General features: G+C 53.5%; 3 protein-coding genes across 7 annotated transcripts; all 3 read left to right on the top strand.

Annotated features, from left to right (window-relative positions):
- Nucleotides 1–29360: 29360 nt before the first annotated feature.
- Nucleotides 29361–76771, top strand: LOC137457370 (WD repeat-containing protein 44-like). Its single transcript, XM_068169271.1, is given in 21 exon segments — nucleotides 29361–29529; nucleotides 39836–39869; nucleotides 46831–46905; nucleotides 48973–49512; nucleotides 49514–49592; nucleotides 50291–50421; nucleotides 50528–50620; nucleotides 54262–54398; nucleotides 56270–56353; nucleotides 57235–57341; nucleotides 61097–61248; nucleotides 62461–62599; nucleotides 62697–62761; nucleotides 62906–63019; nucleotides 65774–65896; nucleotides 67411–67602; nucleotides 67764–67865; nucleotides 70243–70358; nucleotides 74116–74243; nucleotides 74929–75060; nucleotides 76365–76771. Coding segments are annotated over 21 exon segments (2715 nt in total). The 5' UTR covers nucleotides 29361–29452; the 3' UTR covers nucleotides 76460–76771.
- Nucleotides 76772–91688: 14917 nt separating this feature from the next.
- Nucleotides 91689–218151, top strand: LOC137457367 (dedicator of cytokinesis protein 11-like). 4 transcript variants are annotated; one of them, XM_068169266.1, is made up of 54 exons: nucleotides 91689–91833; nucleotides 118553–118669; nucleotides 119111–119200; nucleotides 119880–119962; nucleotides 125691–125760; nucleotides 129356–129451; nucleotides 132548–132682; nucleotides 136133–136310; nucleotides 137229–137308; nucleotides 138321–138404; nucleotides 140270–140410; nucleotides 143002–143205; nucleotides 143809–143931; nucleotides 145119–145201; nucleotides 147529–147651; nucleotides 147818–147894; nucleotides 149022–149206; nucleotides 149310–149375; nucleotides 149541–149633; nucleotides 150044–150167; nucleotides 151373–151494; nucleotides 151911–151997; nucleotides 153079–153168; nucleotides 154779–154897; nucleotides 159233–159302; nucleotides 159434–159559; nucleotides 160105–160176; nucleotides 162442–162588; nucleotides 163716–163799; nucleotides 164805–164916; nucleotides 170234–170412; nucleotides 173015–173131; nucleotides 174098–174173; nucleotides 174461–174564; nucleotides 181387–181498; nucleotides 181635–181701; nucleotides 182196–182243; nucleotides 182414–182491; nucleotides 182720–182862; nucleotides 183621–183736; nucleotides 186560–186697; nucleotides 195470–195652; nucleotides 196278–196391; nucleotides 199953–200168; nucleotides 200244–200301; nucleotides 202851–202957; nucleotides 204987–205109; nucleotides 207333–207446; nucleotides 209693–209839; nucleotides 210764–210974; nucleotides 212141–212331; nucleotides 214052–214152; nucleotides 214998–215136; nucleotides 217406–218151. In XM_068169266.1, exons 1-54 carry the CDS (start codon nucleotides 91732–91734, stop codon nucleotides 217526–217528), a joined length of 6288 nt encoding a protein of 2095 aa, XP_068025367.1. In that variant the 5' UTR covers nucleotides 91689–91731; the 3' UTR covers nucleotides 217529–218151. The 4 variants fall into 4 exon arrangements, with proteins under 4 accessions (XP_068025367.1, XP_068025365.1, XP_068025369.1 ...); XM_068169264.1 differs by having other exon boundaries at nucleotides 181384–181498; XM_068169268.1 differs by lacking the exon at nucleotides 182414–182491.
- A 10630-nt stretch (nucleotides 218152–228781) lies between these two features.
- Nucleotides 228782–256853, top strand: LOC137457363 (interleukin-13 receptor subunit alpha-1-like). 2 transcript variants are annotated; one of them, XM_068169253.1, is made up of 10 exons: nucleotides 228782–228918; nucleotides 233062–233219; nucleotides 236933–237068; nucleotides 239292–239412; nucleotides 241055–241239; nucleotides 242322–242473; nucleotides 243570–243747; nucleotides 244678–244774; nucleotides 251960–252044; nucleotides 253843–256853. In XM_068169253.1, exons 1-10 carry the CDS (start codon nucleotides 228849–228851, stop codon nucleotides 253957–253959), a joined length of 1299 nt encoding a protein of 432 aa, XP_068025354.1. In that variant the 5' UTR covers nucleotides 228782–228848; the 3' UTR covers nucleotides 253960–256853. The 2 variants fall into 2 exon arrangements, with proteins under 2 accessions (XP_068025354.1, XP_068025355.1); XM_068169254.1 differs by having other exon boundaries at nucleotides 228783–228918; nucleotides 243570–243702.
- Nucleotides 256854–278796: the final 21943 nt, after the last annotated feature.

The raw sequence follows: 278796 nt of genomic DNA, 5'->3' as shown, positions 1-278796 counted from the left end.
TGGAGCCGGGGCTAGGGCCGGGGTTGGGGCAGGGCAGGGCCAGGGCTGGGGCCAGGGCTGGGGCCAGGATGGGGCTGGGCTGGGACCGAGGGTGGGGCCAGGGCTGGGGCAGGGCTGGGGCAGGGCTGGGGCTGAGCTGGGGCTGAGCTGGGAGTCGGCTGGGGCCGGGGCTGGGAAGTGATGGGGCTGTGGCTGGGCTGGGGGCTGGAGCCTGGGCTGGGGCTGGGGGAAGGGCTGGGCGCTGGAGCCGGGGCAGGGGCCGGTGCTGGGTTGGGGCTGGGCTGGGGCAGGGATGGGGCAGGGATGGGGTAGGGCTGGGGCTGGGCTGGGGCAGGGCTGGGGCAGGGCTGGGGCTGCACTGGGGCCGGGCTGGGCCAGGTCAGGGGCAGGGATGGGGCAGGGCTGGGGCAGGACTAGGCTGGAGGCTGGGCCTTGGGCTGGGGCTGGGCTGGGATCAGGCCTGGGGGCAGAGGCCGGGGCAGGGCTGGGGTCACAGCTGGGGCCGGGGCTGGAACCAAGCCTTGGTCAAGGTGTCGACCAAGGCTGGGGCTGGGGCAGGACTGGGCTGGGGGCTGGGCTGGGGCTGGGGCTGGGGCTGGGCTGGCGCTGGGCTGGGCCAGGGCTGGGGCAGGGCTGGGGCCAGGGCTGGGGCCAGGGCTGGGAGCAGGGCTGGCGTAGGGCTGGGGCTGGGGCTGGGGCAGGGGTGGGGCAGGGCTGGGGTCGGGGATGGGGTGAGGGCTGGGGCAGGGCTGGGGCTGGGCTTGGGGCAGGGCTGGGGCTGGGGCCATGGCTGGGAGCAGGGCTGGGGCTGGGCTGGGGCCGTGGCTGGGGCCAGGGCTGCGGCAGGGCTGGGGGCTGGGGCAGGGGCTGGGGGCTGGGCTGTGGGCTGGGGCTGGGCACTGGGGCCGGGGCTGGGTCCAATGCTGGGGCAGGCCTGGGGAATGCCTGGAGCATGGGCTTTGGCCGGGGCTGGGGCAGAGTTGGGGCCGGGGCTGGGGCAGGGATAGGGCAAGGCTGGGGCTGGGAGCTGGGCCAAGGCTGGAGCAGGACTGGGCTGGGGGCTGGGCTGGGGCTGGGCTGGGGCTGTAGCTGGCCTGGGCAGGGCTGGGGCAGGGCTAGGATGGGGGCTGGGCTGGGGGCAGGGCAGGGGCTGTAGCTGGCCTGGGCAGGGCTGGGGCAGGGCTAGGATGGGGGCTGGGCTGGGGGCAGGGCAGGGGCTGTAGCTCGGCTGGGGCAGGGCTGGGGCAGGGCTGGGGTGGTGCTGGGGCCGGGGCTGGGGCAGGGCTGGGGCTGGGGCTGGGGCTGGGGCAGGGCTGGGGCTGGTGCTGGGGGCTGGGAAGTGATGGGGCTGGGGCAGGGCTGGGGCTGGGTTGGGGGCAGGGCTGGGGTGGAATAGGCCTGGGGCATGGGACGGGGCTGGGGCCGGGGCTTGGGCAGGGCTGTGGCTGGGCTGGGGGCTGGGGCATGGCAGGGGGCTGGGCCAGGGTTGTGACCGGGCTGCGGCCGGGGCTAGGGCCGGGGCTGGGGCCGGGATGGGGCAGGGCTGGAGTCTGGGGCTGGGGCTGGGGCTGGGGCAGGACTGGGAAAGGGCTGGGTCTGGGCTGGGGTCTGGGGCCGGGGCCGGGGCCTGGGCTGGGGCTAGGAGCACGGCTGGGATAGGACTGGGGTGGGGGCTGGGGCCGGGGCTGGGGCAGGGCTGGGGTGGGGCTGTGGCTGGGCTGGGGGCTGGGGCAGGGGCTGGGGCTGGGCTGGGCTGGGGCTGCGGCCAGGGCTGGAGACAGGGCTGGGGGCTGGGATGGGGATGAGGCTGGAGGCTGGGCTGGGGCTGGGCTGAGGCTGGGGCTGGGGTCTGGGGCAGGGGCAGGGCTGGGGCAGGGCTGGGGGCTGGGCTGGGGCCGAGTCTGGGGCCGGGGCTGGGGCAGGACTGGGGCAGGGCTGGGGGCAGGGCTGGGGCCGGGGCTCAGGGCTGGAGGCTGGGCTGGGGCTGGGGCAGGGCTGGGGCAGGGCTGGGGGCTGGGATGGGGCTGGGGCTGGAGGCTGGGCTGGGGCTGGGCTGAGGCTGGGGCTGGGGTCTGGGGCAGGGGCAGGGCTGGGGCAGGGCTGGGGGCTGGGGCTGGGGTCGAGTCTGGGGCTGGGGCTGGGGCAGGACTGGGGCAGGGCTGGGGGCAGGGCTGGAGCCAGGGCTCAGGGCTGGAGGCTGGGCTGGGGCTGGGGCAGGGCTGGGGCAATGCTGGGGCTGGGCTGGGGGATGGAGCCGGGGCTGGGGCTGGGTGGGGCTGAGTTGAGTCTGGGCTGGGGCTGGAGGTAGGGCTGGGGCTGGGGCAGGGCTCGGGCAGGGCTGGGGGGCTGGGGCAGGGGCTGGGCTGGGGCCAGGGCCAGGGTAGGTATGGGGCTGGGCTGAGGTAGGGCTGGGGCCGGGGCTGGGCTGGGGAAGGGCTGGGCTGGGGCTGGCCTGGGGCTGGCCTGGGGCAGGGCTGGAGCCGGGGCTAGGGCCGGGGCTGGGGCAGGGCAGGGGCAGGGCTGGGGCAGGGCTGGGGCCAGAGCTGGGGCAGGGCTGCGGCCCGGACTGGGGCCAGGACTGGGGCTGGGCTGGGGGCAGGGCTGGGACAGGGATGGGGGCAGGGCTGGGGACAGGGCTGGGCTGGGGCTGGAATACGGCCAGGGCTGGGGCCGGGGCTGGGGCCAGGATGGGGCAGGGCTGGGACCGAGGGTGCGGCCGGGGCTGGGGCAGGGCTGGGGCAGGGCTGGGGCCAGGATGGGGCAGGGCTGGGACCGAGGGTGGGGCCGGGGCTGGGGCAGGGCTAGGGCTGGGCTGGGGCTGGGCTGGAGGCTGGGTCCAGAGCTGGGGCTGGGGCTGGAGCCGGGGAAGGGGCCGGTGCTGGGTTGGGGCAGGGCTGGGGCAGGGCTGGGGCAGGGCTGGGGTAGGGCTGGGGCTGGGCTGGGGCAGGGCTGGGGCTGGGCTGGGGCTGGGCTGGGCCAGGTCTGGGGCAGGGATGGGGCAGGGCTGGGGCTAGGCTGGGACTGGGCTGGGCCAGGGCTGGGGCAGGGATGGGGCCGGGGCTGGGGCCAGGGCTGGGAGCAGGGCTGGGGTACGGCTGGGGCTGGGGCTGGGGCAGGGGTGGGGCAGGGCTGGGGCCGGGGCCGGGGTGAGGGCTGGGGCAGGGCTGGGGCTGGGCTTGGGGCTGGGCTGGGGCTGGGGCCAGGGCTGGGAGCAGGGCTGGAGCCGGGGCTAGGGCTGGGGTTGGGGCAGGGCAGGGGCAGGGCTGCGGCAGGGCTGGGGCCAGAGCTGGGGCTGGGCTGGGGGCAGGGCTGGGACAGGGATGGGGGCAGGGCTGGGGACAGGGCTGGGCTGGGGCTGGAATAGGGCCGGGGCTGGGGCCGGGGCCAGGATGGGGCAGGGCTGGGGCTGGGCTGGAGGCTGGGTCCGGAGCTGGGTCCGGGGCTGGAGCCGGGGCTGGGGGCAGGGCTGTGGCTGGGCTGGGGCTGAGCTGGGGGTTGGCTGGGGCCGGGGCTGGGGTGGGGCTGGGGACTGGGCTGGGGCTGGGGCTGGGGGAAGGGCTGGGTGCTGGATCTGGGGCAGGGGCCGGTGCTGGGTTGGGGCTGGGCTGGGGCAGGGATGGGGCTGGGCTGGGGTAGGGCTGGGGCTGGGCTGGGGCAGGGATGGGGCAGGGCTGGGGCTGGGCTGGGGCTGGGCTGGGCCAGGTCTGGGGCAGGGATAGGGCAGGGCTGGGGCTAGGCTGGGGCTGGGCTGGGCCAGGGCAGGGGCCAGTGCTGGGTTGGGGCTGGGCTGGGGCAGGGATGGGGCAGAGCTGGGGCTGGGCTGGGGCAGGGATGGGGCAGGGATGGGGCAGGGCTGGGGCTGGGCTGGGGCCGTGGCTGGGCTGGGGCTGGGGGCTGGGAAGTGATGGGGCTGTGGCTGGGCTGGGGGCTGGAGCCTGGGCTGGGGCTGGGGGAAGGGCTGGGCGCTGGAGCCAGGGCAGGGGCCGGTGCTGGGTTGGGGCTGGGCTGGGGCCAGGGCCAGGGTAGGTATGGGGCTGGGCTGAGGTAGGGCTGGGGCCGGGGCTGGGCTGGGGAAGGGCTGGGCTGGAGGCTGGGGCCAGAGGTGGGGCTGGGGCTGGGGGCAGCGCTGGGGCTGAGGCCGGGGCTGGAGCAGGGTTGGGGTCAGGGCTGGGGCTGGGCTGGGGCTGGCCTGGGGCAGGGCTGGGGCAGGGATGGGGCCGGGGCTGGGGCCAGGGCTGGGAGCAGGGCTGGGGCTGGGCTTGGGGCAGGGCTGGGGCTGGTGCTGGGGGCTGGGAAGTGATGGGGCTGGGGAAGGGCTGGGACTGGGTTGGGGGCAGGGCTGGGGCTGGAATAGGGCCGGGGCTTGGGATGGGGCTGGGGCCGGGGCTCGGGCAGGGCTGTGGCTGGGCTGGGGGCTGGGGCACAGCAGGGGGCTGGGCTGGGGCAGGGGTTGTGACCAGGCTGCGGCCGGGGCTGGGGTCGGGATGGGGCAGGGCTGGGACCAAGGGTGGGGCCGGGGCTGGGGCAGGGCTGGTGCAGGGCTGGGGTCGAGTCTGGGGCCGGGGCTGGGGCAGGACTGGGAAAGGGCTGGGTCTGGGCTGGGGTCTGGGGCCGGGGCCTGGGCCGGGGCTAGGAGCACGGCTGGGACAGGACTGGGTTGGGGGCTGGGGCTGGGGCCGGGGCTGGAGACGGGGCTGGGGGCTGGGATGGGGCTGAGGCTGGAGACTGGGCTGGGGCTGGGGGTCGGCTGGGGCCGGGGCTGGGGCAGGACTGGGGCAGGGCTGAGGGCAGGGCTGGGGCTGGGGCTCAGGGCTGGAGGCTGGGCTGGGGCTGGGGCAGGGCTGGAGCTGGGGCTGGGGCCGGGGCTGGGGCTGGGTTGGGGCCGGGGCTGGGGCAGGACTAGGCTGGAGGCTGGGCCTTCGGCTGGGGGTGGGCTGGAGGCTGGGCCCTGGGCTGGGGGTGGGCTGGGGGCAGGGCTGGGGCTGGGCTGTGGCTGGGGCTGGGCTGGGCTGGGGCAGGGGCTGGGGCTGGGCTGGAGCTGAGGGTGGGGCTGGGCTAAGGTGTGGGCTGAGCCTGGGGCAGGGCTGGGCCCGGTTGCTGGGGCAGGGGTGGAGTAGGGCTGGGGCCGGGGCTGGGGCAGGACTAGGCTGGAGGCAGGGCCTTGGGCTGGGGCTGGGCTGGGCTAGGGCTGGGCTGTGGCTGGGGCAGGGCTGGGCCCGGTTGCTGGGGCAGGGGTGGGGTAGGGCTGGGGCCGGGACTGGGGCAGGACTAGGCTGGAGGCAGGGCCTTGCGCTGGGGCTGGGCTGGGCTAGGGCTTGGCTGGGGCCGGGGCTGCGGCTGGGGCCGGGTCCAGGGCTGTGGCTGGGCTGGGGGCTGGAGCCTGGGCTGGGGCTGGGGGAAGGGCTGGGCGGTGGAGCCGGGGCTGGGGCCGGTGCTGGGTTGGGGCTGGGCTGGGGGCTGGGGCAGGGGCTGGGCTGGGGCCAGGGCCAGGGTAGGTATGGGGCTGGGCTGAGGTAGGGCTGGGCCGGGGCTGGGCTGGGGAAGGGCTGGGCTGGGGCTGGGCTGGGGCTGGCCTGGGGCAGGGCTGGAGCCGGGGCTAGGGCCGGGGTTGGGGCAGGGCAGGGGCAGGGCTGGGGCAGGGCTGGGGCCAGAGCTGGGGCAGGGCTGCGGCCCAGACTGGGGCCAGGACTGGGGCTGGGCTGGGGGCAGGGCTGGGACAGGGATGGGGGCAGAGCTGGGGACAGGGCTGGGGCTGGGCTGGGGCTGGGCTGGGGCAGGGATGGGGCCGGGGCTGGGGCTGGGCAGGGGCTGGGCTGGGCCAGGGCTGGGGCAGGGCTGGGCCAGGGCTGGGGCAGGGATGGGGCCAGGGCTGGGAGCAGGGCTGGGGTAGGGCTGGGGCTGGGCTGGGGCAGGGATGGGGCAGGGCTGGGGCTAGGCTGGGGCTGGGCTGGGTCAGGTCTGGGGCAGGGATGGGGCAGGGCTGGGGTGGTGCTGGGGCTGGAGCTGGGGCAGGGCTGGGGCTGGTGCTGGGGGCTGGGAAGTGATGGGGCTGGGGCAGGGCTGGGGCTGTAGCTGGGCTGGGGCCAGGATGGGGCAGGGCTGGGACCGAGGGTGGGGCCGGGGCTGGGGCAGGGCTGGGGCTGGGCTGGAGGCTGGTTCCGGAGCTGGGTCCGGGGTTGGAGCCGGGGCTGGGGGCAGGGCTGTGACTGGGCTGGGGCTGAGCTGGGGGTCGGCTGGGGCCGGGGCTGGGCTGGGGCTGGGGACTGGGAAGTGATGGGGCTGTGGCTGGGCTGGGGGCTGGAGCCTGGGCTGGGGCTGGGGGAAGGGCTGGGCGCTGGAGCCGGGGCTGGGGCCGGTGCTGGGTTGGGGCTGGGCTGGGGGCTGGGGCAGGGGCTGGGCTGGGCTGGGGCAGGGCCAGGGTAGGTATGGGGCTGGGCTGAGGTAGGGCTGGGGCCGGGGCTGGGCTGGGGAAGGGCTGGGCTGGGGCTGGCCTGGGGCAGGGCTGGAGCCGGGGCTAGGGCCGGGGTTGGGGCAGGGCAGGGGCAGGGCTGGGGCAGGGCTGGGGCCAGAGCTGGGGCAGGGCTGCGGCCCGGACTGGGGCCAGGACTGGGGCTGGGCTGGGGGCAGGGCTGGGACAGGGATGGGGACTGGGAAGTGATGGGCCTGTGGCTGGGCTGGGGGCTGGGGGCTGGAGCCTGGGCTGGGGCTGGGGGAAGGGCTGGGCGCTGGAGCCGGGGCAGGGGCCGGTGCTGGGTTGGGGCTGGGCTGGGGCAGGGATGGGGCAGGGATGGGGCAGGGCTGGGGCTGGTGCTGGGGCCGAGGTTGGGGCTGGTGCTGGGGCCAAGGGTGGGGCAGGGCTGGGGGCTTGGCTGGGTCTGGGGCAGGGCTGGGGTTGGGGCTGGGGCTGGGGCGGGGGCTGGCGCAAAATGATCCTTAGACTTCTGCCCTGCCTCTTTCCTCTGCTGAGATACAGGGTGGTCCACACTGCTGCAAAATGCTTGATTTCGAGATTGATCGAAACTAATGAAAACATTCTTGGGGTAAAACCTAAAGGGAAAAGCCTAGCCCCAAATTGCATTTGCCATCTGATCTAACAGCTGGAGACAGTCAAAATGAGTGTTTGAATTCAGCCCTAACACTTTCCTCTGCTGAGATACATGCATTAATCTACAGCTGCATACAGCACTTCTGAGAAAATTCGAATAGAAGCAAAACATTCTTGGGGTAAAACCTAAAGGGAAAAGCCTAGCACCAAATTGCATTTGCCATCTGATCTAACTTCTGGAGGCAGTCAAAATGATCCTTAGAATTCTGCCCTACCTCTTTCTTCTGCTGAGATACAGGGTGGTCCACACTGCTGTAAAATGCTTGATTTCAGGATTGATCGAAACTAATGGAAACATTGTTGGATTAAAACCTAAAGGGAAAAGCCTAGCACCAAATTTCTCTTTCCATATCATCTCATTTCTGGAGGAAGTTAAAATGAGCATTTGAATTCTGCGCTACCTCTTTCCTGTGCTGAGATACATGCTTTACTCTGCAGTTCTAAACAGCACTTCTGAGACAATTCGAATAGAATCAAAACAATATTAGGGTAAAACCTAAAGGGAAAAGCCTAGCACCACATTGCATTGGCCATCTGATCTAACTTCTGGAGAGAGTCAAAATGATCCTTAGAATTCTGGCCTACCTCTTTCCTGTGCTGAGATATCTGGTGGTCCTCACTGATGGAAAATGATTGATTTCGATATGAATTGAAACTAATGAAAAGATTGTTGGGGTAAAACCTAAAGGGAAAAGCCTAGCACCAAATTGCATTTGCCATCTGATCTAACTTCTGGTGACAGGCAAAATGATCCTTAGAATTCTGGCCTGCCTCTTTCCTGTGCCGAGATACAGAGTGGTTTACACTGCTGCAAAATGCTTGATTTCGAGATGAATCAAAACTAATGAAAACATTTTTGGGGTAAAACCTAAAGGGAAAAGTCTAGCACCAAAGTGCATTTTCCATATCATGTCACTTCTGGAGGCAATCAAAATGAGTTTCAGTTATGGTGGCGTTGTCTGGAGGGTTGCCGGTCACTGACCAACCCCTCCCCTGCTGCTTTCCCAATCAGGTTTGATTCTCAGTTCTGAAATCTTCATCCCAAGGAATAGTATTAAACAAAAATGCCTCTAAGATGTAGCTCCAGTTACACACACACACACACACACACACACCCCATATCTGAATAACTTGTACTGTAAGTGCAGAGTCCTGCACCTGGGGAGGAAGAATAAACTGCAGGAGGACAGGTTGGGAAGGGATCTGCTGGAGAGCAGCCATGTGTAGAAGGACCTGGGAGTGCTGGTGGGCAGCAAGTTCTGCCTGGGACAGCAATTTGCCCTGGGGGCCAAGAAGGCCAAGGGGATCCTGGGCTGAATTCAGAGGAGTGAGTCCAGCAGAGCCAGGGAGGTTCTCATTACCCTCTACTCTGCCCTGCTGAGACCTCACCTGGAATAGTGCATTCAGGTCTGGGCTCCCCACTTCAGGAGGGACAGGGATCTTCTGGAGAGAGTCCAAGGGAGGGCTACAAGGATGCTGAAAGGACTGCAGCACTGCCTGGGGAGGAGAGGCTGAGAGCCCTGGGGGTGGTTAGTCTGGAGAGGAGAAGACAGAGGGATCTGATCAATGTCTATCAATAGCTGAGGGCTAGGGGTCAGGAAGGAAGGGACAGGGACAGCCTCTGCTCAGTTTGTGCCCTCGGATAGGACAAGGGGCAGTGGATGTAAGTTGCAGCACAGGAGGTTCCACTTCAACTTGAGGAAGAACTTCTTGACTGTGAGGGTTACAGAGCCTTGGAAAAGGCTGCCCAGAGAAGTTGTGGAGTCTCCTTCTCTGGAGCCATTCCATCCCTGTCTGGATGTGTTCCTGTGTGACCTGTGCTGGATTCTATGCTCCTGCCCTGGAAGGGGGCTTGGACTGGAAGATCTCCAGAGGTCCACTGGAGGTCCAGAGGACCACTCTCGCTGCTAAGAAATTCTTCCTAATATCCAATCTAAACATCCCCTGGTACAACATGAGGCCATTGCCACTTCTCCTGTCATTGGTTACTTGGGAAAAAAAGGCCAACACTGGCCTCACTTCTACCTCCTTCCAGCTGTAGAGAGCAGTAAGGTCTCCACTCTGCCTCCTCTCCTTCAGACTAAACAATCCCAGATCACCCAGCCTCTACTCACCAAACCACACATATGCCCGAGCTCTAGCCATGCTTTATCACCTCCATATCTTTCTCATAATGTGGTGCCCAAATCTGAACCCAATACTCAAGGTGTGCTCTCACCAGTGTGAGGAGAGAGGCAGGATCACTTCCCTTCCCTGCTGGTCACACTCTTCAGCTGGCTGTCAACCAGCACCCCCAGGTCTTTCTCTGCAGGGCAGTTTCCAAACACTGCCCAAAGCCTGGAGCGTTCATGTGGTTGTTGCAACTCAAGTGCAGGACATGGCACTTAGCTTTGTTAAACTTCATACAAATAACCTTAGCCCAGGGACAGTCTGCCCACACCTCTCTGGATAGCCTGCTCCCATGGAGATCAACACTCCCACTTAATTTTAGAAGCACAGAATCAACAAGGTTGGAAAAAGCCCCAGAGATCATCAAGTTCAAGCTATCACCTAATAGCCAACACCTCCTGACAACTAAACCATGGCCCAAGTGCCACATCCAATACCCTCTTGAACACCTCCAGGGATAGGGACTCCACCACCTCCCTGGGCAGCACATCCCAATGGCCAATTACTCTTTGTGGGAAGAACTTTCTCCTCACCTCCAGCCTAAACCTCCCCTGACACAGCTTGAGACTGTGTCCTCTTGTTCTGGTGCTGGGGGCCTGGCAGAAGAGACCAACCTCCACCTGTCTACAGCCTCCCTTCAGGTAGTTGTAGAGAGCAATGAGGTCTCCCCGAACCTCCTCTTCTCCAGGCTAAACAACCCCAGCTCCCTCAGCCTCTCCTCACAGGGCTGTGCTCCAGACCCATCCCCAGCTTTGTTGCTCTTCTCTGGACACCTTCCAGCATCTCAACATCCTTCCTAAACTGAGGAGCCCAGAACTGGACACAGGACTCAAGGTGTGGCCTAACCAGTGCTGCGCACAGGGCACAATGACTTCCCTGCTCCTGCTGGCCACACTATTCCTAATGCAGGCCAGGATGTCATTGGCCTTCTTGGCCCCCTGGGCACACTGCAGGCTCGTGGTTAGGTGGCTGTCAACTAGAACCCCCAGGTCCCTCTCTACCTGGCTGCTCTCAGCCACTCTGACCCCAGCCAGCAGCACTGCCTGGGGTTGTTGTGGCCAATGTGTAGAACCTGGCACTTAGATGTGTTCAGTCTCATGCCTTTGGACTCTGCCCATCTGTCCAGCCTGGCAAAGTGCCTCTGCAGAGCTCTCCTACCCTCTAAGAGATCAACTCCTGCCCCCAGCTTGGTGTCATCTGTGGTAATGCCAGTGACGAGCAGTGTGAGCAATCTGGCAGTGCAGGCCTAGAGCCTGACATGGTGGTAGGCCATGCTCAGCATAAGTGCAGAGCCAGCTAGCAGTGTAGCAAAACAGTGCTGTGCCTGCAGCATGGAACTAAAACAAGGCACTGGTAGCTATAAACATGTGTGACCGGTTGACGCTGTCCCCTTAAGAAAGGGAATATGGTGGACGGAAGTTGTTAAACAAAAAGAAGGATCTAAACTAATTTTATTGGTAAAGTGGGAGGAAGCACCTTCTGAACTGGGAGTGCAGGAGGGTATCCTGGGCATTCCAGCACTTTTCTATCAGTCTTGCTTCCGCTCCTCCACAGGGCAGCAGCTCTCTGTGCTGGGCTTTCGGCCAAGGCTTTGGCCTTCAAACTGACAAACCTGATAAGGCCTGTATTAACTGCTTTCCAATTAACACAAAACTGCTTCTAACTTCTTTTTTCTCTTTCTCTCTCTTTCTAACTCACTCTGGGGAAAAGGGGGAGAGAGGGGGAGAGCGGAGGTGGGGAACCCCCTCAGCAGAGGGGGGAACTCTCATTTCTGTGCTACTTTATTGTATATCTTTGTATATATTGTAAATATTGTAAATTTGTATATATTTCCCTGCATATCCTACATTGCTTTGTAAATATACAGCTCCACTGCTTTGCTAATTCAGCTGTGAGTTTTTTTTTCCTTTCCCTTCACTTTTCTTTCCCTTTACATTACAGGGGGGAGGGAGGAGGCTTTTGGGCCTTACCCTTCCAACCCTACGACATTTTTTTTCTTGGCCTTACCCTTCCAACCCTCAACAACATGGAAAGTTATCTTGGGACAACAGGACATGCACCTTCATCAACAACCTCGTTGTGTCATTAGTAGTTGGACCAATAACCTGTAACATTGCGATGTGTGGTCATTCATAGGGAACCAATGAAGCCATGCCAACAAGGCACTCCGAGTTTATATAAGTTGTAGAAGTTCCCTTGCTACGCACTTCTGCCTTTCCTGTCTCCTCTTCTTCTATGCTTTACTTTACTGTGCTATACTGGCACAATAGGCCTGCAATACTGGAACAATAAAGGAACAACACTCGATCATATTGGTCAGCCGTGTTGACTCCAATCTCCATCATCCCAATATCATCTGCAAATTTACTGATGATGGACTCCATCCCCTCCTCCAGATCATCAATAAAGATATTGAACAGGATGGGGCCCAGCACTGATCCCTGGGGGACACCACTGGTGCCTGGCTGCCAACTGGTAGCGGCACCATTCACCACCACTGTCTGAGCACAGCCCTCCAGCCAGTTCCTAGCCCAGTACAGAGTGTTGCTGTCCAAGGTGTGAGCTTGTGGCAGTTTTAAACATGCTGAGAGTGACTCCATTCCCTCATCTGAGTCCTGCGCTGAGCCCTGCAGAACACCATTTGGGACCAGCAACCAATTGGATTCAGTTCCACTCACCACAAGTCTCTGGGCCTGGCCATCCAGCCAGTTTTTCTGAACTGCTTGCATCAACTCTCCCTGAGTGGAAAAGAGACATTGTTTTGACTGTGATTAAATTAACCAGGTGGGAATTACAAATATGGAGTTATCTTTATTTTTCCTGAAAACCCCACCCCAAAATTGAGTACAAAATGGAGTAAATCATCAACAGCTTCTATTTGGTCACAAATTCTACCAGGAAGCTTCTGGGCAACTTTAGTACAATTCAGAGACTTCAGAAAATGGAAAAGGCTAAGCCACAAAATAGCTTCACCCCGCTTACACAATCAGAGGCAAGCCAGGGCCTTAGGGAAAGCCAACGAGAATGCCAGGCTGTGCTCACGAGGATGGAGCAGGGGTTTGGTGATGGTCCTTAGGTCTCTCTTCCAGGGCAGGCTCCAGAACTGCAGGGTTTATAATCCAATTTGTGCATAACATGGCACAAATCCAGAGGAAAAGGGACCACCCAGAATTAAAGTGTCTTCAGACATGGCTGCCACGAGGGGAAATTTGTGAGCAGCAGCTCAGTCTGAGCAGTGCAAGGAGGCTGCAGCTTCATGGCAGGCAGGGTTGCTCCGGTGGCAGGCAGGGAGCAGGACCCCAGGGCATGCAGGTCCCGGGAGAAGCCAGGTCCCAGTGCTGGTTTCTCCAATTTCACCACCAATGCAGAGTGAGTCCAAGATTGTTTAACCTGGAGAAGAGGAGGCTCAGAGGAAATCTCATTTCTCTCTACAACTACCTAAAGGGAGGCTGTAGCCAGGTGGGGGTTAGTCTCTTCTCCCAGGCAAGCAGCATCAGAACAAGAGGACACAGTCTCAAGCTGTGCCAAGGGAGGTTTAGGCTAGAGGTGAGGAGAAAGTTCTCCCTAGAAAGAAGAATTGGCCATAGGAATGTGCTGCCCAGAGAGGTGGTGGAATCACTGTCCCTGCAGATGTTCAAAAAGGGATTTAATGTGGCACTTGGAGCCATGGTTTAGTAGTCAGGAGGTGTTGGGTGATAGCTTGGACTTGATGATCTCTGAGGTTTTTTCCAACCTTATTGATTCTATGATTCTATGGTTCTATGACTCTGTGACTGTATGATTCTCTGATTCTATGACTCTATGGTTCTATGATTCTGTGGTTCTACGATTCTATGGTTCTGTGGTTCTATGGTTCTGTGGTTCTATGACTCTATGATTCTATGATACTACGAGCCAAAATGGGAGCAAGGAAGGTGAGGGTAAGAGTAAGCAGAAAATGGGAACCAAACCCAACTCTGGTCATTCAATTTAAGGCTTTCCTAGACAATGTGTCCAGGGCCAGCATGTCCTGGGCATGAAGCACCCCAATAATCTTTGTTCCCAAAACCAGCAGACTTCCCCCACCAGTAAATACCTTGTGAGGGACCTCTGCCCCGGCAGAAGCATGGGCGTTGCTTACCTGCCCCCAGGGGAAGGGGAAAGCAATTTCGTGCCTTTGTATTTCCCCATTCAAACTTCCACTGGTGGAGGTGGGAGCTTGGGGGGTTTGGAGCACAGACACCACCTTCTTATTCATATTAATTATTTATATATTTATATATGATGGTGAATGGTGTCACATCCAGCTGGCGGCCAGTCAGTAGTGGAGTCCCCCAGGGATCAGTGCTGGGCCCCATCCTCTTTAACATCTTTATTGATGATCTGGATGAGGGCATTGAGTCCGTGTCGTAGTTTGGGCTGGGTGTCCTCTGATACAGGGGTGTTTCCTGTGTCCAGAAGTCCAGCCCAGTGGGTGGACACAGGAAATTAGGTTATTTCCCACCATGATCCCTTGCACCACTATAAGTTTCACGGCAGGGTCTGGCACTTGCTCTTTCCTTCCTCCTCGCCACCTGGTAACTGGGGTAGAGATCTCCCGGCCATGGGCCTGGTTAGGCCCAAGGCCACGGGGGGATGGGCAGTCTCAGATCTGGCCAGCTGAGACTAGCCTAGCAGTGGGGGGGGGGGGGAAGGAGGAGCCCTGGGGGTGCACCCCCAGGTGGGGATGGGATTTCTCTGGGTCTGTTTTTGGGTCTCTCTCTCTTGTCACTGTATTTCTAGTGTTTTGTTTTCTGCACGCACTCACCGTTCTATTTAAACTTTCCATCACCCTTGCAATCCGTTTGTCGGAGTCATTATTTCTGCGCGTGGTGGGGAGGGGGTTTGCCTCAACCCATTACAGTCCATCATCAGTAAATTTGCAGATGACACAAAGCTGGGGGCAGGAGTTGATCTGCTGGAGGGTTGAGAGGCTCTTCAGAGAGACCTCGACAGGCTGGACAGATGGGCAGAGTCCAACGGCATGAGATTGAACACATCCAAGTATCGGGTTCTGCACATCGGCCACAACAACCCCATGCAGAGCTACAGGCTGGGGTCAGAGTGGCTGGAGAGCAGCCAGGCAGAGAGGGACCTGGGGGTGCTGGGCGATGGTAGCCTGAACATGAGCCTGCAGTGTGCCCAGGGGGCCAGGAGGGCCAATGGCATCCTGGCCTGCATTAAGAACAGTGCGGCCAGCAGGAGCAGGGAGGTCATTCTGCCCCTGTACACTGCACTGGTTAGGCCACACCTCGAGTACTGTGTCCAGTTCTGGGCTCCTCAGTTTAGGAAGGAGGTTGACTTGCTGGAACAAGTCCAGAGAAGGGCAACGAAGTTGGTGAGGGGCTTGGAACATAAACCCTATGAGGAGAGGCTGAGGGAGCTGGGGCTGCTTAGCCTGGAGAGGAGGAGACTCAGGGGTGACCTTATTGCTCTCTACAACTACCTGAAGGGGGGTTGTAAACAGGCAGAGGTTGGTCTCTTCTCCCAGGCCCCCAGCACCAGATCAAGAGGACACAGTCTCAGGCTGCACCAGGGGAAGTTCAGGCTGGAGGTCAGGAGGAAGTTTTACACAGAGAGAGTGATTGCCCATTGGAATGGACTGCCCGGGGAGGTGGTGGAATCGCCATCACTGGAGGTGTTCAGGAGGAGACTTGACAGGGTGCTTGGTTGCATGGGTTAGTTGATTAGGTGGTGTTGGATGAGGGGTTGGACTCGATGATCTTGAAGGTCTCTTCCAACCTGGTCTATTCTATTCTATTCTATTCTATTCTATTCTATTCTATTCTATTCTATTCTATTCTATTTATTTTTGTTACTGCTTTCTGCTGAGACCCAGATTGGCTTCACCAAGGGCAGTCCCAGAGTCAGCATGCACATCTCTTTCAGGAGCACAGTTGTACTTGCTTATAACCAGCAATGCAGAGCTGTTAAACAGCAATTTCTTTTCTAAATGCCATCTCTTCTAGTTGGCTGCACACTCTGGCTCTGACATTTGCTGTTTTATTGGGCTGGTAGTGAGGAATGGAAAGGAAAAGGTCTCATCACAAGAGGGTTTATTTGAAGCAGTTGATATGAATGGAGACAGAGGCAGGGTTCCTTAGACTCTGCCATTGACATCATATTTATTTTGTCTGAAAGGTTGGGAAGGAGATATGCAGCTTTGTGTGCCCCAGTCTGGACCAACTCTACTTGCACCACTCAGGAGGAAATGTTGTGTGGCAACATCTTTACAGTTTCCAGTGATGGAAATTTCCTAGGCTATCATCTTAGCATGCTGCATGACCTTCCTGTATGTACTTAATGATGCTGCATTTATGCCATTAGTCTAAAAAGAATCTGCCTTCTCCTCTTATCTTCCCCTGCAGCCTGTAGCAGACAGGTCCCTTTACCCAGCTCTCCCTCATGCTGAAAAGAACTCTTTCAAACACTTATCTCAAGTGAATGAATACAACAGAAGTGTCCAACTCTACTTTCCCATTGTCTGTTAGGTGACCAGTTAACACAGCTAGATAGAATAGAATAGAATAGAATAGAATAGAATAGAATAGAATAGAATAGAATAGAATAGAATAGAATAGAATAGAATAGAATAGAATAGAACAGAACCAACCAAGTTGGAAGAGACCTTCAAGATCATTGCGTCCAACCTATCATCCAACACCACCTAATCAACTAAACCATGCAACCAAGCACCCTGTAAAGTCTCCTCCTGAACACCTCCAGTGATGGTGACTCCACCACCTCCCTGGGCAGCATATTCCAATGGGCAATCACTCCCTCTGTGTAAAACTTCCTCCTAACCTCCAGCCCAAAGCTCCCCTGGTGCAGCTTGAAACTGTGTCCTCTTGTTCTGGTGCTGGGTGCCTGGGAGAAGAGACCAACCTCCACCTGACTACAACCTCCCTTCAGTTAGTTGTAGAAAGCAAGAGAGCAAGAAGGTCTCCCCTGAGCCTCCTCTTCTCCAGGCTAAGCAACCCTAGCTCCCTCAGCCTCTCCTCACAGGGCTGTGCTCCAAACCCCTCACCAACTTTGTTGCCCTTCTCTGGACACATTCCAGCAAGTCAACCTCCTTCCTAAACTGAGGAGCCCAGAACTGGACACAGGACTCGAGGTGTGGCCTAACCAGTGCAGTGTACAGGGGCAGAATGACCTCCCTGCTCCTGCTGGCCACACTGTTCCTGATGCAGGCCAGGATGCCATTGGCCCTCCTGGCCCCCTGGGCACACTGCAGGCTCATGTTCAGGCTACCATCGCCCAGCACCCCCAGGTCCCTCTCTGTCTGGCTGCTCTCCAGCCACTCTGACCCCAGCCTGTATCTCTGCATGGGGTTGTTGTGGCCAATGTGCAGAACCTGGCACTTGGATGTGTTCAATCTCCTGCCATTGGACTCTGCCCATCTGTCCAGCCTGTTGAGGTCCCTCTGCAGAGCCTCTCAACCCTCCAGCAGATCAACTCCTGCCCCCAGCTTGGTGTTGTCTGCAAATTTACTGATGATGGACTCAATGCCCTCATCCAGGTCATCCATAAAGATGTTAAAGAGCACAGGGCCCAGCACTGATCCTTGGGGCACACCACTGGTGCCTGGCTGCCAGCTGGCTGTGGCACCATTCACCACCACTCTCTGGGCTCAGCCTCCAGCCAGTTCCTAATCCAGCTCAGAGTGCTGCTGTCCAAGCCATGGGCTTGGACAGGAGTTTGCTTTCGGGAGCAGTGTCAAAGGCCTTGCTGAGGTCCAGGCAGACCACATCCACAGCCTGCCCCACATCCACCAGGCAGTCACCTGGGCATGGAAGGAGATCAGGTTGGTCAGGCAGGACCTGCCCTTCCTAAATCCATGCTGGCTGGGTCTGATCCTTTGGCCATCCTGTAAGTGCTGTGTGATTGCACTCAGGATGACCTGTTCCATGATCTTGCCTGGCACTGAGCTCAGGCTGACAGGCCTATAATTCCCTGGCTCATCCAACTGGCCCTGCTTGTGGATGGGCACCACACTGGCAGCTTCCAGTCACCTGGAAACTTTCCAATGAGCCAGGACTGCTGGAAAATGATGGAGAGCAGCCTGCCCAGCTCCTCTGCCAGCTCTCTCAGCACCCTAGGATGGATCCCGTCTTGTCCCATGGACTTGTGGGGATCCAAGTGGCTGAGGAGATCTCTAACTACCTCCCCCTGGAACACAGGGAACTACCTCCCCCTGCTGCTCCCTGGCTCCATCTGTCAGCTCTGCAGGCCAGCTGTCTGGAAGACGTTCTGTCCTGCTAGTAAAAATGGAGGCAAAGAAGGAGTTAAGCAACTCTGCCTTTTCCTCATCCTTTGTTACAACGTTCCCCTCCGTGTCCACCAAGGAGTGGAGGTTGTCCTTGCCCTTCCTCTTGCTTTTAATGTATTTATAGAAGGACTTTTTGTTGTCCTTCACAGCAGAGGCCAATCTAAGCTCTAAATGTGCTTTTGCTTCCCTAATTTTCTTCCTACAAGACTTCAGACATACAGCAGATTGATATAACAGAGTCCCTGGTTCCTGTCGTAAACTGCTTTTGTGTTGTATTAGTTTTATAAAGAAGAATTTTGCATAATGGACACCTGGCCTGCATCAGGCTACGTCCCTTCTCTTAATCGTGGCAAATGGTGACCCTGACGTGATAGGGGCGATGAAACACTAAGCTGCGTCCTGCCACGTATTCCCTCGGAACTTTGAATGAACTGCCAAAAGGAAGTGGGAAAAGCTGGCCGGCCAGAGCAATCCCTCCCACTGGATGAGAGGTGAGCCATGGGAAACATGGGGAACCAGGAGAGTTATGAAGTAATGCAAGAACTCCTTAAAAAGCATGACAAAGTTATCTGTGGCCGTGATCTTAAGGAGATGCTGGAGTGGGTGCAGGACAACATCCCGACAGTTACAATATCTAACATGTTTACGAGTGAAATCTGGGATCAAGTCTTGGTGAAGTTATGGGATGCTGCTACTACAGAGAATGTTGAGGCTCAGCGTATGCTCCCATGGTGGCGGATTATATTTGAGATGATTAAAGCGCAAGAAGGGAACTCTGAACAGAGTATTGAGGGAGCTCAGATTCCTCCTCCGTTACCCTCTAAGCTGCCAGCAAAGCCAAAGCTGCGGACTGAGATTTTGGGTACATACGCAGCAGAATACCCTCCCAAGGAAAACCTCTGTTACAGTTTGAGCTGAGTGCCCCCCTGCAATGTTTACTTCCTGTGTCCAGAAGTCCAGCCCAGAGGGGTGGACACAGGAAATTATGTAGTATTTCATACCACAATCCTTTGCACCACTATAAGATCCAGTGCGGAGTCTAGCACGTTCTCTTCTCTTCCTCCTCCGTCAGCCGGTAACTGGGGGAGATGTCTCCTGGCTTTGGGCCTGGCTAGGCCCAAGGCCATGGGGGGATGGGCAGTCTCAGATCTGGCCAGCTGAGACTAGCCTAGCAATGGGAGGGGGAAGAAGGAGCCCTGGGGTCTCGGGTGTACCCTCAGGTGGGGATGGGATCTCTCTGGGTCTGTTTTGGGATTTTTCTTTGTCACTGCGCTTTTGCTTCTCTGTAAAAGTTCACTGCTTTCTATTTAAACTTTCCATCACTTTTGCAATCTGTTTGTCTGAGTGTTTGTTGTTGCCAGGGGTGGGGAAGGGGGCTGCCTCAACCCAGCACAACCTCCTAGATCCAGGTCCTGTTGATCCTGAACGGGAACCAGACCTTTATCTCCGTGATCCTCACAATGTGTGGGCTTCTATTAAGCACCAAGCTTTGCGGGATGGAGACACTGAGGTTGCCGCAAGAATCGTGGCTCCTGTACTGTACGCGGGAAGAGGAGGTAACCCTCAATGGGAGGCTTTGTCCTTCCCAGTGATTAAAGAACTCTGTTGTACTGCCGCTGAGCATGGGCTCTCTTCTTATTTCGCTAATCTTTTAACATCTATACTCGACAATCAGGTAATGACACCATACGACTTAAAATCTCTAGCGCAACTGTTGCTAACTCTGTCTCAGTACACTCTATGGGAGTTCCAGTGTAGAAAAGGGCTCCAAGCGCTCTTACTTACATATGCGGGACATAACAATTAGGCTTTAGCAGCACTCACGTTGGATCACCTCACGGACACAGGTCAACACACCGACCTGGCAGAGCAAGCCCGCGACTGCCCGCAGGAAGTCCTGGAAGCATTGCGAGAGGAGGCACAAAAGACTTTTCTTAAAGTCCCGGACTCTCAAAAGCCACAAAAAGTTTTTACGAATATTGTTCAGGAACTGCGGGAACCTTATATGCAATTCATAGACAGGCTTAAACGGGCCTTAGAATGCCAAATCAATAATGGGGAAGCAAGGGAAATATTACTGTTGAAATTAGCTGTGGAAAATGCAAATGCAGATTGTAAGAAGCTGTTAAAATCTTTGCCTAATCAAACCCCCACCTTGCTAGAAATGATTGAGGCATGTAATAAGATAGGTACGATGGAACAGAAGTATGAAGCTATGGCTGCAGCTTTCGCAGCTATGAATGGTCCAATGAATACAGGAGTTTGTTATGGCTGTGGGAAACCGGGTCATCTCAGAAAGAATTGTTTGGTAGCTAATACTGGAGCCAAACCTAAGGCACCCGGGATTTGCCCTAAGTGCCAGAAGGGGAGGCATTATGCTAATCAATGCTGATCTAAGTATAATTCTCAAGGGCAGCCTGCGCAGGGAAACTGTATGTGGAGCGCGGGATGGTGCCGTGCACAGACACAAATCATCCAGCTGTCACCGGCCAGCCAGATGCCGGCAGCACACACGTCTCTGACCTCTGCCCAGCAACAGCAGGCAGCACAGAACTGGACCTGGCAACCTCCAACACAGTAACTTTACTTGATACCATGGTACATTTATTGCCAACAGGTGTGTCAGGTCCTCTTCCAGTAAAAACTCAGGCATTAATAGAGTATCAACAATGATATCAGGACTTTTTGTGCTTCCTGGGGTTGTTGACAGCACAGATAAAATTCAGATCATGGCATGGACTCCGTTTCCTCCCTGCATGGTACCGAAGGGAAGTTGTATTGCACAACTATTATTGCTTCCCTTGGGATCGGAACATCCCCCTGCAAAGGGACCTTTAAGAAATAAAGGAGGATTTGGGTCTTCTGGGGATCCACAGATTCTGTGGGTACAGGCTATCTCTCAAAAACGTTCTATCTGTCAATGTGTCCTGATGTATGGTCAGCAAAAAATAGTGCTTAGTGGTATAACTGATACTGGAGCAGATTTCACAGTGATTTCTAAAGCTAAATGACACCCCCCCACACACTGGCCTGTAGCTAGTGCATCTCAGGTCCTGGCAGGCATAGGGGGAGCTGGAGAAAGTCATCTGAGCCTGAATTTCATTCAGATTCAGGGACCAGAGGGACATACAGCTTCTGTAAGACCTTTTGTTTTACCTGTGCCTATGGTGCTATCACCATAGGCACATGATGTGCTTTCACAATGGGGGATGACCATGAACACCCATTTTTCGAGGGGGCCATTGCGGTGCGTGACACCCTTCAGTTAACATGGAAAACAAATCCCCCTGTCTGGGTGGATCAATGGCCCCTACCATTGGAAAAGCTTCGCACACTCCAAGAACTAGTCACAGAGCAACTGGGGAAAGGGCATATTGTACCCTCCACGAGTCCATGGAACTCTCCTATTTTTGTCATCAAAAAACAAACAGGCAAGTGGCGCTTACTCCATGATCTCAGAAAGATTAATGACGTTATGGAAGATATGGGGAGCCTTCAACCAGGGCTACCCTCACCCACAATGGTACCACGATATTGGCATTTAACTGTTATTGACCTAAAAGACTGCTTCTTTAGCATTCCTTTACATCCAAATGATGCTCTTAAATTTGCTTTTTCAGTTCCAGACATCAACATGCAACAACCTTTGCAGAGATATCATTGGGTTGTGCTTCCACAAGGAATGAAAAATAGTCCGACAATTTGTCACTGGTATGTAGCAAAAATTCTTAGTCCTGTTCGAGAGGCATTTCCTGATGGATGACATTCTAGTGGCAGCACAAAGCCCCGAGCTCATGGAGAAAGCCATAGCCCTTACTGTATTCACTGTGACTCAAGTGGGGGTTTGTGTAGCATCTGAGAAAATTCAGAATGTAACACCCTGGAAATATTCAGGGTAGAGAATTCAGACCCAAACAATTGTTCCACAGCCTTTACAGATCAATGCACATGTGAAAACACTTCATGATGTTCAGAAATTGCTGGGAACCATAAATTGCCTTCATCTTTTAAATTGCTTGGTAATTGGGGACTTTCTCTCTGGATTTGTAGTTTTCTTAGAACAATTATGTATGCTTTTACTGCTTTATTCTTTTTGCTACCTTTTTTTACCTTGTTTATTGTAATGCTTATAGAGTTTGATTAATTGCTTTGTTAAGGGGATTCTTGTTATATAACAGAAGGGGGAAATGAAGGGTTAAATCTTGGAGAGCCGAGCTCCAAGCACTGCTGGACTGATAAGAAGGAGACAGTGATTGTTTGTGAACTACGGGAACACAGTGCAGCAGTGCTGTTGGAGGAGGGCAGATATTTGATTACAAATGGTTATTATGACCTGAGAGTGTAAGACTTCAGACATACAGCAGATTGATATAACAGAGTCCCTGGTTCCTGTCGTAAACTGCTTTTGCGTTGTATTAGTTTTATAAAGAAGGATTTTGCATAATGAAGTGGACACCTGGCCTGCATCAGGCTGCGTCCCGTCTCTTAATCGCAGCATCCACTGAACTCTCACCAGCAGCTCTATGTCTCTCTTAAACTGGGGAGGCCAGAACTAGAGCCAGGACTCCAGCTGTAGTCTCACAAGAACAGAGCCTTGATAGCAAAACTGTTGCCCTTTGAATCTTTCACATGAAACACATCTAATGACCCAGGGTGTCTCTTCTGGCTGGTGATGACCTCAATACAGCTCAAGCTGGCACCACAGTCACCATGCACAGGTTGGGAAAGGAAGATGCGTGTGACAGGAGCTGTCTCCAGGGACGGTGGGGAAGCCCCTTCAGCTTGGAATCTTTGAGGAGCACCTCTGGAGAAGGGAAGGGACAGAGATGAACTGATCCCATGGATCACCATGACACCTGGAGATGCCAACTAAGGTCCCCCACAGGAACTTTGGCATGCCTAGAGGCCCCAGGCAGCTCTCTGGCCGCAGGGCTAACTCAAACATTCCCCATCACCTTCTTGAATCTCTCAACACCAAGGAGGTGACCCTCTCACAGTGTCCAGTTCCTGGGTGTGATCTGGCTGTGGCCTTCTCTATGGTGCCCACACAGAGAACCAGAGGGAAGGCCAGTAGCCTGGCTGTGGGCACCAGCAGGGCTCTGGGGGTGTCGTAGTTTGGGCTGGGTGTCCTCTGCTACAGGGGTGTTTCCTGTGTCCAGAAGTCCAGCCCAGTGGGTGGACACAGGAAATTAGGTTATTTCCTACCATGATCCCTTGCACCACTATAAGTTTCACGTTGGGGTCTGGCACTTGCCAGAGGTCTCTGCTGGAGCCTGGTTGCTGCTGTGTTGAGAATGCTCAAAGATCAATATCTGTGTCGTGTCCTGGAGGTTAATGCCTTGGGACCACAAATGTTCTGTGAGCTGTGCTCCCAGAGCACCCCAGGTAGCTCCTCCACAGACTCCTTCATGAGGGAGTTGTCTTTCACAGTGATAAACCTGGGGGCCTGTTGGTCAGGTCCTCGTGGGGCACATCCTCGTGGGGCATCACTTCATGGTGCAGCTCTTTGCTTCATGAAGCCTGGAGAAGCTGTGGCCTTCTCCCATGGTGGCACAGCAGAGAGAGGTTTTTTCTGCTGGGCTGCCAGCTTTGAAGCACTCGCTGCCATTTCTGGAAGGACATCTCTCCCCCTGTCCTTTCCAGTCGAGGCCCCTTTCCTGATCTCTGGCCCTTGCAGTTTTCCCTCCACCCGTGCAGGCTCGGTGCCTGTGGGACCTGTTTGAGGGAGGAGATAATGTTAAAGATGATCCTGGGGAACACATTGCCACTCTGCTTCCTTCAGTGCCAGGGGCCTGATTGTCTGCCCTCTGATGTTCTCTGGAATGGTCTATGTGAGCTATGCTGGAGGCTCATGGGAGGTAGAGAAAAGTGAGGGGAGAAAGGGGAAAAGTAAAGTCAAGAGGGAAAAGGGAAAGAGGTCTATAGCCTGCCCTCTGCAGTTCTCCCTCTCCCTCTGCCCTCATCCACATCTGTCCCCATCAGAAGAAGCCTTTGAGGGGTTGTGCTGGTTTGAGCCAAAAGCTCATATGGAAACGGATTGAGATTCCCTCCCCTCCTCCCTTTTTCCTGGTAAGGTAAAGCAAAGCAAATTAGGCAGGAGAAAGGAGAGGTAAGATCACAACAGAAAATGGTCTGGAATCAGTTTGGAAGTAAAAAGATAATATATATCAGTAACAGGGAAGGTTACAAAGGTATAAGGTAAAAACTAAATAGAAAAATATACAAACCCAGGCCCAGCTGGCATTGGATTCCCTTGATTCAATGGAAAGTGTGGATGCAGCATGGAAGTGGGAAAGGCCTGGCCTTGGTTGATGCAGGAAGAGGCAGATGACCTCTCTGGAGCATGAGAGGCAGGGAAAGAAGCAAGAGCTCAGAGGGGTTGTCTCAGTCTGGAGACACAGTTCTTTTAAATATTCCTGTGATGTGAAATTAGAGGCACAAACGAGGCCAAAGTATCAACAGCTAGACTATTTATTACATAAATAAAGTGGACATAAGAAGGGAAGAGGGAGAAAATAGAGAGGCAGAGAGAGAAGAGAGAGAGAAGAGGAAAGGAATTATATTACCACACCCCTCACTCCCCCAAGACAGTTTGAGTCTGTGGAGGAAAGGTGCTGCAGGAGATGTTGGGTTGGTACAGGAACAGTGCTGAGACTCTGGCTGGAGAAGAGCTGTGGTCCTCTGGGGAGATGTTGGGTTGGTACAGGAACAGTGCTGAGGCTCTGCCTGGAGAAGAGCTGTGGTCCTCTGGGCAGCCTCTTTTCTCCATGAGTTGCAGCAGGCAGAACTTAGGACACAGAGAAAGGGTTCAGTCTGCTTCTTCCAGGCTCCACGGGTTCTTTTCTCCGGAGTAGCACTGTCCCAGGCTTCTCCTTCTCAGCGGCATGGTCCGTCTCCTGTGTTTTACTTCTCTTAATCATCCAGTCTGGGGGATACAGTCCCCCACATTTTTCTTCTCCATTTTTCTTCTTCTGAGAAGCCAGTAGTTGCTCAAGTCTTTTATACAGTTTTTAGTCCTTAGGTATGTATCCAAGTGTTGTCCCTCAGGAATTCCAGGGCCAGGAAATCATCCTTAGGTAAATGTCCCGGAATCGTTCCCCAGGAAATCTTTCTGTGCATTTCTGAGTGTTTGGGCAAGGTTCTGGATGGGGGTGGGGGGGCTCCGCCTCCTCCATCCTCATCTACATGCCCCCATACTCATTACATATCATGAAACAGGTGGTGAACCCATTGTCTACCCTTTCCAGGGTACTTGATGGGTGGAGATTATCTTGCCCTGAAGGCATGATGGCTGGGTCCTTGGGTCCATTGTTGTAGTCCAGTGTTATCATGATGCAATCGCAAGGTGATTTGCATCCAGCATTGGTAGACAGGATTCCTACATGATCTTTGCACCTTCTTTCCAGTGGCTCTGCCCAACACACGTCAGCAATTGTCTGGGCAAGCAGCAAGCGATTTTATCTTTGTTGAGTCACACCAAGAGAGACAAGCTTTTAGTCTCTCACAGGGGTTTCTCCTTAAAACAGGTTTGCTGGACAGGAAGGGGCAGTGGAACAGACCTTTAACCCAGCAGACCCCTTCTCCTCAGAGGGGGAAGACCAAATCTCCCTCTCTCTGCCTACCTGGATCAGGTTTCTTTCATCCACCTGGGGGGCTGGGTTCTTTTCAGCCCCCATCAAGGACAGGTGTAACCTGGAACATGGGTCCAGCAGAAAGATGAGCACAGCAAGCCATGGGGAAGGGACATGTCTTCTGACAGAGAGGGCAGAGGAGAAGAGGTGGGTGCTCTTGGAGTTGCGGGGGAGGAACAAACCTTAATTTCATCAAAGCATGGAATGGTTTGGGTTGAAGAGACCTTTAAAGCTCATTCAGTCCAAGCCCTGCAGTCAGCAGGGACAGCTGCAACTAGAGCAAGTTGCTCAGAGCCCCAAACAATGGGGCTGATCTGCCATGGTTCCAGGCATTGAAGGGGCATCTCCCACCTCTCTGGGCAACCTGGGCCAGGATCCCACCACCTTTCTCCCTCTCTCCAGTGTGAATCTCCCTCCTTGAGTTCAAACCATCACCCCTCGTCCTGTCATCAGCATCAGCCTTCGTTATGTAGTGCCCAGAGACAGGACAAGGGCCAGTGGGCAAAAACTGGAACCCAGGAGGTTCCATCTGAACAGAAACTTCTTTGGTCTGAGGGTGCTGGAGGCCTGGAACAGGCCTCCCATAGAGGTTGTGGAGTCCTCTTCTCTGGAGAGCTTCCAACCCCAGCTGGACATTGTGATCCTGGGCAAGCTGCTGTAGGTGCCCCTCCTTCAGCACAGGGGTTGGACTGGATGATTTCCAGAGATCCCTTCCAACCCCACCATGCTGGGACTCTGGGATATACCCTGTTACAGACACAAGAGAGTTCAGATTCCCTCTCATCTTGAGGTCTGGCCAATGAGAACTTGACCAGCCCAGCTTTTCTCTTCAGTCAGAGACTGCAAAAAGGGTAGAGATCATCTCTGCTGGGTGTTTGGGAACTTTCTTACTTCTCTGTTCTTCTCCACTGAATCACTGCCATGGTTCCTTGAAGATTTGATGAACCAGAATAGCAGAAAATCCATCAGAGAGTACTCCTTGTTCAAAAGAGCAGATAACAAACCTCCATTCAAGAGAATCATAGAATCACAGAATTGTCAGCATTGGAAGGGACCTCAAGGCTCAGCCAGTCCCAACCCCCCTGCCATAGGCAGGGACACCTCACACCACAGCAGGTTGCTCACAGCCACATCCGGATGGGATCCATCCTAGGGTGCTGAGAGAGCTGGCAGATGTGCTAGCTAGGCCACTCTCCATCATTTTCCTCCAGTCCTGGCTCACTGGAGAGGTCCCAGGTGACTGAAACTGGCCAATGTGGTCCCCATCCACAAGAAGGGTCGGATGGAGGAACCTGGAAACTCCAGGCCTGGCAGCCTGACCTCAGTGCCAGGGAAAGTGATGGAGCAGATTATCCTGGCGGCAATAACTGCGCACCTGAAGGATGGCCAAGGGCTCAGGTCCAGCCAGCATGGATTTAGGAGGGGCAGGTCCTGCCTCTCCAACCTGATCTCCTTCCATGCCCAGGTGACTTCCTGGTGGATGTGGGGAGGCCTGTGGATGTGGTCTACCTGGACTTCAGCAAGGCCTTTGACACCGTCCCCCACAGCAAACTGCTGGCTAAGCTGTCAGCCCGTGGATTGGACCATTACACTCTGTGCTGGGTTAGGAACTGGCTGGAGGGCCGGGCCCAGAGAGTGGTAGTGAACGGTGCCACAGCCAGCGGCAGCCAGGCACCAGTGGTGTGCCCCAGGGATCAGTGCTGGGCCCTGTGCTCTTCAACATATTCATCGATGATCTGGATGAGGGTGTAGAGTCAGTCATCAACAAGTTTGCAGATAACACCAAGCTGGGAGCAGATGTTAGTCAGTTAGAGGGTGGAAAGGCTCTGCAGAGGGACCTCGACCGACTGGACAGATGGGCAGAGGCCAACAGGATGGCATTCAACAAGTCCAAGTGCCGAGTGCTGCAGTTTGGCTATGGCAATCCCATGCAGAGCTATAGGCTGGGGTCAGAGTGGCTGAGAGCTGCCAAACAGAGAGGGACCTGGGTGTGCTGACCGACAGCCACCTGAATATGAGCCAGCAGTGTGCCCAGGTGGCCAGGAGGGCCAATAGCATCCTGGCCTGCATTAGGAATAGTGTGGCCAGCAGGAGCAGGGAGGTCATAGTGCCCCTGTACTCTGCTTTGGTTAGGCCGCACCTTGAGTCCTGTGTCCAGTTCTGGGCCCCTCAGTTCAAGAAGGACATTGAAACACTTGAACGTGTCCAGAGAAGGGCAACAAGGCTGGGGAGAGGCCTTGAACACAAGCCCTATGAGGAGAGGCTGAGGGAGTTGGGATTGTTTAGCCTGGAGGAGGCTCAGGGGTGACCTCATTGCCCTCTACAACTACCTGAAGGGTGGTTGTAGCTAGGAAGGGGTTGGCCTCTTCTCCCAGGCAACCAGCACCAGAACAAGAGGACACAGTCTCAAGCTGCGCCAGGGGAGGTTCAGACTCGCGGTGAGGAGGAAGTTCTTCACCGAGCGAGTCATTCGGCATTGGAATGTGCTGCCCAGGGAGGTGGTGGAGTCATCGACCCTGGAGGCGTTCAAGAGGAGACTGGACGTGGCACTTGGTGCCATGGTCTAGTCATGGGGTCTGTGTTGATAGGTTGGACTCGATGATCCTCGAGGTCCTTTCCAACCTAAGTGATACTGTGATACTGTGATCCAGCCTGGCTGCAAACACCTCCAGGCAGGAGGCTTCCACCACCCTCATGGGGAACAACTTCTTCCTCACATCCAATCTCAATCTCCCCACTCCTAGTTTTGCTCCATCCCCCCCAATCCTATTGATTAGCAGGAAATTCTTTTAAAATGTTTATCAAGTTTAACAGAGTTAACAGAGCTGATAAGGGACTCCCCAGTGGCAGCTGCAATGCAGGAAGTGGGGAGACAAGTAGACATATAGATAGACACCACCTGGACAGTTTGCATACTTGTTAGATAGGTAACCTTTGTATAGATAGGAAGCATCTGGACTTTTGCTATAAAGTATTAACGTGCCACTGTCATTTTAGATGAGTAACTTTTTGTATCTAAGCCTGCACAATACCCTCTGAAGGCACACAGGTCTTTTGGAGAGATCCAACTTGTGTCCAGCACTGAAATAGAAGCATAATACAAGGAACTGTAATTGGAGAGTTTCTTGTCTTTCTCTAAGTCACTATCACTCCCTGACACCCTAAGAAGTCCCTCCCCAGCTTTCTTGCAGCCCCCTTCATATCCTGGAAGGCTACAAGGTCTCCCGGGAGCCTTCTCCTCTCCAGGCTGAACAACCCCAACTCTGTCTCCATAGCAGAGCAGCTCCAGCCCTCTGCTCATCCTCGTGGCCCTTCACCCTACCAAGCATCCCAAACGGAGAGTCCATCCCGGGGATTTCCCAAAGGATCAGCCCTGTGCTCCGTCTGCTGCCTTTTGCAGGGAGTACCCTGGTGCTGTACAGCCTGCTGCACCTTCCTCCTGAGATCTGCCCCTCCCCTGCCGTGGTGGAGATCAGATGTTGACTGCAGAAAAGCCGAATCATGAAGCAGAGGCTGTACACCAGGTTCTTTTCAACAAAGGAAGCGACTCCCTCCCTCCTCACGCACAAGTCAGAGCAAGGCACCGCCAGCACCTCAGCGCTTCCGCACGCGCGGCAGCGGCGGTGACGCAACAGGACGGCCCGCAGGCACGCCCGCCCTCCGCACGAACTCCCGCCCGGCAGGGGGGCGGGCCCTACGAGACATCCCCCGGCCCTTCCGCCCGGCAGGGGGGCGGGCCCTACGAGACATCCCCCGGCCCTTCCGCCCGGCAGGGGGGCGGGCCCTACGAGACATCCCCCGGCCCTTCCGCCCGGCAGGGGGGCGGGCCCTACGAGACATCCCCCGGCCCTTCCGCCCGGCAGGGGGGCGGGCCCTACGAGACATCCCCCGGCCCTTCCGCCCGGCAGGGGGGCGGGCTCTACGAGACATCCCCCGGCCCTTCCGCCCGGCAGGGGGGCGGGCCCTACGAGACATCCCCCGGCCCTTCCGCCCGGCAGGGGGGCGGGCTCTACGAGACATCCCCCGGCCCTTCCGCCCGGCAGGGGGGCGGGCCCTACGAGACATCCCCCGGCCCTTCCGCCCGGCAGAGGGGCGGGCCCTACGAGACATCCCCTGGCCCTTCCGCCCGGCAGGGGGCGGGCTTTGCGCGGTTCCCGCGAGAGTAAGGCGGCCTCCGCCCGTCGTGCCCTGGGGTGGCGGCGGCCGCCGTCTGCTGCGCTCCGCTGCCGGCGGCTGGGCCTGGCTCGGCTCGGCGCCGTCATGGCCTCCGACAGCGACACCGAGGAGTTTTACGACGCGCCCGAGGACGTGCACCTGGCGGGTGCCTCCCCCGCGCCGTGAGTCCGCCGCCGCCCTGCCCTTCCATCCCATCCCATCCCTCAGCGCGACCCTGAGGGAGTTCGGCCGCCCCCGGCCCTGTAGGAAAGCACCTGGGGTAGTGGAGAGAGGGAGCAGGGTCTGCCGCCCAGCCTTGCGCCTCCCCAGCCTGGGAGCAGAGGCTCAGCGGCCGGCAGCGGGGTGCTTGGGCCCTGCTGGCCGCAGGCGGAGGGGCTGCGCGCAGCGGGACTAGGGGTGCGAGGGGCGAGCCCCAAAGTCGGGAGGGTGCGAGGGAAGGGAGCAGTTCCCGCTGTACCTCCTCAGGCGTGTGGGTATGGCCGGAGCCATTACCTGGCCGAGATCCTACCTGCCTTCCCGAGGCAGCAGCGGGGAGCTCTTGGAAAAGGCTTGTGGGGACTGAAATGTGATTAAAATTACTCATTTGTGAGAAAAGAGAAGAAAAAAAAGAGGCTCTTCAGCAAGGGGCTAACTATTGCTGCGTGCAGAGTGACTTGTGGCGAGCTCTGTCGCCTGTTGGTGTTGGTGGTGCTGCTTGTGTTTAGCCTGTGCCTGGCTCTGTGAGGGAAGCTGTGACAGTTCCTGATGTGGATTCCTGGCGCTTTAACCTCGGCGCGGTGCCACTGCCCTGCTGGTGTTAGCTGAATAATGCTCCCTCTCTGTCAGTTTTAAGTCTCTCTTTCCAGGTGTGTGTGCAGCAGTTTGGAGCTTGTGTCAGTTCGGCTTTTTGTGTAGCCTGGACCAAACCTGTTTCCTGTAGCGTGTTCAAAGAGCAGTACGACGTGGATCGTGGCATCTGCTCTTCTGAAGCTCTAACAACTGGCCGAGGGCTTGTTTTGACCTGTGCATCAGTGGTCACTGGATGCCTGGAGCAGAGAGGAAAGACTACATCTGTTTCACCCACACACCCTGGGGCAAAGCTTTTGTGACCTTAGCTTTTTGTGTAGCCTGGTGAAAAGCTCATCTTTGTGGGCAGCTCTGCAGGACATGGTGAGCCAAATTCACAGAATCCCAGACTGCCTGCTTGGAAGGGATCCCAAGGATCATCTACTCCAACCTCTCTAGGTGATAGCAGAGTTGAAATGAGCTGGCTCAGGACCCTGGCAAGCTGAGCATTAAAATTGCTTGGTGCAGGGGAATCCACTGGGATTCCAGTCTCTCTGGGTGATGATTCCAGTGTCTGACTGTTCTCATGGGAAACATTTTCTTCTGGGGTCCAATGGGAATGTCCCCATCAGTAACTTGTCCTTCCCCCCTTGTCTGTTTCATGGCAAAAAAGGAGTCTGGTAGGTACCTTTTATATACTGTTCCATGGTGATAAGGTCTCCCCTCAGCCTTTTTTTCTCCAGGCTGAACAAACCCAGCTCTCAGCCTTTCCTCACGTGGTAAACTATCAGTGCTTGTGAGCTTTTACTCCAGCTGCTCACCTTGCTCTGGTGCTGGTGATCCTGAAGCTCTTCCACCAGTTGCTTTAACTCAAAGTAATTGAAAACAGCTGAAAGCTAGAAGTAGCCAAAACTGTCCAGTAAGTTAAAACAGCTGGAACTTGGCAGGGTGGAGACAGGAGAGGACGAAGGCTTGGGGGTTGTGTAGCCAGAAGCCACAGGCAGGAAGAAGGAACCAGACCTTTTGGTAAAAGTGAGCCATTCAGTCTGGCCTCAATGCACATCCTGTCTTTTATTTGGTACAGAGAAAGCCACATGTCTGCAATTTGCAGGGTGCCAGCACCTGTAGCTAAGCAGATCTTGAGAGGCTGAAGTCACTCACTAGCAATTAAAAAGGGAGATGCTTTTTGCTTTGCTACTGCTCTTCTGTGACCTACAAGAAAGCATCAATGCAATCTACTGAATTCTGTCAGCTTGAGTTAGGAGGGCTTAGTTTGCAATATAGCCTGTAACTCAGCCTGCTGCTGAAGCTGTGCTGACAACATGGAGAGTGTTTTCTCTAAGTAAACTCTGAGGTTTCCTGGAAGCTGATCTCATGTGCAGCAAACACTTCTCGGAAGCAGGCTTGAGCTTGCCGCTAGATATGCAGGGGTCTCAAAGCTACATCCGGTTGGGACCCACAAGAAAATCCAACCCCAAACACCTTTTCTTTGTGGAAGGGGCAACTGAGAAGAAGTTTGTGTTGTCCTGTGTGGTGTGAGGCATTTCCTGGTCCATTCAGCGTTCTGATGATCAGCAAACAACACTTGGGAATCCTTTGGGTCAGTTTATGCTGTAGAAAAATTTTTAGCGGGGTGCTGTGGATAAACTCTAATAAGAGTGTGGAGCTTGGAGCTTCCTCTCCCTTGCCCTAAGTTCCATGTGGGAAAGTTTAATAGCTGCTGACACAGAAACTCTACAAGTGGTGACAACTGTTTACATAAACTTGTTGACTTCTTTGGTATTTGTTTATTCCTTGATGTGTGAGAGGGGAATATTCCAGCTGGCTGTGAGCCCCCAGTTCCTGCTGTAAGTCACTGAGAGCTGATGCTTAAAGCCCCCTCCTAGCAGAAGCACCATGTCTGTATCTTCGAGGACGTATGGACTCGATACTGGTCAGTAGCTAAAGGGCAAGGGGCAAAGCGCTTTCCAGTAGCGGCCAGCAGCGGACGTGAACTGGAACCTGGGAGGAGAGCATGAGGAGAAAGTTCTTTGGGGTGAGGGTGCTGGAGGCCTGGGGCCGGCTGCCCAGAGAGGTTGTGGAGTCTCCTGCTCTGGAGAGATTCCAAACCCATCTGGGCAGCCTGCCGTGGGTGCCTTGGACTGGATGATCTGTAGAGGTCCCTTCCAGCCCCCACCATTCCTGTGACCTGTGCTCATTAAGAATTAGCCAATTAGCATTAGAATTAGAAATGCAAATTAGCATTAATTAGCAAAAATGATGACATTTGCTACAAGATGACTCTTTCAGATGGTAGTGGACTGAGGTAGTGCCTCTGAATTGATGACTTGAGTGAGGTGAAGTTTGCTGCAAGCAGATATTGGGAGCTGACTGTATCCCCTGTGGCCAACCCTGTGTCCTTCCCCTCTGCCTTTCACATGTGTGTAGAGTGTCCACCTGTCAGGTAACTGTCTCTCAAGCATTTCTGCTTCTAGGTGCTAGATAAATCATCTAGGTGCCTTGGTGGGCTGGTTGGTGAAGGAACCTATTTGTGAGGGAGCTAGGGGAGTGGAGAGGGAAAGGCAGTCTGACAGAAGCTGCACTTGTTTAACCTCTGTCACATTGCTTCGAAGACTGTGACCGCAGAATAGCCTTAGAAAAAGACCCTAACATGTAGTGGCACAAGTTCTGGCCAGAGGAGGAAGTCAGTTTGGAGAGAAGGAGAGTATGAAGTGAGGTCTGGATTCAAGCATATGATAGGCCCTCTTGTACTTTATCTATAAGAAAAATGACAGCCCCCCCCACACTCTGAAATCAGCAATTGCCAAAGCTGATAGTCTGAACATCCTGTGCCTGACAGTAAGGGGTGAGGTTTTTCCTAATGTATGCTAAAAATTGTTATGAAGACCCAAACAAAAGGCCCTGAATTCAGGAGGTGGTGTAGAAAATCAGGACTAGCCTCTGATACCTTCAATTAAATTCTTGGATTCCACCTTCAGTAGTCCTGTCTTTTGCAAGTGTCTTTGCTTTTCCTGAAGAACTGAGTTTTGCCCCCAGAAAAAGAAGGACAAGGAACTGTTGGAGAGATTCCAGAGAAGGCCATGAAGATGAGCAGAGGGCTGGAGAACCTCTGCTATGAGGACAGGCTGAGTAGGGGCTGTTCAGCCTGGAGAAGAGAAGGCTCCAGGCAGACCTCAGAACAGCCTCCCAGTACCTGAAAGGGCTCCAGGAGAGCTGGGGAGGGACTTGTGACAAGGGCTGGGAGTGCCAGGCTGAGGAACAATGGCTTTGAGCTGGGAGAGGAGAGATTGAGAGTGGAGATGAGGAAGGAATTGTTGAGAGTGAGGCTGGGGAGACTCTGGCACAGGCTGCCCAGGGAGGCTGTGGCTGCCTCCTGCCTGGAGGTGTTGAAGGCCAGGCTGGATGAGGCCTTGAGCAGCCTGTGCTGGTGGGAGGGGTCCCTGCCCATGGCAGGGGGCTGGAGCTGGATGGTCTTGAAGGTCCCTTCCAACCCAACCCATTCTGTGATTCTATTCTGTGTAGGCAGCTTGATCATGTGCAGTTGTTGACACGTGGAACATGCTCTGTGCAACCTTTTTGTTCAGAGGTGCTTTAGCCAACATGCAGCAGTGCTCTTTGCAGCAAGCAGAGGCAGTCTGCAGGGTTGGTGATGTTGTAGTGTCTTGCAGCACTGCAGAAAGTTTCTGTGCTCTGAGCTTAGCTGAAATTCCCAAACACTTCCCAAGAGCAGCCCAAACCAAACCGTGTGCTGCAGTGATGAATTCTTGTGGTTCTCAAGTTGTGGATTGCCCCAGGGAACTGCAGCAAGAGCAATTGGAGCTTCCAGGGCAGCCATGCCCAGTGCCTGTGCAGGCTGAAGGACAGCTGTAAACAGTTCCTGGGCTGCTGGTTGAACCTGTATGGTCTGTAGGTGTGCTGCTGCTAACATATGCCTTATAGAATCGCAGGGGGTTGAAGGGAACCTCTGAAGGGTGTCTAGTCCATCTGCCCTGCTAGAGCAGCATTCCCTAGAATAAGTCACACAGCAGCAATGTCCAGGTAGGTTTTGAATGTCTCCATCTGGAGAAGGAGACTCCACAGCCCCTCTGGGCAGCCTGCTCCAGGCCTCCAGCACCCTCACACGGAAGAAGTTTCCCCTCATGTTTAAGTGAAATGTTCTCTGAATGTTTGTATCTACTGCCCCTTGTCCTGTCACTGGGCACCACTGAAGAGAGACCACCCTGTGCTCTTGCCCCCCACCCTTTAGCTATTGGTCAGCATGGATCAGATCCCCTCTCAGGCTGCTCTTCTCCAGGCTCAACAGCCCCAGGTCTCTCAGCTTCTCCTAACAGAGATGCTCCAGGCCCCTCAGCATCTTTGTGGCCTACACTGGATTCTCTCCAGTAGTTTCCTGTCCCCCTTGGACTGGGGAGCCCAGAACTGGACACAGTGCTCCGGGTCTGGCCTCAGCAGGGCAGAGTAGAAAGGGAGAAGGATCTGCCTTGACCTGCTTGCCACACTTTTCTTGAAGCACCCCAGGACACTGCTGGCTTTCTTGGGCCATGAGGGCACATGGCTGTCCCATGGAGAACTCATTGTCTACCAGCACTCCAAGGTCCTTTTCTGCAGAGCTGCTTCCCACCTGTTCTGGTGCCTGGTCTTGTTCCTCCCAGGGTGCAGGATCCCTACACTTGCCATGAGCTTCCCTCTGCCCGGCTCTCCAGCCCGTCCAGGTCTGACTGGGCAGCCACAGAGCCTGCCTGGGTGTCAGCCACCCCTCCCAGCTGAAGCTCTTCCCATCTGTTAGCACACCTGCTGTGGAACAATGCACATGTCCCAGGGAAGCAGGCTGCTGGGCCTGCAGCCATTCCTGCCATTGTTCTCTGTCCCAGAGCATGCTGGAATGTGGAGCATTTCAAATGGGTAATAGGTTGGAGCTACCTGCAGTGGGAGCGGCTGCTTCCTGGAGTCTGGTCACTACAGGAGTGAGTTTGAAAGCTGAGTAAATAAATAACAATGTCTTCCTGAGACTGACTTCCAGCTTCACCAGCTGCCTAGTTTTTTTTGGGCAGGTGAAATAGGATTTTTCTCTGTGCTTGTTTACTCTGTGTGGATAAACTTGAACCTCTCCTCTGCTAAACTGGGGTTACAGTGATATCATGTAAGAAAAACTAAGGCAGAAGTGGCTTTTAAATCCTGCTCTTTACTAACTGCTCAGGCTAGACACCAACAGTAAGGAGTTGCCTTTCATTTCTGTGGCATACAGAATCAGAGAACTGTTTCAGTTGGAAGAGACTTCCAAGATCATCCAGTCCAACCATCAACCATGGCCATCAAACCATGGCCCCAAGTGCCACAGCCACACATTTCTTGAACACCTCCAGGGATGGGGACTCCACCACCTCCCTGGGCAGCCTCTGCCAGTCCCTGACCACTCTTGAAGCAGAGAAAATTTTCCTCACCTCCAACCTAACTCTCCCCTGGCACAATTTTAGGCCATTTCCTATTGTTCCATCCATAGATCCTAGGGAGAAGAGGCCAACCCTCACCTCAATGCAACCTCCTTTCAGAGAGTTGTAGAGAGCAATGAGGTCTCCTCTCAGCATTGTCTTCTCCACACTAAACAAATCCAGCTTCCTCAGCTGCTCCTCCCCAGCCCTGTTCTCCAGGCCCTTCCCCAGCTCTCTTGCCCTTCTCTGGACCTGATCCAGGCCCTCAATGTCCTTCTTGGAGTGAGGGACCCAGGTGCAAGTGTCTGTATTCATGTCCTGCCTGAAATCCCTGCAGAGCTGCAGACCTCTCAAAGCAAAGTCAAGTTTTGATCACTGGTCTGATGAGCCTTGCCAGACTCTTTCCACTATATCTGCCTTCCAAAAGCCTCTCAGGTACTGTCTCCAGAAACATTGTGGCCTGAAAGTAAAACTGAGGAGTGGAGAACTCTGGCACCTTGAGGTGGCTGGGAAGGCAAGACCATTTTGTGGTCATGTTGAACTACAAGAGACCTCAGCCACCAAACTTCTTCTGTGACTGACTTTGTCTAGATACCAACAGCTCAGAAGCACCTTAGTGGTGATCAGTTGCTGGTTGTGAATATGTGACTCCAGTAATCTCAGGCAAGCCACTCCATTTATTTGGCTATATCATACATGTCTCTGAGGGTGGTGTTACTGCCAAAGGGCTGTGGCAGCTTTGCAGTGTTTTAAAAGGGTGTAGCTACAGTGGGAAGTGTCACCTTGGCACGACAAGTGTGTGCTGTACCAGCTGTGTGCCTTCTCGCTCTGGTCCCCTTAGCACAGAATGGGTTGGAAGGCACCTCAAAACTCATCCAGCTCCAGCCCCCTGCCATGGGCAGGGACCCCTCCCACCAGCACAGGCTGCTCAAGGCCTCATCCAGCCTGGCCTTCAACACCTCCAGGCAGGAGGCAGCCACAGCCTCCCTGGGCAACCTGTGCCAGAGTCTCCTCAGCCTCCCTCTCAACAATTCCTTCCTCATCTCCACTCTCAATCTCTCCTCTCCCAGCTCAAAGCCATTGTTCCTCAGCCTGGCACTCCCAGCCCTTTTCACAAGTCCCTCCCCAGCAATCCTGGAGCCCTTCAGGTCCTGGCAGGCTGCTCTGAGGTCTCCCTGGAGCCTTCTCTTCTCCAGGCTGCACAGCCCCAACTCTCCCAGCCTGGCCCCACAGGGAGGGTTCTCCAGCCCTCTGATCACCATCTTCACTTGAGCAGGGGCAAGCGTGGGTTTTACATGTAACTATTTAGCTAAAGAAGTCTAAAAGGGTAGCAATGTCTCTTGAACTTGTGTTTTTCATTACCTGTGGAGAAATACTTTGCCTGTACCAGGGCTGGTATGCTTGTTGGTGGGAATTCTCATGACAGAAGTCAAATGCCGGGTTCTGCACATTGGCCACAACAACCCCATGCAGTGCTACAGGCTGGGGTCAGAGTGGCTGAGAGCAGCCAGGCAGAGAGGGACCTGGGGGTGCTGGTTGATGGTAGGATGAACATGAGCCTGCAGTGTGCCCAGGCAGCCAGGAGGGCCAATGGCATCCTGGCCTGCATCAAGAACAGTGTGGCCAGCAGGAGCAGGGAGGTCATTCTGCCCCTGTACACTGCACTGGTTAGGCCACACCTCGAGTACTGTGTCCAGTTCTGGGCCCCTCAGTTTAGGAAGGAGGTTGACTTGCTGGAGCGAGTCCAGAGAAGAGCAACAAAGTTGGTGAGGGGTTTGGAACACAGCCCTGTGAGGAGAGGCTGAGGGAGCTGGGGCTGCTTAGCCTGGAGAGGAGGAGACTCAGGGGTGACCTTATCACTCTCTACAACTACCTGAAGGGAGGTTGTAGACAGGCTGATGATGGTCTCTTCTCCCAGGCACCCAGTACCAGAACAAGAGGACACAGTCTCAGGCTGCGCCAGGGGAGGTTCAGGTTGGATGTTAGGAAGAAGTTCTATACAGAGAGAGTGATTGCCCATTGGAATGGGTTGCCCGGGGAGGTGGTGGAGTCGCCGTCATTGAAGGTGTTCAGAAGGAGACTTGATGGGGTGCTTGGTGCCATGGGTTAGCTGTTTGGGTGGGTTGGATTGGTTGATGGGTTAGACACGATGATCTTGAAGGTCTCTTCCAACCTGGTTTGGTTTATTCTAAAAACAATAAAATACCTCTTTGCATTTTGAGTTGTAACCTCAGCACTGCCTTCAGAGCAAGACCCTGCACCTGACTGAGCCCCAGGCACTAGTGCTGTGTTTACACCTCACACACTCACTGCACACCATTCCTGCCCATGTTTCTGAGGAGATCCAAGAGTTAGCAACACTGAAAATAGCTCAGGAGCCAGCAATTCCACACCGGGTGTAACCTTCCCTGGCAGGGCGTTCTGAGAGCCAAAAGATGTCTTCATTTTGCAGGGCAAATCACTTAGCTTCCTCTTGGGGTTTTGGGGGTGTTTTGGGGTTTTTTTGCAACATTAAGGTTGGATTTTGCATGTTAGGATTATGCCTTGAGGCAATGTTAAGAATGTTGTGCATCTTAAATGTCAGTGTCCAAAGAGGAGCAGCTAGGTTCCAGGTGTTCAGTGAGTTGCAGCAGCTGTCTCTGTATCCCAGCCCGTGGTGCTTGCATGGTGTGCTTCACTCTGCTGTAGAAATGTGATCTTTTCTTCTTGTGGTTGGAAAGCTTTCAGGCAGTAAAGAGAGGAACTGAAAATCTTAAATTAAATGGGAATGGTTTTCTTTTTCAGACTGTACTGCCCCATGGTTTTGGAGACAGGAGGCACCAGTTAGACTGAGGTCTTTGTCTGTAAGGCTCAAAGGTGTTGAGTGTCACTCAGCTTGGTAGCCAGCTGGCATGTTTGTAGAATCCAGGTTGTAGTTCCTTGGGATTAAGCTTTTAAGGAAGTGAACTGTCACTTGGTCTCAGCTTGTGACTAATAGATTCATAGGACAGCCCAGGTTGGAAGGGACCTTGAAAAACCATCTGAGCCAAGCTTTCAACTTCTGTATATAGGAGTGAGATCCTGTAGGCAGAGTAAGTAAGAAGTAACCTTCTAAAGTTGTGCAAGAAGAGAAGGCTCTGAGGAGAGCTTCCTGTGGCCTTCCAGTACCTGTAGGGGGCTACAAGAAAGCTGGGGAGGGACTTTGAGGGTGTCAGGGAGTGATAGGACTGGGGGGGATAGAACAGAACTAGAAGTGGGGAGATTCAGACTGGGTGTTAGGAGAAATTCTTCCCCATGAGGGTGGTGAGAGACTGGCACAGGTTGCCCAGGGAGGTGGTGGAAGCCAGACTGGATGTGGCTGTGAGTAACCTGATGTAGTGTGAGGTGTCCCTGCCCATGGCGGGGGGGCTGGGACTGGCTGAGCCTTGAGGTCCCTTCCAACCCTGACAATTCTCTGATTCTATGAAGTCTTGTGGAAAATGTAGGTTCAGGATATTAAGAGCTGGCTGCTCACTCCTTGTGCTGAGTGGTGACCCAAAGAGAGGTAATTAGTTGGTAGCATTCCCCCAGGACACCTCATTCTCTCATGTAATTAGTGAAATGAGAGGGTATGTGTGAGTGCTCCTGGCAGGCTGCCTGGGTTGGAGCAGGCACTCTGGAAAGCTGCACAGAGCCTGTTCCCTCCTTTCAGAAGGTAACCAAAACACATTTGTCCTGAGGGTCACGAGCAGGAGCATGGCAAGAGGCTTGGAGCAGATGATCTCTGAGTCTCTGAGATCCCTTCCAACCTAAGCCATTTCATGAGTCTGTAACAAGATGTTGTGCTACTAGAAAGGCTAAAAGGCAGAATGGCTCCCAAAGTGTTGCTTCTACAGACTGGAGTTCAGGGACTTGATTTGCAACCTCCTGGGGCATTTGTGCTTCTGCTTGCTGAGAGTTTGCTTTCTTTGCCTACCTGATGCTCCCTGTGCTGGCACATCGGAAGTTCTTGGCAATGCATCTTGAAGTCTGTGCTTAGCATAGCTTCAGGAAAAGGGTGAGAGGAACAGGATTACTGGAAGATGCTGCTGAGAAACTTTCAGGGGCTGTTAAAGTTGTGGATGCATGTGTTGTAGACTGCTGGGGACTTGATTTGAAGCTGTTTGGTCTTAGAAGCGTTCAGTGGGTTGCTTGTCTGAAGCATGCGGTACTCGACTGCCGCGGAGGACTGCGCTCCAGGCTGGTTAATGTGAAGCTCACTGTCAAGATGACTTAGTTCTCTTTGAGCTGTATGTAAATTTGTGTTCTCTTTCAGGTCACCAATGAAAGTTGGATCCCATGTATTAAAGGTGAGTTTCTTCTTGAAAATCAATCAGATGTTTGTTGCTGAAGACAGCATTTGAACCTAAAGAAGATCATGGATCACAGGATGGCTCAGGTCGGAGGGGACTTCAGAGATCATCTCCTCCAACCCCCTGCCAAGGGCAGGGACTAGCACAGCTTGCTCAAGGCCTCATCCAGCCTGGCCTTCAACTCCTCAAGGGAGGAAGCAGCTGCAGCCTCCCTGGGCAGCCTGTGCCAGAGTCTCCCCACCCTGGTACTGAAGATTTTTTTTTCCTAAGTTCCAGTCTAACCCTGCTCTCCCTCAGCCTCAAACCTTGTCCTGTCTCTAGACACCCTTAGGAGAAGTCCTTCTGCAGCCTTCCTGTAGGATCCCTTTAGCTGTGGAAAGACTCTTACCAGGTCCCTCAGAGCCTTCTCTTCTCCAGGCTGAACACCCCCAGCTCCCTCAACCTATCCTCATAGCAGAGGTGCTGTGACAGCCCTGCCATCTGCACAGCAGGAAATCCTAGGCTTGCTTTGCTGTAGGGAGCAACAGTTGCTTGTGTCTCAAGCTCCAGCTTTCCTGTTCTTTAGGGTCTGTTACCGTGACTTAGAGCTAATTTTATCCTGAGCCACCTCTGTGCCATGCAGTTGAGGCTTCCTTAATTACTAGGGCTGCCTTCTCTCAAGTAGTTTATAAGTAGCAAGTAAGTCTCTGCAGAATTTGGCTTTTGGTCTCCAGTTCTATGAAAGGGTTGATTTGGTTCTCTTCTGCCTTCAGCAGGCTCCCAGTGCCTGTACTTGCCCAGCCTCCCCTTCAGGAGCTGTGAGGCTCAAACACTGTATTTAGCTTCCTGAGGCAGCGTTGCCACGTCCCACGCAGGTAATTGGCGTGCTGCACCTAGGCACAGGGAGAGTGCAGCTGCAGCTAGGTGAGGAGTTGCAACCTTGTACAAACACCACTCCTTTGCTGGGCCCAGCAGGGCTAAAGGTGATACTGTACAGCACCACTACTCCACAGAACAAAGCTTGAGATTGGGTCTGCAGAGTGTTAGGAGATCGCAGTGTAAAGAGTGCTGCTGATGTGTCAGCAGCACCCTGCACTGGTCAGGCTCCTTACATGGATGCTGCATCCTACAGAAGAGAGCTGTAACCCCTCCCTTGTGCTGTGTTTAATGTCCCTTTAATAGTACCAGTGTGACATCTACAGGCCTTGAAAAAAAGCCCACACACCAGTGAGGCTCCCCAGGGCTCCCTGTTGGAGCCACTTCTCTTTAGTGACTTTAGCAATGGACTGCAGAAGAGGATTTGTGCTCCCTCAGAAAATTTGCGGGTGACAGCAAGTTGGGTGGCAGTGTTGGTCTGCTGGAGGGTAGGAAGGGTCCCGGCAGAGGGTCTTGGCCAGGCTGGATGAGTGGACTGAGGTCAGTTGTATGAGGTTCAACAAAGTCAAGTGCTGGTTTCTGCACTAGGGTCACAACAACCCCATGAAGGCTCCAGGCTCAGGCCAGAGTGGCTGGAATATGCCCAGCAGAGAAGGACCTAGGGGTGTTGGTTGACAGTAGCTGCAGGTGAACCAGGGTATGCCCAGATGGGGAAGAAGACCACCAGCAGCCTGGCCTGGATCAACAGTGATGTGGTCAGTAGGAGCAGGGCAGGGATAGTCCGCCTGGACTCAGCACTGGTGAGGCTACACCTTGAGTCCTGGATTCAGTTTAGGGCCCCTCACTCCAAGAAGGACACTGAGAGGCTGGAGCATATCCAGAAAAGGCAATGAAGCTGGGGAAGGGTCTGGAGAACAGGGCTGTGGAGGAGCAGCTGAGGGAGCTGGGGATGTTCAGTGTGGAGCAGAGGAGGCTGAGGGAGAGCTCATTGCTCTCTGCATCTCCCTGAGAGCAGGCTGCAGTGAGGTGGGGGTTAGTCTCTTCTACCTAGTTTCAGGTGATAAGAAGAGAGGAAATTGTGCCAGAGGAGGGTTAGGTTGAAGATTAGGAAAATGTCTTTGGTGCCAGAGTGGTCAGGGCCTGGCAGAGGCTGCCCAGGGAGGTGGTGGAGTCCCCATGCCTGGAGGGGTTCAAGGAACCTGTGGCCATGGCACTTGGGGATGTGGTTTAATGGCAGTGATGTTGGCTTGATGATTGGACTGGATGATCTTGGAGGTAATTTCCAATCAGTGCAATCACTGACCTGCAAAACTGACTTTAATGCCTTCACTGAGCTCTTGGCTGTGAAGTTCTCCATGTTCTTGCAGGGTGTTTTCTATTTTTTGGAAGTCTCTTCCTCTGTCACTTGGCCAAAGCTCCTGCAGAGTAGGTTTTTTTATTAGAATAGAATAAACCAAACCAGGTTGGAAGAGACCTTCAAGATCATCGTGTCCAACCCATCAACCAATCCAACCCACCCAAACAGCTAACCCATGGCACCAAGCACCCCAGCAAGTCTCCTCCTGAACACCTTCAATGACGGCGACTCCACCACCTCCCCAGGCAGCCCATTCCAATGGGCAATCACTCTCTCTGTATAGAACTTCTTCCTAACATCCAACCTGAACCTCCCCTGGCGCAGCCTGAGACTGTGTCCTCTTGTTCTGGTGCTGAGTGCCTGGCAGAAGAGACCATCATCAGCCTGTCTACAACCTCCTTTCAGGTAGTTGTAGAGAGTGATAAGGTCACCCCTGAGTCTCCTCTTCTCCAGGCTGAGCAACCCCAGCTCCCTCAGCCTCTCCTTACAGAGCTGTGTTCCAAACCCCTCACCAACTTTGTTGCCCTTCTCTGGACTCGTTCCAGCAAGTCAACCTCCTTCCTAAACTGAGGAGCCCAGAACTGGACACAGGACTCAAGGTGTGGCCTAACCAGTGCAGTGTACAGGGGCACAATGACCTCCCTGCTCCTGCTGGCCACACTGTTCCTGATGCAGGCCAGGATGCCATTGGCCCTCTTGGCTGCCTGGGCACACTGCAGGCTCATGTTCAGCCTACCATCAACCAGCACCCCCAGGTCCCTCTCTGCCTGGCTGCTCTCAGCCACTCTGACCCCAGCCTGTAGCACTGCCTGGGGTTGTTGTGGCCAATGTGCAGCACCTGGCACTTGGATGTGTTCAATCTCCTGCCCTTGGATTCTGCCCATCTCTTCCAGCCTGTTGAGGTCCCTCTGCAGAGCCTCTCAACCCTCCAGCAGATCAACTCTTGCCCCCAGCTTGGTGTCATCAGCAAATTTACTGCTGATGGACTCAATGCCCTCATCCAGATCATCAATAAGATTTCTCTGCTTGGTACCACATCAGTGGAGTGAGTGTGTGACTAAAGGTATAGTTTGTCTTGGAATGGGTAAGAAATACTGAAGTCCAAAGTTTAGCAGGGGTGTGAGCCTAATGTCAATGAATGGAATGGGCTCCTGTGGCTGCTGGTACCCTGCAGGGATCCACTCCTCATGCCTTCGAGGGGAGATTTTAGTGATGAAGCAAAACAGAACTTGCATTGAGATCTGAAAAACTCTGTGGAAGGAGGGAGTGGAGAGGGAGGAAGAATAGTTGCATAGCTGCAGCCATGTCTGCACGATGTGGTCAGAACTCTCCAAGCTGGAAGTCTCCAAGGGCTGTGTGGGGGTTTTTCAGCTACAGTAGGGTAAGTTACTCTGCTGTAGTGATTCTGTTTGACTAGTTAAGCATCTGAAAAGAGTCTGGGGAGAAATTTCTTGGATTCCTGTACTAGGAAGTGCTTTAACCCACCCACATCAACAGAAGCTTGGCTGGGAAGCACATGGAGGAGCTGTATTTTACAAGCAGTCAGGGAATGCAGTGACTGTGTACAGCATGCACAGGATTTACAGCAGCATACAGGCTTCTGCAAAAACAAACAGCACAGAAATCCTCCCCAGCCTCTCCCTCCCTTTTCCCTTTGGTTAGGTAGAAGAAAAGAGAAGAGGAGAGATGTTAGGGGAATTTCAGTTAGCTCAAAAGCATGGTTAGGAAGTCAGCGCTGCTTGTCTCCAGGCTGTTGGAGACCTCCTCTGTGAAGCAGCCCTGCCAGCAGCCAGGAGGAGGAGGGGAGAATGAGACAAGATTGTAAAACTGCATCCCACTCATTGGACCAAGGAAATGTGTTTAGAACAAGCTTTGTTTTCCTTTTTACACCCAACTGTAGATTTGCTCTCCAGCTTTTTAAAGTCACTCTAAAACTTGCCAAGGTCCAAAAAATCCCTGGGGAGGTATCACAGTATCACCAAGGCTGGAAGAGACCTCCAAGATCATCGAGACCAACCTGTCACCCAGGAGCTCATGACTAGACCATGGCACCAAGTGCCACATCCAATCCCCTCTTGAACACCTCCAGGGATGGGGGCTCCACCACCTCCCTGGGCAGCACATTCCAATGACCAATGACTCTCTCTGTGAAGAACTTTCTCCTCACCTCCAGCCTAAACCTCCCCTGGCACAGCTGGAGACTGTGTCCTCTTGTTCTGGTGCTGATTGCCTGGGAGAAGAGACCAACCCCTTCCTGGCTACAACCTTCCTTCAGGAAGTTGGAGAGAGCAATCAGGTCTCCCCTGAGCCTCCTCCTCTCCAGGCTAAGCAACCCCAGCTCCCTCAGCCTCTCCTCACAGGGCTGTGCTCCAGACCACTCCCCAGCCTCATTGCGCTTCTCTGGACACCTTCCAGCAGCTCAACATCTTTCCTAAACTGAGGGGCCCAGAACTGGACACAGGACTCAAGTTGTGGCCTAACCAGTGCTGAGCACAGGGCACAAGGACCTCCCTGCTCCTGCTGGCCACACTGTTCCTAATGCAGGCCAGGATGCCATTGGCCTTCTTGGCCACCTGGGCACACTGCTGGCTCATGTTCAGGCAGCTGTCAATCAGCACCCCCAGGTCCCTCTCTGTTTGGCAGCTCTCAGCCACTCTGACCCCAGCCTCTAGCTCTGCATGGGGTTGTTGTGGCCAAAGTACAGCCCCTGGCAGTTGGACTTGTTGAATGCCATCCTGTTGGACTCTGCCCATCTGTCCAGCCTGTTGAGGTCCCTCTGCAGAGCCTTTTCTGCCCTCTCACTGACCAACATCTGCTCCCAGCTTGGTGTCATCTGCAAATTTGCTGATGACTGACTCAATGCCCTCATCCAGATCATCAATGAAGATGTTAAAGAGGACAGGGCCCAGCACTGCTCCCTGGGGCACACCACTGGTGCCTGGCTGCCAGCTGACTGTGGCACCATTCACCACCACTCTCTGGGCTCAGCCTCCAGCCAGTTCCTAACCCAGCTCAGAGAGCTGCTGTCCAAGCCAGGGGCTGACAGTTTAGGCAGCAGTTTGCTGTGGGGACAGTGTCAAAGGCCTTGCTGCAGTCCAGGCAGACCACATCCACAGCCTGCCCCACATGCACCAGGCAGTCACCTGGGCATGGAAGGAGATCAGGTTGGTCAGGCAGGATCTGCCCTTCCTAAATCCATGCTGGCTGGACCTGAGCCCTTGGCCATCCTTCAGGTGCAGTTATTGCCCCCAGGATAATCTGCTCCATCACTTTCCCTGGCACTGAGGTCAGGCTGCCAGGCCTGGAGTTTTCAGGTTCCTCCATCTGACTCTTCTTGTGCATGGGGACCACATTGGCCAGTTTCAGTCACCTGGGACCTCACCTGTGAGCCAGGACTGGAGGGAAATGCTGGAGAGTGGCCTAGCTAGCACATCTGCCAGCTCTCTCAGCACCCTAGGATGGATCCCATCCGGTATTTGCAAGTGGCAGCTTGCTATGGAGCTCAGGAGCCTCGTGCACAGAAAAGCCATGGAAGCAGAGTTAAATGCAAAGCCTAACAACACTGGGTTAGAATGGTAGCAGCTGGCCTGTGGGGGCTGCAGCGCTGCGCACCAAATGGGCTCTGCAGGATGGGCGGAGTGGAACCTGGCTGAGCACAGATCCCTTCCACCACCAAGGATTCTATTAGACCTGGAGCACTGTGTCCACTTCTGGGCTCCCACTTCAAGAGGGTCAGAGATATACCAGAGAGTGTCCAATGGAGGTTATGAGGATGGTGAAGGGACTGCAACATCTGTGTGACGAGGAAAGGCTGAGATACAGTCTGGACAGTCTGGAGAAGAGAAGATTGAGAGGGAACCATATTGAGTTTTATAAGTATCTGAGGGGAGGGTGTCAAGAAGAAGGAGCCAGCCTCTGTTCAGTGGTGTCCTGTGACAGCACGAGGGGCACTGGACACAAGCTTGAAGCCAAGTACTTCTGCCTCAACATGAGGAAAAAATTGTTTGGTGTGAGGGTGCTGGAGGCCTGGAGCAGGCTGCTCAGAGAGGCTGTGGAGCCTCCTTCTCTGGAGACTTTCCAGCCCCACCTGGATGTGTTCCTGTGGGGAAACCATGTTTAGGTTGGAAGGGACCTCAAAGACCATCCAGTTCCAACCCCCCCTGCCATGGGCAGGGACCTCTCCCACCAGCACAGGCTGCTCAAGGCCTCATCCAGCCTGGCCTTCAACACCTCCAGGCAGGAGGCAGCCACAGCCTCCCTGGGCAGCCTGTGCCAGAGTCTCCCCAGCCTCCCTCTCAACAATTCCTTCCTCATCTCCACTCTCAATCTCTCCTCTCCCAGCTCAAAGCCATTGTTCCTCAGCCTGGCACTCCCAGCCCTTGTCACAAGTCCCTCCCCAGCTCTCCTGGAGCCCTTCAGGTCCTGGCAGGCTGCTCTGAGGTCTCCCTGGAGCTTTATCTTCATGTCTCAACAGCCCCAACTCTCCCAGCCTGTCCCCACAGCAGAGGTTCTCCATCCCTCTGCTCATCTTGGTGGCCTCCTCAGGACCCTGTCCAGCAGTTCTACCTCCTATGCTGGGGACACCAGAACTGGAGGCAGTACTGCAGGGGGGTCTCAGCAGAGCAGAGGGGCAGAAATCCCCTCCCTTGTCCTTCATGGTCTATAATTTGCTGTAGCCATAACTTTGTTAGATCCCCTTACTGCAGATCTTACTGCCATCAACTTATGTAATTCTTTTCCCTGTAGGATACAGAGAGCAAACTACACAAAGCTGGAGAAGAAACCTTTGTACAAGAAATTAAACAAGACGATTCAAAAGAGGTTAGTTAAAGATTGTTCTGTGCTTCCTTCATCCCACCAGCAATATGGAATCGTTGAGTACTTTCAGGATGAAGGCTGATTCATACAGGTTAGGATTTGTCAGTGTTGGAAGTAAGAATGTTCATCTAAAGGGTAAAGATCAAACTAAGCCTCAGGATTCACCAGCGTTGGAATTTGCAGGATCACAGAACTCACCATTGGTGTAATTTACAGAACCATAGTCACAACTTCACAGATTGCATCAAGTTGGAAGGGCATCTTGTTCGACCCCCTGAAGGCAGCAGGAACATCTCCAGCTGGAGCAGGTTGCTCATGGCTACATCAAGTCTGATCACAGTATCACAGTATAACTAAGGTTGGAAATGACCTCGAGGGTCATCGAGTCCAAGCTGTCACCACAGACCCCAAGACTAGACCATGGCACCAAGTGCCACATCCAATCCCCTCTTGAACACCTCCAGGAATGGGGACTCCACCACCTCCCTGGGCAGCACATTCTAATGACCAATGACTCTCTCTGTGAAGAACTTTCTCCTCACCTCGAGTCTAAACCTCCCCTGGCACAGCTTGAGACTGTGTCCTCTTGTTATGGTGCTGGCTGCCTGGGAGAAGAGACCAACCCCCACCTGGCTACAGCCTCCCTTCAGGTAGTTGTAGAGGGCAATGAGGTCACCCCTGAGCCTCCTCTTCTCCAGGCTAAGCAACCCCAGCTCCCTCAGCCTCTCCTCACAGGGCTGTGCTCAAGGCCTCTCCCCAGCCTTGTTGCCCTTCTCTGGACACCTTCAAGTCTCTCAATGTCCTTCTTAAACTGAGGAGCCCAGAACTGGACACAGGACTCAAGGTGTGGCCTAACCAGTGCTGAGCACAGGGCACAAGGACTTCCCTGCTCCTGCTGGCCACACTATTCCTAATGCAGGCCAGGATGCCCTTGGCCTTCTTGGCCACCTGGGCACACTGCTGGCTCATGTTCAGGCAGCTGTCAATCAGCACCCTCAGGCCCCTCTCTGTTTGGCAGCTCTCAGCCACTCTGACCCTAGCCTGTAGCTCTGCCTGGGGTTGTTGTGGCCAAAGTGCAGCCCCTGGCACTTGGACTTGTTGAATGCCATCCTGTTGGCCTCTGCCCATCTCTCCAGTCGGTCGAGGTCCCTCTGCAGAGCCTTTCTGTCCTCTAACTGACTAACATCTGCTCCTAAAATCCTGAATGTGTCCGGGGTGGAGCCTCAAGCACCTCCCTGGGCAGCCTGTGCCAGTGTCTCACCACCCTCCCTGTGCAGAGCTTCCTCCTGATGGCCAACCTACCTCTGCCCTGCTCCACTTTCAAACCCTTGTCCCTTATCCTATCCCCACAGCCCCTTCTGAACAGTCCCTCCCCAGCTGCCTGCAGCTCCCCTGCAGATAGTGAACTGCAGCTCTGAGGTCTGCCTGGAGCCTTCTCTTCTCCAGGCTGAGCAGCCCCAACTCCCTCAGCCTGTCCCCCCAGGAGAGGTGCTCCAGCCCTCCAGTCAGCCTTGTGGCCTCCTCTGGACCCTCTCCATCAGGTCCAGGTCCTTCCTGTATTGAAGCCTCCACAGCTGGACACAGCCCTGCAGGTGAGGTCTCCCCAGAGCAGAGGGGCAGGATCCTCTCTCTCCACTCTTGGATGCAGCCCAGGCTGCCCTTGGCCTTCTGTGCTGCCAGTGCTGGCTCCTGCCCAGCTTCTCCCCCACCAGCACCCCCAAGGCCTTCTCTGCAGGGCTGCTCTCAATCTCTCTCCCCCCAGCCTGGATTGATGTTGAGGTTTGCCCAACCTAGGGTGCATGAGAGCTCTGGAGAGTGAACAGCTTTTGCTTCCTAAATTTTCTTTCAAAGTATATTGAAGAGGAATGGAAATTAGCCACTTGGGTTTGTTTTCCTGATGTGCCTGTTTCTGAACCTAGGGTCTAGTCTGCAGACTCTTTAAACCAAGCTCCTTGTGCATCCAAAGCAGCTCTTAAGTGGAAGAGCTGTTGTGGGTGTTGCATGGACTGACTGCTAAGTGTGCCCTAGAAGGATGTGGTGATTAACAGAGAATGGTTTTCTCTCTTTAAGATCATTGACAGTATTATAGAAGAAAGTCAGAAGGCTCAAGAGCTGGATGGTGACTCTCTGGCTTCTAGAGGAACAGAACTGACTGGTCCAGCTGCAGATGCAGAGGATTTGGTTTCGGGAGCAGGTATTGTTAGTCCTATCCCAGAAGTTTTAGCTGCTAAAGTACCAGTGCAGGAAGATCCTGGAAAACCTGCCTGTGAGGATGCTGAATTGGACTCAGGGAAGCTTCTGTTGACTTCTGAGCAACAGGAAACTGATGAACTAACAAAAGTAACAAATTCAGCTGAGCATAAAGCTGCTGGAACTGAAGCACAGGAGGCAGCATCAAAAAGTGAGGATGGAACAGACAAAAAAGAGGCAAACGCTTTAGAACAAATGGCTTCAGATTTACCTACCAAAGACCTTTCCACAACAGAAGAGATACCTCCAGCAAAGCCACCAAGGCAGCTTACTGTAGAGCCTGATATAGTTGCTAGCACCAAGAAACCTGTCCCAGCACGACCACCACCTCCAGCAAACGTTCCTCCGCCAAGGCCGCCGCCCCCCCGCCCGGCCGGCTCCCCCGCCCCGCAAGAAGAGGAGCGAGCTGGAGGGTGAAGTGCAGAAACCTGGCTTAGAAGGTAAGGATTCTGCTGTGGATGGGTTCAGCTAACAACTTGGTTGCTATTTCTGTGTTTTGAGTCATTCAAAGAGTCATACAATGCTGCAGAGCAGTTGGAGGGCAGGGGATGATCTGCAGAAGTTTCTGTTCTGTGTAAATTGACTTATGATTGGAATCTGTTACACTGGGCTGGGACCAGGTCTGAGAATATTCATTGTATAGAAGCATAGAATCATGGTTTGGATTGGAATGGAGCTTAAAGCTCATCCAGCTCCAGCCCCCTGCCATGGGCAGGGACCCCTCCCACCAGCACAGCTTGGTCAAGGCCTCATCCAGCCTGGCCTTCAACACCTCCAGGCAGGAGGCAGCCACAGCCTCCCTGGGCAGCCTGTGCCAGAGTCTCCCCAGCCTCACTCTCAACAATTTCTTCCTCATCTCCAGTCTCAATATCCCCTTTCCCAGCTCAAAGCCATTTTCCCTCATCCTGGCACTCCCAGCCCTTGTCACAAGTCCCTCCCCAGCTCTCCTGGAGCCCTTCAGGTCCTGGCAGGCTGCTCTGAGGTCTGCCTGGAGCCTTCTCTTCTCCAGGCCGCACAGCCCCAACTCTCCCAGCCTGGCCCCACAGGGGAGGTTCTGCAGCCCTGATACTAGAATTCCAGCAATCCACAGCCTGTGGCAAGGGCTATGATCTCCTTTCTAATACAGATCTCTTTTCAGTTTCTCGAGAGAGCTTCCCAGCTGGTGGGTTTTTAACTCCAAATACAGTGACAGAAGCCATGGCCAAAGATTCTCAGCCTTCTTTGGATTTGGCCAGTGCCACCAGCGGAGAGAAAGTGGTCACTGCACAGGTACTGGGGAGTGGTTACAAGTCCAAGAGCTGGAACTTTTTTTTTATTGCTTAGTGTCTCAGCAGCAGCAATGTCCTGATGATGTGCTCTGACTGCATGTTCTCAGGAAAATGGGAAGGCAGCTGATGGCCAAACAACAAATGAAGTACTTGGACCACAAAGACCCAGGTCTAATTCTGGAAGAGAGCTCACAGATGAGGTATGGTGGTCTGTACATCATAATGCAATCTGGTACTTGATTATAGTTTCATAGTTTCATTCAGGGTTGGAAGGGACCACAAGGATCATCTAGTTCCAACCCCCCTGCCATGGGCAGGGACACCCCACACTAGATCAGCCTGGCCACAGCCTCAGCCAGCCTGGGCTTAAACACCTCCAGGGACAGGGCCTCGACCACCTCCCTGGACAACCCATTCCAGGGCTTCACCACTCTCATGGGGAAGAACTTCCTCCTCACCTCCAGCCTGAATCTCCCCACCTCCAGCTTCATTCCATTCCCCCTAGTCCTATCACTACCTGAGATCCTGAGCAGTCCCTCCCCAGCCTTCCTGTAGGCCCCCTTCATATCCTGGAAGGCCACAATTAGGTCACCTGGGAGCCTTCTCTTCTGCAGACTGAACAGCCCCAACTCCTTCAGTCTGTCCTCATAGGAGAGGTGCTCCAGTCCTCTGCTCATCCTCCTGGCCCTTCTCTGGACACCTTCCAGCACCTTCACATCCCTCTTGTAATAGGGGCTCCAGAACTGGACACAGGACTCCAGGTGGGGTCTCACCAGGGCTGAGTAGAAGGGGAGGATCACCTCCCTCGACCTGCTGGCCACACTTCTCCTGATGCAGCCCAGGATCTGGTTGGCTTTCTGGGCTGCAAGTGCACCCTGAGAGCTCCTGGTGAGCTTCTCCTCCCCCAGCACCCCCAAGTCTCTCTCCTCAGGGCTGCTTTCCAGCCAGTCCCTGCCCAGCCTGGATTTGTGCCTGGGATTGCCTCGACCCAGCTGCAGGACCCTGCCCTTGCTCTTGTTGAACCTCATGAGGTTGGCTTGTGCCCACCTCTCCAGCCTGTCCAGGTCCCTCTGGATGGATCCCTTCCCTCCAGCCTGTCTGCTGCACCACACAGCTTGGTGTCATCAGCAACCTTGCTGAGGGTGCACTCAATGCCACTGTCCATGGCACCCACAGAGATGTTGAACAAGACAGGTCCCAGGACTGATCCCTGAGGGACTCTGCTTGTCCCTGGCCTCCCCTGGGACATGGAGTCATGGACAGCCACTCTTTGGGTGCAGCCATCAAGCCAGTTCCTTATCCATCCAGTGGTCACCCATCACACCCATGTGTCACCAGCCTGGAGACCAGGATGTGGTGCGGGGCAGTGTCGAAGGCTGTGCTCAGGCCCAGGCAAACAACAGCAGCTGCTCTCCCCTCAGCTATTGATGTTGTCACCTGTTCAGAGAAGGCCACCAGGTTGGTCAGGCAGGACTTGCCCTTGGCAAAGCCATGCTGACTGTTCCCAATCACCTCTTCACTATTCTTCTGAGCCAGTAGTGCCTCCAGGAGGATCTGCTCCATGATCTTTCCAGGCACAGAGGTGAGACTGCCTGGCCTGGAGTTCCCTGGTTCCTCCTGCTTACCCTTTTTGAAGATGGGGGCAATGTTTCCCCTTTTCCAGTCTGTTGGATGAATTGGAGTAGTCACAGAATGTTAAGGCTTGGAAGGGACCACTGAAGGTCATCCATTCCAACCCCTCTGCCATAGCAGGGTCACCCAGGGCAGGGCACACAGAACACAACCAGGGGGGTTGGAAAGGCTCCAGAGCAGGAGACTCCACAACCTCTCTGGGCAGCCTGCTCCAGGGCTCAGCAGCTTCACAGGGACAAAGGTTTCCCTCTTGTTCCTCTGGCACCTGCTCTGCTCCTGTTTGCCCCCAGTGCCCCTTGTGCTGTCCTTGGACATCTCAGAGCAGAGCCTGGCTCCAGCCCTGCACATCTTTATCCCCAGCCCTCAGGCTCCTCTGCTCCAAGCTTCAGCCTGGAGATGTTCCTCTATCTGCAGCATCTCTGTGGCTCTGTGCTGTACTCTCTCAAGCAGTTCCCTGAGCTCCTTCTTGACCTGAAGGGCCCAGAGGTGGACACAATGTTCCAGCTGTGGCCTCAGCAGGGCAGAGTAGAGGAGCAGGAGAACCTCTCTGACCTACTGACCACAGCCCTTCCAATCCACCCCAGGAAGCCCTTGGCCACCTTGGCCGCAAGGGCACATTGCTGGCTCATGGTCATCCTTCTGTGCACCCCCAGGTGCCTTTCCCCTATGCTTGCTCTCCTAACAGGTCAGCCCCCAACCTATACTGGGCCATGGGGTTGTTCACAGTCACTTCTTGTGCTCCACTACCTTCTGTGACAAGGGATACAAATAGCAGTAGTGGCAGGCTGGCTTTGTCCACCTGAGCACTCTGGTCCCCCAGTCATGTGTGGGATTGGCCTTTGCAAGTGGGAGCTCTGATAGTATCAGTTGGTGTTTCTAGCTGTGCAAACACATGGCAAGACATCAGTGTGAGGGAATTCCAGCAACCTTGGTGCTTTGTCATGCATCTGAAAGGGGGAGGAGTCACTAAGAGAATAAATTTCCTGCTATTAAAAAGTACTTTCTCCCATTAGTAGCTTCTGTTATCCCTGATGATGTTGCCTGGGTGCTGCCAGCTCTCATTTTTATTGATCACTTGCAGCTTTTCTCACTGTTGCTGGCAGCTCTTCATGTTTATGAATGCTGAAAAATCCCTTTCCCTTTCTGTACTACCAGTGACCTCTAAATGCTTTTTCTCTACGTAAAAGTTGTCTTGGGCTACAACTGTGAGTACAGTTGAAAGGGGAAGGCTTCAGTGTGTGTGCATCCCAGAATTACCTAGACTGGGCAACACCTGTAAGATCTTCAAGTCCAGTCATTAGCCTTACTCTGCCAAGTCCTTGACTAAACCACATCCCTAAGCACTACATCTAGCTGACTTCTAAATCCCTTTACCACCTCCCTGGGCAGCCTGTGCCAATCCCTCACTGCTCTTGCATCAAAGACCTTTTTCCTCAACTCCAACCTAACCCTCCCCTGGCACAATTTCAGGCCATTTCCTCTCATCCTATCACCTACTAGGTAGAAGAGGCCAACCCCCACTTCACTGCAACCTTCTTCCAGAGATTTGTAGAGAGGTCTCTCCTCAGCCTCCTCTTCTCCAGACTAACCAACCCCAGTTCCCTCAGCTGCTCCCCCCCAACCCTTTCCCAGCTCTCTTGCCCTTCTGTGGACCTGCTTCAGCCCCTCAATGTCCTCCTTGGAAAGAGGGACCCAAAATTGAGCCCAGGACTCACTAGTGCCCATTAGAGGTCCTGCTCACCACACTATTGCTGATCCAGGCCAGGATGCTGGTGGCCTTCTTGGCCACCTGGGCACACACTGGCTCCTGGTTCCATTGCGTGCCAATCAGTACCCCCAGGTCTTTCTCTGCTGGGCAGTTTCCAGCCACCCTGCCCCAAGCCTGGAGCCTCCATGGGGTGATTGTGACCCAAGTGCAGCACCCAGCATCACATAGCATGTTTGATGGTAGCATGGACAGTGTCAGGCAGTGGCTGATGTCTCTACAGCTGCATTTCTGGTTTGTGAAAGTGAAGCTTGTGAGGAGGTGCAGCTGTCCCTCTGCGTGGGTGGTTGGTGCGCCAGCGTGCTGAAGGCAATGTCAGCTTAAACTGGGTCTTTGTAAAACGAACCTGTAGTGAGCTACAGAAGACCAGGGGAGTTCTGTTTTGCTCTGAGCTTTGGAGACCAATGGAGTAATTTGGATTTCACATCTTTTTTTTTTCCACAGGAAATTCTAGCAAGTGTCATGATCAAAAACCTTGACACAGGTGAAGAAATCCCCCTGAGCTTGGCAGAAGAGAAGCTGCCCACGGGGATTAATCCCCTGACCCTGCATATCATGAGGAGGACTAAAGAATATGTCAGGTATGAACGCTGAGAGCTTTCAGCTCTTTGAGCCCCTTGCTCTCCTGGCTTTCACACACATGGAGGCTGCTCTTATGTAGGTAAGGAGAGTCCCAATCCATCTGTCTGCTTCCCAGTTGTCTGTGAACTGGGCTGGTAGCTGAACATTTTTAAGTTAACTGGGAATTAAGTTAGCTGCCTTTGTTGCAGGAGAATGCCATCTTGTCCTCTCTCTCTTTGTGTTCACGTGAGTTTTAACTCTCGGAGCCGCCTCTGGAAAAGAGCTGAGAGGCAGGAGAGAAGTAGTGACAGGGCCATAAAAAGCCAGCTCTGTGTTGTGGGAACTCAGGTCATTAGAGACATGCACACACATCAGCTACAGGGAAGAGAGAGTCTTCTATCTCCACCTTCCCCATACACAAATGATAAGCCATTTAAAAACTGTGCCCTTCAAAAGCAGCTCTGGCCTGGAAGGAGTAGTTGTGGAGCTCTGAGAGTTCAAGCGTGTAAGTCAGACAAAGCTGTGGAGGTTCAGAGTGTCTTTTTGTAGACCCAGAGGAGTGACTGAGGAAAAACAGGCAAGCCTTCAAGCACACAAACCCTCCTTTGGGTCTCTTCCCAACAAGCCAGAGCTCTGCTCTGAAAGTATCTCAGACAATAGATACCACTTGGAAGTGAATATTTCTACATTTCCCCACAAACTGAACCCTCTGCTACTTTTCTCCACAACAGCTGAGTGGGAAATGAATGTAATAGCTCAGCTCTGATAGCTGGCTCATGCTGAATTCTGAGGGCTGTCACATCAGATATTCAAGGTGAGGCTCAACGAGGCCCTGGGCAGCCTGGTCTAGTTGAGGATGTCCCTGCTGACCGTGAGGAGGTCAGACTGGATGACCTTTGGAGGTCCCTTCCAGCCTGGACCATTCAATGATGCTATGAAGTTACTCAACAAGCCAGTAGCTGTATCAGTGTCTGATTCAGTAGACTGCTCCTCTGAAGACACGTTGCCATCAGTACAGCTGAGGTTTCCCTGCACTTAAACCAGAGAAATGTCTAAAGCTCTCTTAAAACTGAATCTGTTTGTCAGCGTGGCTAGGAAAAACCAGTTCCTTAATGCTCAGGAAGGCTTGTCAGTGGGGTGGGTTGATACAGCAGACATGGGGACATGCTCTGCATTGTTCTGTTGGCATTGAAAGCAAAATTCTGTTTCAGAATGAAATGCTGTTATTTAATTTGATCTGTGGAAAGCAAGGTATGAGGACAAGGTGACATGTTCCTGGTCCTGTAATGTATTTGGTCTGCTTTTGTCTTGCAAAGCCTCACAATGAGCTTAAAGTGGGGGAAGAGAAGACTCCATGGGGACTGCAGAGCAGCCTGAAGGGATCCTCCAGGAAAGCTGCAGAGAGACTTTTCCTGAGGGTGTCTAGAGACAGGCCAAGGGGGAATGGTTTGATGCTGAGGGAGAGCAGGGTTAGACTGGAGCTGAGGAAGAAGTGAGGGTGGTGAGGCTCTGGAACAGGTTGCCCAGAGTGGTTGTGGATGCCCCCTGCCTGGAGGTATTTAAGGGCAAGCTGGAAGAGGCCTTGGGCAACCTGGGCCTGCCCATGGCAGGGGGGTGGAGTAGATAATCTCTGAGGTCCCTTCCACCCTGAGCCATTCTGTGGTTTGTCAGAGTAATGAATCTGGTGCCCAGACACTGGGAGCAGTTTCAATATCATGGTGCCCAAGAACTGAAATATCTCTTTCATTGCTTGGTGCCATAGCCATGTTTTTCCAGTGTGTTACATGCAGAAATAGAGGTTGCTCCTAAAGTGCAGCTCCTGCTTCCCTGGTGTGCAGTGAGTTGAGCTCCACTGTGGTCTGTGCTAACCACTCCCTTCTGCATGTCCCAGCAACGACGCGGCGCAGTCTGATGACGAAGACAAAATGCAGGCACAGCAAACTGACACTGATGGAGGGAGGCTGAAACAAAAAACGTAAGATGCTGTTTCATACTCTGCAAAGAACAGGCAGGTTTGGTTTTCCTAAGCTGGAGCTGCCCTTCTGACCTCTGAACAAGTTCCCTTTCTAAGTACAAGTGAAGCCTGAATTTGCACGAGGCTGTTGCTCTGCAGCTGAACTGGGCTACACCCAAAGCAGGCTGAGCAGCAGCACAGGGAGGGGATTCTGCCCCCCTGCTCTGCTCCCCTCAGACCCCACCTGCAGCACTGCCTCCAGTTCTGAGGACCCCAGCACAAGAATGATCTGGAGCTGCTGGAGAGGTTCCTGGGGGAGGCCACAGAGATGATCAGAGGGCTGGAAAACCTGTGCCATGGGGACAGGCTGAAGGAGTTGGGGCTGTTCCGCCTGAAGAAGAGAAGTCTCCAGGGAGCCTTCTCCAGGGAGACCTCAGAGCAATCTTCCAGGACCTGAAGGTCCTGAGAGCTGGGGAGGGACTTGTGACAAGGGCTGGGAGTGCCAAGACAAGGAACAATGGCTTTGAGCTGGGAGAGGAGAGAGTGAGAGTGGAGATGAGGAAGAAATTGTTGAGAGTGAGGCTGGGGAGACTCTGCACACGTTGCCCAGGGAGGCTGTGGCTGCCTCCTGCCTGGAGGTGTTCAGGACCAGGCTGGATGAGGCCTTGAGCAGCCTGTGCTGGTGGGAGGGGTCCCTGCCCATGGCAGGGGGCTGGAACTGTATGGTCTTTGAGGTCCCCTCCAACCCAAACCATTCTCTGATGATACATGCCTGCAGGCAAATTAAGTGCTGACTTCAAGAAGCAGTAAAGAGCTCTGCAAACCACTTGTATCGATGCACAGTAGTAAGAAATGAGAGTTCCCCAGTGTTCAGCGTTGGAAAAGCTCCCTTGCTTTTTCAGGACCCAGCTAAAAAAGTTCCTTGGGAAATCCGTGAAGCGAGCGAAGCACCTGGCGGAAGAGTACGGCGAGCGCGCCGTCAACAAGGTGAAGAGCGTCCGGGATGAAGGTGAGGGACACCCAGCTGAGCTCAGCTGCTTTGTCTTGCTTTTATTGTTACTGCAGTACCTCCTTTATCTTCAATTTGCCAGAAATCCAAGCCAGCCCTACACTGCTGGATTCTCCCACTGTGCTGTTGATGCTTGCAGCTTGGTGTAGGCTTTGTGAGATCCGGGGGGTATGAGGATCGATTCTTGTAAAGCAGTAGTTGAGAGACCTTCCCAGCTCTAAGCTTTGTTGTCCTGATAGGGAGTTGTCTGGATATCAGAAGGTGAGCATTTTTGGAAGGTTATTCCATCAAAGGTAGAAGTGGGGTTCTCTACAGGCACCTGGGGTGGATTAGAAGGACTGTGGTGAGTAGGTTCAGAGAGGTTCTCCTCCCCCTCTGCTCTGCCCTGCTGAGGCCACATCTGGAATATTGTGTCCAGTTCTTGGCCCCTCAGGTCAAGAAGGAGCTCAGGGAACTGCTGGAGAGAGTCCAGCACAGAGCTGCTGCAGGCAGTGCAACATCTCCCTGTGAGGACAGCTGAGGGAGCTGGGGCTTGGAGCAGAGGAGCCTGAGTGACCTCATGGCTGGGGATAAAGATGGCAGGGGTGGAGCCAGGCTCTGCGCTGGAATGTCCAAGGACAGCAACAAGGGGCACTGGGGGCATGGGAACAGAAGGGAAACCTTTGTCCCTGTGAAGTTGCTGAGCCCTGGAGCAGGCTGCCCAGAGAGATTGTGGAGTTTTCTTCTCTGTAGACTTTCAAGCCCTGTCTGGAGGTGTTCATGTGCTCTGCCCTGGGTGACCCTGCTCTGGCAGGGGGGTTGGAGTCAATGATCTTTCAAGGTCCCTTCCAACCCCTAACATGCTGTGATTGTCTTTTCTGAAAACCAGTGCCACCATTCAAATTATCACAGTATCACAGTCTCACAGTATCGCTTAGGTTGGAAAGGACCTCGAGGATCATCGAGTCCAACCTATCAACACAGACCCCATGACCAGACCATGGCACCAAGTGCCACGTCCAATCTCCCCTTGAACGCCTCCAGGGTCGATGACTCAACCACCTCCCTGGGCAACCCGTTCCAATGCCGAATGACTCGCTCGGTGAAGAACTTCCTCCTCACCTCGAGTCTGAACCTCCCCTGGCGCAGCTTGAGACTGTGTCCTCTTGTTCTGGTGCTGGTTGCCTGGGAGAAGAGGCCAACCCCTTCCTGGCTACAACCACGTTTCAGGTAGTTGTAGAGGGCAATGAGGTCACTCCTGAGCCTCCTCTTCTCCAGGCTAAGCAACCCCAGCTCCCTCAGCCTCTCCTCACAGGGCTGTGCTCAAGGCCTCTCCCCAGCCTTGTTGCCCTTCTCTGGACACCTTCAAGTCTCTCAATGTCCTTCTTAAACTGAGGGGCCCAGAACTGGACACAGGACTCAAGGTGTGGCCTAACCAAAGCAGAGTACAGGGGCAGAATGACCTCCGTGCTCCTGCTGGCCACACTGTTCCTAATGCAGGCCAGGATGCTATTGGCCCTGCCGGCCACCTGGGCACACTGTTGGCTCATATTCAGGTGGCTGTCAATCAGCACCCCCAGGTCCCTCTCTGTTTGGCAGCTCTCAGCCACTCTGACCCCAGCCTGTAGCTCTGCATGGGATTGCCGTAGCCAAAGTGCAGCCCCTGGCACTTGGACTTGTTGAAAGCCATCCCATGGGACTCTGCCCATCTGTCCAGTCGGTCAAGGTCCCTCTGCAGAGCCCTTCTGTCCTCTAACTGACCAACATCTGCTCCCAGCTTGGTGTTATCTGCAAACTTGCTGATGACTGACTCTACCCCTTCATCCAGATCATCAATGAATATGTTGAAGAGCACAGGGCCCAGCACTGATCCCTGGGGCACACCACTGGTGCCTGGCTGCCAGCTGGCTGTGGCACCGTTCACCACCACTCTCTGGGCTCAGCCTCCAGCCAGTTCCTAACCCAGCTCAGAGAGCTGCTGTCCAATCCACGGGCTGACAGCTTAGTCAGCAGTTTGCTGTGGGGGACAGTGTCAAAGGCCTTGCTGCAGTCCAGGCAGACCACATCCACAGCCTGCCCCACATCCACCAGGCAGTCACCTGGGCATGGAAGGAGATCAGGTTGGAGAGGCAGGATCTGCCCTTCCTGAATCCATGTTGGCTGGACTCATTATCATTTAGCTTCAGCTCCTGTTCGATGATTTCCCCTCTACAGCTGAGTTCTCCCCTTTGTCTTTCATCAGTGTTGTTTCAGAGATCTGACACTGCCACAGAACCTCTGCACTTCAGCATCTTGAGTTGCCAGTGGCTGTTTGCTCCAGCTCTTTTGCCTTTCTTCATGTGCAGATCATGAGGCCACTTCAGGGTGTTTGGGCAGGAGAAAGCAATGTGATGATTATCAGCACACATTAAAGTGATAGAAAGCACTTAGGGCAGGATGTGCTAAATGTTAGACCCAGTGCAAAGGAAAGGGCAGGACAGCAATGGACAGCAGCTCTTGGTTTGAGTCTTCAGTCTTTGGACTCTCTGCAGCCTAAACTTAGTGTAGATGGAAGGGCCTCTACTGGAACCAGTGCTGTTCAGTGCTTTCACCAGAGATGTGGATGGTGATACTGAGGTACTCTCAGACAGTTTGCAGATGGCACCAAGCTGAGTGGTGCAGTTGATAAGACTGAAGGACTGGGTGGAGCCATCCAGAGGGACCTGGACAGGCTGCAGAGGTGGCTGAGGAGAACCTCAGGAGGTCAAATAAGGCAAAGTGCCAAGTCCTGAACATGGGGCAGGGCAATCCTTGAAACCAACCCAGGCTGGGGGTGGTGAGATTAAGAGCAGCCCTGAGAGAAGGCCATGGGGGTACTGGTGGGGGAGAAGCTGGGCAGGAGCCAGCACTGGGCACTGGCAGCACAGAAGGCCAAGGGCAGCCTGGGCTGCATCCAAAGCAGTGTGGCCAGAGCTGGAGAGAGGATCCTGCCCCTCTGCTCTGCTCTGGGGAGACCTCACCTGCAGGGCTGGGGCCAGCTGTGGAGGCTTCAACACAGGAAGGACCTGGACCTGAAGGAGAGAGTCCAGAGGAGGCCACAAGGCTGACTGGAGGGCTGGAGCACCTCTGCTATGGGCACAGGCTGAGGGAGTTGGGGCTGTTCAGCCTGCAGAAGAGAAGGCTCCAGGCAGACCTCAGAGCTGCAGTTCACTATCTGCAGGGGAGCTGCAGGCAGCTGGGGAGGGACTGTTCAGAAGGGGCTGTGGGATGGAAAACTGTCTGTGAGGTCGTGAGTTCAAGCCTGCAGTGGGCAGTAGTGTCCTCCCTACTCTAATCATGAGGTCTTCCAACTTTAGTGATACTGATAGGACAAGGGACAAGGGTTTGAAAGTGGAGCAGGGCAGAGGTAGGTTGGCCATCAGGAGAAAGCTCTGCACAGGGAGGGTGGTGAGACACTGGCACAGGCTGCCCAGGGAGGTGCTTGAGGCTCCATCCCTGGACACATTCAGGATCAGACTTGATGTGGCCATGAGCAACCTGCTCCAGCTGGAGATGTTCCTGCTGCCTTCTGGGGGCTTGAACAAGATGCCCTTTGAGGATCTCTTCCAACCTAATGAAATCTGTGAATATGTTTTTAGACCTTGATGTGACAACAATCTTGCTTTGCTTTAAGATCTTAACATTTCCTGTGAAAATTTGCTGATTCAGGACTGATCTGCTTTCAGCAAGTATGGTCAGATGTTTTCAGTGAGTGATGAAATGTGAGCTGTGATTCACACTACTGAATTTTGTTTTAGTCTTCCATACAGATCAGGATGATCCCTCTTCCAGTGATGATGAGGGGATGCCATACACAAGACCAGTGAAATTCAAAGCAGCACATGGCTTCAAGGGACCTTATGATTTTGAACAGATCAAAGTTGTTCAGGATCTCAGTGGAGAGCATATGGTAGGTCTGAAATTGCAGCTGTGGGTTTTGCTGCATTTCTTCAGCCTCAGATTCAGCTTTTTGTCTCCTCCAGAAATTGCTGTCAGATTTTATTCTTCCTGAGGAGCAGTTTCACTCTAGAGAATAATATTCTGGGCAGAAATGAAACTTTGGCTGGTCTGGTCAAATCTTCATTGAAAATAAACTCAGAACTCTGTAGATACTCAGGGAAGAAGAGGAGGCTGAGGGAGAGACCACCTTCTTCTGTCCAATTCCCTGAAAGCAGGTTGGAGCCAGGTGGGTGCTGGTCTCTTCTCCCTAGTAACAAGTGATAGGGGAAGAGGAAATGGCCTCAGATTGTACCAGGTGAGGCTTGACTGAGTATTATAAGAGACTTCTTCCCTGAAAGGGTTCTCAAAGGCTGGAACAGAGCTTCCCTTGAAGAGCTTTGGTATTGGGAGGTATTGGTTTCTTGGTTCCTGCAGTCAAAAACTGAGACAACAGCTCCCCATCATTAAGCCTTGGGCTAAGGATAATCACCTACAGCAATCAGTTCAGTGACTGAAGAGATGGTTAGAAACTACCTGCATCACTGCCTCCAGTCCCGGTGCCCCCAGCACAGGAGGGACTTGGAGCTGCTGGAGAGGGTCCAGAAGATGATCAGAGGGCTGGAGAGCTTCCCCTATGAGGACGGGCTGGGACAGTTGGGGCTGTGCAGCCTGGAGAAGAGAAGGCTCCAGGGAGACCTCAGAGCAGCCTGCCAGGACCTGAAGGGCTCCAGGAGAGCTGGGGAGGGACTTGTGACAAGGGCTGGGAGTGCCAGGATGAGGGAAAATGGCTTTGAGCTGGGAGAGGAGAGATTGAGCCTGGAGATGAGGAAGAAATTGATGAGAGTGAGGCTGGGGAGACTCTGGCACAGGCTGCCCAGGGAGGCTGTGGCTGCCTCCTGCCTGGAGGTGTTGAAGGCCAGGCTGGATGAGGCCTTGAGCAGCCTGTGCTGGTGGGAGGGGTCCCTGCCCATGGCAGGGGGCTGGAGCTGGATGAGCTTTGAGGTCCTTTCCAACCCAGCCCATTCTGTGAATCTAGGATTGCTTTTCCTTGTTTCAATCTACCTTTTACTTGAGCTGTGGTGTTGTGTATACATCCTCAGTCTTGTGAGTTGACATTGCAGGAAGGTTTTTTGGGGTGAAGGTCCTTTCTGTAACCTCAGCTCTGCTCTCTGCATTTTGCCAGGGCGCTGTTTGGACAATGAAGTTTTCTCACTGTGGTCGCTTGCTCGCCTCTGCAGGCCAGGACAATGTGGTCAGAATCTGGGTCTTAAAGAATGCTTTTGACTACTTCAATAACATGAGAATGAAGTACAACACAGAAGGTATCTTGATCTGCATCTGCCTGGAGCTCAAAAGCTCCTGAAGTTGTAGCTCTTTGGGAGCAGAGAGCTGACTGTGGTGGTTCTGCCTCTTTTCTAGGCCGTGTCTCTCCCTCCCCCTCTCAAGAGAGTCTGAACTCTTCCAAGTCTGACACCGATGCAGGGGTAAGCTCACTGTGTGCTGGTGGGGAGGAGTGGGGCACTGCTAGTACCAGTTCTTACTGGCCCTGGCCCTTCTTCTGTGAGCAGTGATGATGTTTGTTAGCTTCCCCAGCCAGCATTTGTCTTCTCTGTGTCCTTCCCTGGCAGATCTGCAGCGGAGTTGATGAGGACCCCGATGATAAAAACACTCCCTTCCGTCAGAGACCCTTCTGCAAGTACAAAGGGCACACAGCAGACCTGCTTGATCTGTCTTGGTCTAAAGTAAGGCTCCTTCCTACAGGCCAGGCAGCTTTCCTGGGCTGTCAGTGGGTTCTGCCTTTCACAGTATCAGTTCTGTGGATGAATTTCTTGGACTTGTCAAATGAAAATCTGTCTTAAAAAAAAATAATGAAAGAAGGCAGAGCAAAAGGCAACCTGACCCAGATTACCCCCAGCTGGGAGCCATTGCAGCTGTGCAGTTAAATTCTGCAGAGAGGAGGAATTGCCACTGAGCTCTATCATTTCTGGTTTAAGGTTCCCCCTTTTCTTGTCTTCATGATCCTTGGCTGTGCCAAGTGTACTGATGCAGAGCTGCTGAATGTGGACAGAGATCTAAACCTCAGGGAAGTACCTTGCAAAATGTTTCACATGCAGCTGCTGCACTTCACTCTCCACTTGCAAGCACAGCTGTAATTTAAAGAACACTCTGGCTGATGGATGTGAAGCAGGAGAGATCCTCACCCCTTCTCTGAAGCTTAGAATCACAGAATCAATAAGGTTGGAAAAGACCTCAAAGATCATCAAGTCCAACCTGTCACCCAGTACTTCCTGACAACTAAACCATGGCTCCAAGTGCCTCATCCAAGCCTCTTTTGAACACCTCCAGGGATGGTGACTCCACCACCTCCCTGGGCAGCACATTCCAATGGCCAATCTCTCTTGCTGGGAAGAACTTTCTCCTCACCCCTAACCTAAACCACCCCTGGCACAGCTTGAGACTGTGTCCTCTTGTTCTGGGGCTGGCTGCCTGGCAGAAGAGACCACCCCCCACCTGGCTACAACCTCCCTGCAGGGAGTTGGAGAGAGCAAGAAGGTCTCCCCTGAGCCTCCTCTTCTCCAGGCTAAGCAGCCCCAGCTCCCTCAGCCTCTCCTCACAGGGCTGTGCTCCAGACCCCTCCCCAGCTTTGTTGCCCTTCTTGACACCTTCCAGCATCTCAACATCTTTCCTAACTGAGGGGCCCAGAACTGGACACAGGACTCAAGGAGTTCTTGAGGGCTGCTACCCAGGGGACTCTCCAAATAAGTTTCTTAAACAGGCTGAAGTTTGCCCTCCAGCAGTCCAAGGTGAGGCTAGTCCAAGGTTAGTGCTCCTCCCTATCTCCCTGCATTTTGATAACTCCACTAGCTCATGGTGGCTGCACCCTAGGCAGCCTCCCACCATCACCTCTCCCACCAGCCCTTCTCTCTTGGAGAACAGCAGGTCAAGCAGAGCCTGTCCCCTGGTAGGCTCGCTTAACAGCTGTGTCAGGAAGCAGTCCTCCAGGTGCTCCAGGAACCTTCTGGACTGCCTCCTCCCTGCTGAATTAAGTTCCCAGCAGATATCAGGCAGGTTAAAATCACCTGCAAGGACAAGATCTGATGATCTTGAGACAGCCTCCAATTGCTTATAGAATATTTCATCTGCTTCCTCATCCTGGTTGGGTGGTCTGTAACAGACTCCAACCAGGATGTCAGATTTGTTAGGCTGCCCTCTGATTTTAACCCACAGGCTCTCAACCCTTTCATCCTCAACCTCAAGTTCTGTGGCATCTAGTGATTCCCTAATGCACAGAGCCACCCCTCCTCCTCTTCTCCCTCACCTGTCTCTCCTGCAGAGCCTGTAACCCCGCAGTGCAGTGCTCCATCATGTGAATTGTCCCACCATGTTTCTGTACTGGTAATCGCATCAGAGTTTTCCTGGTGGACCAAGACTTCCAGTTCCTCTTGTCTGTTGCCCATACTGTGTGCATTGGTGTACCTGCACTTCAGCTGGGCTGCTGATTTCTCAGTTAACCCTAATTTATGTCCCACTCTCTCCTCTCCAGAAAGACTGGTTTCCTCACCCACCCCCTTCAGACCTAGTTTAAAGCCCTCCCAATGAGCCCTGCCAACTCCAGTGCTAGAGCCCTCTTTCAAGATAAATTCACCCCACCTAGGTCCAGCAGGTCAGGTGCAGTAAAAGTTGCCCCTTGATCAAAGCTTGTTCTGCTGTTTCTTCCTTGAATAGTTCATTACTTTCATAGGATCACAGAATGTGTTGGGCTGGAAGAGACCTCCAAAGCTCATCCAGCCCAACCCCCTGCACTCAGCAGGGACATCCTCCACTGGAGCAGGTTGCTCAGAGCCCTCTCCAGCCTGACCTGGAATGTCTCCTTGGGCAACCTGTTCCAGTGCTCAACCACCCTCTCTGTTAAAAACTTGTTCCTCACATTCAACCTCAATCTGCTCTGCTCTCATTTCAAACCATTGCCCCTGGTCCTGTCCCTGCAGGCCTTTGGTTCAGTCTCTCTGCAGCCTTCATGTAGACCCCCTTTGGGTACTGGAAGGCTGCTTTAAGGTCTTCCCAGAGCCTTCTCTTCTCCAAATCAGCCCCAAATCCCTCAGCCTGTCCCTATAGCAGAGGTTCTCCAGCTCCCTGATGATCTTCTTGGCCCTCCCCTGGATTCTCTCCATCAGGTGCATGTCCTTCTCTGGGGGGCCCTCAAGACAAGATGCAGTACTCTGGGTGAGGTCTCACCAGAGCAGAGAGGCTCTCCATCTGCTGGCCACACTTTCCAAGTATTTACTTTCTCTGGGATTCTTCCAGAAATCTTTCTGTAACTGAGCATCAGTTGTATGAAAAGCACCAATCAAGAAGTTCAACAAAAGAATTGAGCTGAAGGTTTCAACTGTTGAATCTCATGGCAATGAAGAACATGGTTAAGGCTTTACCAAACAGTGTCTGTGTTTTCTGTTACTGTTGTCTGTTAATAATCATGGGATTGTTTTGCTTCACAGAATTACTTCTTGCTTTCTTCTTCCATGGACAAAACTGTCAGATTATGGCACATATCAAGAAGAGAATGTCTTTGCTGTTTCCAGCACATTGACTTTGTCACTGCTATAGCCTTCCATCCACGGGTAAGTGTCAGCAGCCTCTTCTTCTGGAGAGGCAGAGCTGGAAATCAGAGCAATTCTTCCCCTTTATTTTCAATTGGAGAAATATAATTGCATGAGAGAGTTTGTGCACTGCAGAAACCTCCCTGCTGGAACCCCTGGTCACAGACTCACCAAATGCATTGGGTTGGAGAGGACCCTCAAAGGTCATCTTGTCCAACCCCTCTGCAGGCAGCAGGGACACCTCCAACTTAGATTGCTTAGGACCACATCAAGTTTGACATGGAATGTTTCCAGGAATGGAGCCTCCACCATCTCCCTGGGCAGCCTGTTCCAGTATTTCACTGCTGTCATTGTGCAAAACTTCCTCCTAAATCTCCAACCTTAATCTCTCCTCTCCCAGCTCAAAGCCATTGTTCCTCAGCCTGGCACTCCCAGCCCTTGTCACAAGTCCCTCCCCAGCTCTCCTGGAGCCCTTCAGGTCCTGGCAGGCTGCTCTGAGGTCTGCCTGGAGCCTTCTCTTCTCCAGGCTGCACAGCCCCAACTCTCCCAGCCTGGCCCCACAGGGGAGGTTCTGCAGCCCTCTGCTCATCTTTGTGGCCTCCTCTGAAGCCTCTCCAGCAGCTCCAGGTCCTTGTGCTGTAATTTTAACTCGGTCTTTTCAGCATTCTTAACTGTTGAAATGAACTGTCCTCGTGTTCGGGAGGTTCTGGAGAGGAGATGTGGTGGGGGAGGTTTTAAGGAGATTCTCCACCCCTCTGCTCTGCCCTGGTGAGGCCACACCTGCAATATTTCATCCAGTTTTGGGCTCCCCAGCTCAGGAGGGACAGGGATCTGCTGGAGAGAGTCCAAGCGAGGGCTCCAAGGATGCTGAAGGGACTGCAGCAGTGCCTGGGGAGGAGAGGCTGAGAGCTCTGGGGGTGTTCAGTCTGGAGAGGAGAAGTCTTTCAATAGCTGAGGGCTGGGGTTCAAGAGGGAGGGGACAGGCTCTGCTCAGCTGCACCTTGGGATAGGCCAAGGGGTAGGGGATGGAAAGTCCAGCACAGGAGGTTCCACCTCAACAGGAGGAGGAACTTCTGCACTGTGAGGCTCACAGAGCCCTGGAGCAGGCTGCCCAGAGAGGTTGTGGAGTCTCCTTCTGTGGAGCCTTTCCAGCCCTGTCTGGATGTGTTCCTGTGTGACCTGTGCTGGATTCTCTGCTCCTGCTCTTGCAGGAGGTTTGAACTTTATCTTTGGAGGTCCCTTCCAACCCCTAACATCCTGGGATGCTGTGAGACCAAGCCATGATTCACAGAATTAGCCAGGTTGGAAAAGACCTCAGAGCTCATCAAGTCCAACCTATTACCTAACACCTCCTGACAACTAAACCGTGGCTCCAAGTGCCACATTCAGTCCTTTTTTGAACACCTCCAGGGATGGTGACTCCACCACCTCCCTGGGCAGCACATCCCAAGGGCCAATCTCTCTTGCTGGGAAGAGCTTTCTCCTGGCCTGGAGCCCAGGCCTCCCCGGCACACTGACGCGGTGTCTGCCTGCAGGACGACAGGTACTTCTTGAGTGGCTCCCTGGATGGGAAGCTGCGACTCTGGAATATTCCTGACAAAAAGGTGGCCCTATGGAACGAGGTGGATGGGCAGACAAAGCTGATCACAGCAGCCAACTTCTGCCAGAACGGGAAGTACGCCGTGATCGGCACCTACGACGGGCGCTGCATCTTCTATGACACCGAGGTGAGCACCGCCGCGGGCTCCGGCCTCGGCCCGCGGCTCAGCCAGGCTGCAAAGCTCTGCTTTGGGAAAGAGCAAGAAACAAATCTCTCAGGAGGTGAAGCCAGAGGAATTTTTTCCCTATGGTCCTTTCAAATCAGGATGTGTTTCGAATGTCTTTTCAGCACCTCAAGTACCACACCCAAATCCACGTGCGTTCCACCAGGGGCAGGAATAGAGTTGGAAGGAAAATTACTGGCATTGAACCCCTGCCTGGAGAGAACAAGGTACTGTCTTTAAGTGTAGCTTTGGCTCTGATACTTCTACCTAATGCTTGTGTTCAGTCTTGTTTGTAGTCACTGACTTAGACTGAAGTAAAAAATGAGCTCTGCTCTTTCCTGGGTTAGATTAATCCAGTGCTGAGTAGTGGGGAACTAGGCAATTTCCTGACCTAATGCTCTGATTAATGTGAGGGTGGAGAAATGCTTACTGGTCAGAGAATGGTTTGGGTTGGAAGGGACCTTAAAGATCATTAAGGACGTTAAAAATAATCAAGGATCTTAAAAACCATTAAGGGGGACCTCAGAGCTGCCTTCCAATACCTGAAGGGATCCTGCAGGAAGCTGCAGAGAGACTTTTGGTGAGGGGGCCTGGAGCCAGGCCAAGGGGGAATGGTTTGGAGCTGAGGCAGAGCAGGGTTAGAGTGGAGCTGAGGAAGAAGTTCTTCAGTGTGAGGCTGGGGAGACTCTGGCACAGGCTGCCCAGGGAGGTTGTGGGCACACCTCCCAGGTGTTCAGGCCTAGGCTGGATGAGGCCTTGAGCAACCAAGTCTAGTTTTGAGACAGCAATTGGCCCTGGTGGCCAAGAAGACCAATGGGATCCTGGGGTGCATTAAGAAGAGTGTAGCCAGCAGGTCGAGGGAGGTTCTCCTTCCCTTCCACTCAGCCCTAGTTAGACCACATCTGGAGTTCTGTGTCCACTTCTGGGCTGCCCAGTTCAAGAGGCACAGGGAATTACAGGGGGGAGTCCAATATAAGTTACAAGGATGCTGAAGAGACTGGAATATCTGTCTAATGAGAGGCTGAGAGGGGATCTGATCTATATCTACAAATATCTGCAGGGTGGCTGTCAGGATGGAGCCAGGCTCTGCTCAGTGATACCCCCTGATAGGACAAGGGGCACTGTGAGGGTGTTGGAGCCCTGGAGCAGGCTGCCCAGAAGGGCTGTGGAGTCTCCTCCTCTGCAGACCTTCAAAACCTTCCTGGAATGTGTCCCTGGGTGACCCTGCTCTGGCAGCGGCGTTGAACTGGGTGATCTCTGGAGGTCTCATCCAACCTCTGCCATTCTTGTGGTTGTGTGAAATGCTCCCGTTCTCATCCAGCAAAGAACATGCTGTTGAATGTTAAGCTGATAATCTGAAGCTGTCATTTGTCCATAAAGGTTCATGGATGCTGTAGGGTCAGCAGCTGGCTTTAGCAGAGCAGATCACCAGCTGCTACCACCTCTGTTGTACCCTTACCAATGGCACAGAAACGCCAAAGACCTGCAGAAGCTTCAGAAATCAGTGGTGCCTTTGGGTTTGCAGCATATGCTGTGTTGGCATCTTAGGAGAGGTGAGAAAACCTAGCATGGTTTCAGGAACTTTTTGGAAAGCAAAGAGGGAGTTCTGTATTCTGGTGGTGAAGGTGTCCTGAGAGCTGTCCCAGTCTTGTTGCTCAAATGACCAGGTGAGCAGAGGTCAGGAATTGAGTGCTACTCTGCTGTGCTCTTCCTGGTGTCACTTGGAGGCTTACCTCCAGGTTACTCCACTTCCAAGGCACCATGACAGGGCTGCTCAGCTGAGTGTTCTTAGGCCTTCTGACAGCCTTTTCATAGACTGCTCTGCTCTGGTTCATTTCAGATGTCTGGAATAAGTGGAAAAGAAGCAGACTCACCTCAGCCAAGGAGAGCCCAGGTTGTTTATATAGCAGCTAACAGCCTCCGGGCAGCACTTCCTGACTGAGGCAATCACAGAATCATTTGGGTTGGAAAAGCCCTTTCAGAGCATCCAGTCCAACCATTCTCTAGTTCTGCCAAGGCTGCTGCTACACCATGGCCCTCAACACCACATCTTTGCCTCTTTGAAACACTTCCAGGGATGGGGATTCAGCCACCTCCCTGGGCAGCCTGGGTCAGGCTTTCAGAACCCTTTTGCTCAAGAATTTTCTTCTAATATCCAGCCTAAACCTCCCCTGGGGCAACTTGAGGCCAGTTCCTCTCATCCTATCATTTCTTAGTAGGGAGAAGAGACCTCCCCCACCTCTCTCCAACCCCTGAGATTGGAGACAGACATTCCCCTCACTAGAATAGCTCCATTATTGTGCGCTGTGCTCCACAATACCCTCTGCAGACTGATGAGTGCTCTGAGGCCACATTCCAGTGCAGTAAGGAGCAGCTGTTCTGCTTCACACCAGTCAGGATCTTCTAGACACTGAAGCTGGGTTCTGTCTGACAGAAGACAAAGAGAGGAAAATGTCACTGTTGTAAATCTTGTTCTGCTTCTTTGGGGCTCTCCTTGGTCTGTATAACTTTTAAAACTCAACTGGAGTTCTGACTGGCTCTGGTGCTCCTTCTTGGGCATGCTAATGGCTTCCACTCCTAAACTCTTGTTTGTTTCCTTTTTAGATACTAGTGACATCCAATGATTCCAGAATCAGGCTGTATGACCTCAGAGATCTCTCTTTATCTATGAAATACAAAGGTTATGTCAACAGCAGCAGCCAAATCAAAGCCAGCTTTAGGTAAGATAGCCTGGTCCCAGTGGCATGGTTGGGTTTGGGAGGTGCTGTGGCTGTAGCCCAGGGGCTCGCTCTTGTTTGAATCATCTGTGTGCCTTGGCATGAGGATGAGCCACTCAGTTGTCACTTGGCTCACAGCACCAAGGGAAATAAAGGTTCTGCTGCCTGTGTTTAGCCCACATCTGGGGGCTGAACTCCAGCAGCTGCTCTGTCACCTAGTGATGCCTCCTCTGCAGAGAAGGGGCATCAGGAAAAGGAGAGAGGACCCTCACAGGTTGAAATAAAAATGGATTCAGTGAAAGAGCCAAACCAATACTAATGTCTGTCTAAGGTATACAGAGTTACAGACATCCCAGAGTCCTGAAGGAAGTGGCTGATGTAGTTGCCAGGCCACTCTCCACGATATTTGAGAAGTCCTGGCAGTCAGGTGCAGTCCCTGGAGACTGGAAGAAAGGAAACATCACAGCCATTGTTAACAAGGGTAGAAGGGGGTACCCTGGGAGCTGCCTCATCTCTGTATCTGGGAAGATCATGGAACTGACCCTCCTAGATGTCATGCTGAGGACAGGAAGGTGATTCAGGACAGCCAGCATGGCTTTGCTAGGGGCAGGTCCTGCTTGACTAACAATGTGGCCTTCTATGATAAAATGACTATGGCAGTGGATAAGGGACAGCCTCTAGATGTGATCTGTCTGGACTGCTCCTAGGCCTTTGACACTGTCCCCACCACATCCTGCTGGCCAGCTTGGAGAGATGTGGATTTGCTGGGTGGATGTTCAGTGGGTCAGGAACTGGCTGGATGGCCACATCCAGAGGGTGGTGCTCAGTGGCTCCAAGTCCAGCTGGAGAGCAGTGGCAGTGGTGTCCCTCAGGGGTCTGTACTGGGACCTGTGCTGTGCAGTATTTCTCAGTGCTGTAGAGGGAGGGATCCAGGCACCATCAGCAGGGTGCAGATGGCACCAAGCTCTGTGGTGCTGTTGATCCACCAGAGGGACAGGATGGCATCCAGAGGGACCTGAGCAGGCTGGAGAGGTGGTGCCCAGGTGAACCTCCTGAGGTTCAACAAGAGCTCTGCACCTGGGCTGGAACAGTCCTCACTGTCAGTACAGGCTGGGGGAGGAGGTGAGAGAAAGCAGCCCTGAGGAGAAGGGCTTGGGGGTGCTGGGGGGGGAGAAGCTGGCCAGGAGCAGGCAGAGTGAGACTGCAGCACAGAAGGCAAATCCCAGCCTGGGCTGCATCCAGAGCAGCACTGCCAGAGCCCCAGAGAGGTGATTCTGCCTCTTTGCTCTGCTCTGCTGAGACCTCACCTGCAGTGCTGTGTGCAGCTCTGGAGCCCTCAGCACAGGAAGGACCTGGAGCTGATGGAGAGGGTCCAGAGGAGAGCCATGAACATGCTGAAGGAGTTAGAGCAGCTCTGCTCTGGGGACAGGCTGAGGGAGCTGGGGTTGTTCAGCCTGGAGAAGAGAAGGCTCTGGGGAGCATTTCAATACCTGCAGGGGCTCCAAGAAGGCTGCAGAGGGACTGTTCCCAAAGGCCTGCAGGGACAGCCCCAGGGGCAATGGTTTGAAATGAGAGCAGAGCAGATTGAGATTGGATGTGAGGAACAAGTTCTGCCCCAGGAGGCTGCTGGAACAGTGCAGCAGGCTGCCCAGGGAGGTGGTTGAGGCTCCATCCCTGGAGATATTCAAGGTGAGGCTCAATGAGGCCCTGGGCAACCTGATCTAGTTGGGGATGTCCCTGCTGACCTTGTGGAGGTCAGACTGGATGACCTTTGGAGGTCCCTTCTGGCCCAGACCATTCTATGATTCTATATTAAACCCAGCAAAGGTACAGTGTTCACAAGAAATGGGAAAAGAGTCTTTGGAGGCAGGAGGAGGAAGAGCAGAATCAAGCAGGAGGCTCAGCTCTCCTCAGCAAACTTCCCTTTTCACACTGAGTGTGATGCTGCTGGTCTGGCACTCACCTGTGGCCAGCTCCAGGCACTGTCCTGGCTGACTTGGAGCTGCTGATGGCCTGCAGCCCATGGGTGGCCTGGGATTCCGTCCCAGCAGTGCCAGGACACTGCCTGTGATCAGGGAGGTTGTGTGCAGGAGTGAATCCTCCTGTCCTGCCAGCACAGTGCAAGTCTGTTACCGCTGCTGAAATGCAGGAGCTCTGCCAGCACTGCTGGGGCTGCTTCCCCATTTCCCCCATGCCTTGACTTCTGTCAGCTGGTGGTGTGGATGTGTTGGTCACTCTGTCAGGAAACAGCCTGCAAATCTGAGCTGGAATCCTCCTTCCTGTGCTAGCCTAAGATGCTTTTCTGAGTTTCTTACTGGCTCTGTCCTGGAAATTCTGGGCTTTAAGCAAGTGAAAGAGAAGGAGTAGAGGGAGAGGAGCATCTGCCCTGTTCCTTCTGAGGCTTGCAGAGACCGCAGGGGAAGAATGCCTGTTTTCTGGGTTGTCTGTTTAACCTGAATGTTGGAGCAGAGGAGGGCAGCAGTGCCTCAGGAATGATGTCTTGATGGTCAGTTTTTGGTCTCTGAAAGCATCTTAAACCCAGTGCTTCACAGAATGGCTGAGGTTGGAAAGGAGCTCTGGAGGTCATCTTGTCCCCTTCTCAGGATTAATTTCCCAAATGAAGTCATCATCAAGAATGGCCAGCAAGGGGCAGGGAGGGGATTCTGCCCCTCTGCTCCACTCTGCTGAGACCCCACCTGGAGCTCTGGGTCCAGTTCTGGAGCCTCTATGCCAGGAAGGATCTGGAGGTGCTGGAAGGTGTTCAGAGAAGGACCACAAGGAGGAGCAGAGGGCTGGAGCTGCTCTGCTCTGGAGACAGCCTGAGAGAGTTGGGGTTGTGCAGGCTGGAGAGGAGAAGGCTCCCAGGACACCTTCTGGTGGCCTTCCAGGACCTGCAGGGGGCTCCAAGCAAGCTGGGGAGGGACTTTTGAGGGTGTCAGGGAGGGATAGGACTGGGGGGGATGGAGCAGAACTAGAAGTGGGGAGATTGAGCTTGGCTGTGAGGAAGAAGTTGTTGCCCATGAGGGTGGTGAGAGCCTGGCACAGGTTGCCCAGGGAGGTGGTGGAAGCCTCCTGCCTGGAGGTGTTTGCAGCCAGGCTGGAGGTGGCTGTGAGCAACCTGCTGTGGTGTGAGGTGTCCCTGCCCATGGCAGGGGTTGGGACTGGCTGAGCCTTGAGGTCCCTTCTAGCCCTGACAATTCTGTGAGTCTATCTCTACTTGCAGGGCTGGAGCATAGTTAGCACCAGAGTTCAGCAGCGTGGCATAGTGATGAAGCAGGTAACTTCAATACCCTGAGCTGGCTTAGCAGGTACTGTTTGCCTCTGTCAGTGTGCATTGTGTGCTTCTCTGGCCACAGTCACACTGAATGCCTCTCATCTTCCACCTCTGTGGATTTTTTGGGTTTGGTGACTGGATTGTGAGCAGTTCCTGCTGCAGAGGCTCAGGTGTTCACACAGTTCCCAGACTCAAGCAGTTGCAAAGTGCTCTTGCAGACGATGCCATCTTCTTGTTGTTGAGTGGAGCTGTCAGACTAACCCTCGTGCACGCTCCAGCTGCAGGAGAACAGCTTCTCTGTGCTCCTCAGGAGGGCTGGTTTGGCTTCAGGAGCCTGCATGCACATTCATCGAAGCACTGTGGATGTCTCTGAGTCACTAAAATAAGGGATCCCTTTGAGTTGTGCTCTTGGAAAGCTGCAAGCCAAGCTGAGTGGTTACCTGAGCAGCTAAGAAGTGTCACCTTTGTCTTTCTTTGCCTCTTTAGCCATGACTTTACCTACATTGTAAGTGGCTCAGAAGACAAATATGTTTATATTTGGAGCACATACCACGACCTGAGCAAGTTTACATCCGTCAGGAGAGATCGGAATGACTTCTGGGAAGGCATTAAAGGTAAACAGCAGCTTTTGCTCTCAGCTTCAGCACAGCTTGTGGTTTCAAACAGGAGTTATTGGTCTCCTGGCTTCTATTTGCTCAGCAGTGCTGTTTGTTTAGTTTGAGCATGCTATTAGCAAGATGCTTTACCCTTGGGGGTTTTCAGGGAGGGGTCTGTCAGAGAAACTTGTCCACAGGATGGATGCGTGGGGGGGATGGCAAGAGTCAGGGTGGCTAAGAATTGGTCCCCCTTCAGCCAGAGACTCTGAAGGAGTGGAATGCTGGCATAGCTCAATTGGCACAGCTTCATTTTAGAAGTGTAGCAATGGATAATAATGCTGCTGATGGTAATAGTGCAGCTCTCGTGTCCTCCTCTCACAGAGCTGTGGGGACTTGCAGGGCCATCTTTCTATCAAACATGTTTTGGAGCTCTTGCCATTTCTTCTGGGGCACTTAGAGGAAATTCTGAGATCCCTAAAACCTAATAAACCTTACAGGTTATAAAAACCTTATAGGTTATAGAAACCCTAATAGGTCATAAAGCCTTATAAAGGCTTAAAAATTAATTCTTCCTCAAATGCTGAGCTTCATTGGTGCCCCCGGCACTGGGGTGCTTGGGTGTTTGCCTTCCATGCATGCCTGCTCTTGCCAAGTGAAGCATCCCTTGGAAGAAGGTAGCCACAGCTGGGTTGTCTCCCTGCAGCACACAATGCAGTGGTCACCTCTGCCATCTTTGCTCCCAACCCTGGCTTGATGGTGGCACTGGAAACGTCTGAAAAGCAAGAAGCTGAAAGCAAGGGAGAAGATTCTGAAGCCTCAGATACCATACCCTCTGGTAGGTGTTTCGGATGAGCTCTGCTTGAGGAGGAAAAGATTCTGAAGAAGACTTGCCGTGTGGGAGGGGGATGCTCTTGAGATGATAAAGCCTTGCAGTGGCAGCAGGAGGATCTGTTTCTTCCTCAGCAGCTGAATGCTTTCACAGCTGCTGCATTCTTAGATCCTGAGAGAGTGGAAGTGAGGGCCACAGCTGCTGTACTCTCTACTTGAGGATTACTCCTTTTACATTTGAGCTGTTAGGAGGTAGAGCTGTTGTGGTGGTAGGGCCATAACAGCTGTACCAACATATAATGACAAAGCCCTTTCCTGAGGATACAGGATCATGGAATTGTTTGGGTTGGAAAAGGCCTCCAAGATCATCAGCCCAACCCCACCATGGCCACTAAACCATGGCCCCAAGTGCCATGGCCACAGGGTTCTGGAACACCTCCAGGCATGGGGACTCCACCATCTCCCTGGGCAGCCTCTGCCAGTCCCTGACCACTCTGGCACCAAAGACATTTTTCCTTCTCTCCAACCTAACCCTGCCCTGGCATAGTATCAGGACATTTCCTGGCCTCCTATCACCTGATACCAGGGAGCAGAGCCCAACCCCCAGCTCACTGCAACCTCCTCTCAGGGAGCTGCAGAGAGCAATGAGCTCTCCCTCAGCTGCTTCTTCTCCAGGCTGAACACCCCCAGCTCCCTCAGCTGCTCCTTCCCAGCCCTCTTCTCCAGACCCTTCCCCAGCTCTCTTGCCCTTCCAGATGTAGATGATGTTGAGGGGTTGGCTAGATAAAAAGGATGTAATAGAGGGAGAAGTGTCTTAATGAGAGCTTGATGATGATGATCAAGGAAGGCTGCAGAGGAAATTTTCATCATTGTCTGGAGCCAGGCCAAGGGGGAATGGTTTGAAGCTGAGGCAGAGCAGGGTTAGAGTGGAGCTGAGGGAGAAGTTCTTTCAGTATCAGGGTGGTGAGACTCTGGAACAGGTTGCCCAGGGAGGGTATGGATGCTTCCTGCCTGGAGGTGTTGAAGGCCAGGCTGGATGAGGCCTTGGGCAACCTGGGCTAGTTGAGAGGTGTCCCTGCCCATGGCAGGGGAGTTGGTGTAGAGATCTCTGAGGTCCCTTCCAGCGTGAGCTAATATAGAATCACAGAACTGTCAGGGTTGGGAGGGACCTAAAGGATCATCCAGTTCCACCCCCCTGCCATGGGCAGGGACACTTCACATTATAGCAGGTTGCTCAGAGTCACATTGTGATTCCATGTTGTTACTACTTTTATTTCATGAACTAAGAGTTTCTTCTCTTCCCTTCTTAAGGAGCTCTGAAGACAGATCACACAGAAGTGCTTTTATCAGCTGACTTCACTGGAGCAATCAAAGTCTTCATTAACAAAAAGAAATGTGCATTTTAATTGGCCTGCAGCTGCCAGCAGAAAGCTCTGGGACTGGGGGATTGCAGCTCCAGAAATAATGTGGGCAGAAGCCAAGGGTCTGATGGAACAACGTTACAGACTGGTTTGGTTGGGAATCTTTGTTTTAAGGCTACTCAAATGGTGGATCCTGGGAGAGCAGTTTCTACCTGTTGACACCTGGCCCTGTAGAATAGGAAGGAATTGGAAGAATAACCCTGCCAAGCATTAGAATTGGAAGAATAACCCTGCCAAGCATTAGGCTCTGAACTTCCTACAGAGGAGGGAAGAAAGAGGGGGAAGTGGGGGGATGAAATGGGGGGTTGGGGTAACGGTGCACAGCTGTCCACACTGCAAAGTATTCCCATGGGTGTGTGCACTCATCTGGATGCATGGCAAAGGATTTCCGCGGTGCTCGTGGCCACTGGATGTCAGAAACGGGGCTGGGGAGGGGAAGGTTTGGAGCCATGGCTGGAAAACTGCTAAATGTTCTACCCTGCTCCTTGCTCAAAACTCCACCTGAGAGAGACCTGGAATTTGCAGTAGCTGCTGCTCTGTTGGTCAGGAGTTTGGGCTTCTGCAGGTTTTTGATAGGTCGTCAACCAACTGTAAATGTTTTTATAACTCTTTCAACTTCAGGAGGTGAAACCTTTTTTGTTATTGTTGTCTTTTAATTGTTGTGGACTTGAGATTCCTTTCTTATATAGAATTTTATCTTTGGTTGGGGTTTTTTTTTTTTGGCACACTGAAGCACAATACTTGTGTAAAAAAAACCAACAGCAAACAAATTCTCTCATTCCTTCTTCATGGGCACCAGGATTATATTCACCTTGCAGAGCAAATTTAAGCTGCATTAGGAAAGTTCTTCTGTTTTACAACTCTGTAAAATAAAACTGTTTACATTTTTTTTTTTAAGCATTGTAGCTTAAAAGTTTTAAGTTCTTCTGTTTTTGTTTAGTGCCACAGGATTTTGAAAGCCTTTGTAAATATTGCTATAAAACACCTATGAAGTAACATCCTGGGCATCACAGCCCAGGAAATTGTTATTGATGGTCAAGTGTTTCACAGATGGATCATTAAACTTGGTCACACACTTGGGAAATTGTTGCTTCTTTTCCATTTGAATTCCTACCTTCACTTTTTGGGTTCTGTCGTTTCTTGGAGTGGTGCTGTCAGGACACTAGAGGGAGAGGAGGGAATCCAGAAGGACCTGCTCAAGCTGGAGAGGTTGGCCCAGGTGAACCTCATGAAGTTCCACAAATGCAAGGTCCTGCATTTGGAGGGGGAACAATCCTCGCTATCAATTCAGGCTGGGGGTGATGAGAAGATTGAGAGCAGCCCTGCAGAGAAGGCCTTAGGGGTGCTGGGAGGGGGGAGAAGCTGGACAGGAGCCAGCACTGGGCACTGGCAGCACAGAAGGCCAAGGGCAGCCTGGGCTGCATCCAAAGCAGTATGGCCAGAGATGGAGAGAGGGATCCTGCCCCTCTGCTCAGACCTCACCTGCCATAGGTACCATTCACTACAGGTCTTGAGCATCTCCAGAGAAGGAGACTCCACAATCTCTCTGGGTAGCCTGCTCCAGTACCCTCACAACATTCCAGTGATTGGGTTTTTCTATACAACTGCTTTGGAGACCTAAGCTGAACTGTAGCTTTGCCTTGTAGCAGCGGAAGCTCTGCTGAGGTGTAGTGTTGGACTTTGTAAGTGCTCGGGTGATCACAGAAAAATGTTGCAATTATTCATTATTGAGGATCTTGTCAGCAAACAAAGCTGATCCTGAGGAATAAGCCTGACTTCCTAGTCCTGATCCAGGAATAAGCCTGATTTCTTTGGCTTTAGCACTGCCCTGATCTGGTATTGATGCTTTTCCCCCAGTTGGACTGGGCTGCAGGTCTTTGAATGGTTCAGGTTTCTTTCCTTCTCCTTCCAAAAGCTGCATTAGTTCAGCTGTGTTCTAACCTGAGTGGTGCTGTGTCCTGTCTGATCTTGTCTGGGTTCTCCTTCTGTCTGGACCCTTCAAGTTACTCTGCTGAGCCTGCTTGGTTCAGCCAGGTGCCTTCACTGGTGGCCAGCAGGTAGTGGTGCGCTGGGAAGCGCTGTTCCCTCCAGCACAGGGAAAGCAGGGATGGAGATCTGTTAATGAAGCACTTCCCCCTGTGCTACAGCATTCCTCTCTGGGCTGCTGCTTCCAAGGGCCCGCTTAACCTCTTGTTCTTTAGCAGAAGCTCTTGTGACATCTATGGAATCAAAATGCCGCTGCTTGCAGAAGATGATTGAGAAATCCCAGGAGGCAGAAGTGAGGAACCATCACTGGAGAGGAGGAGCTGGGTGCAGGAGATGCTAGAATGACCTCAGTCACTTCCCCAGAATCAATGACCTGAGCTGGCTGGAGTGTTGTAGTTCACTTGAACTCTTTCCTTCCACACCTCATTTCTACTGTCACTGCTTCCTGACATCCCATTGTGGCAGCAAGCAGCTGTGAACAGGAACAAAGCTGTTCTCTCCCAGCTTTGTGGCTCAGCGCTGGGCACTGAGCCCAGGGGACAAGCCCAGCAGCTCAAGTGGATGGAGAAGGCTGACCCTTGCTTCCCAAATGCTGCTCGAGGCAGTTTTTTCCTCAGGTCAGAAAGGATGGAGGTGATGGAGGTGTTTGCTTCTGTTGGTTCGTTGGCCAGATGGTTTGGGGGAAGCTGAACAACACTGAGCTCAAGCACTGCCATGGTGCTAACACTTCTAAATGAGGCCATCAGCCACAGGCTTGGCAGAATCCATTTCCCAGACCCAGAGAAAGCTCTCTCTGCCTTTTCTTTGTTTTTTTTGCCTGCCACTAGCAGTTGCTGCACACAAAGCCTTGGAGAGGATTCAGAGGGAGCTTCCGTATCAGGAGAATGCTCCGCTGCTGCCTCCTGAAGCACGTGCCTCTGGGCTGCAGCATCCAGCACTGCAGAGTGAATGACTTGGCTGTTCCTAGAATCAGAGTCGTGGACTTGTTTTGGTTGGAAAAGACCTCCAAGCTCATCCAGTCCAACCATTGGCCTAACACCACCACGGCCAGTAGGCTAGGCTGAAGCAAGAGGAGTGTGGAGCAGGGCAGGAAAGGTGATTCTGCCAGGCACTAGTGGTGTGCCCCAGGGATCAGTGCTGGGCCCCGTCCTCTTCAGTACCTTTAGTGATGATCTGGAGGAGGGCATTGAGTCCATCAGCAGTAAATTTGCAGATGACACCAAGCTGGGGGCAGGAGTTGATCTCTTAGAGGGTAGGAGAGCTCTGCAGAGGGAGCTGGACAGATGGGCAGAGTCTAACACGATGGCATTCAACAAGTCCAAGTGCCAGGTCCTGCACATTGGCCACAACAACCCCAGGCAGTGCTACAGGCTGGGAACAGAGTGGCTGAGAGCAGCCAGGCAGAGAGGGACCTGGGGGTGCTGGTGGAGAGCTGAACAGGAGGCAGCAGTGTGCCCAGGGGGCCAAGAAGGCCAATGGCATCCTGGCCTTCATCAGGAGTAGGGAAGTCATTCTGCCCTGTGCTCAGCACTGGTTAGGCCACAACTTGAGTCCTGTGTCCAGTTCTGGGGCCCTCAGGTTAGGAAAGATGCTGAGATGCTGGAAGGTGTCCAGAGAAGGGCAACAAAGCTGGGGAGGGGTCTGGAGCACAGCCCTGTGAGGAGAGGCTGAGGGAGCTGGGGTTGCTTAGCCTGGAGAAGAGGAGGCTCAGGGGAGACCTTGCTCCTTACAACTCCCTGCAGGGAGGTTGTAGCCAGGTGGAGGTTGGTCTCTTCTGCCAGGCAGCCAGCCCCAGAACAAGAGGACACAGTCTCAAGCTGTGCCAGGGGAAGTTTAGGTTGGAGGTGAGGAGAAAGTTCTGCCTGGAAAGAGGAATTGGCCATTGGAATGTGCTGCCCAGGGAGGTGGTGCAGTCACCATCCCTGGAGGTATTCAAGAGGGGATTGGAGGTGGCACTTGGAGCCATGGTTTAGTTGTCAGGAAGTACTGGGTGACAGGTTGGACTTGATGATCTTTGAGGTCTTTTCCAACCTTATTGATTCTATGATTCTGCTCTGCTGAGACCCCACCTTGCATACTGTGTCCGGTTGTGTCCAGTGAGACCCCAAGTGTTTGCATTGCCTCATCCAACCTTACTGAGTGGCCACAGCACCCTGCGCAGCCCTGGTGGTTGCTGCTCTGCCCTGCCACGGCCGTGCGGGGCTGGCTCGGGGAGGAGAACCGGAGGGCTTCCAGGGAAGCGGGAGAGAGCAGGGGGCCGTAGGAAGCCGCTCGGTTCCGCTCCCTTCCTTCCCCGCCGCTCCGCGCTGCCTCTTCTGCGTGGCTTCGGTGCTTCTCTGTCCTCGCCGCTGCCTGTGTGCCGAGAGGGCTCCGCGGCAGCCAGCCTCCGGACGCCTTTCCGCTCCCACTGCCGTTGCCGCTCCGCCCGACCCCGCTCGCTGCCAGCGTCCCCATGTGGCACGGCCCTGCTCCCCTCCGCTGCCGAGAAACTTGGAACTGCTCCTGCGGCAATGCCCCCATCTCTAAGCCATGGAAACGGTGATATCCTTTCTCTTTGTGAGGCTGGTCAAACCCTCAGACAGGTTACCTGGAGAAACTGTGGAGTGTCCATCCTTGGAGATACTAAAAGCTCGGCTGGATGTGGTCCTGTGCATCTTGCTCGGACCGTGGTTGAGCAGGGGGACCAGAGGTCGAGAGGTCCCGTGGAACCTGGAGTGATTCAGTAAGAATCATAGAATTGTTAGGGTTGGAAGGGACCTCAAGGATCATCTAATTCCAACCTCCCTGCCACGGGCAGGGACATTTCATAGAGAAGCTGTTCTGATAATCACCATATCCCCACGGCAGGGTGCCTGAGGACACGCTTCAATTTCTGCATAAAGCCAAAGTAGTTACAGGTATTGGATGCACAGAATCACTTGCAGCCTCTGAGCACAGGGTCGTCACTTACTGCAGTCAAAGAAATCCCCACAGGCTTAAACAAGTACTCAGGCCCCTTCCTGAATGGCTTTGTCTGTTCTTTTGTACAGCAGCACTTGACCTGGCTGGGGGTTTGTGCTCTATTTCCTTAGCCCTGCATTCTGATCAGCTTTCCACACTAAGCCTGAAGCCCTGTCACTGAAGCACGCACGGGGAAAAATGCCCAGCGTGTAATCAGGGTACTAAAAGCCTCCAGAGCATCCTGGCAGCAGGCCAGCACCATTAGCGAGTCACTAGGAAAGGGGATGTAGCAGCTACGGCCATTAGCATAAAGAACCTGTAACCACAACTCCAGTACCACCTCCTCACAACTCAACAGTTCATTCATAGAATGGTTTGGGTTGGAAGGGACCTTAAAAATCATCAAGTTCCAACCCCCTGCCGTGGGCAGGGACCCCTCCCACCAGCCCAGGTTGCTCAAAGCCTCATCCAGCCCGGCCTTCAACACCTCCAGGCAGGAGGCAGCCACAGCCTCCCTGGGCAGCCTGTGCCAGAGCCTCCCTGGGCAGCCTGTGCCAGAGTCTCCCCAGCCTCACACTGAAGAAGTTCTTCCTCAGCTCCACTCTAACCCTGCTCTGCCTCAGCTTCAAACCATTCCCCCTTGGCCTCTCTTCAGACACCCTCAGGAAAAGTCTCTCTGCTGCCTTCCTGCAGGATCCCTTCAGGTATTGCAAGGCAGCTGTGAGGTCCCCCTGGACTCTTCTCTAGGCTAAGCACCCCCAGCTCCCTCAGCCTGGCCAAACAGCAGAGCTGCTCCAACCCCTTGATCATTTCCACGGCCCTCCTCTGGACCCTCTCCACGTCCTTCCTGTATTGAGGGCTCCAGGCCTGTACACAGCACTCCAAGTGATGTGTCAGCAGAGCACAGCAGAGTGGCAGAATCACCTCTCCAGGTCTTTTGATGCAGCCCAGTGTGGCAATGCCAGCGACAAGCAGTGTGAGCAATCTGGCAGTGCAGGCCTAGAGCCTGACATGGCGGTAGGCCATGCTCAGCATAAGTGCAGAGCCAGCTAGCAGTGTAGCAAAACAGTGCTGTGCCTGCAGCATGGAACTAAAACAAGGCACTGGTAGCTATAAACATGGACAGTTATCTTGGGACAACAGGACATGCACCTGCATCAACAAACCTTGCGTGTCGTTAGTAGTTGGACCAATAACCTATAACGGTGCGATGTGTGGTCATCATAGGGAACCAATGAAGCCATGCCAACAAGGCACTCCGAGTTTATATAAGTTGTAGAAGTTCCCTTGCTACGCACTTCTGCCTTTCCTGTCTCCTCTTCTACGCTTTACTTTACTGTGCTATACTGGCACCATAAAGGAACAATACTCGATCATATTGGTCAGCCGTATTGATTCCAATCTCCATCGCCCCTATAGCCCAAGATGTGTTTTGCTTTGGTTTCTTCATTCCAAAGGTAGGGCAGACAAGGAGGGGGCTAGCTGGCCCATCTCAAGCTGTGCCAGGGGAAGTTTAGGCTGGAGGTGAGGAGAAAGTCCTTCACTGAGAGAGTCATTGGTCATTGGAATGTGCTGCCCAGGGAGGTGGTGGAGTCACCGTCCCTGGAGGTGTTCAAGAGGGGATTGGATGTGGCACTTGGAGCCATGGTCTGGTCATGAGCTCTTGGGTGACAGGTTGGACTTGATGATCTTTGAGGTCTCTTCGAACCTTGGTGATACTGTGATCTCATTGTGAGAGACTGAAGGCATTGGATACTGGGCTGGAAGTGGGTGGTTGCCTGAGGAGCAGTGATGGTGACCTGAGTAGGTCCATTGTGGAACAGCCAGGAACACTGGGAGCCGATACCTCAAAGTGGGCACTTGGCTTCAGCTGAGAAAACTCTGAAGGGAATTGAGCATGGGGACAGAGTTGTAATCAAAATGGAATCTTCACTCAGCTCTGCCCAGCTTCCCTCTGCTCTCTGGGCAGCTTTGCTCATTTGGACATTTTTTGGTACCCTTACATCAGAAAAGCTTTTTTTATAGCGACCTTATTTTACTGTTTGCTGTACCTGGCTGCGGCCCACATGCACACACAGCACAGTCTGCAGGGAGCTGCCATGCGGGACCTGGGCTGGTGGAAAGCACTGAACACAACAGCCCTAGGCAGCAGGCTGGCACTGTTCTGTGCCAACATCCTGCTTGGCTGGCACTGTTCTGTGCCATCATCCTGCTTGGCTGGCACTGTTCTGTGCCAACATCCTGCTTTGGCTGGCACCGCTCTGTACCATCATCCTGCTTGGCTGGCGCCGCTCTGTGCCGTCATCCTGCTTGGCTGGCACCACTCTGTGCCGTCATCCTGCTTTGGCTGGCACCGCTCTGTGCCATCACCCTGCTTGGCTGGCGCCGCTCTGTGCCATCATCCTGCTTGGCTGGCACCGCTCTGTGCCATCACCCTGCTTGGCTGGCGCCGTTCTGTGCCATCGTCCTGCTTGGCTGGCACCACTCCGTGCCGTCATCCTGCTTTTGCTGGCGCCGCTCCGTGTTGTCATCCAGCTTTTGCTGGCACCACTCTGTGCCGTCATCCTGCTTGGCTGGCGCCGCTCTGCGCCGTCATCCTGCTTTGGCTGGCACCGCTCTGTGCCATCGTCCTGCTTGGCTGGCGCCGCTCTGTGCCATCATCCTGCTTTGCTGGCACCGCTCTGTGCCATCGTCCTGCTTTGGCTGGCATCGCTCTGTGCCGTCATCCTGCTTTTGCTGGCGCCGCTCTGTGCCATCGTCCTGCTTGGCTGGCGCCGCTCCGTGCCGTCATCCTGCTTTGGCTGGCACCGCTCCGTGCCGTCATCCTGCTTTTGCTGGTGCCACTCCGTGCCGTCATCCTGCTTGGCTGGCGCCGCTCTGCGCCGTCATCCTGCTTGGCTGGCACCGCTCTGCGCTGTCATCCTGCTTGGCTGGCACCGTTCTGTGCCATCGTCCTGCTTGGCTGGCACCACTCCGTGCCGTCATCCTGCTTGGCTGGCGCCGCTCTGCGCCATCATCCTGCTTGGCTGGCGCCGCTCTGCGCCATCATCCTGCTTTGGCTGGCACCGCTCCGCGCTGTCGTCCTGCTTTGGCTGGCACCGCTCTGTGCCATCGTCATGTTTGGCTGGCGCCGCTCCATGCTGTCATCCTGCTTTGGCTGGCACCGCTCCGTGCCATCATCCTTCTTTGGCTGGCACCGCTCTGTGCCGTCATCCTGCTTTGGCTGGCACTGCTCCGTGCCATCATCCTGCTTTGGCTGGCACCGCTCCGTGCCGTCATCCTGCTTTGGCTGGCGCCGCTCTGTGCCATCATCCTGCTTTGGCTGGCACCGCTCCGCGCCGTCGTCCTGCTTTGGCTGGCACCGCTCTGTGCCGTCATCTTGCTTTGGCTGGCGCCGCTCTGTGTCGTCGTCCTGCTTTGGCTGGCGCCGCTCTGTGCCGTCGTCCTGCTTTGGCTGGCACCGCTCCGTGCCATCATCCTGCTTTGGCTGGCACCGCTCTGTGCCGTCATCCTGCTTTGGCTGGCGCCGCTCTGTGCCATCATCCTGCTTGGCTGGTGCCGCTCTGTACCATCGTCCTGCTTGGCTGGCGCCGCTCCTTGCTGTCATCCTGCTTTGGCTGGCACCGCTCCACGCCGTTGTCCTGCTTTGGCTGGCACCGCTCTGTGCCATCGTCCTGCTTGGCTGGCGCCGCTCCGTGCCGTCATCCTGCTTTGGCTGGCACCGCTCCGTGCCGTCATCCTGCTTTTGCTGGTGCCACTCCGTGCCGTCATCCTGCTTGGCTGGCGCCGCTCTGCGCCGTCATCCTGCTTGGCTGGCACCGCTCTGCGCTGTCATCCTGCTTGGCTGGCACCGTTCTGTGCCATCGTCCTGCTTGGCTGGCACCACTCCGTGCCGTCATCCTGCTTGGCTGGCGCCGCTCTGCGCCATCATCCTGCTTGGCTGGCGCCGCTCTGCGCCATCATCCTGCTTTGGCTGGCACCGCTCCGCGCTGTCGTCCTGCTTTGGCTGGCACCGCTCTGTGCCATCGTCATGTTTGGCTGGCGCCGCTCCATGCTGTCATCCTGCTTTGGCTGGCACCGCTCCGTGCCATCATCCTTCTTTGGCTGGCACCGCTCTGTGCCGTCATCCTGCTTTGGCTGGCACTGCTCCGTGCCATCATCCTGCTTTGGCTGGCACCGCTCCGTGCCGTCATCCTGCTTTGGCTGGCGCCGCTCTGTGCCATCATCCTGCTTTGGCTGGCACCGCTCCGCACCGTCGTCCTGCTTTGGCTGGCACCGCTCTGTGCCGTCATCTTGCTTTGGCTGGCGCCGCTCTGTGTCGTCGTCCTGCTTTGGCTGGCGCCGCTCTGTGCCGTCGTCCTGCTTTGGCTGGCACCGCTCCGTGCCATCATCCTGCTTTGGCTGGCACCGCTCTGTGCCGTCATCCTGCTTTGGCTGGCGCCGCTCTGTGCCATCATCCTGCTTGGCTGGTGCCGCTCTGTACCATCGTCCTGCTTGGCTGGCGCCGCTCCTTGCTGTCATCCTGCTTTGGCTGGCACCGCTCCACGCCGTTGTCCTGCTTTGGCTGGCACCGCTCTGTGCCATCGTCATGTTTGGCTGGCGCCGCTCCATGCCGTCATCCTGCTTTGGCTGGTACCGCTCCGTGCCGTCATCCTGCTTTTGCTGGTGCCACTCTGCGCCGTCATCCTGCTTTGGCTGGAGGTGGTGGAGTGCCCATCCCTGAAGGCGTGCATGGAACCTGTGGCTATGGCACCTGGGCTATGGTTTGATGGCCATGGAGGTGTTGCTGACCTTGATGCCCTTAGAGGCCTTTTCTCAGCCAAGCAATGTCTGACTCTCTGATTCTTTCTTCATTTATTTTTTGTGAAAAACAAACAAACAAACAAAAAAAGGCCTTGGCTGTGCTGCTCAGCCTGCAGCCTGCCAGCCTGCTGAGCACACAGGGAGAACTTTACAACTCTTTGTAACGTCCATTTCCTGTCAGGCAACAACAGGCTCTCTTCTCTAATCTTTGATTTCCATGGTTAAGAGACTAATCCATCAGTCTGTGTGCTCACAGGAGAGGAAGTGCAGTCGTTGCATTATCATAGAATCACAGAATGGGTTGGGCTGGGAGAGAGCTTAAAGCTCATCCAGCTCCAGCCCCCTGCCATGGGCAGGGACCCCTCCCACAAGCACAGGCTGCTCAAGGCCTCATCCAGCCTGGCCTTCAACACCTCCAGGCAGGAGGCAGCCACAGCCTCCCTGGGCAGCCTGTGCCAGAGTCTCCCCAGCCTCACTCTCAACAATTTCTTCCTCATCTCCAGGTTCAATCTCTCCTCTCCCAGCTCAAAGCCATTGTTCCTCATCCTGGCACTCCCAGCCCTTGTCACAAGTCCCTCCCCAGCTCTCCTGGAGCCCTTCAGGTCCTGGCAGGCTGCTCTGAGGTCTCCCTGCAGCCTTCTCTTCCCCAGGCTGCACAGCCCCAACTCTCCCAGCCTGGCCCCACAGGGGAGGAGACACAATCTTAGAGACCTTTTCCCTGGTTCTGTGACTTGTCACAGCTTCCATCTTCAAGGAGCTGTGCCCTTGCAACCCTGGGTAAGGCAGCGGAGGGCAGCCCTTTAACGGCCAGGGCTTGGTAGCCCTGAGTTAAGCTGCAGTGCACTGCTGCCCAGCCAGAGCAGGCTCTCTTCACAGGCATTGAGAAGGCAGCAGTAAGCAGTTGCTTGCTGACAGTCCACAGACAGCTCCAGGGGAAAGTGACAAGGGTTAGTGTGCAGGATAAAAAGCATCGCATAATGAGTGCTTTTCTTGTGGCCTGGAGCAGTCTGTGTCTTGGCTTTGGTATCAGGAGAGGTAACTGTGCCAGTTGTTTTATGGAGAACAGGGCTGGTGAGGGGTGGCTGAGGGAGCTGGGGGTGTTCAGTGTGGAGAAGAGGAGGCTGAGGGAGGCCTCATTGCTCTCTGCAGCTCCCTGAGAGGAGGCTGGAGCCAGGTGGGGGCTGGACACTTCTCCCTAGTAGCAGGTGCTAGAAGGAGAGGAACTGGTCTGAAATTGTGCCAGGGGAGGCTTAGGTTGGAGATGAGGGAAAATGTCTTTGGTGCCAGAGTGGTCAGGGAGTGGCAGAGGCTGCCCAGGGAGGTGGTGGAGTCCCCATGCCTGGAGGTGTTCCAGAACCCTGTGGCCATGGCACTTGGGGCCATGGTTCAGGGGCCATGGTGGGGTTGAGTTGCTGGTTGGACTGGATGACCTTAGAGGCCTATTCCAACCTTAATAGTTCTAGGACTCTGAGAGTGTTTTAAATCTTGATGTATTTGAAATGTATTAAAACATCCCAGCTGTTTCTCAGAGGCCTTTTGAAGCAGGCAAACTGCAGGTGTAGTGGTGTTTAGCATCCTCTCTCTCCCCTGCAAACGAAGCATGTGTGGGGCTGGGTCACTGAGTGCTGCAGATCAGCTGGGGGAATGCAGGCCCTTATTCACTGGGACTGATCACCATCTTAAGGGTAATCCCAGAGCTCAGTGTTCCTGTGGGCTGGGGCAGTTTGCAGACAGTGCAAAGGCCGACAGATAAGCAGTGAAGGCAGCAGCGAAGCAGGGGATGCTTGTTTAATCCTATTAAATGCCTTTTATCTTGGATGTCTTAGGAGAAACAGAATGCAAAGTCTGCTGCTAACCCTTCAACTCATTTGGGAGATTTTCAAAGCTGGTGCAGGAGTCCCCTCTATATAGTTCCAGGGCAGAGAGATGTTAGCTAAAGAGATTAATTCTTCCTTAATGCATCCTCTGTGCTAGAGTGCTGCTGGGGACTGGGTAGGATTCCACTGTCAGCACAAGAGGATGTTCTCTGCAAAATTAATTTAATCATAGACTGGTTTGTGTTGGAATGGACCTTAAAGATCATCTACTTCCAACCCTCCTGCCATGGGCAGGGACACCTCCCACCAGCCCAGGTTGGTCAAGGCCTGTGCCAACCCCTGACCACTCTTGCAGCAAGAACATTTTTCCTCATCTCCAACCTAACCCTTCCCTGGCACAATTTCAGGCCAATTCCAGGCCTTCTGTCACCTGATACAGGGGAGAAGAGCCCAGCTCCCACCCCACTGCAGCCTCCTTTCAGGGAGCTGTAGAGAGCAAGGAGGTCTCCCCTTAGCCTTCTCTTCTCCAGGCTGAATGCCTCCAGCTCCCTCAGCCTCTCCTCATGAGGCCTGCTCTCCCCCTCCCCAGCCTCATTGCCCCCAGCTGCAGTTGTGGTCAGGGTCAGTGACTGCAGTGATGCCTTGTAAAGATCAAAATGCCTGCCCTGGTTTAAGAGCTGAACCCAGGACAGTGGCAGTGAGGACCTTAAAGCTGCAGTCTCCGTGGAGAGCTGAGAATGCTGAATTCCTGGGCGAGTCTGCGAGTTCCTCATGGCAGGACGAGTTCCAGAAAGTTTGGTTACCTGAGGCCATGCACCTCCAGAATGCCCCTGCACGTTCTGGGCTGCCATCCTTCTGCTGATGAACCAGAAGAAACCTTTCTTCCCTATGAGAAAGGAGGTGGAAAACCATTAGTCCTGCACATGGGAATGTCACAGTGGTGCTGTGGCTGCTGTTGTCTTGCCGCTTGTTGTTGTGCTTGAGACTTTCATTCTGCTGTTTGGCCTTCCTGAGAGGGAGACATAGCTTTCTGCATGTTCTTCTCATGTGATGTGTCCTTCACATTGCTTCTGTTTTTCCTTTTGTTTGCAGGTTTAGCTCCAAAAAACCAGCCTCAGTGTTCCCTGGCCTTCCTTGGTTGCCTTGCTCAATGGAGTGGGATGCTGATGGGCAGCTGACAGGATGCAGCCCCTGGCTGGCAGTAAGCCAAGTTCATAACTTCAGGAGGATGTATTTTTTGCTCCTGACTGGATAAGCAAAGGATGGGGACTGTGGGGATGATTCTATTCTTTGTTAAGTGGTCATCACACAGCATTTTTCAGCCCCTTGGCAAACACTGCAGTTCTCAGAGCGATTCCTAAGGGACAGCAGGGTGACCAGGAGCCAGCAGGCCAATGGCATCCTGGCATCTATGAAGAAGTGTGGCAATCAGGTTGAGGGAGGTTCTCTTTCCCCTTTAGTCTGCCCTCATCTGAAGGACTGTGTTCAGTTTGAGGCTCCCCAGCTCAAGAAGGACAGGGAACTGCTTGGAAGGGTACAGCAAAGGGCTGCAATGGTGATTAGGAGACTGGAGCATCTCTCTTAGGAAGGAAGGCTGAGGGGCCTGGGGCTTTTTAGCCTGGAGAAGAGAAGACTGAGAGGGTTCTTACCAATGCTTATAAATACTTCAAGGGTTGGTGTCAGGAGGATGGGACCAGGCTTTATTCAGTGGTTCCCAGTGACAGGACAATGGGTAAGGGTAGGAACTAGAACATAGGAAGTTCCATCTACACATGAGGATGAAATTCTTTTGTTTAAGGGTGACAGAGCCCTGGAGTAAGTTGCCCAGAGAGTCTCCATCTCTAGAGATACTGAAGACCCACCTGGATGTGTTCCTGTGTGACCTTCTCTAGGTGATCCTGCCTTGGCAGGGGCATTTGACTCTCTGATTTCCAGAAGTCCCTTCCAAGTCCCTATCACTCTGTGAAATGGTGCCCACTGCCCCTTCAGTGAACTGCTACAAAGCAGAACAAGAACTGGCTGGCATGCTTTAGAAGTCACAAACAACACTGTGAAGGCTTTGGCTCATAATGGCTGTATTCATGACCCCCTACAGATTGGCTCTCCCCATTTAAACCATTCCTCTGCATGTTGTGTGAGCTCTGGCATGCCTCCAATTCCATCTGGGTCCTTGTAGATCATATGGCATCAGCTGTGTGGCATAATTCCTTACGAGCAGGACTGCATGGCAACTCTCTCCAACTCAGTGTCTTGCTAGGAAGACAAAGCACACAATAAAAGGAGTAAAAAGATTTAAGAGCAAGGCCTTGGTGTACAAAACCCTGAAGGATCAATGGCTCTCTCTAGCTCTATTATACCTCCAAAACAATCATCCTTAAAACCAGTGCTCAAAGCAACTAGGACTAGGACTTCAGCTCAGCCCTAAAGAATCTTTCTTCCACTTCCTTCACTCTTGCAGAGGGGCAGGCTGATGGAATCATGGCCTCTGTCATCAAAGCACATTTCTATAGCAAACCTGACTGCTTGGCAGTGGTCAGTAGTAAGATCTTGCTCTGGATCCAGCCTGGTCTTACAGGAACACAGCTAGAATAGCAGGGACACAGCTTGGGCAAAGCTGCACAGAGACCACCAGTTCAAATGGTCTGGTGCTGCACATGGTACTGAGCCTCCCTGGGGTAGTGTCCTGTGACTTCATGCAGAGACTGGCTGCCCATGGGTGAGCCCCAGCAGCAGCATGCCCTTGTTTTAGTTGGAAAAGCCCTTCCAGATTCCACTTTCTAACCCTGCCATGGCTGGTGCTAAGCCATGACCCTCAGCACCACATCTCTGCCTCTCTGAAACACCTCCAGGCACAGGGATTCAGCCACCTCCCTGGGCAGCCTCTGCCAGGCTTTGAGAACCCTTCCAGTGAAGACTTGAGGTTTTGGTGCAACTTGAGGCCATTTCATCTCATCCTATTACTTGTTGCATGTGAGAAGAGACTGACCCCCAGCTCACTCCAGCCTCCTTTCAGGCAGTTGTAGAGAGCAATGAGATCTCCCCTCTGCCTCATTTCCTCCAGGCTGAACACCCCCACATCCCTCAGTTGCTCCTCCCCAGCCCTGTACTCCAGACCCTTCCCCAGCATCTCTGTACCTGCTCCAGGCCCTCGATGTCCTTCTTGGGAGTGAGGTGCCCAAAACTGAACCCAGGATTTGAGCTCCCTGTACAGGAGGACACTGACATCCCTCCTCCTACTGCCTTCACTATTGCTGCTCCAGGCCAGGCTGCTGGTGGCCTTCTTGCCCACCTGGGCACTCCCTGGCCCGTGCTCAGCTGCTGTCACCCAGCACCCCCAGGGCTCTGCTGAGCACCCCGCTGGAGCTCCATCGGGGCCGCACCCGCGGCTTCAGCTCCCGCAGCAGGCGCGGCCGGGCAGCGCCGGTGTGTGGCTTGGCTGCGGCCGGGGGCTGCCGGCGGTGCCGGGCAGGAGCGGGACGGTGCCCGCAGAAAGCGCTGAGCCGGCTGCAGGGACAAAGCGGAGCCCGGCAGGGCTGGGCTGGGCTGGGTCGGGCTGAGCAGGGCCCTCCCCGTCCCCGCCCCCGCCCGCCGCCCAGCGGCTCCGCCTGCCCCAGGCCCGCCCCGGCCCCGCCGCGCCCGCTGGCAGGGAGGCAGCGGCTCGGCTGGGCTCGGCTCGGCTCGTCTCGGCCTGGCCCCGTGGACCATGTCGCCATGTCGGAAGTGAGGAAGTTCACCAAGCGGCTCAGCAAGCCGGGCACAGCCGCCGAGCTCCGGCAGAGCGTCTCGGAGGCGGTGCGCAGCTCCTTCGTGCTGGTGAGTGAGCGGCGGCGCTCCGGGGGCTGCGCTCCGCACACACAGCCCGGCCCGGCGCCGCCCTACGGCCGGTACCGCGGGCAGGTCCCGGTGCCGCGCTGGGCGGACAGCGGGGAGGCGGGCGGCAGCAGCTGGGGAAGAGGCAGAGTTGGGCAGGGGATGCGCGGAGCGATGGAAGAAGAAAAGGGCTGGGCAGGGGCTGAGTGATGCGTGGAGCGAGGGGGAAAGGAAAGGGCTTGGGAAGGGGCAGAGCTGGGCAGGGGTTGGGCTGAGCGGGGGATGCGCAGGGCAGAGCGGGGCTGGGGATGGGAAGGGATGAGCAGGGCGCGGCCGAGCAAGGCAGGAGACGGGAAAGGGCATGGCAGAGGGGCAGGAGTCCCTCTCCGGGCTGCCCTCTGCATGTGTTGTGTCACTTCGGCTCGCCTTCCGCTGGGCACCTGCCGTCACCGTGCCCATCTAGGTGCAGTTCAGAGGTGTTGGGGATCGCCGGGAGCCGCTAGGATGCCTTAGTGCTGGTGTGGTGGGAGCGTGGACGGGTGAGGGTCTGCGTGTGCAGGGCAGCGAGCAAACGGCGCACGGAGAGCTGGCAAGGAAACAGGGCAGGACTGAAGGGCACGGGCCGGCGAGGTGAGAGAGGGGCACTGGTGTCAGCTGGGAGCCTGGATGTATCCCGGGAATCAGACTCCGGTGTTCGGGCGGGATGCAGGATGCGTTGCAGGACACCTTCCTCCCCGCGGGTGATGCTGCAGCAGGTTGTCTTTGTTGTGCTCCCAGCCGTGCAGACAGCTGCTGCTGTGCCCCCGGGTGGTTGCTTGGGTCGGCCCCCAGCTCCCCTGTATTTCGGTAGATATATCGCACTGCTGCTCACAGAGTTACTCCAGCGTGTAATCGCCGCTGACCTTGGCTTTGCTGGAAGGTTAGTCCATGGGATATGCAGAAAGTGCCGTGCGAGTTCAGGGAGTGATTGCTGCCGACAGAGCGCCCGGTGTGTGCGGGTCACTGCAGCGTTCAGAGCAGCTTCCTTGGAAGTGTTCTGGTTTCTAAAGCTGAAAAATAGCCGTGGTGATAATCCACTCTGATTCCCCAGTGCCATGGCCATAGCTTCCTACGTGCAGCTGTTCAGGGATCCTTACAGGTTCCCATGTGCTTTGCTTTGCTTCTTTCACCACTGATACACAGAGACAAATGCTTTGTACAAGCTTCTGGAACCTCTCATTAGAAATGAAATAATTTGTGTAGGTCCTGAGAAGCTTTGGCATCCTCCAGGCAAATGGTTGCTCGGTGCCTGTGCTTTGTGTTTTCTGTCAGAAAGGTAAGGGATGGGTGGGACTGCAGATGAAAATAAATAACTAACCCAAAGGAGCCTGCGGAGTCCAGCAGCCACCAGCAGCCACCCTCTTCCTGATCCTCTCTAGGGTTTCATCGCCCTCACTGTCCCTGCCAACTTCCCTCTCTTTCGGACAGGCAAACCCTGCAGAGGTGCTGTGCTGCTGGGGTGCCTGCAGCCAGGCAGCAGAGGAGGGCGGGGGCAGGTGTCTCCGATTCCTAGGTCTTGGCAGTGTTTCCTGCTGTCGACATTTGAGCAGCAAGGGATAAATCCCAGCACTTCTGCATTGCTGGGAAGGGCTATGAGGCACTGCAGCATTCAGGGAATGGGGAGGGAGGTGGCATGAGCTTACAGGACTGTCACAGATGGCACTTTGGGCACCATCAGTCCTTAAGGATGAGGTGTGTGCTGCCCAGTTTGCTCCAAGCAAAAGGGTGGTTGCTCTCCAGTCTTGTCCTTGTGAGGAAGGGATGTCCATGCTCTGGTGTGCTGGCTGTCAAGAAGGTGGAAAGGGCATTCTGTGAAATGATGAGGAGGGGGACACTGAAAAGCCATGGTTTCTGATCCTGCTGCCAAGGAGAGGCTCAGCCTTGATGCTGGCCACCTGCAGAGCATGACACAAGCACAGCCCCTGTCTGTCTATCCCTTCCTTACTGTGGACAGAGTGGGAGAGACCACAGGCCCCAGCATCAGGTTTGTGTCAGCAGGCTATAGTCACAGCTCTGCTTCACCATGGGCAGCGGTGAGCTTGCTGGTGGCCCTGGGAGGCAGAGAGTGGTCAGTGGGTATCTGAGGAGCTGGGGCTGGGCAAGTGGAGGGAGCAGACTGGCAGCACACAGTGGCATGTATCCTGGACTGTAGGGGGCTGGGGCTTTTTGGCAGCCTGAAGCAGGGTGGAATTGCAATAGGGACATTGCTTGGCAGGTTCCACCCCCTTCCTGGACACAGTAGATGCTAAGTCAATAAGAGCATGTGTGGGGTTTAATACCCACCAAGACTCTGGGTACACCCAGCCTGTCATTGGTGATCTTGGCAGGTACCTTGGGGGAAACCACAGGTGTCTGTGGTGGTGAACATGGATGATGGGAAGGGCTGCAGAGCAAAGCTGGTCCTGCACGTACCAGGGCACACAAACTCATCTGCAGGAGGAGTGGGCACCATAAGGCTCTTTGAACACATAGCTGGAGCTCAGTGTTTGGGCATTCAGGGCACTCTCTCAGGGCAAGGAACAGCCTGGAGTAAGAAGCCATTTGCAGCTGGTGAATGAAATACTATCAAGTGCAAGCATTTCAGTGAGGGAAGCTTTTAACCTCATGGAAGTGGTCAGCTCATGTGGATCCATAATCGGTGCAATCAAGGAGATGCATCTGCAGCTAGGAGCACTGTGCTCCTGCAAGGCCAGCCTGGGCAGGCACAGTGTCTGGGACAGCACAGCTGGGAGTCTGCTGTCCTGCAGGCACAGTGAAGCTCACAGTGTGTTGGTTCTGTGCCTGTTTTTCCACTGATGCCTATCTTAACACCAGGAGAATGTTCATGCGACCTCATTGCCCTCTACAACTACCTGAAAGGTGGTTGTAGCTGGGAAGGGGTTGGTCTCTTCTCCCAGGCAAGCAGCACCAGAACAAGAGGACACAGTCTCAAGCTGTGCCAGGGGAGGTTTAGGCTGGAGGTGAGGAGAAAGTTCTTCACTGAGCGAGTCGTTTGTCATTGGAATGTGCTGCCCAGGGAGGTGGTGGAGTCCCCATCCCTGGAGGTGTTCAAGAGGGGATTGGATGTGGCACTTGGTGCCATGGTCTAGTCATGAGGTCTGTGGTGACAGTTTGGTCTCGATGATCCTCGAGGTCCTTTCCAACCTTAGTTATACTGTGGTACTGTGATACTTTGATGCTCAGAGCTAGGTTGCTGACTTCTGCTAGGGCTTTGCTGTTTTGTGCTGTGAAAGTGGAGTGTTGGAAAGAGAAGTCAGACATCATCAGCAGAGGTTGTCCCTTTCCAAGGTGTCCTGTGGTAGCTGTGTCCCAACCGCTGCCCTTTGGACCAGCTGCTAGGCTGCAGCCAGTGCTGCTTCTGTCATGGTGCAAGCAGAGCTGCAATCCAGAGCTGTAGCAGCAAAAGGAAGTGTAGGCTGTGGTGGGGAGCTCAGAGGATCTTCAGGTTTTGTGGATGGGGAAGGATCAAGTGCAGCTTTCACTTGAATCATAGAATCCTAGAATGGGTTGGGTTAGAAGGGACCTTAAAGGTGACCCAGTTCTAACCCCCCTGCCATGGGCAGGGACACCTCCCACCAGCACAGGTTGCTCAAGGCCTCATCCAGCCTGGCCTTAAACACCTCCAGCAACCTCCCTGGGCAATCTGGGGCTCTTTTTTTCTCTCTTGGTGCACTGTTGTCCCCAGCATCCTGGCTGTGGTTCTGGACTTGTATCATGCTCACAATGGGCCATGTGGGGAAGTCTTAGTGAGGAGGAAGAGCTCAATGGGAATCCCTTGGGAGCACATAGAGCCCTGCAGAGCAGTGCTGGCAGGGCACAGGCTGTGTGGGAACTCTTGTTCTCTGGGTTTGCTTTGGGGCAGACTGTAGCAGCTTCAGCTTTGAATGGTCCCTGTGTGTGCTATTGATTGTAGCTCGGGGATGGGGGGTGGCAGAGCAGCTGACAAGCAAGGTCACTTTTTAAATAAGTAGGCAAATTTAGCACAAGCATGAAGTTGGCAGGTGGGATGAGTGACATGAGAAAAGATGAAGGGAAATGTTCAGAGAGGAGCAGCCAAAGCCTAAGTGTCATAACTTAAACTGTTCTTAACCAAGAGACTACCTGTAGCTTAAACCTTGGGGCAGCAACAGTCAAATACTGTCGGAAGGGCAACTTCAGAGCCAAAGTGCTGCTGATGCCTGGGAAAGACACCTAGGCTGGACCCCTAGGAGAGGAGCAGCTAGGAGCCTGTGGCAGTGAACAGGCAGGGGTGGTTTTGGCTCTGACCTTTGGTGCAATCTCCTCCCTCCCATTCTCTTCACATTCAGGATATTGCTGAGTGTTAGTGGGAAAGGCTTTGTGGCAAGGCAGGAGGAACCTGCAGTGAGGTGCTGGCCAGCATGGGACTTGGGTATCTGCAATCTGGAGTTCAGGTCTGGCCAGCAGGTCCCTTCCAACCACTACCATTCTGTGACAGGGGTTGGAAGGGACCTCTGAAGATCATCCAGTCCAGAGCAGGGTCACCCTGGGCAGGTCACACAGAGCACATCCAGGTGGCGCTGGAAAGTCTCCAGAGCAGGAGACTCCACAGCCTCTCTGGACAGCCTGCTCCAGGGCTCAGCAACCTCACACCAGAGAGGTTTCTGCTCACGTTGAGGTGGTGTGCACCTCCTGCTGTGATGAAGCTGCTTCAGACCATCTTGGCTCTCCCCTTGAAAGCACTGCAGAGTTGAGCAGCTGAAGAGCACACGTGAGGAGATCTGTAAACCCTGGACACCTCTAGCAAACAGCAAAGTGCCTTCTGCGCAGGGTCACTTCCTTCCCTGTGTGCATGCAAGGCCAAGGCTGAGCCAGAGCTCCCTGTGCCTCCCCTCTCTCTTTGGGAGCGATGTCCATGGGTCAGTGATGTGCCCTTGTGGCCATGAGGGACAATAGTCCCCTAGGGTGCATTAAGAATAGTGTGGCCAGCAGGTCAAGAGAGGTTCTCCTCCCCCTCTACTCTGCCCTGCTGAGATCCTATCTGGAGTATTGTGTCCAGATCTGGGCTGCCCAGTTCAAGAGGGACAGAGAGTGTCCAATGGAGGCTCTGAGGATGATGCAACATTTGTGTGATGAGGAAAGGCCGAGAGCACTAAAAGTGTGGAAAAGACTGAGATCAATGTCTATACATATCTGAAGGTTGGGTGTCAAAAAGCAAGGGCCAGGCTTTTCTCAGTGGTGTCCTTTGATGGGACAAGGGGCAGTCAGTACAAACTGAAGCACAGGAGGTTCCACCTCAGCATGAGCAGAAACTTTGGTGTGAGGGTGCTGAGCCCTGGAGAAGGCTGCCCAGAGAGGTTGTGGAGTCTCCTGCTCTGGAGACTTTCAAACCCCACCTGGATGTGTTCTGTGTGCCCTGCCCACGGTGACCCTGCTTTGAAAGGGAGTTGGAGTCAATGACCTCTGGAGGTCCCTTCCAACCCCTACCATTCCAAGAGTCTGTGATGCACTCTGCAGCCCTGGGCCCCCTGAGGAGAAGGTCTCAAGCCAGCTGCAAGTTTTCCAAAGGTGTCATTCTGTGTTGTGACAGAATAAAATGTGTGGGAGATGTGAGATCAGAGGAGCAAGCGCTTGACAAAACCCAGGCAGTCTTTTTTCCCCCAGTGCTGCCAAAACCAGTCATCTGCTGGCAACTTTAAGTCTCCCACAATTCCACTGATTTTCTTTAGAATCATAGAATTGCTTGAGTTGGAAAAGCCCTCTAGGATCAACTCAACACCACTGTGGCTATTAAACCACATCCCCTAGTGCCATGGCCACAGATTTATTGAACACCTCCGGGGATGGGGTCTCCACCACCTCCCTGAGCAGCCTCTGCCAATTCGTCTGAGCAAGACATTTTTTCCCAATCTCCAACCTAAGCCTCCCCTTGCACAGTTTCAGGCCATTTCTGTACAGATTCACTCAAGATACATTTTAATTGCTTCACTACCAAGATTCACAAAGGATGCAGACTCAGAGCCATCTTTTTTGAGACAGAGCAGCTGCAAAGGATTTTCCCATGCTGTGTCAGCCAGCCCAGCAATGTGTCCCTGGACACCCCCAGGCGTAGCTTGGTGGCACCCAGGCACACAGGTGGACTCCCAGCAGCTGCAATGTGGGAGAACCTCTGCTTGCAAACAGCTGCATCCATTCTGGCCATGCAAAGGTATCCAAACCAAGTGCCTGCTCTCCTGTGTTCCTTGAAACTTCAGCATGAGGTTTGCCCTTGCAGGTTGTGGCTGCCCCCTCCCTGGAGGTGTGCAGGGCCAGGCTGGATGAGGCCTTGAGCAACCTGGGCTGGTGGGAGGAGTCCCTGCCCTTAGCAGGGGTTGGAACTGGAGGATTTTTAAGGTCTCTTCCAACCCAAACCATTCTATGAATCTGTGAGATCCCAGGCAGCCTGCCAGGAGAGAATGGGTTTTGTTTGATCCTGGCTGGGCTGGGCTCCTATGGGTGGCTCAGTTTCAGGCAGACACAGAAAGGAGATAAAAATCTCTTTAAGGATGATATTAAGAAGGTTTTGGCTGGAAGCAAAAAGGTATTTTGTTCTCGCTGTGTTTTTCTTTATTTCCCAGCTTAGTCTCTGGATTTATGCTCATGCAGAGCAAATCAGCTTTCTGCATAGAATCCTCTTTAATAAAGCTGAATTCACTTTGATCAGCATGAAGGCAGTTTGGAGGCAAAGCTTGTAGTGATCTTGGAGCTCAGGAGACACAGAACATGCCCATGTCCCCTCGGGTGGGGGCCCTGTGCAGTGTTTGTATAATGTACAGAGAAAAAGAGATCACAGAACTGTCAGGGCTGGAAGGGACCCCAAGGCTCAGCCAGCCCCAACCCCCTGCCATGGGCAGGGACACCTCACACCACAGCAGGTTGCTCACAGCCACCTCCAGCCTGGCTGCAAACACCTCCAGGCAGGAGGCTTCCACCACCTCCCTGGGCAACCTGTGCCAGGCTCTCACCACCCTCATGGGCAACAACTTCTTCCTCACAGCCAATCTCAATCTCCCCACTTCCATTTCTGCTCCATCCCCCCCCAGTCCTATCCCTCCCTGACACCCTCAAAGGTCCTTTCTTGTAGCCCCCTGCAGACACTGGAAGGCCACAGTGAGGTCTCCTCATTGGAGATGTGTGTGGGTACAGGAGGAAGTTCTGCCTTGGTGTTACTTGGGAGGAGCTTTGCTGTGGTTTCAGCACCTGCTGCAGTCAGGTGGCTCTGGAGGTGGCCACAGCTTGGGTGGCTTCTGTGGAAGTGCTCATGGAGAGGTTTTTGCTCAGAGGGGTTGTTTAAAGAAGCACTTGGATGCATTCTTAGAATTCATCACATGCTTTCCTCAGCTGGGGCTCCTGTGCTGCAAGGGGCTGAACTTAGCTCCACACTTCACTGGCTCCCTGGGCAGCACAAGCCGTGGAGGTGGCCTGGATTGCTCCTGCCTGGGCACGCAGCACTGGTGCAGGGATGAAGGACACTGTTTTATGGAGAGAAACACAGCCCCACAGTGGCTGTTTGGGGCCACTTAGCAACTTTCCAGCATCTCTCCTACCAATAACCAGTCCAGAAGAGATGAAGCAATACCTGGCTCCCCTACCTGAGGGTGAGCAGCCTGGGCTAGTGGGACCATGGCAGGGGGTTTGGAACTGGATGATATTTAAGGCCCCTTGCAAGGCAAACCATTCTGTGATTCTCTGAGTTGCAGTCAATGCTTCCATTTCCTGAGCCTGTAGGAGGCTTTTGATGGGCATTAAATCTTGCCCTTCCCAAGGCATCATTGAAAGATCTGTGTCCTCCTTCCATCATTTAAAGACATGTGGTTCCCTTTTCTCCCTTCATTGAAACACCTGTGTCCCCCTTTCTCCCTTCATTCCAAGACCTGTGTCCCCCTTCCTGCCTCCATTCCAAGATTTGTGTCCCCCTGTATGTTGCAGGAAAGCTGTAGGGAGGGAGCAAAGCATCCAGCCCTTGCACTTCCTGGGCAGGGCTGAGGGACTTTGTTCTGTGCCAGGGACAGTGCCATGAGGATGCAAGGTGTCCCTCTCGCACTGACAGCATCTGCCCTGACCTGCCAGGGTGGATGCAGAGGAAGGCCTGGAGCAGATGGTTGGTGGCAGTGCCTGCAGATGATGCCAGCAATGCAGCTGGGGATTTGGTGCACGCAGAATCCAGTGGGGAGATGGCTCTGGGGCTGTGTTTCAACCTCTGAAGATCCTTGCAGAGCCCAGGAGTGCTTAACCTGGGCTAGCTGCCGCAGTGTGCGCTGTGGCATCCTGTTGTATGCGCAGCTTGGTGAGTTTTACAGCACCCCACTTAGTCCTTTCCATGTTGATTTATTATCTCTAATGATGCAAAACTGCACAAAGCTTTTGACATTTCTGTGGCCCCAGAATGCAAGCAGCTGCAGAGCAGCCAGGCTGGGTGGGGGCACACGTGTGCTTCAGCTTGCCTGCTTCATTTGCCTCCTCACTGCTGCCCAAGGAAGAAGAGAGAAGCTTCATTTGCCTTTGTGGGCATGGCTGGCACCTCGGAAACGCTGCAGTGTATTTCCCTGTCACCCTCTCCCTCCATCTCTTTTATTCCTTTAAAAAGTACAACTCAAAGCTCTCCCTTGAAGGCTCCTATTTCCTCCAGCACATCCCTGACTTATCTTTTATACCTTTTCCCTGCCTCATGCTGCTCCTCTAATGGGGTCAAGCCTGCTCCTTGCTGACCCCTTTCTCAGCCCTCTCTATTTTCTTGCTGAAATGCAATTTTTTTTATTTCCCCTTTAAATGTTCTCCTGCCATGGGGCTGTGCCTGGGGAGCAGCTGCAGCTGGGAGCAGACCTTGCTTGTTTCAGTCCAAAGCTCCACCCTTTAGCTATTGATCAGCATGGAGAAGATCCCCTCCTCAGGCTGATCTACTCCAGGCTGAACAGCCTCAGGGCTCTCAGCCTCTCCTCCTAAGAGAGATGCTCCAGGCTCTTCAGCATCTTCACTGGACTCTCTCCAAGGAACTGGATTCGTTCCTTGACGAATTGGGGAGCCCAGAACTGGACACAATGCTTGAGGTGTGGTCTCACCAGGACAGAGTAGAGAGGGAAGAGAACCTCCCTTGACCTGCTGGCCACACTCTTCTCAATGCACCCCAGGAGACCATTCGCCTTCTTGGCCCCATGCAGAACTTGTCCACCAGCACTCCGAGGCCCTTCTCTGCAGAGCTGCTTTCCAGCAGGTCACCCCTCACCTGTGCTGCTGCAGGAGGTTATTCTCTTGAAGCACAGTATGGGCAAGTGTAGGGTCCTGCCCAGCTATCCAGCTCTGTCAACAGAGGCATTTGAAGTGTGGGTGGCTTGAAGCAGGGCAGAGCTCAGTCTGTGCCAGGAGCCCATCCACAGGCCCTTTAGTTTTGCAGCCTCTGCAGCCATCTGCACCTGTCTGATGCCTGCAGCCCAAAGACAGAGCAGAGATGAGGGCTGAGACAACTTCCTGAGCTGGTTAAAACACCACTGACATCTCTGGGGTTTGACTTCACTGCTGGGGGTGTTTCTAAGGAAACCCAAATCTGTCTGGGGACTTCCTGCTGTTTTTCCTCAGCATTGCTCTGTGGTCTCAAGCAAGTTGCTTCACCGTTGCCTGGCTCTGTTGGGCCCCAGTGAAGCTGAGGAGCATTTCACTTCCAGCACAAGAAGGACCTGGAGCTGTTGGAGTGGGTCCAGAGGAGGCCACCAAGATGAGCAGAGGCTGCAGAACCTCCCCTGTGGGGCCAGGCTGGGAGAGTTGGGGCTGTGCAGCCTGGAGAAGAGAAGGCTCCAGGGAGACCTCAGAGCAGCCTCCCAGTACCTGAAAGGGCTCCAGGAGAGCTGGGGAGGGACTTGTGACAAGGGCTGGGAGTGCCAGGCTGAGGAACAATGGCTTTGAGCTGGGAGAGGAGAGATTGAGAGTGGAGCTGAGGAAGAAATTGTTGAGAGTGAGGCTGGGGAGACTCTGGCACAGGCTGCCCGGGGAGGCTGTGGCTGCCTCCTGCGTGGAGGTGTTGAAGGCCAGGCTGGATGAGGCCTTGAGCAGCCTGTGCTGGTGGGAAGGGTCCCTGCCCATGGCAGGGGGCTGGAGCTGGATGAGCTTTAAGCTCCCTCCCAGCCCAAAACATTTTGTGGCTTTGCCTTCTCGCCCTCAGGGAGGGGCTGTGCAGCTGGCCTGGCCCCATGCACCAGTGGCTTCCTGAGTGAAAAACAAGAGTTATGAAGAGCAGGCAGGAAAAGGAGGAGTTCTGCTTATGTGTAATTAATTGCTTTAAGATGTTGCGAAGCTGGCTCTGCTGGAACTGGCTGCTAAATATAAAAGTGATCCTACATAAATAAATGATGGAATAGCAGTGACATCCAGAGGGCTCTTCTGGATCCTCCAGTGCAGAGCTGGTGTAAATGACACATGGCATTGTGCTGGGAGGCAGGAGCTGCCTTTTTTTGTTAGCATGCCTGTGCTTATGGAATGTTTTGAGCAGTCCTGTCTGGCAGGAATTCATCTGTCCCATAGAGGCCCGTGCTCTGTTGCCAGTTTCTGTTAACACTGTTGGGTGCAGAGTAGGAACTCAACGCTCTGCTGTATTTTCCTGCCTCTCATGCTCTGATGCTGAGCTGGGTGCAGGTGCAGCTCTGCTGACACAGAGCTACGCTGATCCCTCTGCTTCTTGTGCAGAAGGGCTGGGGCTGAGCCAGGATGTAGCTGTGCAGATAGGGACACTCAGAACTGCGGTTGTCACTCTGGAACTGGAGATGGTGCTGCAGTCGGTACTGAGCTGTCACTGACATTTCACACGGAAGCCCTCGGAGATCATGGAACCATAGAATGGTTTGGGTTGGAAGGGACGTCCAAAGCTCATCCAGTCCAACCCCTCTGCAGTCAGCAGGGACATCCTCCACTAGATCAGGTTGCCCAGAGCCCTTCTTGAGGAAGATCAGGGCACACAGGACAAGAAAGCAATCTCAGGTACTTGCCCTAATGCACTGCCCTGTGCAGGAGCAGTGCTGGATCACCTCCAAGTGTCCTTATGGAATCATAGGATAGACCTCTGAGATCACTGAGCCCAACCATCAACCCAGAGTACTGGGGCACATCCCAGCTGCAGGCAGCAGATGTGGAGCAGGCTGCCCAGAGAGGTTGTGGAGTCTCCTTCTCTGGATGTGTGACCTGGCCTGGGTGACCTGCCCTGGCAGGGGGGTTGGACTGGATGATCTCTCGAGGTCGCTTCCAGCCCATTCATTCTGTGAACCCAACACCACCATGGCCACTAAACCATGTCCTGAAGTGTTATGTCTGAGCTAGACTGTGCCCCCAGCTACCACTCCCCTCTGATGCTGCTTTTCTTGTTGTGACTCTGCCCTTGGTTCAGAAGTGCAGTGTAAGGTGAGGTACATGTGGGCCAGAGCAGCAGCTCTGCCTCCTAGCCTGGGCTGTGAGTTCTTAGTGCTGGGTCCTCTTTCAGAGAGCTGTTTCCTTCTTTTCCTTAAGTGGTTTTGCAGGAGTCTCAGGGTTGCTGGTCCTTGTGGCTGCAGAGCTGAGTTTCAGAACGTGGTCTGCTGAAGGCTGTCAAGTGTGGAATCCACTTCTGAGTAAGTGGAAGGGAAGAGCCAGACACTGATTTTCCTGACTTCTTGTAATTTCTGACTGAGTCTGAAGACACTTCAGGGCCTGGGTGAGTTTTATTTGCCATGCCTGATGATGACAGATAAATGCAGTGACAGCAGTTTTTTGACTGTGTCTTCAAGGCTTCTCCAAGCTGGTGTCTTGCCCTGGTGCAAGTCTCAGAGTCAGCACTGAGAAATGCAGACTCTTGCTTTGTCTACAACCATGGAATGGTTTTGGTTGGAAAAGCCCTTACAGATCATCCAGTCCAACCATTCTCTAACCCTGCCAAGGCTGGGGCTAAACCATGGCCCTCAGCACTACATCTCTGCCTCCTTGAAGTACCTCCAGGGATGAGGATTCAACCAGCTGCCTGGTTCCAGTCTCTGAGAACCCTTTCAGGGAAGAAGTTTCTTCTAATGTCCAACCTAACCCTCCCTGGCACAATTTCAGGCCAGTTCTTCTCATTCTCTCACCTCATCCTAGGGAGCAGAGCCCAACCCCCACCTGGCTCCAACCTGCTCTCAGGGAGCTGTAGAGAGCAACGAGGTCTCCCTCAGCCTCCTCTTCTCCTCACTGAACACCCCCAGCTCCCTCAGCTGCTCCTTCCCAGCCCTGCTCTCCAGACCCTTCCCCAGCTTGGTTGCCCTTCTCTGGACCTGCTCCAGCTCCTCACTGTCCTTCTTGAGGTGCAGGACCCAAAACTGAACCCAGGACTCAAAGTGTGGCCTCCCCAGTGCCCAGTACAGGGGAACAATCCCTGCCCTGCTCCTGCTGCCCACACCATTGCTGTTACTGCTTCCTCACTGGAGAATTTGGCACCTCCTTTCTTTGGAGACATCCACGTTACAAAATATAGAACCCTGCCTGCCCTTTAAATGTTCTGAGGAGATTCTGCTGCCAGCCAGGGCCATGGAAGGAGAAGGCGGAAGGTGTGGGTCAGTAAGATGCTTCTGCACAGCTGGAAAGAAGTGCAGGAGCAGGGGCAGGTTCTTGCTCTGCACTTTGGGATGGAAAGTGTGAGTCATCTGAGCTGCAGATGTTCTCCTGCAGGGTGCCAGGGCTGTGCACCCCCTCCCCTTCCCCATCACATGACTTTTGATTTCTCTGAGAGCCGCTGTCAGACTCAGCCACCTCCATTTCACACAGAGCAGAGGAAGGGAGGGGACCAGCAGCCTTCTGCTGTCTGCACTTGTTTCAGAGTCAGAGCATGGTGCAGCCTGGCACCTAACTCACGGGCTCACAGGATGTTAGGGGTTGGAAGGGACCTCTGGAGAGCTTCCAGCCCCCTCTGCCAGAGCAGGAGCAGAGAATCCAGCACAGGTCACACAGGAACACATCCAGACAGGGCTGGGAAGGCTCCAGAGAAGGAGACTCCACAACCTCTCTGGGCAGCCTGCTCCAGGCCTCTGGGAGCCTCACAGTGCAGAAGTTCCTCCTCCTGTTGAGGTGGAACCTCCTGTGCTGCAGTTTCCATCCATTGGTCCTTGTCCTATCCCAGGGCACAATTGAGCAGAGGCTGTCCCCTCCCTCCTGACCCCTAACTCCTGTATGGGAAAGGCAAGTGTGGGGACTCTCACACAGGCTCCTCTGTGAGAGGCTTTCTGGCAATGAGGCATTTGCAGCTGTGCCTCCTGCCGTCCAGCTGCTGGGCTCTCTTTGCCTTGTTGTACCCAGATCTGAGTGTAAAAGACACAAAGTGAGTCCTGCAGCTCATTGTTGGGGGGCAGGGGAATGGGGAAGGGAGAGGCTGCTTGCCTGGACTGCAGCTGAGGAAACATTTCCTTGCAGGCCATAGCATGAGCGCTGCAAGGGAAAAAGGAGGTGCTTAAAGCATCACCTGCCCCACACTGGCAGAAGGAGGATCTGTTTACTGCTGGGTCGGGAGATGCCTGCCACAGATCTGCTCCTGTGTGTTGCCCCAGCCCAAGAAAGCCTTTGTCCTGCTTATCTTGTTCTTATCTGGGCTGCAGAGCATCCAACATGCATGCATGCATGTGCTGTGTGTGTCCATGTGAGGTAGTGCTGTCTGCTTGGCCGTGGTATGCAGGAAAGAGGTTGGAGCCAGGTGGGTGTTGGTCTCTTCTGCCAAGTGACAAGTGAGAGGATGAGAGGAAATGGTCTCAGGTTGCACGAGGGGAGGGTTAGGTTGGAGAACAGGAAAATTTTCTTTGCTGTAAGAATAGTTAGGGATTGGCACAGGCTGCCCAGGAAGATGGTGGAGTCCCCAGCCCTGGAGGTTTGAAGAAACCTGTGGCCATGTCACTTAGGAACATACATGATTTGGTGGCTATGGTGGTGTTGGGTTGATGGTTGGACTCAATGATCTTAGAGGCCTTTTCCAATCTATGATTCTAGGATTTGAGTGAGCAGGGGGTGGGATGCAGCAGGCAGTGCCACTGTGGCAGGCTGGGCTGCTGGCAGCTGCCAGGAATGGTTTTGGAGGTTGCCCTTGGGTGGGCTGCACAGAGTATTGCTCTGAGCTGTGTGGGCATCCAATTTCTCCCTGCTTGCCTCTTCCCTTCCTGCTTCCCCTGGGTCTCCTCTCTCCTGTCTACAGTGCACACCTTCTCTGCCAGCTCCCCTTGGCCTCCTTGTCCCCCTCTCTGGCCCCTCACAGCTGCACAGTCCCAGCCTTCAAACCAGTCCCGTTTCTCCTGACATCACTGTGCTCACCTCCCTCCAGCATGGCCCCATCCCCAGGTGAGCAAAACCTGCGTTCCCCATCTCACCTGCTCCTGCACCACAGTGGGCCAGCTCCTGCCACCTTTCCCTCTCTCTCCCTTGGCATGTCCCAGTGCACAGCCCAGTTCATGTCTCTGCCCTGTCCCAGGTGGATATGGTCTCCAGCACAGTGTTTTGGTCCTTTAGCACAGCTGGGATTCCTCTCTGGGCATTCCTCTTGTGTTTGCAAACTTCCTTCTCTCTGGCCAGGGTAAAAATAGCTTTGGCCTGCTCATACCCAACGTTATTGACTGTTTTTCATCCTTGTGGTTTTACCACAGCCCATCTTGCACATCTTGCCCTGGGCCCTGCTGTTCCATCCAGCTGAGCAGTGGGGTTTGCAGCAGGCTCATGGGCACGAGCACCCAGGCTGCTGGTGAGAGCTGCTTCCTTGCCTCCCTTCTGCTTGCCTCCCAAGATACGGCTTTGCTGGCCAGCCCACAGACCTCCTGGCAGCAGCAGGGCTGTGTGGTGCTGTGCCTGCTGCCATATGTGCTGACTCACGCTGGCTCCCTCTCTGCCCTTCCTCCCCAGTGCCTGTTTCCACCTCTTCCCTCTCTCCTCTGCTTTTGAGTGCAAAGGCTTTGTGGTGCAGGCCTTTTTCAGGCTTTGCAGGGTGTTATGGCAGCTCCAGGTGCTGGGGAGCCGAGCCCAGGGTTTCCTGCTTTCCATCGTTCTTATTTAGGGCCAGGTCCCTGGGCTGATGAATCAGGTGTGATTTGCAGCTTTTTGAATTGAAGCAAGCTTGAGGCAGGGGTGTGAAGAGGATCAGATGGCAGTACAGAAAGTGAGTCACAAATATGGAAAGGGAAGGAAAGGGAGAAAGAGATAGAAAGAAAGAATAAAGAAAGTAAAAGGAAAGTAAAAAGGAAATAAAAGACAGAAAAGAAAGAAAAAGAGAGAAGGAAAGAAAGAGAAAAGAAAGAAAAGAAAAGACAGGAAAGAGAAAGAGAGAAAGAAAACTAAAAGAAAGAGAAAAAGGAAAGAAAGAAAAGAAAGAAGTAAGGAAAGGAAGAAGGAGAGAAAGAGAGAGAAAGAAGGAAAGAGAAAAAGAAGGAAGGAAAGAGAAAGAAAGAAAAGAAGAGAAAGGAAAAAAATACATCATTGATCCATGGCTCTGGAGTTTGCTATGGACATTAACTCCTCAGTTCCCTGTGCCCCTCCAGGTTTGCCAAGTGACCTCTCTCTGTTCCCATTCCAATTCTCCCCTGTACTGCCAGGTTTCATGAGCAGGAGCCAAACTGGGAAGTTCTCTGCACGGCCTGTGAGCAGTGCTGACTGCTCCGGGGAGGGCATGCAGTGGGATCTGGGCCCTCTCTATACTGGGCTCTTGCCAGTCGTGCAGTGATGTGACAGTGCCCTGCCTGTCCAGGGAGTAGTTGGTACACTTCCAGGTGGGGTTCCCCCTTTAGCTTTTAATCATTTCCCTGGATACTTTGCCTCCTATTTTCTGTTCATTTCACCTGCCTGGCCTTAGGGATTCACTGAAAAATGTGGGTCCTGCCAGGCTCTCCAGAGCAGTGCAGAGCCTGTGAAATGCTTACTCAGTTCTGGGGAACAGTTGTCTGAGGCAGGACATTTCTATGGATGTATGTTCAGGCACAACCCTGAACACAACAGGGTCCATCTAAACCTGAGGAGGAACTTCTACATATTAAGGGTGCTGGGGCCCTGGAGCAGGCTGCCCAGAGAGGTTGTGGTCTCCTTTTCTGGAGAGATTCCTGGATGTGCTCTGGAGAGATTGCCTGGATGTGTTCCTGTGTGACCTTCTCCGGGTGACCCTGCCTGGGCACGGTGGTTGGGCTTGATGCTCTCCAGAGGTCCCTTCCAGCCCTCCCATCCTGTGACTCGCTGTTCTGAGCTGTTTCATCTCCTCTTTTTACATACACAATCATCACTTTTAATACTCAGATCCTTTGTGTCTCTCTACCTGCCTTGGGAGCATGGATGTATGCACTAGGTTGAGCTTCACAAGTTCACAGATTGCATTGGGTTGGAAGGCAGCCTCCAAGGGCATTTTGTCCAAGCCCTGCAGGCAGCAGGGACAGCTCCAGCCAGAGCAGGCTGCACAGGGACACAGCCAGGCTGAGCTTGGATGGCTGCAGGCATGGAGCCTCAAGCACCTCCCTGGGCAGCCTGTGCCAGTGTCTCACCACCCTCCCTGTGCAGAGCTTCCTCCTGATGTCCAACCTACCTCTGCCCTGCTCCACTTTCAAACCCTTGTCCCTTGTCCTGTCCCCACAGCCCCTTCCAAACAGTCCCTCCCCAGCTGCCTGCAGCTCCCCTGCAGATACTGAACTGCAGCTCTGAGGTCTGTTGCTGAGGAAGTGAAGCAGCATGGCCTGGGTGCTGCAAACCCACAAGAGTTTGGGTGTAAGGCAAGGAGGAGGCACTGGAGGGCCAGCTGTGCCAGGTGGAGATGGAGCAGTGTGGGGGTGCCTGGGGGACTTGAGGTGCCCTGAGAAGCACAAGGCAGTACTGGTGCAGGTTGCTCTGGGCTTGGCTTCTGTCATGCCACAGGAAACACTGTGGGGCTGACATTAATGGGTGAATTAGTCACAGCAGAGCCAAATCGGCCAGGTTTGCCCTGAAGTTGTTTTCTTCTCTGGATATTGCTTGTTTTAAAGGAGAGCCAGCCTGAAAGGACTGAAAATACACAAACTTTCTGAGTTTGTGGGGCTACTGAGTTTGTTTGGCTACTGCAGAGCCCAACAGAGAGCTACCAAGATGCTGAGGGGACTGCAACATCTTAGAGTTCCTTATGAGGAGGGGCTGAGAGAGCTGGGGCTGGTTACCCTGGAGAAGAGGAGGTTGAGGGGGGATCTGATCAATAGCTAAAGGGTGAGTGTCAGGAGGATGTAGCCAAGATCTTCTCAGTGGTGCCCAGTGACAGGACAAGGGGTGGTGGACACAACTGAAACCCAGGTGGTTCCCTGCAAACATAAGGAAAAAAATCTTCACTTTGAGCCCTGGAACAAGCTGTCCAGAGAGGCTGTGGAGTCTCCATCTCTGGAATGTGTTCCTGTATGATTTACCCTGGGTGGCCCTGCTGTAGCAGGGGGGTTGGACTGGATAATCTTCAGAAGTATCGTAGTATCAGTCAGGGTTGGAAGGGACCACAAGGATTACCCAGCTCCAACCCCCCTGCCATGGGCAGGGACACCCCACACTAGATCAGCCTGGCCAGAGCCTCATCCAGCCTGGGCTTAAACACCTCCAGGGACAGGGCCTCAACCACCTCCCTGGACAACCCATTCCAGGGCTTCACCACTCTCATGGGGAAGAACTTCCTCCTCACCTCCAGCCTGAATCTCCCCACCTCCAGCTTCATTCCATTCCCCCTAGTCCTATCACTCCCTGAGATCCTGAGCAGTCCCTCCCCAGCCTTCCTGGAGCCCCCTTCAGATCCTGGAAGGCCACAATGAGGTCACCTGGGAGCCTTCTCTTCTGCAGACTGAACATAGAATTACATAGGACAAACCAGGTTGGAAGAGACCTTCAAGATCATTGTGTCCAACCCATCAACCAATCCAACCCACCTAAACAACTAAACCATGCAACCAAGCACCCTATCAAGTCTCCTCTTGAACACCTCCAGTGATGGTGACTCCACCACCTCCCTGGGCAGCCCATTCCAATGGGCAATCACTCTCTCTGTATAGAACTTCTTCCTAACCTCCAGCCTAAACCTCCCCTAGAGCAGCCTGAGACTGTGTCCTCTTGTTCTGGTACTGGCTGCCTGGGAGAAGAGACCATCGTCCAGCCCCAACTCCTTCAGTCTCTCCTCACGGGAGAGGTGCTCCAGCCCTCTGCTCATCCTTGTGGCCCTTCTCTGGACACCTTCCAGCACCTCCAGATCCCTCTTGCAATAGGGGCTCCAGAACTGGACACAGTACTCCAGGTGGGGTCTCCCCAGAGCTGAGTAGAAGGGGAGGATCACCTCCCTTGCCCTGCTGGCCACACTTCTCCTGATGCAGCCCAGGATCTGATTGGCTTTCTGGGCTGCAAGTGCACACTGAGAGCTCCTGGTGAGCTTCTCCTCCCCCAGCACCCCCAAGTCTCTCTCCTCAGGGCTGCTTTCCAGCCAGTCACTGCCCAGCCTGGATTTGTGCCTGGGATTGCCTCGACCCAGCTGCAGGACCCTGCCCTTGCTCTTGTTGAACCTCCTGAGGTTGGCTTGTGCCCACCTCTCCAGCCTGTCCAGGTCCCTCTGGATGGCCTCCCTTCCCTCCAGCCTGTCTGCTGCACCACACAGCTTGGTGTCATCAGCAACCTTGCTGAGGGTGCACTCAGTGCCACTGTCCATGGCACCCACAGAGATGTTGAACAAGACAGGTCCCAGGACTGATCCCTGAGGGACTCTGCTTGTCCCTGGCCTCCACTGGGACATGGACCCATGGACTGCCACTCTTTGGGTGCAGCCATCAAGCCAGTTCCTTATCCATCTGGTGGTCACCCATCACACCCATGTGTCACCAGCCAGGAGACCAGGATGTGGTGCGGGGCAGTGTCGAAGGCTGTGCTCAGGTCCCTTCCAACCCCTCACATTCTGTGATTCTGTGGCTGCTATCTTAAAAATAAAATCCTCAAATGAAACATCTTTCTGTTACTTTCTGCACATTCACATCACTTGTTGTAACCCTGTGGGGAAAGGATCTCAGCAGAACACTAATCATACACTTACAATAAAAACATTGACATGTTTGTACAATGTACAAATGCAGGACACTAGAAGACAGGTACCTACAGGTTTTCAGGCAACAGAAGTTGTGCCAACCCCAGACACCAATCCAGGCTGGGTGCAGAGTGGGCTGAGAGCAGCCCTGCAGAAAAAGCCTTGGGGGTGCTGGGTGCTGAGCAGCTCCCCAGGAGCCAGCAGTGCCTCCTGCTGCCCAGCAGGCAGCTGTGTGCTGGGCTGCAGCCAGAGCAGGGTGGGCAGCAGGGCAGCAGAGGGTATTCTGCCCCTGGGCTCTGCTCTGCCCAGACCTCACCTCCAATCCTGCCTCCAGTTCTGGTGTCCCCAGCAGCAGAAGGACACAGAGCTGCTGGAGTGAGGCCAGAGGAGGCCACAAAGATGCTCCAAGGGCTGCAGCAGCTCTGCTGTGAGCACAGGCTGAGGGAGCTGGGGCTGTGCAGCCTGGAGAGGAGAAGGCTCCAGGGGGACCTCAGAGCTGCCTGCCAGGACCAGAAGGAGCTCCAGGAGAGCTGGGGAGGGACTTGTGACAAGGGCTGGGAGAGGGGATATTGATACTGGAGATGAGGAAGAAACTCTTGAGAGTGAGGCTGGGGAGACTCTGGCACAGGTTGCCCAGGGAGGCTGTGGCTGCCTCCTGGCTGGATGAGACCTTGAGCAGCTGGTCCACTTGAGAGGCTTCCCTGCCTGTGGCAGGAGGTTTGGAGTAGATGATCCTTAAGGTCTCTTCCAACCTGAGCCATTCTGTGATTCTGTGAAAATAGAAATTGCCTTTCCTGGCCTTCCCCACATGAATATCTCCAGCTACCACTGTTTATAACACTGACATCCCTGTCTGTACAAACGTTCAAGACTCTTTGTAAGCCTTGCAGACAGAGACAGAAAGCAGCCAGTATGGCTTGTTTAGATCAATCCCTCTTTATTAACCTGTAATTCCCTTGCTGCAACCTTTCCTCCAAACTCTCTGGTGGTTTCTGTGCAGTAGTGGTTTGTGCTCAGTCTGGCAGAGGGCAGCAGGGCAAGCAGGGCACTGAGGATGAGGCTCTGAAGCTGGGGTTTTCCTTTTGCCAGCCCCTTTGTGCTCGTGCCTGGCCAAAGGCGTTGGTGTTTGTGGGCAGGTTTCTGCTGAAGTCATTTCACTGAATTTCCTGTTGAGATGCCACCCAGCTTGCTTGCTGCAAGAGCAGCTACCCCAATAGACAGGCTGTTGTTCTGCCAGCTCCAGTGTGACCCAGCCTGCATGGGGACTGGAGCAGATGGCCCTCTCCTTCGTGCTCTGCACGGCCCTGTGCCGCGGGCAGCAGCAGCAGGGCAGGATGTGGTTGTGAGCGTTGGGCACAGGCTGCTGTGTGAGGCTCTGCTGAGCAGAGGGGAATGGGCTCCTCAGGGAGGGTGCACTACTTCCCTGCTCTCTGTTGAGTTAAGTCATGTTTGGTTGTGTTCTTCCACTATCATAGAATGGTTTGGATTGGAAAGGACCTCAAATATCATGGCAGGGACACCTCCCTCCAGCCCAGCTTGCTCAAGGCCTCATCCAGCCTGGCCTTCAACACCTCCAGGCAGGAGGCAGCCACAGCCTCCCTGGGCAGCCTGTGCCAGAGTCTCCCCAGCCTCACTCTCAACAATTTCTTCCTCATCTCCAGGCTCAATCTCTCCCCTCCCAGCTCAAAGTTCCATTGTTGTCACAAGTCCCTCCTCAGCTCTCCTGAAGCCCTTCAGGTCCTGGCAGGCTGCTCTGAGGTCTCCCTGGAGCCTTCTCTTCTCCAGACTGAACAGCCCCAGCTCTCACAGCCTGATAAAAGACTATGAGGTCTTCCCATGTGTCTTGATTTTTGTCCTAGTGCATTGGGCTGTGCCAGATGTGCTCAGGGTGCTGCAACCATGAGGGCTGGGAAATGGCAGCTCACCCCACCCTGCAACTGCTGCTGCACAAGAGGTTGGAGGAAGCTGAGGTGCATCATGGTGCCCCTGTCTGCCTGCCCTGGGTGAAGAGCTGCTGCATGTGTGCTGGAGTGCAGGGTGGCTTGGGCAGCTCTGCACATGGTTACCTACAGAAATGGGTTGGATTTGCTGCTGGACAGCCAGAATTTCTTTGTTCTTGGATATTTGCTTTCCCTCTGGACAAATTAGTAGCCTCTGAGACTAATTAAGGTAATAGTTTTTCCTCTGCTTTCATAATGACTTCGATGGGTGCCATCTGCTGTTGTGACAGCAGCAGGCAGTGTTAGCAGGCTCAGCCTCGACCCTGGATGCAGGGAGCTGTGTGCTTCAACCAAGCTTGTCAGAAAAACAAAGACTTTGAAATCTAATTTTCTGGGCTTAAAGTTTTACCTCCAGCCCTGTTGGGGTGCTGGGCAGTAGGCTGGGCCAAAGGGGGAAAAACACTGTTAATGGCTTCCTCCTTATTCTGCAGGTGCGTGAGCATCCCTGGGCCCACTGAGCAGCCAGCAAGGTTTGGGTCTCTTGCCTCAGCAGCAGGCAGGGAGCAGGCTACATCCTTTCATGAGCAGCTGCTTTGCTTGCAAACAGCCTGACCTGCATCTCTTGGCTTCACTGCGGAGACACCGCTGTGGTTCCTGTCGTGGCCTGGGATGCCCTGGCTGTGTGTGGCTGGGTGCTGTGCTGCAGGCAACAGAGAGCTGCTGTGAGCTGAGGCAGAGAACTCCCACAGCTTGGCCAAGGAGAGCTCTAGGGAGCTACCAGCCCATCTGTGGGTGCTGCACAGCTCTCTGCAGGTGCACATCCCTCACCTGCTGGAGCTCTCTGGGTCATTGGCCGTGTGCGCTGTGCTGGGCTCCCAGGATACAGATCACAGCAGCAGCCTGTACACCATGTTCTGTCCAACATCCCCAGGCCCCCAGCAGCAGGAGGGCTGGACTGAGCTATTTTAAGGAGCTTTTTCAAGTGGTGGGCAGTCTTGTATGTGTTTTGAAGCCTCTTATGTGAGGATGTGGGATCCTTTCAGTCCTTACCCTTTAATCATCATTGAATCCCCTGAGGATCACTGCCAGGGCTTTGTCTTGTTGGGCACCAGAGATGTCAAAGCTAGAAAAGAAATGTTATCAAACCCCAAGCTTTTGAGAAGAACAACTTTAGAAACAGAGTCCCAGTTTCAGGACCATGCTGCAAGGACGCTGAGACACTGGAGCAGGTCCAGAGAAGGGCAACCAAGCTGGGGAAGGGTCTGGAGAACAGGGCTGGAGAGGAGCAGCTGAGGGAGCTGGGGGTGTTGAGTGTGGAGAAGAGGAGGCTGAGGGAGACCTCCTTGCTCCCCATGGCTCCCTGAGAGGACAGTTTAGTGCCACAGGGATGTGACAGGCTCTTAGAGGGGTTCTCATTTACCTTTGGAAGTGCTGCCAGGGTAAGGTGAGATATGCAGCTGGTGGGAGCAGTGCCTGGGCTCGGGGCACTGCTGTAACCAGCTGAGGTTGCTGGGTTTGGCTGGGAGTGGTGCAGCAGCTGAGCAGTGAGATAAGTTAAATGGCTCAGGTCAGCAGGGAGCTGTGTGCCTGGGCTGGGGGTGGTCCTGCCTGACCTCATGGACTGGCCAAGCTCTGGAGACGCCTGGCCCCAGGTCTTCAAGTGGGAGAGCAGCTCCTGAATGCCCTGCTAATTCCCATTAGTGTTCTCAGCTTGGCCAGTCTTCAGCAGCAGGTTAGTGTTAGCCTGGCATGAGAGCAGTGGTTCAGATGATTAACCAAATGCAATTGAGCATTTGAAGAGCATGGGTGCCTTTTCTCCATCTTCCTTATGGGGTCTGGGGACTCCTGCTTTCAGACAGCCTTTTTCTCTTTGTCAGGAGGCTGTGCAGCTCAGGTGCTGGCTGCAGGAGCTAGAGGTGCTCCAGGTGCAGTGAGGCTGGCAGCATTCACCACCCTGTGTCCCAAATCCTCTCTCTGGGGGAGCTGGGCAGCAGCCTTTGAATTCTCTGGCACCCAGGATGGGCTCTTTGCCAAGTGAGCTTTGCCTTTCCCACAGGAATCTGGTGTGCTGCTTCTGTGATGGCTGCAGTGCTTCTGCTGATAACATGGCACTGGGGCTCCCCAAAGAGGCCTTGCCTGGGGCTGGGGCCTGTTACTGCTTCATATGACAACTGCACTGGCTCCACTGCAGCACTGATGTTCAGGTGTCCTTAGAGCAAACCCTGGCTCCCATTTGCTGCTAACGGCTTGAAAACATTCCTTAATGCATCCCAGAGACTCTAGAGGCAAAGGCACAGGGCTATGACTGCTTCTGGAGCAGCAATGTTGATTTCATGGCTCATCTCCCACACCACAAACAGCACTGGGCTGTTTGCACACTTGCTGAGGCAGCAGTTTGCCCTGTGGTGTTATGTGGGGATGAGCTTTTGAGCCTTGTTTTGGACCTAAGCCTGGAGAAGAGCAGACTGAGAGGGGATCTTCATAATGCTCATCAGTAGCTGAAGGGTGGAGGTCAGAAGGATGGGACTGGGCTCTTCTCAGTGGTGCCCAGTGATAGGACAAGGGGCAATGGGCACAAGCTGGAGGTTTCACTTGAACTTAAAAGGAAAATCTTTTTTTGCTGCAAGGGTGCTGAGCCCTGGAGCAGGCTGCCCAGAGAGGCTGTGGAGTCTCCTGCTCTGGAGCCTTTCCAGCCCCACCTGGATGTGTTCTGTGTGCCCTGCCCTGGGTGCTCCTGCTCTGGCTGGGGGCTTGGACTAGATGATCTCTGGAGGTCCCTTCCACCCCCTACCTTTCTGTGATTCTGTGACTCATTTTCTTAGGCTGCAGGTTTTGCTGCCTTCAGTGCAAAGCCTTCTGGTGGTTTAATTTCTAACCAGGGAGCAGGCTATGTGTAAGACATGGCACGTGGGGACGTGGTTTAATGGCCATGGTAGTGTTGCCAGTTGGACTTGATGGTCTTTGAAGGCTTTTCCAGCCCAAACAATTCTGTGATTCTACATGAACAGTCCTGGCCAAACCCTTCAGCTGGGGGCACAAAGCTTGCTGCTGAGAGGGAAGCGTCTGAGGTTCCTTTCCAAGAGTGGAGAGCCTAATCACACCATCGTACAAGGCATGTGCCATGCAGGCATCATGAGGCTGCTGGAGGGGTTTCATAACCACTCTCCATGACCACAACATGTGGCCAGGCATCAACAACCTCCAAAGTTCAAAACAAGGCAAAGTTGCTGTGTCAGAATTTGCTTCCCTTTTTATGATGAAGGTTCATTTACAGAGCCAGGGGCTGGTCTGGGGGCAATTTTCCTGCTCTCAACTGCAGTGCTAAGTGACTCTTGTGGAGTCTGAAGTCTAGTTCTGGGCAGCTGAAGTGACATTTCCCTGTTTCTGGACTTTAGGGGTTGCTCACTTGTTTTAAAGTCCAGTTTTCTGGGCTTGTAACATAGAAATGCTGCAATAGCCAACAGAACAGAGTTCTCCTGATGGTTTTTACTGCAGGGATTTTGGAGAAGTTAGTTTTGCTTCCCAGAAATGAAGTCAGAGCAAAACCAGGCCCCAAATTTTTCAAGCCTTCATCTGTGGCTGAGGTGTGATTTGTAGAAATCATAGAATAGTCTGGGTAGGAAAAGATCATCCAGTCCAGCCATCAACCCAACACCACCATGGCCACCAAACCAGGGCCCCAAGTGCCATGGCCACAGGGTTCTGGAACACCTCCAGGCATGGGGACTCCACCACCTCCCTGGGCAGCCTCTGCCAGTCCCTGACCACTCTGGCACCAAAGACATTTTCCCTCATCTCCAACCCAGCCCTCCCCTGGCACAATTTCAGGCCAATTCCTCTCCTTCTAGCACCTGATACTAGGGAGAAGAGCCCAGCCCCCACCTGACTGCAACCTCCCCTCAGGGAGCTGTATAGAGCAATGAGGTCTCCCTCAGCCTCCTCTTCTCCACACTGAACACCCCCAGCTCCCTCAGCTGCTCCTTCCCAGCCCTGTTCTCCAGACCCTGCCCCAGGTTTGTTCATATGTATTGGGTTGAACTGAGGTGGAGTTAATTCTCCTCACAGCATTGTTCTAGAGCTGTGGGTTTTGTTTTGTTTTGTTTTGTTGTTCTTTTGCAGCAGCAGTTGATAACACAGCAGTGTTTTGGCTACAGCTGAATTGGGTATCCGAGCTGTGTCCTTTCAACATTTCCCTGCCCCAGGAGTACATTGAGGGCTGGGCAGGATCTTGGGAGGGGACACAACTGAGCCAGCTGACTCAGACTGGCCAAGGAGGAATTCCATGCCATATGACATCAGCTCAGGTATAAGAAGGAAGTGAAAGAAGGAAGTTTGGGGATTCGTCCATGGCGTTTATCCTCCCAAGGAACCACCAAGCTTAGAGCCCTGCTTCCCAAGACCGACCACCGTCCTGCTGATGGGGAGTAGAGACTAACATCTCTCTCTCTGCTTTCTTTGCTTCCACATGGTCTATTTGCTGTCTGCTTATTAGTGTTATTAAATTGCTCCTATCTCATCCCCGGCTTCTGTTGTATTTTCTTTCCCTTCTTCCCCTGTTCACTTAAGAGGGGGAGTGATAGAGCGGCTTGGTGGGGATCTGGCCTCCAGGCCAGAGCCAAACCACCACATCATAGAATCGCAGAATGGTCTGGATTGGAAGAGACCTCCAGAGCTCATCCAGTCCAACCCCCCAGCAGTCAGCAGGGACATCCTCCACTAGATCAGGTTGCCCAGAGCCCTGTTGAACCTCACCTTGAGTATCTCCAAGGATGGGGCCTCAGCTACCTCCTTGGGCAACCTGTTCCAGTGTTCCACTACTCTCATGGTAAAGAACCTGTTTCTGACTTCCACTGTTGCCCTTATGGAGGGAGTTTCCCCTGCCTTTCCAGAGCAATGCCACTTTTCCCTCCATGGGGCAAGTTTCCTGTACAGGAGGTGCTGGGATCTGGCTTGCATCAGCAGCAACTTTGCAGGGAGGGCATGGCTCTCATCAGCTCCTATGGCAAAACCAGCCTGGAGCTGAGAGTGGGAGGCTGGGTGGCTTCTGAGCTGCGTGGATCAGCAACTCATACATACAGGCTCTGAAGCTTGCAGCTCTGAAGCTCTGGCCTATCCAGGAGGGTTTCTGGATTCATTTAGAAAGCAGAGGCTGTGCTTGACCAGAGTAGCAGAAGTGCTTTGGCGCAAATAGCTTAACCCCTTGTTTCCCTCTCTGCACACCCTGCACATGAGTGCTTACCTGCACCTCTGGACTATCAGGTTGCTGAGCAGTCTGTTGGTAGCACAGTTTGAAATCATCAGGCTGAATTAAACGAGGAGGCTGAGGGGAGACCTCATCACCCTCTACAACTCTCTCAGAGGAGGCTGGAGCCAGGTGGGGCTTGATCCCTTCTCATGTGCAAAAAGTGACAGGACAAAAAAATGGCCTCAAGTTGCACCAGGGGAGGTTTGGGTTGGATATTCGGAAAAGCTTCTTCCCCAGAAAGGGGTCTCAGGCACTGGTGCAGGCTGCCCAGGGAGGTGGTGGAGTCACTATCCCTGGAGGTGTTTAAAAGCTGTGAGGGATGTGGTGCAGTGGCAGTGGCTTAGCAGCAGCGGTGGGGTTATGAGCTCTGGGTGAGTGGATGGACTTGGTGATCTCAGAGGTCCTCTCCAGCCTTAACAGTTCTGTGGCTCTATGTTAATCTCTGGCTATTTTACATATTATGTATATGTAATTTTTTTCCATCTTATGATTTTCCTGCAGGAAAAAACCAGAGTGGTTGAGCCCTTGGACTATGAGAACGTGATCCTCCAGCGCAAGGTTCAGATCTACAGTGATCCCCTCCGAGACTTGCTGATATTTCCCATTGAGGATGTGTCTGTGAGTTGGCACTGCCTGTTTCTCACATTTGAGGCTCACTCAGCATTTAAACATGAGGAGAAACTTCTTTACTTGAGGGTGCTGGAGCCCTGGGGCAGGCTGCTCAGAGAGATTGTGGAGTCTCCTTCTCTGGAGAGATTCTCAGCCTACCTGGAAGTGTTCCTGTGCGAGCTGATTTGGGTGAACCTGCTTTAGCTGGAAGGGTTGGATTAGATGATCTCCATAGGTCCCTCCCAACCCCCACCACCATTCTGGGACTCTGTGAGCTTCAGTCCTGTTTACCTTGTAGAATTTCCAGTTAACCAAAGTCAATTTGGGCTGCACTGCTGACACATAAAAGCAGCATGACCCACTGATGATTTGGGCCCACCCCATGTCCTTGAACAGGTACCAAGCCCTGAAGACCCAGCCTGCACTGAAAAGATGTTCTTTTTCCTGCAGATCTCAGTCATCAGCAGGCAGAGAAGGACTCTGCAGTCGACAGTGCCAGAAGATGCTCTAAAGAAAGCACAGAGTCTCTTTGTCAAAGAGGTAGGGGCAGAATTCCACTCAACATCCTGCCTTCAGCATTTTCTGCCCTTGGGCAGGATGTTCTGCTGTAGCTGTTGGCCTGCAAGGTGGCAGATCACTTGGCTGCTCCTGTGTGGGAAGCACCAGTCACTGGTGGGCTGACTGCAGGAGACAGTCCTCACACCTGCCTCTTGCACAGGGCTTCTTTCCAGTGGGTTTTGTAGGCATGCAAAATGTGTTGCTGTGCACCACCTGCCACAACTGCAAGGTGCAGGGGTGCAGCAGGAGCATCTGCAGGGCCACAGCTTTGTTTTGCAGAGTGCAGCTCTCGAGGACAATTCCCTCCCAGTGCAGGGGAACTAAATGCCAAGTTGTTGGCTGATGTTGGGTTAGAGGCACTACACTGCTGGTGCTTTCTGGAAGACAGTGGCCTCTCAAATCAATCTTCCCTTTTTTTAGTGCCCTGGAGTGATGTTAATACACAAGCAGCAGCTGTGTGGTAGGCCAGGTGCTCTGGGGTTTTTGTCTGTCTTCTGAAAAGGTTCCTCATGAAACTCTGCGTTGTGATGCACAATGAACGCAGCAGCTTGTTCAGACCCTCTTCACTCGCCCTTATCTCACCCTGTCACCTTACAGCCCCTGTGCATAGCTCTGTTTGGCTGGGAGTAGCCTGCAAAGAGCTGTGTTGTTTTCCTTTCAGTGCATTAAAACCTACAGCTCCGACTGGCACGTGGTGAACTACAAGTATGAGGAATACTCAGGAGACTTCCGCATGTTGCCGTGGTAAGTGGTGCGCTCCCTTGGAATGCGGATGGCGTGGCCACAGCTCTGGGGCTTGCTCAGGAGAAACAGTCTGCCCTTGCTCTGGAGGCTTGTCCCACAGGCAGCTGCTCTGAAAGTTAGAGAGCTAGAGGTTTATGTCAAGAGGGAGGGGACAGGGGCAGGCTCTGCTCATTTGCACCCTGGGATAGGACAAGGAGCAATGGATATAAACTGCAGCACAGGAGGTTCCACCTCAACAGGAGGAGAAACTTCACTGTGAGAGTCACAGAGCCCTGGAGCAGGCTGCCCAGAGAGGTTGTGGTGTCTCCTGCTCTGGAGCCTTCCCAGCCCTGTCTGGATGTGTTCCTGTGTGACCTGTGCTGGATTCTCTGCTCCTGCTCTGGCAGGGGCTTGGGCTGGAAGCTCTCCAGAGGTCCCTTCCAACCCCTAGCATCCTGTGAGCTGTGATCATGCCCTTGGCACTCAGCTGGCCCAGGGGGATGCTGACAGTAGAGCCAGCACAGGTCTGTTATGGTTTGAGGCTGGATGCCGTTAAGAACCATAGAGTTCCTTAAGGTCCTCCAGAAGGGACTAGATGGGCCCAGGAAATTGTAACTCGTTATCACATCCCATAATTAATAACAAATAAAAAATAGTAAACTGGCTGCAGAGTCAGTTTCTGCCCTTTTTCCCTCCCTCTCTGCACCTGGGAGGATGTGCAGAGCTTTATCTTGAGTGTGGTATGGGGGAGTGAGGCCTGGCTCAGCCTGGAGCTGCCAGGCAGATTTTGTAGCTGCATGGCTTGGGTCGGGGGGGGCAGCAGAGAGGCATGGGGGACATTGGAAGCCTCGCTCTTTGGGCTGGTTTGGAGGGAGGTTGTATGCAGCTTTGGCCTAAGGAGGTTCTTGAAGAACCATGGCCAAGGTGAATTGTGGATTTTGTGTATTTTATATGCTTTTGCACTGTAGTATGTAAGGATGAAAAGCATTTCCATGTGAACTTTCAGTTCTGTCCAATGCTGTGTGGAGCTGTTCTCTTTGAGTCCTTTGAGAAGGGTTAAACAGCTCTTGTCTTACTCCTTAAAGTAAGACAAGGTCACAGCTTCACATCCTACCCAGCAGCATGCCAGCACCCCCTGCATCTAGGGGTGCATAGAATGATAGAATCACAGGATTGTCAGGCTTGGAAGGGAGCTCAAGGCTCAGCCAGTCCCAACCCCTGCCATGGGCAGGGACACCTCACACCACAGCAGGTTGCTCACAGCCACCTCCAGCCTGGCTGCAAACACCTCCAGGCAGGAGGCTTCCACCACCTCCCTGGGCAACCTGTGCCAGGCTCTCACCACCCTCCTGGGGAACACCATCCCCTCTCCCCACTTCTAGATCTGCTCCATCCCCCCCAGTCCCATCCCTCCCTGATAGCCTCAAAAGTCCCTCCCCAGAATTCTTGGAGCCCCCTTCAGGTCCTGGAAGGCCACCATAATGTCTCCTGGGAGCCTTCTCCTCTCCAGCCTGCACAACCCCAACTCTCTCAGGCTGTCTCCAGAGCAGAGCAGCTCCAGCCCTCTGCTCCTCCTTGTGGCCCTTCTCTGCCCTGGGCATGTGGCAGCATAGTATTGGCAGTGTCTGCTCATCCCAAACCAGGAGCCTTGTCCTTCTAGGGTTGTTGTCTGAGTGCTGCACGCAGTGTTCCTATACTGAGCAGATCCTCTGTGCCCCACATCACTGAGATGTTGTTTTACAGCTTCAGTCTAGCCTCAAGTTGCCACTGGGCACGTTTAGACTGGACATGATGAAACATTTTTCCCAGTAAGAGTGGTCAGGCATTGGAATGTGCTGTGCAGGGAGGTGGTGGAGTTTAAAGGTCATTTGGATGTGCTGCTTGGGGATAAGGTTTAGAGCTGAACCTTGTAGAGTAGGGTTCTGGGTTGGACTTGGTGATCCTGAGGGTCTGTTCCAACCTGAATGTTTCTGTGATTCTGATTCTGTCTTACAGCTGATGGACACTGAGAGTGCTGGGGAGTTCTGTGCTCTGAAGGGCTGGGCTGTGCCAGGGCCTCCAGCTCCAAAGCTAGTTGGGTTTTGCAGACAGGCTTATGCATCTGGGGTATCTCCCGGCGGTTGTGTTCTCAGTGGTGGTGCCTGCTGTGCTCTCCCTCCCCATGCTCCATGCTTGTCTGGACCACTGCTGAGGTTGTTGGTGCACTGGCAGCGTGTGAAGTGCTTGTTCTTGTTAATTGGCTGAACTGCTCTGTCCTGAGGAGATTATGGGGAAGTGAAACAGCACTGGGGCAACACTGCTGACCAGAGAGTCCAACAGAGGCCAGAAGGGTGCTGAGAGGCCTGTGAGGAGGAGGAGACCTGGGGAAAATCAGCCTGACAGGGGGTCTGATCAATGCTGATCAATAGCTAAAGGGTGGAGGTCAAGAGGATGGGGCTCTTTTCAGGGGTGCCCAGTGATAAGGCAAGGGGAAGTGGGCACAAACTCAAAGACAAGAGGTTTCATTTGAGCATGAGGAAAGACTTCCTCACTGTGAGGGTGCTGAAGCCCTGGAGCAGGCTGCCCAGAGAGGTTCTGGAGTCTCCTTCTCTGGATACATTTCTGTACAACCTGCTGTTGGTGACCCTGCTTTAGCAGGTGGATTGGGCCTGGGAAATCATACTAAAATTTGTGAGTAATACAGTTGGATCTTGCTTCTCATTCAGCAAGCTGCATCTCTGTGCTGCATGCATGCAAGTCAGCAGAATAGAATAGAGCAGAATAAACCAGGTTGGAAGAGACCTTTGAGATCATCAAGTCCAACCTATCACCCAACACCACCTAATCAACTAACCCATGGCACCAAGCACCCCATCAAGTCTCTTCCTGAACACCTCCAGTAATGGTGACTCCACCACCTCCCCAGGCAGCCCATTCCAATGGGCAATCACTCTCTCCGTGTAGAACATCCTCCTAACCTCCAGCCTAAACCTCCCCTGGCACAGCTTGAGACTGTGTCCTCTTGTTCTGGGGCTGGGGGCCTGGCAGAACAGACCAACCTCCACCTGGCTACAACCTCCCTTCAGGGAGTTGGAGAGAGCAAGAAGGTCTCCCCTGAGCCTCCTCTTCTCCAGGCTAAGCAACCCCAGCTCCCTCAGCCTCTCCTCACAGGGCTGTGCTCCAAACCCCTCACCAACTTTGTTGCCCTTCCCTGGACACCTTCCAGCAAGTCAACCTCCTTCCTAAACTGAGGGGCCCAGAACTGGACACAGGACTCAAGGTGTGGCCTAACCAGTGCAGTGTACAGGGGCAGAATGACCTCCCTGCTCCTGCTGGCCACACTGTTCCTGATGCAGGCCAGGATGCCATTGGCCCTCCTGGCTGCCTGGGCACACTGCAGGCTCATGTTCAGCCTACCATCCACCAGCACCCCCAGGTCCCTCTGTACCTGGCTGCTTTCAGCCACTCTGACCCCAGCCTGTAGCACTGCCTGGGGTTGTTGTGGCCGATGTGCAGGACCTGGCACTTGGATGTGTTCAATCTCCTGCCCTTGGCCTCTGCCCATCTGTCCAGCCTGTCGAGGTCTCGCTGCAGAGCCTCTCCTACCCTCCAGCAGATCAACTCCTGCCCCCAGCTTGGTGTCATCTGCAAACTTGCTGATGATGGACTCAATGCCCTCATCCAGATCATCAATAAAGATGTTAAAGAGCACAGGGCCCAGCACTGATCCCTGGGGCACACCACTGGTGCCTGGCTGCCAGCTGGCTGTGGCACCATTCACCACCACTCTCTGGGCTCAGCCTCCAGCCAGTTCCTAACCCAGCTCAGAGTTGCTGCTGTCCCAGCCAGGGGCTGACAGCTTGGCCAGGAGTTTGCTATGGGGGACGGTGTCAAAGGCCTTGCTGAAGTCCAGGCAGACCACATCCACAGCCTGCCCCACATCCACCAGGCAGTCACCTGGGCATGGAAGGAGATCAGGTTGGTCAGGCAGGACCTGCCCTTCCTAACTCCATGCTGGCTGGGCCTGATCCCTTGGCCATCCTGTAAGTGCTGTGTGATTGCACTCAGGATGACCTGTTCCATGATCTTGCCTGGCACTGAGCTCAGGCTGACAGGCCTATAATTCCCTGGCTCATCCAGCTGGCCCTGCTTGTGGATGGGCACCACGTTGGCAGCTTCCAGTCACCTGGGAACTCTCCAGTGAGCCAGGACTGCTGGAAAATGATGGAGAGCAGCCTGCCCAGCTCCTCTGCCAGCTCTCTCAGCACCCTAGGATGGATCCCATCCAGTCCCATGGGGATCCAAGTGGCTGAGGAGATCTCTAACTACCTCCCCCTGGAACACAGGGAACTACCTCCCCCTGCTGCTCCCTGGCTCCATCTGCCAGCTCTGCAGGCCAGCTGTCTGGAAGACATTCTGTCCTGCCAGTAAAAATGGAGGCAAAGAAGGAGTTAAGCAACTCTGCCTTTTCCTCATCCCTTGTCACAACGTTCCCCTCCGTGTCCACCAAGGAGTGGAGGTTGTCCTTGCCCTTCCTCTTGCTATTAATGTATTTATAGGAGGACTTTTTGTTGTCCTTCACAGCAGAGGCCAGTCTAAGCTCTAAATGTGCTTTTGCTTCCCTAATTTTCTTCCTACAAGACCTAGCAACATCCTTGGACATTCCATGGGTTGCCTCCCCTCTCTTCCAAAGGTGATGCACCCTCTTTTTTCCCTTAGTTCCTTTAGAAGCTCATTGCCCATCCAGGCTGTCTGCCCTGGGGCTCATCTTCTGGCACATTGGCACAGACTGTTCTGAGCCTTCAAGAGTTCTTCCTTGAAGCAGGCCCAGCTCTCCTGGACCCCTTTGTTTTTAGGGCTGTTTCCCAAGGAACCTTCTGAGTTAGTTCCTTGAGTAACCTGAAGTCTGCCCTCCAGCAATCCAGAGTGGAGGTCTTCTTGCTGCCCCTCTTAGCTTGACCAAATACTGAAAACTCAATTATCTCCTGGTCACAGGCCCCTAAACACCTCTGACCACCACATCCCCACCAGCCCTTCCCTGTTGGTGAAGAGGTCATGGCCCCTAAACACCTCTGACCACCACATCCCCACCAGCCCTTCCCTGTTGGTGAAGAGGTCATGGCCCCTAAACACCTCTGACCACTACACCCCCACCAGCCCTTCCCTGTTGGTGAAGAGGAGGTCATGGCCCCTAAACACCTCTGACCACCACATCCCCACCAGCCCTTCCCTGTTGGTGAAGAGGAGGTCATGGCCCCTAAACACCTCTGACCACCACATCCCCACCAGCCCTTCCCTGTTGGTGAAGAGGAGGTCAAGCATAGCCTTGCCCCTGGTAGGCTCTCGCAGCACCTGGGATAAGAAGCTGTCCTCCATGCATTCTAAGACCCTCCTAGACTGTCTCCTCTCTGCTGTGTTGAGATCCCAGCAGATGTCAGGCAGGTTGAAGTCGCCCATGAGAGCAAAGTCAGGCAATCTTGAGACAGCCTTTCGCTGCCTTTGGAAGCTCTGCAGAAGCAGACAGCTAACAGGGAGAAAGCAAATTACCAACTGTTTATGCTTAATTTCCATGGAACACACTCAGAGGTTAGCTTTCTCTAGCTGTAAGTGACTGGAGGCCTCTTGAAATCTGTCTTCTGCAGGAGGGCAGTTGTGCTGTGCTCTCTAGTCTGCAGTTTCAGTCTTGGTTCTGCATCCAGCACCCACTTGCTGGCATGGAAACCCTCATTAGGTCTCAGTCATTAAAATTGCAAATGTGTTTTGATTTCAGCAAATCCTTTAGGCCAGATAAGATTCCAAGCCATGTGTTTGAAATTGATGAAGACTTTGAAAAGGATGAGGTAAGGACATTTATTTTTTCCCCCATGTATTCTGCTCTAAGACCTGTTAAAAAGCAGATTTCCTGAGGCAAGGTGAGAATTCAGCTCCCAGCAATGGTTTTCTGGTGAGATGCTTCATTACTGTGAGGACAGGACCAAAACTAAGAATGTGATTCCTTTCAAAGCACGACAAGATGTTCCTTTGGAGCCAAGGATCCCCTAATTATCTGGAAAATTAGGAATAATCTTTTCTCATGGCTTTTTCACTCGAAACTGCAACAGCATAAAGGAAAAAAAAAGGAAGCCAAACAACTCCTGAGTAAAATTCTTCACACCCAGAATGATGTCTGGTTTTTTTCTGCACTCTGGTATTGGCTTCTCCTCTTCAAAGGACTTGTGCTCTGCCACGTAACCTGCAGCTCTCAATCGCTGCTACCCACACAGTGTGGTAATCCCACTCTGTGGGTACTGCTCAGAAGTGGTTTGCTTCCTGTGGACCTTGATGTGTTTGTGTTCACCTGGTTGCAGGTAAGATTTGCATCCCATGGGGGTGAGCTGGTGGCTCTGTCATTGGGGCATTTTCATGGGCATTTTCATAGAGTCACAGAATGGTTTGGGTTGGAAGGGACCTTCAAAGCTCAGCCAGCCCAACCCCCCCTGCGGTCAGCAGGGACATCCTCCTCTAGATGAGATTGCTCAGAGCCTTGTCAAGCCTGACCTTGAATGTCTCCAGGGATGGAGCCTCAGCCACCTCCCTGGGCAACCTGCTGCAGTGTTCCAGCAGCCTCCTGGGGCAGAACTTGTTCCTCACATCCAATCTCAATATGCTCTGCTCTCATCTCAAACCATTGCCCCTGGGGCTGTCCCTGCAGGCCTTTGGGAACAGTCCCTCTTCAGCCTGCATGGAGCCCCTGCAGGTACTGGCAGGCAGCTCTAAGGTCTGCCTGGAGCCTTCTCTTCTCCAGGCTGGACACTCCCAGCTCCCTCAGCCCGTCCTTATAGGAGATGTGTTCCAGCCCTCTGATCATCTCTGTGGCCTCCTCTGGACCCTCTCCATCAGGTCCATGTCCTTGCTGTGTTGAGGGCTTCAGAGACGGACACAGCCCTCAGGTGGGGTCTCAGCAGAGCACAGTACATTGGCAGAATCACCTCTCTGGATCTGCTGGCTGTGCAGCTGGACAATCTGCTAGCCAGTCCAGCTGCCACATTTCCCTGTGCTTGTCACATTTGCTACCAAAGGGAGGGAGAGCATTTGTCTGTCTCAAGTCCCATGTGAAGCTGAATTCACACACATGACATTAGGAAAGGTTATTTTATTATGGGAAGAGTTGACTCCAACTGTTTGAAATCTGAATGACACCAAGATGCTGCTGCTGAGGGACTTCTAGAGGAAAAGGTAAGTCTCTTTCTTACGAAAGTGAAGATCTGATGCCTCTGTTTCACATACAACTGCTCTCTACAACTCCCTGCAGGGGGGTTGGAGCAAGGAGGGGGCAGCCACTCCTTGGTGGCAAGTGACAGGAGCAGAGGAAATGGTTTCAAGTTGCACCAGGGGAGGCTCAGGATAGATATCAGGAAATATTTATTCACTGAGAGGGTTCTCAACCGTTGGAAGAGGCTGCTCAGGGCAGTGCTGGAGTCACCATTCCAGCAGCTGATGGTGTAGTGCTGACCCTGCAGTGCTGGATGAAGGGTTGGACTGGATGAGCTTTTCTAACCAGCTCTGTTCTGTGATTCTGTGTGTGCCAGAACACCTTGGGTCTCAGCAGGGATGGCTTTTTCCTAACTGGAAATGTGTTTTGGAAGTTTGGCCTTAATTTTGTTATCTGCTGTGTTGTTGGTTCACATTATGCCATTGTTCCCTAGCAACCTCAATAATATCTGCCTTGGCTGGAGCTGTTATCAGCAAAAGGACACAAATGCACTATCAATATTTGAAGGAGACATTTTTTTCCTTCTGGTTAGTGTCCCAAATACTCAAAACAAGTGAAGTTACTGATGTTGGTTGTGGAAGAGTATTTCTGGTGCTTTGGCAGATGTTTTGGCATGGTCATATCTGTTGCAGATTCCTGATGGAGTATTTACATCAGGCTTCTGTCATGGTCATTCAAGGCAAAGAAATCTCTTGATGAAATAAAGGTCTCAATGTCCTTCCTGCAGTGAGGGGCCCTAAACTGAACTCAGGGCTCGAGGTGTGGCCTCACCAGTGCTCAGTACAGGAGGACAATCCCTGCCCTGCTCCTGCTGCCACACCACTGCTGATTCAGGCCAGGCTGCTGGTGGCCTTCTTGCCCACCTGGGCACTCCCTGGCTCATGTTCAGCTGCTGTCACCCAGCACCCTCAGGGCTTTCTCTGCTGGGCAGTTTCCAGCCACTCTGCCCCAAGCCTGCAGCCTTCCTGGGGTTGTTGTGACCCAAGTGCAGGACCCAGCACTTGGCCTTGGCAAATTTCATCCTGTTGGCTTTGACCCATGGGTCCAGCCTGACCAGCTCCCTCTGCAAGGCCTTTTCTACCCTCCAGCAGTTCACCACTCCCACCCTATTTAGTTTCATCTGCAAACTGAAGGTGGAGTGGGGTGATTTCCCCAGGGGAGGTCACAGTTATGAATGGATGGAGGGCAGTTCTCCCTTTGTGGGACCATGGGACAAGAGCAGAGATGGACATCCTAGCTCCTGTGGCAGGAACAGCCTGATTGGGTCACTTGAAACTTCGTGTTTTGCTAGCAGTGACACCAATCAGTTCCATTCCAGCTCTTGAGGTTCGGTGGCTTTTGCCTAAATTTAATGCAGAGAGTGGGTTTGTATGAAAGGAAATGACAAACAGAGGCTGGAGTTGTGTATTGGGCAACTTCCTAACCAGAGCAGTTGGAAAATGTCCTTCTTCCCAGGTTTTTGAAATGCTGGGCTGAAATCCACCATGCAGCTCCTCCTTGCAGAGCTGCCAGGCAGCTCTGGCAGCATAGGTGGAATCTTGCTGGTTTCAAAAGGTGACCCAAAGTAGCCTGGTTTGCCTCTTGCCTTGAAATGTTTTGTGCTAGCACCATACATGTAGCTGGGCCTGTTCCATGTTCATAGTGATAGGACAGGGGGGAATAGAAGAAGAAGTGGCACAGTAATAGCTCATCTCTTAATGAGAGCTTGATGATGATGATTACCTGAAGGGATCCTGCAGGAAGGCTGCAGAGAGACTTTTCCTGAGGGTGTTTGGAGGCAAGACAAGGGGGAATGTTTGAAGCTCAAGCAGAGCAGGGTTAGACTGGAGCTGAGGAAGAAGTTCTTCAGTAGGAGGGTGGTGAGACTCTGGCACAGGCTGCCCAGGGAGGCTGTGGCTGCCTTCTGCCTGGAGGTGTTGAAGGCCAGGCTGGATGAGGCCTTGAGCAACCTGGGCTAGTTGAGAGGTGTCCCTGCCCCTGGCAGGGGGTTGGAAGAGATGGTCTCTGCTGTGCCTTCCAACCTGAGCCAATCTGTGTGATTCTGCTTCATTATCCATGTTGCTGTGTTGCTGCAGTGTAACTCCCCTGCTTTCCAGGGTGCATGTCTGTCTGGCCTAGGGGAATGTTCCATGGATGGTAGCTCACCTGACCTCCTCTTTCTCTATTGCTTTGCTCTCTTTCAGGATTCCTCCTCCCTGTGCTCCCAGAAGGGTGGTGTGATAAAGCAAGGCTGGCTGCACAAAGCCAATGTCAACAGCACAATCACTGTGACCATGAAGGTGAGTCTGAGCCAGCCCTGACGTCAGTTGTGAGCAAGAGACCTGGGGAGGCTCAGAGCACAGCTCTAAAGCAGCAGGAGTGCAGCAGGTGGCTCTGGATGGGCACCTTGTAGGTGCAGAACTTATAGAGTATCTGTCCTGGTTTAAGGCAGCCTGTTCTAAGAAGCTGATTTCTCACCAGCTGATTCAACAGGCTGAACCCAGGACAGTATCCCAAGTTGGACTAAAAATCCCAGTCTGGTAACAGCTTTTAACCCTTCCTTTCTCAGAGTACAAGAGCAATGTACTTCAAATCCTGACAGGCAAGCTGAACAACAGGACAAAGCAGGTTCTTGTTAACCCAGGCTGTTTTCTGAGGCCCAGAAGGGGAAGCCAGTTTAACGAACTGAGACAACTGTCCTGCAAGGACTCTGCGCTGAGAGTTTCCTTGCTGGTAGGAAATACTTAGAACTGAAACACCAAAAGCAGGGCTGCTGTCACTGAGGCAAAGGAGCAGCACTGAGCTGGGAGCAGCAGCTGCATTGTCTCCAGCTCGCTGCTGTCCATAGCCTGGTTTAGCTGTTGCTCAGGCTTTGCAGAGGAGGTTGACTTCCATGGCAGGTTTTCGCTGTAGCAGTGAGCCTGTCTCTTGTTCCACCATGCAGCTGCCTCGGTCCAGCATGGGGAGAGTATTAGTTAGTTATGCTGAGCTATGCAGCTAGAGGCTGGCTGCAGTGAGGATGGTTGTGAGGGTGTTAGGAAATCTCCAAAAGCTCAGTTGTGCTGAGGCTCAATGCACTGAGTTAGGACAGGGCCCTTCACAGAGCTCATTTGAACCTGAGGTTTCCAATGGTTGCTGATGAGCTGGAAGCCAATAGAAGGACCTGGATTCGCTGCTTTTCTGAGTAGCAAGGCTGAAGCCATTTCTGCTGCTGTATCTTCTGGGGGAGGTATCATATGTGCTCAAAGCAGCCAGCTGAGTCCACTTTAGCCTGAGCCTCTTGTTGGCCTGAGTGCTCAGCACCTCAGACTCCCCTTTCGCAGACCTAATCTGGACTGCACTGGTGTCAGTTGGTTACAGAGAGCCTACTGTGAAACTCAGATATCAAAGCACTGAAAAGCTGTGGCCATTTTCTGAGGTGGTCCTGGGCACCTCTGTGTCTTACAAAAGACTCCTAAGGCACGTGGGACAAATCAGAGGGCTTTGAATGGCTACAGTCCTACCACCACGTTGAAGCATAGCTGTGCTCAGCCAGCTTTTGGGTGCTGGTTCTGTCGGTGCTGGGGGTGCTGTGCTGGGGCCTGTTGCTAGGCATGTGCAGAGGATGTGCTGTGGAGAGGCAGTGCAGCAGCAAACTGCAGTTAGGCTGCAGCTGCCAACCTGCATTTCACAGGAGCATTGCTTTGGCAGACATGCTCCTTGCTGTGGCCCAGCTCTATCGCTGTCTGTTTTGCAGCATGTCAGCGTGGTGCATCACAACCATGGCATTGGGATCATTTCCCTTCCCTTCTCCCCTCACCCCTTCTCTCCTTTTTTCTTTTACTCTTTTCTTCAACTCTCTCTCTTCCTCTCTCTCTTTTTCTCCCCTTCTCTCTTTTTTCTTCCCCTTTCTCTATCTGTTTCTTTCATCTCTTCCCAGCTGAACTTCCTTGGTTCTGTAGCCATCTTTCTGCAATTGCAGTGCTCACCAGCAGCATCTGCAGCCTGCTCAGAGAGGCTGTTCCCTCTGCTGCCAGCGTTGTGGTACTCCTTTCCAAGGGCCACAGTCTTCTAGCAGTTTCTGCTGGCAGCAGTGTTTGCAGGGGAAGTCACAGCCTGGTGTTTGCTGCTTGCTTCTCCATTTCCTGTGGAACAGAATTGAGAAGTTGCAAATGGTTTAGCCTCAAATCCCATAGCCAGGGGAGATATCAGCCATCCCATCATGGGTTTCTGCAGCATCCACTGCCAGAGTTTCTGAGATGGGTTCTGTCAAGTGCTCAATCGGTGTTTCAGCTGCCTTCATGCTTAGCAAGCTTGGCTTGCCATGGAGTTCTGTGCTTTGCTGAATTAAAGGTTTAGTTAAATCTTACAAATCCTGAAGCTCAACAGGCCTTGAGGCATTTCTGCAGCTAACAGTCATCTAAATGATGCCAGAGGCTGCCTTGCAGAGGGCTTAGGTTACCCATTCAGAGCAGGATGCTCCCTTCCGCTGCCAGTGAGTGGGTTTATTGAGCATGTGCTAGTGTCAGAAATTGCTGGCAGTAGTCTCCCATCTGGGATGAAAACTGCTCTGTTTAATTCATAGATCTCTCAGCTGATGCAGTACAGTGGAAATACTCACAGTGCCACTGGCCCCAGCTTTCTTCTCTGAGGCAGACACCTAGCAACTGGGAAATGCACCCTGCTCCCTACAGACCTGGCAGCCTATCAGCCTGCCATAGCTGCTGCCAAAAGTGTGCTTTTGAGTTCTGGTCCAGGGCCTTCTGCCTGACAAAGGTGAAGGAAGATGTTCTGAGCTGCTGGAGAGCTTGATTCATCAAAACCAGTAGCTCAAACATAGGAGCACTTGTCCCAGACTTACTGCTTCTTGAGGTGAGCATTGAACACCAAGCCAAAGTCAACTCAGGGGAAAAAAAACCAACCACCAAACTCACAAAACCCAAGCAGCTGCATGGGTTGCAGTGACCTCTGGCTTGCATCTAAGTGCTAGACATTTCCACCTCTCTGTTCCAAAGCCTTCTGGAGAATTGCTTTGTAATTCCAGTTGAGGTCTTTATCAAAAAGGCTCTGGAATCCCTGCTGTAGGGTGGGATGAATATTCAGCTGACGTGCTGATCTGAATTTACTGTGCAGCTTTTACCCTCTAAAGATAAATGAGGCTGGAGCCCGCTGAAAGGCCAGTTGGTAGCCCTGGGACTTTCCTTCAGGAAGGCAAACTTCGACTTTAACATGAAAGAGGATGCTGCAATGCCTCTTTGTAAAACTAGGTCTTCCTCAAAGGAGTGAATCTGTGAGGCTCTGGAGTCTAGGCTTAGGATTTTCTCCCTAGCAGCAGGGCAGGTACTGAAAGTATGGCTGTAGTTTCTGATGCACACCAGGGTGGATACATGGCTGAGCAAGGCTTTGTACTGTTGCAGGTGTTCAAGAGGAGGTATTTTTACCTGTCACAGCTGACAGATGGCTCCTACATCCTGAATTCCTACAAAGATGAGAAGATTTCAAAGGAATCCAAGGGCTGCATTTTCCTGGATGCTTGCAATGATGTTGTTCAGGTAGGTGGTGCACTGTGCACTGCCAGCTCTGAGGCAGACCTCTTCCCTCCAGGTCTGTGCCTTGGGTGGATTTACAAACCAAGCCTGAGCTGCTTTGCTCTGTCAGCAAAAGGCAGGCAAGGGTTTCTACAAGAGTGCCATGTTTTGGCCAGAGAGACAAAGACAGTGATGGAGGAACTGCTGTCAGAGTAAAACAAAAGCATTTGATCATTGTATTAAATGCTCATTCATCATGCATCAAAAGCAGTGTGACCAGCAGGACAGGAGGGGATTCTGCCCCTCTGCTCTGCTCTGCTCAGACCCCACCTGCAGCACTGCCTCCAGTTCTGGGGTCCCCAGCACAAGAAGGACCTGGAGCTGCTGGACAGGGTCCAGAGGAGGCCACAAAGCAGATCAGAGGCTGCAGAACCTTCCCTGTGGGGACATTCTGGAGAAGAAAAGGCTCCAGGGAGATCTTAGAGCAGCCTTCCAGTACTTCAAGGGGCTACAGTAGAGCTGGGAAGGGACTGTTAAAAAGGGCTGGGAGTGACAGGAAAAAGGGGAATGGATTGAAGCTTGAGAAGGGCAGATTTAGACTGGAGACTGGGGAGAAATTGTTGAGAGTGAGGGTGGGGAGGCTCTGGCACAGGTTGCCCAGGGAGGCTGTGGCTGCCTCCTGCCTGGAGGTGTTGAAGGCCAGGCTGGATGAGGCCTTGAGCAACCTGTGCTGGTGTGAGGTGTCCTGCCCATGGCAGGGGGCTGGAACTGGATGATCTATGAATCTATGAATCTTAAAGGTCTTTTCCATCTGAATCCTCATCTGCAGTCTCCCTGCTCTGTCAAGCTCCTTTACCTGGTCACAGGTCAGGTGCCTTCCAAGATACCCTGAGGGTTGAAGCTAGATAGTAATTGGTGTGACTTAGTCTTGGCTACCTTCCTTCTGTGCTGCTTGCACCAAATTCTAGTGTCTTGAGTTACACCCCAGTAAGTCCATGTGGATGTGCAGCCATTTGGGACCCATGATCTGCAAAGGGTTTGGGAGGTTTTAGCAGCAGCGCTTAACAGGGCTTAAACCTAGGTGAGCTTTATGCTGAGAGTGAGGTGCAGCACTGGATTGCTGCTGGGCCTTCTACAGTTGCTGTGTCTGGAGAAGCTGCAAGCACCAGTTGTAGTGGAGCTGGTAGAGAGTGGCTTAAATTCCCACAGTGGTTTGCTTCATGTCTGAGGCAGAGCTGTGCCTTTCTATTTCTCTTCCTGAGCATAGTGAAAGCAGGGCACATCCTCAGTCAGGCACAGGATGTGCTTCCCAAGCTGCATCCGATTTGCCTTGGCGTCTTAGGCCAGCTGAGGTCAGGAAAAGTTCCATTGAACCATTTTTATTTTAAGTTCAGAAAATCATAGAATTATTTGTTTTGGAAAAGGTTTCCAAGCTCACCCAGTCCAGCCAGCAGCCCAACCCCACCATGGCCACTGAGCCATGGCCCCAAGTGCCGTGGCCACGGGTTTCTTGAACATCTCCAAGGATGAGGACTCCACCACCTCCCTGGGCAGCCTCTGCCACTCCCTGACCACTCTTGCAGCAAAGACATTTTTCCTCATCTCCAGCCTAACTCTCCCCAGTTTCAGGCCCATTTCAGATAGATGCTTCTAATGTCCTGGAATACAACATCACTTACTGTGACCAACAAATTCAGTTCCTGGCTTTTCTGGGTAAATACTGAAAGTTTCACAGCATGAGAAGGACCATGCTCCTTGTAGCCTCCATTGGACATTGGATCATGGAACAGGTCATCCTGAGTGCAATCACACAGCACTTACAGGATGGCCAAGGGATCAGGCCCAGCCAGCATGGATTTAGGAAGGGCAGGTCCTGCCTGACCAACCTGATCTCCTTCCATGCCCGGGTGACTGCCTGGTGGATGTGGGGCAGGCTGTGGATGTAGTTTACCTGGACTTCAGCAAGGCCTTTGACACCGTCCCCCATAGCAAACTCCTGGCCAAGCTGTCAGCCCCTGGCTTGGATGGGAGCACACTGCACTGGGTGAGGAACTGGCTGGAGGCTGAGCCCAGAGAGTGGTGGTGAATGGTGCCACAGCCAGCTGGCAGCCAGGCACCAGTGGTGTGCCCCAGGGAGCAGTGCTGGGCCCCATCCTCTTTAACATCTTTATTGATGATCTGGATGAGGGCATTGAGTCAGTCATCAGTAAGTTTGCAGATGACAGCAAGCTGGGGGCAGGAGTTGATCTGCTGGAGGGCAGAGAGGCTCTGCAGAGGGACCTTGCCAGGCTGGACAGATGGGCAGAGTCCAAGGGCAGGAGATTGAACACATCCAAGTGCCAGGTTCTACACATTGGCCACAACAGCCCCATGCAGTGCTACAGGCTGGGGTCAGAGTGGCTGAGAGAAGCCAGGCAGAGAGGGACCTGGGGGTGCTGGTTGATGGTAGGCTGCAGTGTGCCCAGGCAGCCAGGAGGGCCAATGGCATCCTGGCCTGCATTAAGAACAGTGTGGCCAGCAGGAGCAGGGAGGTCATTCTGCCCCTGTACACTGCACTGGTTAGGCCACACCCTGAGTCCTGTGTCCAGTTCTGGGCTCCTCAGTTTAGGAAGGAGGTTGAGTTGCTGGAACGAGTCCAGAGAAGGGCAACAAAGTTAGTGAGGGGCTTGGAACACAGCCCTGTGAGGAGAGGCTGAGGGAGCTGGGGTTGCTTAGCCTGGAGAGGAGGAGGCTCAGGGGTGACCTCATTGCTCTCTACAACTACCTGAAGGGAGGTTGTAAACAGGCAGAGGTTGGTCTCTTCTCCCAGGCCCCCAGTACCAGAACAAGAGGACACAGTCTCAGGCTGCGCCAGGGGAAGTTCAGGCTGGAGGTCAGGAGGAAGTTTTACACAGAGAGAGTGATTGCCCATTGGAATGGGCTGCCCGGGGAGGTGGTGGAGTCGCCGTCACTGGAGGTGTTCAGGAGGAGACTTGACAGGGTGCTTGGTGCCATGGGTTAGTTGATTAGGTGGTGTTGGGTGATAGGTTGGACTTGATGATCTTGAAGGTCTCTTCCAACCTGGTTTATTCTATTCTATTCTATTCTTTAAAGAGAGGGTGGTTGAGCACTGGAACGGGTTGCCCAAGGGGGTGGTTGAGGCTCCATCCCTGGAGATATTCCAGGTGAGGCTGAAGAGGGCTCTGAGCAACCTGATCCAATGAAGGATGTCCCTACTGAGTGCCAGGGGTTGGACTGGATGAGCTCTGGAGGTCCCTTCCTGCCCAGCTCATTTTATGATCTTGGGTGGATTCAGGACAGATGATGTAGATGCATGCTGTGTGCTCTGAGCGAAGGAGCAGCTGCTACAAGGGCAAGGGTGGTTCTGTGATGGTTCTATGACTCTGTGCTTTCCCAGAGAGGAGCCCCGTGGCAGGTACTGTGCTGGGCTGCGGAGGGAAATGTCCCCAGCTCTTTGTGCTGTGCTCTATTCAGTGCCCCAAGATGCGCCGCTACGCCTTCGAGCTGAAGACCATTGACAAGTACAGTCACTACCTGGCTGCTGAGACCGAGCAGGAGATGGAGGAGTGGCTGCTGACTCTCAGGAAGATCATCCAGAGCAACGCTGAGACTCTGGCACAAGAGAAGAAGGAGGCTGTGGAATCTGTGCAAGGTCAGCTCCCCGCTGGGGCAGTTGTAGGCCGTGCCTAGACAGTTTTCCACGGCTCCTGAGCGAAAGCTGGTAGGATGTAAATAAATCATCACTGGGTACAAACAGCAATAGTGGTCAGGCCTCAGTAATCTCAGGGGTCTGGAAACCAACACAAGCTTGGGTTTGGAAACTAATTTTCTCTTTTCTTTCTGGCTTATTTGCTGTGGCTGGTGCTTTGCTGACCTTGGCTGTGTTCTTTGTTGTGGTTAAGTACTAATAGCAACTCTCTGCTCTTCTTTCTTTTGTCCCATGTGCGGGGTAAGGTGGAGGAGATGAGGAAGCTGTTGATAGCCCCCTAGTTTTGTCCAGGAGGGGGGTTTGTGTTGTTTATAACTTGTAACTGTTGTATATCTTGTACATATTCATTGCATTCCACAGTTTAGATTGTAGTTTTGCTTGTAAATACAGCTTCATTTGCTTGCAGCTGGTCTGGCAATTTTATGTTGGGTGGAAACTTCAACCCACCACACCAGAACAAGACCTTCCTGCCCCCTGCCCCAGTTGCAGTGTGCAGGCATCTCTTGCTGGCCAGAATGGTGGCCAGCACTCCATCTTGTGCAAAAGACTCTAGGGGATTGTAGACAATGGTCTGAAGAGTAAGAGTGGAGGGAAATGTGACTCTTCCTCTGGGTGGGAAATCTGTGGCAAAGCTTCAAGACTCCTGGAAAATTGGCTTCTTGTTGGGGTTGTGCTTTGGGGAGACCTGGCAGGCTGTAGTACACCCTGGTAGCAGGCGTGAGTGGAAAAGGGCTTCCGCTGGAGTGGAAAAGTCTCCCCAGGCTGTTTCTGTGCTACTGTAAGCAAATGCTGCAGGGATGCTTCCTGGCAGAGTGGTGCTCCTGCAGTTGTTTTGGACATCTGGTTTTTGTGTCCTTGCAGATGATGAATCAAGCATGCAGGGAAAATCAGAGAACATCCTGGAGAGCCTGGAGAGGAGCATGCACCCAGAGCTGATGAAGGTATTGTGCTTGCAGAGAACCTGCTCCCAGCACCTGGGGAAGAACAGTCCCCAGCTGAGGGGTTGGCCTGCTGGCAAGCAGCTCTGTGGAGAAGGGCCTGGCAGTGCTAGTGGACAGCAAGTTCACCATGAGTCAGCAATTTGGCCGTGTGGACAAGAAGACCAATGATCTCCTGGGGTGTATTGAGAAGTGTGGCAAGCAGGTCAAGGGAGGTTCTCCTCTCCCTCTGTTCTGCACTGGTGAGGCCACATCTGGAGTATTGTGTTCAGTTCTGGGCTCCTCAGTTCAAGAGAAAGAGAAAACTACTGGAGAGAGTCACATAGAGGATTGTGAAGAGACTGCAGATCCTCTCTTATGGGGAGAGGCTGAAAGACCTGGGGCTGTTCAGCCTGGAGAAGAGCAGATTGAGAGGGGATCTGATCTCTAAAGGGTGGGGGTCAAGAGGATGGAGCTGGGCTCTTCTCAGTAGTGCCCAGTGATAGGATAAGGGGCAGCTGGCAAAAGCTGGAACCCAAGAGGTTCCTTCTGAACATGTGGACAAACTTCTTTGGTGTGAGGGTGCTGGAGCCCAGGAGCAGGCTGCCCAGAGAGGTTGTGGAGTCTCTTTCTCTGGAGACGTTCAAAACCCACCTGGACATTGTGATCCTGTGCAACCTGCTGTGGGTGACCCTGCTTTAGTAGGGGTTTGGACTGGATGACATCAGGAGCTCCCTTCCAACCCCCTCATTCTGTGGTTCTGTGACCATAGCTGGTTCTCTCCACCCTGTCCTTGGAAGAGATTTTCCCCCATTCTGTTTCTGCAGCTCTGGCGAAGCTGGGCAGGCATCAAGTCTCTTACCTCATCTGCCTGTCTCCTGGATGGAGGAGCTCCGTGGTTTGAGGCTGCATCATTTCACATATCACAAAGGGAACCTGGAAAACACTTGTTTTGTTTTGCTTCCATTCTCTCCAGCTAAGCAGAGTTTGCCTCTGTGTGGCCAGGCACTCACACCACTGCTTTCCTTTGTCGTAGTATGGAAGAGAAACAGATCAGCTGAACAAGCTGAGCAGAAATGATGGCAGACAAAACCTCTTCTCCTTTGACCCAGAAGTCCAGGTAAAAATCCCCATGCTTGCAAATGTGAGGTTTTGCTCTCTGTAAGAGCTCCCTTGGTGTGGTGCCTACCCTGTTCCCTCCCTGGTCCAGGTGTGGGATTTCAGTGAAAGGAGCTGCATTCCTTAACACACTTTTTGAGAGCCCTTCCAAGTTAGTTCATAGCCTTTGCTTCCCTTTCTGGCAAGTTTTGGCTTGTTCACACCTATAGAAAAGAACATTCTGGTTTGGCAAGGAAATGTAATTAGCCTTTAAAAGGTCTAGTGTAGAAATGAGCTTTTCTCCTGGCACTGCTTTAAGATCTTCAACAGGAAGAATATAAACACCCAGAAAGCTATCTATGGTTTTTTTAATGAGAAGCTCTGAGAATTTGCCTATATCCTAGTCAGATAATGAAAATGGAAACATTATTCAATGGGGAGCATCTAAGAGGCCTTTTATTTTCCCCTCACCAAATGATGAGGCTGAATTCACTGCCCTCCCTCCCCACCCAGGACTCTTCACTCTGCAGCGGGTCAGTTGGATCTGCTGTAACAGTGGGCATTGGAAATCTCAGCCCCAGTCAGCGCTGGGGTGTGTGTGCACACTCCTGTGCCTGCTGCTGAGCTAACTGGAGCAGGAACATACACCTGCAACGGGCTGTCCACTTTCAAAGCAAGCAGAGGAAACAAAGGGAAAAGTTTCCCAGGATCACATCAAGAGTTGCAGCCTGTTTAGCTGAGATGGCATGCAGGTTTCTGCAGGGTTTCAGAGGGAAGTGCAAGCAGGACTGTGCCAGATGGTCAATGCTGGTGTTCAGAGGTGTTTCCTGGCTCTGGGCTTTAGTGCCCAGTATGATGGTGTGGGGAAGACTGAGGGTCTTTATCTGGCTGATGGTATTTTGGTCACATATATAGGGGAGACCTCTTGGCTTTCTTCAGCTCCCTGTGAAAGGAGGTTACAGTGAGGTGGGGGTTGGGTTCTTCTCCCTAGGAATAGGTGATAGAATGAGAGGAAATGATGTCAAGTTGCACCAGAGGAGGGTTAGGTTGGAGAGGAGGAAAAATGCCTTTGGTGCAAGAGTGGTCAGGGACTGGCAGAGGCTGCCCAGGGAGGTGGTGGAGTCCCCATGCCTGGAGGTGTTCCACAACCCTGTGGCCATGGCACTTAGGGCCATGGTTTAATGGCCACGGTGATGTTGGGTTGATGGTTGGGCTGGATGATCTTAGAGCTCTTCTGCAACCAAACAAATTCTATATTCTGTGATATATCTGCTCTCTGAGAAGGGCAGATGCTGAGGCACAGAGCAGGCGTGGGTGTTCTGGGTTCGGAAGGAGGTGATTGGAATCAAGACTGGTTGGATTTCCCAGCCAGCCTGCAGGCAGTCTTTGTTCTTTCTACCTGCACTGGCTGTTGCTGTGCATCTGGGTATGCCTTCCACAGGGAGATGTTGTTCCTGATCCCAGCAGCATGTGCCTGCTCTCCATTTCAGGCACAGGGACCATCTCTTAGGCTAATCCAATCTTCAAAGTGGAAGATACTTTTCTAGCTCTGGCGTCTGTTCCGCTTTCTCCCCCAAGCTCTAAATGGTGTTTGGGAAGATCCCCAGGGTTACAGCAAAGCAGGAAGGAACTGAAATCATACTGAGGTTTAATTTTTATGTGCTTTCCAAACCAGACCACTGAAAACTGCTGCATCCCCATGAATGCATGTGTTGAATACATTTGTGTCATGTCACCAACTGGCACCCATTTGTGAATGTCTCCTCCCATTTCCTACTGCTTCACAATAAGCTCAATCGATAAAGAGAGTATTGGCTGTAATGTGATCCTTTAACAGGGGCTTCTTTTCCTCTTTAGTGAGCACAGATTTATTTGTTTGCTCCCCAGAGGCTGGACTTCTCAGGGCTTGAGCCAGACGTGAAGCCATTTGAGGAGAAGAGCAGCAGGCGCTTCCTGGTGTGCTGCCAGGACTTCTCCCTCAACCTCCTTGCTCAGCTCAGCGACAGGTCGGACGCAGGACCTACCAACGTAAGGGGAGCTCAGATGTGTCCTGCTTTGTCTTCTTTCCCCTCACTGGCAAGAAGAATCCTAGGCAGATTAATATGGTGGGGGGAATGGGAAAAAAATAGAAATGGACAGATTGAGATTGGATGTCAGGAAGTTGTTGCCCATGAGGGTGGTGAGAGCCTGGCACAGGCTGCCCAGGGAGGTGGTGGAAGCCTCCTGCCTGGAGGTGTTTGCAGCCAGGCTGGAGGTGGCTGTGAGCAACCTGCTGTGGTGTGAGGTGTCCCTGCCCATGGCAGGGGGATTGGGACTGGATGAGCCTTGACTGGATGTTAGGCTGCTGGAACACTGGCACAGGTTGCTCAGGGAGGTGTCTGAGGCTCTATCCCTGAAGATGTCCAAGCTCAGGCTCAACAAAGCTTTGAGCAGCCTGATCTAGTTGAGGATGTCCCTGCTTACTGCAGGGGGGTTAGACTGGATGACCTTTGGTGGTCCTTTCCAGCCCAGGTTATTCTATGATTCTGTGATATTTTGCCTTGAGCTCCAACAGGACTGAGGCAGGGAGTGGCTTCTGGGCCAGGGTCATTGCAGGATTTGTCTGCCTTGGTATTTTGCTGTTCTGAAAGTGTGTCTGGGGACAGAGTCTGTCCTGACATGCCTCAGCCTGCCAGTAACTGGGGCTGCTGGGAAACCAGCAGTTCAGAGGCACAGGGAACAGGGAGCCTGTCTGCCACGTTCTGGGTCCCTGTGAAAGTGCTGTTGGTAAATGATTGAGCTCCATCTCCATAGCAGTCACTCCTGTGTTTTGTTTCATTTCCCCTAGTGCTAAGGGAGTCCCCTCTTCTGGAGCCTTCCCCTGACTCCCAGCTTCACTTTAGCACAGGCATTTGTCACTATGCCAACATCGTGCCTTAGCCTAATGAGCTCTTCCCTGTCTCTTCTGAGCCTCTGATGTCTGCATCTCTTACATCTCTGCTCAGTCTCTTTTCTGCCAGACTCAACAGACCAGGCTCCTCCAAACTTTCTCCCCAAAAGATAATCCCTGTTATCATGTCCTGCATTTGCTCTGGCTGGAGCCAACCCTTTATGCAAGGGTGCCAGAGCAGGAGACAGCATCTCAGGGGAGGCAGTGGCACTGGCATCTCTGCTGCTGGTGCCTTGTCTGACACCTCTTGGAACTGCAGGGGCTTTTGTTTTGTGTGGTGGTTTCATGCTGACAGCTCACAGCCAGCACACCAGGCTGGTTGTGCTTGGGAACTGCCAGCAGATAAATGTGTGTCTGATAGCAGAGGCCCTTCTCATATTCATCCTTAATCAGCCCCAGAGTCAGCCCTCACCAGCACATTTTTAGTGTTGCTGTAATGCCTCCAAGTTGTGCTGTAACACCTTGGGCATGCTGCAGCCTTATCTTGAGGCCTTCACTTGGATCTTCACATGGACACACTCGTGCTAGGATCTTGGAATTGTTGACACTTAGCCTGGTGCTGTCAAGATCAATAGCTACAAGCAAGGTGGCAGGTGGGCATGTGCAGATTCTCAGCAGTGGCTGCCTTGTGTGTGAGCTTTCCTGGCTGGGACAGATACCTTGGCTCCATGCCACCTTGGAATATTTTGGGTGTTGGGCCATCCAGAGCTGATTGCCTTTGGACAAGTCAGTGAAGTGATCTTGTAGCATATGAACTTAAGCACTCCTAGGGTGATTTGTTTCTCATTGCAAAGGATAAGCAGCTCTGGTGGGCTAGGGGCATCTTTTCTGCCTGACTTGATGGTTTATCAGTTATATAAAGCCCCCTGTGGAGTTCATTCTTTATATTTCATTGATGGCTTTAAAGTAGCTCTGTTCAAATTGCCAGCAGGTTGAGGGAGGCTCTCCTCCCCCTCTTCTGTGTACTGGTGCTGTGTCCAGTTCTGGGCTCCCCAGCTGCAGAAGGACAAAGAGCTCCAGGAGAGAGTCCAGCACAGGGCCAGGGAGCTGCTGAGGGCACTGCAACAGCTCTCAGCTGAGGAGAGGCTGAGAGAGCTGGGGCTGCTTAGCCTGGGCAAGAGGAGGCTGAGGGGGATCTGATCCATGCTTACAGATAGCTGAGGGCTGGGGGTCAGGGAGTTGGGGCCAGGCTCTGCTCAGTGGTGCCCTGGGACAGGACAGGAGGCAATGTGAAAAAACTTGAGCATAGCAATTTCTGTATAAACCTGAGAAGGAACTTCTTGACTTTGAGGGTGGCAGAGCCCTGGAGCAGGTGGTGGAGTCTCTGGAGACTTTCAAACCCTACCTGGATGTGTTCCTGTGTGATCTGCCCTGGGTGACCCTACTCTGGCAGGGTGCTTGGACTGGATGATCTTCAGAGGCCCCTCACAATGCCTAAGGTTCAGTGATTCTGTGAAACTAATTAGACCAAAATGCAAGAAGATACAGGAAAAAAAGTTGTGTTCTGTATCTCTAAAGCAGATAAACAAACATGGATAGTCTGTGAGGATTCTGTGAAACACTGGTGTGGAAAGCCTAAAGGGACAGACAGGTGCAGAAGGTAAAGCAGGCAGGGAACTCAGTGCACATTGATGCTCTTCAACCCATACCACACAGGTTCTTTGACTGATCTGTTCAATCCACTTCCCAGGTTGAGCCCTTTTTCCTGAGCTTGGCATTATTTGACCTGAAAAACAATTGCAAGATTTCAGCTGACTTCCACGTGGACCTGAACTCTCCACCTGTCCGTGAGATGCTGCTGGAGACCGCCGGGAGCGAGGGCACCAAGGGACATCCTGCAACAGAGAACCTTCTCCATGGGGTTCCTGAGTCCCACCTGCACTATATCAAACGGGTGAGGACCTGGCTTTCCCCTCACTCAGCCTCTGGGCTGGGGCTGCTGAGCAGTGGTGTGGGGTGATCTGCTGCATGGAGAAGCAGAAGACAGCTTTTCCCCTGAGCTGGGATTTGGTCAGCGTTAAGCCAATTGACACTTTGGACTCACTGGCAGTGATGGGCAAAGTATGAGGTAGAGTTGCTTGAGACAATTTGGCCTGAAACTGTGCCAGGGGAGGGTGAGGTTGAAGATTAGGAAAAATTCCTTTACTGCAAGAGTGGTCAGGGCACAGGCTGCCCAGGGAGGTGGTGGAGTCCCCATCCCTGGAGGTGTTCCACAACCCTGTGGCCATGGCACTTGGGGCCATAGTTTGGTGGCCATGGTGGGGTTGGGTTGATGGTTGGACTGGATGATCTCAGAGACCTTTTCCAACCCAAACAGCTCTATGGTTGTGACTCTAAGACTTGACAATGCTCAAGCCTTGTAAGCCCTCATGACCCCTCTGTAGCAAAGTGAAGTCTGTGTGGGTTGTGGAGAGGAGCAGCGAGATGGCTGGGGCCAAAGCCAGCAGTGCAGGTAAGGTGTGCTGCTTCCTGACAGCGTCCTGTCTGTCTGCTGCAGGGGGTTTTCTCTGTGACTGACCCACATGTGGAGATCTTCCTGGTGGCCCGTGTGGAGAAGGTGCTGCAGGGCAGCATTGCACACTGCGCAGAGCCCTACATGAAAAACTCCGACCCCAGCAAGGTACTGCGTGGCCTGGGAGGGCACCTGCTGGGTGATGCTGTCTGCCCCTGCTGCTCTGAAACATGGGGTGGGCTTGCTGCTCTTTAGCTTCTTTCTGGCAGATGCTGGTCTTATCTAGGTCTCCTTCTCTGGAGACTTTCAAGATCCACCTGGATGCATTCCTTTGTGGCCTGCCCTAGGTGGTCTTGTTCTGACAGGGGAGTTGGACTCAATGATCTCTGGAGATCCCTTCCAACCCCTACCATTTTGTGATTCATCCTCTCTGCTACTTGCTCTGTCCCCAGTCTTCAGCTGAGCTGCCCTGGGAGATTGGGTTCTTTCCCCTGCAAAGAGGCAGGGGATTTTTAGGAAGAGCCAGGCAGCTGGGGCAGGGGGACCTTTCCCCACTGCACTTCACCAAGCCAAAGCCTGGGCTGGCAGCAAAAAACCACTGACACATCATCCCCAGAGGACTAGGCTGCACTGCTGCATGGTGCTGCACACTGTGTCCTGAACTGGTCCTGCCTCACTCCCACTGGGAACAGCAGTGTTCTAGCAGGAGCAGACCCTGGGCCTTACCCTTTATTCTGCTCACCCTGCCTCTGTCATACTCTGTGCAGAATGGCATGAACCTGTGAGGGAACTGATGCAAAGAATGGCCAGGGAGGGCCTGGTGTTGCCAGCATCGATCTCTGCATCCCAGCTGGAGCTGGTGCTGCCCTGGTGGAGCTGATGCTGCCTTGCTGCAGCCAGTCTCTGCAATATCAATGTACAGAACACAGGGTAGATGATGGCACTTCCTCAGCCCTCTTTGGGATAAGCCACACAGAATCACAGAATGGTGGGGGTTGGAAGGGACCTCTAGAGATCATTTAGTCCACCCCCCTGATAGAGCCAACTACAGCCTCTGTTTGGAAAAGAAACTGCTGCTCTTTGAACAATAAACTACTAATACCCTGAGAATGTGAGGCAGTCAGAGGAGTTCTGAGATGACTGTGCCCACAGAGGTATCTGCTGCTACTCTGCACAGCTAATAAATGTGACAGCCAGGAATGTCTGACAGCTGCTTCCACAACTGACATGCTGTGTGTCTGGGCACCTGTGCACTGTGGAGCAGGGAGAGGCTCTTCTCCCTGGAGCCCTTTTGCTCCTCTCCCAGGGCAGTGTGGAAGCCATGGCACACGCCTTACCTCTCTTGTGTTTTCCAGACCGCCCAGAAGGTCCATAAGGTGGCCAAGCAGGTGTGCAGCCGTCTGGGACAGTACAGGATGCCCTTTGGCTGGGCTGCCAGGTTAGTCACCTCAGGCTGAGCCTTGGCCACGGTGGGAGCTGCTGCTGTGAGTTCTCTGGGATGTGATCTGGCTGAGCAGGAAAAGGGCCAAGTGACTGGAGTCAGGGAAGCTGCAGCCAAGGGCAGAATTTGGCTCTGCTTCCCAACCAGAATGGGGGCTGGCCTGAAGTGTTCTATCTAGAATTAGAAACAAAACAGTACAAAAAGTAAATGGTGCTGGGAAGGCAGCAACCTTCCTGCTGACCTGTAGCTCCTGCTGTCAGGGCAGAACGTTCCCGGGATGAACTGCACCGTTCCGTGCTGCTGTGGGAGTCGGTGCAGACATCCCCTCCTGGCACCAGCCCTTGCCAGGGGCAGGAGGAGTGTGGAGGACCTCCTGGCCTGGCACTGGTGGTCAGCTGGGGTTTATCTCCCATCTTGGACTCTGCTTTAATTAAAGTTCTTGGGAATGACTGGAGATAGCAATACCATTCACCCCATGAGCTTTGCCTGGGACTGCTGAGGTGCAGCAGTGCTGCTTCCCTTGCCTTTCCCTTCCCCTTCCTCAGGTCAGAGGAAGACCTGAAGGCAAAGTCGTCCCCCTGCCACTGCCTCCTCTTGCTAAACTGCTCTTTGCTGCTGACAAAAGGGATAGTAAAATCATAGAATGGTCTGGGTTGGAAGATACCACCAAAGGTCATCTAGTCCAGCCTCCGCTGTAGTAAATAAGATCGGGTTGCCCAGAGCTCTGTTGAGCCTGACCTTGAATATCTCTAGGGATGAGGCCTCAACCACCTCCCTGGACAACCTGTTGCAGTGTTCCAGCGCCCTCATGGTGCAGAACTTGCTCTTAACATCCAATCTAAATCTACTCTGCAAGCTGGTATACAGCTTGCAATGTGTGCTCTTGAGCTGAGTTGTCCTGTGGCACTGGCTGCTCAGCTTCAGGATGGTGTCTCTGGGCTGCAGCTCCCTCCTGGCAGCCAGCACGTGGCCTGCACAGTGCCTCAGCCTCACGGCAGGCTCTGTATGGACCTTGACTTTGCCTTCACATTTGTCCCTGCTGCATTTAGAGATGAAGCAGCTGAGTGGCCCTGCTGTGGAGAGCTGCATTGCTCTGTGTCCCTGGGACAGGTTCCCTGTGGCTTTCAGAGGAAGGTGTTGGCACAGAAAGGCAGGACAGATGCTTTCATGATCTTGCTGGACACAGACACCCACAGCCTTTGTATTCAAGGGCAATGATGCAGCATTCATCCAGGGCAGAGTCCAGCCTCCTGATGACATCTGTCCTGAGGCTGCTCTTCATTCCACGCTCCTTTCCTAGGAGGATTTCCATGCTCTGACCCCATGTATCACAGTATCACAGGAAGACATTTTGTCACTTGGTGTTTGTGGGAGGATTGAAGGGTGTTCATCATTATGGTCCAGGCTTGGAACTGGGCTGAGTGTGTCCTGCTCACCTGGCTGGAGAGGCAGGAAAAGTCTTGGAGGTGTCAGGTGGTGACAAAGTCCCAAGGAGCCAGCAATGGTCCCTGGCAGCCCAGAGCCAGCTGAGTGCTGAGCTGCAGCCAGAGCAGGGAGAGCAGCAGCACAGGGAGGGGATTCTGCCCCTCTGCTCTGCTCTGCTCAGAGCCCACCTGCAGCACTGCCTCCAGCTCTGGGCCCCCAGCACAAGAAGGACCTGGAGCTGCTGGAGAGGCTCCAGAGGAGGCCACCAAGATGAGCAGAGGCTGCAGAACCTCCCCTGTGGGGCAGGCTGATGGAGTTGGGGCTGTGCAGCCCCAGGGATACCTCAGAGCAGCCTTCCAGGACCTGAAGGGGTCCAGGAGAGCTGGGGAGGGACTTGTGACAAGGGCTGGAAGTGCCAGGCTGAGGAACAATGGCTTTGAGCTGGGAGAGGAGAGATTGAGAGTGGAGATGAAGAAGAAACTGTTGAGAGTGAGGCTGGGGAGACTCTGGCACAGGTTGCCCAGGGAGGCTGTGGCTGCCTCCTGCCTGGAGGTGTTGAAGGCCAGGCTGGATGAGGCCTTGAGCAGCCTGTGCTGGTGGGAGGGGTCCCTGCCCATGGCAGGGGGCTGGAGCTGGATGAGCTTTAAGGTCCTTTCCAACCTGTGGCTCTATCCATCTATGGAATGGGTGATGTTCCATGCAGTTTTAATGACACTGTGGGTTGTGGTCTGTGTGGGGTCTGAGCACCACATGAAGCTGGGAGAGCAATCTGGTGGTGTTCAGAGCAATCACAGGCCAGTGAACCTCTCCCCTGATAAGCTGCCCTTCAGCCCAGTGTGTCCCAGCCCTCAGTGTCTGCCTGTTTCCCAACACCAAGAAGTGTCTGTTCTCTCCTGCAGGCCAGTTTTCAAAGACTCCCAGGGCACTCTTGATGCTGAAGGGAAGTTCTCACCCCTGTACAAGCAAGACAGCAGCAAAATCTCAAATGAAGACATGCTGAAGCTTTTAGCAGAGTACAAGAAGTAAGTGCAGGAGATGGTGCTGAGCAGGCAGTTTAAAACACATTCTTTAGCAGCTGAGTGCAAGCATGAGATGACAGCTTCTGAAACAGTGACAGAAAGTGCTGCTGATGTGTTCTGCACCTGAGCTCTCAGGGTTCATGATCTTCTTTCTCTCTCCCTAATGCAGACCAGAGAAGACAAAGCTGCAGGTCATTCCAGCCCAGTTAAATGTCATCATCAAAGACATCCCTCTGGACTTCACAAGTAAGGATCTGGGGTCTGAAACCCGGATGGCTCCAGCCTCAGGAGTTCCTGCTTCTGTGGGGTGTTCTGCTGGGTCATTAGCAAGAGTCTGGGCTGCAGTGAGAAATGAGTAACTCAGCACAGCCACTGCTCTGGCAGGCCTTCTGGTGGATTCTGTGGAGAGGTGTGGTCCAAGTGCAGAGGTTTACCTGAGGGCTGCATCTGCCTTGCAGTTTGACCATCATCACATCCTAAATCTGAAGGAAGCCTCCTGCCTGCCTTTGCTGTTATTGTCTCACCAATCTCATGTAACATTTTTGATCCATAACACCAGAGAGCTCCTCAAATGTGGTCAGTGGGATTCTTTACTTTGCATTCAAAGAAATGGTGGCAAAAAGGACTCGTGAGCTGTTCAGTGTCACTCCTTGGGCCCTTGGCAGCTCCTGTCGTAGGCTCTGCAGACCACTCGCCTGTCCAAAAGGCTTTTTCAGTGGTCTTAATTGTTTTCTGTGCTTTGGAAGGGCATCACTTGAGATGAATTCTCCCTCATGGTGGACCTGAGTCTCAGGGAATTAGACAGGGCTTGTGCTCTGGTATTTGAAGGCAACATAACCATCAAACACCTTTCTGAAGCAGAGTGGCAAAGGACTGACACATCTCAAGACATCAATCTCCAGTCATCAGCTCAGAAGCCTCTCTGCTTCAGTCAGGTGATGAGTCTGTGATTTATCAACCAGCATTTAATGGATCTGCCTGGGAGAGTCAAGGTGCAGGTCCAGGGCAGAGCAGCTGTCCCAGCCTAGCCATGGCTCACTCACAGGACCTGTTGACATTGCCTAGAGCTACAGCAAAATGCCACTTCTGCAGTCCCCACTGGCAGGGAGAGCAGAGCCCCACAGTGCCTGTGCACTCTCCTCTGTGTTACTAACCATGGTGGCATGATCAGGGGGAGAATTTTCCCTTGATTGATTCAATGAGCATGGGCCAGGGTCTGACGGCCTGTTCAGCACACTCAGTCCTGTGATGTGGAGAGAACTGGATGCTTGAAAGCAATGGCAGAGCTTCAGGCCCCCAAATTTACTTTCCCATGGGCTGTACTTCTGCTCTTTGTGAGGTGTGCACTTACCCAAGCTTCCCTTCTCTTCCAGATTGTGTCACAGCTTCTTACATTCCTATAAAGCCTTTTGAGAAGAGCTGTGAGAACATGGCAGTTGAAGTGGAGGAGCTTGTCCCAGAAGTTGCAAAGTACTGTTATCCCTTCACTGTCTACAAAAACCACCTCTATGTCTACCCCTTGCATCTGAAGTATGAGAACCAGAAGGTGTTTGCAAAGGTGAGCAATGTGGAGAGCAGGCTGCAGCCAGGCTGAGCCTGGCCAGGGGGGCTGCTGCTCACCCGTAGCAGTGGCTCATCTTCCTCTTCTCCTCCCACTTCAGGCAAGGAATATTGCTGTCTGTATTGAGTTCAGGGACTCAGATGAAGCTGATGCCAGGCCATTAAAGGTAGGTGTCTGTTGTCGGGGGCTGCCATTTGTTCCGTGCTGTGTGCCAGGCAGGCTGAGCAGGGCAGTAGGAAAGCACTGAGTTTCCATGCTCCCTGTTTTCATTTGGCTGGGTGCTTTAGGGCTGGCAGCAACCCTGAATTCAGCTCTGCATTTGTGTTTCCAGTGTATATATGGCAAACCCGGAGGCCATCCCCTGACGACAAATGCTTATGCTGCTGTGCTGCACCACAACCAAAGCCCAGAGTTCTATGATGAGGTAAAAACGGGATGGTGGGAAGTGAGAGATTGTCCTGGATGTTACAAAGCCAAGGGGCCTTTCAGGATGCCTTGTCTTTTTTTCTCCCAGAGCTGGGTGAAATGTGGGTAAAAAATGCATCACCTGCTCTTTGTCTCAGTAGAAGGGCAGGGCAGAGGCGGAGCCTTTGCCGGTTTTCAGTGCCAGTTTGTTTTCTGCTGTCTGTACCTGCCACGCTTTGTGCACACCGATCACACACCCCCATAATGATGTGCAAAGGTGATGGAAATGGTGTCTAGGAGTTATTTAAGATGGGTAGGGATGTGTCTTGTGTAACTGCGTACAGCCATAGCCTCTGTGAAATAAATCAGAACTGAAACCATTACTCTGCAACTGAAAATACAGCCTTGTCTGTCATGGTATCATTTTAGATTAAAATTGAGCTTCCAATTCACCTCCATCAAAAGCATCATTTGCTTTTCACCTTCTATCATGTCAGCTGTGAAATTAACACAAAGGCAACAGTGAAAAAACAGGACACCGTTGAGACCCAAGGTATGTTCACTGCTTAAACTACTTCTGTTGGAGTGGCAGAGGCCAAGAGCAAAGTGGTTGTAGTGGTGTGGAAAAGCTTTGGATTAAAAAGCTGCCCTCAATGAGTTTCCTTTCTTGCAAGCAACCTAGTGCAGCTGATAGGTCCAAGTGTGTATTACAGCTCAGGTTTCTGTGCAGCCTGACAGCTCTTTCTAGATGTTTATGAGCTGGCTTGCATGAATGGCCTCTTGTCAGTCAGGTCACGAATGAGATCAGGGCCTCGGGGGCCCATCTCACCACCGGCTGACTGAGCACATCTTGGGATGCCTCTCCATACAGCCAGTCCCCAGATGGCTGAGGGACCCCTGATCTGATGAGCAACTATGGCTCATGCACTGGTGCCGTCCCTCAAACCCAGTCCTGATCTTGTTTGTGCTGTGTCTGGAAAGATACCCAGAGGAGAAAGACCTCAGTGTGCTGATTTGTGAGCCAGCGTGTGCCCAGGTGGCCAACAGCATCCTGGCCTGGATCAGCAATAGTGAGGCCAGCAGGACCAGGAAAGTGAGCCCTGGGTTCAGTTTTGGGCCATTAACTCCAAGAAGGACATTGAGATGCAGGAGGGTATCCAAAGAAGGGTAGCATTGCTGGGGAAGGGTCTGGAGAGCAGGGCTGGTGAGGGACCTGGGGGTGATTAGCCTGGAGAAGAGGAGCCTGAGGGAGATCTCATTGCTCTCTACGGCTCCCTGAAAGGAGGTTGCAGTGAAGTGGGGGTTGGTCTCTTCTCCCTAGTAACAAGTGATAGGATGGGAGGAAATGGTCCCAGGGGAGGTTTAGGTTGGACATTAGAAGAAAATTCTTCCCTTAGAGGGTTCTGAAAACCTGGCACAGGCTGTCCAGGGGCTTGAATGGGTTGAGTCCCCATCCTTGGAGGTGTTTCAGAGGGGCAGAGATGTGGTACTGAGGGCCATGGTTTGGCCCCAGCCTTGGTATAGTTAGAGAATGGTTGGACTGGATGAGCTGAAAGGGCTTTTCCAACAGAAACAGTCCTCTGATTCCATGACTGCTCACCAGGTCACCAGGTGGCTGGCAGAGGCTGACATGGTCAAACCCAGCCTCACTGAAGCTGCCTGCACAGCTGTGTGTCAGACCTTCTCAGGCTGAGACCCAGCTCTCTTGGGAGCCTGAGCTAAAGCTGTATGCCTGTTTGTCACTGGTTGCCTCTGCAGTGGGATACTCCTGGGTGCCCTTGCTGAAGGACGGACGGATTGCCAGCCAGGAACGGCATTTGCCAGTTTCAGCCAACCTGCCTCCTGCCTACCTGAGCCTGGCAGACACCGAGGCACGGAGGGTAGGGTGGCCATTTGAAATGCATTTACATGTGGAAGGAAGAGAGAAAAGCTGAGCTATTGGTACCACCCTAAGGCCTGAGGTTCCGCTGGCGCTCTGCTCTGCTGGGAAGATGCCTATTGCAGGGCAGCCCCTAAAGGTCGAGGTGCTCAGGGGTGGGAGGCAGGACATGGTGAATTCCACTTTCCATGGCTGCATAGGTTACAGAAGATATTGGTGTGGCAGGGTGGAGCGGGCTGCTGCAGGGGGCACGGGTCAGGAGCGTGGGCACGTGCTCTGCGGGCACGCTCTCGCGGGGCCCCTCTGCCCTCTGCCCTGCTGTGGCTGCAGTCAGCTGTGTGTGCTGGCTGGGGACCCCCAGCCTGCAGCAGGCATCTGCACGTGCCAGCTCCTCACTGCTGTGCTTTCTGTTCACAGCAGCCCAGCCTGGATGCCAAATGGGTGGATGGAGCAAAGCCGTTGTTCAAAATCAGAATCCACTTGGACTCAACCATTTACACCCAGGTAGGTCAAGCACTTTGCTCTCAAAGACTTCCAGCACAGCTGCAGAGGAGGAGACTGCTGTGTCTCCTCCACTGGTGTGTTGCAGGCACTGTGGGAAAGAAGTAGCTGTGTCTGCAGTAGAGCACTGAGATACTGTTTGGGGCTGACTTGCAGGGATCTGCTGCTTTGGCTAGGTGTGATGAGACAGTTGTATAGGTCAGTGAGCCCGAGGGGGAGGCTGATGTTCTCATGGCCACTTGCACTGGAACTGGCAAGAGCAGGGAAACACTGCAGCAAATGAGCTGCTTTGCTGATGCAGTAAGTAGAAGGGCTGGTGCAAATGAGAGGCTTCCCCAGATATTAGACTTCACTAACAGACTTTACTGACAGCAGCTGGTTTACCATGTCCTCATGTGTCCTGCCACTTTATAGTAGTGATGGACTTCCCTGGGCTTCATGGACATGCAGCACACGCTCTGGGGCACCACCTGTCAGCACTGCTCGTGGTGGACCTGTCCTGTGCTGCATGAAGTCAGCTGCACTTCATTCACAGCAACGTGCTCTTGGCATCAGCTGAGTCTGCTTTGGGGTCTTATTGATTCTGTACAGCGCAGAGAGCATCACAGTGGTTCCACCCCCCACCAAACGACATTCCCAGATGCTTTTTAGAGTTAAACAACTCAGTCATTCAGTTTAACCGAGGAGGAGGAGGGAGAGGATTGGGAAGGAGAGTCTGGCAGCAGGTGGTGGGTGAAGCAGTCTCACAGAGCTGCAGCCGCTTCTCCAGGCTAGTGCTGGATGGGGACTGGGGCTGGGCGTAGTGCAGCCACAGGATAACTCTAACACTTGTGGGACTTCTGTGCTCCACCTTAAGATTAGATGGAGCTAAGGGCTGGGCAGTGGCTCGGTCCGTTGGAAAAGACAGGTGGCAGCACTGTAGTGCTGGGAAATGGCAGTCTGGGGACCACTGGTAGTGAGACGGGGCTTTGCCAGGGACATGGCCAGCTGCCAGAGGTCAGTCAGCAGAATTTTGAGTGTTAGCTGCAGAGCAGGGGCTGACAAATACTGCAGCTGCTGCACTGAACTTGTTTGTCTCTTCCAGGACATGCACTTGCACAAATTCTTCCAGTACTGCCAGCTGGTGCAGGCGGGAGCTAAGGAGGTCCCAGGAGAGCTTGTTAAATACCTGAAGGTGAACAGTGCCTGTTGGTGGCCATCTTTGTGTTTTCACAGACCATCAGTGACTAGCCAGACCCCTGCCCTGCAGGAATGCACACCTGCTGCAGCACTGGCAGCAGGGCACTGGGCATGCTCTTACCTGTGCTTACTGACACAGCTGCTGGCTGGCTGCTGCTCCCCGCTGCCTTTCACAGCAGAAGAACAAAGCCGTCAGCAGGGCTGTGTGGTGCTCACGGCAAAGCCTCCTCCTGGTGGCCTCACATGCCTCCTCTCTTGCCCTAGAACTGATTCAAACCTTTGAACCCATAGCAGAGTTTCTTGTTTCCAGGTTTATCCATTCAAAGCAGGGGTTTATTTATTTATTTCCATCTGAAAAGGATCTGAGATTATCAGTCAGTTAAATTTGACCACAGATGACCTGTGACCCAGACCCAGCTGTTTGGCAGTTGCTGAGGCGTGAGTAAGGACCTTGGAGCAGGTCCAGCAGAGGCTCCTGCAGGGAATCTGTTTCTTGGCTGTTTGCTGTCTCTGTTTCTGGTTTGGGGAGCGCTGCTGTAGCAACAGCTCTGCTTCCAGTGGTGGAGATACATCACCACAGAGGTGCTGGGTGTGTTTCAGGTCATGTACAAATATCTTAAGAAGTTTTCAAACTGGCAAGTTTTGAAGCCAAGCACTAAGAGAGCAGCTGCTGTGTTGTGAGCATTTTGTCCGGGGGCCGGGTAGCTCCCAGCCCTGCCCACTGCAGCCTGCATACAGGGAGACATTTACAGGCCAGCTACCAGTGGGGCCTCCTTACCACTACCAGCTCAATTATTTCAGTCATTTAAATAATTAGACACGGATTTGAGAACCTGTCATTAGATCTGCAGGTTCGAAAACTGAAAATGAAATTCCCTGGACTCATGCTGTGAGATTCAGGCACAAGAGGTCTGTGGGGTGGGTGGGACCAGGTGATCTTGACCTTCACCAAGTCACTTAAACCTCATTTCCAATAGCAAGCTGTTCTCTTGGGGGACAGGTGGCTCAGTTGATAGCGCACAAGGCCCTTAATGGGAAGGTCGTGAGTTCAAGCCTGCAGTGGGCAGTGGTGTCCTCCCTGCTCTAGTCAGGAGGTCTGTGGTGACAGGTTGGACTCGATGATCTTTGAGGTCCCTTCCAACCTTAGGAGTACTGAAAGTCTTCCTGTGAGTCACCAGCCATTGGGTTTCCATGCTCCAAAGGCACTGGAGAAAATGAGACTTGGTCACTTCAGAAAACTGTCACAAGCAACTCAAAGGCTTCAGAACAAAACTTCAGCCTTAAATTCTGGGTTATTAAGGTGAAATCCTAGCACCTGACCTCCAGTTAGGTCCTAGCTGCCTGAGCACATCTGAGAGGAGAATTAATCCCTGCCATGAGTGATTGATGTTGCTCCCCTGAAGGCATGCAGCTTGAGATCTGTCAGCTGGAAGGCAGGCAGGGGAGCACTGCTAGGGGGCCAAGTTGTCCTGTCCTCCGGCAGGCTGGAGCCCACACCCTGAAGCATTTGCTTAATGTCACAGAGATGTGTGTGTGGACTGTAAGTGTTTTAACATCTGCAGAACGTTGGACTAAAAGTGTCTGTGTTTTGAACATCTATTTTAGTGTTTGCACGCCATGGAGATCCAAGTAATGATTCAGTTTCTACCTGTAATTCTTGTGCAACTCTTTAGAGTCCTTACCAACGTGAGCCAGGAAGATGAAGTGGCTGTCAACTGCACCATGTGAGTGGCTGGCAAACCATTGGCTCTCCTTCACTTGCAGATGCAAAGCCACAAACCACAGTGCAAAGCAGGGTGTGGTTTCCCAGGAGGAGGTGCCAAGTGACAGCGTTGGCTGTCCACAGCTGCTTGCTCCTCTGATCCTGCTGTGGGGCACAGCTGGCACGCCTGGGTGGCATGGTACCTTGTGGGGACCTTGTCCTGGGAGGAAAAAGCAACCTTAAAGGATACTGCTGGTTTGGTTTTCAGAAACAGCCTTGCTGGTGGGGGTGGCTGTAGGAGATGTTACAGCATCACAGAATGCATCTGGTTGGAAGAGACCACTAAGCTCATCCAGTCCAACTCTCAACCCAGCACTAAACCATGTCCCTAAGTGCCAGCTCCACAGCTGCTTGAACCCCCCCAGGGGTGGTGACTCCAGCACTGCCCTGGGCAGCCTCTTCCAATGTTTGAGATCCCTTTCAGCGCGGAAATACTTTGTGACACCAAGCCTGAGCCTGCTCTGCTGCAGCTTGCAACCATTTTCCCTGCTCCTCTTGCTTGACACCAAGGAGCAGAGGCTGTCCCCTCCTCACTCCAACCTCCCTTCATGGAGTCATAGAGAGAAATGAGGCCTCCCTCAGCCTCCTCTTCTCAACCCCAGCTCCCTCAGGTGCTCCTTCTGGGCCAGGTGCTCCAGGCCCTTCTCCAGCCTCATTGCCCCTCTCTGGATATGCTCCAGCCCCTCAATGTCCTCCCTGCAGTGAGGGGGCATGAAAACCTCCAGAGTACTGGGGCACGTCCCAGCTGCAGGCAGCAGATGTGGAGCAGGCTGCCCAGAGAGGTTGTGGAGTCTCCTTCTCTGGATGTGTGACCTGGCCTGGGTGCTCCTGCTCTGGCAGGGGGGTTGGACTGGATCACCTCTGGAGGTCCCTTCCAACCTCTACTATTCTGTGACTCTTTGATTCCCAGCAGGAGCAATGCCCTTGTCTCATCCCAGTGCCCTGACTCAGCAGCTCTGCTCCAAGTCCCCACGGGCTGGCTGTGCTGCCCTGCAGCCAGAGCCTCTACACTGCTGCTGGCCCGGAATACCTGGGCAGGAGTGGGTGGTTTGTGTGGCCGTGCTGGGCCGTGCCCGCAGCCCCAAGAGGGCAGCACCGACCAGGGCCTGGGCTCTGCAGGAAGCTTCTGCTGTGTACAGGCTTTGTGCATGGCCCAGAGGGAGCAAAAGGTGCAAAGCACCTTCCCTGCCCGGCTTTGAACACTCCTGAACTGATGGCAGCATCCAGAGCAGGGAGAGCAGCAGCACAGGGAGGGGATTCTGCCCCTCTGCTCTGCACTTTTCAGAGCCCACCTGCAGCACTGCCTCCAGCTCTGGGCCCCCAGCACAAGAAGGACCTGGAGCTGCTGGAGAGGCTCCAGAGGAGGCCACCAAGATGATCATAGAATCATAGAATCAATAAGCTTGGAAAAGACCCTTGAGATCATCGATTCCTACCTCTCACCCAACACCTCCTGATAACTAAACCATGGCTCCAAGTGCCACATCCAATCCCTTTTTAAACACCTGCAGGGATGGGGACTCCACCACCTCCCTGGGCAGCACATTCCAATGACCAATGACTCTCTCAGTGAAGAACTTTCTCCTCACCTCCAGCCTAAACCTCCCCTGGCACAGCTTGAGACTGTGTCCTCTTGTTCTGGTGCTGGGGGCCTGGCAGAAGAGACCAACCCCCACCTGGCTACAACCTTCCTTCAGGAAGTTGGAGAGAGCAAGAAGGTCTCCCCTGAGCCTCCTCTTCTCCAGGCTAAGCAACCCCAGCTCCCTCAGCCTCTCCTCACAGGGCTGTGCTCCAGACCCCTCCCCAGCCTCATTGCCCTTCTCTGAACACCTTCAAGTCTCTCAATGTCCATCCTAAACTGAGGGGCCCAGAACTGGACACAGGACTCAAGGTGTGGCCTAACCAGTGCTGAGCACAGGGCACAATGACTTCCTTCCTCCTGCTGGCCACACTGTTCCTGATGCAGGCCAGGATGCCCTTGGCCCTCCTGGCTGCCTGGGCACACTGCAGGCTCATGTTCAGCCTACTATCACCCAATACTGCCAGGTCCCTCTCTGCCTGGCTGCTCTCAGCCACTCTGTTCCCAGCCTGTAGCTCTGCATGGGGTTGTTGTGGCCAGTGTGCAGGACCTGGCACTTGGACTTGTTGAATGCCATCCTGTTGGACTCTGCCCACCTGTCCAGCCTGGCAAGGTCCCTCTGCAGAGCCTCTCCTACCCTCTAAGAGATCAACTCCTGCCCCCAGCTTGGTGTCATCTGCAAATTTACTGATGATGGACTCACTGCCCTCCTCCAGATATTGAACAGGATGGGGCCCAGCACTGATCCCTGGGGCACACCATTGGTGCCTGGCTGCCAGCTGGATGTGACACTGTTCACCACCACTCTCTGGGCACAGCCCTAATCAGAGGGCTGGAGAACCTCCCCTGTGGGGCCAGGCTGGGAGAGTTGGGGCTGTGCAGCCTGGAGAAGAGAAGGCTCCAGGCAGACCTCAGAGCAGCCTGCCAGGACCTGAAGGGCTCCAGGAGAGCTGGGGAGGGACTTGTGACAAGGGCTGGGAGTGCCAGGATGAGGAACAATGGCTTTGAGCTGGGAGAGGGGAGACTGAGCCTGGAGATGAACAAGAAACTCTTGAGAGTGAGGCTGGGGAGACTCTGGCACAGGCTGCCCAGGGAGGCTGTGGCTGCCTCCTGCCTGGAGGTGTTGAAGGCCAGGCTGGATGAGGCCTTGAGCAGCCTGTGCTGGTGGGAGGGGTCCCTGCCCATGGCAGGGGCTTGGAACTGGATGATTTTTAAGGTCTGTTCCAACCCAACCCGCTCTTTGATTCTATGAGTCTCCACCTTCCTTCTCCCATGGTGCTTTGTCTGTGACATGCTGCAGTGCAAAGGGCAATACCAGATGCCAGTCTGTGGGATCTTCCCTCACCTCAGGAGGTACCATGCATCAGGCTACCAGCAGCCTCTCACTGCCATGAAACCAGAGGCTGGAGACTGAGCTCTAATGCCCCAGAGATGCAGGGCCTGAGCTCTGGTGCCCCAGGGTTCTGGAGGCAGCTGCAGTCACAGTCCTGTGCCATGTGCTGCAGGTTGTGGAGACTTCTCTGCACTGTAACCCCAGTCTGCTTGGCTCCCCAGAGGGCAACGGCAGAGGGAAAAGTGCCCCTGGCTCTGTGCTGGGTATCCAGCTCCCACCTTCACTGGCAGACGTTTTTCTAAAGCTTGTCCTGGCCTGGTGCCTCTCAGCTTGTCAACAGCCTTCTGCTTGCTGACTGTTTTCTCCTCTAGACTTTCAGAGTGCACTTTAAACCCCCACTTCATCTGATCGATGGTTTGTAAGCTCCTCCCCGTGCTTTGGCCTGTGACATTTGTGACAATGTGCAATAGTTTGTTGTTCCCTCTGGCTGGGACTGGAATGTAAATCCCCACTCTTGGCTGGAGAAACCAGGCCCTTTCTGTCTTCATCAGCCACCTGCAGTGCATCCAGAGGAGCTGGCAGGTTACCCAGGGTTTGCCTGGCCCCAGTCAGCTGCAAGGCAAGAGTCTGGCATCCATCCAGTGCATGCAGCAAGGAACTTATAGTGGAAATGCAGTTCAAAAGAGCTTTCCAGAATTAATTAATTCAGGGGATTCAGGTGTCAGAGGATAACAACAATGGGGGGGAAATTTGTTCCCACTTCTCAGCAGAGATTTTGCAGGGTGTGTGCTCGTTTGGCAGACTTGATGGAGCGGTGTGGTTGCTCGCTGGCACTTGGATTACCATCAGGAAAGAGCTCCACACATAATGAGCTGCAGGGAGTGGGTGGTGTAGCTTGTGCAGGAGGGAAAAGTGGGCTGGTTCACCTCACAGAAGCTCTGTAGGTTTAGCCATAAAGAACTGGGTGTAGGGTTGGCTAACTGAGTAGTTGTGGATTTGATTTATCTAAGACCTGAGCCTTGTCCAGGTGTCTAATGCTCACTGCATCAGGAATTGAAGTGGCAGCAGGCTTTGATCCTGCCATGCACAGAGCTCCACATCATCTTTGTGTGCAGAAAGCAAAGAACAATGAAGGCAGCTGGTCTGGCTGGCAGCTAGTCCAGCACCAGAGTGAAGAGGAGGCTTTGGCCACCTCAGCTCTGAGTGTAGCAAGGCTGCTGCAGCCACAGGAGCTGGGAGGGCTGCTGGCTCCCTGTGAAGCCATCTGTAGCAGGTCTCAGGCCTTTGGGGATGAGCAGGGCAGGCCACAGATGGTGCCTGCTTTTGTGAGCTGGGGGAAATTACCCTTGCACTGCATGCTGAACACCAACCACATTTCTTGCCAGGGTTCTTCTGCACATTGTGTCCAAGTGCCACGAAGAAGGTCTAGACCACTACTTGCGCTCCTTCATAAAGGTCAGTCGTGACCCCCCCCTCCATGGGACTGCCTGCTGGCAGCTGGCACACTGCTGGCAGCTGGCACACTGCTGGCAGCTGGCACACTGCTGGCAGCTGGTGCACTGCTGACACTGTTCCTCTTGCCCCAGTATGTCTTCCGAGCTGAGAAACCCAGTGCCACCCAGGCAAAGATGACCCACGAGATCCTGGTGCTTGCCATGGCCACCATCCTGAAGCAGTCAGCAGATTTTCTGGCCATCAATAAGCTGCTCAAGGTGAAGTGCTGGCAGGGTTTGACTGCCAAGGGTGGAGGGGAATAAAGGGAGGGGAGGTGTCTAACTTTAAAGCTCATGACTTTGACCTATCCAAACCTGCCACAGGAGCAAAGCTCCGAGGGCAGCTTGGGCCATACATATGCTTGAGGTTCTCCCCTTACAACAGAGATGAGTCCTTGCAGGAGGCCTGACTGTGCTGTGGCTCATGGCAGGACACTGCAAAGGAATTTTCTCTTTGCCAGTTTTATCCATTTTCTTCTGGCCATGCCTGATGGCTGTCTCAGAGGAGGCAGGCTGAGTTTCTCAGGACTTGCACCCAGACTCTGGTGGCTCCCTGCAGGGTGCACTGGGATACAGAGGGCATGGAGCCCTTCCCACCCCAAGCCTGGCAGGACTCCTCCAGGTAGCAAAGACAGCCATGCCAAGGTGTGCAAACACAGCTGTGCTTACAAAATGCCCTCCCTCCCACACTGCTGCTGCCCCACACAGCCAAGCACCTTGAATCCTGCTGAGATAACAACAATTTGCCTTCTTCTCTTTCTTAGCACTCCTGGTTTTTCTTCGAAGCACTGGCAAAGTCGATGGCAATGTATTTGCTGGAAGAAAACAAAATCAAGGTAAAAGCAAACTGCTTGAGTGCTGCATTCCAGAGCCATCACAAACTCTCCTCCAAAAGATGTTTCGAGAGATTGTGGGAAACTTTTGCTTTTTTCCCGAAGCAACTGCAACTAAATAATCTGTGGTGCTCTGGCTCTGCCTTCTGCCCCAGCAGCACACTTCCATCCATTGCAGTACAGCTGAGGTGAGGTACTCAGCTAGATCCAGGCTGGATGTGGCTCTGGGCAACCTGATCTAGTGGCAAGTGTCCCTGCCCATGATGGGGGGGTGGGAATTGGATCATCCTTGAGGTCCCTTCCAACCCTGACAATTCTGTGATCCAAAAATGACCATCAGGATGAACACTGATTAGAATTAGAATTATTAGAATTAGAATTAGAATTAGAATTAGAATTAGAATTAGAATTAGAATTAGAATTAGAATTAGAATTAGAATTAGAATTAGAATTAGAATTAGAATTAGAATTAGAACAAACCAGGCTGGAAGAGACCTTCAAGATCATGGCGTCCAACCTATCACCCAACACCACCTAATCAACTCACCCATGGCACCAAGCACCCCATCAAGTCTCCTCCTGAACACCTGCAGTGATGGTGACTCCACCACCTCCCCAGGCAGCACATTCCAATGGGCAATCTCTCTCTCTGTATAGAACTTCTTCCTAACCTCCAGCCTAGATTTTCCAAGCCCACCCCAAAACACATTTCCAGAGCTCCACATTTGGTTTATAAATGAGTGTGGAGATGAGTGCGGGGAAGAGAGAGCCAGGGACATCCAAGGACAGGCCAAGGGGCACTGGGGGCAAGCTGAAGCAGAGGAGGTACCATGGGAACAAGAGGGAAAACTTTGTCCCTGTGAGGGTGCTGAGCCCTGGGGCAGGCTGCCCAGAGAGGTTGTGGAGTCTCCTGCTCTGGAGACTTTCCATCCCCCCTGGATGTGTTCTGTGTGCCCTGCCCTGGGTGACCCTGCCCTGGCAGTGGGGTTGGACTGGATGATCTCCAGAGGTTCCTTCCAACCTGTGCATTCTGTGCCAAACACATCCCTGAAGATTTCAAACACAAACCCCTGCCATTGTATCTGTGACATGTATGATGTAGCTATAAATCCTACTCGACAGGCACTCATGTATGTTTTGTAGGTACCTCTGAGTGCTGGGTTCTGCACATTGGCCACAGCAACCCCAGGCAGTGCTACAGGCTGGGGTCAGAGTGGCTGAGAGCAGCCAGGCAGAGAGGGACCTGGCGGTACTGGGTGATAGTAGGCTGAACATGAGCCTGCAGTGTGCCCAGGCAGCCAGGAGGGCCAAGGGCATCCTGGCCTGCATCAGGAACAGTGTGGCCAGCAGGAGCAGGGAGCTCATCCTGCCCTGTGCTCAGCACTGGTTAGGCCACACCTTGAGTCCTGTGTCCAGTTCTGAGCTCCTCAGTTTAGGAAAGATGTTGAGCTGCTGGAAGGTGTCCAGAGAAGGGCAACAAAGCTGGGGAGGGGTCTGGAGCACAGCCCTGTGAGGAGAGGCTGAGGGAGCTGGGGTTGCTTAGCCTGGAGAAGAGGAGGCTCAGGGGAGACCTTCTTGCTCTCTCCAACTTCCTGAAGGGAGGTTGTAGCCAGGTGGGGGCTCATCTGTTTTCTCAGGCCCCCAGCACCAGAACAAGAGGACACAGTCTCAAGCTGTGCCAGGGGAGGTTTAGGTTGGATGTTAGGAAGAAATTCTTCATACAGAAAGAGTTGTTAGCCATTGGAATGTGCTGCCCAGGGAGGTGTTGGAGTCACCATCACTGGAGGTGTTTAGGAAGAGACTGGATGGGGTGCTTGGTGCCATGGTTGATCAGATGGTGTTGGGTGATAGGTTGAACTTCATGATCTCAAAGGTCGTTTACAACCTGGTCTATCCTATCCTATCCTATCCTATCCTATCCTATCCTATCCTATCCTATCCTATCCTATCCTATCCTATCCTATCCTATCCTATCCTATTCTGTTCTGTTCTATTCTATTCTATTCTAACTAGCCAGATTTTTCCTTCCCCCCTTCACTTTTTCCTCCTTTCCCTCTTCATTCTCAAGGCTAATTTGAAAATTCCAGGTCTCCTCCTGGCTCCTGCAGCCTCCTCTTCTGTCCCTAGCTGCCACAGTTTCCACCAGTGCTTTCTGCATGCCAGTATTTGATTAGGAAACACAAACAAATGGTAACAGGACCTTGTGCCTGGCCCTTTCCAGCTGCTAGCCTGCAGCTCTTGAGTGTGGGATGTGCATTTTGGTTTCAGCTGCCCCGAGCCCAGCGCTTCCCTGACTCCTACCAGCACGCCCTGCATTCCCTGCTGCTGGCCATCATTCCTCATGTCACCATTCGCTACAACGAGATCCCTGAAGAGTCCAGAAATGTCAACTTCAGCTTGGCCAACTTCCTGAAGGTCAGCACTTTCTTTCCTTCACCCAGGCTTTTATCAGAGAAAACAAAGCCAAACCGAACAACAAAATCCAAGCAGTTAGAAATAAGCAGCAAGCAAACAAATGTGTTTGTACTTGGACATCTCTCTGGTGTCTGCAATGATGAGAACTCTGGAGCTTTGCTGGGAAAGGGCTTTCCTCTTTTCCAAGAGAGAGGCTGGCATGCTCTATGTATTATCTAGTTTGCTGCCCTGCCTAGCAGCTGTCCAGGACGTAAGAAGAAATACATCTTCTTTCATTCTAAGTATTTCTGTTGCACACTGGAGACTGAAGTGAGATCATCCAGAGTGCACACATTGCTGGCAGTGGTCACTGGCAGCCCAGCAGGCAGCTGAATCCTCTCCTGCAGGAAAGCAGGGAGAGCAGCAGCACAGGGAGGGGATTCTGCCCCTCTGCTCTGCTCCCCTCAGACCCCATCTGCAGCACTGCCTCCAGTTCTGGGCCCCCAGCACAAGAAGGACCTGGAGCTGCTGGAGAGGCTCCAGAGGAGGCCACCAAGATGAGCAGAGGCTGCAGAACCTCCCCTGTGGGGCCAGGCTGGGAGAGTTGGGGCTGTGCAGCCTGGAGAAGAGAAGGCTCCAGGGAGACCTCAGAGCAGCCTGCCAGGACCTGAAGGGCTCCAGGAGAGCTGGGGAGGGACTTGTGACAAGGGCTGGGAGTGCCAGGCTGAGGAACAATGGCTTTGAGTTGGGAGAGGAGAGATTGAGCCTGGAGATGAAGAAGAAACTCTTGAAAGTGAGGCTGGGGAGACTCTGGCACAGGCTGCCCAGGGAGGCTGTGGCTGCCTCCTGCCTGGAGGTGTTGAAGGCCAGGCTGGATGAGGCCTTGAGCAGCCTGTGCTGGTGGGAGGGTTCCCTGCCCATGGCAGGGGGTTGGAGCTGGATGAGCTTTAAGGATCATTCAATCTAAACCATTCTGTGAGTCTGTGAATGAAATAACTTCAGAGAGACAGGATCAGGTGTATTTTGGAAAGTCAACAGCAGCCTGGAGGATCAAGCCTGGCTGCTGGCAGGAGGGTGGCATGGAGATGGTTTAGGGTGGCTGCTTTTGTTTTGACTGGTGGGTCACATGTTGCTGTTGTTTCCTCCAGCGTTGTTTGACCTTTATGGACAGAGGATTTGTTTTTAACTTGATAAATGATTACATTTCTGGATTCAGCCCAAAAGACCCTAAGGTAAGCAGTCTGCTTCTTGAAAGGTGGTTCGTGATTGCACATATCCTCATCATCCCAAGCTGTGACAGTTAGGCTGTGCCTTTAAGAAAGGACAGCTGCAGAGTTCTCTAGCTGAGCAGTCTTGGTGCAAAAGGTGAACAAAGATTAATTCTAAACAAATGTCATTGGCCAGCTGTGAGATGTGCCATAGCAAATACCTCTCACGTTCCTTTCTCTTAGGCACTCTGGCTTCTGTCTGTCTCTTGGCGTGCGTGTTGCCCTTGGACAGAGAGGGAGACCTCTTTTATCTATCCAACCCTCAGAGAAGCAAAACTAACTTCTTAACACAGCCTTGAGCTAACTGAAATGCCCCTAGTATTTTTTTCCTTTTCTCTTTTCTTCTAATTAACCAGAGGGGGAGGGGAGGGAGAGAGCTTGGGGGGCACCCGCAGTGGAATCCTCCAGCAGGTTTTCTGTGTGGTTTCTTTCCTGTGAGTTCTTGTATTCTTGATCTCTTGCAAATGCTGTCTGTCTTGTAGATATTGATTGCCTTCCATTATTGCTTGTAAAACAGCTCCACTGGCTTCTCCAGCTGGGCTCAGCTGAGCTCTTTGTTGATGTCGGGTGGTTAAACCATCACACTACAGCAAAATCTCTGTAATGATGATTTTATGTGACTCATGGAGGCCTTTTAGACACTGTTCCTGCAAGAGTCTTCTGGAGGCAGAGACCTCTCTGTCCAGGCCAGGAGCCTATCTGCAGCTAAGGCTTAAAACCACAGAAAGAATCAGAACTAAAGGAGAGATTGGTTAACAGTCTGGATGAAAAAGGTGAAGAAGTCCCAAGTGACAGCCTCTGACACTGACCCTTGTGGGGAACAGCACAAAGCTTTGCTGAGGATTACTGAGTTACACCAAATGCTGTTCTGATTCCCCAATCCTTGCACAGGGAACTGGAAGCCAACGAGTCAAACTGTAAACACAATTTCTGTTTGTCTTCTTTGTTTGGTTTTCTTTCTAACTACAGCTGCTGGTTGAGTACAAGTTTGAATTTCTTCAAACAATCTGCAATCATGAGCACTACATTCCTCTGAACTTACCAATGACCTTTGCCAAAACCAAGCTGCAGAGAGTTCAAGGTATGTCCTTTTCAAGGCACTTGTGGTCTATTAGTCTTCATGGCTTCTGGCCAGATGAATCTGGTTTGGTGTCTGTCTTAGTTTAAAGAGCAGACAGAAATGATTTTACTCTCCAAAGGAAGTAAAATCAAGAGGTTCTCATTGAATTGGAAAGAAATACAGAATTATATTCAAAAATATACAGGAAAATGCAGAGTACATAAATCCCTAACACCTAATATATAGACAGGATACATAAAACAACCTACCAACCACCCCCCCCCCCCAACCAGAATAAACCACAGGACAGATCCTTTTTTCCCCACCTGGGGTTTAACATACACCCCAGGGCTTTCTTTCCCCCCATTGCTAGGCTGGATTCAGGCTGGCCAGGCCTGAAACCGCCTCCCCTTGGCCCCTGGAATTAGGCCTAAACAGACCAAGACTGCACAGTAAAAATTAGTCATAACCAGGCCCTACTCCCCCATGGGTTACCAGGCAAGGTACTCCCTCCAGAGAGCCAGCAGGAGGGAGGGAAAGAAGCAGCAAGTTGGCCTTGCTGCCAAGTTGTGAGGAGATAGCAGGGTCATGGGACTGAGGAACAAAGGTTCAATTTGCCAGTCCCTCCCCTGGACCTTTCTGCTCCTCCTGGAGGACTCAGGCTGGCTTTTTGTAAAAAGGCATCCACCTCAAACCATGACAGTGTCACACAAAGTTATGCCCTGGTGTGCTCAGTTTGAGCCACAAGCTGCCCAGGGCTCAAGGACAGAAAGGTATTTGACCCCCAAGGGACTAAAAGAAGTAAATCAGCTTGCACAGAATTGGAGGCTAAATGAATGCTATTTACAAATATATGCAGAAATGCATATATAGAACAACAGGCACCAGGACAGGCTACAGGCTGCCCTGCTGAGAGAGCTGGCAGAGGAGCTGGCCAGGCTGCTCTCCATCATTTTCCAGCAGTCCTGGCTCACTGGAGAGTTCCCAGGTGACTGGAAGCTGGCCAAGGTGGTGCCCATCCACAAGAAGGGCTGGGAGGAGGAGCCAGGGAATTCCAGGCCTGTCAGCCTGACCTCAGTGCCAGGCAAGATCATGGAACAGGTCATCCTGAGTGCAATCACACAGCACTTACAGGATGGCCAAGGGATCAGGCCCAGCCAGCATGGAGTTAGGAAGGGCAGGTCCTGCCTGACCAACCTGATCTCCTTCCATGCCCAGGTGACTGCCTGGTGGATGTGGGGCAGGCTGTGGATGTGGTCTGCCTGGACTGCAGCAAGGCCTTTGACACTGTCCCCCACAGCAAACTCTTGGCCAAGCTGTCAGCCCCTGGCTTGGACAGCAGCTCTCTGAGCTGGGTTAGGAACTGGCTGGAGGCTGAGCCCAGAGAGTGGTGGTGAATGGTGCCACAGCCAGCTGGCAGCCAGGCACCAGTGGTGTGCCCCAGGGATCAGTGCTGGGCCCTGTGCTCTTTAACATCTTCATTGATGATCTGGATGAGGGCATTGAGTCCATCATCAGTAAATTTGCAGATGACAGCAAGCTGGGGGCAGGAGTTGATCTGCTGGAGGGTTGAGAGGCTCTGCAGAGGGACCTCGACAGGCTGGAGAGATGGGCAGACTCCAAGGGCAGGAGATTGAACACATCCAAGTGCCAGGTTCTGCACATTGGCCACAACAACCCCAGGCAGTGCTACAGGCTGGGGTCAGAGTGGCTGAGAGCAGCCAGGCAGAGAGGGACCTGGGGGTGCTGGTCGATGGCAGGCTGAACATGAGCCTGTAGTGTGCCCAGGCAGCCAGGAGGGCCAATGGCATCCTGGCCTGCATCAGGAACAGTGTGGCCAGCAGGAGCAGGGAGGTCATTCTGCCCCTGTACACTGCACTGGTTAGGCCACACCTTGAGTCCTGTGTCCAGCTCTGGGCCCCTCAGTTTAGGAAGGATGTTGAGATGCTGGAAGGTGTCCAGAGAAGGGCAACAAAGCTGGGGAGGGTCTTGGAACACAGCCCTGTGAGGAGAGGCTGAGGGAGCTGGGGCTGCTTAGCCTGGAGAAGAGGAGGCTCAGGGGAGACCTCATTGCCCTCTACAACTACCTGAAGGGAGGTTGTAGCCATGTGGAGGTTGGTCTCTTCTCCCAGTCACCCAGCACCAGAACAAGAGGACACAGTCTCAGGCTGTGCCAGTGGAGGTTTAGGCTGGATGTTAGGAAGAAGTTCTACACTGAGAGAGTGATTGCCCATTGGAATGGGCTGCCCAGGGAGGTGGTGGAGTCACCATCACTGGAGGTGTTCAGGAGGAGACTTGATGGGGTGCTTGGTGCCATGGGTTAGTTGATTAGATGGTGTTGGATGATAGGTTGGACTTGATGACCTCAAAGGTCTCTTCCAACCTGGTTTATTCTGTTCTATTCTATTCTAAAGCAGCTCCATGGAGAAAGACCTTGGAGTGCTGGTAGACAGCTCCCAAGGGCATCTGGAGAGCATCAAGAAAAGTGTGGCCAGCAGGGCTGGGGAGGTTCTTCCCCTCTCTGCTTTGTTCTGCTGAGACCACAGCTGCAATCCTGTGTCCAGTGCTGGGCTCCCCAGGTCAAGAGAGACAGAGACCTGTGCAGAGAGGGAGAGCCAGGAGGATGCTTTGGGGACTTGAGCATCTGCCCTGTGAAGAGAGACTGAGAGCCCTGGGGCTGTTTAGTCTGGAGAGGAGAAGGCTGAGAGGGATCTGATCAATGCCTATCAATACTTGAGGGGTGGGTGTCAAGTGGAGGGGGCCAAGCTCTTTTTGGTGGGGCAGTAATAAGCCAAGGACCAATGGATACAAACTGGAACACAGAAGGTTTCAGCTCAACATGAGGAGAAACTTCTTTGGTGTGAGGGTGCTGAGCCCTGGAGCAGGCTGCCCAGAGAGGTTTTGGAGTCTCCTTCTCTAGAGACTTTCCAACCCCACCTGGCTGCATTCCTGTGCAGACTACCCTGGGTGCTGCTGCTCTGGTAGGGGGGTTGGACTGGGTGATCTCTGGAGGTCCCTTCCAACCTCTAATGCTCTGTGGTACTGTGATCCAGGCAATGAGACCCATGGTATGTGACACTTGGGCTAGCATGACTAACAATGAAAGCTAGATAATGCTCCACATTGCTTTCCCTTTCCTCTGAATCAGACTTTTGCAAACCACTAAGTGCTACTTATGAATCAACCAACCTGAAAGCATCTCTCGCAGCCCCACAGAGCCCTTGGAAAACTTTAGCTGGGAGTTTCAGAGCTGTGTGTTATGCACAGGAAAACCTTCACACCTGTGGGGTTTTCAGAACATCAAAAAGCCTGAGCTAAGCACACAGCATCTGTGCCTTCCTGGGGAAGAACACCCACCTCTGGGGTTATCAAAGTCAAATGGTGCCTGTCTTGGCTCTGGTTATGGGGTGCCTGACAGAGATAAGGATGTCAGGGCAAGGTCATTCATGGCAGCCTGAGTGCACCACACTTCCTGCACAGAGTCTGTGTCTCTGTCATTGCTCTGCTGCAGGATCCAGGCACTCGGTGGAGATGCCACCTCGCCCTTGTAGCAGCTGCTCCTTTGCTCACAGTACACAGCCTGATCTACATGATCTAGCCTGAATCCACCTGGGATCATAGAATCATGGAATGGTTTGGGTTGGAAGGGACCTCCAAAGGTCATTCATTGCAAGCCCCTCTGCAGTCAGTAGGGACATCCTCAAGTAGCTGTGCTTACCCAGAGCCCTGTGGAGCCTCACCTTGAATCTCTTCAGGGCTGGGGCCTCAGCCACCTCCATACAAGTTCACCAAGGTGATTAGGTATTGAGCTGCCTTTCTCCTGGGGCAGCTTTTAGGGAGCAATATTCAGTACCTGCCTGTGGGAAGCTAAGGGAGTTTCCCAGTCCCTGGCAAGCAGCTGCCTGGACCCCTGCCCTGTCTCTCCAGTCACAGAATCATGGAATGGCAGGGGTTGGGTCATGAAGTCCAACTATAAACTGCACCACTTCCCTGGGCAGCCTGTGCCACTGCCTGACCACTCTTTCAGTACAGACACTTTTCCAAATGTCCAAGCTCAACCACCCCTGGCACAACCTAAACCCAGTGCACTGTAGAAGAGTGATCAACCACACTCATAGACTGCTGTGCCTTACATGGCCATTGCGCCCTGGAGACATGGCACTCTGGGACATGTTTTAGTGGTCATGCTGGTGTTGGGTGGTGGTTGGACTGGATGATCTTGGAGGTCTTTTCTAACTGAAACAATTCTATGATTCTATGAATCATGAAGGTTGGAAAAGACCTCTAAGATCATCCAGTCCAACCATCAACCCAACATTCACAAACACAGAGTTATTTGGTAGGAAGTTTTGCTTGGACAGAAAAAAACATGCAAAAGAAACTGACTTAGATGTTAGCCATGAAGTCAGCAGGCTTAATGGAGGTGTTCAGAAAATGATGTGGCACTTTGGGACATGGTCTAGTGGTCGTGGAGGTGTTGGGGAGAAGATTGGACTTGATGACAGGATGAGAGGCAATGGTTTGAAATGAGAGCAGAGCAGATTGAGATTGGATGTGAGGAACAAGTTCTGCCCCAGGAGGCTGCTGGAACACTGCAACAGGGAGGTGGTTGAGGCTCCATCCCTGGAGATATTAAAGGTGAGGCTGGAGAGGGCTCTGGGCAACCTGCTCCAGTGGAGGATGTCCCTGCTGAGTGCAGGGGGGTTGCACTAAATGACTTTTGGAGGTCGCTTCCAACCCAAACCTTTCTGATTACATGAAGGATCTGCAGGTGCTGGAATGTGTCCAGAGCAGGGCCATGAAGGTGACCAGATGGCTGGAGTTGCTCTGCTGTTGAAACAGACTGAGAGAGTTGGGGTTGTGCAGTCTGGAGAGAAGGTGGCTCCAAGAAGACCTCATTGTGGCCTTCCAGTATCTGCAGGGAGCTCCAAGAAAGCTGGGGAGGGACTTTGGAGGGTGTCAGGGAGGGATAGGACTGGGGGGATGGAGCAGAACTAGAAGTGGGGAGATTGAGCTTGGCTGTGAGGAAGAAGTTGTTGCCCATGAGGGTGGTGAGAGCCTGGCACAGGTTGCCCAGGGAGGTGGTGGAAGCCTCCTGCCTGGAGGTGTTTGCAGCCAGGCTGGAGGTGGCTGTGAGCAACCTGCTGTAGTGTGAGGTGTCCCTGCCCATGGCAGGGGGTTGAAGCTGGCTGAGCCTTGAGGTCCCTTCCAGCCCTGGCAGTTCTGTGATCCTATGATCTTGGAGTTCTTTTCCAACTTTAATGATTCTGTGATTCCTGCTGGATGGAGTTGATCCTCAGGACAGTTCCCTTAACCACTCTCCTGCTCTCTCTTTCAGACATGACTCTTGAATACAGTTTAACCGATGAGTATTGCAGGCATCACTTCCTGGTGGGGCTGCTTCTCAGGGAAGCCTCTGTTGCCTTGCAGGACAACTATGATATCAGATACACAGCCATCTCAATCTTGAAGAACCTCCTGATAAAGCATGCCTTTGACAACAGATACCAGCACAAGGTCAGGCACATTGGGTTGGCTGTTGGTTTCTGTAAAGAAACACAGGGCAGAGCTTTAGATCTTGCAGGGTGCACCAAGGGTTTTCTCATGAACTCTGAGGGATCTGAGGTAAGTAACTGATAATTATGGCTCTGAAAAATGATCTAGGAACACAAAGAAGGCAGGCAGAGAACTGCAGCACTCTCGTGCATGCTGAGTATTTAGACAATAAAAGCCCTGAGCCGTTAAGGAGGTTGAGAGTGGCCTTAGCCAAGAGGCTGTTCAGCGAAATGAAGCAAGGTCAATGTTCTTCTGGGCTTGGGCTTAAATTAACAGCCTGCACTACTGTACTCTAATTAGGAAATGGGGCTGGTCTCTGTTCCAAGCTGATTAGTGAATCAGAGGAGAGGGGCTGGGGACTGTCAGGGAGTGCTGGATTTCTGCTGGGTAGCTTTCAGCTCTCAGGTCAGAGGCTCAGCCGGTGGCATTGCTGATGGAGCCTGAAGATAGGTTTAGTTTCTTTCCTGCTGCTCTACATGTCCTTGAAAGTGCCCTCTGCAGACACCACCTGTCTTTGATCTAGACTGAAGACAAACCTCTGTTCAAGTTTAGCTCCTCACATTGCATTCCTGAGGGCTTTTGGGAATGTGGGCAGCCTGCTGGGATCCCTAGAAGATTTTAAGGCCAGGCTGAATGTGGCTGTGAGCAACCTGATGTAGTGTCAGGTGTCCCTGCCCATGGCAGGGGGGTTGGAACAAGAGGATCCTTGAGGTCCCTTCCAACCCTGACACTTCTGTGATTCATGAATGGTGGGAGAGGTGACTTGATTGTGCCTGGCGCTCCTGCACTCTGCACGGAGCTAGAGCCAGCTCCTCTCCTCTCCCTTCTCTGTCTGTTTGCAAGGGCTGAGCGGGAGGTGGGCTTGCATTGCTCTGCACAGCCTGGAAACAGAATGCAGCCCATGGCAGCTGGCAATATTTGATATTTCAGGAGAGAATCACCAGATCTCTGCCAGGAGTGGCTCAGAGGCAGCTCCTTCTGTATTAAATTGTCCCACTGGCTCTTTGGTTTTTTGCACCTGTGTTGTGCTCCAGGCTGCATGAGCAGGAAAGTGCCTGGAGCCAGGGTAGGATGCTCAGCAAAAACCCCAATCACATCCCAGGCAGGCCAGCCTGAGCATGGCAAGGTCTGTAGCTGCAGGCCTGCACCAACAAGGAAACCCTGGCCCCATCAACAGCTCAGAGAGGGTTTTCTCAACACAAGGATCTTTTCCAGATTTCTTTTATCTTTTGTCATGATGAATCAGATGAGAAAAAACCAAACAATAGATTGGATTCTTTTATCAATCAAAGTGCATCATCCAGCTTGCAAGCCTTACCTTTAGTTAGTTATTTAACCAGTTCACCAAGCCCAGAACAGTCATTTAGTTATGAACAAACAAAAAGAATTGGCTGGGAAAGAGCTCTGCCTTTAGAAAAGCTCAACCAGAGCACTTTTGGTCTGTGTCACTCCATCCAAGTTGATCTATTCCTATAACTGGTTTAACTAGAATCAGTTGTTGTGCACATCTCCTGACTGGAAGCTACAGTCAGCACCAGGCGAGGAGCTGGGAGGGTAATACCTACCTGGCAGCTCTAGAAGAGGAGGTTAGAAACCAACCCAAATGATGTCTTGTGCCTAGCAGGGTCAGGGAGGGGATTTGGCCCCTGCTGCTCTGGTGAGACCTCACTTGGGCTCCCAGCACAAAAAGGACATGGAACTGCTGGAGAGGCTCCAGAGGAGGCCACCAAGATGAGCAGAGGCTGCAGAACCTCCCCTGTGGGGCCAGGCTGGGAGAGTTGGGGCTGTGCAGCCTGGAGAAGAGAAGGCTCCAGGCAGACCTCAGAGCAGCCTGCCAGGACCTGAAGGGCTCCAGGAGAGCTGGGGAGGGACTTGTGACAAGGGCTGGGAGTGCCAGGATGAGGAACAAGGGCTTTGAGCTGGGAGAGGAGAGATTGAGCCTGGGGATGAGGAAGAAATTGTTGAGAGTGAGGCTGGGGAGACTGTGGCAGAGGCTGCCCAGGGAGGCTGTGGCTGCCTCCTGCCTGGAGGTGTTGAAGGCCAGGCTGGATGAGGCCTTGAGCAGCCTGTGCTGGTGGGAGGGGTCCCTGCCCATGGCAGGGGGCTGGGGCTGGGTGAGCTTTGAGGTCCCTCCCAGCCCAACTCATTCTAAAAATATTTAAATAAGTAAAAACCCCTCTTTGCATTCTGCATACAGCATCTGTGTGTCTGTCTGTCTGTCTGTCTGTGTCTGTCTGTGTCTGTCTGTGTCTGTGTGTGTCTGTGTCTGTGTGTGTCTGTGTGTCTGTGTCTCTGTGTTTGTGTGTTTGTGTGTCTGTGTGTGTCTGTGTGTCTGTGTGTGTGTCTGTGTCTCTGTGTCTATGTGTGTCTGTGTGTCTGTGTCTCTGTGTGTGTCTGTGCTTGTGTGTCTGTGTGTGTGTCTGTGTCTGTGTTTGTGTGTCTGTGTGTTTGTGTCTATGTGTCTGTGTGGTTTTGTGTGTGTGTTTTCTGGCTCCAGACTTTCCCTTTATTGCTCTCTTGGAAGCTTGATCTCTTCCCTGCATCTTCCCCTGTGTCTTTTCAGAACCAGCAGGCAAAGATTGCCCAGCTCTACCTGCCCCTGTTTGGGCTGCTCCTGGAGAACCTGCAGCGAGTGGCCAGCCGTGAGGCCCTCTACTCCTGTTCAGCTGCCTCCAGCCCTGTGAGTACAGCCCAGCCAGGCTCCTTTGCCCTCCTCACTCAGACTTCCTGTGTGCAGCCTCCCCTGCCTGCAGCCAGGCTCAGCTTTAGGAAGAGGTGTGGTTTTCTTTGCCCCACAGCCCCATGGTGGGTTTGTTTCTTTTGATTTGGTTTTCCTGTGGCTCTGCTCTGAGTGCAGCACCGGGAGCACAGAACTGTCAGGCTTGGAAAGGTCCTCAAAAATCCTCCAGTTCCAACCTGCCTGCCAAGGGCACAGACACCTCACAATGGCTCTGCCCTTTTTTCTCCCTGCCATTGAACATTCCTTCAACTTTTAGCATGTCTTTACCACATCCATAGTGCTGTGGGATGAGGTGAGTCCCTCCAAGTGCAATGAGCTGCACCAGGACTCAGCATCAGTGTTTAGCAGTTGAAGGGAGGTGCCATCCGCCTGCAGGCTGTCGGTGATTTCCAGGCAGGCTGAGCCTTGCACAGCAAACTGTCCTCCTTCTGCAGGGCAAAACAACCTCCACTGAGAAAAAAAGAAAAGAGTGGAGAAGAGTAACTCCCAACTTCAACTCAAATGATTGCTACCCAGGGAGGTGGAGTCACCACCATCCCTGGAAGTGTTTAAAAGCCATTTGGATGTGGTGCTTAGGGTTGGTGTCTAACAGCTATGTGCAGGGAGATGTTAGGTTATGGTTGGAGTCAATCATCTTAAGGTCATTTCCAACCAGGCCATTCTATGATGAAAAACAAAAGGGGAAAACCTGCTGTGACTTACTGTAGTATAGCCTGATATTCTCTGTGGTCCTCCCCAAGTAATTTGTCTCCTTGTTGCAGAAGTAAGGAAAAAACCCCACGATTTTTTCATCTGTGTTTTAAAAGTGGCTCCAATTTGCCTGTATTTATTTATGTAGTTATTCTCTTCCTTAGGAGCATAGGTGTTAACTTCCATGGGTCACAAAACCCTGTCCTTGCTTTCCAGGCATCCAGAGATGACTTTGTATGCAGTTTTGCCTCCCCTTCAAACAGATCCAGTCTGCTGGCAGACAAAGATTCAGGTACATTAATTATTTCTTTAGTGCATAACCTATTACCAGTCCCCAAACCCAGTACTCAAAACCTGAAGTAGTCATCTGTCAAAAGACCTCTCAGAGTGTAAATGCTTTGTCATAGATGTGATAGCAACCCAACTGTCCTTTCCAGATCAACCAGCATTCAACATGAGGCACTGGCCAAGCTCTGTGCTGTAGGCTCTGAGTTGTACCCAGCGCTCCCTGTCCATGCTGAGCTCAGAAGTGCTGCTGCCAAGGGCTTAACTGCAGGGTTTGGCTTTTTTTTTCCCCAGCCTGTGGAGCAGCCCTTTCAAATGGCCATGCAATGAAAAGAGAAGACTCAAAAGGATCCCTGAACTCAGAAGGGGCAACCAGCTCCCCAGATCAGAGTGAAAATGTAAGGCTTCCGGGTTAGCAACCGCAGTGGCCACTGCACCAGGCTCTGGGCTGTGCTTCATAAGGGGGAGGTAAAAGGAGTTCCCTGTGGTTGCAGTCTCAGAGCCAGCTTCTCACTCTCTCTGTTTAGAGAAGAGAAGACTGAGAGGGGATTTAATAAATGGCTATAAATATCTGAGGGCTGGGGGTCAAGAGGGAGGGGACAGGGCCAGGCTCTGCTCAGCTGCACCCTGGGATAGGACAAGGGGCACTGGATATTAACTCCAGCACAGGAGGTTCCATCTCAACATGAGGAGGAACTTCTTCACTGTGAGAGTCACAGAGGCCTGGAGCAGGCTGCCCAGAGAGGTTGTGGAGTCTCCTGCTCTGGAGACTTCCCAGACCCATCTGGATGTGCTCCTGTGTGACCTGTGTTGGATTGTATGGTCTTGCTCTGGCAGAGGGCTTGGAGTCGATGATCTGTGGAGGTCCCTTCCAACACCTAACACCCTGTGGTCCTGTGATCCTGTGAATGAAGCAGATTGCTGTGCAGCAGAGGGGGGCAGACTCAGGACCCTGGTTTGCTTTCACTCTTCAAACATCTCTGAGCTACACATGGCCTGGCTGACAGATCACTTAGCAAAGTGAAAATCCACGAGGAAAACCTCTGCTGCCATGGAGCTTCTATCTGTACTCAGATGTGCTCCCTGTGCATGGATGGGGCTCAGCCTGGCCAGTGCCCAGAGCACACTGCTGGAAGCTGCTTTCCACACGTGGCTGGGAGGCAAAGCACTGCTGAGGTGATTGCCTGTGACCACTGACTGAAGAGAGTCACAGAGTGGTGGGGGCTGGAAGGCAGCTCCGGAGATCACCTAGCTCAACCCTCTGCAGGAGCAGGGGCACCCAAGAACGTGTGCAGGTAGGTTTGGAATGCCTTCAGAGAAGGAGACTTCACAACCTCTCCAGGCAGCCTGCTCCAGGGCTCCACCACCCTCACAGGGAAGAATTTTTTCCTTACATTTACATGAGACCTCCTGTGTCCCAGCTTGTGTCCAGTTTTGAGCAGGTGACATACTTTTAGGAAAAGCAGCTCCAATCTTGCAGAAGGTGACAACAGTCACAGCTCAGAGCCCCCTCCTCAGGCAGGCTGTCCTCTGCTGGTTGGCAGACTGCACCCATGGAAATGAAGGCTTTGTGCAAACCAGCCCTTGATTTTCCTCAAGGCACTTTCCAGATGTCTTGGATTGGTGTGAGTCACTCAATGCATCTTTAAAAACTTTGGCCCTTAAAATAAGCAGAAGATTATCTGGGTTCCTGCTGGCTCTGTCCTGACATGCTCAGCAGAGGTGGGGCCTTTGAAGCTCTCCCACATGAAGCACAAAGCTGCAAGACCCAAGTGGAGCCAAACACTTGACTCTCAGCTGTTCATATTCCACAAAGCTCTGAGCACAGGCTTCAATCCTGCTGCCAGGCTCTGCAGAAAGTGGTGGGGCAAGCAGTTCATCTCCTCCCCCCACAGCTACCCATCCTCTGCTGTGTCCTTGAAGGTGCATTTTTCAGTGCCATTAGAAACAAGCTTCCTGTTAGGGAATCCACAAAGTCAGGTGCAAGTAATGCCTCTGGAGAATCACAGAATCACAGACACATTCAGGTTGGAACAGACCCTCAGGATCACCAAATCCAACCCAGAACCTTACTCTACAAGGGTCACCCCTAAACCATAGCCCCAAGTACCACATCCAAACCACCTTGAAACACAGCCAGCCTTGGGGACTCCACCACCTCCCTGGGCAGCACATTCCAACCCCTGACCACTCTTGCTGGGAAAAATGTTTCCTGCTGTCCAGTCTAACCCTTCCCTGCTGCAGCTTGAGGCCCTTCCCTCTTGTTCTGTCACTAATTACTGGGAGCAGAGACCAGCAGCAGCCTCTCCACAACCTCCTTTCAGGGAGCTGTAGACAGCCAGGAGGTCTGCCCTCAGCCTCCCCTCTTTCACACTAACCAGCCCCAGCTCCTTCACTCTCTCTTCATCAGATTTCTTCTCCAGGCCCTTCCAAGCTTCCTTGCCCTGCTCTGCCCTGGCTCCAGCACCTCCACCTCTCTCTGGTGTTGAGGTACTGTATTGAGAAGCCACAAGGCTGCTGTGCAGAGAGGCACATGCTACTTGTTGCCTGTTCCCTTGGAGTTGTGTGCTGACTTGATAAGTTTGGCATGGTCAGCACCAAGCTCCTGGCTGTAGCACTGTATCTCCAGCTCCAAACTGCATGTTTAATTCTCTTCTGTGATGACTCACATCTACAGCTTGTCCTAAAATAAACAACAAATAGTATCCGTAGGTTGCGCTCCAAACATGTGAGGCACAGCTTTAAGGGGAATGCCCTGCTGTGGGCTTAATTGTGTCCATTTGTAGAAGGATATGGCTATGGTGAACAAAAAAAAAGTGAAGTTGTGTTTCCCACCACAAAATGCCCAAGCCTCTCCCACACAGACTGACTCACCAGCAGGATTTCATTTCACTTTGCCTAAGCAGGAGGCACTTCAAAAAATCAGGGGGGAAAGTTCTTAATCTGGAATTTCCTGGTTTTTTACACCCAGACATTTGGGGTTGTCTGGAATAGAAAGTTAGATTCTTGCTTTAAACATTGGCATATGATGAACTCCATCATCCATCATCCATCACCCATCACCATCTGCCCATCTTGTTTGACAGGAGCTGGCTTCAGAAATGCCTGGGAGCTTAGAAGCTGCAGAGAGGAGGGAAATGAGACCAGGGCTGTCATGTATCTGTCTGGATAAGCCATCACCCTCTGCCCATCATCCATCATCCATCACCCATCATCCTCTGCCCATCATCCATCGCCCTCTGCCCATCATCCATCACCCATCATCCTCTGCCCATCATCCATCGCCCTCTGCCCATCATCCATCACCCATCATCCATCGCCCTCTGCCCATCATCCATCACCCATCATCCTCTGCCCATCATCCATCGCCCTCTGCCCATCATCCATCACCCATCATCCATCGCCCTCTGCCCATCATCCATCACCCATCACCCTCTGCCCATCATCCATCGCCCTCTGCCCATCATCCATCACCCATCATCCATCACCCATCATCCATCGCCCTCTGCCCATCATCCATCGCCCATCACCCTCTGCCCATCATCCATCGCCCATCACCCTCTGCCCATCATCCATCGCCCTCTGCCCATCATCCATCACCCATCATCCATCACCCATCATCCATCGCCCTCTGCCCATCATCCATCGCCCATCACCCTCTGCCCATCATCCATCGCCCATCACCCTCTGCCCATCATCCATCGCCCTCTGCCCATCATCCATCACCCATCATCCTCTGCCCATCACCCATCACCATCTGCCCATCTTGTTTGACAGGAGCTGGCTTCAGAAATGCCTGGGAGCTTAGAAGCTGCAGAGAGGAGGGAAATAAGACCAGGGCTGTCATGTATCTGTCTGGATAAGCCATCGCCCTCTGCCCATCATCCATCACCCATCATCCTCTGCCCATCATCCATCGCCCTCTGCCCATCATCCATCGCCCATCAACGTCTGCCCATCATCCATCGCCCTCTGCCCATCATCCATCACCCGTCACCCTCTGACCATCATCCATCACCCACCATCCATCACCCTCTGACCATCATCCATCACCCATCATCCTCTGCCCATCATCCATCGCCCTCTGCCCATCATCCATCGCCCTCTGCCCATCATCCATCACCCATCATCCTCTGCCCATCATCCATCGCCCATCGCCCTCTGCCCATTATCCATCACCCATCATCCTCTGCCCATCATCCATCACCCTCTGCCCATCATCCATCACCCATCATCCTCTGCCCATCATCCATCGCCCTCTGCCCATCATCCATCGCCCTCTGCCCATCATCCATCACCCATCATCCTCTGCCCATCATCCATCGCCCATCGCCCTCTGCCCATCATCCATCACCCTCTGACTATCACCCGTCACCCTCTGCCCATCATCCATCACCCTCTGCCCATCATCCATCACCCATCACCCTCTGCCCACCATCCATCACCCTCTGACCATCATCCATCGCCCATCGCCCTCTGCCCATCATCCATCACCCTCTGACCATCATCCATTACCCTCTGACTATCACCCGTCACCCTCTGCCCATCATCCATCACCTTCTGACCATCATCCATCACCCATCACCCTCTGCCCACCATCCATCACCCTCTGACCATCATCCATTGCCCATCACCCTCTGCCCATCATCCATCATCCATCACCCTCTGACTATCACCCGTCACCCTCTGCCCACCATCCATCGCCCATCGCCCTCTGCCCATCATCCATCACCCTCTGACCATCATCCATCACCCATCACCCTCTGCCCATCATCCATCACCCTCTGCCCATCATCCATCGCCCATCATCCTCTGCCCATCATCCATCACCCTCTGACCATCATCCATCGCCCATCATCCTCTGCCCATCATCCATCACCCTCTGCCCATCACCCACCACTCATCATCCTCTGCTGATCACCCATCATCCTCTGTCCATCATCCATCATCCTCTGCCCATCATTCGTCATCCTCTGCCCATCATCCATCACCCATCATCCTTTATGCATCACTCATCACCCTCTGCCCATCATCCATCACCCTCACAGTATCACAGTATCACTAAGGTTGGAAGAGACCTCAAAGATCATCGAGACCAAGCTGTCACCACAGACCTCATGACTAGACCATGGCACCAAGTGCCACATCCAATCCCCTCTTGAACACCTCCAGGGATGGGGACTCCACCACCTCCCTGGGCAGCACATTCCAATGACCAATGACTCTCTCAGTGAAGAACTTTCTCCTCACCTCCAGCCTAAACTTCCCCTGGCACAGCTTGAGACTGTGTCCTCTTGTTCTGGTGCTGGTTGCCTGGGAGAAGAGACCAACCCTTTCCCGGCTACAACCTCCCTTCAGGGAGTTGTAGAGGGCAATAAGGTCTCCCCTGAGCCTCCTCTTCTCCAGGCTAAGCAACCTCAGCTCCCTCAGCCTCTCCTCACAGGGCTGTGCTCAAGGCCTCTCCCCAGCCTTGTTGCCCTTCTCTGGGCACCTTCGAGTGATTGCCCATTGGAATGGGCTGCCTGGGGAGGTGGTGGAGTCGCCGTCACTGGAGCTGTTCAGGAGGAGACTTGACAGGGTGCTTGGTTACATGGGTTAGTTGATTGGGTGGTGTTGGGTGATAGGTTGGACGCGATGATCTTGAAGGTCTCTTCCAACCTGGTTTATTCTATTCTATTCTATTCAAGTCTCTCAATGTCCTTCCTAAACTGAGGGGTCCAGAAGTGGACACAGGACTCAAGGTGTGGCCTAACCAGTGCTGAGCACAGGGCACTATGACCTCCCTGCTCCTGCTGGCCACACTATTCCTAATGCAGGCCAGGATGCTATTGGCCCTCCTGGCCACCTGGGCACACTGCTGGCTCATGTTCAGGTGGCTGTCAATCAGCACCCCCAGGTCCCTCTCTGTTTGGCAGCTCTCAGCCACTCTGACCCCAGCCTATAGCTCTGCCTGGGGTTGTTGTGGCCAAAGTGCAGCCCCTGGCACTTGGACTTGTTGAATGCCATCCTGTTGGCCTCTGCCCATCTGTCCAGTCGGTCGAGGTCCCTCTGCAGAGCCCTTTTGTCCTCTAACTGACCAACATCTGCTCCCAGCTTGGTGTCATCTGCAAACTTGCTGATGACTGACTCAATGCCCTCATCCAGATCATCAATGAAGATGTTAAAGAGCACAGGGCCCAGCACTGATCCTTGGGGCACACCACTGGTGCCTGGCTGCCAGCTGTCTGTGGCACCATTCACCACCACTCTCTGGGCTCAGCCTCCAGCCAGTTCCTAACCCAGCACAGAATGCTGCTGTCCAAGCCAGGGGCTGACAGTTTAGGCAGCAGTTTGCTGTGGGGACAGTGTCAAAGGCCTTGCTGCAGTCCAGGCAGACCACATCCACAGCCTGCCCCACATGCACCAGGCAGTCACCTGGGCATGGAAGGAGATCAGGTTGGAGAGGCAGGACCTGCCCCTCCTAAATCCATGCTGGCTGGACCTGAGCCCATGGCCATCCTTCAGGTGTGCAGTTATTGCCCCCAGGATAATCTGCTCCATCACTTTCCCTGGCACTGAGGTCAGGCTGCCAGGCCTGGAGTTTCCAGGTTCCTCCATCCAACCCTTCTTGTGGATGGGGACCACCTTGGCCAGTTTCAGTCACCTGGGACCTCTCCAGTGAGCCAGGACTGGAGGAAAATGATGGAGAGTGGCTCGGCCAGCTCACCTGCCTATCATCCATCAGTCATTACCCTCTTCCCTGACACTTTTTTGTTCAGGGTAGAGGAATATTCAGCCACTTGTCCAGGATTTCCAGGCTGTTCTTCACTGCACAGGCTGCAACCTCAGAGCATGGAGAGGGAGTTTATTCAAGGGCTTGTTGGAGTTGGACAAGAGGGAATGGACTTAAGCTGGGGGAGGATAGGTTCAGAGTGGATATTAGGAAAAATTTTTGGCAGTGAGGGTGGGGAGACACTGGCAGAGGTTGCTCAGGGAGGCCGTGGCTGCCCCTCCCTGGAGGTGTGCAAGACCTAGATGGTTGGTACTGGATGACCTTTAAGGTCCTTTCCAACCCAAACCATTGTATGATTCTATGAGATGTCTCCCAGACGTGGTGCTGTAAGGGGCCAGGAGGAATGCTGGCACGTCTGGTGTCTGTCAGGTCTGCCGTTCCCGTGCCGCATGGCAGCTCCTGTGCCCTGCACAGCGCCGGCAGCCAGGGCCCTGTCTGTGTCCAGCAGATGCGCAGAAGCTCCACGAGGAGCAGCGTTTCGCACTGCAGCCGCCTGGACCACTTTGAGATCCGGACACTGCTCATGTGCTACCTCCACCTTGTGAAGATGCTCTCTGAAGGTTGGTGGCTCTTGCTCACTGGAGGGCAGCCAGAGGGATGAGAGACCAGCAGCAGCTTTGGTCTGTCAGGTCTCTCTGTAGTTGTTACATTTTAGATCTCAGTGCACTGTTGTTTGCTTTTTTTTTTCCCTTTCAGATACTCTTTTAGCTTACTGGAACAAATTCTCCCCCCAGGAGCTGATCAATGTCCTTGTGCTTCTGGAGTGAGTATCATGAGACTGCGTTTCAAACACTGTGCCTTTGTGCAGGCAGCACTGGCCAAGGGGAAGGCACGGTGGGGTGTGCCTCACAGCATGCACGTGGTCCTGTGCACCAGAGCTGTCTGCCCAGGCTGCAATGGAATGGCCTTCCTCCCTCTGAGCAGGAGCAGCTTGAGGGAGCATGGTGAAGGAGCAGTGCACTGTGCTTGGTCTGGGCTGTGCAGAGGCTGTCCCACCACCTGTGGGCAAGTAGGGCTCACAGCCTCCCACCCTAACAGGCGCAACCTCCACTTTGCAGTGGGCTTGGTGGAACACATGGGTGAAGGAGACAGGGATGTGCCACAGGGTTTGGAAACCAAGGGCATGAGGTCAAGCGCTCTGCACATACAGACCCAAAGCTTCCTGACAGAGGAGTGTCTGCAGGGCGGACAGGGCAGATTCGAAACGTCCTGGATCCTTCCTGGCCTGCAGTGGTCAAACACGTGGTCTCTTTCTAGGGTGTGCTTGTTCCACTTCAGATACGTGGGGAAGAGGAATATTGCCAGGTACTGTACCTCCTCTCTGGGGCTGACGTGGAGGGGTGCCACATCTGAGGCAGGAAGGGAGGATGCAGAGCCAATCAGGCAGGAAGCCTGCAGGGTTGGGACTCTGCTCCACACCACACCCCGAGCAGAGCCCCTTCCTCTTAGCACCCTGCCCCTTCCCTCCCCGCCAGCTCCTGCATGAAACCCCCAGGCCCCAGCGCTCCCGGCTGCCCACGCAGGTCGACAGCGTGTCCCCCAGTCAGCTCCAGGTGAGACACCAGGTGCATCTCTGCTCCCTGAGATGCTGTCTCAGTAACTCCAGGGCCGTCTGGCACAAGCCAGACCAGGGTAGCCTGACCGGTCCCCCTGGGACTACCCAGGATTCACCAGATGAGAGTGATGGAGGGAGGCCAGGCCTCCATCCCGGTGCCTTGTGTCACTCTGCAGTGCTGTGGCCACTGCTGCTTGTCTAACCTTGTCCTGTGTCCCCCTTGCAGGGTGCAGGAGGCCTGGTTCTCCAAGCACACGGGAGCCGAGCGGAAGTCGCAGACGATGCCAGCGCTGCGCAGCAGAGCCGGGGGCATGCAGGTGCGGCTCCAGCACCTGAGCAGCTTGGAGACCTCCTTCACCCTTAACCACAGTATGTACAGCAGAGCTAGGTGGGGCCAGGGGACTCCTCGCTCTGCTCCCTGCTGAAAATTGCACATAGCCATTTTCCACTTGCTGCTTGAGGGTATTCAAAGTCTGCAGGATTGCAATGGTCACCACCCCTCTCTGCTACACCCCTAGGTTGGGGAGGGAGGTGACATTCCAGTCAGGGCCTTAAAAATCACCCTTGGGACTTCCCTGGCTTTTTCCTCTCACCTGTCTTGGCTCAGCTCCTTGTCTCAGTATTTGTGCAGGTGACATTTGCCCTCTGTGGATGCAACCTGAACACCTCATCCTCCGTCTGGCTTCAGTGCCAGTGAGACTAAGGGGAAATGCTGCCCTTGGTTGTCTCAGCTGGCATCAGGCTAAGGAAGCTTCTCTGAATAGAGCTGGCAAATTCAGCTAACTTTACCTCATCCTCAAACCCAGTGAATCATAGAATGTTAGGGGCTGGAAGGGACCTCCATGGAGTCCAAGCCCTCTGCCAGGGTGGGTCACACAGGAACACATCCAGGTGGGTTTTGAAAGTCTCCAGAGAAGAAGATTCCACAACCTCTCTGGGCAGCCTGCTCCAGGGCTCTGGCACCTTTACAGGAAAGAACATTTTCCTCATGCTGAGTGGAATTTTCTATGTTCTAGTTTGTATCCAAGTGAAGAGCAAGGGGAGAGCTTTGTCTGTATCAGCATTGAGACTTTGTGGGAGCTGGAGCTCTGAACACTGTTTCCTCCTGGTTTGCTTTCCCTCCACAGATGCAGGCACCTCAGAAGCAGATATCATGCACCAGGCATTACTGGAGGGCAATATAGCCACTGAAGTGTGCCTGACAGTCCTGGACACCATCTCTTTTTTCACTCAGAGTTTCAAGGTCAGCATTGAAACCAGAAGGTAGCAGAGTGTGCTGCGTGTGTCTGTGCATGCTGATTGTCAGGAGCCATTCTGCCAGAGTGGCAGCTTATGGCAGGCTTTACCAAAGCAAATGGCTTGCAGCTCATTTCTTTTCCTCCAAGCTTGGTGTTGCACAAGGTCCCAGAGCATTTGGGCACTTATGCAATCTTGCAGTTTCTTCAAAACTGCAAGAGCACAGACAATGAGGGGGATGTTTTTGTGTTCTGAGTGTGGGCAGTGCAAGAGAAGAAGAGGAAATGTCCATCATGGAGGAAGGAGGGACTTAGAGGAAAGAGAAATGGAGTAGCATTCTTAGAGTTGTTTGCTACCATAAACTGCCTAGCAGCAAGACCCAGAGTGCCTCTGGGGCTGAGGCAGTCCAGCTGTGGCTGGTAGTTCAGCCAGGACGAGACCCCTGGTAGGAGTCTTCTCCACCATACACTCACACTCCTGGCAGTCATTGAATCAGAGCCTCTGTGGTGAAGAGAGCCCCAGGCTGGCAGCAAAACACTGAACTGCTGTTCCACAAAAGCTCTTCCTCAAAGTGTGGTTGGATAACTCCTCCTCATCACAATGTGTCTTGCAGACGTCACCAGAGCAGCTCTGGATAAGCACAATGAAGGTTTCTTTTCTAGGTAAATTGACCATGCAGAGAAAGGTCATCGTGTCCTGCCCCGCTGTCCCTGAGCACCACCACCCTGGTGCATATCTTAAATTACTCCTTAAAAGTCTGGCAACAGCAGAAGGGTTTCAGATGCAAGAGTTAGGACTTTGTTGACTTTCCTCAGTTGGGTGTGAGTGTACCACACTGCACTGTGGTTTTTCAACCCACAGGACAGACTGGATTCCCTTCCTCTTTAATGGCCTTTTCTGGGCACTCAGTATTGCCACAAACAAATGTACTGCAGCACAAGTGCTGAGCCTCTTCTTACTGCTAAAGGAGCTCAGCTCAAAAGCATGGATCCTAAATTTACCCTGGTACAGGGTGTGCCAAAAGATTCATCTGAGCCAGCCCTAGAGTTGTTTGCTGGGAGAAATAAAAATGAAAACCACCAGTATGAGTAAGCTGGAAAGAGCCTCTTTGATTGAAACCAACTCTAGGCAGGTGGTGAAAGTTGTACAGGTGGCTGAGTGAAGTCTTGGAGTCAGAGTTCAAATATTGGTCTTTTCCTCTCTGCTGTCAAAAGAACCTCTGGCCAACTAGTACAGATTCATACCCATTGCCCCATCTTAGTTTCATAGTTTCATTCAGGGTTGGAAGGGACCACAAGGATCATCTAGTTCCAACCCCCCTGCCATGGGCAGGGACACCCCACACTAGATCAGGCTGGACAGAGCCTCGTCCAGCCTGGCCTTAAACACCTCCAGGGACGGGGCCTCAACCATCTCCCTGGACAACCCATTCCAGGGCTTCACCACTCTCATGGTGAAGAACCTCCTCCTCGCATCTAGCCTGAATCTCCCCACCTCCAGCTTCATTCCATTCCCCCTAGTCCTGTCACTACCTGAGATCCTGAGCAGTCCCTCCCCAGCCTTCCTGTAGCCCCCTGCAGATCCTGGAAGGCCACAATGAGGTCACCTGGGAGCCTTCTCTTCTGCAGACTGAACAGCCCCAACTCCTTCAGCCTGTCCTCATAGGAGAGGTGCTCCAGCCCTCTGATCATCCTTGTGGCCCTTCTCTGGACACGCTCCAGCACCTCCACATCCCTCTTGTAATAGGGGCTCCAGAACTGGACACAGTACTCCAGGTGGGGTCTCACCAGGGCTGAGTAGAGGGGGAGGATCACCTCCCTCGACCTGCTGGCCACACTTCTCCTGATGCAGCCCAGGATCTGATTGGCTTTGCAGGCTGCAAGTGCACACTGAGAGCTCCTGGTGAGCTTTTTGTCCACCAGCACCCCCAAGTCTCTCTCCTCAGGGCTACTTTCCAGCCAGTCCCTGCCCAGCCTGGATTTGTGCCTGGGATTGCCTCGACCCAGATGCAGGACCCTGCCCTTGGTCTTGTTGAACCTCATGAGGTTGGCTTGTGCCCACCTCTCCAGCCTGTCAAGGTCCCTCTGGATGGCCTCCCTTCCCTCCAGCGTGTCTGTTGGTTATACCTTCACTGCAGGCCCTCCTCCTTCTCTGGCTTCATCAGAGCTGATGCAGTCAGTTATGCACAATGTCGTGGGTTTGGGATAAAGGCCCAGCCTTCTCCCCACCACGAAGTGAAGGGAAAAATGACCACAGCTAACCACGGCCGGGTGAGCAAAGGAAAGCTGTATTTACAAGCAGTTTTAGGGGCTGCAGGGTATAGATACACAATTTACAGTATTTACAATATATACACAGAAATATACAGCAAAGTAATACAGGAACGAGATTCCCCTCCCCCCTGCTGGAGGAGGGTTCCCCCCCTGTACCCCCTTCTCTCCCCTTTTTCCCCAGAGAGGGTTAGAAAGAGAGGAAAGGAGCAGTTGTTAATTAAAAGCAGTTATAAATTAGAGCAAAATGTTAGTAGGTTTGCAGGCCCCACGCTCATCAGTCCAAGGTCAGCCTGGCAGAGAGCCTAGAAGCCACAAGCTGGGAAAAGGGAGGAGGGAGAGTGAACTGAGGAAAGTCTCAGCTGGACTCAAAGCTTAAAGCTGCACTCTACCAATCCACCAGTGAAATCCGTTTAGACCTCTCCTTTGTTTGTAAAACATTCAGCCATGGTGTCCCTCTCTTAAAGGCACAGCCTCACACGGTCTCACACAATGATTTCTGTCCTTTCCAGGCCCAGGCCCAGCATTTCTGCAGAATAAATTCTCTCCTTGTTTTGCAGACTCAGCTTTTGAGCAACGAGGGCCACAACCCACTCATGAAGAAAGTGTTTGATATTCACCTGGCTTTTCTCAAAAACGGGCAGTCCGAAGCAGCTCTTAAGCATGTCTTTGCCTCCCTGAGAGCCTTCATTAGCAAGGTATGCAATGCACAGAGTCACAGGGGGCTGGGGCTTGGGAGGGACCTTCAGATACATCCCATCCAACCCTCCTGCCAGAGCAGGGTCACCCAGAGCAGCTCGCACAGGAACACATCCAGGTGGGTTTGGAAAGTCTCCAGAGCAGGAGACTCCACAACCTCTCTGGGCAGCCTGCTCCAGGGCTCAGCACCCTCACACCAAAGGAGTTTCTCCTCATGTTGAGGCAGAACTTTCTGAGTTCCAGTTTGTGTCCACTGCCCCTTGTCCTATCACAGGACACCACTGAAAAGAGCCTGGCCCCTTCTTGATACCCACCCCTCAGATATTTGTAAACATTGATCAGATCTTTTCCCAGTCTGTTCTTCTTCAGCCTGAACATGAGTCCAGAGGTGTGACAGAGGAGACCACCATGCTTCCACTCCTGTTAAACTGAGATTTGGTGATGTTTCCCAGAATCACAGAATAGTGAGGCTTGGAAGTAACCTCTGGAGATGATCCAGTCCAACCCCCCTGGCAGAGCAGGATCACCCAGAGTAAACCCCACACAAACACATCCAAGCAGGTATGGAATGCCTCCAGAGGTGCTGACTCCACAACCTCCCTGGGCAGCCTGCTCCAGTACTCTGCCACCCTCCAAGTGAAGTTTTTCCTTGTCTTAATGTGGAACCTCCTGTTTGGAGACCTGTTATAGAAAACAGGTTTCAAATGAGCCCAGTTTATCTAATTCAACAATTATTTATTTGTTGGATATAAAAAACAGAAAGAGAAATCAGGAGGAATTCCTTCACCTGCCTTGGTCACACAGCTACTGTTCAGCAGTAGTATCTGTTAGACCAAAAGCCGTGGTGCTTGTGTCTTTGCCCCAGACTGTCTGTATTGCTGACAGTGCTAGTGCTTGAATAATACTTGCAGTGCCAAGCTGCCCCTCTTCCACTGTGTTTGAAACAGAGCAGTACCTGCTGAACCTCTGTCTGCACCTCTCTGGGCTGTGGTACACAGCAAGCAGCCCTGCAGAGAAGGTCTTATGGGTGTTGGTGGGGGAGAAGCTGGACAGGAGCCAGCACTGGGCACTGGCAGCACAGAAGGCCAAGGGCAGCCTGGGCTGCATCCAAAGCAGTGTGGCCAGAGCTGGAGAGAGGATCCTGCCCCTCTGCTCTGCTCTGGGGAGACCTCACCTGCAGCACTGTCTCAAGCTCTGCTGTCCCCAACACAAGAAAGACCTGGAACTGCTGGACAGGGTCCAGAAGATGCCACCAAGATGATCAGAGGGATGGAGAACCTCTCCTGTGAGGATAGACTGAGAGAGTTGGGGCACAGGCTGGGAGAGTTGGGGCTGTTCAGCCTGGAGCAGAGAAGGCTCCATGGAGACCTCAGAGTTGCATTTCAAGATCTGCAGAGGACCTCCAGGCAGCTGGGGAGGGACTGTTCAGAAGGGGCTGTGGGGATAGGACAAGGGACAAGGGTTTGGAACTGGAGCAGGGCAGAGGTAGGTTGGCCATCAGGAGGAAGCTCTGCACAGGGAGGGTGAGACACTGGCACAGGCTGCCCAGGGAGGTGCTTGAGGCTCCATCCCTGGAGCCATCCAAGCTCAGCCTGGCTGTGTCCCTGTGCAGCCTGCTCTAGCTGGAGCTGTCCCTGCTGCCTGCAGGGGGTTGGACAACATGATCTTGGAGAGTCTCTTCCAACCTAATCTGTGAATCTGTGGTTAACCCCCGGAGCCTGAGCAGTATCAGAGCCACATCTCACCACATCAGAGCAGTGAGGGATGCTATTGCAGACATTTCCCTTCATGCTGCTCAAAATCTGCTGTTTCTCATCAGTACATTTCCAAGATCACAAATTCCCTTCCTACCAAACTGCTCCAGTACCTGAAATTCAAACCAAATTGAATCCTCTCAATTCACTTGAATGCAATATTTCATCCATGAAGTCAGTCCATGGGGTGTGAGATTGCAGCCAGGCACAGCACAAGTCTGTGAATGATGCAGCAAAGTGTTCCTTCGAAGGAGGTCTTGCTCTAGTTGCCAAGGAAGGTTTGGTTAAAGGAAGAGACTGCTGAATGGTTTTACAAAGGTGGAAAAAGTCTCTGCTGGGCACCTTTCACTTACACAAAGCCAAGAACCAGTGTGATATAGCTGTGATGTTTAGGATGAGGAAATGGCCTCAAGTTACACCAGGGGAGGTTTAGGTTGGACATGAGAAGAAACTTCTTCACTGAAACGGTTCTGAAAGCCTGGCACAGGCTGCCCAGGGAGGTGGTTGAGTCTCCATCCCTGGAGGAGTTTCAAAGAGGCAGAATCATAGAATGGTCTGGGCCAGAAGGGATGTCCAAAGTATGACCTTCCTGCAGGCAGCAGGGACATCCTCCACTAGATAAGGCTGCTCAGAGCCATGTCCAGCCTCACCTGGGATATCTCCAGGGATGGAGTCTCAACCACCTCCCTGGGCAGCCTGCTGCAGTGTTCCAGCAGCCTCCTGGTGCAGAACTTGTTCCTCACATCCAATCTCAATCTGCTCTGTTCCAGCTTAAAGCCATTGGCCCTCACCCTGTCACTCCAGTCCTTTGCAAACAGTCTCTCTCCATCCTATTGTAGCCCTCTTTAGATACTGGCAAGCTGCTATTAGTTCTCCCCAGAGCCTCCTCATCTCCAGGCTGAACACCCCTCAGCCTGTCCTTGTAGCAGAGGTGCTCCAAACCCCTGATCATTTTCGTGGCCTCCTCTGTATCCATTCCATCAGCTCCAGGTCCTTCCTGTATTGAAGGCTCCAGAGCTGCACACAGTACTCCAGATGTGGTGTCAGCAGAGCAGAGCAAAGTGGGGTAATGACCTCTCTGGATCTGCTGGCAGCACATCTTTTGATGCAGCCCAGAATGTGATTGGAGGGCTGTGGTTTAGCCCCAGCCTTGGCAGAGTTAGAGGAGGGTTGGACTGAATGATCTCAAATAGCTTTTCCAACCAAAATGATTCTTTGATCATGTCTAGGGCTGAATTTTGGATTGCCCTAAGCAAAGTCAGAAGCAAAGCAGCAAATGCAGAAGTCTTTCTAGCTACCTGGCTCGAGACAGTGTGTTCTCCTCAGAGCTGTTTCTCCAAGGGGCTCTCAAAGCCTGCTGGTTCAGCACACACCCTGCTCAGACACAGCCTTTATGCAAGTCTCTTCCCCTTGCTAGTCAATGTTTTGTTTACCCAGGGAGTATTTGTTCTGTGCCTCAGCAAACAATGGACCTTCCCTGCCTTCCTGGCAAGAATCTGTGCTGGTTTCAATGCCTAGGCCAACCTGCAGGCCCACTCAATTTGGTTTCACCATCAGCCCTCAAAACCTGGAGCCCTTCAGGAGTTGTAAAGCTCTTCAGGGAGCTTGGAGCCCTTCAGAAATCCTGGAACCCTTGAGGGATCCTGGAGTCCCTCAGGAATCCTAGAGCCCTTCAGGAATCCTGGAGCTCCTCAGGGGTTCCATGCTTGCTTTCCAAACACCCCTTACAGCCCCTAGGCTGCTGCAAGGAGGGGCAGCAGAGCTGTTTTCTGGGATTGAGGCCAACCTGAATCCATGCTGCAGTTAGCAGCCTGGCCCTCAGAGATGTGCAAGATTGGTTTCAGTTGCTCTCTCCCATTTCCCCTATTGCAGGATGCAGTGTTGCTTCTGTAAAAGCAAGATAGGAGCCCAGCAGATGGTATCTATAAGGAAGTGTGTTCTTTGCCAACTCCAAAACCACACAACTCCCAGACTTCCTTTTAAGTTCTCTGAAGGGCTTTTCTGAGGCCAAAGTGATGTTAAAATAGCTGAGGGTGTCACTGCAGTTCATGGAATCAAAGAATGGGTTGGGTTGGAAGGGACCTCAGAGCTCATCCAGCTCCAGCCCCTGCCATGGGCAGGGACCCCTCCCACCAGCACAGGCTGCTCAAGGCCTCATCCAGCCTGGCCTTCAGCACCTCCAGGCAGGAGGCAGCCACAGCCTCCCTGGGCAGCCTGTGCCAGAGTCTCCCCAGCCTCACTCTCAACAATTTCTTCCTCATCTCCACTCTCAATCTCTCCTCTCCCAGCTCAAAGCCATTGTTCCTCAGCCTGGCATTCCCAGCCCTTGTCACAAGTCCCTCCCCAGCTCTCCTGGAGCCCTTCAGGTCCTGGCAGGATGCTCTGAGGTCTCCCTGGAGCCTTCTCTTCTCCAGGCTGCACAGCCCCAGCTCTCCCAGCCTGGCCCCACAGGGGAGGTTCTGTAGCCTCTGCTCATCTTGGTGGCCTCCTCTGGAGCCTCTCCAGCAGCTCCAGGTCCTTGTGCTGGGGGCCCAGAGCTGGAGGCAGTGCTGCAGATGGGGTCTGAGGGGAGCAGAGCAGAGGGGCAGAGTCACCTCCATCCACAGCCTCCCACAAGTGCAAGGGTTGCAGGTTCTCCTGCAAGTGTGTTTGACAATATGAGAGCTTCACTGCTCTGAGTTGCATATTACCATATCGCCATGGAAAGAATCAAGAACCCCTCTCTTCTCCAGGCTCACAGCAAATGGTTGCTGGAGGGAAAACATAAACAAAAAGGAGATTTTAGTGATTTGGTTTTGCATCCCCAAACCTGGCTGAAAAACAGCTTGCCCTCTAAATCTGGTTGCTTGATAGGCAAGAGCCTTCCAAAGGAAATGTCACCAGAAAGCAAAGAGCAAACTAATTCTGAAAGTGTTTGCAGATTTGTTTTGGTTTCAGAATGAAGGCCACTTGCATGCCTGGCTGCTGGGACTCTGGGGAGAAAGCTGGGAAGAAGCAACACAAGCTAGATGGCTCTCCTTTTGCACTCCAGGGCTGGGGGGTCCTTCTTTTCAGAGCACCACTTAACAGACAAAGAGATTTACACTTGCTTGGGAATGGTCTTGAAAGTAAAGGTTAGGAAGGAAAACATGGCCAGAGGAGGGGCTGAGCTGATATGCTCTGCATTAAAGAGCAGCTCAGACACATGGATGTGGGCTTGATGGAAGCCCCATGGAAAAGCCAGCTCTGCACCTGGCTGTCCCCTGGTGTGTTGGCACTGGTAGGGCACACTGGAGGCATCATAATTCCCAAGCCTTGAAGGACTTGGGCACCAGAGCCTTGGTTCTTTCCTTCATCATCCCCTGTGGGAGCCTGTCCCCTGCCTGGTAGCAGTTCCTGTGGCCATGTCAGACTGTGCTTTCCCTCCCCATTAGTGCTCTCAGGATGCAGCGTGGTTACAGCCTCCCCTGCAGTTGGTGAAGGGCACTTGGAATGCCCTGCCTGCTGCTGTGGCTGACCTGCCCTCATGTCCCTTTTATGCTGAGGCCTCTCTGGAAGCTGCTCATTGCATTGAGTCCTGCTCTGGCCCTTTATCTCATGCTGAACCAGAAATGTGCTCCTCCAGGGCACTGGTTCACAGTTCTCCCCAGCTCATGTTCTCCTGCCAGCTGGAGAGCTGCAGGCAGGCACCTGTCTAGACCTCCAGCAGGTAGATACCCTTGGGTCTGCTGCCCTGAGCTTGGCATCAGGAGCAATTGCATCTGTTTGGGCTCAGTCTCCAGAATCACAGAACTGTCAGGGCTGGAAGGGACCTCAATGCTCATCCCAGCCCCCTGCCATGGGCAGGGACACCTCACACCACAGCAGGTTGCTCACAGCCACATCCAGCCTGGCTGCAAACACCTCCAGGGAGGAGCTGTGTGTGGACACAGGTTCCCTAGGAACAGGGCACACAGGTTTTCCTCCAGGTCTGGTGCAGTGTGGAGGGCAAGTGCACAGGGAGGGATCTTGGGCTTCTTCTGCAGCAGATTCCCAGGCAAAGCTTTTCTCCCTAGCATTACTTGGAAATGTCTACAAAGCCTCTGTGGCAAGCAGTGGTGCCTGCTGAAAGCAAGTGCCAGCCATAGCTTCTTGGCTAGTCCTGTGCATGCCCAATCACACATCACTGTGGCCAGCTTTAGGTTAAGCCTGGCTCTGAGTGTGACCCCATCTGACTGTGGAGAAGGATTGCATCACAGCAAGCAGCAGTTACTTAACAGCCCCTTTCCAAGTGCACACATGGGCCTCTTGGCCCTCTGCTGCTCTTGCTGCTCTTCTTTCTCACATATTCTTGGCCAGAGGGGAAGGCCAGCACCCTGCAGGGCTGTGCAGCATCTCTCACCTCACCAAACACCTGCTTCCAAGCAGGCCTCTGGGGTCAAGCTCAGCTGTGCCTGAACAGCAGACAGCTGCAGCAGTGCCCTGCCCCCACAGGCAGCTGGCTCCATGCAGGGCAGGCCAGAGTGGAGCCCACCAGCTTGTCTGTCTGCCCATGCTCATGAGTGTTTGGGCAGTATCTTCATGCAGCCTGGTAACCTGTGTGGCCCAGTGGTGTAGTCTTGCTAGCCACAGCTTCTAGATTCCTCTTTTGAGACGTTGCCACCAGCATGCCATGGTGGTGGTCACTGAAGTAGCTACATCTGAGTCATGTGTGTTTAATGCAAGGAGTGGAGAGCCATGGTAACAGCTCCAGCCTTTGACTGGAAATATCCCTCCCTGTAGGAGTTCAAAGCCAGGCTTTGACTGGGGCCTGGAGCCACCTGGTCTAGGGAGAGGTGTTCCTGCCCATGGCAGGGGCTTGGAACTGGATGATCTTTAAGGTCCCTTCCAACCTAAACCATTCTATGAATCCATGATCACAGGATGGAGAGGGTTGGAAGGGACATCTGGAGATCATTGAGTCCAACCCCTCTGCCCCACAAAGTCACCCACAGGAGCTGACCCAGGATCACAATATCCAGGTGGGTTTGGAACCTCTTCAGAGCAGGAGACTCCACAACCTCTCTGAGCAGCCTAGTCCAGGGCTCCAGCACCCTCACACCAAAGAGGTTTCTCCTTTAAGTTCAAGTAAAACCTCATGTGTTCTGTTTGTGCCCTTTGCCCCTTATCCTATCACTGGCCACCCCTGAAAAGAGCCCAGCCCTATCCTCTTGACCCCCAACTTTTAGATACTGATCAGCACTGATCAGATCCCCTCTCAGGCTGCTCTTCTCCAGGCTCAACATGCCCAGTGCTCTCAGGCTTTCTTTGTAAGAGAGATGCTCCAGGACCCTCCTTGGGGCCCTCCACTGGACCCTCTCCAGCAGATCCCTGTCTTCCTTGAATGGGGGAGTCCAGAACCTGACACAGTACTCCAGGTGTGGCCTCACCAGGGCAGAGTAGAAGGGCAAGAGAATCTCTCTCAACCTGCTGGCCACACTCTTTTTCCTGCCCCCCAAACACCACTGTCCTTGTTGGCCAAGCTGTGAGTGACAGCACTGATAATATTTACTCACATTTCCCTTGGTGAGCAGGGGGGGGCAGATGGGAGTGGCTATGGTCCATGCCCCATATGGACCACTGGGTCTTGAAAGAACTGAGCACATCATTCCTTTGAAGGTCTGAAGGCATGGTTGTGTCTGTTGGCTCTTTACCAGGGAGTCCCCCAGGGCTGGTCCCCAGTGCAGCAGAGAGAGCAGCTCTGGGAGGTGTTGATGTCCCCCTGCTGCAGCCAGGTCCCCAGTGCAGCAGAGAGAGCAGCTCCGGGAGGTGTTGGTGTCTCCCTGCTGCAGCCAGGTCCCCAGTGCAGCAGAGAGAGCAGCTCCGGGAGGTGTTGGTGTCCCCCTGCTGCAGCCAGGTCCCCAGTGCAGCAGAGAGAGCAGCTCTGGGAGGTGTTGGTGTCCCCCTGCTGCAGCCAGGTCCCCAGTGCAGCAGAGAGGGCAGCTCTGGGAGGTGTTGGTGTCCCCCTGCTGCAGCCAGGTCCCCAGTGCAGCAGAGAGGGCAGCTCTGGGAGGTGTTGGTGTCCCCCTGCTGCAGCCAGGCTCCCGCGGGGGCTGCGGAGGCAGCTGCGTGCCAGCTCAGAACCCTTCCCTGTTCTGCTTCCCTGCACTCAGCCTGCTGTGGCTGGGATGGGAGGAAGCTGAGTGTGGTGCCTCCTCCTTACCAACCACCACTCATGAGCATGGGCAGACAGACAAGCTGGTGGGCTCCACTCTGGCCTGCCCTGCATGGAGCCAGCTGCCTGTGGGGGCAGGGCACTGCTGCAGCTCTCTGTTGTTCAGACACAGCTGAGCTTGACCTCAGAGCCCTGCTTGGAAGCAGGTGTTTGGTGAGGTGAGAGATGCTGCACAGCCCTGCAGGGTGCTGGCCTTCCCCTTCTGCTTTTCTCCATGCTGCTGCAGCCCTCTGAGCCCCACTGCTAACCGAGGTGGCTCAGGCTGTGCTTTGCCTTGATCCTGCTGCTCCCTGGGGCACATCCCTGTCTGTTTTAGGCTCTCTGGGACAGCAAGTATGAGTCAAGCATGACTTCAGGCTGCTTTTTTTTCCCTCCTGGGGGGGGGTGTGTGGACATGTAGAAGCAGCTGTGTGAGCATCTCAACAAGGTGGGATTTCTGGGTGGGCTTAGGCAGATTTGCTGATGTCCCAGGTGGCAGCCTTTGGAGGGGATGTCCATGGGTCTCCTCCTTCCTCTGCTGCTGCTGCTGATTATGGCTTTCCTAAGTACATAAAACTTCTGCCTGACCAATTTGTTGAGAGTTTACTAATGAACCCCAAAGCTGTTGGGGGAGAGGATGCATGGACATACACAAGCACATCCCAAGCATGGGTGACACCAAGCTACATTGCTTTAGGCAGAGTGCTTAGAAATAGACCCCAAGTCCAATCCCATACATTCTTTCAGGCCCAGATGTTCATTGAGGCTGTCCAGGCTGGAGCCCAGTGTGCTGCCCTGTGTCCCTTCTCACACTGGGGGTGTGCTTCAGTGGTGTGTTTCCTAATACCTGTGTACCTCTTGTGAAGTTCCCCTCAGCATTTTTCAAGGGCAGGGTGAACATGTGTGCTGCCCTCTGCTACGAGCTCCTGAAGTGCTGTACTTCCAAGGTGTCCTCCACAAGGAACGAGGCTTCAGCCCTGCTCTACCTCCTGATGAGGAACAACTTTGAGTTCACCAAAAGGAGAACGTTTCTGAGGACACATCTCCAGGTGAGTGGCTGGGGAGGAGCTCGAGAGCAGGACAGGTCACACTTAATGGGCAGGTGTGTCAGTGTCACCGTGGCACCTCGGATCTGCAGAGCATCTGGCGGCTGTCACCTGGGCAGCCGTGCTCTTGATTTGCAGGCAGTGACTGGCCCTGGGCCCTTTGGGTTAAACCCCCTGCCCTCAGCTCCTCCAAGCTGTTGAGTGTCTGGAGTCAGAGGCACAAGATACATGTCTGTGTGGGCTGCAGTGGGAAGGAGAGCAGGAAGCGCTGCCTTTGAGGCAGGAGAAGGGATTCTCCTGGAGCTGCTTTTGCAGCATGGTCTTTCTTGAAGGAACTTCAGATAGGTCATGGGGAGATGAATGCCCTCTGGGTTGGAATGGATCAGGAAAGAAGGCAACTGATGTCCAGACAGGGATTTCTCTTGGGATTGTTGTATGGCTGATTCCGTGAGCGCGCTGTTCAGCCAAGCAAGTTGATCCTCTGGGGAGTAGATGTCCTTGGGGGACCTGAAAGCAAAGCCACAACAAGCAGCATTGCTTATGCTGTGGGAAAGGGCTGACCTTGTCCTCTGATGTCACTCCTCTCATTAGGGCTCATTTCAGTAAAGGCCCTCCCCTGTTCCAACAGATAATAATTGCAGTGAGCCAGTTAATAGCAGATGTGGCACTCAGCGGTGGGACAAGGTTTCAGGACTCCTTGCTCATCATTAACAACTTTGCAAACAGTGACAGGCCTATGAAGGTAAGTTGGAGAGCAGAGAATCATAGAATTGTTGGGGTTGGAAAAGGTCTCCAAGATCACCTGGCCAACCAGCAACCCAACCCCACCATGGCCCCCAAACCATGGCCCCAGGTGCCATGGCCACAGGGGTCTGGAACACCTCCAGGCATGGGGACTCCACCACCTCCCTGGGCAGCCTCTGCCAGTCCCTGACCACTCTGGCACCAAAGACATTTTGCCTCCTCTCCAACCTAAGCCTCCCCTGGCACAGTTTCAGGTCATTGCCTCTCCTTCCATCACCTGAGACTAGGGAGTAGAGCCAAGGCCCACCTCACTGAAGCCTCCTCTCAGGGAGCTGCAGAGAGCAATGAGGTCTCCCTCAGCCTCCTCTTCTCCACACTGAACAACCCCAGCTCCCTCAGGTTCTCCAGACCCTTTCTCACCTCTGTTGCCCTTCGCTGCCATCGCACCATGTGCTGCCAGCCATCATTGCAAGCCTGGAGATGCACTCAAGGAAATGGTGTTTGAGGGTAAGGCTGATGGCTGGAACTGTGATTTCCAAGCCTACAGTGGGGCTGTGTGTTGCCCAGCAAAGCAGAGCTGTGCCTACAGCAGCAGGACCAGCTGCACAGGCAGGTCGTGCTCCCTCCCTGAGGCCTCCTGCCAGGATGAGGCAGCTCTGCAATTCAGGTGTGCAAAATCTGCTGCTCACCAAGGGTGGCCAAAGAGCTTTCCAAGAACTGCCAGGTTTGAGAGGAAAGACAAGGGAGGGTCTGGTACTTCACTGCCTGAAGGCAATCATTAGCAGAAATTAGCAGCAATATTAACTAAGCACTCTTTCATGGGCATTAATGGTTGTGTTTCTCTGGGGAATAATTGTCTGGCTTTGCACAGCTTCCCCCCTCCACTCTGCACTGCAGCTTGCTCCATTGCACACTGCCTAGGACAGAGAAGAGGAAGTGTTTGTGCAGTCCTGTGATTATCATGTGACTTAGAGGTGGAATGTGAACCTCAGACTTGTCCTGTCACAGGCTTGGCATCAGCTTATACCTGGAAAAACCTCCACTGCCTTCTGTATGCAGAGGGGGTGAGGGTTTCACTCAGCTGTCCTTGGCCACTCATGTTTTACATCACAGCACTCACTGCATTCAATTTGTGTATAAATTGTAGGAGTGCAAGAGAGATTTCATAGAACCCTAGAACTGTTTGGGTTGGAGAAGCCCTCCAAGGTCATCCAGTCCAACCACCAACCCAACAGCACCACAGCCACTCATGCCCAGGCGCCAGCCCCACACGTTTCTTGACCACCTCCAGGGACAGTGACTCCATGTGTGTATGAACCTTGCAGCAACAAGAGGAATGCACAGGCTCAGGCTGTGTTCCTGTGGATACAGCTCTATGAACAGCTCCATGTTTCCAAGCTGCACAGCTTTGTGAGCATGAAATCTTGGGGTGTTTTCCCACAGCAGTTTGTAGACCTCCTTCCTTTTGAGTGTACAAAGATGGCCATCTGCCACGTCCAGTGCACAAAGATGGCCATCTGCCACGTCCAGTGCACAAAGATGGCCATCTGCCACGTCCAGTGCACAAAGATGGCCATCTGCCACGTCCAGGATCACAGATTGCAGTGCACTGGAGAGGATGCTGTGCAGAGCCACAGAGATAGCTAGGGAGCAGGAGCCAGGCTCATGGAGGAGAGGAAGCTGAGTGGGGACTTAACTGCTGCTTTTCACTACTGAAAGGGAGGTTAGAGAGACAGGAGGTCAGGCTCTGCTCATAAGTGTGGAGTGGCAGGGCAAGAGACAGTGGCCACAAGCTGCTGCAAGGCAAATTCCAACTTTACTTCAGGAAAAATACATTTCCTAAGCATCACAGAATGGTTGGGGCTGGAAGGGACCTCTGGAGATCACCTAGTCCAAGGCCCTGCCAGAGCAGGGTCAGCCAGGGCAGGGCACTCAGAACACATCCAGCTGGGGCTGGGAAGGCTCCAGAGCAGGAGACTCCACAACCTCTCTGGGCAGCCTGCTCCAGGGCTCAGCAGCCTCACACTCAAGAAGTTGCTCCTCATGGTCAGAGCTTCCTCTGTTCAACTTTGTGCCCACTGCCTCCTGTCCTGTCCCAGGGCACCACTGAGCAGAGCCTGGCCCCATCTCCCTGACCCCCAGCCCTCAGCTATCTGTAAGCATTGATCAGATCCCCCTCAGCCTCCTCTTGCCCAGGCTAAGCAGCCCCAGCTCCCTCAGCCTCTCCTCACCTGAGAGATCTTCCAGTCCACTACATGGTGCAGCCCTAGGGCAGGGCCCAGAAAGGAGGCAGGTTTTCTCTCCTTGGAAATTATGACATTGGCCAGATAAGCCTGCCTGGGCAGAGCAGCAGCAGGGAGCCTCTGCTGATTTATGACATTCCTGTGCTGGGAAACTCTACAAATGCCTTTGGTGCTTTGGGAATTGGAGAGTGACCACATCAAAGGCTGATGAGCTGGATGTTGAATGAGATGAGGAATACTTCAGGCATGGTTTACAGTCCAGGCCTGGGACACTTGTATGCATGGAGCACTGGTGTCCTGCTCTCACACCAGCTCCTCAGGATGCCAAGGTACCATTGTAGCACAGGAGGAGCTAACCTTGCATTTTGTGCATGCCCATAGTGAAACATCTCTAATTGCTTGACACATACAGCACACTGCATGCAGAATCACAGACTGCATTGGGTTGGAAGGGACCCTCAAGGGTCATCTTGTCCAAGCCCTGCAGGCAGCAGGGACAGCTCCAGCCAGAGCAGGCTGCACAGGGACACAGCCAGGCTGAGCTTGGATGGCTCCAGGCATGGAGCCTCAAGCACCTCCCTGGGCAGCCTGTGCCAGTGTCTCACCACCCTCCCTGTGCAGAGCTTCCTCCTGATGTCCAACCTACCTCTGCCCTGCTCCACTTCCAAACCCTTGTCCCTTGTCCTGTCCCCACAGCCCCTTCTGAACAGTCCCTCCCCAGCTGCCTGCAGCTCCCCTGCAGATCTTGAACTGCAGCTCTGAGGTCTGCCTGGAACCTTCTCCTCTCCAGGCTGAACAGCCATAACTCTCTCAGCCTGTCCCTACAGGGGAGGTCCTCCATCCCTATGAACATCTTGGTGGCCTTCTCTGGACCCCCTCCAGCAGGTCCAGGTCGTTCTTGTGTTGGGGTCCCAGAGGTGGACCCAGCCCTGCAGGTGAGGTCTCCCCAGAGCAGAGCAGAGGGGCAGGATCCTCTCTCCAGCTCTGGCCACACTGCTTTGGATGCAGCCCAGGCTGCCCTTGGCCTTCTGTGCTGTCAGTGCCCACTGCTGGCTCCTGCCCAGCACCTCAACCACCCCAGGTCCTTTTCTGTGCTGCTACTCTAAATCTCACCACTACTCAGCCTGGACTGACAACAGGGATTGCCCCAAACTAGGTGGGTTGTGAGAGCAGGATGTAGACGCGTACTGAGCTTTCCCTCCTGAGCTCTGTGCACTTCCAGCCTGGCAGTGTGTGCAGGGCTGGCTGGAAGGCTCTGGCAAAGCCTGGAACAGCTTTTCTCTCTGGATTTGCTAAGTGGATTTCTTTCGTGTCAGGCAACTGCTTTTCCTTCTGAAGTCAAGGACCTGACAAAGAGGATCCGAACCGTGCTGATGGCTACTGCTCAAATGAAAGAACACGAAAAGGACCCAGAGATGCTGATAGATCTGCAGTACAGCTTAGCCAAATCCTATGCCAGCACCCCAGAGCTCCGCAAGACCTGGCTGGACAGCATGGCGAAGATCCACGTGAAGAACGGAGACCTCTCGGAGGTGGGGCCGGGGGCACTGGGGGCGCGGCGGGGCAGGCACGGGGCACTGCCTTCACTCTCCCTCTCTCCTTTGCAGGCAGCCATGTGTTACGTTCATGTAGCAGCCCTGGTGGCAGAGTTTCTGCACAGGAAAAGTAAGTGTGAGCTGTTTGGGAGGTGATGCAGTGAGGAGGGGGCGCGTGGGGGTCGAAACTTTTAAAGACAAAAGCTCTCTCCGTTTGGTGAATTGTTTTAGAGACAAGCTGCAGGGGTTACACAAACCAGCCAGCACACCAGACAGGAGAGGACAAAGCCAAACCAGAATGCAGTGGATACAGCTAGAAGAAGATGAGTGGTTTCAAAGAAAGGAATCCAAGCTCCCACATAAAAAGAGTGTGAAGCTGTTAGAGAGGGTCCAGAGGAGGCCATGAAGATGATCAGAGGGCTGGAGAACCTCCCTGTGGGAGCAGGACAAGGGGCAATGTATGTAAGCTACAGCACAGGAGGTTCCACCTCAACAGGAGGAGGAACTTCTGCACTGTGAGGCTCCCAGAGGCCTGGAGCAGGCTGCCCAGAGAGGTTGTGGAGTCTCCTTCTCTGGAGCCTTCCCAGCCCTGTCTGGATGTGTTCCTGTGTGACCTGTGCTGGACTCTATGCTCCTGCTCTGGCAGGGGGTTGGACTCCAGAGGTGCCTTCCAACCCTTAGCATTCTGTGATTCTGTGACAGGCTGGGAGAGTTGGGGCTGTTCATCCTGGAGAACAGAAGGCTACAGGGAGACCTCAGAGCAGCCTTCCAGGACCTGAAGGGGCTCCAGGAGAGCTGAGGAGGGACAAGGCTGGGAGTGCCAGGCTGAGGAACAATGGCTTTGAGCTGGGAGAGGAGAGATTGAGAGTGGAGATGAGGAAGAAATTGTTGACTGAGGCTGGGGAGACTCTGGCACAGGCTGCCCAGGGAGGCTGTGGCTGCCTCCTGCCTGGAGGTGTGCCCCGAGGGAAAGCTCATGTTAGAAGCTGGCTGTCAGCATCTTCATCAGAAGTACTGTTATAGGCAGGGCAGAAAATACAGAATGAAAGAGGCTGCAGCCTGACTATCCAAACCTGTGAAGAACAATCAGAAAAGAAAAGGGAGTGTTGTGGTTTGCTACAGAAGAAGGAAGGACAGATGTGTCTGCTTAAGTGACTCCACTTTGCTGGCTTTCTTCCAAACATCTGTGCCACAGTTGATGCATCGACTCCATTGCTCATCTGCATGCCAGGGAGTCCTTGCTGAAATGGACATGTCAGAAAGTTAAGACTGATTCAGAGCTGGCTACACTAGAGCCTTGGCTGGAAAGGTCTTGAGTGCCTTGCTCAGGGGGCTTGGACCCCCTCCAGATTCTGCACTTGGTGTTGGGTGTGTGGGGAAAAGCCAAGACTTCTTTTGCTGTGTACACATTTCACCTGGCTGCAGAGGGGAGAGGATTGGAAACCAGAAAGTCTTTTTTTATATATCCTGGAGGCTGCTTACCACAACCAATGGTAAAGGAGAACTTCTGCAGAAGAAGAGGAACAAAGCCCAAGTGCTGTCTAGTGATTACACTGAGTTACCTCTGGCATTGTCACGCTGCAGATATACATGGGCTGGAGGAAAGGTTCAGTATATAATGATTCAGAGAATCATTCAGATTGGAAAAGACCTCTGAGATCATTGAGTCCAACCATAACCCAACTGCCATGACCACTAAACTATATCCTGCAGCACATCTACAGCTTCTTGAACACCTCCAGGGGTGGGGACTCCACCACCTCCCTGGGCAGCCTCTGCCAGTCCCTGACCACTCCTTCAGGAAAGAAATTTTTCCTAATGTCCAACCTAAACCTCTCCTGATACAATTTTAGCTCATTTCCTCTCATCTGTCCCAACACTGGCCTCACTGAAATCTCCTTTCAGTAAAGACTGAACTACTGGAGAGGAGGAGGCTGAGGGGAGACCTCATTGCTCTCTACAACTCCTTGAAGGAGGTTGGAGTGAGGAGGGGGCAGCCTCTGCTCCTTGGTGGCGAGGGACAGGAGCAGAGGCAATGGTTCCAGGCTGCACATGGTGGGGTTCAGGCTGGAATCAGGAAATATTTCTGCACTGAAAGGGACCTCAAACATTGGAATGGTCAGCCCAAAGCAGTGCTGGAATCACCATCCCTGGGGGTGTTCAAGCAGCTGTGGAGCTGGTGCTTAGGGACATGGTTTAGTGTTGACCCTGCAGTGCTGGGCTGAAGGTGAGCTTAGAGGCCTCTTCCAACCAGCTCTATTCTGTGATTCTGTGATACTCAAGGTTTTTGGGTACATAACCGTGCTTCCTGCTAGGAATGTAGAGTCCTGTTGACTTACAACCAACCTCTCCAGCATCAAGCAGTAACTTTCTTCCTGCATCTTCTGTCAAAGATAGATCCTTGTCCTTCTCTCCTGACTTTCAGTTGGTCACAGCCAGTCAGATGACTTCCAGATAGCACACAGGGCAATCTGTTGTGCTTTGTGTTAACTGCAATCTAGGAATGACTCCTAAAATGGCTGGGGATGTTCTGGGGTGTTCAGCCTCATAAAGCAAATCAGTGGCAAAAATGGCAGTCGGGTCCCTTGCTGCCTGTAGGACTTCACTGTCAGCTAGACTGGCTGTTGGAGCCTCATGCAGTGGGGATTCCACTGATCTATTTGCTTTGGTCTCCTACAGAGCTCTTCCCCAGTGGGTGCACTGCCTTCAGGAAGATCACTCCCAACATCGATGAAGAAGGTGCGATGAAGGAGGATGGTGGGATGATGGATGTCCATTACAGCGAGGTGAGGTCCTGCAGGCTGACTGAGAGCTGAGCAGAAGTCAGCTTTAGCCTTCCTTGGTGTGAGCTTTAACGAATGTTGAGAGCTCTAATGAGAGCTCTAATGGTTGCAGTGACACCTGTGAGGGAGGCTGTCCCCCACGGCAATGCCCCCAGAGAGACTGCCCCCAGGTCAGTCTGCGGGCAGCTCAGGCCAGCAGCTGTAGGTTTGTGATTCCAAGGAAGGACATTTCTGGCCCTGGGACTGAAAAAGCTTCACTGCAGCCTTTGCCTGCCAGGATATGCAAATGTCCCCTCTGCCAGCAGCAGCTTGGCCTTCCTAGGGAGGGACAGAGTGCAAGCCAAGCTCTGCTGTGTCAGATGTCAGCTCAGAGAGTCCCCTGGTGAGTTAGGGCTGAGCTGCAGGACACCACCCAGCAGCCAGAGCAGGACACTGGGAAGTGGGCAGCTGCTTCCTGAGTCACAAGGCCCCAAGGTTATTTCTGCTCCATCCCTGTACTGCTGCCCTGAGTAGGCCACATGCCCAAGCAAGCTGGCCCTGCACTCTAGCTGCCCCATTGCCCTTTCTTCTAGACCATGCTTGAGGATCCTTAGCACCACATCCCACTGCTAGGGCACACATGTTCCTTAGACACATTCCTTATACCTCTGACTTCCAGTGCTGTCCTTTCCATGCAGGGGGCCTACAAGAAATCTGGGGAGGCACTTTTGATAAGGGCTTGTAGTGCCAGGATGAGGGACAATGGCTTTGAGCAGGGAGAGGGGAGAGTGAGAGTGGAGATGAGGATTTCTAATTGTCGAGAGTGAGGCTGGGGAGACTCTGGCACAGGCTGCCCAGGGAGGCTGTGGCTGCCTCCTGCCTGGAGGTATCACAGTCTCACAGTATCACAGTCTCACAGTATCACTTAGGTTGGAAAGGACCTCGAGGATCATCGAGTCCAACCTATCAACACAGACCCCATGACTAGACCATGGCACCAAGTGCCACATCCAATCTCCCCTTGAACACCTCCAGGGTCGATGACTCCACCACCTCCCTGGGCAGCCCGTTCCAATGCCGAATGACTCGCTCGGTGAAGAACTTCCTCCTCACCTCCAGTCTAAACCTCCCCTGGCGCAGCCTGAGACTGTGTCCTCTTGTTCTGGTGCTGGTTGCCTGGGAGAAGAGGCCAACCCCTTCCTGGCTACAACCTCCCTTCAGGTAGTTGTAGAGGGCAATGAGGTCACCCCTGAGCCTCCTCTTCTCCAGGCTAAGCAACCCCAGCTCCCTCAGCCTCTCCTCACAGGGCTGTGCTCAAGGCCTCTCCCCAGCCTTGTTGCCCTTCTCTGGACTCGTTCAAGTGTTTCGATGTCCTTCTTAAACTGAGGGGCCCAGAACTGGACACAGGACTCAAGGTGTGGCCTAACCAAAGCAGAGTACAGGGGCACTATGACCTCCCTGCTCCTGCTGGCCACACTGTTCCTAATGCAGGCCAGGATGCTATTGGCCCTCTTGGCCACCTGGGCACACTGCAGGCTCATATTCATGTGGCTGTCGATCAGCACCCCCAGGTCCCTCTCTGTTTGGCAGCTCTCAGCCACTCTGACCCCAGCCTGTAGCTCTGCCTGGGGTTGCTGTAGCCAAAGTGCAGCACTCGGCACTTGGACTTGTTGAATGCCAGGTGTTGAAGGCCAGGCTGGATGAGGCCTTGAGCAGCCTGTGCTGGTGGGAGGGGTCCCTGCCCATGGCAGGGGGCTGGAACTGGATGATCTGTAAGGTCCCTGCCAACTCAAACCATTTTATGGCACCATCCCAGAGTTCTGGCACTCTCCTGTGGAGGCAGCTGAACAACCAGGAAGTATTCTGTTTCCTTGAGTTCTCTTCTTTTTCTACAATGTAGACTACCTTTGGAAGGGGCAGAAAGACTCAGGGGTTCAACTCATGTAACTGTGCCTGCTTCTACTGGGAGCTGTTAAAGCATCTGCAGTTCAAGTTGTTTTCTCTTCTGCTTTTGCCTGTTAACTGACACCGCCCGTCTGGGCTGGGCTCTCAGGAAGTGCTGCTGGAGCTGCTGGAGCAGTGTGTGGATGGCCTGTGGAAAGCGGAGCGTTACGAAACCATCTCCGAAGTTTCCAAACTGATCATTCCTATTTATGAGAAGAGGAGAGAATTTGAGGTGGGTGTTTGCCAAGCTGCTTGGCTTGCAGCAGATCATCTTCTGCACATCTAAGAAAAGAAAAACCAGGAGGCTCTTTTTATTTTGGATGTTAAGAGTTACTGAGTTGGTGGCAGGAAAGCACACTGTGCTGGAGTGTGTCCAGAGAAGAGCAACCAAGCTGGTGAAGGGCCCTGAGAGTAAGGCTGATGAGGAGCAGCTGAGGGAGCTGAAGTTTTTTAGTCTTCAGAAGAGGAGGCTGAGGGGAGACCTCATCACCCTCTGCAATTCCCTCAGAGAAGGCTGGAGCCACGTGGGGGTTGGTCTCTTCTCACATGCAGCAAGTGACAGGACAAGAGGAAACAGCCTCAGGTTGCCCTGGGAGAGATTCAGGTTGGATATTAGGAACAATTTTTTCCCAGCAAGGGTTCTCAGGCACTGTCCCAGGCTGCCCAGAGAGCTGCTAGAGTCACCATCCCTGGAGGTGTTTCAAAGTTGCCTGGATGTGGTGCTGAGGGCCATGGTGCAGTGTCACTGGCTTAGCAGCAGTGGTGGCATTGTGAGCTTAGACTTGATGATCATAGAATGGTTTGGGTTGGAAGGGACTTCCAAGGGTCATCCAGCCCAAACCCCCTGCACTCAGCAGGGACATCCTCCTCTAGATCAGGTTACTCAGAACCTTGTCCAGCCTGATCTTGGATGGGGCCCAGGGATGGGCCTCAGCTACCTCCCTGGGCAACCTGTTGCAGTTTCCACCATGCTCCTGGTGCAGAATTTGCTCCTCACATCCAATGTCAATCTGCTCTGCTCTCATTTCAAATCATTGCCCCTCATTGCCTCTGTAAGCAGTCCCTCTGCAGCCTTCTTGTAGCCCTCTTCAGTACTGGCAGGCTGCTATTAGGTCTTCCTGGAGCCTTCTTTTCTCCAGGCTGAACACCCCCAGCTCCCTCAGCCTGTCCTTGTAGCAGAGGTGCTCCATCCCCCTGATGATTTTCATGGCCCTCTTCCAGACCTGCTCCATCAGCTTCATGTCCTTCCTGTGTTGAGGGCTCCAGAGCTGAGCACAGCACTGCAGGTGAGGTGATATCAAAGATCTCTTCCAACCTCAATAGTGCTATGGTTCTGTGACTGCTGGTGATGAATCAAATCAATGGAAGCAGTGTTCTGGATAGTAATCATTAAACCTAAAGACACAGAAGACTTGTAGTGACTCATCCCTACCTTCCCTCCCCTCAATGGAGCTGTCCTCATGCCACATGCTCATCAAAGCCAGATTCTTTCTTAGACTTGAGGCATTTTGAGGGTTAAAAACAGTGTGAGAACTGTTCCAAGAAAGGACTACAACTGCAGGTCAGTCAGTGGCAAGTGGAGAGGAAGGAAGGAAGCTGTAACCAGCTCTCTGCCTTGCTCTTTCCCAACGCCTGCTGTCACCTGTGCTTTGCTGAGGCTGTTGCTCAACTGCTGAATAGATCTCCTCTTTCCCTTGTAGTAACAGAATAGAATAGAATAGAATAGAATAGAATAGAATAGAATAGAATAGAATAGAATAGAATAGAATAGAATAGAATTAACCAGGTTGGAAAAGACCTTTGAGATTATAGAGTCCAACCCAGCACCATCTGATCAACTAAACCATGGCACCAAGTGCCTCATCCAGTCTCTTCCTAAACACCTCCAGGGATGGTGACTCCACCACCTCCCTGGGCAGCACATTCCAATGGCCAATCTCTCCTGCTGGGAAGGACTTTCTCCTCACCTCCAGCCTAAACCTCCCCTGGCACAGCTTGAGACTGTGTCCTCTTGTTCTGGTGCTGGTTGCCTGAGAAAACAGATGAGCCCCCACCTGGCTACAGCCTCTCTTCATGATGCCCTCCACAGCAGAACAGCATCCAGCTAGATCACTGAAGCTAGAGGAAGCTGTGATGTATTTTTTCCACCATAAAGCTGTAAAGTAGTCTGTAAAATGGGAAAGTAGTCCAAGCTGTTCAGTCCTTCAAGGCTGGGGACCATGCCCAGGTGGAGGCTCAGCCTTCTCTCTGGGGGTGCTGCCACTGCTGCAGTCTGTGGTTCCTCTCAGCCCTGAAGCTCAGCATGTGCTGAAGTTTGTGATTTGCACAGGAAACTCCATGCATTCAGCCTCTAGAAACCAAAGTCTGAATTCTCCAAAGGAGTGTGTTCAGCTATCTCAGCAGCTTCCATTGTTAGCTAGAATCTGCTTTAATGATGCCAAAATCTGGTTTCTAGAAACTTACTCAGCTGTACAGAACACTTCATGGAGCATATGCCAAGATCCTGGAAGTAATGCACTCAAGGAAGAGGCTTCTTGGAACCTTTTTCAGGGTGGCCTTTTATGGACAAGTAAGTATAGCCATGGGCTTGCCAGCTACCCCTCAGCAGGTGCCCTGGCCCCTAAAGCTGCTACTCTATCAGGGCTGAAGTTGCAAAGCCTGCTAGCTTCTGGTACAGCCCCTGGCTCATCCACCTGAGTGTTCTCATACCCTTGAGGTGAAGCTTTGTGTCCAGGAGCACTTCATTTATGATCCTGGTGCTGGGCTTTCAGAAAAGAGCTGAGCTGGCAGGAAGTGGCTCAGTGGGTCCCCAAAACACCAGAGTTTTTGTAGGTACAGTTTTGTAAGTTCCACAAACACAATGTAGTGTGGATAGTATACAGCCACTAACAGTGTAAAGCTATGGGAGAGAAACAGGAGTAACATTTTCTTCTACAGACAACTGCTGCTCCCTTCTAGATGTCAGTAAAGGCTATGGGGAAGCTGGAGGCAAAATATCTACCAGTGTTGGTTCCATACTTGTAGAAGTTTTTGTTAGCTGGAAAAATGGAGGACAAGCTCAGAGTCCCAAGAAGGAAGGGGAAATGTGTCACACCTGGTGAAGTCCTCTGAGCCCGAAAGTAGTTGTGGGTTTGGGTTGTTTCTCCACCTCTAGCAGGTAATCTGATCAAGTGTGTTACACCTCCTCTTCTTTCTGTCTCTGAGCTACCTGCTGCTCTGTAACCACGGGAGAGATGCAGAGCCCCCCATGCTGTGTGAGACTGGCCCTGCTTTTCCTCCTTCCTTCTTCTAGAGCATATGGTGAACACCCCTGAAACCATCTTGATTGGTAGCTTTCAACACCCCTGAAACCACCTTGGGTTTGTGCCTCTGAACACCTCTGTCACCACAGGCACAACTTACCAGAGCTTTGGCTTTTGCTGCAGCAAACATTGTGATTGTCCTTTTGTCCCTAACTTCAGCTTTGGGGATGTAGAAATCACAGAAGGTTAGCAATAGGCAAAAGGAAACAACTGCCAGCTGAATTTTCTGGAAGCTGTAAAAGTTGCTGGATCTGTTTCTAAAATGTAGCTCTCACAAGCACCCCTTGAGCCACCTGTGCACTTCAGAGCTGTTGCCAGGTTTGCCAGCAGGAGCAGGGAGGTGGCCGTGCCCCTGTGCTGGGCACTGGCGAGGCCACACCTGCAGTGTTGGGTGCAGCTGCAAGGCTGCACTAAGCTCTCCCCAGAGCCTTCTCTTCTGCAGGCTGAACAGCACCAACTCTTGGATGCTGTCCTCAGGGGTTACAACCATGGGTATGCCCAGGTTACCAAAGACACTGCTGGTGATCCCAGAGCTTGCTTTGTGCCAGCCTGCAGCTTCTCATGCCACAGCTCAGTACTGGCTCAGGGCCTGCAGTCAGTGTGGTCATGTAAGGACTGAGAGGCTCAGGCATGTGCTGCATTGAAGGGTGAGGTGATAGGGGTCCCTTGTCCAGATGCAGCTTGTTTGGCACCAGAGGAGGTGTTTCCTGTGCCACACCTCCTTGTCTCCTGTGTCTGCTGACAGCCTCTAAAATTTAGCTCTCTATCATCTGACAAGCAACACTTGCTGCAGTTGTGCACTTCAGAGCTTTGCCAGGTCTACATCCCAGCTACACACAGACAGCTCTGAGCCTCTCTCACAGCTGCTGACTGGAAGAGCTCCCCAAAGCATGCAGCTTTCCTGCTGTTCCCATGACAGGGAGGACTGGTGCTGCAGGCACCACCTTTCTTGCAGTTTTGTCTCTGTTTACACCAAAGACACCAAGTTCCACTTCCCTGAATACAAGAGGACTCAGAGCAGAGGAAACCCATTTCTTTCTTTATTGGTTGTAGTCCCTTTTAGCCTATACAAAATCCTTCTCTCCAGTCTGCCCTTGTGGCTCTGCTGTCAGGGCTTTCCTCAGCTTCTGTGTCTTTCTGCTCCTTCTCTACCATGCCTTGGGTTTGTGGTTTTTGCCCCCTGCTTGCCTCTTTCCAACCTTCAAAAAAAGTCAACTGCTGACCATCTTCCACATTGTTTAGATTTCTCACTGCTCCTGTTCAAGCCTTTGTGTTCAGTAAGGACCTCTTTGTGTTGGGTGGGGAATTGTATGGGGGTTTCTGCACCATTTTTGAAGGACCCAGTTGAACAAGCCAAGTTCAGGGAGGCTTTATGCAAGCCATAACCTTCCAAACCTTCTTGCCTTTCTGAAATGTTACTAGAAACTTGCTTCCAAAGCAGCAAATCTAAAATACAGTTTTCCAAGTGAAGAAACCCAGCTGTTCCTCACTGCTTGTTCGTGGTTACTGCCAGGCATTCTTTGAAGAAGAAGATGGGAAGGAATACATCTACAAGGAACCCAAGCTGACAGGCCTCTCAGAGATCTCCTTCAGACTGCTTAAACTTTATGGAGAAAAATTTGGGTCAGAGACTGTAAAGATCATCCAGGATTCTAACAAGGTAGAGCTCAAGACTGTGTCCTGCAGCATCCTCCTGGCTGCTCATGGCTTGTGTGAGGATTTGCTTCACTCGGTTAAAAACTGGCTGGGCCTCAAGAGTGGTGGGGAAGGGAGTTAACCCCAGATGGGGGCCAGTCAGTCACCAGTGGTCCCCAGGGCTCAGTGCTGAGGCCACTTCTCTTTAAGGTCTTTATGAATGGTCTGCATTGAGGGGATTGAGGCACCCTCAGTGAGCTTGCAGAGGACACCAAGCTGGGTGGGAGTGGTGATCTGCTGGAGGGTAGGAAGGGTCTGCAGAGGGAACTGGCCAGGCTGGGCCCATGAGCTGAAGCCAATGGGATGAGATTTGCCAAAGCCAAGTGCTGGGTCCTGCACTTGGGTCACAACAACCACAGGAACCCTCCAGGCTGGGGGCAGAGTGGCTGGAGAGGTGCCCAGCAAAGAAAGGCTGAACAGCACCAACTCTTGGATGCTGTCCTCAGAGGATACAACCATGGGTATGCCCAGGTTACCAAAGACACTGCTGGTGATCCCAGAGCTTGCTTTGTGCCAGCCTGCAGCTTCTCATGCCACAGCTCAGTACTGGCTCAGGGCCTGCAGTCAGTGTGGTCATGTAAGGACTGAGTGGCTCAGGCATGTGCTGCATTGAAGGGTGAGGTGATAGGGGTCCCTTGTCCAGATGCAGCTTGTTTGGCACCAGAGGAGGTTTCCTGTGCCACACCTCCTTGTCTCCTGTGCCTGCTAGCATGTGGTCAAGGCATCACAGCTGAGGTCAAAGGGAGGATTTGGTGTGGTGGTCACCAGCATGCAACAGGCTGGGTCAGCAGGGAATTGGTTTCAATCAGATCCTAGGAGATAAATGAAACAATTCTAAGTGAAGTCACTGACCTTTGCTCTCCTAGTGAGTAACCCTCCTGTTTCCCAGGTCAACATCAAAGACCTTGATCCCAAGTATGCCCACATCCAGGTGACCTATGTGAAGCCTTACTTTGAAGAGAAAGAAATTTCAGAAAGAAAGACTGAGTTTGAAAGGAACCATAACATCAACAGATTTGTTTTTGAAACTCCTTACACCTTATCTGGGAAGAAGCATGGCAGTGTGGAGGAACAGTGTAAGAAAAGGACCATCCTAACCAGTAAGTACATGAGGCAGGTTGTATCAACAGGTGGTTACAGACTCTTCCAGCTCATGAGAACATCCCTAGAGAGTCAGAAATGCTCTCAGCTACGTAGTCAGAATTCTGGTGCCATGTTCCAGGTGGGAGGGTCCTGTACCTTTGTGTTTCTGTGTGCAGATGTTTGCAGATTAATAAATGGTGCTGGTAAGTTCCAGCCTTCTTTGGGGTTTAACACACACCCCCAGTAAAGCCCCATGGGTAAGGACCTACCAGATGGCACCAAGCTGTGTGGTGCTGTTGATCCACCAGAGGGACAGGATGGCATCCAGAGGGACCTGGGCAGGCTGGAGAGGTGGTGCCCAGGTGAAGCTCCTGAGGTTCAACAAGAGCTCTGCACCTAGGCTGGAACAGTCCTCACTGTCAGTACAGGCTGGGGGAGGAGGTGAGAGAAAGCAGCCCTGAGGAGAAGGGCTTGGGGGTGCTGGGGGGGGAGAAGCTGGCCAGGAGCAGGCAGGGTGAGACTGCAGCACAGAAGGCAAATCCCAGCCTGGGCTGCATCCAGAGCAGCACTGCCAGAGCCCCAGAGAGGTGATTCTGCCTCTTTGCTCTGCTCTGCTGAGACCTCACCTGCAGGGCTGTGTGCAGCTCTGGAGCCCTCAGCACAGGAAGGACCTGGAGCTGATGGAGAGGGTCCAGAGGAGAGCCATGAACATGCTGAAGGAGTTAGAGCAGCTCTGCTCTGGGGACAGGCTGAGGGAGCTGGGGGTGTTCAGCCTGGGGACACCTTATAGCAGCCTGCCAGGATCTGCAGGGAGCTACAAGAACGATACAGAGAGACTGTTCCCAGAGGCCTGCAGGGACAGGACCAGGGACAATGGCTTCAAATTGGAGAACAGTTTTAGATTGGATATCAGAAAGAAGTTCTTCACTATAACGGTGGTGGAACACTGGAACAGGTTGACCAGGGAGATGGTTGAAGTCCCATCCCTGGAGACATCCAAGGTGAGGCTCAACAGGGCTCTGGGCAACCTGATCCCCTTCGAGATGTCCCTGCTGGCCACGGGGAGGTCAGACTAGATGAGCTTTGAAGGTCCCTTCCCTCCTGGACCATCTATGATTCTCTGAAGAGTGCTGCTGTTTGCATGACTTCTCAATCTGTACGCTTCCTTTGCTGTTTCTGTCAGCTTTGAACTCCTTTCCATACGTCAAGAAGAGGATTCCAGTCAATTATGAACATCAGGTTAACTTAAAACCAATCGATGTGGCTACTGATGAGATAAAAGACAAGACCGCAGAGCTGCAGAAGCTCTGCTCTGCCGCTGATGTTGACATGATCCAGCTGCAGCTCAAACTGCAGGGCTGTGTTTCTGTGCAGGTAAGGCTCCGTGGCCCTTCAAAAGCACATTTCTGACCACAGCCCGGGGTTAAGTCAGCTCTTCCCAATGTTTCCTTCCCAGGACTTAAGACCTGCCTCATTCGCAACTCAGCAGCCATCAGCCTGCCAGCACAGGGCTGCAGCAGCAGCTGTCTGCTGGTTAAAAACATTTTGTCCAGTCAGGTCCAAAGTAACTGCACACTGGTTGGCCACAGGTAAATGCTGAAATGTGTTTAGCTCTTGAAGGCTGTGTGAACACAAACAGCCTTTCTGTCAGCCTGGCTTTCCAGGCTGCATAAATGACCTCACAGCTCAGGCCATCTGCTTTTCCAAAGGGAAATGAGAAGGAAGAGGGAGGACACAGATTGCATCCCTGTTTTCTTCTTGTCTTCATTTTAAGGAGTGAGGCAGATGCACTTCAGCCCTTCCCAAAGGAGTAAAGGAAAAATGCTCCACACTGGATTGTAAAGAATTAGAAGTTTGAATGGAAACACTCTTCGCAAAAGCATAGCAAATACACAGAATTCATAGTCTGCCTTGGCCATGGTTCTCCAAAAACCTCCTTAGGCCAAAGCTTTATAGTCCACCTTGGCCACTCTTCTCCAAAACCTCTCTCAAACCAGGCCAATAACCCCAGGCCTACAATGCCCCCCACCCCCCATGCCTCTCTACCAAACCCAAGTGATGCAGCTAAAATTCAGCTTGCCAGCTCCAGGCCCCAACCAGGCTGCTGTGGGGCCCACTCCCCCACCCACACCAGGAGAAGGGACAGAGAAAAGGAGGAGAGGGGGCTGGGCAGCTTGTGCTGTTGCTTATAAAGGGGAGATGCAGGCATTAGAGGGATGAAGTAACAAAGGATTACACTTTCCCATGTGCATCTTCCAGACTGTCTGGTCCCCTGGAAGACTTCTTTATGGTTCTTAAGGGCATCCAGCCTCAAACCACAACACATCTCCATTTATCTTTTGATCTTTATAAAACCTAGATTAAAAGAGCCCTACTATTCAGCTTTTGAAGCTTCAGGGGCCATTAGGAATGCAGAGTCAGAGGCATTCCAATAATATGCTAATGTTGGGGGGTGGTGGTGGAGCAGGTCTCCCCCCACCCGCCCCACGGCTGAGGTGGTCGGAGGAGCACACGGCCAAGAGCTCTATTTCACAAGCAGGATGAAGTGCAGTGAATCTGTACACAATGTATGCAGAGATACACAGCAAAGAACCTAACACAGGAAACCTGCCCTCCTCCAGTGAAGAGGGCCCCCCCAATGCCCCCTTCTCCCCCTACCTCCCTTTTTTCCCCAAAAGGGTTAGAGAGAGAAGTGATTATCAAGGAGGAAGTTCTGTTAGCTCCAAGGGTGTGCTCAGGGAAGGAAAGAATTAGTTTCTTATCTCCTTAGCTCAAGGTCAGCTCCAGCCAGCACAGGAGGAAGACAGCAGCTGCTCAGGCAGACTGAAAACAGACACTGAAACTCAAACTGAACTAAAGCTAAAATGTAAAGTTGCATTCTACCCATGAAATCCCTTTAGAATTATCTTTGTTTTCCTTTTCACCCCAAAACGTTCAGCCAGGGTGTCTCAGCAGCTCTCCCTTTCTTAAAGGCATAGCCTAAAACTGTCACGGGGTGGGGGTAAAAAGGAATTGTTGTTGCTCCCTTCACAACTGCCTTCATCAACTCAGCAGAAGCTCTGGGATAAATGGTTTCTTGTTTCTTTGGCTCTAGGTTAATGCAGGTCCCTTGGCCTATGCCAGAGCTTTCCTAAGTGACAGCCAGTCCAGCAAATATCCTGCTAAGAAGGTGACTGAGTTAAAAGAAATGTTCAGGTAGGATTTCTGATGTAAGAAAAATCAGCTGGATGGAACTTGCTACCTGTTTTGCTTGTGGTTCTGTCTGTCTCCAAAAGCAGCAGATGTGCCTTCTAAAGGTCCAGGTCTCCTGGGGCTGTGGGTGCTCAGACACCTGTAAAGAAAAACCAATGGGTGGAAGCCGAGGCAGAGGAAGTGCCATGGACACAGGAGGAAACATTTTGTCCCTGTGAGGGTGCCAGAGCCCTGGAGCAGGCTGCCCAGGGGGGCTGTGGAGTCTCCTTCTGTGGAGATCTTCCAAACCCACCTGGATGTGTTCTGTGTGGCCTGCTCTAGGTGCTCCTGCTCTGGCAGGGGCTTGGACCGGATGAACTTTCGAGGTCCCTTCCAATCCCTGACGTTCTGTGATGCTCTATGTCAAGAGTTCCTAAGCTCAGGGCTGTGGTCTCCATGGAGAGGTTTGCTTGAGTCACCACATGAAGAAGCCAGAGGTCTTGTCTGCAAGGATCTCTCAAACTCTGCACTGTTTCCCAGCCTTTCCAGAGGGATGTTTTAGTGCATAAAGATGTACCAGTGGTCCCACAGGTTGGGGTGGAGGTGCAAGACCACTGTGCTGCCCTGCAGGCATCTCCCATCTCCTGAGGATCCAGGCTTGAAGGAGCTTCAGCAGAAAGCCCAGTATCTGTGACAGCCCTTCCCCATTCCCTGATCCACTATGCCAGGGATGCTCCTGGAATGTGACTTGTCCCAAACCTTGGAGAAAAGGGGGAAACAAATGAAATTTGCCTCTGGCTGGTTGGCTGGTTCCTTGAGTAGAAGACTGGGATATGGTAATGCCCAAAGTTCATTCCTTTCCTCCCCAGGAAATTCATACAAGTCTGTGGAATTGCTCTGGAGCTCAATGAGAGGCTCATTAAGGAGGACCAGGTGGAGTACCACGAAGGGCTGAAATCAAACTTCCGGGACATGGCGAGAGAGCTGTCTGACATCATCCACGAGCAGGCACGTACCCCATGGCAGCTCAGCCACTCTTCCTGTCGTTGAGTGTACAAGAGAGGCCAGAAGCTGAACGTCAGGAGGAAGCAATACCCCTGGGGGCCTCCTAAAATCAGTTCATCCGAGGTCCCAGCCTGGTGCAGTGTGCAAGATGGGAGGTCCTGGCTGGCACATACCACAGCTTTACAGATTGCATCAGGTTGGAAGGGACCCTCAAGGGACATCTTGACCAGCCCCCTGCAGGCAGCAGGGACACTTCCAACTAGAGTAGGCTGCACAGGGACATATCCAGGCTGATCTTGAATGTCTCCAAGGCCTGTGCATCTTTGGTTAGGTTCCCTTGTTAGTCTGGCTCACGGGCACCGTGTTGCTGGTGTGCAAACTGCCAGTGAAATCAAATCAGTGTTTGGCCCATTCCACAGGCTTATTTCCCCCACAGGCACTGCCTCCCCTGTGTACCCCCCCGCTGAAGTCTGCTCAGAGATGTTCCTTCACAGGAGCTGCCACCTGCTTGTTCTAAGCTGTTTGCATTAAACCTTTCCAAGGCATTTCATTTGCATGCAGCTGCTGGAAATTCCACAACAGTCAAATCAAAAGCAAATGGCTCAGCGGCACAACAATTAAGGGGACCTTGGAGCAAAGAAGGGTTGTTAGAGCACACTCCCATTGCCTTGATAGCTTTGCAAATTCACTGCTTTGTGTTTGGTTAATGGGCAAAACGTTGCAGCCACTGAAATGGCACAGCTCAGGGCTCCCGGGGAAGGACACACTTCTCACTTTCTGCTTCTGTTGGATCAGAAGGCAGCTTAAATATCACGTTCAGGAGCACTGTTCTTTGTGAGTATTCAACGCATCTGGAGCACTGGGTCCAGTTCTGGTCCCCCCAGTTCAAAAGAGTGTCCAATGCAGGCTATGAGGATGATGAAGGGACTGCAACATCTGTGTGATGAGGAAAGGCTGAAAGCCCTGTGGCTTGTTTAGGCTGGAGAAGAGAAGGCTGAGATCAATGATCTGATCAATGTCTATCAGTACTGAGGGGTGGGTGTCAAGAAGAAGGGGTCAGGCTCTTCTCAGTGGTGTTCTGTGACAGGACAAGGGTCAGTGGACACAAACTGGAACCCAGGAGGTTTCACCTCAACATGAGGAGAAACTTCTTTGGTTTGAGGCTGACAGAGCCCTGGAGCAGGCTGCCCAGAGAGGTTGTGGAGTCTCCTGCTATAGAGACTTCCAAGACCCATCTGGATGTGTTCCTGTGTGAGCTGCCCCGGGTGACCCTGCTCTGGGGCTGGGGGATTGGACTGGATGGTCTCTGGAGGTCCCATCCAACCTGTACCATTCTGTGATGACTTGGACTTTGTGTTGCCATCAGATGACCTAAGAACCTAACATTAAACTTCCTGGAACATGTTCTCCTCTACTTCAAAATCACTCAGTTAAAAAGCAAACAACATTCATTTAGGGTCCTCATTGCCAATGACATTCTGCTTTCCTAAATTCTGTCAGTGCCCCAAGAGGCCATGGGCAGAGGGCTTGGCTGGAGATAGCAGGGCAGATGCAGGGTAACTCACAGGGTGAGCCTGTGGCCTAGCTTCAGATCTTTTCACTTAGGGAAGTGTAAAGATTGAAAATGGTTAAACTGCAGCTGGAGCAGGCCCAGAGAAGGGCAAGGTAGTTGGGGAAGGGTCTGGAGAAGAGGGCTGGGGAGGAGCAGCTGAGGAAGCTGGGGGTGGTGAACGTGGAGAAGAGGAGGCTGAGGGAGACCTCATTGCTCTCTGCAGCTCCCTGAGAGGAGGCTGCAGTCAGGTGGGGCTTGGGCTCTGCTCCCTAGTCTTGGGTGATAGAAGGAGAGGAACTGGCCTGAAACTGTGCCAGGGGAGGCTTAGGTTGGAGAGGAGGCAAAATGTCTTTGGTGCCAGAGTGGTCAGGAACTGGCAGAGGCTGCCCAGGGAGGTGGTGGAGTCCCCATGCCTGGAGGTGTTCCAGAACCCTGTGGCCATGGCACTTTATGGCCATGGTTTAGTGGCCATGGTGGGGTTGGGCTGCTGGTTGGCCTCCATGATCATGGAGGGCTTTTCCAAGGCAAACAATTCTCTGATGCTCTCTGAGTGTTCCAGAAATGGCTAAACTGTTCTCTCTCATTCCTTTGTCATGCTGCCTTTGTGAAACAGCTTTGAAGACCAGGTTGGCTCTCTCTTCTGCATGCTTTTTTTTTTGAGCAGCTTAATGACCCAGCATAAACCTGTACTGAATCTTGTGGTGCTTTTCTTTCTCCCAGATCTACCAGGAAGACACCGTGCATTCCCCCTGGATGCAGGACTCCCTGCACGTCTTCTGCGCCATCAGCGGCACGGCCGGTGACGGAAGTTACTGCTCCCTCAGAGCTGCTGCCGAGCTCTAAACACATCAACTCACATTTCACACAGCTCTCTCAGGAACACTTGGAACTGTGCAAGCAGTGTTTGAAACAAAACAAAAGAAAACAAAAAGCAAGCAAACAGAAAAACCCCAGCCCCAAACAGGATGAGCAATGATTCCAGCTTTGTTTCTGCCCCCGCACTGAAGCTGCCAACGCTTTCAAACACGGTGCTTGCTTCTTTTGCTGAGCAGCATTGAAAGTGCCTGGACACTGCACCACTGTGCTTCCTTCCTATCTTTGTTGTTGTGGATGGGTTTTGCTGGTGTGTTTTTTTAAACTAAATGTAGAGGAGGCCATGGAAAGGGAGTTGTCTCAGTGTCTGTGGCACTGCCGACCTCTGGAGCCCGGCGGTACCGCTGCCCTGCAAACTTGTACAGTGGGATGTAATAAAATGTGAAAGTCCTTTGTAAATAGAGAAGGAACAGAGAGGACACAGAAGTTAGCTTCATCATCTTTACTGCTAAAAGCTTTGCTGGGCAGGGACGTGAAGGAGAAATTGTAGTCACTAAGTAACAGCCATTCCCCCTCGAAAAAGCGACCGGGGGGGTCCAGATGCTTCTGCTGAACTCAGAAAATTCTGTCATTAAACTTGTCCTGGTCTGGAATGATTAGCACCTGAATCAGAAATGAGAAGCACTATGTTGAAGTTGAATGTCTAAAGGTGTTTGGGTTTCAGTTAAAAATTCAGCTTACCCAGTGTTGATTTTGTTCATCTTTCAGCCACTGGCAGAGGCTGCCCAGGGAGGTGGTGGAGTCCCCATGCCTGGAGGTGTTCCAGAAGCCTGTGGCCATGGCACTTGGGGGCATGGGTTGGTGGCCATGGTGGTGGTGGGCTGAGAGTTGGACTCAATGATCTTAGATGGTTTTTCCAACTGAAAAAAATTCTGTGGTTCTGTTTTTGTGCATCCTTGAGCAGATCACTCTAAAGTGACCCCCACGAGAGCTGAGCTTGCTGTAGCTCACCTTTCCTTTCCACAGAAGGATGTGCTGCTCATTGAGGACAGCCAAAGGGATTTGTCATTTGATAGAATCATGGAATGGTTTGGCTTGGAAGGGACCTTCAGGACCATCCAGCTCCAACCCCCTGCCATGGGCAGGGACCCCTCCCACCAGCACAGGCTGCTCAAGGCCTCATCCAGCCTGGCCTTCAACACCTCCAGGCAGGAGGCAGCCACAGCCTCCCTGGGCAGCCTGTGCCAGAGTCTCCCCAGCCTCCCTCTCAACAATTTCTTCCCCATCTCCACTCTCAATCTCCCCTCTCCCAGCTCAAAGCCATTGTTCCTCATCCTGGCACTCCCAGCCCTTGTCACAAGTCCCTCCCCAGCCACAGCCTCCCTGGGCAACCTGTGCCAGAGTCTCCCCAGCCTGATACTGGAGAACTTCTTGTTACAACTTTTTCTCCACACCACTCATGGTCACACAAGTGTAAACTCTGAGGACACCTTAAAGTGAGTCAGGAATTATAAAATCTGTTAACACCTCTCAGAAAGATTGCAGTAATCTGTGAGATGTGCTTAAAGAAACACACCAAAAAAACCCCAAAACCCAAACCCCAACAATCAAGCACCCAGAAAAGTGGCAAATGAAAATAACTCATGCACAACTGAGAGGCTTTTTTGAGCGTCACCTGAGATGTGTGTGCCCTCTGCTTACACAGATCTCTGTTTTTCTTCTCTGTCCTGTCTCCAGCTCTGGTGTCCCCAGCAGAAGGAGGACACAGAGCTGCTGGAGTGAGGCCAGAGGAGGGCACAAAGATGATCCAAGAGCTGGAGCAGCTCTGCTGTGAGGCCAGGCTGAGGGAGCTGGGGGTGTGCAGCCTGGAGAGGAGAAGGCTCCAGGGGGACCTCAGAGCTGCCTGCCAGCACCTGAAGGGATCCTGCAGGAAGCTGCAGAGAGACTTTTGCTGAGGGGGTCTGGAGCCAGGCCAAGGGGGAATGGTTTGGAGCTGAGGCAGAGCAGGGTTAGAGTGGAGCTGAGGAAGAAGTTCTTCAGTGTGAGGGTGGGGAGACTCTGGCACAGGCTGCCCAGGGAGGCTGTGGCTGCCTCCTGCCTGGGGGTGTTGAAGGCCAGGCTGGATGAGGCCTTGAGCTGCCAAGTCTAGTTGAGAGGTGTCCCTGCCATGGCAGGCTGGTTGCTGTAGATGATCTCTGAGGTTCCTTCCAACCTGAACCATTCTGTGGTTCTTCCCCTCCCCAAAACTCTCTCTTTCTAAAGAGACACTTTCAGATGCAGGCAGAAGCAAACACATCAGTAACTGTTTCAGTGTTTTCTCCAGCAGCATTTTTAGCATCCTAACATTTCAGATGTTTAACATGCTGAGGGGCATGGTTTAGCACCAGACTTGGCAGTGAGATAATCACAGTCACAGAATGGGTTGGGTTGGAAGGGACCTCCAAGGCTCATCCAGTCCACCCCCCCTGCAGTCAGCAGGGACATCCTCCTCTAGATCAGGTTGCTCAATGATCTCACAGATCTTTTCCACCCAAAAGGATTCTAAGTTTTTCCAAATGCCATCAGGTGTAAGTATGGTTCCAGTGCTCCCTGGGGAAAGGGTGGGAGGTTCCTAAGGATGTGTAAGAACATGCTGTAGCAGAAGCACTCCGGCTGGGCATTGAGCTTGGCTGCAGGGTCTATAAAATGCTAAGCTGCTGCTTTTCTGCCTTGAAAATGCTCTTCAAACAGTGGCTGCACCATGCTTTAGGATGAATTCTCTTCTGACAGTTAAACCATAAAGGCACCCAATAGCTGTTGCCAGCAAAATGCAGATGTGCCTATGGAACAAGCAGGTCACAGTTCTGCTTCCCTGTGTTTCTGTGCCAGGCAGGCTCTGAATTTAGCTCAACAGAAAGAGGCAGAGAGAGTGGAGTGTTTGCCAAGGATCACTACTTGCTCGATGGTCATCCTGCAGCAAGGGATCTCCGAAAGCAGATAGTGACAGGTTTCTAAGTTCCTTGACTAAAAGGTGATGAAGCTATTTGAAAGTGGATCCACTGCAAGATTGTTTTAGAGCTCATGAAACTCTGAACATCAGTACTAAAGGCTTAGCTTGCTCTGCTCTGGGGAGATCCCACCTGCAGCACAGTCTCCAGCTCTGGTGTCCCCAGCACCTGGAGCTGCTGGAGAGGGTCCAGAGGAGGCCACTAAGTTGATCAGAGGGATGGATAACCTCCCCTGTGGGCACAGGCTGGGAGAGTTGGGGCTGTTCAGCCTGGAGCAGAGAAGGCTCCATGGAGACCTCAGAGTTGCATTTCAAGATCTGCAGAGGACCTCCAGGCAGCTGGGGAGGGACTGTTCAGAAGGGGCTGTGGGGACAGGACAAGGGACAAGGGTTTGAAAGTGGAGCAGGGCAGAGGTAGGTTGGCCATCAGGAGGAAGCTCTGCACAGGGAGGGTGGTGAGACACTGGCACAGGCTGCCCAGGGAGGTGCTTGAGGCTCCATCCCTGGAGCCATCCAAGCTCAGCCTGGCTGTGTCCCTGTGCAGCCTGCTCTGGCTGGAGCTGTCCCTGCTGCCTGCAGGGCTTGGACAAGAAGGTTCCTTCCAACCCACTCAGAATCTGTGAATCAGTGAATCAATACAGCTGGACTGCTGTATGGACTGCTCTGTAACCATCAAGTCTGCAGAGGGCTGCAGTGCTCATTGTGCAGACAGGAAGAAAAAATGGGATCAAGTATCTGTCCACAAGGATGGAGATCTTGGCTCTTTTCAGTGTCAGCTACGGAGAACATGTTGGAGCCGGGTTGGCTGCAACTAGGACATATCCACAGATTCATAGAATGGTTTGGGTTGGAAGGAACCTTAAAGCTCATCCAGTTCCAACCCCCTGCCATGGGCAGGGACACCTCCCACTAGAGCAGGTTGCTCCAGGCCTCATCCAGCCTGGCCATCAGGCAGTACCTTGTGTGCAAGAAACTTCTAAAGATTTATCCAGCAAGGCAGAGTGAGCCAAGAGTAAATATTGACCTTCTTTGACTTGCTGCTTTTCTCTCTGCAGAGATATTAGAAACCACTATTGCAAGACAAATAACTTCAGGGTTACATTTCTTTGTCCCCCAGAAAACCTGGAACGTGGAATTCACTGCAGCCAAGGATGTATTTTTAGATAATTCTCTGTGATTTAAATGTCTTCTGCTAACAGAGATCTTCCTAAGAGAGGCCAACAAACAGAAAAGTGCTGGGCCCCAGCCTCTTTAACATCTTCATTGATGATCTGGATGAGGGCATTGAGTCAGTCATCAGCAAGTTTGCAGATGACACCAAGTTAGGGGCAGATGTTGGTCAGTTAGAGGACAGAAGGGCTCTGCAGAGGGACCTCGACCGACTGGACAGATGGGCAGAGGCCAACAGGATGGCATTCAACAAGTCCAAGTGCCAGGGGCTGCACTTTGGCCACAACAACCCCATGCAGAGCTCCAGGCTGGGGTCAGAGTGGCTGAGAGCTGCCAAACAGAGAGGGACCTGGGGGGGCTGATTGACAGCTGCCTGAACAGGAGCCAGCAGTGTGCCCAGGGGGCCAAGAAGGCCAAGGGCATCCTGGCCTGCTTTAGGAATAGTGTGGCCAGCAGGAGCAGGGAAGTCATTGTGCCCTGTGCTCAGCACTGGTTAGGCCACACCTTGAGTCCTGTGTCCAGTTCTGGGCCCCTCAGTTTAGGAAGGACATTGAGAGACTTGAAGGTGTCCAGAGAAGGGCAACAAGGCTGGGGAGAGGCCTTGAGCACAGCCCTGTGAGGAGAGGCTGAGGGAGCTGGGGTTGCTTAGCCTGGAGAAGAGGAGGCTCAGGGGAGACCTCATTGCCCTCTACAACTCCCTGAAGGGAGGCTGTAGCCAGGTGGGGGTTGGTCTCTTCTCCCAGGCACCCAGCACCAGAACAAGAGGACACAGTCTCAAGCTGTGCCAGGGGAGGTTTAGGCTGGAGGTGAGGAGAAAGTTCTTCACTGAGAGAGTCATTGGTCATTGGAATGTGCTGCCCAGGGAGGTGGTGGAGTCCCCATCCCTGGAGGTGTTCAAGAGGGGATTGGATGTGGCACTTGGTGCCATGGTCTAGTCTTGGGGTCTGTGGTGACAGCTTGGACTCGATGATCTTTGAAGTCTATTCCAACCTTGGTGATACTGTGATGTAGGAATACCTGTGGTGTGTCTGGTTCTGGTTTTGGTCCAGAAGCCTTATGAACATATGCCATGGGACATTTTGATCATAGAATAAGAGTTTACAGAAATACAAAACCTTTTTTTCTGTCTCAAAATAGATTGACAGCCTGAGAGAGTTGGGGTTGTGCAGGCTGGAGAGGAGAAGGCTCCCAGGAGACCTTCTGGTGACCTTCAGGATCTGCAGGGGACTCCAAGAAAGCTGGGGAGGGACTTTTGAGGGTGTCAGGGAGGGATAGGACTGGGGGAGGGGGTGGAGCAGAACTAGAAGTGGGGAGATTGAGCTTGGCTGTGAGGAAGAAGTTGTTGCCCATGAGGGTGGTGAGAGCCTGGCACAGGTTGCCCAGGGAGGTGGTGGAAGCCTCCTGCCTGGAGGTGTTTGCAGCCAGGCTGGAGGTGGCTGTGAGCAACCTGCTGTGGTGTGAGGTGTCCCTGCCCATGGCAGGGGGGCTGGGACTGGCTGAACCTTGAGGTCCCTTCCAGCCCTGAGCCTCCTCTCCAGCCTGCACAACCCCAACTCCCTCAGGCTGTCTCCAGAGCAGAGCAGCTCCAGCCCTCTGCTCCTCCTTGTGGTCCTTCTCTGAACACCTTCCAGCACCTCCAGATCCTTCCTGGAACAGAGGCTCCAGAACTGGACCCAGAGCTCCAGGTGGGGTCTCAGCAGAGTGGGGCAGAGGGGCAGAATCCCCTCCCTGGCCCTGCTGGCTGGTTGAACAGCTGCTGCTGTATATTCATAACAGCAGTGCTCTTCTCTTGCCTGCTCTACAGCTGTGTTTTGTACCAGCCCTGTTGGGCTGGCAGTGTGTGAGGGCAGAGCAGTGCCCCCAGGGTGCCCTGCTTGTGAGCTGATGTGCCTGTGGCTCCCAGTGACACGCAGTGCTGCTGCAGAGCCTCCTGACAACACTCGGCCCACATTGCTCTTGTTTTGTTTGGGTTTGCTTTCTCTCAGAGTCTCAGTGCCTTTGAAAAGGAGCCAGGGCACAATCGTGCTTCAGCTGGTGCAGATAAAAGAAAGTTCAGTGGAGGTCAAAGACACAAAAACAGGAAAAATAAGCTTAGCAATAAACATGTTTTGCTGAGGGGAGGTTTTGCCTTCACTGACAGGATGTGTGATCAAAAACTAATATTGGTGTCAGATTCATGGGACTGAAACCTTGCCAGGTGAGCTCTCAAACACAGCCAGGAGGAGAAGGCCTTGGGGGTGTCAGGTGGTGACAGAGCCCCAGGAGCCAGCACTGGTCCCTGGCAGCCCAGAGCCAGCTGAGTGCTGAGCTGCAGCCAGAGCAGGGAGAGCAGCAGCACAGGGAAGGGATTCTGCCCCTCTGCTCTGCTCTGCTCAGAGCCCACCTGCAGCACTGCCTCCAGCTCTGGGCCCCCAGCACAAGAAGGACCTGGAGCTGCTGGAGAGGCTCCAGAGGAGGCCACCAAGATGAGCAGAGGCTGCAGAACCTCCCCTGTGGGGCCAGGCTGGGAGAGCTGGGGCTGTGCAGCCTGGAGAAGAGAAGGCTCCAGGGAGAGCTCAGAGCAGCCTGCCAGGACCTGAAGGGCTCCAGGAGAGCTGGGGAGGGACTTGTGACAAGGGCTGGGAGTGCCAGGCTGAGGAACAATGGCTTTGAGCTGGGAGAGGAGAGATTGAGAGTAGAGATGAGGAAGAAATTGTTGAGAGTGAGGCTGGGGAGACTCTGGCACAGGCTGCCCAGGGAGGCTGTGGCTGCCTCCTGCCTGGAGGTGTTGAAGGCCAGGCTGGATGAGGCCTTGAGCAGCCTGTGCTGGTGGGAGGGGTCCCTGCCCATGGCAGGGGGCTGGAGCTGGATGAGCTTTAAGGTCCCTTCCAACCCAACCCATTCTATGGAGCTATGAATCTATGAAGAGGGTTACTGTACTAGACCCCCAAACACATCAAATGAAGTCATTAAGGCCAAGTTATTCAGTGCCAAATGGAAGATATAGGTTTGGAAATCCCACAGGAGTACAAATGCTGCACATCCAGCTCAGGGGATCAAAACACAAAAATGATTCACCAGGAAACCACAGCAGTGCACAGGGATTTATAAATAGAAGCTAGGTGTGACTCATAGTAAGGAAAGGTCCCAGAAAACCACCCAGCTCTGCTCAAGCATAGTTAGTGTTTGTGAGGAGGTTTTTGCTGTCTTCTGTTGCTGCAGTTCCCAGCAAAACACACTCCTGCTCCTTGGGAGCACCTCCAGCCAGCTCAGCTGATGCGGTCAGGGTGCTGACAGCTGTGCCAAGCCCAGGCACTTGTACTGGCTGTTAGGTGATGTAGTGGCAGCCAAGTGTAACTGTTGTGATTCCTCACACCAGTGGGTAAAGGACAAACCTGCTACCTGATCACAGATTGATAGATTCATAGAATAGTTTGGCTTGGAAAGGACCTTAAAGATCACTGGTTCCAAGTCCCTGCCATGGGCAGGGCAGGCCTCATCCAGCCTGGTCTTCAACACCTCCAGGCAGGAGGCAGCCACAGCCTCCCTGGGCAGCCTGTGCCAGAGTCTCCCCAGCCTCACTCTCAACAATTTCTTCCTCATCTCCAGTCTCAATCTCTCCTCTCCCAGCTCAAAGCCATTGTTCCTCAGCCTGGCACTCCCAGCCCTTGTCACAAGTCCCTCCCCAGCTCTCCTGGAGCCCTTCAGGTCCTGGCAGGCTGTTCTGATGTCTCCCTGGAGCCTTCTCTTCTCCAGGCTGCACAGCCCCAGCTCTCCCAGCCTGGCCCCACAGGGGAGGTTCTGCAGCCTCTGCTCATCTTGGTGGCCTCCTCTGAAGCCTCTCCAGCAGCTCCAGGTCCTTCTTGTGCTGGGGGCCCAGAGCTGGAGGCAGTGCTGCAGGGGGGCTCTGAGCAGAGCAGAGCAGAGGGGCAGAATCCCCTTCCCCATCCTGCAGCCTGAGTTCTTCACCTGAGCTGGGGAACCTGTCCATTAGAGAATGGGTATTTGGGGTGGGGTTATTTGGTGGTGCCTTGGCCGAGGCGCTGCACAGCCCCACGGTCGCTGTCTGTGGCTGTGTGGGTGGAAGCAGCAGGAACACACAGTCAAGGGCAGATCATTGGCACCACCATAAATCATTTAGAGCAGGCACGGGGCCGTGCCCCAAGAACTCCTTGAGCAGATCATTCCACAGATACCCGAGGTGTGTCTGTGCCAGCTGCAGCTGCCTTGCCCCCTCCACAGCGTGAGCCAGCATGAGGCTTGCGGCAGAAAGGTGCGGGTCAGGGCTTGGTGCAATTGCACACAGGGAGTCCTGGGGAGGTGGCAGGGATCAGAGGCTGTGGCAGGGACCAGGAGTTCTCTTTGCTGTGCACGGAGGTGGGGATGTGAGGCTGAGTGCTTGGGCAGGAAGGAGAGAGCCCAGGAAAAACCTTTCAGCAGCTCCCAGAGCACGTACACAGCCAACAGCAGGTGAGCCACGGGATGTGTGCTTGGCGCCGGCTCTGCCAGGAGAAGGAGAGGACAGCGCAGGAGGAAGGAAGGAAAGAAAACTCCATCAAGGAAAGTGAAAGCAAAGGAGAGATGGCTGCGGCTCAGATTGGCTTTACCGCCCGAGCTAACGGCTAGCAGGCAGAGTCCACACCAGCTGAGGGCAGGCACACAGCTCAAGCATTCCACGTCCTGGACCTTCATGCGCTATTTTTATGGGGTTATAATTGCAGTCCCTTGGGCATTTCCTAACAGCAAGTAGGACATCTGTCAAATCCTCTTCTTTTCCCAGCAGCATAACCCCAAAACTCAATAAACTAAATAACAAACTAATATCCCCATTAGCACAGGATATTCCCCACCCTGCCATGAAAGATCCACTTCCTCTTTCTTCTAGAATGAGTATCTCAAAGAGCAGAGGGCCTCTTGCAAAACTCCCTGAAGAGTGACTCCTGAAGGCTCCTGTGGGCTCAGGAGCAGGCAATTGCCCTTGGCACTTCGCCAGAGTTTCTTCCCTGCTGGATCTGTGTGGTTTGGATAGTACCTGCAGCTGCATGACAACCAGAGCAAAGCTGCTAGCACTGCAAACATCTACTTCAGAGGGAAAACTCTTACCCTGGAGGTTTTCTTGGCCTGGAATGCGTCAAAATATAATTTGCTTTCTATTCCTTCCTCAATGAAAATGTGGGGAAACTGCTTGCCACATCATACTCTGCACAGTCACAGAGTCATAGAATTGTTAAGGTTGGAAGGGACCTGAAGGACCCTCCAGTTCCAACCCTCCTGCCATGGGCAGGGATACCTCACACTGGATCAGGTTGCTCACAGCCACATCCAGCCTGGCCTTAAACACCTCCAGATATGGACAAATAGGTGTAAAAGTGCATATGACCATAGCATCTTTGGAGGTAGGGCAGGGAAAACAGAGGCTGAAGGAACTGGGACTGTTGAATCTGGTGAGAGGAGGCTGAGGAAGATCTCATTGCTCTCCACAGCTCCCTGAAAGAGGTTGAAGTGAGGTGGGGGTTGGAGAAGAGTGTTTATAAATATCTGAGGGCTTGGGGGCAAGGGGAGGGGACAGGCTCTGCTCAGCTGCACCCTGGGATAGGCCAAGAGGCAGTGGATGGAAACTGCAGCACAGGAGGTTCCACCTCAACAGGAGGAGGAACTTCTGCACTGTGAGGCTCCCAGAGGCCTGGAGCAGGCTGCCCAGAGAGGTTGTGGAGTCTCCTGCTCTGGAGCCTTCCCAGCCCTGTCTGGATGTGTTCCTGTGTGACCTGTGCTGGATTCTCTGCTCCTGCTCTGGCAGGGGCTTGGGCTGGAAGCTCTCCAGAGGTCCCTTCCAACCCCTAGCATCCTGTGAGCTGTGATCCTGTGGTGCTGAGGGCCATGGTTTAGCCCTAGCCTTGTCAGAGTTAGAGAAGCTTGGACTGGATGAGCTGAAAGGGCTTTCCCAAGCCAAATGATTCTGTGTTTCTGTGACATTTAGGGGTTCATAGAAAGAAGAACCTGCAGTGGTGGGTCAGAAGGAGAACAATGTGCATTGCATTTTTAATACAGAACTGTAGGAACAACCTGAATTTGCAGGAGGGATTTTGGAGAGAGGAGCTGTGCCAGGGACTGGTGTAACATCAGGAACACTGGCCAGGGCTGTGTGGGAAGTGCTCAGGGGCTGCAGCAACACCCAGGCTGTGATTTGGTGGTGGAGCCATGGTGGTGCTAGAGGAGGGGCCCCTGGGAGGCATCACAGGCTCCTGGGGAGAGAAAAGTGTCTCTATAATGTGTGGGTGGAAGATGGCAGTGGCCAGCAGGCTCTGGAAGGAAGGCTGGGGGTGACACTAGGGGTGACAACAGAGGGAGGAAAGTCTCTTCTCCATGGTGATGATTGGTGGGACAGGAGAAATGGCCTTGGGTTGTCTCAGGGGAAGTTTAGTTTGGCTCTTACAAGGAACTTCTGTCCTGGAGGGGTTCTTGGACACTGGGGTAGGCTCTCCAAGGGAATGGTTGAGTCCCTGTCCCTGGAGGTGTTTGGAAGACACAGGGATGTGGTGCTGAGGTAGATGGTTTGGCACCAGGCCTGGTGGAGTTGGATGGTCCCTGCACTTGATGGTCTTTTCCAACCAAAATGATTCTAGGAGAAGGCTCCAGGGAGACCTCACTGTGGTCTCTCAAGTACTTGGAGAGGGCCAAAAAGAAAGCTGGAGACAGACTTCTGAGCAGGGCCTGTTGTGACAGGACAAGGGGTGGTGGTTTAAACTGAGAGGGAGATTTAGACAAGACATAAGGAAGACACTTTTTACAACGAAAGTGGTGAAACTCGGGTCCAGGTTGCCCACAGAGGTGGGAGATGCTCCCATCCCTAGAACCATTCCAGGTCAGGTTGTTTGGGGCTCTGAGCAATCTGTTCGAGCTGGGGATGTCCCTGCTGGCTGCGGGAGAGGTGGCCTGCATGGTTTTTAAAGGTCCCTTCCAACCCGTAACATTGGAGGATCCTAAGCGGAACAGGGGCTGCGGTGGGCAGCGCGGTGGGCAGCGGCGCCGGGAGCCGGAGCCCAGCCCCGGGGCGGGCAGGGCGGTGCTGCCCAGGTATCGGGGGCCGGGCTGGCCGCCGCCGCTCCCCCGCTCGGATCGGATTACCTGGGCGGGCCAGGGCTTCGCTCTTCCCGTCTGGCCCTGCCCCTCCGACGGGAAGTGGGAGCGCGGGGCCGCGCCAGGGCCGCTGGAGCGATGGGGCTCGCCGGGGTCCCGCTGCTCCTCACCGTCTGCTGGCTGGGCACCGCGGGGGCAGCCGCCGCAGGTGGGCACGGGAACGGACGGCAAGGGAAGGGCAGGGACGGCAAGGCGAGAGAAAGGAAGGGAAGGGAAGGGAAGGGACGGGACGGGACGGCGGGGAGCGGGAGCACCGGCCGGCTGCCGGGCCAGCCCCTCTCGGCTTTCCCCGGCCCGCGGTGCCGCTGCAGGGGCCGTGGCTGGGCCAGCGCCGAGGCAGGCGCTGCAGAGCCCTTCCTGCCGGCTCGGTGCGGGCAGGTCCGTGTCCTTCAGCGAAACGCTGTCGTTCTGCGTTGGACACTGCCCGGGCGACAGCAGCGCCGGGGGATTCGCTTCTCTTCCCGGGACGGCAGCGCTCGGCGAGACGGGCAGGAATCTTTTCATCTCCGTCCTCTGTTGTCGGGGCTGTCTCTGCCCTGGAACCGCGGCAGAGCCTCTGCCTCGTCCCTCTGCATGGAGTTCCTGGAAATGAGGCGGAAGATCCCGGAGCGAGACCCCGGTGCCGGGGCCTCGGTTGCTCACCTCTGCGGTACTTTTCGTTTCCGGTTTTTGTGAGCACAAACGTTTCGTGAATCCGAAAATCACGGAATCGTTTCGGTTGGAAAACAAATCTTTGAGGTTGGCCGCGGGGAAGGTGTGCGTGGCTGTCAGGGCTCGATAAGAAGCAGGGCTCCGAGCTTGAGTGTTGCTCTTTGGCTAAGGTGCCGCGGAATTGGTTCTAACCATCAGCCAACTGCTCTTTTTGTCTCCTTTTTTCTTTTTTCCCCCCCACTGGCCACGATTCGTCTTCTAGCCGTGAAATTTACCTTAAGAAAATCAAGGAGGACGAAATACAGAGACTTTTATTTTGCAACGCTTTTGGGGATAGCTGACGGGAAGGATTTGTTGCGGTTTCTCCAGGAGGGCTTTTGGAAATGAAGGGTTTGCTCCGCAGGCTTCTTAGCTGCGCCGAGCTCGGCTGGCTGCTGCGCGGTGTTTCCTCAGCTGCAGCGCCCTGGGGTTGAGGGTTAAGAGCGGAGACAATCTCTTGCTTGTCTTTTGTGGTTGGTCTTTGAATCGTTCTGCCGAATCGCTGTGTCCTGTAGATTTCATACAACGAAAGTATGGGGCTGTCCAGCCCGATACATAAAAGCAAATCTTAGGCCGAATGTGACGTTAACGCATCAGGTTCAGATTTCGATAGGTTAAAAACCTACTAGATTTAAGCTTTTTGTGCTGATAAAATGCATTGGTTGATTTATGAGTTGGATGTTCCCCCTTTCGACTTTCTGTACTTAGAAATCTCCGACCTTAAGCACAACTGCTTCTAATCAAATCTAATGCAAAGGCAATTTATGAAGATTCAGACTGGCAGCTGGGCTGACCCTTCAAATTGCTGTAATGGTTTGTGCCTGCTGTGGGTCACCAAAACTTAGCTCCTGAAACGGCAGAATGCTGGCAGCTGGGTAGGCTTAGTGAGTAATTTTCTTTTTCACGTGCTCTGAAGGACTGTAGTATTTGCAAACTTAACCCCTCCCTGCTCCTAAAACTCATCCTGAGCGTTTTCTTTTGCTAGTGGGATGGGTAACAGGCAAAAGTGCTCTGGGTGGGCTCAACTTTCTCCGAGGCCCCTGCATTTTTGCCAGCTAATAACTGAACAAACAAAAATCCCCAGAACTTTAAATATTCCAAAATAAAAGCTAAGCATATTTAGACCAGAACAGTAACTCCTAGGAGTACTCTTACTTTCAGCGTGAGCATGTGGCACGCAGAGACCCCGATGGCAGTGATGTCTGGTCTCTGCCATTGCCTCTCCTTTAACCGTGCAAAGGTCTGAGAAAGCTTCCAGACTCTGAGGACTTCTCCTCCTGCTCAGGCAGCTCTGGGAAATGTAAGCTCGTGGTGCACAGAGGTTTTGAGCAGAAGGATCGTTTGGTGAACTAAGCTGCTTTGTCTTTTCATCATCATTTTCTATGAGCAGGTGACAAAATTAATAGCTGAGGGGCGAGCAGCTGCTGTTGTTTACCTGGACCTGAGCAAAGCCTTCGACACTGTCCTGCACCACATCCTGGTCTCCAAACTGGTGACACATGGGTGTGATGGGTGGACCACTAGATGGATAAGGAACTGGCTTGATGGCTGCACCCAAAGAGTGGCTGTCCATGGCTCCATGTCCCGGTGGAGGCCAGGGACAAGCGGAGTCCCTCAGGGATCAGTCCTGGGACCTGTCTTGTTCAACATCTCTGTGGGTGCCATGGACAGTGGCATTGAGTGCACCCTCAGCAAGTTTGCTGATGACACCAAGCTGTGTGGTGCAGCAGACAGGCTGGAGGGAAGGGAGGCCATCCAGAGGGACCTGGACAGGCTGGAGAGGTGGGCACAAGCCAACCTCATGAGGTTCAACAAGAGCAAGGGCAGGGTCCTGCAGCTGGGTCGAGGCAATCCCAGGCACAACTACAGGCTGGGCAGTGACTGGCTGGAAAGTAGCCCTGAAGAGAGAGACTTGGGGGTGCTGGTGGACAAAAAGCTCACCAGGAGCTCTCAGTGTGCACTTGCAGCCCAGAAGGCCAATCAGATCCTGGGCTGCAGCAGGAGAAGTGTGGCCAGCAGGTCGAGGGAGGTGATCCTCCCCCTCTACTCAGCCCTGGTGAGACCCCACCTGGAGTACTGTGTCCAGTTCTGGAGCCCCTATTGCAAGAGGGATGTGGAGGTGCTGGAATGTGTCCAGAGAAGGGCCACAAGGATGGAACTAGATGATCCTTGTGGTCCCTTCCAACCCTGAATGAAACTATGAAACTATGAAACTATCTGCTCTCTTGTGGTAGCAGAAGGGAACATTGCTGTGCCATGAGCTGGATGGGAAAACTCCTCTGGCTGGGATTATTCTGCCCTTTCCTTATGTGCTTCCTCAAACGTTAAGGTGCGTTGAGGCTGGTTTCCCGGGACAAGGATATTTCCTGGAATGAGCAAGACCAGCAGCACTAGAATGATAGAATCATGGAGTGGTGGGGGTTGGAAAGAACCATCGAGTTCAGCCCTCCTGCCAAAGCAGGATCACCCTTAGGTGACACAGGAATGCATCCAGATCGGTTTTGAGAGTCTCCAGAGCAGGAGACTCCACAACCTCTCTGGGCAGCCTGCTCCAGGGCTCGGCACAAAAGGCTGATAACAGTTGGAAGTGTTGGTGAAACTGCTGCGTTTTGAGGGTGTTTGGTTGCTACAAATAGGCAGTGATGGCTCAACAGTGGTGCTGTAGATAACCTTCAGAAGCAGCCTCGCTTGGTCTCTTCTTTAACATCTAATAGCACACATTAGAAAAGCCTTTTAAAACAAAAGGCTTCGCTTTCGTTTTCTCAGGGAATTATCGTTTGGTCATTGCTTTTCCTAGAACTGGAGTCTGACACATACTTGAATTTTTCCTGTCAGTTTCCTAGTTTCTGCCACGTTTCCCTTCTTGCTTTTCTCATCTGAGAGCTTGTGACTGTCTTGAGCAGACTGTGACTCAGTGCACAAGAGCAGGCAAGGGTTCTATCCCGGCAGCTATCTTGGTTTCATGGCTCTTCTGCTTCTGTCTTGCTTTTGGGGAGGTGAAAAAACGGGCAGCAGGAGTGTGCCTGCAGTAAATGACTGCGCCAGGCTGCCAGAGCACAGCAATAAACGTTTAATAGATGAGTAATTGGCAAAGCACTGTGGTTTCTTGGTTTCTTAATGTTCTCAGTTTTGCTTGGATTTGGCTCAAATAATTGAGGTTCTGACATTGGGCAAGAGGTCTTGTCGCAGTTTTCTTTCCAGAACTGCCTTGTTGGGTCATTGTGGGGTGGAATAAAGCAATAATTGCTCTTCAAGATGTGCAGACTCCTTTTGCTAAAGATTCGGCGTGCCTGACATGAGCTCTCAGCAGAAAGACCTGAAAACTCAGGCTCCTCTTCCCTTTCGTTACCACAGTCACTACGTGGCTGCATCCTGCAATTTCTTTTAAATGTTTTCTCTTTCGGGTGTACTTCTTAAAGTTATTGAACTGAGTGATGGGCTGAGGTAACAGGAAGAGTAGAAGCAGTGTAGTGGGCAGTAACGTACTGGTGGCGAATGCGAGCTGAGGAAGTGAAGTCATTTGCCTTCATTTGTGTCAGTGTGACTAATGCAAAAATGTGGGAAAGCAGGATAGTTAACAGGGATAACTTCTCTCTTTCAGGAGGAAAAGTTCTTTCACCTCCATCCAACCTGAGCTACTCATTTGTCCAAATCTGCACCCTGAACTGGACGTGGAACCCCCCAGAGAACGTCGGCAGTAGCTGCGACCTGGAGTATTCCAGCGAGGTTGTGATCGGTGAGGTCCCGCAGGACACCAGGGTAAGTGCATCACCCTCGCAGCTCAGCTGTACCCCGCAGACGGTGCCTTCTGGGGATCAGTCTCTGTGTGTGCAGGGATACAGAAACAGCCTGGAGGTCTTGTCAGGGGAGCAAAACCTTAGCAATGAGTCACAGCAGCCTGTTTGATCTGCAGATCAGAAATGTCTGGCTGGCACTCTCTGGCAGCTGAGCTGCTGCTGCAAACAAAGACGACGATGATGATGTTGTTATTGTCAGGGTTGGAAAATCTCCCCACTTCTAGTTTTGCTCCATCCCCCCCCCCAGTTCTATCCCTCCCTGACACCCTCAAAAGTCCCTCCCCAGCTTGCTTGGAGCCCCCTGCAGATACTGTAAGGCCACAATCCTTTCCAGACTGAACAACTCCAACTCTCTCAGTCTGTCTTCCTCCTCTTCATTTTTAGTTCTTCTTGTTACTTGTATTTTATTATTGTATTTATATAAGTTAATAACAATGAGAACCATAATAACATTGTTTAATTTATGATGATAACGATAGGATCATAGGATGCTAGGGGTTGGAAGGGATCTTTGAAGATCATCAAGTCCATCCCCCCAAAATAGTAATAAAACCAAAACCCGTTTCAGTCTCTGATTATGCAGCTTTCCACAATAACAATAACCTCTGCTGGGCCATCTGCATCCTGGAGATTGAAATGGGAATTTGCAAAGGCTGAGCTCCTTCACTCTGGATTCCATTTAGGGAGGAGGGGTGCCCCCTGGAGTAGCTGGGGTCGGGCAGCTTGGCATCTTCTGGAGGGAACACCAAGTGTTAACTCATTCCTGTGTTTGCCCTGCTCCTGCACTCACAGTTGGGGCAACATTTGTTCCCTGGAACAGAAATTGTATGACTTTGTTTGGAACCGTTGTTTGTACATCTCTGTTAGATGGTTTGCAGCCCAGGTGACATCTTTGATGTGGATTAGCAGCTCTTTGGTCAGGACTGGAAGCTCCACCACAACATCAGGAGGAACTTCTTCACTGTGAGGGTGCTGAGCCCTGGAGCAGGCTGCCCAGAGAGGTTGTGGAGTCTCCTTCTCTAGAGGCTTTCAAGATCCAGCTGGATGTGTTCCTGGGTGACCCTGCTCTGGCAGGGGGGTTAGACTTGATGATCTCTGGAGGTCCCTTCCAACCCCTATGATTCTATGACTGCCATGGCACCAGAGGAGCTGTATGACAAATGTTTTTACCCTTTGTTGCCAGTCCATAGTTCTGAACCACGAGAATGTGAGGCCTTGGGCACATGCTGACATGTGGGGTTGACACACACCGCTGCTTCCAATGTGGTTGAAGTCAACACATCTCACTGGATGGCTATGCTGCCATCCATCCACAGCTGGACAGGCTGGGGGAAGGCAAACCTCATGAAGTTCCATAAGCACAAGTTCAGGGTCCTGCACCTGGGGAAGAATAACAACTGGCACCAGGACAGGTTAGAGGCTGCCCTGCTGGAGAGCAGCTCCCTGGAGAAACACCTTGGAGTGGTGGTGGACAGCAAGTTCTGCTAGGACAGCAATGTGCCCTGGGGGCCAAGAGGGCCAAGGGCATCCTGGGGTGTGGCCAGCAGGGCTAGGGAGGTTCTTCTCCCTCTCTGCTCTGCCCTGGTGAGACCACACCTGGAAAGCTGTGTCCAGTTTTGGGCTCCCCAGTTCAAGAGAGACAGGGAGAATCCAGAGCCTCCTGAAGCAGCTGGTGGTGTTGAGCCCTGTGGCAGTTCTAAGGCCCCTCGTTCACAGTGGTCTCTCCACAGCAGCTGCCCTCATCTTCCTGACAGCTCCGGGATATCCTGGGCCTGAAGCAGGGCTGTGGTTTCACAAACAGCTAAGCTGTTTAATGGCCTCACAGTGCTGAAAGGGTGATACTTAGATCTTTGGCACACCCTCCTTTCATCACTGGACCTTCAGATGAGCCTGGCAAACCTGGTAGCTCAGCAGAAATGTACTTACCCCTCCTCCTGGGCTCATTAGCAAATTGACACCTTGGGAATCTGCTTGGGTAATGCACTGAGAGAGCCTGAGAAAGGCTCCAGCAGATGGCAAGGTCAGCAGCAAGGAGTGGTGGGCCAGTGGTCTCCCACCACAGGATGGAGCAGGTTGTATCATTTTGCAGCAGCTTTATTTGCATCACAGCTCATGGAACCTGCTCTGTTCGTGGCCATTGGCTTTCCTTGCCCTCTCATCACTGCCAAGATGCTCTTTGGTTGTTTTATTTTGTTGTCAGTTCACTTGATTTTCTTTTTACATTATTTTCTGTGATTCATTGTTTGGGGGTTTAATTTTACTGTTTTCTTGTTTACATTTTATTTCATCTCTTCTTATTGACAAAGTCTTTCTTATTCCTTGTCTCATGGTTGGTTGGTTGGCTCTCCCTCTCTCTCTCTCTCCATTCCCGTTCTCTATTCTTTGGTCATATCAATTGTTTGTTTAGTTTTGCTTTGCAACATGGTTTTTGATCTTGTTACCAGTTGAGCAAAGCCCATCCCCTCAGCCCAGTGAAGGCTGCTCAAGGAAGTGTATGCTGAAGAGCCAAGCCTTCTCCTAAGCCTTTTTCTTGCACAGGCACCCTGCCTGCATTGTCTCTTGTGATGATGGAAGCTGTGGTGTCACTGTGTTTGATAGCCATTTGTGAATTCTTGATGGACTCTTCTTCTTCTGCTCCTTAACTGCCTACAAACTCTCCTAGTTGCCTTTTGCTGACAACTCCAAATGTTCTTTCTTCTGTTTGTCATACACTTGTGCACACACAGAAGGCTGAAGGTTAGGTGTGTAAGCTCCTATTTATATCACTGTAGTATAAACATGCTTGGCATAGAGTGGCTTCAGCTGAAGGAGGCTTTTAAGATCATAGACTCCAACCATTCTCTAACCCTTCCCAATGCTGGTATTAAACCATGGCCCTCAGCACCACATCTCTGCATCTTAGTTTGCATTACCTATGAAGACTTACTCTTGGATTGCTTTAGTCCACGTTGTGTTGGATGCTTTTAGTCAGGAAAAGAGCAGCATGAGGGGGATCTCATCATTGCTGATCAATCCAGACAGGGTGGGTCTCAGGAGGATGGGACCAGTCATTTGTCAGTGGTGCCCAGTGATAGGACAAGGGGTAACAGGCACAAAGCTGAACATGAGAAGTTCCATCTAAACATGAGGAGGAACATCTGTAACTTAAGGGTACCCTGGAGCAGGCTCCCCAGAGAGTTGTGGAGACATTCAAAATGTAACTCAGCCTGTTCCTGTGGCGTGTTCTCTAGGTGAACCTGCCTTGGCAGGGGGGTTGGACTGGATGATCTCCACAAGTCCCTTCCAACCCCTACTATTCTGTGTTTATAGTTGTTGCTTGATCCTTGTGGGGCCTTTGCTTGTCACCAGAGCAGCAGTTTTCCTTTGGTGAGTTCTGCTGTGCCCCTGATGAGGACAAAGATAAGTGGTGGAGTCACCGTTGCTGGAGGTGTTCAAGAACGGCTTGGATGTGGCACTTGGAGCCATGGTTTAGCTGTCAGGAGGTGTTAGCTAGTAGGTAATAGGTTGGACTTGATGAGCTCTGAGGTCTTTTCCAGCCTGGGTGACGCGGTGATGCAGTGGCTTCCCACGCTGGCAGGGGCTGCAGTGCATTCTCACATTCCTAGGCATTCCCTTTTTCTCTTGATGCAGTCTGCCAAACGTTCTGGTTTTCTTTCCACCTCCCCCTAAACGCAGGCGTGGAGCAAGAGCCGCTCCCGTGTGACCGAGACCTGCCTGAGCGAGGAGCTGCGTTTCAGAGTGAGAAGCGAGTGCAAGCACGACAACACCACCCAGCCCAGCAGCTGGCTGGAGACCTCCCTTCTGCCGAAAGGTAACTCCTGCAGCAGTCAGCCCAGCCACAGCCCTGCCCCTCCTGGCCCGGGGAGACACCACCACCTGCTTTTCTCTGCTGCACAGCACTGGGGCAATGGTTGTAAGCCAAGGGGGAGAGCAAGTTCAGACTGGAGCTTAGGAAGAAGTTCTTCAGTACGAGGGTGGTGAGACTCTGGCACAGGTTGCCCAGAGTGGTTGTGGATGCCCCCTCCTTGGAGGTGTTCAAGGCCGGGCTGGATGAAGCCGTGGGCAACCAAGTCAAGTTGAGAGGTGTCCCTGCCCATGGCAGGAGGGGTTGTTGTAGGTGATCTCTGATCAGAGCCACTCTGTGATTGCCTGATGACAACATAGTAGCCAACGTCGTAGGATAAATAACACAATTTTGCCGTAACAAATCATGGGGAGCTAGGCAGACACCAGGCCTGGGGCTGCTTCCAGGGATGTAACATAATTCTTCTGTTTAAGCTCTCTTTAAACACAGCTGGAGTGTTCTGACACAGCCTTGTAGGCAAGCTTGTAGAATTCAAGTACTCTTCCAAGATAGTGATGTGGTTCCTCTCATTCCTCTTGTCCCTGCTCTGCTGCTGTTGTGACATAAGAGCTAACTTCACAGAATCGATAAAGGTTGGAAAAAACCTCTTAAGATCATGGAGGAGGTGATGACCACACCTCTGAGACCACCAGACCACATCCCAAAGCTACTGCAAACAAAACACAAACCAAAAGGAAATACAGAAAACCCTTTGTTATGGCCAAGGAACGGTGAAGCTGCTCGTGCCAAAGATTAGAGGGGAGCAGGTTGGAAGGGACCCTCAAAGGTTATCTTGTCCAACCCCCTGCAGGCAGCAGGGACACCTCTGATTTGATTGGGGTTAAACTAACGAGGCAGGGATTACACAGGGTTATCTTTATTTTTCCTGACAGCCCTGCCCCAAATGAGCCACAAGACTCATCTGGTTACAGGCAGGCTCTCCTCGGTCCCGACTCTGACCAGGACGCTCTGGGCCATTCAGAAAATGGAAAGGGCTAAGCCACAGAATAGCTGCACCCCACTTACACAATCAGAGGCAAGCCAGGAGCCTCGGGAAAGCCAATGGGGCGGCAGGCTGGGCTCAGGAGGACAGAGCAGGGGCTGGGCATCGCTCCATAGGTCTCTCGGCGGCAGGCTCCGGGAGCCGCAGGTGTGGCTAACGCAGCACAGTCTGAAGGCAAAGCGCCACCAGAGCCGGCGGGACCTGGGACACGGCTGCCGCCTGAGCGCTGCAAGACAGCTGCAGGGTCACAGCAGCCAGGAGCAGGACCCCAAGGCAGGCAGGTGCGGGGGGAAGCCAGGTAGCGAGCGAGGCGAAGGTGAGAGCGGAACAGGAGAGCGAGAGCCCCGCTGCCGTTCTGGGCGCGCTGTTTAAGGTGTTCTGGACAATGTGTCCAAGGCCAGTGCACGCTGGGCGTGAAGCACCCCACTTAATCATAGCTCCCAAATCCAGCAAACCTCCCCCACAGGTAAGTACCTATGAGGGACCTCCCCCAGCACTGTTTACCTGTCCAGGGGACGGGGAAGGCAATTTCCCACCTTGGAAGGCAGCTTGGTGCCTTTGTCTCTCCCCATTCAAACCTCCGCTGATGGAGATGGGGAAGGATTGGAGCACACCCTAACAACCTCCAACTAGAGCAGGTGGCCCAGAGCTGAACATCTTCAGGGATGGAGCCTCAAGCACCTCCCTGGGCAGCCTGTGCCAGTGTCTCACCACCCTCCCTGTGCAGAGCTTCCTCCTGATGGCCAACCTACCTCTGCCCTGCTCCACTTTCAAACCCTTGTCCCTTGTCCTATCCCCACAGCCCCTTCTGAACAGTCCCTCCCCAGCTGCCTGCAGCTCCCCTGCAGATCTTGAAATGTAGCTCCTCTGGACCCTCTGCAGCAGCTCCATGTCTCTGTTGTTTTGGGGGCTCCAGAGCCAGACCCAGCACTGCAGGTGAGGTCTCAGCAGAGCAGAGGGGCAGAGTTACCTCTGTCAACTTGGGAAACCACTGTCCCACTACTGAATTTAGAGCCTTCCACCTGCTCATTCAGTGCATTAACCAAGCAGCCTTGCAGCTTGCTCATTTGGCCCACCTTGGCCTTCCAGATGGTTTTGGTTATGGAAAAAGGGATTTTTTAAAACTTCTGGAGATGAGAGCAAAGGCTTTGCTGGCAAAATAAATCTGAAGAGACCTTTCCTTGCAGGTGTTCCAGGTACTGCTGCTGCTAACTTGAGCTGTGTCTGGCACAATTTGGAGTCCATGGTTTGTACCTGGCGTGCTGGGGAGAATGCAAGCAGGGACACCAATTACACCTTGTCCTACTGGTTCGTAGGGGCTCTTTGTTCCCCCCCTACCCCCTGAGTGCTTCAGTGCTGCTCTTCTGCATTACACATCCTTTTGTCTGCTTCCTGTTGCTTTGTAAGATCCTAGGGCATTGAGGGCATTAGTGTTGGGTCCTGTCCAAGAGAAAACTTCACTGCTGAAGGGTTAGGTTGCTGGTGCTGGGTCCTTTTGGAGAGTTAATGTAACTGATGTAGTGCACTGGCTGCTGCTGGAGCCCACTGACAAGTAAGTGCTCTTGCTGCCCAGTGCTTTCCTGATGGTGCATTCAAAAAAGGAGGGATGAAGAGCAGAGCAAGGCTAATGTGTTAATTGCTTGCTTTGCAGCCCAGCAAACGTGGCTCACAGATGGATGGGTCAGCTCCTAACCCGCTGCAAGCACTGGCAGCACTTGGCAGTGCTCTTGTTTGTGTCTTTGATGTCAGAAGTGACCGATTCACCTTGGATGCTCTTCATCATCCTCCCTACTTGCCAGCTGGCTGCCATAAATGGGCTTGTGTTGAGGGCGGCAGACTGGTGGTGTGAGCAGGGCTTTGGTATCCAGACCCCTGCCTGCTGACCTCTGTCTGCTTCCTCACGTCCGTGGGGCTTGTGCAGTGCCAGACTGCTGCAGCCCCTGGGGACAGGATGAAGCTTTCTTTTCCAGAAGCCCTTTCTGTAGTTTGAAATCAACTTTCTGCCTTATCTGATCCAACTGGAGGTGACAGTTTTAGGGCTATGCTCTCTACTTAAGGCAGTGCACAGCCGAAGCTCTCTCTCTGCTCTGTCTTGGAACCTGTGTGTTGTCATCTCTATGATGCGTGGGGGAGAGGCTTTCTCCAGGCCGTGGCTGGCAGTGGCTTTCCAGCTACAGCACAGGGCCTGGGGGGATGCAGTGTGGCTGTACCTGTGCCTGCTCAGGCTGAGGGGGGTGGAGGCTTTGAGAAAGCTCTGGAAGGTTCTGGCCTGCTGGGCCCAGGTGAAAGACTGAGCCTAGTTTGTGAATGGATTCCTTCTGTCTGGATACCTTTTGTGTGTATTTGTAAATAGAGTTCCCATTTGAGCTTCCCATCCAGTGTGGAGCACTTTTATTTTACTCCTTGGGAAGGAGGGGGAAAAGGCCACAGGATCATAGGATATTAGAGGTTGGAAGGGACCTCCAAACATCATCAACTCCAACCCCTGCAAGAGCAGGAGCATAGAATCCAGCACAGGTCACACAGAACACATCCAGACAGGGCTGCAAAGGCTCCAGAGCAGGAGACTCCACAACCTCTCTGGGCAGCCTGCTCCAGGGCTCTGGGACCCTCACAGTGCAGAATTTGCTCCTCATGTTAAGGTGGAACATCCTGTGCTGGAGTTTCCATCCCTTGTCCTGTCACAAGGTGCAGCTGAGCAGAGCCTGCCCCCTCCCTCCTGACCCCCAGCCCTCAGGTAGTTATAAAGAGCCTTCTCTCCAGACTAAACAGCCCCAGGGCTCTCAGCCTCCCCTCATAGGGCAGTGCTCCAGATCTCTTCTGTCCTTGTGCCATGGGCAGCTCAGGGCTCAAAAACTAAGACAAGGTTTAAAAAGAAGCCTACCTCTTCTGTTCTTTGGAATTTGAACCCCCTGATGGTTTTATTCCCTTACGTTTTTTATTCCTGTAGGTTCGATGGCTTGAACGGCTCGAAGGAGTGCAGGAACTACTTCATGCACCAGGGACTCTATGGGTGCACTTTCAATCTCAGCTTCCCAAACATCACCAGAAGTTACCCAGTTGTAAGGATATTGATTAGAGATCACTCTGAGGAAATCAGGCCTGTGTGTGCAAGTAAAAATCCCACCACCATTGGTAAATTGGACAGCACTTCATGAAAAATGATTGCTAGATCTTGCTGTGTCTGAGGAGCTTGTACCTCATAAGCTGTGGGTCAGACAAGCTGATCAGATACTCCCTCCTCCTGTTGATCTTGGATTTGGGAATGACACATGGTTTGCTCTGGGGGCAGTAGGTTTGGGCGATGGCAGAGTCATTTTCTACTCTTAGCTGTTAGTTGTTTTGCTTTGTTCTTGACATTTTCTTGGTGCTATCTCATTCATTTTTATTCTTCCTTGTCTTTTTTGATGCTAATTTACTCCTTTTTTTATTCTTTCTTGTCAGTTTTGATACTGACTTATTCCCTTCTATGCTTTCATGCATTTTTTTGGTGCTAAATTATTCCTCTTTCTGTTCCTAGACTGGTGTAAGTGTAGTATTATGCCAGCTGTACCCTGGGCTGCATCCTGAGCAGGGAGAGAGCAGCACAGGGAGGGGATTCTGCCCCTCTGCTCTGCTCTGTTCAGAGCTCACCTGCAGCACTGCCTCCAGCTCTGGGCCCCCAGCACAAGAAGGACCTGGAGCTGCTGGAGAGGCTCCAGAGGAGGCCACCAAGATGAGCAGAGGCTGCAGAACCTCCCCTGTGGGGCCAGGCTGGGAGAGTTGGGGCTGTGCAGCCTGGAGAAGAGAAGGCTCCAGGGAGAGCTCAGAGCAGCCTGCCAGGACCTGAAGGGCTCCAGGAGAGCTGGGGAGGGACTTGTGACAAGGGCTGGGAGTGCCAGGCTGAGGAACAATGGCTTTGAGCTGGGAGAGGAGAGACTGAGAGTGGAGATGAGGAAGAAATAGTTGAGAGTGAGGCTGGGGAGACTCTGGCACAGGTTGCCCAGGGAGGCTGTGGCTGCCTCCTGCCTGGAGGTGGTGAAGGCCAGGCTGGATGAGGCCTTGAGCAGCCTGTGCTGGTGGGAGGGGTCCCTGCCCATGGCAGGGGGCTGGAACTGGATGAGCTTTGAGGTCTCTTCCAACCCAAAGCATTCTGTGTGTCTATGAATACAGGACTTGAGTAATATTTGTAAGAGTGAAATACAGTTTCTAATTAATTCTTCCATCTTGCATTTCAGTAAAACCTGCCACCCCAGGACAGCTCACACTGTCAAATGTCAAGGATGAAATACATGTAGAATGGAGTGAATCAGAAACCTTCCCAGAAAATTGTTTGGTTTATGAAGTTCAGTATCACACTGGAGACTTGACCACTGCTCAAATAATCCAAGTAATTTTTCATTACTTCTGGCTATCCAGTTTTATTATTACTGTAACTTGTGTTAATGCTCACAGTAAGTCAAATATTTGTTGTTTAAAAATGGAAAATTAGATATGCTGCATTTGAATGAGTGCTGAGCTGCAGCCAGAGCAGGGAGAGCAGCAGCACAGGGAGGGGATTCTGGGCCTCTGCTCTGCTCTGCTCAGAGCCCACCTGCAGCACTGCCTCCAGCTCTGGGCCCCCAGCACAAGAAGGACCTGGAGCTGCTGGAGAGGCTCCAGAGGAGGCCACCAAGATGAGCAGAGGCTGCAGAACCTCCCCTGTGGGGCCAGGCTGGGAGAGTTGGGGCTGTGCAGCCTGGAGAAGAGAAGGCTGCAGGGAGACCTCAGAGCTGCATTTCAGTATTTGCAGAGAACCTTTAGGGGGACTGGGGAAGGACTGTTCAGAAGGAACTGTGGGGATAGGATGGAAGGCAATGGTTTGAAACTGGAGCAGGAGAAATTTAGGTTGGACCCAGGAGGAAGCTCTGCACAGGGAGGGTGGTGAGACACTGGCACAGGCACAGGCTGCCCAGGGAGGTGCTTGAGGCTCCATCCCTGGAGACATTCAAGGTCTGCCTTTATGTGTCTCTGTGCAGCCTGCTCTAGCTGGAGGTGTCCCTGCTGCCTGCAGGGGGGTTGGAGAAGGTGACTTTTGAGGATCCCTTCCAGCCCAATGCAATCTGTGAATCTGAAGAGGCATCACAGAAATTTTTGCTATGGTCAACATTAGATCAACATTACTGCCCTGGCAAAGAGGCAAAGGCATAAAAAATCCAATACAGGCATAGTTCCAGATGCTGGCTCTCAGCTTAATCATTGATGCCCAATGCTATGTGATGGATGTAGCAATGAATTAAATCAGCTCTCAGTTTTGGAGTCTCTGTTTGGGCAGTGTGAGCTGGTTAAATACTGCTTGGTCCTTTTTATGAAGCTCAGCATTCACAAGACAATCTCCCACCAAAACTCTCAAGTTGCTAACTGGGCCTGGTGAAAATAGGCTTGAGAATGGCTGGGAGTTCCTTGCTACTTGAAATAAACTAACAACAATTTTCTTTTTGCCTTAGGTTGAGAGCAATTATATGTCAGTTCCCAGTGTTGATCCCAAGAGCAAGTACACCTTCAAAGTGAGAGCAAACCCAAAGCCTGAGTGCTACAGCAGCCACCTCTACAGTGACTGGAGTGAAGAAAAGAGTATTGGTGAGAAGCAGCATTCCTGCAACCTGTTGCACCTTGTTTACTTCTGTAAGGCCTCTAATATCTTTCGTCCGATAAACAAATGGAAGCTGAAGGTCATCTTCCATGAGTAAGGGGATTCTGCTCCTCTTCTCTGCTCAGACCCCATCTGCAGCACTCTGTCCAGTCCTGGTGCCCCCAGCACAGGAAGGACCTGGAGCTGCTGGAGAGGCTCCAGAGGAGGCCACCAAGATGAGCAGAGGCTGCAGAACCTCCCCTGTGGGGCCAGGCTGGGAGAGCTGGGGCTGTTCAGCCTGGAGAAGAGAAGGCTGCAGGGAGAGCTCAGAGCAGCCTTGCAGGACCTGAAGGGCTCCAGGAGAGCTGGGGAGGGACTTGTGACAAGGGCTGGGAGTGCCAGGATGAGGAACAATGGCTTTGAGCTGGGAGAGGGGAGATTGAGAGTGAGGCTGGGGAGACTCTGGCACAGGTTGCCCAGGGAGGCTGTGGCTGCCTCCTGCCTGGAGGTGTTGAAGGCCGGGCTGGATGAGGCCTTGAGCAAGCTGTGCTGGTGGGAGGGGTCCCTGCCCATGGCAGGGGGCTGGAACTGGGTGGTCTGTAAGGTGGCTTCCAGCCCAACCCACTCTGATTGCTTTGTACCTATGTAATGTTACATTAAAAGAGAGTTCCAGTCCTTCAGCAGTGCCAGCAGGTTTTGTCTGTGCTGCTGTGTGTATTGGTGGGGTTGCCATACCTGGAGCTGGCCAGGGACCCCTTTCAGTGCTGTCAGTTTTTCAGGCCTGAGCTTGCAGCATTGCATTTCCTTGCCCAGTGCCTGTGTACCATATCATGCTTTGAAAAGTGAACCCTTGTCTACCTGTGTGCTTGGCCATGTGCAAAACCATCTTGTCTGTGCACAGATGAGTGAGTTAATGAATTTGTCATCATTATTTCTAAAGAGCCTCTCCAAACATCCCTAAGTGCCTAGGTTTTGTTTTGCAGGTGAGAAGATGGACTCCACATTCCCTTTGGCTTTACTAATCACCCTGCCATTAACTGTAGCAGTGTCTACAATAATTCTTCTAGTCTATCTGAAAAGGTAATTAATGAGCTTTCCCTTTTCAGTCCCTTCCTTCCAACTGGTCTTTGGCTTCCTCTGCAACTCCGCTCTCATACAGGTAACTGCTCATGATGTGGCATGTTTCAAGAGCATCTGTTTCATCCAGACCATGCATCGCACCACAAAAATGGCAGCACCATAGTGCCTCAGCCATTAGATTTAGGGGTTGTGGTGGGTTGAGAGAGAAGGCCTAGCTTTCTCTCCCCCACAAATGGAAAAAACCCACAGCTAACTTAGGCCTTAAAAGCACATGCAGTATTAGTGATTAGTGCTTATCTGGTGTCCAAGGTCATTCTGGCTAGGAGCCCAGAAGCAGCCAAGCTGGAAGGGAGAAGGAAAGGAGCGAACTGGGGAAAAAATTCCAGCTGCACTAAAACTTAAAACTGCATTCTACCAATCTACCAATGAAATTTGTTTAGAATATCAATGTTTTCATTGTCTTCACCAAAACATTCAGCCAGAGTGTCCCAGCACTGTCCCTTTCTTAAAGGCACAGCTTCAAACGGTCACAGTCCACCCCTTCTAAACAATTTCATTGGCTGTTCATCCTGTCCATCCAATCCAAAACAATATTTGCAGTTTGTAAGTAAAGTCCATAGTCCATTCCGGCTATACTCAGATGTAGATGATTCAGAAGTCCAAGAAAATCAGGAAATGAGAAAAATGGAAAGCAGTTTATCTCTTTGCAGACAAAGTGACGAAAAGGAAACAGGGATTCTCAGGGTCTCTTAGTTGACTCAGGGTTCCCAGGGTTCGCACACTGTAGATTCCTTGTAGTTTCTTCCTTTGGACGCGATGTAGGTGCACAGCAGTTCAAAATTAAACTCTTTCAGCTAAAGTTAAATTTCTTTGTGGAATACACTGAATTTCACCATTCTCTTGCATTACCCAATAAGTGTGACCCGGACCTTCAGCTGAAACCACCCCTCGGACAGGTTTAGCCTCCCCTGAGGGTGAAAATACCCAAACAGTTTTACCTAACAGATTCTTTTCTCTAACAACAGGAACTCTATCACCTTCTACTTTCTGTAGCAGATCTGAATGTGCAGGTCCAGCTCAATTCACTGAACCTCTGCTATTTACCAGCCAGGTTGCTTGTGCTAAATGTTTTTCCCAGTTTTTCAAAGATCCACCCCCCATGGCTTTAAGAGTGGTCTTCAACAAACCGTTGTAGCGTTCAATCTTCCCTGAAGCTGGTGCATAGTAGGGAATGTGGAATATCCACTCAATACCGTGCTCTTTTGCCCAGTTCTTTAGCCAACCCCATAGAGCATTGGCTACCATCCATGAGTCGGTGTGGAGATAAGGCTTTGGCCATCTCTCACGTTCAGCTACGTCGAGAGCTAGCTGGACAGCTTTTACCTCTGCGAACTGACTGGATTCTCCTTCTCCATCTTTTGCCTCTGCAACTCGGCGTGTTGGACTCCACACTGCAGACTTCCACCTTCGCTTGTTTCCAACAAGACGACAGGAACCGTCTGTGAACAAAGCATATTTCTTTTCATTATCAGAAAGGTCATTGTAAGGAGGAGCTTCCTCAGCACGAGTTACTTTCTCCTCTGGAGGTTTAGTACAGTTGGTACCTTCAGGCCAACTTGAGATCACCTCCACTAGACCAGGCCTTTCAAGATTTCCCATTCGAGCTCTCTGTGTTATCAGAGCCATCCACTTAGACCATGTTGAGTCTGTGGCATGATGTGGTGTGGAACCTTTGCCTTTGAACATCCAATTCAAAACTGGTAGTCTGGGAACTAAGAGAAGTTGTGATTCAGTTCCAATCACTTCAGAAGCTGCTTTTACTCCTGCATAGGCAGCTAGAATCTCCTTTTCTGTTGGAGTATAATTAGCCTCTGAACCTCTGTAACCTCAACTCCAGAAACCAAGAGGTCGTCCACGTGTCTCACCTGGAGCTTTTTGCCACAAGCACCAGGTTGGACCATTGTCACTTGCAGCCGTGTACAAAATGTTCTTAATGTCTGGACCATCTCGGACAGGTCCCAGACCCATTGCTTGAATTACCTCTTGCTTTATCTGGTCAAAGGCTGCTTGTTGTTCAGGTCCCCAGTGGAAATGGTTTCTCTTTCGAGTCACATCATACAGAGGTTTCACAATCTGACTGTATCCAGGAATGTGCAGTCTCCAAAATCCCACTATCCCCAAGAAACGTAGGGTCTCTTGCTTGTTGGTGGGATTTGCCATGGTAGAGACTCTATTTACCACATCCACTGGAATGTGTCGGCGTCCATCCTGCCACCTCACTCCCAGAAACTGAATCTCTGTGGTAGGTCCTTTCACCTTGTCTCGTTTGATGGCAAAACCTGCATTCAGAAGAATGTCAATGATTTTGTTACCTTTCTTGAAGACTTCCTCAGCAGTTTTACCCCAGACGATGATATCATCGATGAACTGGATGTGTTCTGGAGCACCGCCTTTCTCCAGAGCATCGTGGATCACTGCATGACAGATGCTTGAGCTGTGGATCCAGCCCATTGGCAGTCTGTTGAAAGTGTACTGGATTCCTCTCCAGGTGGAAGCAAACTGAGGCCTGCATTCCTCTGCTATGGGAATAGAGAAGAAAGCATTAGCAATGTCCGTGGTAGCATACCATTTGGCCTCTTTGGATTCCAGCTCATACTGTAGCTCCATCATGTCTGGTACTGCTGCACTCATAGGTGGTGTCACTTCATTCAGGGCTCGGTAGTCTACCGTCAGACGCCAGTCTCCATTCTGCTTCCGCACAGGCCACACTGGACTGTTGAAAGGGGAATGAGTTTTGCTGACAACTTTCTGACTCTCCAACTGATGAATCAGATTCTGAATGGGCAACAAAGAGTCACGGTTGGTTCTGTATTGTCTGTGATGCACAGTCTGAGAAGCAACTGGCAATTTAATGTCCTGTATCTTACGCTGTCCCACAACTGCAGATTCATCAGAAAGCTCAGGTCTAGCAGACAGCTTCAGTTTTTGTCCATCAATTTCTATAGAAGCTACTCCAAAAGCCCATTTGTAACCTCTAGGGTCTTTGAAACGCCCTTCTCTCAGAAAATCAATTCCCAAAATGCAAGGTGCATCAGGTCTGGTCACAACTGTATGCTTCCTCCATTGTCTACCAGTTAAACTTATATTAACCTCCACCTTACTTAACTCTTGAGATCCACCAGTGACTCCCAAAATAGTTATAGACTCTGATCCCTGATAATTTGATGGCATTATGGTGCACTGAGCTCCTGTGTCAACCAAGGCCCTGTACTTCCGAAATTGTGAAGTGCCAGACCGCTGGATGTACACATCCCAATAGATTCTATTATCTCTGTAATCCCTCTCCTCCCCCTGGCAGGAGGCAGGGCACCCCTAGTTATGGGGAACATGCCCACCTGTGCATTGAGCACAGTGTGCAGTGTTATAACTGGAGCCACTGTTGGCGCTACTAGAGTTGTTCTGGGGAACTGTGGAAGTAACAGCTACCCTTCTGGTGTTGCTGCCTCGGGTTCTGCCACTTTGCAGTTCCCTCAGTCTCCTGAAAAGATTAGCAGTTGGTTGGCCATCCCAGCGGTTCATGTTCTCACCAAACTGATCACACAGAGCTATCCAAATAGTCCTACGTGACTGCCTTGGTGGTCTGCTTTGGTTTGATCTATTTTGGAATGACCTCCTTGGAGGATGTCTAATCCTCACAGATGAAACTTGTATCCACCTGGAAGAAGAATTGGAATTATCTCTGTGCCAATTGGTATATGGAATCTTTCAGCTCTTTCATGCAATTCTTTATTTCACCAGACAGAGTTTCAATGGCTGAAACCAAAGAACCACGTGTCATGCTATCCTCCAATTGTCTCATTTGATCACTGAATTGGCCAACCGTAGGAGAAGCTCCACCATAACTTCTTGACACAATTCTGCTTGCCAGAATGTTTGCATAATTGGAAGGAGCAAGTTTGATGATCTTTTTAGCAAGACCAATACCCACAGGAATGTCATCAGGATTCAGAGTTTCATGTTCACCATAGAGTATCTCTCTAACAGCAAATTCTCTCGGGCGCTTAATTCCCTCATCTATGGTAGTCCAGGGCTTAGGATTCCATGGGAGATCATCTCAGGAAGGGTATCTCAGGAAAACTGCAAATAAAAGGCGTACCCACAGATTAACCTTATCGAGAATCTTGGCTAGATGTCTATCTATTCCATTATCCCTTGAGAGAGTTCCTAACTGAGCTGCTGACTTGTCTCCAACTGTTAGAGCTGGAGCACCTGTATCATAACATCTACTAAGCCAAGCTAGAACTGGCTCCTTATCTGCTCTGATGTAATCTTTACGCACGTTGCGAACCTCTTCACGAGGTGAAGAACATCCCTGAAGGTCATCTTCTTCTCCGTCTATGACATCTTCCTGAACATGTTGTCCCCATAATCCTGCTGTCACTCTCTTAAGGATCTCTCTAAGCTGAGAAGCACCCCTAGCTGCTGTCCTAGCTGCATCTCCATCCTGTGTCGATATAATTCAGCTATATCTTTAAAACAAACCTTCTCTTCCTCCTCAGCAGGATCTTTTCTAGTAGAGGGTCCCTCACCAGGATCAGTCTCCTGCTCTTCTCCCCCATTAGCTCCTGGATCAGCTTTGGCCCTTCCACTTCTAGTCTTTAAAACTGCTACTTGCTTAATTGGAGCTGTGTTTCAATTTACAGCTGCCTTAACAGAAGCTGACAGGTTTTGAGACAGATCAGCTGCTGTGGAGGGGGCTTCCGGTCCTGCTGAGAAGGAGGGCGGAAATGACTTTGCCTCGTTAATGGCCGAAGAAGACAGGGGAGCCGCCATGTTGGGAGCTGCTGCCGCCCTGGCTGCTTGCCAGAATCGGCAACAGAACCGTTCAAAGCAGCCTTTCCAATAGACTTTTTAGCTTTATCTTTAACTGACACAGATTCTACATTCTCCTCATCACTGGACATCTCTGGGGCTGACCCAGAAGTACGCCGCCTCTTCTTTGATCTATGCTTAAAAATGAAACAAGCCTTAGATACCTTTCTCTCCCGACGCAAAGGATATAACAAATAGATATTAATTATCACCAGCAGCAGGATTACAAACATAAAATAACTCACCTTTGGATCCCAGCCATCACTTAAAATTACTCTTTCACCTACGGGATTCTTAAACTGCCTTATCTCAATCAGGAGAGTGCTAGAGGTCACATTTCTGTATCTCGTAAGCCAAAAGAACCCCAGACAGCGATCATACAGAACCTGAATCTTATACTTGAACCACAAATATAATTTCTGCATTAAATATTTACCTAGGTGATCGATAAGGAGGCCCAGACAATACTTGTAAATCAGAACAGCACATATTGAAAAGAGCAATTGCTTAAAAATCCAAAGCACCTTCCTGTTTGCTTCTCCGAGTCAAGCAAGCAATAAATCAAGCTAATTATTCCCAAGCCCCACGTTGGGCGCCAAAAAGAAATGTGGTGGTTTGAGAGAGAAGGCCTAGCTTTCTCTCCCCCACAAAGAGGAAAAAAACCACAGCTAACTCAGCCGGAAAAGCGGCTCCCCCTTCTCTCCCCCTACCTCCCTGTTTTCCCAAAGAGGGCTAGAGAGAAAGAAAAGGTAATTAATTAAGGATGACATTTTGGTTAGGCCTTAAAAGCACATGCAGTATTAGTGATTAGTGCTTATCTGGTGTCCAAGGTCATTCTGGCTAGGAGCCCAGAAGCAGCCAAGCTGGAAGGGAGAAGGAAAGGAGCGAACTGAGAAAAAATTCCAGCTGCACTAAAACTTAAAACTGCATTCTACCAATGAAATTTGTTTAGAATATCGATGTTTTCATTGTCTTCACCAAAACATTCAGCCAGAGTGTCCCAGCACTGTCCCTTTCTTAAAGGCACAGCCTCAAACGGTCACGGCGTACAGACCAGATGTATACCCCAGATGTACCAGGATTGTTCAGTATCTTCATCAACCCCCTGCTTGTGGGCACTGTCAGCAAGCTTGCTGATGACACCAAACTGGGAGCAGTGGTGACAGCCCTCAGGCTGTGCTGCCATTCAGACAGATGTTGACAGGCTGAAAGCTGAGTGGGGAGAAATGGAACGAAATCTAGCAAGGATAAGTGTAGAGTCCTGCACCTGGGAATGAACAACCCCATGGAGCAGGGTAGGCAGGGACTGAGCTGTTGGACAGCAGGTCTGAGGAAAAGGAGCTTAGGGTCCTGGTGCAAAGAAGGATGCTCATGAGCCAGCAATGTGCCCTTGTGGCCAAGAAGGCCAAGGGCCTCCTGGGGTGGATTGGAAGGGCTGTGGTCAGTAGGTCAGAGAGGTTCTCCTCCCCTTCTACTCTGCCCTGCTGAGGCCACAACTGGAATATTGTGTCCAGCTCTGGGCTTCTCAGCTCAAGAAGGAGCTCAGGGAACTTCTTGAAGGAGTCCAGCACAGAGCTGCTGCAGGCAGTGCAACATCTCCTGTGAGGCCAAGCTGAGGGAGCTGGGGCTTGAAGCAGAGGAGCCTGAGGGCTGCCCTCGTGGCTGGGGATAAAGATGTGCAGGGCTGGAGCCAGGCTCTGCTCAGGGATGGCCAAGGACAGCACAAGGGGCACTGGGGGCAAGCTGGAGCAGAGGAGGTGCCAGCGGAACAGGAGGGAAAACTTTGTTCCTGTGAGGCTGCTGAGCCCTGGAGCAGGCTGCCCAGAGAGGTTGTGGAGTCTCCTTCTGTGGAGATCTTCCAAGCCCACCTGGCTGTGTTCTGTGTGCCCTGCCCTGGGTGACCCTGCCCTGGCAGGGGCTTGGACTGGGTGATCTCTGGAGGTTCCTTCCAACCCCACCTTTCTGTGATGCTGGGATTTGCATGCTCTGGTTGTGCTTGGGTAACCTTGATGGTGTCTGCTGGCCATTCGTATTGCACTGTCTCTTGAAACAAGGAATTCTACATTCAGAATCAATCTCAGGTGCCAAGCACATCTTACTGGTATTTGGTTAGCTATTTACATTGACATTTGCTGCAGGCTTTGGCAACATGGAAAGAGACTTTCAATAGAGCACTTCCCTGCCACCCTCTCCCTGTCATGCCCCACCTCCCCCCATTTTCTTGACTGCACCCCAGGTACTTCTTTTGAAATGGGGATTTTTTCCATGAATTCATCTTTCATGCCAATATGTTTCTCTCTTCCTGCTCTGAAGGCTGCAGATATTAATCCTTCCACCAATTCCAGACCCTCGAGAAATCCTGAAGCGTATGTTTGGAGAGCAGAATGAGGATCCCCAGGTGAGTGAGAAGCTGTTGGGACAATGAATCTGATGAACCAACCTCTGTAAGATTCTGATTTTCTTTCTCCTCATGCCTATGTCTAGCTTGGCACCAACTGGATGTAAGTGTGCAGATTAAGTTCTGTAGCTGACAGGCTGGAGGGGAATGGATTTATCCAGAGGGACTTGGAAAGGCTGCAGGGGTGGTGCCAAGCTAACCTCAGAAAGTTCAACACGGCCAAGTGCAGGGTCCTGCCCCTGGGTCTGTGGAATCCCAGGCACAAATCCAGACTGGGTGAGGAGTGGCTCAAGGGCAGCCTTGAGGAGAAGGCCTTGGGGGTGTCAGGTGGTAACAAAGTCCCCAGGAGCCAGCACTAGTCTCTGGCAGCCCAGAGCCAGCTGAGTGCTGAGCTGCAGCCAGAGCAGGGAGAGCAGCAGCACAGGGAGGGGATTCTGCCCCTCTGCTCTGCTCAGAGCCCACCTGCAGCACAAGAAGGACCTGGAGCTGCTGGAGAGGCTCCAGAGGGGGCCACCAAGATGAGCAGAGGCTGCAGAACCTCCCCTGTGGGGCCAGGCTGGGAGAGTTGGGGCTGTTCAGCCTGGAGAAGAGAAGGCTCCAGGGAGACCTCAGAGCAGCCTTGCAGGACCTGAAGGGCTCCAGGAGAGCTGGGGAGGGACTTGTGACAAGGGCTGGGAGTGCCAGGCTGAGGAACAATGGCTTTGAGCTGGGAGAGGAAAGATTGAGCCTGGAGATGAGGAAGAAATTGTTGAGAGTGAGGCTGGGGAGACTGTGGCACAGGCTGCCCAGGGAGGCTGTGGCTGCCTCCTGCCTGGAGGTGTTGAAGACCAGGCTGGTGGGAGGTGTCCCTGCCCATGGCAGGGGGGGTCCTTTCCCACTCTGTTCTGCCCTGCTGAGGCCACCCCTGCAATACTGTGTCCAGTTTTTGCTCCCCAATTTAGGAGAGAGAGAGATCTGCTGGAGAGAGTCCAATGGAGCCTGCAAGGATAATTTGGGGTCTTGAATATCTCTTCTATGAAGAAAAGCTAAGAGCTCTGGGACTGTTTAGTTTGGAGAGGATGATGCTGAGAGGGGATCTGGTCAATGTTTATTGATGTCTGAGGGCTGGGTGTCAAGGTGAAGGGGCCAGGCCCTTTTCAGGGGTGTCCAGTGATAGGACAGGGTACAACGAGTACAAGCTGGAACCCAGAAGGTTTCACCTCAACATGAGGAGAAACTTCTTTGCTGTTAGGGTGCTGGAGGCCTGGAGCAGGCTGCCCAGAGAGGTTGTGGAGTCTCCTTCTCTGGAGACTTTCACAACCTGCCTGGATGCATTCCTGTGTGCTCTGCTCTAGATGGCCCTGCTCTGGCAGGGGCTTGGACTGGGTGATCTCCAGAGGTCCCTTCCAACCCCTCCCATTCTTTGATTCTATGAAATGTAAACAATGTTCTGGCAATTTAGATTTCTGAAGGAACAGCCCTCTATAAAATCCTAAGGGATGTCTGTGACCACCTCCATGCTCTGAGTCTCAGTGAGAGCTGTGCTGAGTGTGTGCATCCTCACTTCCACATCCTCCTGCCTGAGCCTCACTTAGTAGCTGTAGCTGAAAGCATTCCCTCGATGGAGACCAACCTTCAGCTCTTCCGGTCCTCCAGAGAGGACAATTCCTCTGTCAAGCAGACCAAAGCCATGCCCCTGTGAAGCAGAGTTTGTTGCCCAGCTAGCTTGTTCCCCACAGCACAGGCAGTGTGCTGTGAAATGGCTCTGGCAGTAAGGGCTGAAAACGGCAACGAAGCTCCAAATGTTCTTCTCTTTCAGAGCTGTGCCAAGGACGACTCCCTGAACACTTGTGACAGGTTCATCAAGGAAGAAGAAATCCATTCTTTAATTGTGACAGAGACTCCAGTGTGTGCTAATGCTGACAAGGAGACCTGAGGGGCTCTGCTCTGCCAGTGAAAAGGGAGGAAGCTTTCGTCCTGCCTTGTGCTCAGGTGACAATGTCGATGCGAGGAGGCCTGCAAGACCTTCACCTGCTGCCACCTTACTCAGTCCTCTCCCAGGCTCAGAAGATGCATCACTAACCATGGCCATCCCTCCATCTCTGCTAGAAATGCTCCATCTTGGAGCCCTCCAGATGAGCATGGACATAAATTTCATGGGACTGCCCTGCAGCCCCTCTCCTGGCTCCAGCCAGCTCTGCCCTGTTGTTATTTGCACTTGGTGTTTGTTTGTGCTTCACGTTGCACTGCAGACCGTTTGTGGAGCAAGCACTGTGACCCCTCAGAGCTTTTGGCAGCAGGTGAGGTGAGGCTGATTTACAGTAGTGTTAGAGACTGCCAGGCTGGAAGGGCCCCAAGGATGCTCTGCCCCAGCCTCTCCAGGTGACAGTGCAGTTGCCATGAGCTGGCTCAGCACCCTGGCCAGCTGAGTCTCAAACTGCCCAGTGCAGGGCACTCCCCTGCTGCCCTTGGGAGGGGATTCCAGTGTCTGACTCACGGTGGCAAATGTGGATGGCTCATATGCTGCCAGAGAATGGATGCTTTGTGGATGGCCTGGCTGGCTGTGCTCTGCTCCAGGACAGGGCATTTTCCAGAGGGCATTCATGGACCAACCTTCTTACACTTTGGGCTGATGGGTGTCAGCTGTGGCCTGGTGAAACCCTACAGAAGAGGGTTGGTTGGTTGGTTTTTTGTCTTTCAAACTGTGTCTGCAAAGCCTCTCTGCTTTCCAGCTGGGATTTCCAGACTGTTCATTTTATTTCTGCTTTCAAGTGCCTGTCCCTGGATGCCTTCATGGAATGCTTGAGTGAATTATTACACATTGTTTAAAATGGTAAATAGTATTTTCAACTTGCTTTGTACAGTGGCAGGTAACTGTGCTGAGTCTCACCAGACTCTGGTTCTACTTTGGCCATATTGGCCTCAAAACCTCTGATTTTTGCAAGCTAAAGTCATCCTGGCTCAGTCCTGCAGAATTCCCAGGGCGGAAGCACGAGGCTGAGGCTCTGTGGTCACAGTGATCAGCAAATACTAAACCACTGAACCTGAACTGATGCCAAGGCTTCAGGACCTCACTGCTGGTCTGCTGTGTGTGGGGGAAGAGAGGGAGGCAGCCTTGGCCTGCCCTCTGAGGGAGAAGATTTGCTCTTTCTGTACTGGTGAGGCTGTGATTGGAGATGCCCCTCCAGGAGCTTAGCAGTTTAAAGCAAGGTGCTGGCTTGGAAAGCAAATTCTTCTGTATGTTACTGCAGCAGCTTTCTTTTTTTTGCTTCCCCCCCCCCCCCCCTGCTTTTTTCCTTGTTTTGTTTTCTATGTCTTGATCTGTTGATTCTTTTTCATGGCTTTGTTCTGAGATTGCTTTGCCCAGCAAATCTCCAAAGCCCTTTTCTGCCCCAGCTGTGACATCTCTCTGCCCTGAACTCTAAGCATTATTTTCTGCCCTGTTGTTGCAAGGATGCTCCCAGCAGTGCCTCTGTTGTGTTGGAGGCAGAAGGTGCTGGAATGGGAAGAAAGGGATTCATGCAAGCTGCTCATGGTCAGGAATCTCTTGCTCCTCCTCCTCGTGTGCCCACAGTGATAAAGTCACTCTTAGGCTGGGAAAAGATCTCCTCAGAAGCTTGCTAGGAGCAAACTAAGCTCAGCCCTGCCCTCAAATTCCCAGAATCTCAGGTTTGGAATGGACCTTTGAAGGTCATCCCTGCAGTAAGCAGGGGACATCTGCAGGTAGATCAGGCTGCTCTGAGCCCCAGCCAAGCTGCCTTGGAATGGTGCCAGGGATGGGGTTTCTACCACTTCTCTGGGCAAACTGTGCCAGGGTTTCACCAACCTCAGTTCCTTCTCTTGAATTCCATCCAACCTCCCAGATGAAGTGCTACCTTTCCAGGACATCTGGTTCTGTCAGAACTCTACACATTTGCCTCCTTTCCCCTCTGATGTATCCCCTCCCTCCCAACACATCAGGGTTTTTTTGCCCACTCCTCACTGAGCCTCTCAAAGGTGAAGTTTCCTCCACATCTCTTCTCTACCTCTTGTTACTGGGGGTAGAGAAGGGAGGAGAAATGTAGCAGAACTAGCAGAGCTCCTCTTGGCTGACATCTTTTACTTGGCCATCAGGCTGACAAACAAAAGTTCTTGTTAAAATTGGTTAAAAAGACAAAAGCCTCAGAGAGCTCAAACAGGACTCAGGTTCCACCAAGTCAGCCAGCAGCATTATCAGGTATTCCAGAGGCAAAGGACAAGTGTGGGAGGGGAGAACAGGTCACTCAATTCCTATGCCAGCTTCACTTCCTCTGCCCTGCAGCCCTGCTGCCCTGATGGCAACATCAATAATCTCCCAAATCTACCTCATCTGGAAGGCTGCTCATCACAGAGCAGCAGACAAAGGTAAGAGAGCACAACAGCAACCTAGGAAGGTGATCCTTGGTACTTGGCCCTGTGTTTTTGGTGTTTTAGGTAAAGCCAAAGCTTGTCTGCTTGAAAACATCAACATAAACCCCCAGAGAGAAAGCCAGGTGAGGAGAGTGAGGTGCTGGGATGGTTTCAATGGCCATGCAGAAATGTTAGGGGGAGATCTTTGTCTCCTGAATTCTTGTAGTTGCCACACTTCCTAAGGGAGGGATTTCTGAGCCTTTTGGTGGGGGTGGGGGTGCCAGGTAGGTGCCTGGCTGTATTGCCATCCCCCAAGTATCTTTTCTTCCCCATGGTCATGTGTTATTTTCTAGATGGTGAGTTTCCAGGGTTTGTCATTGTTTCCTTGTTCTTCACTGCACTTACTTGATCTGTAAGGTTGTTTAAAGAGTGAATAAATACACCACAATGGTTTTCAGCACAGCTGTGTGGTGTTCTATCCTTGGGCTGAGAATCATAGACTCACAGAATTGTTAGGGCTGGAAGAGACCCCAAGGCTCAGCCAGTCCCAACCCCTGCCATGGGCAGGGACACCTCACACCACAGCAGGTTGCTCACAGCCACCTCCAGCCTGGCTGCAAACACCTCCAGGCAGGAGGCTTCCACCACCTCCCTGGGCAACCTGTGCCAGGCTCTCACCACCCTCATGGGCAACAACTTCTTCCTCACAGCCAGTCTCAATCTCCCCACTTCTAGTTCTGCTCCACCCCCCCCAGTCCTATCCCTCCCTGACACCCTCAAAAGTCGCTCCCCAGCTTTCATGGAGCCCCCTGCAGATCCTAGAAGGTCTCCTGGGAGCCTTCTCCTCTCCAGCCTGCACAACCCCAACTCTCTCAGGCTGTCTCCAGAGCAGAGCAGCTCCAGCCCTCTGCTCCTCCTCGTGGCTCTGCTCTGGACACCTTCCAGCCCCTCCAGAGCCTTCCTGGCACAGAGGCTCCAGAGCTGGCCCCAGAGCTCCAGCTGTGGTCTCAGCAGAGTGGAGCAGAGGGGCAGAATCCCCTCCCTGGCCCTGCTGGCCACACTTCTCTTGCTGCAGCCCAGGCTCTGCTTGGCTCTCTGGGCTGCAAGTGCTCCCTGCAGGCTCCTGCTGAGCTTCTCCTCCCCCAGCACCCCCAAGGCCTTTTCTCCAGGGCTGCTCTCCAGCCAGTCCCTGCCCAGCCTGTGTCAGTGCCTGGGATTGCCCTGCCCCAGCTGCAGGACCTTGCCCTTGGCCTTCTTGAACCTCCTGAGGTTGTCCTGGGCCCAGCTCTGCAGCCTGTCCAGGTCCCTCCAGTATGTCTGTAAGATGATAGACTTGGACAGGAGAGATGGTAGGGGGTTAGTGAGAAACCATATTTGAGGCATGCAGAATCCAGAGGAAAAAAACTTTGTTGCTTTTATCCTTTTTCTCCAGAGTGAACTCAGCCCAGGGGGGAATGTGACAGCTCCTGGCTCTTGGGCCAAAGGAATAGAATCACAGAATGCTTTGGGTTGGAAGGGATCTTAAAGATCATTGGGATTGAGGCACACTGGGCAAGTGTGCAAATGACACCAAGCTGAGCTGATAAGACTCAAGGACAGGATGGGAACCATCCAGAGGGCAGGCTGCAGAGGTGGCTGAGGAGAGCCTCAGGAGGTGCAACAAGGCAAAGGGCAAGGTCCTGCCCCTGGCTCAGGGCAAACCTCGGTCCCAACCCAGGCTGGGGGTGGTGAGATTGAGAGCAGCCCTGCAGGGAAGGCCTTGGGGGTGCTGGGGGGGGAGAAGCTGGGCAGGAGCCAGCACTGGGCACTGGCAGCACAGAAGGCCAAGGGCAGCCTGGGCTGCATCCAAAGCAGTGTGGCCAGAGCTGGAGAGAGGATCCTGCCCCTCTGCTCTGCTCTGGGGAGACCTCACCTGCAGGGCTGGGGCCAGATATGAGACCCTCAGCATAAGAGGGACCTGGAGCTGTTGGAGAGGGTCTAGAGGAGGCCACCACGATGCTCAGAGGCTGCAGAACCTCTGCTATGGGGACAGGTTGAGGGAACTGGAGCTTTTCAGCCTGGAGAAGAGAAGGCTCCAGGGAGACCTCAGAGCTGCATTTCAGTATCTGGACACAGCTGTGTGGGTCTCTTCCAACTCAGTGCACTCTGTGAACCTGCAGGCCTGGCAACCTCATCAACACACACAGCAGCACAGGCAAAACTTGCTGGCACTGCTGAAGGACTGGAACTCTCTTGTCCTCTTTTAATATAAAATGAAATAGATACAAAGGAACCACAGAATGGGTTGGGTTGGGTTGGAGGGGACCTCAAAGACAGTATCACAGTCTCACAGTATCACTTGGGTTGGAAAGGACCTCGGGGATCATCGAGTCCAACCTATCAACACAGACCCCATGACCAGACCATGGCACCAAGTGCCACGTCCAGTCTCCCCTTGAACGCCTCCAGGGTCAATGACTCAACCACCTCCCTGGGCAACCCGTTCCAATGCCGAATGACTCGCTCGGTGAAGAACTTCCTCCTCACCTCGAGTCTGAACCTCCCCTGGCACAGCTTGAGACTGTGTCCTCTTGTTCTGGTGCTGGTTGCCTGGGAGAAGAGGCCAACCCCTTCCTGGCTACAACCACCCTTCAGGTAGCTGTAGAGGGCAATGAGGTCTCCCCTGAGCCTCCTCTTCTCCAGGCTAAACAATCCCAACTCCCTCAGCCTCTCCTCACAGGGCTGTGCTCAAGGCCTCTCCCCAGCCTTGTTGCCCTTCTCTGGACACGCTCAAGTGTTTCAATGTCCTTCTTAAACTGAGGGGCCCAGAACTGGACACAGGACTCAAGGTGTGGCCTAACCAGTGCTGAGTACAGGGCACAATGACCTCCCTGCTCCTGCTGGCCACACTATTCCTAATGCAGGCCAGGATGCCATTGGCCCTCCTGGCCACCTGAGCACACTGCTGGCTCATATTCAGGTGGCTGTCGATCAGCACCCCCAGGTCCCTCTCTGTTTGGCAGCTCTCAGCCACTCTGACCCCAGCCTGTAGCTCTGCATGGGGTTGTTGTGGCCAAAGTGCAGCCCCTGGCACTTGGACTTGTTGAATGCCATCCCATGGGACTCTGCCCATCTGTCCAGTCGGTCGAGGTCCCTCTGCAGAGCCTTTCTGCCCTCTAACTGACCAACATCTGCCCCTAACTTGGTGTCATCTGCAAACTTGCTGATGACTGACTCTACCCCTTCATCCAGATCATCGATGAATATGTTGAAGAGGACAGAGCCCACCACACCAGTGGTGTGCCCTGGTGCCTGGCTGCCAGCTGGCTGTGGCACCATTCACCACCACTCTCTGGGCTCAGCCTCCAGCCAGTTCCTAACCCAGCTCAGAGTGCTGCTGTCCAATCCACGGGCTGACAGCTTAGTCAGCAGTTTGCTGTGGGGGACGGTGTCAAAGGCCTTGCTGAAGTCCAGGCAGACCACATCCACAGCCTGCCCCACATGCACCAGGCAGTCACCGGATCATAGAAAGAGATCAGGTTGGAGAGGCAGGATCTGCCCTTCCTGAATCCATTCAGTTCCAAGCCCCTGCCACGGCAGGGTCACCTCCTGCCGCCACAGCTTGCTCAAGGGCTCAGGGCCTGGCTTGGACAGCCTCCCTGTGCAACCTGTGCCAGAGTCTCCTCACCCTCAAGAATTTCTCCCTAATGAAACAGATGGAGCTTTGCAGAAGCCTTCTGCTCTCATCTGCTCTGTACTCAGCAGCCTGCTACCTCCTGACCCTGGGCTGTGTTTGCAGCACGCAGGAGAGTTGATAACTTCTTGGGCTGGGTTTTAACTGAGGTTGCTGCAGCCTCAGCACATGTACCTCCAATATTTGATGTGTTTGCTAGCTGCTGCAGCCATGCATTTCCACTGCTCTCTGGGTAGAACCACTCACAGGCTGGGTATTTCCACTCACTGGAAAGTATTCAAGAAGCTTCTTCTGAACTGGAGCTTCAACTCTTCAGAATTTCCCCTGGAAGGGAAGTGGTGATTTAGTTTTTCACCAAAATAAATAAAGACACCTTCAGTTTGGGAGGGGTTTCCCCTCAGCCAAGCAAGGCTGGGAGGTAGGTGAATGGAAGCCCAGGTATGAGTCAGGGCAGCTCCCTGCCTTCTCACCCCGTGGCTGGGCACTGACTGAGAGCTTCACGTCCAGGAATGGGCACTGTGGGGCAGAGAGGAGCAGGTAGATCTGCCAGGGTTGTTGAAGCCTTAGCAAGATCTTAGGAAGAAATTCTTCACTAGGAAGGTGGCAAGACTCTGGAATGGATTGTCCAGAGGGGTTGTGGCTGCCCCCTCCCTGGAAATGTTCCAGGCTGGCTGAGGCTTTGAGCAACCTGGGCTGGTGGGAAGTGTCCCTGCCCATGGCAGGAGGTTGGATTAGAGGATGTCTAAGGTCCCTTCCAGCCTAAGCCATTCTATGATTCCCAAAAGCTTCAGTTTTTCACCTGATATTTCAAATAGCAAGCAAATATTATAGGAGCAAGCCCCAGGAGCTGCACTGCCAGCTGTGGAAATGTGGCTTCTCAGTAATGCTTCAAATCAACACCAAACTGTACTAAAACCTCTCTCTTTGGATGAGCTTCCTGCTAGCTACCTTGAATCACAGTGAAAGCAGGAGACTCGAGAGCATTTTGATGCAACTCCATCTGCCGTCACCACAGCAAAGCCATGTGGGTTTGGGCGGGAGGCACAGGGGAGAGGCAAACTTGCTTTCAGCTCCGGAAACTCTGCCTTAGATTTGGAGCACACACACTGAAAAACCCTGAAAGCTTGCTGATGACTTCAGGGTTTGGGGTTTGGGTTTTTTTTCTCCCCTCTCTGTTCTCCAGCTCTGCTGGTGAAAGTAATGAAATCTGTTCTCTTTGCTTCTAAGACCCATGTTGTTGATGAAGAAATAGCCCTTCTCCAGCTGTACTCTGGTTTCTTGCCAGCTAGTCTGCTGAAGGTCATAATTCAGCAGGGAGAGCTGATTGCTGCAGTCACTGCAGTGCTGTCCAACCACCAGTGCCTTCTAGTGATGGGCTCTGATCCTTCTTTTGCTTCTGCCAGAGTGCTGCAATGGTTTTGATGGCTCTTGTACAAAGCATCTGCAAAGAGATGCTTTCCAGCAAGCCAGCAGTGCTTCCAGTAAGCACACTCTGAACTGGAAGTTTTCCTCTGTTTTGTTTGGCTCAAACTCCTAAAATAGACTTGGCTAAGAGCAGGAGGAGGTTGAAAGCTTAGTGAGAAAGAGGTTTAGATAAGCTCAGGCACTGTCAACTTTTCTGGGCAAAAATTGCTGAGCTAAGATCAAGAGTTAGGAGCATCTTGAACCAGCAGTTAAACGAATGTCTTCCTTTAAAAGCAGAGCTGGGCCAACCTCCGTGCTAAAACCAAAGCAAAACCCAAGTGAATCAGAGATTCGCAGAATGCTTTGGGTTGGAAGGGACTTAGACGATGATCCAGCTCCAGCCCCCTGCCATGGGCAGGGACCCCTCCCACCAGCACAGGCTGCTCAGGGCCTCATCCAGCCTGGCCTTCACCACCCCCAGGCAGGAGGCAGCCACAGCCTCCCTGGGCAGCCTGTGTCAGAATCTCCCCAGCCTCACTGGGAAGAGTAGGAACATGAGCTCCATGCTAGGAACAAATTGCTGTGTGCATCCTTCCCTACTGATCTCAGGAAAGCTTATTTAGAGCTCATGCTGCCTTAGAGCTCTGAGGTCTGAAGGGGGTGGGTGAGGCAATCGGTCCCTCTGCAAAGAGTAGGGCACAAGGTAGGGTCAGTTGAGAAGTCAGGAACCCAGCTGCGATGCGTGTACACCAATGCACACAGCCTGGGCAACAAGCAAGAGGAGCTGGAGGTCCTGATCCATCAGGGTGACTATGATGTAGTCGCCATCTCAGAAACTTGGTGGGACAGCACCCACGATTGGAGTGCTACAGTGGGGGGCTACAGGCTCTGTAGGAGAGACAGGCGAGGGAGAAGAGGAGGAGGGGTGGCTCTGTATATTAGGGAGTCACTCTCTGCCATGGAACTTGAGGTGGAGAAAGAAGGGATTGAGAGCCTGTGGGTTAAAATCTGAGGGCAGCCTAACAAATCTGACATCCTGGTTTGAGTCTGTTACAGACCACCCAACCAGGAGGAGGAGGCTGATGAATTGTTCTACAAACAACTGGAGGCTGTCTCAAGATCATCAGATCTTGTCCTTGTTGGCAACTTCAACCTGCCAGCTATCTCCTGGGAACTTAATTCAGCAGGGAGGAGGCAGTCCAGAAGATTCCTGGAGCGAATGGAGGACTGCTTCCTGACACAGCTGTTAAGCGAGCCTCCCAGGGGACAGGCTCTGCTTGATCTGCTGTTCTCCAAGAGAGAAGGGCTGGCGGGAGATGTGCTCGTGGGAGGCTGCCTAGGGTGCAGTGACCACGAGATAGTGAAGTGTTCAATATGCAGGGAGATAGGGAGGAGCACCAACAGAACCTTCACCTTGGACTGCAGGAGGGCAAACTGCAGCCTGTTTAAGAAACTTATTTGTAAAGTCCCCTGGGTACCAGCCCTCATGAACCAAGGGGTCCAGGATGGTTGGAGCTACTTCAAACAGGAGCTCTTGAAGGCACAGGAACTGGCAGTTCCCACGTGCTGAAAGATGAGCCCAGGGGAAGCCTCTGGGCCTGGATGAGCAAGCAGCTCCTGGAGGATTTAAGGGGGAAGAAGAGGCTGTATCACCTTTGGAAGGAGGGGAAGGCTTCTCCAGATATGTTCAAGGAAGCTGTTAGATTATGTAGGAATAAAATTAGGGAGGCAAAGGCCCAGCTGGAACTGAAGCTGAACACCTCTGTGAAAGGCAATAAAAAGCATTGTTACAAATACATCAGCACTAAAAAGAAGGGCAGGAAGAACCTCCACTCCCTATTGGACCTGGAGGGGAGCACGGTGACTGCAGAGGAGGAAAAGGCTGAGGTCCTGAACACCTTCTGTGCCTCAGTGTTTAACAGCAAGGCAGGAGGAGTTCAGGAGGAGTGGCCTCCGGAGCTGGGCGATGGGCTCGGGGAGCAGTGTAGTGCCCTGGTAATCCATGAGGAATTAGTTGGGGACCTGCTGAGCCACTTGGACACTCACAAGTCCATGGGACCGGATGGGATCCATCCTAGGGTGCTGAGAGAGCTGGCAGGTGAGCTGCCAAGCCGCTCTCCATCATTTCCCTCCAGTCCTGGCTCACTGGAGAGGTCCCAGGTGACTGAAACTGGCCAAGGTGGTCCCCATCCACAAGAAGGGTCGGATGGAGGAACCTGGAAACTCCAGGCCTGGCAGCCTGACCTCAGTGCCAGGGAAAGTGATGGAGCAGATTATCCTGGGGGCAATAACTGCACCTGAAGGATGGCCAAGGGCTCAGGTCCAGCCAGCATGGATTTAGGAAGGGCAGGTCCTGCCTCTCCAACCTGATCTCCTTCCATGCCCAGGTGACTGCCTGGTGGATGTGGGGCAGGCTGTGGATGTGGTCTGCCTGGAGTTCAGCAAGGCCTTTGACACTGTCCCCCATAGCAAACTCCTGGCCAAGCTGTCAGCCCCTGGCTTGGACAGCAGCTCTCTGAGCTGGGTTAGGAACTGGCTGGAGGCTGAGCCCAGAGAGTGGTGGTGAATGGTGCCACAGCCAGCTGGCAGCCAGGCACCAGTGGTGTGCCCCAGGGATCAGTGCTGGGCCCTGTGCTCTTTAACATCTTCATTGATGATCTGGATGAGGGCATTGAGTCAGTCATCAGCACGTTTGCAGATGACACCAAGCTGGGAGCAGATGTTGGTCAGAGGACAGAAGGGCTCTGCAGAGGGACCTTGACCGACTGGACAGATGGGCAGAGGCCAACAGGATGGCATTCAACAAGTCCAAGTGCCAGGGGCTGCACTTTGGCCACAACAACCCCATGCAGAGCTACAGGCTGGGGTCAGAGTGGCTGAGAGCTGCCAAACAGAGAGGGACCTGGGGGTGCTGATTGACAGCTGCCTGAACAGGAGCCAGCAGTGTGCCCAGGTGGCCAAGAAGGCCAAGGGCATCCTGGCCTGCATTAGGAACAGTGTGGCCAGCAGGAGCAGGGAGGTCATTGTGCCCTGTGCTCAGCACTGGTTAGGCCACACCTTGAGTCCTGTGTCCAGTTCTGGGCCCCTCAGTTTAAGAAGGACATTGAAACACTTGAAGGTGTCCAGAAAAGGGCAATGAGGCTGGGGAGAGGCCTTGAGCACAGCCCTGTGAGGAGAGGCTGAGGGAGCTGGGGTTGCTTAGCCTGGAGAAGAGGAGGCTCAGGGGAGACCTTATTGCCCTCTACAACTACCTGAAGGGAGGTTGTAGCCAGGTGGGGGTTGGTCTCTTCTCCCAGGCAGCCAGCACCAGAACAAGAGGACACAGTCTCAAGCTGTGCCAGGGGAGGTTTAGGCTGGTGGTGAGGAGAAAGTTCTTCACTGAGAGAGTCATTGGCCATTGGAATGTGCTGCCCAGGGAGGTGGTGGAGTCCCCATCCTTGGTGATGTTGTGATACTCTCTGCACATGGACACTGTGACTCTGTAAAGGCTGAAATACCAGAAATGAGGCATTCCTAAGGCTATGCCATTGCCACTGCTCCTTAACCTGGTTAAATGTACCAAGCTGAAACAAAATCCACTGATTTTTCTGCCAGTGGCAGTGAAAGCACCATAATCAGCTTGTGTCTGTTGGAGCCTTTCTCTTTCCTGCACTTCAAAGCCTCTCAGCCTCACCAAGCTTCCTTCCTTCACACAAAATGTCAGTGTGGAAACTTCAGAAATGCCAGCTGGGGTCTCTTAAAAGGTGAAACTGTCCAGTCCTTCAAATGTCAAAGTCATGTAGAGGAAATGTCAGGTTATGGCCCAGGGCTCTCAGCCTCTCCTCCCCAGGCACTGCTGCAGTCCCTTGCAGCCTCCCTTGGCCTCTCTGCAGCAGATCCCTGTCCCTCCTGAGCTGGGCAGCCCAGAGCTGGATGCAATATTCCAGGGGAGGTCTCAGCAGGGCAGAGCAGAGGGGGAGGAGAACCTCCCTGGCTCTGCTGGCCACACTCCTCTCAATGCCCCCAGGACCCCCTTGGCCTTCTTGGCCCCCAGGGCACATTGCTGTGCCCTGCAGACCTTGCTGCCCAGCAGCACTCCCAGCTCCTTCTCCTTGGGGCTGCTCTGCAGCAGATCCCCTCCCAGGCTGTGCTGCTGCAGTTGATTCTTCCTGCCCAGCTGCAGGACTCTGCTCCTCTCCTTGTTGAGCCTCAGCAGGTTCCTCTCTGCCCAGCTCTCAGCCTGCCCAAGTCTCACACAGCCTTCAGGTGTCTCAGCCAAGCCTCCCAGCTTGGTGTCATCAGCAAAGCTGCTGAGCAGCCTCTGTCTGTCTGTCTGTCATTGCCATCAGTGTCATTGATGAAGATGTTGAGCAGGACTGGACCCAGCACTGATCCCTGGGGGACTCCACTGGTGCCAGCTCTCCAGCTGGGCTTGGCCCCACTCTTTGCACTCTGTTGTGTGGAGGTGTCCTTTGCACAGCCCAAGCTGATTCAGCTGTTGTGCAGCATTGCTGCAGCTGGGGGATGTACCCTCTGCCTGCCACTGGGAAAGCTAAGGTTTGGATTTCTATACTTATGCACTTGCTTTTTAAAGCAGCTAGGGAGAATAAGCAGCCAAGAACTTTGTCACTGCTGCAAAACAGACCTCCACCAATCTCTTCTTCCCTCCCACAGGTAAGGGCAGGCAGTGCTGCAGTGCTGGCTTATTCAGAGCTGAGGTATCTACAGCATTCCAAGCCCCTTCAGCTGAGGAGCAGCTAAGGAGCCAGCAGGCATCCTGCTCTGCTCAGCCTGCAGTGTGGGACAGCCAGGGCAAGGGAGCTCAGGGCAGCAGATCTCTGCTTGCCGCAGATCTCTCTCTGCTTGCTGCAGATCTCTCTCTGCTTGCTGCAGCCCTGGGCATCTCCCAGGGTGTTGTGCCCTGGGCATGGCTGCTCCCAGGCTTTCAGCCTTTCTTCTGCTCTGTACTGGGCAGTGTGCAAGGCATGGACTCCCCTTCTGTCTTTCTGGAAGATCTGGAACATGGCCATCATTCTTCACCTTTAAATAGCAGGCATGGCAAAGCACAGGCATTGTCTGAGTGGTTTTATGGATGTGCTTCTGCTGATACTGTATCACAGTACCACAGAGCACTAGAGGTTGGAAGGGATCTCCAGAGACCATCCAGTCCAAGCCCCTGCCACAGCAGCATCACCCAGGGCAGTCTGCACAGGAATGCATCCAGGGGGGTTTGGAAAGTCTCCAGAGAAGGAGACTCCACAGCCTCTCTGGGCAGCCTGCTCCAGGGTTCCAGAGCCCTCACATCAAAGAAGTTGCTCCTCATGTTGAGCTGAAACCTTCCATGTTCAAGCTTGAGCCTGTTGTTCCTTGACTTATTCCTGTGCATGACCCAAAAGAGCTTGGGCCCCTCCACTTGACCCCCAGCCCTCAGCTATTGATAGGCATTGATCAGATCCCTCTCAGCCTTCTCCTCTCCAGACTAAACAGCCCCAGGGCTCTCAGTCTCTCTTCACAGGGCAGATGCTCAAGTCCCCTAAGCATCCTCCTGGCTCTCCCTTGGACTCTCTGCAGCAGGTCTCTGTCTCTCTGGAACTGGGGAGCCCAGCACTGGACACAGGATTGCAGCTGTGGTCTCAGCAGGGCAGAGTAGAGGGGCAGCAGAACCTCCCCAGCCCTGCTCCACACTTCTCTTCATGCCCCCCAGGACCCCATTGACTCTCTTGGCCCTCAGGGCACACTGCTGCCCCATGCAGAGCTTGCTGCCCACCAGCACTCCAAGGTCTTTCTCCATGGAGCTGTTTTCCTGCAGGACAGCCTCTAACCTGTCCTGGTGCCTGCTGTTGTTCCTCCCCAGATGGAGGACCTTGCACTTGTGCTTGTTGTCCTTCTTTTACATGTATCTCCTGCCTTGTCAGTTCTGTTCCCACTCTTATTCCTTGCTAGGTCAGATAAATGAAACAGGCTTGCAAAGCAGCATCTTCAGCACGCACAGCTCATGCCGGGACAGAGTTTGTATTAGCTCCTCCTCCCACAGCCCCACAAGTGAGTTGTGTGCGGCCTCTACAGGAACTGGAGCAGAATCACAGAAAGGGAGGGGTTGGAAGGCGCCTCTGAAAATCACCCAGGCAGCGCAGGCGGCGCAGAGAGCAGGCAGCGGAGGGAACGCAGGCAGCGCAGAGAGCAGGCAGCGCAGAGAGCAGGCAGCACAGGGAACGCAGGCAGCGCAGGGAACGCAGGGAACGCAGGCAGCGCAGAGAACGCAGGCAGCGCAGAGAGCAGGCAGCGCAGAGAGCAGGCAGCGCAGGGAACGCAGGGAACGCAGGCAGTGCAGAGAACGCAGGCAGCGCAGAGAACGCAGGCAGCACAGGGAACGCAGGCAGCACAGGGAACGCAGGCAGCGCAGAGAACGCAGGGAACGCAGGCAGCGCAGAGAACGCAGGGAACGCAGGGAACGCAGGCAGCGCAGAGAACGCAGGCAGCGCAGAGAGCAGGCAGCGCAGGGAACGCAGGGAACGCAGGCAGCGCAGGGAACGCAGGCAGCGCAGAGAACGCAGGCAGCACAGGGAACGCAGGCAGCACAGGGAACGCAGGCAGCGCAGAGAACGCAGGCAGCGCAGAGAGCAGGCAGCGCAGGGAACGCAGGCAGCGCAGAGAACGCAGGCAGCACAGGGAACGCAGGCAGCGCAGGGAACGCAGGCAGCGCAGAGAACGCAGGCAGCGCAGAGAGCAGGCAGCGCAGGGAACGCAGGCAGCGCAGGGAACGCAGGCAGCGCAGAGAGCAGGCGGCGCAGGGAACACAGGCAGCGCAGAGAACGCAGGCAGCACAGGGAACGCAGGCAGCACAGGGAACGCAGGCAGCGCAGAGAACGCAGGGAACGCAGGCAGCGCAGAGAACGCAGGGAACGCAGGGAACGCAGGCAGCGCAGAGAACGCAGGCAGCGCAGAGAGCAGGCAGCGCAGGGAACGCAGGGAACGCAGGCAGCGCAGAGAACGCAGGGAACGCAGGGAACGCAGGCAGCGCAGAGAACGCAGGGAACGCAGGCAGCGCAGGGAACGCAGGCAGCGCAGAGAACGCAGGGAACGCAGGCAGCGCAGAGAACGCAGGGAACGCAGGCAGCGCAGGGAACGCAGGCAGCGCAGAGAACGCAGGCAGCGCAGGGAACGCAGGCAGCGCAGAGAACGCAGGGAACGCAGGCAGCGCAGAGAACGCAGGGAACGCAGGCAGCGCAGGGAACGCAGGCAGCGCAGAGAACGCAGGCAGCGCAGGGAACGCAGGCAGCGCAGAGAACGCAGGCAGCACAGGGAACGCAGGCAGCACAGGGAACGCAGGCAGCACAGGGAACGCAGGCAGCGCAGAGAACGCAGGGAACGCAGGCAGCGGAGAGAACGCAGGGAACGCAGGGAACGCAGGCAGCGCAGAGAACGCAGGCAGCGCAGAGAGCAGGCAGCGCAGGGAACGCAGGGAACGCAGGCAGCGCAGAGAACGCAGGGAACGCAGGGAACGCAGGCAGCGCAGAGAACGCAGGGAACGCAGGCAGCGCAGGGAACGCAGGCAGCGCAGAGAACGCAGGGAACGCAGGCAGCGCAGGGAACGCAGGCAGCGCAGGGAACGCAGGCAGCGCAGAGAACGCAGGCAGCGCAGGGAACGCAGGGAACGCAGGCAGCGCAGGGAACGCAGGCAGCGCAGAGAACGCAGGCAGCACAGGGAATGCAGGCAGCACAGGGAACGCAGGCAGCGCAGAGAACGCAGGCAGCACAGGGAACGCAGGCAGCGCAGAGAACGCAGGCAGCGCAGAGAGCAGGCAGCGCAGGGAACGCAGGCAGCGCAGAGAACGCAGGCAGCGCAGAGAGCAGGCAGCGCAGGGAACGCAGGCAGCGCAGAGAACGCAGGCAGCGCAGAGAGCAGGCAGCGCAGGGAACGCAGGCAGCGCAGAGAACGCAGGCAGCGCAGAGAGCAGGCAGCGCAGGGAACGCAGGCAGCGCAGGGAACGCAGGCAGCGCAGAGAGCAGGCAGCGCAGGGAACGCAGGCAGCGCAGAGAACGCAGGCAGCGCAGAGAGCAGGCAGCACAGGGAACGCAGGCAGCACAGGGAACGCAGGCAGCACAGGGAACGCAGGCAGCGCAGAGAGCAGGCAGCACAGGGAACGCAGGCAGCGCAGGGAACGCAGGCAGCGCAGAGAGCTGGCAGCGCAGAGAACGCAGGCAGCACAGGGAACGCAGGCAGCACAGAGAACGCAGGCAGCACAGGGAACGCAGGCAGCACAGGGAACGCAGGCAGCGCAGAGAGCAGGCAGCACAGGGAACGCAGGCAGCGCAGGGAACGCAGGGAACGCAGGCAGCGCAGAGAGCAGGCAGCACAGGGAACGCAGGCAGCGCAGGGAACGCAGGGAACGCAGAGAACGCAGGCAGCACAGGGAACGCAGGCAGCACAGGGAACGCAGGCAGCACAGGGAACGCAGGCAGCGCAGAGAGCAGGCAGCGCAGGGAACGCAGGCAGCGCAGAGAACGCAGGCAGCACAGGGAACGCAGGCAGCACAGGGAACGCAGGCAGCGCAGAGAGCAGGCAGCGCAGGGAACGCAGGCAGCGCAGAGAACGCAGGCAGCGCAGGGAACGCAGGCAGCACAGGGAACGCAGGCAGCACAGGGAACGCAGGGAACGCAGGGAACGCAGGCAGCGCAGAGAACGCAGGGAACGCAGGCAGCGCAGGGAACGCAGGCAGCGCAGAGAACGCAGGGAACGCAGGCAGCGCAGGGAACGCAGGCAGCGCAGAGAACGCAGGCAGCGCAGGGAACGCAGGGAACGCAGGCAGCGCAGGGAACGCAGGCAGCGCAGAGAACGCAGGCAGCACAGGGAACGCAGGCAGCACAGGGAACGCAGGCAGCGCAGAGAACGCAGGCAGCACAGGGAACGCAGGCAGCGCAGAGAACGCAGGCAGCGCAGAGAGCAGGCAGCGCAGGGAACGCAGGCAGCGCAGAGAACGCAGGCAGCGCAGAGAGCAGGCAGCGCAGGGAACGCAGGCAGCGCAGAGAACGCAGGCAGCGCAGAGAGCAGGCAGCGCAGGGAACGCAGGCAGCGCAGAGAACGCAGGCAGCGCAGAGAGCAGGCAGCGCAGGGAACGCAGGCAGCGCAGAGAACGCAGGCAGCACAGGGAACGCAGGCAGCACAGGGAACGCAGGCAGCGCAGAGAGCAGGCAGCGCAGGGAACGCAGGCAGCGCAGAGAACGCAGGCAGCGCAGGGAACGCAGGCAGCACAGGGAACGCAGGCAGCACAGGGAACGCAGGCAGCGCAGAGAACGCAGGGAACGCAGGGAACGCAGGCAGCGCAGAGAACGCAGGGAACGCAGGCAGCGCAGGGAACGCAGGCAGCGCAGAGAACGCAGGGAACGCAGGCAGCGCAGGGAACGCAGGCAGCGCAGAGAACGCAGGCAGCGCAGGGAACGCAGGGAACGCAGGCAGCGCAGGGAACGCAGGCAGCGCAGAGAACGCAGGCAGCACAGGGAACGCAGGCAGCACAGGGAACGCAGGCAGCGCAGAGAACGCAGGCAGCACAGGGAACGCAGGCAGCGCAGAGAACGCAGGCAGCGCAGAGAGCAGGCAGCGCAGGGAACGCAGGCAGCGCAGAGAACGCAGGCAGCGCAGAGAGCAGGCAGCGCAGGGAACGCAGGCAGCGCAGAGAACGCAGGCAGCGCAGAGAGCAGGCAGCGCAGGGAACGCAGGCAGCGCAGGGAACGCAGGCAGCGCAGAGAACGCAGGCAGCGCAGAGAGCAGGCAGCGCAGGGAACGCAGGCAGCGCAGGGAACGCAGGCAGCGCAGAGAGCAGGCAGCGCAGGGAACGCAGGCAGCGCAGAGAACGCAGGCAGCGCAGAGAGCAGGCAGCACAGGGAACGCAGGCAGCACAGGGAACGCAGGCAGCACAGGGAACGCAGGCAGCGCAGAGAGCAGGCAGCACAGGGAACGCAGGCAGCGCAGGGAACGCAGGCAGCGCAGAGAGCTGGCAGCGCAGAGAACGCAGGCAGCACAGGGAACGCAGGCAGCACAGGGAACGCAGGCAGCACAGGGAACGCAGGCAGCGCAGAGAGCAGGCAGCACAGGGAACGCAGGCAGCGCAGGGAACGCAGGGAACGCAGAGAACGCAGGCAGCACAGGGAACGCAGGCAGCACAGGGAACGCAGGCAGCACAGGGAACGCAGGCAGCGCAGAGAGCAGGCAGCACAGGGAACGCAGGCAGCGCAGGGAACGCAGGGAACGCAGGCAGCGCAGGGAACGCAGGCAGCGCAGAGAGCAGGCAGCACAGGGAACGCAGGCAGCGCAGAGAGCAGGCAGTGGAGGGAACGCAGGCAGCGCAGAGAGCAGGCAGCGCAGGGAACGCAGGCAGCGCAGAGAGCAGGCGGCGCAGGGAACGCAGGCAGCGCTGGCTGGAGCTGACACTGGGGGGCAGGAACCTCCCGCGAACAGGTCCTGCCTGGGCCGTCCTTTGCCGGCCGGTCGCCAGGGGGTGAGCTCTCTCTGCACCCCCTGGGCATTCCCAGGACCCCTCATGCACATCCGGCCACCCCCGCAGATGCCCTGGCACCCCCGTGCACGCCGAGCCCCCGCCCCATGCGTTCCCGGGCAGCTGGCAGCCCCGAGGGGCTGGGTGTGCAGCTGTGCCCACGGGTGGGCAGCGCTGCTCGGGGGGGTGCAGGTGTGCTCCCGCAGCACCACCGCCTCCGGGGCACGGCCGGGGCTGGGCAGATGAGCAGAGGGAGTGCACCCCTCCAGCTGTTCCAATAAACCGGAGGTTGTCTGGCCCGGAGGGATTGGCAGCTCCAAGAACGTCTCAGAATAGAGGACTTTCCATCTGGGAATGAGCCAAATCTATAGCCTCCTGCCAAACTCCTGCTCTCCCCACTTCTCCACTCAGCCACAGCCCCGGTCCCAGACACTGAGTGGCACCTGGAGAGACTTTGGTCAAGGTGCAAAATGCAGCCCAAGGGTGAGAGGAGAGTAGATGGATGGATGGAACTGGAACAGCAGAAGTTCCATCTAAACCTGAGGAATTTCTTTAACTTAAGGGTGCTGGAACCCTGGTGTGCAGTCTCCATCTCTGGAGACATCCCAACCCCTCCCAGATGCATTCCATCATGACCTTCTCTAGGTGCCCCTGAGTTGGCAGAGGGGTTGGATTTGATGATCTTCAGAGGTCCCTTCCAACCTCTCCCTCACCGTGGTGCTGTGGTAGGGCCCTCATGGTGTGCACCTGCCAGAAGCCACCTACGGATCCATCCCTTTTTAAGTGACTGCAGTGGCTGACAGTTGCCCATGGCTGCATTAGGCCAAGAGTTCCCTGCTGCCAGCAGCAGGTCTCTTGTTCTGCTTTGCAGAGAGGGCTCTTGCAGTCCCATTTCAACCCCTTCTAACTGGCAACAGCCAACCTCTGAGCTTCAGCACGATCTGTTTTCTTTGTTTAACTGCATCTGTGTTTTCTAACAAGCAGGACTGAGCAGGCTGTGGCCTGTGACCAGCCACTCTTGGATGTTTGACCACACGCTGCACCCTGCTTTAGGGCTCGAAGGAGCAGAAACTGGGATGCCATAGTCATGCAGCATGTGACAGTGAGGAGCCCCCCCTGCTGCCACAGCCTCCACGGCTGCACCAGAAGCTGCACCACGGGCTTCTGTGATGGGTTGAAAATCCCCCCCAGCACTAAATTGCCAGAGCAGCTCTGCTGGAAGTAAATGAAGCTCTATTTACAAGCACAACTGCAATCTGCAATGAAATGCAAGGAACAGGTACAAAGCACTCAATATTTACAGGTATTTACAACTGATAAGCGGCACAAAACCCCGCCCTAGACAAACCAGGGGAGCCAACAACAGCTTCTCCACTGCCTGCCTGCTCCCCCTGCCCCTGTACACAAGGGACAAGACAAAGAGCAGAGGGTTGTTTGTTAAGATACTCAGCCACAACAAAGAGCACAGCCAAGGTCAACAAAGCCAGCAGAAAGCACAGGGTAGTGTCTCCCAGAGCGAGGAAGCTGAAAAGAGAGAAAGTTAATTTACCTAAGTTTTATGGCAGATAGCTGTCCAAAGGGGTTGTTTAGAGCCTGCCATCAGTTTCCTTTTTACACCCAAGAGTAATTTATTTATATTCTACTACTTTCTGTTCAACACCTGCAGAACATTCTCTAGGCACAGCCTAAAACTACCACAGCTTCCCATGGGGTTGTGGACATGCAGTGCGGGCACCTGGAGCAACACAAAGGGGATTTCTGCTCCTGCCAGGTCAAGAGAAATCAGTGCAACGGGACAGATAAACAGGAAAGAACCCGGGGCTGCTGCACCAGCACAGCCTGAAGTGGTAAAGACAAAGGACATGGGTGCCATGAATGGACCCTCCAGTGGTTACAGAGCTGGCTTGATGGCCACACCCAGAGAGTGGCTGGCAATAGTCCATTCCAAGTGGAGTCCCTCAGGGATCAGTGCTGGCACCAGGCTTGTTCAGCATCTTTGTTGGTGCCATAGACAGTGGCACTGAGGCTCCCTCAGCACCAGGCTGTGTGGTGCTGCTGACAGCTGGAGGGAAGGATCCATCCAGAGGCACCTGGACAGGCTGCAGAGCTGGGCCCAGGACAACCTCAGGAGGTTCAACAAGGCCAAGGGCAAGGTCCTGCAGCTGGGGCAGGGCAATCCCAGGCACTGACACAGGCTGGGCAGGGACTGGCTGGAGAGCAGCCCTGGAGAAAAGGCCTTGGGGGTGCTGGGGGAGGAGAAGCTCAGCAGGAGCCTGCAGGGAGCACTTGCAGCCCAGAGAGCCAAGCAGAGCCTGGGCTGCAGCAAGAGAAGTGTGGCCAGCAGGGCCAGGGAGGGGATTCTGCCCCTCTGCTCCACTCTGCTGAGACCACAGCTGGAGCTCTGGGGCCAGCTCTGGAGCCTCTGTGCCAGGAAGGCTCTGGAGGGGCTGGAAGGTGTCCAGAGCAGGGCCACGAGGAGGAGCAGAGGGCTGGAGCTGCTCTGCTCTGGAGACAGCCTGAGAGAGTTGGGGTTGTGCAGGCTGGAGAGGAGAAGGCTCCCAGGAGACCTTCTGGTGGCCTTGCAGGATCTGCAGGGGGCTCCAAGAAAGCTGGGGAGGGACTTTTGAGGGTGTCAGGGAGTGATAGGACTGGGGGGGGGGATGGAGCAGAACTAGAAGTGGGGAGATTGAGCTTGGCTGTGAGGAAGAAGTTGTTGCCCATGAGGGTGGTGAGAGCCTGGCACAGGTTGCCCAGGGAGGTGGTGGAAGCCTCCTGCCTGGAGGTGTTTGCAGCCAGGCTGGAGGTGGCTGTGAGCAACCTGCTGTGGTGTGAGGTGTCCCTGCCCAGGGCAGGGGGTTGGGACTGGCTGAGCCTTGAGGTCCCTTCCAGCCCTGACAATTCTGTGATTCTGTGACACTGGGGAAATCCCTGAGGGCCAGAGGGCCTGTTTGAAAGCCTGAGATGCCAGGGAAGGGTGCCATTTCGTTCATCAGCCACTAAAGACCATCTCTTCGGCATTTCCTGCCAGCTTCCTGGGTTGGCTTTGCCCTGCTGTCTGGTGGGGAGCTCTGATCTCAGCCGCCAGCAATGCTGCCCAACCGGCCCGACCGGCAGGGACTGAGAGTCAGCTAATCTGCTGCCTTATCTCCCCTCCGCCCCCGAATCCCCATCCCCTTCAGACATCAGAGGGAAGCTAATTGACTCTTGAGCTTCCTTTTGGAGCTCAGACACCTCGGGTGGCTTGCTCAGCTTCTCCGGGGTTTTGTTTCCTAAACGCTCCGGCTTCAAGGAGGCTCTGCAACAGGTGTCGGTGCTAGCTGATAAGTATCTGCCAGAGGGAGAGGCTCTGCCTTGCTCCACCAGGTGCTCTCCACCTCTTCCAGACATCTGGCTGCACTTCAGCTGCCTCTCCCAGCTAACCACAGCTGGGCAGCCTGCTGCCCCAAGTCCCTTTCCCCTTCTGCCCCCAAAGCAGAGGAAAGTGGAGATCTCTGGGTGGAAAGGGACCTTGTGCAGTGGTTTCCAGGGCCTGGGACCTGTGCAGGGACATGCAGCGTTCCTCAGAGGAGGTTTCCTGAGAAGGGCAGATATCTATGGGGGTAGTGCCCTGCTTGGGTCTACCCCACACAGGAATGCTTCCATCTCCATCTTGCCTGACTCTGAGTAAGGTCTGACTCTGACCCTTGCTCTCCTCCAGCCTGCAGGGTGCTGGCCCAGGCTGTGTTTTCCTTTCCCAGCTTGGAGATGCAGCAGGAATTTGGAGGAAGGTGGGACATACTGAGCTCTTGCCCTGGCATCAGCTGGGGCAAACTCAGCAGTGTCCAGTGACTGGACAAGGGGCAAAGGACACAAAGTGGAACACAGAAGGTTCCTGGTAAACCTCTCTGGGCAGCCTGCTCCAGGGCTCTGCCACCCTCAAGGTGAAGAATTGTTTGCTTATGTTTATGTGCAATCTCCTGTGCTCCAGTTTGTGTCCATCACCACTCATCCTGTGCAAGGGCCACTGCACAGCCCCTTGGTGCTGTGGAGGGGACAAGCAGATGGGGGAGAAGCAGGATATGCTGCCCGTTGCTGTTGACACTGCCTGTGCCAGGAGCAGGAGGGACAGGAGGCATATGGGCAGGGAGAGCAATAGGACTGGCATGAGGAATGCCAGTGTCCTGGCTAGTGCAAACCTAGAGCCCCTGTGGAACAGTGCCATGGTCTCTGCCAGGGGTCATCCACAGCTGCTGGCCACGTCCCCAGTCCCTCTACAGCCCATCACCAGAGAAAAGGAGATTTCCTCCCTCTTTGCCCCTCACAGCAGGGAGAGGTGACAGGAAGCACTACAGATCAAAACACAGGGCAGAGGTCTTCCCTCCCTGTGGGATAACATGGCCTTGTCAATAGCAGGCAGGTCAAACCCTGCTCATCAGGTAGGCATTTTCACAGGGGCAAACCATAACAGCAGCTAAGAACCACCAAAGCACAGCAGAGGAAGATGTGCCAGAGAAGGCATCTAGGACAATAAACTGACCAGGTGGGCCCTACCCAGTCCGTGGGGGCATCAGAGCAACTATCTTCATGGCTGGGCTTGTTCTTCAGGGCTTGGTACTGCCCTGAGCAACTCACAGGCTGAGGAAAGACTGTGGGAAGCAGCTGAAGTGTGAACCTCTGCAGCCTGGAACCATGTTGGGCCAGCCCGGGGACATGGCTTGTCCTTTCTGACCTCACACTTGTAGACCTGTGACCTGTTTTTCCCTGAGAGCTGGCAGGGCAGGCAGAGCACTTTGCAGGGTTTCCCCTTCCTGGCAGCATGATGTGGGGCAGAGAGAACATTTGGGGGTGTCTGCTCACCCTGCCCAGCAACATGTGTGCCAGTCCCTTGTCCCTGTGGCAGTGGCATAGGTACAGGCAGCATGGATGGACAGTGGAGCTGAGACATCAAGTACATCACGTTCCCCTTACTGAGCCCCACTAGCCAGGCTAATGCCTCCTGTCACCACCAGATTTCCCATCATGGAATCACAGAATGACAGAGTCAGAAATGGCTAAAGTTAGAAGGGACTTGGGAGATCATCTACTCCAAACTCTATGGGCAGGGAAACCTCTCAGCTAGCCCAGGCTGCTCATCCAATCTGACCTTGAACACCTCCAGGCAGGAGGCAGCCACAGCCTCCCTGGGCAGCCTGTGCCAGAGTCTCCCCAGCCTCACACTGAAGAACTTCTTCCTCAGCTCCACTCTAACCCTGCTCTGCCTCAGCTCCAAACCCTTCTCCTTTGGCCTGGCTCCAGACCCCCTCAGCAAAAGTCTCTCTGCAGCTTCCTGCAGGATCCCTTCAGCTCCTGGCAGGCAGCTCTGAGGTCCCCCTGGAGCCTTCTCCTCTCCAGCCTGAACAGCCCCAGCTCCCTCAGCCTGGCCTCACAGCAGAGCTGCTGCAGCCCTGGGAGCATCCTTGTGGCTCCTGCCTGGTACTCATCCTGCTTCTGCAGTCCCTGCATTTGATACAGGTCTACATGGTCTTTGCCAAACATTTCAGCCTTTCAGCTCGTACAAACCCTGTCAGAGGCTCTCTTTGTCCTCTTCTCTGTCAGTTGATGGAGAACCTCTCTTTCTGCGTTGGCTCTGTTGCCCTTGAGCCTTCCCTCTTCTCCTCCCCTGATTTTTTTGTCATTCTCTCAGCATCTTCCCTGCCTTGCTCTGCCAGGAGCCCAGGCTTCTCAAGGTGCCACTGTACTTCATGTCCACATTGTCTGGAGGATGTCTGGAAAGTGGAAAGATCTGCTGGGGAAGGCTCCTGTGCAATCCCAGGCATTTCCCACACGATCCATAAGCTGCCATGGCAGCTGTAGAGTCTTGGTTCCCTTTCAGGGCAAAAATGAGAGGGCAAGTGCAGGAGAGGTGCAGTGGAATCACAGAGTCATAGAACTGTTGAGATCACCAAGTCCAAGCTCACCCAGAGCTCACAATCCACCACTGCTGCTGAGCCACTGCCACTGCACCACAGCCCTCAGCATCACCTCCAGGGAGCCTGGGACAGTGCCTGAGAACCCTTGCTGGGAAGACATTTTTCATAACACCCAACCTGAACTTTCCCTGGCACAACTTGAGGCCATTTCCTCTTGTCCTGTCACTTGTTATGTGTGAGAAGAATCCAACCCCCACCAGGCTCCAGCCTCCTCTCAGGGAGCTGCAGAGAGCAATGAGCTCTCCCTCAGCCTCCTCTTCTCCGGGCTCAACACCCCCAGCTCCCTCAGCTGCTCCTCCCCAGCCCTGTTCTCCAGACCCTTCCCCAGCTTCACTGCTCTTCTCTGGACACTCTCCATCCCCTCAATGTCCTTCTTGGAGTGAGAGGCCCAAAACTGCACCCAGACTCAAGCCATGGCCTGACCAGTGCTGATTAGAGGGGAACAACCACACCCCTAGACCTTGTGTTGCTGATCCAGGCCAGGATGCCACTGGCCTTCTTGGCCACCTGAGCCCACTGCTGGCTCCTGTTCAGCTGGAAGGAGATGTGCTGTTGCAGTGCCTGGAAGCAGCCAGGCAGGCATGGTGCAGGCATAGTGCACACCCAACCTCCTTTCTTCAACCTGCCAGCAGAAAATGCTTTTTGCAAGCATGCACAGCTCTTCCGAGCTTGTTTCCTCCTCAGGGTTACAAAATCTGCTCCCAGGCCCCTGTGTGCCCCTCTCAGCTGCACAGGCAATGCTGTGCTCTGGTGGGATGTTCTCATGGCAGGAGGCTTTTCAGGGAGTGTGCTATAGCCTTTCAAAGCAGTGCTGAGGCCAGCTCTTCACAGCTCTGCTGTGCATTTTGCCCTGCATGCCATCAGTACAGTTTTGGACAATAAAACTGGTGTGTGAAACAAGGTTAGTC

This window comes from Melanerpes formicivorus, unplaced genomic scaffold (genome assembly GCF_026170545.1).
Source record: "Melanerpes formicivorus ecotype bairdi unplaced genomic scaffold, bMelFor1.0.p_v2 SCAF_174, whole genome shotgun sequence".
Lineage (NCBI taxonomy): Eukaryota > Metazoa > Chordata > Aves > Piciformes > Picidae > Melanerpes > Melanerpes formicivorus.
This window is presented reverse-complemented; position numbering and strand designations above follow the sequence as displayed.

What these genes read in the sequence shown, in the direction of transcription:
- LOC137457363 (XM_068169253.1), top strand. Translation starts at nt 228,849, where the DNA reads ATGGGGCTCGCCGGGGTCCCGCTGCTCCTCACCGTCTGCTGGCTGGGC. An exon ending in CGCGGGGGCAGCCGCCGCAG is followed by an intron (nt 228,919 to 233,061) that starts GTGGGCACGGGA and finishes TCTCTCTTTCAG; the next exon opens with GAGGAAAAGTTCTTTCACCT. An exon ending in AGGTCCCGCAGGACACCAGG is followed by an intron (nt 233,220 to 236,932) that starts GTAAGTGCATCA and finishes CCCTAAACGCAG; the next exon opens with GCGTGGAGCAAGAGCCGCTC.
- LOC137457367 (XM_068169264.1), top strand. Translation starts at nt 91,732, where the DNA reads ATGTCGGAAGTGAGGAAGTTCACCAAGCGGCTCAGCAAGCCGGGCACA. An exon ending in AGCTTGTTAAATACCTGAAG is followed by an intron (nt 153,169 to 154,778) that starts GTGAACAGTGCC and finishes CATCTATTTTAG; the next exon opens with TGTTTGCACGCCATGGAGAT. An exon ending in CTCCTTCACCCTTAACCACA is followed by an intron (nt 182,863 to 183,620) that starts GTATGTACAGCA and finishes TTCCCTCCACAG; the next exon opens with ATGCAGGCACCTCAGAAGCA.